This window comes from Myodes glareolus, chromosome 9 (genome assembly GCF_982192425.1).
Source record: "Myodes glareolus chromosome 9, mMyoGla1.1, whole genome shotgun sequence".
NCBI lineage: Eukaryota > Metazoa > Chordata > Mammalia > Rodentia > Cricetidae > Myodes > Myodes glareolus.
Window position 1 is genome coordinate 106,287,657 of NC_142034.1, and position 219,227 is coordinate 106,506,883.

A 219,227-nucleotide genomic window follows, 5' to 3' on the forward strand; every position below is an offset into this window, starting at 1 on the left:
TAAGGTGCATAAGTGTTTATTGTTTCTTTGTTTTGGAAGTCTTTGAACTCATTTCTGGTCCAGGCTACATAGTAAGACCTGTCTTAATATGTAAATTTGGGACCTATCAGTTCCCAAAGAAACTCAGAGTAAGTGGCTAACTCTGGTGCCTATTTATATAACAAAGCAAATTCTGACCACCAGGCTCATCCAGTACCTATGGCTCCTCTCTGCTCTTCTTCCCTGCCCTCTTCTCTAAACCTCTCCATTCCAGGGGCTTCCCTTCCCTTCCCCCACCTCCTTTTCCTATATGTCCCTGCCATTTCTGCCATATGCTCTTTTGTTCTCTAGCTTCTCAGCTTTCTCTCAGTCCCCTCTCTTTGCTACCCCCCCCCCACAATCATGGGCCAGTTCAGTCTACTGGTCATCTCTCCCTGCTCTGGACCCCTCCAGCTCCCTGGCTGTTCTCCCCTGCATATCTGCGATAAAACCTTCTCCTCAACCATACCTAGGAGTGGCCATGCCTCACTTTCATTCTTCTCAAGCCTGAAATCTAGGAGAAGCATACATGAGCTCCTTCCGAGGGACTCGGCCTCACAAAACCAAGCTGCTGGTTTGACTGTCTTAACATGTGCATAGATCATTTGTGTCTGATGGTTCTGCTACAACCAAATTGACCCCAAATTCTAGAGTTCACCTCCTCAGCTGCTTCATCCCTTCACCTGTTCTAACCACTCATCTCTCCTAGTCTACTTCGTAAGTGTCTCTTTGACTCCTGAGGTGCCTGCCATCTGGATATCTTTCCTCTCCCTCCATTGGAGCCCTCCCTTCTCTCTGAGCCCCTCCCTCTTCAGCAGTTCTCGGCTCTAACCACTCATCTCTCCTCCACTGCTGGGCATGTGTCAACCAGAGCTGCCTGCTTTGACTACTACAAAAGCTACACGGATGTACCAGAAGCCTCCTTTTGCTTTCCTGAGCCCCATCATGTGGAAAGTGACCTCTCTCCTCTGTGATTTGGGGCATTTCTCTCTGACAAGTCTCTCAGTCCCTTGGGGTATAATTAAAAACGCGTAACAGAAACACTAGCTAAAAACTTGTAACAAGAGGTTAATAGTTAAAAAATTATACATAGGGGGCTGGAGAGATGGCTCAGTGGTTAAGAGCACTGCCTGCTCTTCCAAAGGTCCTGAGTTCAATTCCCAGCAACAACATGGTGGTTCACAACCACCTGAAATGAGATCTGGTGCCCTCTTCTGGTCTGCAGGCATTACATGCAGGCAGACCACTGTATACTTAATAAATAAATAAATAAATAAATAAATAAAATTATACATATGTAATCTTAATAACATGCTACAGTATGTTATATGTGATTCAAATCTTGTTTAGGAAAATGGATGTTTTTAAATAGTAACCACATGGCTGGCAGTCATTGTTACTAAGGTAAAAGAGGTTAAGAAGACCACATGGTATCAACCAATGATTAAAGCAGCACCCATAAAATTCTTAATCCTGCTAAGCTCTCTGCTTATCATTGTGTCTCCTTTTTAGATTAAAGAGACAATAACATATCTCCAAGAAATTTTGGATTAGAATGGAATTTTGAATGATACATTCCTGAGGTTATAAAGGTCTACTCAGGTTAAAAGAAACTAACTTAGAGATGTCTGACTAGCCACTTATGTCTTTGCTGTGCTCAACACCAGGCTTTTAGAAAATTTAAATAAGGAACATATGTTTGATGAATAAGCTACCTTTAATAAATAAGGTCTATAAATTTCTAAGGTCTACTCAGGTTAACAGTAACTGACTTGAATATCATGTCTACCCTCTTTGTCTTTGCCAACTTTATTAAGTAAGCTTTAGCTTTAGATAAGCCAAGTCTCACAAGGAACTGTGATATTCTGTAATTGTGTACTATGAAACGATCGAGAATATAAGATTCCCAATTCCTCTGTGGATTGCATTTATAGTTTTAAAAGTTTCCCAGTCTATCTGCGGACTGACTAAATTTATGGTTTATTTATGGTTTAAAGTTTTATTTGAATGCTAAAGGATCTTCAAGGAAATCTTCAATTCAAATCTTTAAAAGCCCAAACTTAACAGGGATGAAACTGTAGAATCCTAATCTTATAAAAGCTCCTAACTTGTTATAAACTGTTAAAGGTAATGAAGACATACAAGTTAGTAATCAGTCACCTTTTAAATGGTCAAATTCTTTAATGTGCTCAGAACTGTGCTTATATTAAGTACAAATGTAATTAATTTACAGTGACAAGCTTTATTTAGCTTCCTGTATTTATTTTCAAGATTAAGCCAAAAGCAAGCAATTAAAAACAAGTAAAAGTTGTTTAACTCAAGTATACTTAATAGATAATAACCCTCAAACTTTTCAGAGATCTGCTGAATATGGCATTTAATGTTTAATGGAAAAAGCTTTCCATGACAGACAGGAATGCCAGCTCCTATCAGCAACCGTAAGGTCTCTGAAGAGGACAGGGCACAGATGACTTCCCCTGGACTGTGGAAATGCTAACCACTGGGCAAAGAACAGCCACACGCCTCAATGTCTTCCTGGATCCTGAACAAACTATTGGTGTTGTTGGATTGACTACCTTACTCTGCCAAGGTAGATTAATTTTTCCAAGTTTCTTGTCCACAGGAAAATCTCTCAGACCTGCTGGTCTGGCTGCTGAAAGCTAATTGCTGCCCTGTGTGACACCTGAAGATTGTAGGCAGACTTTTACGTTCCACCAGCCAGTTCCAAAATAGCTACATAGAGACTTATTATTAATTATAAATGCTTGGTCAATAGCTTAGTTTTTCACTAACTAGCTCTTATAAACTTAACCCATATTTCTATCTGCGCTCTGCCATATGGCTTAGTACCTTTCCTCAGTACAGTAAGGTCATCTCCTGCTTCCTCTGCATTTCCTGACTCCCGAGACTCCTCTTCTTATTCATGTTCTTTGTGTTTGCCAGTCCCACCAAAACTCTACCTGTCTAGCTATTGATCAATCAGCTTCTTTATTAAACTAATCATGGTGACATACATTCAGGCAGTGTAAAGTAATATTCCTCTATCTATCTATCTGTCTGTCTGTCTGTCTGTCTATCTATCTATCTATCCATCATCTATCACTCTATTAATCTATCTGTCCTCTCTCTCTCTTCAGCCCTGTGGACAGAGGAAAGAGTATTCATGGTTTTGACTCAAAGCCACAGTTTTCACTATGACTCAAAATGCCTCTGGCTATTTTACAGACACCTGTTAGCTGCTTTTTCTATAGTGACAATTTTCAGTACAGATTACAAATAGTGGTGATGTTAATATATCTAAAACTCCTTTCTCTTTTCTGGGACTTGAGTTCCAGCCTCTCTGCACGCTGACAATGACAAACCAATGTCATAATTTCAACTAAGAAGCAGTTACAGGAGAAATTATGTCACCCCATCAACAAAAGGCTGCAATTTCAGGTTCAAAAGCAACTCAGGACGAATGGCTAACTGTGGTGCCTGTTAACATACCAAAGTGGACGAATGGCTAACTGTGGTGCCTGTTAACATACCAAAGTGGACGAATGGCTAACTGTGGTGCCTGTTAACATACCAAAGTGGACGAATGGCTAACTGTGGTGCCTGTTAACATACCAAAGTGCACACTGGCCATCAGGCTCAGTCAGTACCTGTGGCTCCTCTCTGCTCTTCTAACCTCACATCCTACCCTAAACCTCTCCAGCCCAGGGGCTTCCCTTCCTGTAGGTACACAGGTCTTTCCCCCTTTTGTTCGTGGCGATTTGCAGGGCCGTTTGACCTCTGGCTCTCTGGCTTTTCTGCACTTGCACCGGCCTGAGGGTTTAGCTTAGAAAGAACTTGACCCTGTTTTGTTATGGTAATTCCACCTGTAAACAAGGTTCCAGCCGGGCCCTATACGCCTGCCATCATGCCCTTCCACTGCTCCTGATGGGAGGAGGCTTTGCCCTTTTGCCCCCTTGCACACTAATATATATACCCGACTTGAGTTTAATAAAGTGGCCATTTACTCTTTGGTGAATGAGCAGGTCTCTTGCTGTCTTTGTGCTTCAACCCTTAGGATATTAATCCATTCTTGTGGGCTTGGTTTGGGAAAGCGCATGCCTGTTCCGAGGTCTGGGTATTCACAGAAAAGTGTGGGCAACACCTTCCCTCCCCACAGCTTCTCTTTCCTATATAACTCTGCCACTGCTATCAGGGGCTCTTTTCGTTCTCTTGGTCCCTTTCTCTTCTCTCCCTCTCTACCATCCCACCCCATGGCCTGGTTCAGTCTACTGGTCATGTCTAGTCTACCACTTCCTCTCCCTGCCCTGGATCCTTCCAGATGCCTCTGTCTGTACTCTCCTCCGTATCTACCATAAAAACCTCCTCAACCATGCCTTGGAGCCATCATGTCCTCTCTTTCCTTCATAACCTACTTTCAAAAAGCATATTTTGTATCCCAGAAGGCAAGTATGTCTCAGAGCTCTAGAAAGTCAGGGCCATGTGTTTTCATATGAAATAAACCAAAGCAGGAACTGAGTGAAGGCATTGGGTAGCTTCCTGCTACCTTCTGGGTGAGGAGCTGTGGTGCTTCCACCCCTGAACAGTCTCAGGTCACACAGCTGAGCAGGTCCTGAGTTCAGGTCTGGATAACCCAGGGTACAGCTGGCCAGAGAGTCTAAGTGTGAATGAGCAAATGGAAAGGAAGACAACGAGGGCTCTGAGGTTAGGAGGGGGGTACTCGAGAACTTACCATCTGAGATCAAATCAGAACAGAGGAGGCTTGTGAAGCCAGCTGATGTTTGCTAGCCCCTCCATCACCCCAAAGGAGGTGTTACTGAGTAACAATTATTGATGACGGGAATCTGTAGCAGAGATACTGAGCAATTTTAATAATCCACAAATGGGGGTAAACCTTCAGGTAGTCCTTATGCACATGCAAAACCAGCTCTTAAACTGAAATTCCGACTCTAGGTTATCAGGCATAGGATGCTGCATGGAAGAATGTGAAGAGGAGGCATGCCAGTCAGACCATGGTTGGTGGGCTGCCTATTATGCATTCAGGTTCCCTGTGATTAAGGAGCCATTATCCAAGCTTTGGACATCTGCAAGGACACTCTAGGTAGGGCCTATGCTCCCATCCTGCCTCTGAGAGTTCCAGAAACAGTAACTGTTTCTCTGACTGGTATCAGACGCAGGCAAAGCTGCAGTTCTGGTCCTGACATCACACAGGCTTCCTGTATATGGGCACCAAGTAAGTCTACACTTGCAAATAGGTTGACTTCTTTGGCTGAGCTTCATCTAAGATTTCTCTGGTTCTCTCTCTCTCTCTCTCTCTCTCTCTCTCTCTCTCTCTCTCTCTTTCTCTCTCTCACACACAAAACAAAGCATGAAGACCCACTCTCTTTGTGATTGTGTGTGTGTGTGTGTGTGTGTGTGTGTGTGTGTGTGTGCATGTGTATGTAGATCAGATAACCTTGGATGACAATCACTGCTTTCCATCTCCTTGAGACAGGGTCTCTGAAGGTTCACCACCATGTGTACCATGTGTACTAGGTGGCCTGGGAGCACCCAGGGATTCTCCTGTCACTACCTCTCAGGTCACACACACATGCTGTCATATCCACCCTTGTGTGGATCTGGGGATTAAACCCCAGCTCTCATGCTTGCTCAGCAAGTGTTTTACCTACTAAGTCACTCCAGCTTAGTATCATGTTCTCATCAAACACTGTTAAAAAGTCCCCCCATCATTAAAAATAGGCCCCATTTTGTTGCTCCCCTATTTTCATTCATTTCACCATGGATAAACCATTCTTATTTTTTAAGTATTAATAATAACTGTTATTATCATTATGTATGTGTATCAATTTCATGGTGCACATGGTAAAGGTCTGAGGACAACTCTTGTGATGCTAGGGTCTCTTTTCCACTTTTATCATAGTTTCAAGGACCAAACTTAGGTGGTCAGGGTTGCCCCTCATTAATTAATTAGTTGGAGACAAGCATCTCACTTGTGCGGTCCTCAGCCTCTCAGGGGGTAGACCGGTCCATTTAGAAAGATCCCCCAGCTAGCTGAATGCACAGCACTTAGAGACCTAGTTCTTCTCAAGGTTAAGTTTCAGCTTGATAGATGCAGACAAGTGGCTGGTGAAAAGCTGAGCTCCTGTTAGCAGACACCAGATGTAGGGCCCGGTCTACCCTTGCTCCTTGGGGTGAATATTGAGGACGGTTTCTGGCCAGCCAGCTAAGCATCCTGTTTGCTCCTGTGCTCCCTCTGCCCTAGTCTGGTGATTAGCTGAAGGGCATTGTTTCATCTTTGGTATGGTAATTTCCCACCTGCCTGGGAGGATATCCTTATGCAGCAGTGAGGGCCCACCTGCCTGAGAGCTAATCCTTTTGCAGTGGCCAAGTATTTAGGTTTTACCCTAAATTGAATAAAGTGGCATTCAGCTGATCTCCTTTCGAATGACTCAGGTCTCTTGTGTGTTTCTTTCAATCTCCAGGCCTTTGCCCAACTCACGTATGGTACAGTGGTGTGCGAACTGTACTGAGAGGGTAACACAGAATTGGGTGTTACAACCAGAAGACTTGGGGGGATGAGAAATTCCCACAGAAATAGGAAGCAGCTTTCTGCTCTTCTACTCCTGACCCTCAAACATTCATGACACATCGAATGTTTCTGAGTCACTAGGGTAAAGTGACAGTGAAGCCATGACAGCTTAAAAAAGATTTATCTTTTATTGGTGTTTTGCTTGCATATGTTTGAATACCATGTACAAACAGTGCCCATGGAGGCCAAAAGAGGGAATAAGATCCCCTGAAACCAGTTACAGACAGTTGTGAGGTATCATTTGGATGCTGGGAATTGAACCTGGGTCCTCTGGAAGAATAGGCAGCATTCTTAACCTCTAAGTCACCTCTCCAGACTTATGACATTTGTCATGAGATTGAAAACCCAAGCCATTCACAGACATTAAACTGTTTCAAAGTTTCAGTGGTTCAGGGCAGGACAGAATTACAACCTTGTCCCCTCCAAGATAAAGATAAGTGAAGGGTAAGAAGGGCATGTAGGGGGGTGCAGAGGCACTGTGCAGGTGTGAAGAGTGTGTAGGGGTGCAGAGGCACTGTGCAGGTGTGAAGGGTGTGTAGGGAGTGCAGAGGAACTGTGCAGGTGTGAAGGGTGTGTAGGGGGTACAGAAACACTGTGCAGGTGTGAAGGGTATGTAGGGGGTGCAGAAGCACTGTGCAGGTGTGAAGGGTGTATAGGGGGTACAGAGGTACTGTGCAGGTGTGAATAGCCTGTAGGGGGTGCAGAGTCACTGTGCAGGTATGAAGGGTGTGTAGGGGGTGCAGAGGCACTGTGCAGGTGTGAAGGGTGTGTAGGGGGTGCAGAGGCATTATGCAGGTGTGAAGGGCATGTATAGGGTGATCAGATTCTGCTGCTCAGCAATAAGAACAGTAGACTCTGACACACTCAATATCCACAAATTTCCCATAGAGTGATAAAGCAATAGGGCAAGCCTCTGCAGCTGGTGCTGGAATGACAAGACATCTGTATGGAAGAAGGGAGCAGGACTCCAGCCTCACCATACAAGAATCATAGAGAGTCTCAGTCTGAGAATTTGTGGAGGCAGGATTGCCCATTTCAGTCTGAGGTAGATAGAAATACATCTCCAGACTCCACTGTCATTGTTAATGGAGGTTCTACTGTTGCTCACTTTGGCTACTACACCCACAATCTAGAAGCCCTACACAGTGAGTGCAGAAGAAGCTGAGTGTGATGACTCAACCCTGTAATCTCTGCACTTGAGAGGTTGGAGCAGGGGTATTAACAAAGTTTGAAGCTAGCATGAGCTACATAGTGAGTTTTACATCCGCTTGAGCTACAGTGTAAGACCTTGACTCAGAAATATATAAATAACATATAAATAATAGAAGAACCTAAACACAAGGCTGCCAGGAGAAGCCTCAGCAGTGTGGCAGGCCATGGTGACAGCAGTGGCCTCCAGAAATTATCTGACCACCTCAGCCTCATTCTCGCCTGAACCCAGAGGAGCAACAATCAGAGCCGCGGCCACGCCTGCACCTGAAGGAGTAACCATCTGGGCCTTGGGCCCATAGACACCTGGAGGAACAGTCACCAAAGACTCTCCTCTGCCAACACCTGAAGGAGAGTTCAATGGAGCAATAGCCATCAACTACACCAATTAGAGGAAAAGGAACCCTTTTTTACATAGGCTCCAACTCTTCCAATTGGAGGAAAAGATGGGTAAACAACAGGGTAAGAACACTCAAAAACATAAATAGGAATACAGCATCACCAGAAACTAGTGATTCTACAACAGCAAGAACGGATCATCCCAATGCAGATAAAGCAGAAGAAAATGACCTTAAAAATAACTATATGAAGATGATTGAGGTTGTTAAAGAGGAAATAAAGAATTGCCTTAAGGGGCTGGAGAGATGGCTCAGTGGTTAAGAGCATTGCCTGCTCTTCCAAAGGTCCTGAGTTCAATTCCCAGCAACCACATGGTGGCTCACAACCATCTGTAATGGGGTCTGGTGCCCTCTTCTGGCCTGCAGACATACACATGGACAGAATATTGTATACATAATAAATAAATATTTTTTTTAAAAAAAGAATTGCCTTAAAGAAGTGGAGGAAAAGACAAACAAAAATTTGAAAGAAATCAACAAATCCCTGAAAGGAAATCAAGAAAAAGCAATTGAAGAGGTGAAAGAAGCAGTTCAAGACTTGAAAACTGAAATAGAATAAAGAAAACATAAATCAAGGGAAATATCAAAATAAAAAGATCTAGGTAAATGATCAGGAACTACAGAAGGCAGTATAAACGACAGAATACAAGAGATGGAGGAGAGAATCTAAGGCATTAAAGATATGATAGAGGAAATAAATTCATCGATCACAAAAAAATGTTAAATCCAACAAATCCTTAACACAAAATATCCAGGAAATATGGGACACCATGAAAAGACCGAACCTAAGAATAATAGGAATTGAAGAAGTTCATCTCAAAGGCACAGAAAATATATTCAACAAAATCTAAAAGAAACCTTTCCCCACCTAAAGAAGGACATGCCTATGAAAATACAAGAGGCTGGACCAAATAGACTGGACCAAAAAAAAAAAAAGTCACCTTGATACATAATAATCAAAACACTAAACATACAGAATAAAGAATATTAAGAACTGCAAAGGAAAAAAGGCCAAATAACAAAGGCAGACTTATCAGAATTACACCTGACTTCTCAATGGAAATAATGAAAGCCAGAACGTCCTGCTTACGCAGTATGCAAGAGACCATGGATGACAGCCCAGAAAACTATACTCACCAAAACTTTTAAATACCATAGATGGAGAAAGAACCATGGTAGAACCAGTTTTTAATCAATACCTATCCACAAATCCAGCCCTACAGAAATTGCTAGAAGGAAAACTCCAACCCAAGGAAGTTAGTTACACCCACAAAAACACAGGCAATAGATAATCATACATCAACAAATCCCAAAGAGAAACACACACACAATCCCACCAAAAATAACAAAAGCAACAGGAACTAGCAATCACTGGTCATTCATATCCCTTAATATCAATGGACTCAATTCCCATATAAAAAGACACAGGCTAATAGATTGGATACAAAAACAAGATTGATCCTTTTTGCTGCATACAAGAAATACATCTCAACTACAAAGACAGACTAAAAGTTTGAGAAAAGATTTTCCAATCAAATGGACCTACCAAACAAGCAGGTGTAGCTATCTTAATATCTAACAAAATAGTCTTCAAACGAAAATTAGTCATAAGAAATGAATAAGATCATTTCATACTCATCACAGGAAAAATCCATCAAGATGAAATCTCAATTCTGAACATTTATGGCCCCAATGCAAGGGTACCCTCATTTGAAAAAGGAACATTGCTAAAGCTTAAATCACACATCAAGCCCCACACACTCCACTCTCTCCACTGGACAGGTCTGCCAAACAGAAACTTAACAGAGAAATAAAAGAGCTAATGGATATTATGAATCAAATGGGCTTAACAGACATCTATAGAACATTCCATCCAAACACAAAAGAATATTCCTTTTTTAGATCCTTCTCTAAAATAGACCACATACTCAGTAACAAAGCAAATCTCAACAGATACAAAAAATTAGAATAACCCAATGTATTATTGAATCTTCATTGCTTAAAGACAGAATTCAACACTAATTGCAGAAGGCCCACAAACTCACGGAAACTGAACAGTGTTCAACTGAATCACCACTGGGTAAATGAAGAAATAAATAAAGAATTTAAAGATTTCCTAAAATTCAAAGAAAATGACCACACAACATGCTCAAACTTATGGGACACAATAAAAGCATGCTAAGAGGAGAAAGCTCATAGCACTAAATGATGACATAAGAAGCTAGAAAAATTCCACACTAGCAAATGAACAGAACACCTGAAAGCTCTAGAACAAAAAGAAACAAACTCACTCAGGAGGACTAGATGGCAGGAAATAAGCTGAGAGCAGAAATCAACAAAATAGAAACAAAGAAAACAACACAAAAAAATCAATGAGACAATGAGTTGGTTCTTCAAGAAAATTAACAAAATAGACAAACCTTTATCCAAATTAACCAAAAGGCAAAGAGAAAATATCCAAATTAACAAATCAGAAATGAAGAGGGACATAACAACAGACATGGAGGAAATTCAGAGAATCATCAGGTCATACTTCAAAAGCCTGTTCTCCACAAAATTGGAAAACTTAAAGGAAATGGACAATTTTCTGGATAAGCACTATATACCAAAATTAAATCAAGACCAGATAAGCAAATTAAATAGACTAATAACTAAGGAAATAGAAACAATCATCAAAAAATTTCCAATCAAAAAAAGCCAGGTTCGGATGGTTTTGGTGCAGAATTCTACCAGAACTTCAAAGAACTAATGCCTATACTCCTCAAATTGTTTCACATAACAGAAACAGAAGAGACATTGCCAAACTCTTTTTATGAGGTTATAGTTACCCTGATACCCAAAGCACACAAAGACACAACTAAGGGAGAATTACAAACCAATCTCACTCATGAACATTGATATAAAAATATTCAATAAAATACTGGCAAACAGAATCCTAGAAGACATCAGAAAACTCATCCATCATGACCAAATAGGCTTCATCCCAGAGATGCAGGGTTGGTTCAGCATATGAAAATCCATCAATGTAATCCACCACATAAATAAATTGAAAGAAAAAACACCACATAATCATCTCATTAGATGCTGAAAAAACCTTCAGTAAAATTCAACACCCCTTCATGATAAAGGTCTTGGAGAGAACAGGAACACACAACGAACATACCTTAACATAATAAAGGCAATATACAGTAAGCCAACGGCCAACATTCAAGCTAAATGAAGAGAAACTCAAAGCGATACTGAAATGAGGAACAAGACAAGGTTGTCCACTCTCTCCGTATCTATTCAATATAGTTCTTGAGGTCTTAGCTAGAGTTATAAGACAACAAGAGGAGATCAAGGAGATATGAATTGGAAAAGAAGAAGTCACACTTTCACTATTTGCTGGTGATATGATAGTATATATAACTGATCCCCAAAATTCTAACAGGGAACTCTTACAACTGGTAAGTACCTTCATTAATATAGCAGGATACAAGATTAATTTAAAAAAATCAGTAGTCCTCCTTTATCCAAATGATAAATAGGCTGAGAAAGAAATCAGAGAAACATTACCCTTCACAATAGCCACAAATAACACAAAAGATCTTGGGGTAAGTCTAATCAAACAAGTGAAAGACCTGTATATCAAGAAGTTTAAAACTTTGAAGAAAGAAATCAAAGAAGACATCAGAAAATCCCTCATGCTTTTGGATATGTAGGATTAACATAGTAAAAAATGACAATCCTACAAAAGGCAATCTATAGATTCAATTCAATCCCCATCAAAATCCCAGCAAAAAATTCACAGACCTTGAAAGAACAACACTCAACTTCATATGAAAAAACAAAAAACCCAGGAAATTGAACTCAGGACTTTGGAAGAGCAGGTAGTGATCTTAACCTCTGAGTCATCTCTCTAGCACATGTACACACCATTTCTTAAAAAAAGGGAGCTGTAAGCCACACATTAAGATGACACATTTGCAGAATATCTGACAAAGGATGGATATTGAGAATATGTAAACTCCTACAAATTAACAAGAGATACAGATCACCAGATAAAATATAGACATCGCTAGGCATCAGAGAAAAGAATGATACAGTCATTAGTTACCTACCTGGCTGGGAGGGATTCCAGCAAATGTTGGCAAAGGGAACTCCTGGAACTTCCCAGGGGTTTGTGAGAGCATGGGTGTGCTGGGGCGATGGCTCAGGGGATAATGCACTTGCCATGTAAGCAACGAGAATGTGTGTGCAGATCTCTAGCATTCACATAAATACAGGGGATGGAGATAGAACATCTGGGGCACGTTGGCTAAACAGACCAGCAAAACTGGCAAGTTCTGTGTTCCTCAGTGAATTAGTTGGAGAGCAGTAGAGTAAAATACGGGACATCAATCCCTGGCCTTCACTCTTACCTGCTTATGTGTGCACGTACACCTGAACACATACATGGCCATACTCAAGCAAACATGCATTCATATCTGCATATACGCAATAAACAAATAAATGACATAGCTATTTTGGAAAAAGATCTAACAATTTCTTAGAAGACATGCAGACCTAATGTAAGCTCCTTCTTGGTACATTCCACCTGCTGTGGGACAATGGTTTTATCCTGTCATTTGTGTTATTTTTAATAAGATGTTGATTGTTCAGTAGACCAGGCAGGAAGTAGTGGCAGGACAACAAGAATGCTGGGAAGAGGGAAGCTCAGTCTGCAGTCGTGACCTAGCCACAGAGGACGCAAGATGTGACTGCCTTGCTGAAAAAGGTACCAAGCCACATGACTAACATAGACAAGAAATATGGGCTAATATAAGTTATAAGAATTAGTTAATAAGAAGAACCTGAGATACTGAGCCAATCAATTTATAATTAATGTAGACCTCTGTGTGATTTCTTTGGGATTTAATGACTGTGGGAACCGGGCAGGACAGAAAACTCAGTCAAGGGGCAGAAGAGATGGCTCAGTGGTTAAGAGCATTGCCTGCTCTTCCAAAGGTCCTGAGTTCAATTCCCGGCAACCACGTGGTGGCTCACAACCATCTGTAATGAGGTCTGGTACCCTCTTCTGGCCTGCAGACATGCACACAGACAGAATATTGTATACATAATAAATAAATAAATAAATAAATAAACAAACAAATTTTTTTTAAAAAAGAAAACTCAGTCAACAAATGGTGCCCACATGGACAACTGCATCCACATAAAGCTTCAGAGAGCTTGAGAAGTTATTCTACACAGAAAAGAATTGAGTTAAGCATCGCTTATTGATAGCAGCATTTTCTCAGGTGGGCTCTGTTTGCTAGAGGCAAATGCATTTCATTCAAGGGAGGCTTCCTGACTCAGCTTTATCTGCAAAAACTTTGCAGCCCTTTTAAGAGGTTCTGCCACAAAACACTTAAATAGTGTTTATGAATTGTTTATGAATTGCATGCTTCTTGGTGGTGGCATGGACCTTGATGCCATAGAGTTGTGGCAATAAACATGGTTCTGGCCAGTGCCTCCAACATGAAGCTAAATTCTCAGAAGGCTAAGGAATAGGGTGAATCTAACTGTCAAATCCATGGCCTTAATCCTAGCCATATCGCTTAGCAAACTAAAGATTCTTGTGGTCAGAAAAAGAGATACACGGGAAAGAGAGATTTAAAGACAAAGAAAACCTCTAAACAGTTTACAGTGTATTTAAAAATATATGTAGGCTTGGGAGAAAAAAGAAAAAAGGTAAAGTCTTTAAAATAAAGAAGTAAAGTAGTTGGGTGTGGTGGCACAGACCTCTGTGAGTTCAAGGTGTGGCGGCACACACCTTTAATGCCAACACTTGGGAGGCAGAGGCAGACAGAACTCTGTGAATTCAAGGACAGTCTGGTTTACAGAGTGAGTTCTAGGATAGCCAAAGATACACAGAGAAACCCTGTCTCAAAAAGCCAAAAAAATAAAAATAAAAATAAAAGAAATAGAGTTTAAAATAAAGTCACATAAAGATGGCAAATACACAGAGTCTAGATACTAGATGTTATTATGTTCTCTTTTAGTTGTTTGAATGCTAAGGAAGGAGCAACAGCTGCTAAAAGATATTTGCTTATAAGTGCTGCTGAATTAATCTAATATAGGTATTTTGAAAATAACATGACTTCAAAATTGAAGTCAAAAAGTATGTTAATTTGGAGAAGAGGTTTTGATTCATGAAGAGGCTGTGGATTCATTCTGAGGTAAGAAAAATTAGGTTTGATCAAGAAAAACCACCCGAGAAATCTCTGGTAGGAACAGATGGCCCAGATGTTTGAGTTCTACATCCAGAACAAATTCAAGACTGCTGCCTGAGATGATCAAGCCTCACAGGATACTCCAGTCATGACTTGACCATATAATTCTAAACTTTTTTTTAGGTCTCCATAAAATTATCAGCATCCCCAATCAGCAGGAAGAAGCCTGGAAAACTATGCCCACATTCCCCAAAAAATGGACTATGCATATTTTCCTTTGTTTAGAATGTTGGTTACAAGTTGTTATGGATAATGGTCAGGAATAAAGCTAAACAAGGGAGATTCAATTCAGAGTTCTTGTTTTGAAAAAAAAAGGAGGGGAAATTGTTGTGGGAAAATGGTCTTTTATCCTGTCACTTGTATTCTTTTTAATAAAATGCTGATTGGCCAGTAGCCAGGTAGGAAGTAGAGGCGGGACAATGAGAATGCTAGGAAGAGGGAAGTGTAATATGCCATTGTGACCTACCCACAGAGGAAGATGTGATTGCCTCACCGAAAAAGGTACCAAGCCACGTGGCCAACATAGACAATAAATATGAACTAATATAAATTATAAGAATTAGTTAATAAGAAGAGCCTGAGATAGTGGGCCAATCAGTTTATAATTAATGTAGACCTCTGTGTGATTTCTTTGTGACTTAACAACAGCAGGAATTGGGCAGGACTTATTCCCCTGCCCCCAGTTAAAGATTCTGCTTTTTGAAAAAAAAAATCAAGGACTTGTACAGAATAATTACAAGAATTTTATTTACAAAAGTCTGCAACAGGAAATGATGTAGGTATTTGTGGAGAATGGATAAACTATTGGTGCAGACAACTCAAAATTAGAAAGAGGGGTGGTGTAGGAGAATTGTCTATATTCTGTCAATTGTGTTTTAAATAAATGCTGATTGGCCAGTAGCCAGGCAGGAAGTATAGGTGGGACAGCCAGACAGAAAGTGGAGGCGGGTCAAAGAGAACAGGAGAATTCTGGGATGGAGGAAGCCCATTCCTCCCTAGTCCTTCCCAGATCACAGAAGAAGCAAGATGTGACCTGCCCCGCTGAAAAAGGTACTGAGCCATGTGGCTAAAATATACTAGAATAATGGGCTGGTATATGCTATAAGAGCTAATACGAAGCCTGAGTTAATGGGCCAATCAGTTTATCATTAATATAGACTCTCTGTGTGAATTTCCTTGGGGCTTACCAGCTGTGGGAACTGGGCAGAACAGAAACCCCAACAAGCAGGTCCTCATGTTAGAGATGGGTGGGGTAGCTCAGAGGTAAGATACCTAATATCACAAGGTCCTGGGCTACATGCCCATAACCGGAATCAATGAATAACAAAGAACCTTTTGTATGCACAACATAGATAAATCCCAAAAATATTATGCTGAAAGAAAACTCGTCTCCCTTGCTGTTTTCTAAACTCCCAGATGAAATTCTGTTAATCATGCACTGGGACTACACTCCTACCCCAAGCTTATACGACCTTGAGTATAGCCTTTCTCATTCAGTTCTCATAAAATCTGAGAAAAGATGAATCTGTACTGAAAAAATCAGTCCTGATTGCCTCTGAGGCTGGGAGTAGAATGGGGTTGGCTGAGAAGAGACCCAAGGGACAATTCTGCGGCAGCAGTATTGGAAAACTATTCAATGGTACCTGTAAGAGTTGAGTATTTCAATCAAGGTATGATTCCCCCAAGGCCCTGAATATAAAGAGCTATTAACTGGCCAATGGCACACACGGGTGTAGATGAAGTGACAGGAGAGTGGCATCTCTGCCTGGAGAAGCCTAACAACCCCATTGGGCCAGGCCAGTCATTAGCCATGCTAACAAGAAGAGTAAGTTTTCTTTAAATGAGATATTGTATTTTCCCTCCCAGATTCCCCACCCCTGTGTATACGAAGCTGGCCAGAACTGAAGAATGCCACATGCTCTTGCAGGCACTCTGGACTTTTTCACTCTTTCCCTTACCCTCCCACCAAGTCTGCTTGTCAGCTACATGTACACCCTCCATGAGACTTGATTCTCTTTATTCTCCTCCTGGACATCTGTTGCTACAGCTGGCCTGCTCTGGGATTTGTTTTTAAGTCTAATAAAACTCTCCTTGAGCTCCTGTTTAAAGAGTTCGTTCTTAAATTATTTTTTCATATTCTTTTTAAAAAATATTTTTTATGGTTTATTTAATTTTTTTATGTGCATTGGTGTGAAGGTGTCAGATCCCCTGCAACTGAATCTTCAGACAGTTATGAGCTGCCACGTGGGTGCTGGGAATTGAACCCGGGTCCTCTGGAAAAGCAGTCAGTGCTCTTAACCACTGAGCCATCTCTCCAGCCCCTCTTAAATTCTTTTATGAGACTAAGAACATCAAAGGAATACCCCAATTTTCCGTTATTTGGCAACCCTCAAATTCCTGTACATGAACATCTGCATATGAGAAATTCATCAAAAACTAAGGAGACTGGTGTAACATGAGAAAGCCTGTTTGTTGGGGGTTTTTCTGTCCTGCCCAGCCCCCCAGCTGTTTAGTCCCAGAGAAAAATCACACAAGGAGATCTCTGTAAGTTATAATGCTGATTGGCTCATTAGGTCAGGCTACTTATTAGCTAACTCTTACATCTTGATTAACCCATTTTTCTGATCTGTGTTAGCCATGTGGCTCAGTACCTTTTTCAGTGGGGCAGCTCACATCCTGCTGCTTCGGTGATCTGGGCAGGAGTGGGAGGAATCAACTTCCTCCTCCCTAGAATTCTTCCTGCTCTCCTTGCATCATTTCCACTTCCTGTCTGGTTTTCTCACCTACACCTCCTGCCTGGCCAATCAGCGTTTATTTAAAATATGATTGATAGAATACAGACAACTCTCCCGCACCAGACTGGTAGATGGATGGGTGGTGGGTGACAGAGTGATGTAGGTGGGCCTTCTGTCCATATGTTACTTTCAATGGTTAATAAAGAGACTGCCTTGGCCTTTTTGATAGGCCAGCCCTTAGGTGGGTGGAGTAGAAAGAACAGAATGCCGGGAAGAGTCGCCATGACTCTCCTCTCTGCAGGTTACGATCTTTCCTGGTAAGCCACCACCTCGTGGTGCTACACAGATTACTAAATATGGGTTAAAGCAATATGTGAGAGTTAGTCAATAAGAGGCTGGAGGTAATGGGCCAGGCAGTGATTAAAAGAATACAATTTGTGTGTTGTTATTTCGGGTGTAAAGCTAGCCATGTGTGAGCAGGGCGGAAATGCAACCCACTGCTCCTTTTACAACAATAGAGGATGGATGTGTAGGCAGATGGATGGACAAATGGAATATCAAGATGGCAACCATATACAGTTCAAGTGGTGAATAAACAGATTCCTGAACACTACTCTGTCCATTTCCCTAAGATGATAGTGGGGGGACAATGAACACACAAAAAGCTACAAATGGGCAAGGGCTTGATTTCCACTACAGCTTGCCAGTCCAAGAACTATAAAACATGCAGAGAACCACAGAATCCCCTATTCCCACACCTGACTGAGGGCTCTCGGTGGAAACATTGAGGAAGCACCCAATCACAGTCTCTATGCCTCTGGATGGTGGCATGAGGAAGCCAAAAGTCTGCCCTAGGTTTTATGGAGGTGTCACTCAGCCTGGGGAGTAGTTCAGGAGGGTGTAGGAAAAGGGTAATTTCTTAACTAAATTCTCAGCAACTGTATCTCTGTCAGATTCAGTGAGAGACATGTAAGGGACTCAAACCAAGAGCCCAACCTACCACCACCAGTCTTCCTGTATGCCCGCGAGTTTGGTGTTTTCCTTGCATTTATGCTCACAACTACTCTGTGGGAAAGTTTCATCACCCTGACTTTATGGCAAGAAGGCTGAGGTTCAGAGGGTAAAGAAATGTGCCCAGAATCTATAGATTCAATGCAATCCCCATCAAAATCCCATCAAACTTCTTCACAGACCTTGAGAGAACAATAATCAAGTTTATATGGCAAAACAAAAAACCCAGGATAGCCAAAACAATCTTATACAATAAAAGAACTTCTGGAGGCATTACCATCCCTGACTTCAAACTCTATTATAGAGCTACAGTATTGAAAACAGCTTGGTATTGGCATAAGAACAGAGAAGTCGACCTATGGAATCGAATAGAAGACCCAGATATTAACCCACAAACTTATGAACACCTAATTTTCGACAAGGGAGCTAAAGGTATACAATGGAAGAAGGAAAGCATCTTTAACAAATGGTGCTGGCATAACTGGATGTCAACCTGTAAAAAAATGAAAGTAGATCCATATCTATCACCATGCACAAAAATCAAGTCCAAATGGATTAAAGACATCAACATTAATCCGTCCACTTTGAACCTGATAGAAGAGAAAGTGGGAAGTAGTCTACAAGAGTTAGGCACAGGAGGCCTCTTCCTAAGTAGGACCCCAGCAGCACAGACAGTAAGAGAAACAATGAATAAATGGGATCTACTGAAACTGGGAAGCTTCTGTAAAGGAAAGGACACTGTCAGTAGAACAAAAAGGCTGCCTTCTGACTGGGAGAAGATCTTCACCAACCCCTCATCAGACAAAGGTCTGATCTCCAAAATATACAAAGAACTCAAGAAACTAGGCACTAAAACTCTAATTAACCCAATTAAAAAATGGGGTACTGAACTTAACAGAGAATTCACAACAGATGAACTTCGAATGGCCAGAAGACACTTAAGGTCATGCTCAACCTCCTTAGCAATCAGGGAAATGCAAATCAAAACCACTTTGAGATACCATCTTACACCTGTCAGAATAGCTAAAGTCAAAAACACCAACGATAGCCTATGCTGGAGAGGATGTGGGGTGAGGGGAACACTCATCCATTGTTGGTGGGAATGCAAACTCGTGCAGCCACTGTGGAAATCAGTGTGGCGGTTCCTCAGGAAACTGGGAGTCAACCTCCCTCAGGACCCAGCAATTCCATTCTTGGGAATATACCCTAAAGATTCCCTAACATACTACAAAAGCATTTGTTCTACTATGTTCATAGCAGCACTATTTGTAATAGCCAGAACCTGGAAACAGCCTAGGTGCCCCTCAATAGAAGAATGGTTAAAAAAGGTGTGGAACATATACACATTAGAGTTTTACTCAGCGGTAAAAAACAATGACATCTTGAATTTTGCATGCAAATGGATGGAAATAGAAAACGCTTTATTGAGTGAGGTAAGCCAGACCCAAAAAGAGGAACACGGTATGTATTCACTCATAAGTGGATTCTAATCATAATTAAAGGTCTTTGAGCCTATTATTCGTGATCCTAGAGAAGCTAAATAAGAAGATGAACCTGATGAAGATTATTTAGCTATCCACCAGGAGGTAGGAAATAGACAAGAGTCCCAGATCCTTCATCTGGCCAAGGACGGCGATACAGTCGGAGACCCACATTGGAGCACCGGACTGAGCCCCCCGAGGTCCAAATGAGGAGCAGAAGGAGGAAGAACATGAAAAACGAAATCAGTACTGCGAGGGATGCTATCACCCACTGATACAAGGGAACGGATCTGATGAGAGTTTACCAAGGCCAGTTGGACTGGGACTGAACGAGGACGTGATCTAACCAGATTCTCGGAATTTGGCCGGATTCTATGACTGTGGCTGGCCCGAAGTCTTTCTGAAAAGCCATTGACTATGACACTGGGACCTGTTTCCTCTACATATACTGGATTTTGGGGATCCAGTCTGTTTGGACACTCACCTTTCTGGACCTGGAGGGAGGGGGAAGGAACTGGAACTTCCCACAGGGCAGGAAACCCTGACTGCCCTGGGGGACAAAGAGGGAGGAGGAGGGGGAGTGGGGGGAGTGGGAGGGTGTTGGGAGGGGGGGCGGAAATGGAAACTTTTATAATTTAATAAAATTTACTTAAAAAAAAAAAAAAGAAATGTGCCCAGGAACACAGGGCTGGAACTGGGCACAAACACAGCCACAAGCGGCCCTGAAGCACATGTCTAGAAAGCATATCTTACCCCCATGAACTGCTCTCTACAACAGTGGCAGGGTCTGTGTGTATGGGCAGAGCTTTTCCAGCAATGGGCACTGTGAATATTCTTGAGTGGGTCTTCAGGCACAGTACAGACATTCTTCACCTTTGGATAAGGAAGAGGGATCTCATGTAAGATCTCCATTTACACAGGACCAGGGAGCTTTCACAACCACACAAGTCCCCACATGAGACCTGTGCATGTACACAGATGTGCCAGTTCATAGTGTTTTGTGTTTCCCCTTTTCAGTTTTTATGTTTTTTTAAGATTTATTAATACATATATGTATGTGTAGATATGTCAGTGCCCATAAAGGGCAGAGGGAGATGTTCAATAACCTGCAGCTGGAGTCACAGGAGTCTGAGAGCTGCCTGGCCATGGGTGCTGGGATCTGAACTCTGATCCTCTGATAAAGCAGTAAGAGCACTGTTAAGCACTGAACTGTCTATTCAGCCCCATAAATAATGTATCTCCCTCCCCACATCCCGCCCAGTATGGAGGACTGAGTCTAAGCCCTCAGCTATGCCAGACTAGCACTGAACTACATCTCCAGTCTCCCTTTTCCTTTTTACAAATTAGTGTCAGGCTGGGCTGCAGCTCAGGGACAGCGTGCTGGACGAGCGCAGAAGCCCAGACCCCTTTTCTCTGCTCAAAACCAAACCAAAATCAAAGGCTGTCCTTAGTCTCTAACCTTTAAGTCTAACGACTTAGCAGAGCCAACAGAAGCCTTAGAAAGGCTGGCATTCCTTCCTCCCAGGTCTGTGGCCACAGGGCCCTGGGGAACAATCTTCTACACATGGAGCTGTGCGACTCCATGATGAGAGCTTGAGGCAAGGATAGCCGGAGGGCAAACGCATCAACCACTCCAAAGAAAAAGTTAAAGGCAGGTTTTTATGAAATTTTCTTTAATTCCATCTTTTTGAATTAAAATTTTTATTTTCATGATACAAAAGCATTCCATGTCCACAAGTGTCGGCCGTGGAGTGTCTCGCAGGAGTGCATGGTGCTCTGCCACTGTGGAACCTGTCCAATGAGGGCTGGATGCATGCTGCAATTCTGCCATTGTCTCCCACACACGCACACGAGGGCGCAGGCACACACACCCACCCACACCATGTAACCAGATACACAAAAATGCATGGTAAAGACAAGCAGGTGAAGTCACTTCACCATTAATCTGGCACTGTGCACAGGAACAGAAAAGTCAGCTTCTCACTCACACACCACCCACGAGAGACTTGTATCAGAGGGAAAGTAACCTGAAATAGCGTGCCCTCAAAGCCCAGGTATCTGCTGAGATGACCCTGGGTCAGCACGAGAAGATGGCATGGAAAAGACAAGCCTGCGTGCTGTTCCTAAGCAGTGATGGTGGGAAGTAGGGTACAACCACTTACTCGTCGGAGTCAGTGACCATGACCTGTGATGGCACCACAGGCTGGAATGGAGAGAGGTCCAGGCACATCTCCAGGCAGGGTGAAGCTCAGTACGAATATAATCCTAACACCCTGGAGGCTGGTTCTCCTGGCATGGTTCACAGCTGATTTCCTTCCTGGGCAGACTTGCCAACACTCATGGGGCCAGACAGGTTTCCCAGGAGCAGGAAGTAATTAGTTAATAACACACACACCTGCAACAGTCCTCAATCATGACGTGTGCCAATGGTCAGTTTAGATGGAATGGGAAGATAGAGATAGCCAAAAAAGGAAAACGTAGCTCTCCTAGGAAATAAACTTGGTTCTAAGCCCTCCCATGCCTCATTTGATTAAGTGAATACAGTATGGCTTCCAAATAGCTCTCTCAGCAGCAGCATGCTCAGTGTGCTACACCCTGGTCTCTGTTACCACGTGTCGGGGACTTCGAAGAGCATGGCAGGGCTATCTGCGACAGTTCCTGAGGGAAAAGAGAAGCAGATTAAGGACATGGACAGTCACTAGGGGAGCACTGTTGGCTGGCACTGAGAGCACCCTGTGTATAACTCCAGACAAGCAGGGAAGGACTGGTGCACAGGAAGGTACTAGACTTGGGGACAGACCCACACATAAAGGGGAAGCACAAGCACCTTTAGGAAGGTGGTGAACCTCCTGACCTGCTTAGGCTGCCTCTGTTTGCTCAGAGGTGGGAGCTTGGGTGCAAGCACTTCATGTACCTCTCACTGTGCAAGCAGCATTCTCTGCTGGAAACCAAGCTGGGCACTTAAGTTACATACTTCATAAAAGCCCACTAGGTAGCCACTGATGTCCCCAGGATAGTGGTGAAAGAACAAACATAGAAAAGTAACCAACTGCCTGAGGTGAGTTTAGAGCAAGCACTAAGCTCCTCACTAAAGCTGCAACAACCTGAGTTTCCATGAGGAGAAGTGCAGCTGGTACCCGGAGGAGAAATGCCAAGCAGCAGGCCAGTGAGGACCATGGGTCCCAGGACAGCAAGAACAGTAGTGGTTTTTGCAGAGGCAGTGATGCAGGCTGAGTCCTCCTCTGGGCCAGTTACAGACAGGTTTCCTGAAGGTCAGAAACTCTTCCACTTCAGCCATTTGTGCGACAGGTGGTAGGGGTGGCAGTGCCAACACTGCTGGATCGGTGTGTGAGTCACAGCGTCTAGTGTGGCTCGAGTGTGGACTAAGTTGAGGAAGAAAGTGTCCATAACGGAAAGCATCCAAGCCTGTCACAGGCAGAGCCAAGACTCTGGGCGTGGACTGCTCGAGAGTGAACTTCACAAATCTGTCTCCGCCTCTGTGCCTTACTGCGTGGTTACAGAACCTGACAAGATACTGAAAGAAGTTCTGAGGGCACACACATCCTGATGCCCTGTGGCACAACAGGAACCCAGCGAACAGCTGTTTAGTGCTCTCATCACACACGAAGGCATCTGGCAGCTAACAGCGGCACTGACACCATTCTGGGCGGCCTCTGTGGAGCATCACACCCAGTGGTTCTGCTTCCGCTACACACTCTTTGGAAAGCAGAAAGCCTTGGGGCTGGCCCACCTGTTAGGTATCAGCTCTGTGTGGCACAGTGGCTGTGGCCCACAAAGCTGAGTGTTAAAGCTCTCAGGGAGACCCTGGGCCACATGGTCCCCAGCATTCCCTACAGCCCCACCACTGGCAGAACCTCCACTCTTGGCACTTTCAGAGCCTCTGAGGCTTCAACATATGCATGAGCTTGCACTTGCTCATGACAGGTCTCACTCAGAGAAGTGAGCAACAAGACTGGTTGACTCAACGGGTTCAGCCTCTGACTACCTTGGCCTAGCTTGCACACATACAGGACTGAGTGCTTAAACCAGAGGTTGGAGGGTCCAGCAAGTTCTGCCTTGCAGTCAGAGGCTTTATTCAGGAGGCTTCAGAAAAAAGCCTACTTCCCCACGTCCTCCAACTCAACATCAAGGTATCTCCCCAGCAGTGTCTCCTTTTGCAGTACCGAGGAAGAAGTACAAAATCTACTTTTGTTTTGGTTCACATTGTTCAGTACTGTGTGTGTGCAAGCTAGCCTTAAAGTCATGGAAATCCCTCAGCCTCAGTCTTCCAAATGTTGTGATTCCAAGCACACAGTGCCCAGTCCGGTCTTTTAAGGTGACTATTCTAGAGAGAGGAGTGACGAGGGTGGAGAAGGGGTGAGGAACGGCGAGCAGGAGGATGATGAGGGTGGAGGAGGGGTGAGGGACGGCGAGCAGGACTTTAGTCTGTGTTAAAATGAAGCTGCACCACATGCAGACAAGGGTCATGCAGACAAGACTCTGTGTGACTTGCTAACTTTGATGAAATCCAGCAAACTATAGATCAGGATACGCACAGGGTGGAAAGCACAGTCAAGCCTGCTGCCCAGCACTGCTCTGATCCCACTCTTGATTCTCAATCCTGTCCCCAAGTAACACAAAGAAAATCAACTGTATCTAGGCCAGTATCTCACCATCCTGAACACATAAACAGGCCCTGGTTGAGAGTACCAGCCAGCTTCCTTACAGGGCAGGCAAACTTAAGGAGTCTGGGACCTTGGGCAAACTCTTAGGCGCTCCATGTTCCTAGCCATGAAGTGGACAATGACGCACAGAACTGCCCAGCATTCAGGCCTGTCCCACATGTACAAAGCACATGGGGAGCAGTGCTACAGATGCTGCAGTGCCACCTGCTTCCTTATCCTGCAGAGCAGGGATGAGAAGTCACCCAGGCCCTTGCTCTAGAGTGTATGTGCACTGGCTGCTTAAGGCTGTGTGAGGTGAAGAAGGCACAGCTGGCTCAGGCAGGCCTGGGTCCCCCGGTTCCACGTTTCACACTTCCCTAACTTCTCAGAGCTTGTAGTCTGGATCACTCAAAGGGTGCTGTTTCCCCATTTCAAGGCTTTTGTGAAAACATAAAAATCAAGTGTAAGAAGGCTCCCACGCTGGGCGGTAGTGGTGCACACCTTTAATCCCAGCACTTGGGAGGCAGAGGCAGGCGGATCTCTGTGAGTTTGAGGCCAGCCTGGTTTACAAGAGCTAGTTCCAGGACAGGCTCCAAAAGCTACAGAGAAACTCTGTCTAGAAAAACAAAAAAACAAAAACAAAAACCCACCCCCCCCAAAAAAAAAGAAAGAAAAGAAAAAGGTTCCCTAAGGAGTCTGGCAAACACTAGGATCTGAACACTTGCTAAGTTCCCATTTCCTTGGCTCCTTACAGAATTCTGTTTGTGAAGAAAGTCGGAAGGCCAGAGTGTCCCTGGGAAGTATCAGGCTTGCTCCTGACATTCAACACAAGGGGTTGCTGCTGTGCAAATCTAAATGCACATCCTAAGCACTGGGGCTACCAGAGATATGCGTGCAACACCTTGAAAATATGGTAGAGATGGGAGTCATGAAGGCAGCCTGACCACCTCTCATCAGAGGCCTCATCGGGTTGTGTGTGCAGCACCAGGGCTACAACCTCTTAAAATGCATCATTGCTTGTCTCTTAATGGCTCAGGTTTGAGAACTCTGCCCCAGCGTGTGGTACTACTTCGAAGGCTGTGGAGCCTTTAAGAGGTGGGGTCTGGCTGGTGGAACCCCTCCTCTTCCTGTACACCACCACCTGAACAAGCACAGCTTGATGTGCAACCACCTCCTGCTCTACCCACACACAGAAGCATCACTGCCATCATGCTGAACCGAAACCCCTCAGAAGCCATGAGCCTGAATAAGCTCTTCCTCCCTTAAGTTGTTGTGCCAAGTAATCCAGCACAGCAATCAAAGAGCTGCTTTTCATGCTCCAAGAGACGACAGCTCCATGCACATGGAGTTTGCCTTCAATACCTGCTATCATTTTGCTCCCAAAATAAGAGCCTCCTGAAGCCTGAAGCAGCTCCTGGTCAGAGTCAGTCAGACTAATACTGACCTGCCAAGGAAAGCTCTTTCTTCAATCTCTTTAGCTTCTTGGCCTTTTTCCTTCCCTCTGGGAGGGGATCTGCACAGGAATCCATCTGTTCAAGTTCAGAGTCAGTTATCTCCTCCAGTTCTCTGTCCTCTGAGCCAGCTTCCCGTGGGTCAGGACTCAGATTTCTCTTTCCAATTACACCAGTTGCTGAGAAGCTGCAACATACAAGGTGAACAGCGTGAGTGGAGCTAGGAGCAGGAAGAGGGGCCAACAAAACGCCTCAGTGATAAGAGTCCTTCGACACAGGCACTACAGGATGCTGTGCACACAGCGCAAAGCTGGGCTGTTTTAGCATTAGCAACCCTTCATAGAAAACCCCGGCTGCATCTCGAGAAAACTACAGCACCAGAGGAATAAGGAGCAGAGCTTCTACGAGACAATCAGAATTTTGATGGCACTGAACCAAAAGAGAACAAAGCTCTTTCAGAACCTGCTGATGAAGCAAAGCAGAATGGAACAACTGCTGCTCCAGCTGCTCTTGCATGGCTCGAAACCTCGGTAGCCGTAGAACACATCCCGCTTTCGTGTAATTCTCTTCTCTTCTAAAATAGGTGAACTCTTAAGCTTATACTGAAACCTGGGTTTCTTTTTAAGTATAGTGATGTTTTATTTATGTTTTAATAAATAAAACTTACCTAAAGATCAAAAGGGCAAAGCTAAAGCCACTAGAGGACAGGCAGTGGTGGCACACACCTTTAAATGCAGGATTTGGGAGACAGAGGCAGAAGGATCTCTGTGAGTTCAAGGCCACCCTCAGCTATACAATACAAGACCAATGCAGAAACAAATCCAGTTAGTGGCAGCTCATATCTTTAATCCCAGTACTGGGGAGTCACAAGCCTTTAATCCCAGCACTAGAGGAATACAAAATGGAAGGAGAGGCTTAGTCTGTAGTCACCCAGCCTTGGTAGAGGTAAGACTTCTCTAATGGCTTGGCTGCTTTGCTTTTCTGGTTTTTGGGTTGAACCCCAATATCTGACTCTCGGTTTTTATTTTTTGTGCTACGTTTAAGACTTCACAGAATTTGATATATTGAATCAAACTAGATTATAGGTCTGATTTTTCCTTTAAAAAATATATTCCCTGAAATGGACTTAATGAGCTAGACCATGTGACCAACAAGTCTTGTCTTCTTGAAATGTATCTTATAAATAGATTTTTTTAAATGATAAGATGTATTAAAAAAAAACAAAAACAAAGAATTCCATTTAAGGGACACCTTCAAGTAGAGAGAGCTGGGTGAGAAGAATTGAGAGCTAACTTCATAGGATTAGACTCCTAGAGGTGACACTGGCAGATACTCAGGTCAACAATGTGGCAGCTAACTCTGTTCCTCCTCCATGTTCCTCCCATCTCCTCGGCACTTGACAGTCACTCTAGACCATCCCCATGTGAGCAGGGTCACAGCAGCCCTCTAGCCCATCCCCTGTGTGAGGCTCATGCCAGCCCTGGCCTCTGAAGGCTGGCCTCTTGCTTCTCCTCTACTACACGGACAGTTTGCTTTTGTTTTTAATTGTGGCAGGGAGAGGGATCAGCAGGTAATGGCACCTACCACAAGGCCTAATAGCTGGAGCTCCTTCTGACAGAAAGAAAAAGCTGACAGCCCTTACCTTCATGCTGTTGATGCTGCCTCTATCAGATACCAGATGTCTGTGAATATTTGGGTCTGTTTCTGGGCATTGTGTTTTATGATTTTGTTTTGTTTTATTGGGACAGGGTTTCTCTGTGTAGCTCTGGCTATCTTGGAACTTGCTCTTTAGAACAGGCTGGTCTTGAACTCAGTGATCCACCTGCCTCTGCCTCCTGAGTGCCGGGATTAAAGGTGTGTGACTTTAATAGATCCAGCTAAGTTTTGTTAAACATTATGTCCTAGGGAGCACCAGCCCTCAGAACTCAGAGACCAGAGAAAATGTCCATGCCTTCTCCCTTTGCAGCATGGGATGGTCCTAATGATTTAGTAACTTACTTAGGAGTTTTTGAATGGCCTAAATTTTCTGAAACTATCTAACGTTTAAAACAACAAAAATACTCAAAGGTATTATATCCTTGCTTTCTGAGACAGTCTCTTAATGTGTAAGCCAAGACGGCCTTGCACTCTTACTTCCTCTGCCTCACCCTACTGAGTGCTGGAATCATTTATATGCGCAACCTACCACAGGTTTATCTGTGTTTGTTATTTTTTGTGTGCGAGCCGACACAAATTGTTTCAGCAAAGATGGACTTTCTTACATTGCTGTTAAGATGAGTAGGGAAGGACAAATGGAAGGCTTTCTTCACACTGAGAAATGTAAGAACAGAAGTACTAAAAGAAAACCTGGGGAATTTCAGCAGCCTAGGTATGGAACATGCTTTCCTTGTATGAGTTGCCACCCAGATCAGTCAAGATTGATAAATCTGAATATAAAAATCTTATATATGGCAGTCTTGTGAGCAAAGCAAAAAAGAAAAATAAAAAAGCAGGACAAAATACTGATCACACACATCACAAAGGAATGTAAAGTACAAATGGAAGAAACTAAATGTAAAGGAAGAAACACACATATGCCCATACTCCTTAAACATGTCCATAAAGCAGCAGTGCAATGCTGAAAGGTAGTTTCTCACCACTAGATTAGCATAAATATCCACACACATGTGCTCTGCTCTGTGAGACGATGGGGATGGACACGTATGTGCATGCAGATGACAGTACAGCATTCCTGCTAGGGATGTGGGGCACCTAACAAAACAATACATGGATACCGCTCAAGTCAAAGAGCCTGCTTCTAACAGTTCAGAAGAAAAGCCTCCAACAATGCAAAAGAAAATGTAAGCTATGTATGTGTGTCATTCATCACCATGTCTTTTTTTTTTTTGGTTTTTTCAAGACAGGGTTTCTCTGTAGTTTTGGAGCTTGCCCTGGAACTAGCTCTTTTAGACCATATTGGCCTCGAACTCAGAGATCCACTTGCCTCTACCTCCCAAGTGCTGGGATTAAAGGCGTGTGGCACCACCACCGGGCCTTACATTATTAAAGTATTAAAAATATAAAACCCAAAAAATAAAATATATAGATGGCCACTGTAAAAATTGAAAATATCAGTATAAATTTGTTTAAAGGAAGTAACAGAGACCAAAAGTAAAGCCTGGGTGTTAGCTGAAGTTAAGCCTTGTTAGGAAGTCACAGAAATGAGGCAGCTTGGGATCTTCAGAAGAAAAGAAAGAAATGGAGCAGAAAAGAGATATATTTTTCACAAAGGTGGTGCGTCAAGAAGAGTTTAGTGGCTTTTCTGTTTTGTCTGGGGTTCTATTTTAATTGTTACTTATGTATACATGTTTATGTCTGCTTGTCTGTATGTGCATACAATGCCCTTTGAGGCCAGCAAATAGCATTAGAGCCCTGGAACTGGAGTTAGAGGTGTCTGTGAGCCGCCATATGGGTGCTGGGACCTGAACCTGGTTTCTCTGCACAGGCAGCAAGTGCTCTGAACCACGGAATACTAGAATAACAACCAGGAAACCATATGGGAAACACTAAACCTTAACTAACCTCCATACATTAGTCAGTTTCTCAGTGTGACAAAATCCCTGAAATGAACAATTCAAAGAAAGAAAAAAGACAGTCTCAGGAGTTTCAGCGCTGGCTGCCTGGCCCATCGCTTAGACTCATGGTGGGACAGGACCAACAGCAGGAGCACTTGATGCAGTGAAGCTGCTCACGTCATAGTGACCCAGAAGCAGAAGGAAGGGACAGCAGCTCCTAGAATCCCTTTGAAGGGTATTTCCCCAATGACTTACACACTCCAAACAGCCCCCACTCCTAAAGTGCCAACCTTCTCCCTACAGCATCACCAGATGAGAGCAAAACTTCATTTGGAAGGCATGTAAGAACCCCATCATTTCATGACATAATCAAAATTTATTTGAAATGGACCACAACCCAAGTAGAAAAGCAAAAACAACAAACCCTCCAAAAGAAAACATGAACAAAATCATGACTACCTTAGGGTAAACAAACATTTTCAAGGAAAAAAAATATCTAACTATAAAAGAAAAACAAAAACCATAAGCAAACCATCACAGTACCAGTCTTTTCTGTTGTGATAAAAAAAAACACCAGACCCAGGACACTGACAGAAAAAGCATTTATTTATGGACCTAGAGGGAGGTTCAGCTGACCAGCAATACAGTGAGATCAGGATCACAGCTGCTCCTGTTGGTATCTAGCCTCTTCCTTTCCCGAGCGTTGAGTACCTTTTGCCTCTCTCTAGATTGCAGGTAGATTACTCACATTGCTGGGTGCTCACACATGGGGAAGTGTGGCGACAGGATGCCATGATGGTTGGAGCAACAAGCTAAGAGCTCACATCTTAAACCTCAAGCAAGAAGCAGACAGCAAACTGGGAATTGCACAATTCTTTGCTACCTCAAAGCCTCCAGAAGTGTCACACTTCCTCCAGCAAGGTCATACTCAGACAAAATCACCAACTGAGGACCAAGCACTCAAATGGCAGAGCCTATGGGAAGCATTGTCATTCAAACTATCACAATCACCAAAATTAAAAAGTATCTGCTCATTAAGAGGTATCATTAAATAGTCAGGTGGTGGTGGCATACACTTAATCTCAGCACTCAGGAGACAGAGGCAGACAGATCTCTAAGTTCACGTGGTCCTACAGAGTGAATTCCAGGAGAGCCAGGGCTACACTGCATATTATTTTAAGTGTTCCTTTTGTGTTTGTGCTGTGGAACATTTGTTTAATGATGTAAAGATGTGTAATTTTTGTTTATGCTGCATTTGTTTAACTCTGTGAAGCTGTGATTCTTTGCCTGTCTAAAACACCTGATGGTCCTAATAAAAAGTCAAACAGCCAATAGCAAGGCAGGAGAAAGGATAGGCGAGGCTGGTAGACAGAGAGTCTCAATAGGAAGAGAAATCTGGAGAGAGGAGGAGTAACAAAAGAACAAGGGAAGGAGGCCATCAGAGGCCGGCCAACCAGCCACAGAATAAGAGTGATATACAGAAGTAGGAAAAGGAAAAAGCCCAGAGGCAAAAGGTATTCAGAATAATTTAAGTTATAAAAGCTGGAAAGAAACAAGCCAAGCTAAAGCTGGGCATTCATAACTAAGAATAAGCCTCCGTGTGTGATTCATTTGGTAGCTGGGTGGTTGGGCCCCCCAAAAGTCAAAAGAGCAAAACATCACACACTACAGAGAAACCCCCAAAAGAGATCATTACAAAAAAGTGAATAAGCAAATCAATCCTCAAAAATAAGTGTTCAGCATACATTTCTAATCCAGAATACTTCGAATCAACAGAAAAGAAACAGCCAACACAGTTTCCAAGGGGTATGACAATAAGCCTCTAAAAGGGATACCTGAATGGCCAATAAGCACATTAAAAAGGTAGCCAAGGACTAGAGCGTGCAGCTAAACAGAGCTGACTAGATTCTTAGCACTGCAAACACAAAAGATGGGTCACTTCATTAGTCATGAGAGAGAAGGAAATTAGAAACATAAGGTGCTAGCTCATCTAGCGTAGCTAAAAGTAGCTGACAGCATTAAATGTTGGCAAATGTGTGAAGCACTGGAAGTCACAAGTTACTGGTGGGCTGTAAAATGGCATAGCCACTTCAGAGATTGTTTCTGTTTCTCCAAAGCTTAAAGTTTAACAATCACATAAATGTCATACACCATTCCATAATCTTCCTTCTACTCACTCACTCGGGATGAAGAAAAACATGCTGACACATACATATTCACAGCAAATAGCTCCCCTCCCAAAATCAACACACATAAGAGCAAATCCCAGAAACAAGGTTTATCTTTATCTTTTTTTTCTTTTTTTAATGAAAAGGCAAGGACAATACTACATAATTCCATCTCCAAAGCTAAACCAAAAAGGGTAAGGTAAACTAATCCTTTTCTATGAATCTCTCTGCCTACTTATTTTTGGGGTTGGGGAATGGACTCAGGGTCTTAGGCTTGCTAGGTCATGGTTCTCTGATTTTGGTGCCTCAGAAAAGGGAGAGGCAGATACCAGCGGGAGCAGCTCTACCCTGGCCTCTCGCATTGCTGGACAGGCCCTGAACCTCCATTTCCTTACTCATAAGACTGGAATAGAATACCTCCTATTTGTCTTGATGGTGTTGTTGGAGAGTTAGTGAAAAAATCTGGGGTCTATATAACCTCTCAAATGTTACAAACTGGAATACTCATAAGGCAGTGCAAAAAAAAAAAATCTAGCACCAAAGAGGTCTGTGAATTCAAGGGCAACCAAGATTATCTCAAAATGAAGATGCACCTAATAAAAAATTAAACAGTAATCAGTTATTTACAACATTATATAAAAGGTATTTTCCTCCTTATTCATTAAGGAGGCACCAAGAGGGCCACTGCAGGGACAGCGCAAGTCCCAGCACAGCCAGGGGCTCACCTGTTGGTATGGGAACAGGGGTCTGGAACAATGGGCTGCTTCCTGTCCACCTCCTTCCAGCTGTCTTCTGTCCACTTCCTCTTGACCTGCTTGTCTTCCCGCTTCTTTCCCACATACTCAGCATAGGTCTGGATCCGGTAACTTTCAGCGTATTTGCTGGTATTAACAGCTACAAGGAAGAGAAAGAAATCCTTAGATCAGATAAAGACAATACTTGGGAAAGGTGGCCGATGGTGACTAAGAAGCCCCAGCCCAGAGGGGCTTTGTAAACAGGAAAGCTCTGCAAAGGCATGACCAGAACACTGACTTTCCAGGTGTGTTTACAGCTAGCAAGACAGATTGTAAGAAAGAGTAAACAAGCAGCCATTAGGCAATACCCGCAAATTCTCACTATTACAGAGTAGTGACAAAGGCCACAGCACACTGGTGTTGCCACTATGTCAATGCTTCAGAGATACTGTGTTTAAGTTCCACAGTTTACCTGCGAGAGAGAATGTCTTTAACAATGAGAAGCAATGGGTTGGGAAGACAGCTCATTTAGTAGCGTGATTGCTTTAAAAGCATGAGAACTTAAGTTCAGATACCCAGATCTGATACTACCAAAAAAAAAAAAAAAAAAAAAAAAAGAAAGAAAGAAAAAAAGAAAAAAAGTCTAGCATGATGTGCTGCAAATGGGCAGATAGACCCCAGAGGGTCAGCTGGCCTGGACTGCATGGCACAGTTCCAGGCCAGGGAAGTGGGAGGCACCTGAGAACCAATTTCTAAATTTTTTTTTTTTTTTTTTTTTTTACTCCACCTCCCATACCAATACACAATGAGAAATAAGGTCACAGAAGTCAAGGGTTTCCTACAGGTCCCTCTACCGAGACACCAGGTTATCCAAATGGCAGGGCCCTTTGTGATGCACTGCACTTAAATTCTAGAAACTCCACAACCTCTGACATTTGCTTAACTACCCCCCACCCCACACACACTTTTTGGTTTTTGGTTTTTCAAGACAGAATTTCTCTGTGTAGTCCTGGCTGCCTGGAACTCACTCTGTAGATCAGGCTGGCCAGAACTCGTAGAGATCCGCCTGCCTCTGCCTCCCAAGTGCTGGGATTTTGCCCTTTTTGGGCAAACCCATTTCTTGGGGATTGATCCATGTTACCTCACTCACCGTTCACTTTTAAAGACCTCCCCCTCCCCCAGTTCTCTGCATTGCACCCTGCTGGTGCAAATGGGTGGGTCAGAGATTTTGTTTGTTTGTTTCTGGGTTTGTACTATGGAGCACAGAACCCAGGGCCTGGCTCACACACAGCACATGCTCTTCCCCAGAGCGCTGCTCTGGTTACTTGTGTTCCAAACCCACGTGCTCCTTCTTTGAGGAAAAGGATGGGACAAGTGGCAGTGAGATAATGAGGACACGGAGACCTGTCATGGGTGAACGGCTCCGTCACAATGGGTGGTGGTCCATGCAGTTTCGTCATGTGCTCTTCTTGCCCACTAACCGCACCTCTAACACTTGTAGGGAGATAAGAGCACATTCTCTTCGGAGGGATACCTTGCTCAACCTAGATATAGGGGGAAGGGCCTTGGTCCTGCCTCAAAGTGAAGTGAGATTTTGCTGACTCCCCACGGAAGCCTTACCCTTTCTGAGGAGTAAATGGGGAGGTGGGATAGGGAAGGTGGAGGAAGCAGGAGGAAGGAGGGGATGGAGTGTGAATGAAGAAATAAAAAAAGACTGTATTTAAAAATTCTTAATAAAAAAGAAGGAGGAGGAGGAGGAGGAAAAAAGAGCCTGGCCATGCTGTCGGAGTAGTCTTGATACCGAAGGAGCTGCACCAGCACATGACAGTCACGGTTTGTACAGCTGTACCTGGCAGAGTTCAAAGTAGATGCATGAATGGATGCATGAAGGCAGAAGGCAGCTGGGACACATGAACATATAGTCCCGGGGTATGCCAGAATTGGACAATGGACCAGGCTTGGTGGCACAAACATGTAACCCCCACGTTCAGAAGGCCAAGACAGAGGAGTGACAGCCTAAGGCCACAGTGAGTTCAGGACAAGATCCTGCCTGGGAGAAAAAGAAGTAAAAGAGACTCTGGCATACCAGAAACCTTAACCTTAAGAAAAGGAAAAGGAAGTATAAGAGGCAGACGCTACACACGGCCAAGGGTCGATATTTTGAAATCTTAAAATGGATCAGATTTGACCAAACTCCTCAGTACAATTGTTTGTTTCATGTCATACTTGAAATATCTGGACATCCAAATATTAAAATAAGAAAGAGGGATAAGGAAGCACTTCTATCAATGTGGTGAATGAAAAGAAAACTCCCTCCAAAGGGAGTGGCACTATTAGGAAGTGCAGGCTTCCTGGAGGACATGTGTCACGGTAGGAGGGTCTTTGGGGTCTCGTGTGACAGTCAGTAGACTTCTTGCTGCCTTCTGGTCAAGAGGTAGCCAGCACCACATCTGCCTGCACACCACCATGCTCCTTGTCATGATGATAATGGACTGAATCAATGAAACTATAAGCTGCCACCTCAATTTTTTTTTGTAAGAGTTGCCGTGGTCATGGTGTCTCTTCACAACAATAATAAAAAAAGAGTCTAACTAAGACAGTCAGTAAAGTGTCTGCCATATAAGTACAAGAACCTAAAATGCATGGGTGGCAGTGTGTTCCTATAACCATAGCCCTGGGAGAGGGTAGAGACAGGCATATCCCTGAGGCTCATTGGCCAATTTAGGCAAATCATTGAGTTTCAGGTTCACAAGGGAATCCTGTCTCAAAAGCACAAAGGTGGAAGAAACATCTTTGTTGACACCCAGTTTCCACATATGTGAGTACCCATGTGCACATGGACACATACTAACAAGTACTTCATTCACACCCTATGGTCACGACCCACAAAGAAAGATTTAATATACTTTAAAAAAAAAAAAACCTCAACTTCTTTAAGACATACAGAAGTTTACTTAAAGGTTTATTGTATTTTTCTATAGTGAAAGAGGAAAAACACCTCAAAGTATCAGGAAATTTTCATATTATGCAACATTTCCTCCCAAAGAAGTAGCAGGGATTGTGAACAAACCATGAGCTCAAAACCACAACTCTACGTCACAGCAGCGCAGTCTGCAGAGTTGTGTCGTGTGATGGACCAGCACTGTCTCCCTGAAATCCCCTCTTTGATTGGAAGGTCTACACTACAGCACCCAAAATAATCCTCTCTGAGTGGGATGTGCATTCCCAAGGAGAACCATGGACTCAGGTCAGTATCCCCACAGCAGCTGAGGCCATGGCAGGGCTCGAGGGCAGCGAGAGGATGTGCCCAGTGGTACTCCCTCTGCTCCCAGTCCCCTGCCCCAGTCCACAGAGCAATGTCTCCAACAGCTCCCTGAGCACAGTGGAATCAGGGTGACTTGAAAGGGAAGACAGATAACAGGCCTCTCACCACAGGCCTCACATGGCAATGATACCAGCATCTCTTCAAGTGCCTACAGTTCTGCAGCTCTGGCCTTTAACCTAAAAGCCAACATCTGGCTCAGAGCCACGCTTCTGATGGGTGAATCACAAAATAAATCAGCTGTCCACCCAGTCCTTCAGCATCCACTTGCCTGTTAGAATCAGCATGGAGCAGGCTACCTGGGGACACAAGCCTTCTCCAGGTGAGCCAGGGAAAGGGCTCTTTTGCTCCAGCCACTTTGTCAAAGCCGATGGGAGGTCAAACACACCAGGAGTCTACCCTGTTTCCCTGTGGACAGTGAGGTGATTCTCACATAATAATCTCATGTCTCCTGCCAAGTCTGTTGCCTCTTCACTCAACACACATCACAACATTTAATCTCCACAATTCCCAGAGGAACGGATGCTCCAATGACCACAGATAAAGCTCTCCCGCTGCCTAAAGCCTTGCAGAAATCAGCTTTAAGCTGAAACCAATACATAAGAAATATATAGACACATTTAAAAGTGGCATTCTCTCTCCTGTGTATTTACAGAAATTTAGTTTGCTGAAGCTGACAACCATCTTATAAAATGCTGCATTAGGAATTTTAATTAATTATATAAGAAGCTGAATTTTCGACCTAGGACAGAGAGGGCCCGAGAAAACAAGCTCTACTGGGAGCAAAAGCCAGGAGTAAATCCAGTCCTGGGAGCCAACCCAGTCCTGGGACACTGGCAGACCAGGATTGAGCCAACAACCTGACTCAGAGTCTGCAAGCTCCACCAGAACAGGTCCAACTCCAAGCCAGGGACTTCAGCAGGAGGAGATCCAGACCAAGATTTACAGAAACAGATCAAAGCCAGCAGCCTAGGTCAAAGTAGACCTAAGACAGCAAACTCCAAGGGAGCAGAGCAGGCACAAGAGCACTGAGCTATCTCCAGGAACAGGAATAGCCAACAGGGTAACTAGAACTGTGACACTGACTATACTACGAGGAACAACCATCTGAGCTTTAGATTCACTGGCACCTAGAAGATTATTCAAGAGAATCTCAGAGAGCCCCAACCACACCTATAGAGGAAAAGATGAGTAGAAAAGGTAAGATCACACGCTACACCACAAAGAACACAATACCAGTAAAACCTAAAGACCCTACAAAAGCAAGACCTGAACAACAAAATATGAATGAACCAGAAGAAAATGATCTAAAAATTAACCTCAAGAGAATGTTTGAGTTCTTAAAGATGAAATGAGGGGCTGGAGAGATGACTCAGAGGTTAAGAGCATTGCCTGCTCTTCCAAAGATCCTGAGTTCAATTCCCAGCAACCACATGGTGGCTCACAACCATCTGTAATGGGGTCTGGTGCCCTCTTCTGGCATGCAGGCATACACACAGACAGAATATTGTATACATAATAAATAAATATTTTTTTAAAAAAGAAGAAATGAGAAATTCCCTTAAAGAAATGGAGGAAAAACAAACAAAAAATTGGAAGATATCAGCAAATCACTTAAAGAAAACCAAGAAAAATGACTCAAACATATAAAAGAAACTATATAGGACTTGAATACTGAGATAGAAACAATACAGAAAACAGAAGCTGAAGGAATTATAGAAACAGAAATCATGAGAAAAAGATCAGGAACCAGAAATGCAAGCATGACCAGCAAAATATAAGAAATGGAAGAACGTATCTCAAGTGCTGAAGATACAGTAGAGGAAATAAACTCATCAGTTAAAGAAAACATTAAAGTTAACAAAAGCTTAATCCAAACTATCCAGGAAATATGGGACACCATGAAAAGGTCAAATCTTAAAATATTAGGTATAGAAGAAAGAGAAGAAGTTCAATTCAAAGACACAGAAAATTTATTTACAAAATCATAGAAGAAAACTTTTCCGACGAAAAAAAGGATGTGCCTATGAAGATACAAGAAGCTTACAGAACACCCAATAGACTGGATCCAAAAAAAGTCCTCTCGTCACATAATAATCACAACACTAAACATACAGAGTAAAGAAAAAATATTAAGAGCTGCAAAGGAAAAAGGCCAAGTAACATATAAAGGTACACCTATCAGAATTACACCTGACTTCTCAGTGGAGACAATGAAAGCCAGAAGGTCATGGTCAAGCATTATGCAGACATTAAGAGACCGTGGATGACAGCCCAGTCTACTATAACCAGCAGAACTGTCGATCACCACAGAAGGACAAAACAAGATATTCCATCACAAATCTAGATTTCACCAATACCTACCCAAAAACCCAGCCCTACACAAAATACTACAAGGAAAACTCCAACCCAAGGAAGATGGCTACACCAACAAAAACACAGACAATTGATGATCTCATTACAGCAATTACTGAAGCAGAAAAAAAATGCACAAATTAACATCACCAATGACGAGAGCCAAATTAACAGGAGATAGCAACCACTGGTCATTAATATCCCTTAATGTAAATGGACTCAACTCACCTATAAAAAGGCACAGACTAACAGACTGAATACAAAACCAGAACCATCCTTCTTCTGTATACAAGAAACACATCTCAACTTCAAAGACAGACATTGTCTAAGAGTAAAAGGTCGGGAAAATATATACCAATCAAACAGACATAAGAAACAAATGGGTGTAGCTATCCTAATATCTAACTAAATAGACTTCAAGCTAAAATCAGTCAAAAGAGACAAAGAAGGTCATTTCATATTAGACACAGGAAAAATCAATCAGGAGGAAATTTCAATACTGAACATCTATGCCCCAAATACAAGGAAACCCTCATATGTCAAAGAAACACTTTTAAAGCTTAAATCATATATTAAACCCCACACACTAGTAGTGGGAGACTTCAACACTCCTCACCACTGGACAGGTCAATCAGACAAAAAATTAACAGAGAAATAAGAGGACTAACAGATGTTATGACTCAAATGGACTTGACAGACATCTACAGAATATTCCATCCAAACAGAAAAGAATATACCTTCTTCTCAGCACCTCATAGAACCTTCTCAAAAATTAACCACATACTCAGTAACAAAACAAACCTCAACAAATACAAAAAAAATTGGAATAACCTAATGTACCTTATCAGATCACCATGGCCTAAAACTAGAAGTCAACAGCAATACTAATTCCAGAAAACCCACAAACACATGGAAATTAAACAATGCTCACCTGAATCATCAATGGGTCAAGGAAGAATTAAAGGGGGAAATTAAAGACTTTCTAAAATTCAATGAAAATGACCACACAACATACCCAAATATATGAAAGCAGTGTTAAGAGGCTGATAGCACTAAACGCCTACAGCACAAGAAGCTGGAGAAATCCCACACTAGTGAATTAACAGAACATTTGAAAACTTTAGAGCAAAATGAAGCAAACTCACCTAAGAGAACTAGATGGCAGGAAATAATCAAATTGAGAGCTGAAATCAACAAAATAAAAACAAAGAAAACAATACAAAGAATCAATGATACAAAGAGTTGGTTCGTTGAGAAAATCAACAAAATAGACAAACCTTTATACAAACTACCCAAAAAACAGAGAGAGAATATCCAAATTAACAAAATCAGAAATGAGAAGGGGGACATAACAACATACACGGAAGAAATACAGAGGATCATCAGTTCAGATTTTGAAAACCTGTACTCCACAAAATTGGAAAATTTAAAGGAAATGGACAACTTTGTGTATAAATAACACTTACCAAAATTAAATCAAGACCAGATAAGCAAATTAAACAGACGAATAACTGCTAAAGAAATAGAAACAGTCATAAAAAGTCTCCCAACCAAAAAAAGCCCAGGATCAGATGGTTTCAGCTCAGAATTCTCCAAGACTTTCAAAGAAGAACTAATACCAATAGTCCTCAAATTATTCCACACGATAGAAACAGAGGGAACATTGCCAAACTCTTTTTATGAGGCTACAATTACCCTGATACCCAAACCACAGAAAGACAATACTAAGAAAGAGAATTGCAGACCAATCTCACTCATGAACACTGATGCAAAAATACTAAATAAAATACTACCAAATCAAATCCAAGAACACATCAGAACCATCATGCACCATGATCAAGTTGGCTTCATCCCACAGATGCAGGGATTGTGGCACATACAAAAATCTATCAACATAATCCACCACATAAACAAGCTGAAAAATAAAAACCACATGCTGATCTCTTTAGATGCAGAAAAAGCATTTGACAAAATACAACATCCCTTCATGATAAAGGTCTTGGAGAGAGCAGGGATACAAGGAACATACCTAAACATAATTAAGGCAATACTCAGCAAACCAACAGCCAGCATCCAACTAAATGGAGAGAAACTGCCAGCGATTCCACTGAAATCAGGAACAAGACAAGGTTGTCCACTCTCTCTATATCTATTCAATATAGCTCTTGAGGTCCTAGCTAGAGCAATAAGACACCAATAAAATAAAACAGCCTGGTATTGGCATAAGAACAGACAGAAGGACACATGGAATCAAATAGAAGACCCGGATATCAATCCACACATCTTTGAACACCTGATTTTTGATAAAGAAGCAAAAAATATCAAATGAAAAAAGAAAGCATATTTAACAAGTGGTGCTGGCACAACTGGATATCAACATATAGAAGAATGAAAATAGACCCATATCTATCACCATGCACAAAACTCAAGTCCAAATGGATCAAAGACCTCAACATAAACACTGAACCTGATAGAAGAGAAAGTGGAAAGTACACTTGTACGCATTGGCACAGGGAACCACTTCCTAAATATTATCCCAGCAGCACAGATACTGAGAGAAACAATTAATAAATGGAACCTCCAGAAACTGAAAAGCTTCTGTAAAGCAAAGGACACGGTCAACAAGACAAAATGACAGCCTACAGAATGGGAAAAGATCTTCACTAACCCCATATCAGACAGAGGTCTGATCTCCAAAATATACAAAGAACTCGAAAAAATTGGACACCAAAAGATCACATAATCCAATAAAAAAAATGGAGTACAGACCTAAACAGAGAACTCTCAACAGAGGAATCTAAAATGGGTGAAAGACACTTAAGGAAATGTTCAACATCCTTAGTCATCAGAGAAATGCAAATCAAAACAACTCTGAGATTCCATCTTACACCTGTAAGAATGGCCAAGATCAAAAACACTGATGACAACTTATGCTGGAGAGGTTGTGAGAAAAAGGGAATACTTCTGCATTGCTGTTGGGAATGCAAGCTGGTACAGCCCTTTGGATGTCAGTGTGGAGATTTCTCAGAAAATTAGGAAACAACCTTCCTCAAGACCCAGTAATACCACTTTTGGGTATATACCCAAAGGATGCTCAATCATGCCACAAGGACATGTGGTCAACTATGTTCATAGCAGCTTTGTTTGTCATAGCCAGAACCTGGAAACAAGGTTCTTGTCTTTTTCTACTTCCCATGTAGATTAGATCTATGTGTCTCTTAATGTCTACATTGTTGTCTGAGTTCTCTGGGATTGTGGTTTGTAGGCTGGCTTTCTTTGCTTTATGTTTAAAAACCACCTATGAGTGAGTACATGTGATAATTGTTTTTCTGTGTCTGGGTTACCTCATTCAAAATAATGTTTTCTAGTTCCATCCATTTTCCTGCAAAATTCAAGCTGTCATTATTTTTTCTTCTGTGTAGTACTCCATTGTGTAAATGTACCACATTTTCCTTATCCATTCTTCGGTCGAGGGGTATTTAGGTTGTTTCCAGGTTCTGGCTATGACAACCAAAGCTGCTATGAACATAGTTGAGCACATGTGCTTGTGGTATGCTTGAGTTAGTTTTTTAACATTTTAATATATTTATAAAGTACTATTAAACAAGAGGCAATTTATACATGACAAATGGTGTAGCTGAGACAGAATTAAAGGCAAGTGCTAGAAGCACAGTGATCAAAAGCAGGAAAGGGCATGCTGGCTCTGGTCAAGCAAGAATCTAATAGAATGATCCCCCACTGCAACACCTGCCAGCTGCAGGAAATGCAGAGTCTGAAGAGTAGGAGGAAGTGCTCTGAATAGGAAGAGTGGAAGATGTCAAACAGTTGGTGGATGAACACGGGGTCAGAGAGAGAGAGAGAAAGAGAGTGGGGGGGGTTGTATGCGCACACATGCACACCTGTGCACTAGAGAGACTTTGCCATGTCATTAAAGTGGCTGGTGCTTGGGTCCTGCAGGACCTTTTTTCTTTTCTTTTTCTTTTCTTTTCTTTTTTTTTTTTTTTTTGAGACAGGATCTTACTATGTATTACTGGCTGGCTTCAAACACACAGAAATCTGCCTGCCTCTGTTCCCTGTATGCTGGAATTAAAGGCCTGGGATAACATGCCCATATAACCAAAAAGATTTTTTATGAGTCTCACATCTTTCTGCTATGAGGAAGGAAAGGAAAAGGCCGGGGTCACGAGCAACTAGAGTGAGACAGGAAAACTAGCAGAACGGAAGCCAGGTAAAGACGAGTGCTGAACAGATTTGGCCAATGTCTGATCGTTTTGTGTTTAACATACATCTGTTTATATCTTTGTGTATGTGTGCACATATGTTTATAAGAGTGTGCACAGGGGGAGGTCTAAGGACAACCACATCTGAACCCAGGTCATCAAGACAGCAATACGAGAGCTTTTACCCAAGGAGTCATCTGCTCTCTGACTCCTAACCACTAGTGCAGCAAACTGGAAGTCTGAGCTCCGATCTAAACATCACCCACAAGTCCAAATAAGATGAATATCTGTGAAACTGAAACAAAACACCCTTCTGAGGAATATATCCAAATCCAGAGACTCTACAAGAGAACATTCACAACACATAAGAAACAATTCCAAACTGCCTCAACAAAGACCAGGACAAGAAGACCCATTATAGATGTACATGGTATAAACTGTGCTTTCCATTTTTGATACAGTATTTAAGAACTGTATTTTGTCATTAAATAGTCTGTATTAAATTATTCTACCCAACCATATTCTGGGTAAACTTAAGATAGATGAGGTTAAACAATGACATTAAACAGGCATACTACATACATGTTCTGCTTAATAGCATTTTTATTCACAGGGGCTTATCAGGAAGTCACCTTACTGCAGGATGAGCAGTACCAATGTACAAGATAAAAGATCCATTAGGCTGGCTCATTAGAAGAATAATGGTCAAGGAGTAATGAGTCACACAGCAGAGATCCAGAAATAAATTATCTAGTCTGCACAACAGAAAGATGGTATGAGAAAAAAAGCCAATAAGAGCCAAACAGAGCACACGATGTCTTGTGTGCAGTAGGAATCCCAAGAGAATATGAAAACAAATATCTGAAATTTTTCCAAATCTGGTGAAAGACATATATTAAATGCTGCCAGTTCAGACAGAATAATACAGAGAAGGAACTAGAAGTATACCTCAATCGTGCATGTCAGAAGCACTGGGGCTCCACCCATGGTATACACAAATTAAAATAAGCCATGGCTAAGTGCAGAAACAGTCAAACTTGTGAAAAACTCACTGGGGCATGGCTCTGTTGGGGAAACTCAGGGTCCAGTGCCCAGCACCTATAAAATGAGATGTGGTGTGCATGCCTAGCACTAATCCTAGAGTCAAGAGGATCCCTAGAGCTCACTGGGTGGCCAGCCTAGCCAAGTCAGTAAGGTCCAAGTTCAGTGAAAATGACACCATCAAAACATGAAAAGTGGAAAGCAGGGCTGGAGAGATGGCTCAGCAGTTAAGAGCACTGCCTGCTCTTCCAAAGGTCCTGAGTTCATTCCCAACAACCACATGGTGGCTCATAACCATCTGTAATGAGGTCTGGTGCCCTCTTCTGGCCTGCAGGCATACATGTAGACAAATATTGTATACATAATAAATAATAAATATTTTAAAAAAAAAGAAGTAGAAAACAGACTAGGAAGGCACCAACATGGATCTCCATACCATGGGCATAGTGTGTGCTCGGGCACACACACACACACACACACACACACACACCATTTTAATAATTAGTATACAGTTTCCTGTAAGAAAAGAACTTTCATTTTCAAGAGGTCAAAAAAGACTTTTCAAACACTGATGAGAATCAGTGATACCAGAGGAAAAAGACAGTTGTCAGCTTACTCTTTGAATGTAAATCAAAAATAATTTGTATCAGAGCCTATATAAGTAAACATTTAATGATTTTTTTCATTGTTACATTATTGATCTGCAGGATCCCCTCTATTTCTGCTGAAATGCTTGTATAATTTATTTAAGGTAGCATTAATAGAATTTGTAGCACATTTAGATAACCCAGTTCCCTGGCATCATTAGAATCATTACTACAAGAAGTAAACTTCAAATTGTCTTTTAAAGCAGCATTCACAGATTTAGAAATCAGAAAGAGAAACAGACATGAGATCTATCAAGTACAAAAGGTATCTCCGGTTCATGACAGGATGTGTATTGTGACTCCAACCCCATGATATTGACCAGACTCAGACAGCCACTGTAAACACAGTGGCCCCTGGGGGTCCACGGGTAAATTCTCAGTCTCGGAGCACACCGTCTTCTATGGGAGGAACAGAGCACCTGACACAGGCTCAACGCTCAACACCTGCATGTGGCTCACAAATACGTCAAACTCCAATCCCAGGGAACTCGATGCTGTCTTCTGGCCTGCAAAGGCACTAAGGCCCATATGTGGTACACAGACAAACAAGCAGACAAAATACTCACATATATATATAAAGAGAAAGAAAAGAAAAAAAATTGAACAAACAAATGTTAAAGAAAAAGGTAGTATAATTAATGTCAAAAATTTTAAGGATCAATAAAAAATGTGATGATCCATCTTTTCAGAACCCTATTTAAAAGCAAATGAAGTGTCATTCACTTTGCTTGTAAAACAAACATTTGATGCAAGTTTAAGGGTATGGAGAAATCACAGCTAATCACAGACAAACAAGAAAAGGACAAGAGAAACCACATGAACCAGGACACACAAATATGCAGAATAGATGAGTTGGAGAGATGAATAAGTGGTTAAAAAGCACGCTGCTCTTCTGGGCTTCATTCTCAGTACCCACATGGTGGCTCAGAGCAGGACAGCCAGGGCTAGACAGAGAAACCCTGTCTGAAAACAGAACAATGCAAAAAGCTACTGCTTCAGGGATCCAGCTCCAGTTCCATGGGATTCAACGTCCTCTTCTGACCTCCACAGACATAAGGCATGCATGTGGTGAACAGAAATACATGCCAGCAAAACACCCATACAAATAAAATACTAAAAATTTTAAATAAGTAGACTAATCAAACATTTACTGATAATAAGTCATTAAAAAGCTAAATTAAAATAATTTTGGATAGCCGGATGTGATTGTGCACACCTTTAATCCTAGCACTTGGGAAGCAGAGGCAGGCTGAATGGGAGGTTTCTCTACCCCACCCCATCCCACAGTCACTTCTAAAAAATCACTCAGAGGTTTAATATTAATTATAAAATGTTTGGTTGATAGTTCAGGCTTATTACTAGCTAGCTCTTACATTTAAATTAAGCCATTTCTAGTAAGCTATGTATTGTCATGTGGGCATGGCTTTTACCAGTCTGCTGGTATCTTGCTTCTTCAGTGGCTTGCTTGCATCTCTCCAGACTCTGTCCTTCTTTCTCCTTGTATGCAGTTTGGCTTTCACATCTAACTGTATTCTGCCTGGCTATTGCCCAATTCAGCTTTCATTATCATTCAATGAGAGCAATGCAGCATACCTAAGGGTTATCCCACAGCAGCAGGTAGATCTCTGTGAGTTCAATGCCGGCCTGGTCTATATAGTGAAACTCTATGTCTCTTAAAAAACAAAATAAAACAAAACATACAACAACAAAACCCATTTTGGTGTGTGTGTGTGTATATATAATTTTGTTATTTGTTAAGACAAAAGCAATTTATATACTGATGAGATGAATGTGCTTGTCTAATACAATACAACCCAAAGTTGCAATGATTGATTTGATGAATGCTGAGAAATAACAGTAGAAAACATGTGACCTCCTCAGTTCCCATAATTGAACCACTCTGCGTCTGAACAGAAAGCAGTCCATTAAAACACTGCAATCAGAACATATGCTAATGGGAAATCTGAGGTGTTTCAGCAGCTGGCGGGGGTACTGCATCACGGGAGGACGTGCGCAGCATCAAACACACATGCTGTGTGCTCGGAATGAAGGCTGGAGTGAGACCACGGACAAGCACTGCCTACAGTTTACTAGCATTTGATTTTACGCTGTTTGGTCACTGCATGCTCAGAAACCTTTCTCTATGGCCAAATTTTCAAACCTGACATTTAGTCACATGTAACTACATGGGGTCTTGAGGCACAGTTTAAGTATCTTTAGAATAACGAATCAAAGATCCTTCTCCTCTGTATGATTTACTTACTAATTTTTTCTGAGCAGCAATGCCAGGGAATCAGCTGGCTGTGTCGCATCTTTCACACTGAAGGAGAACCCCCACCTCACTAACACACAGAACAGACATCTAGGACACTAACTGAAGGAGAACCCCCACCTCACTAACACACAACAGACATCTAGGACACTAACCAATCTGGACTTGTTCGGGCTGGCTGAGAGAAACGAAGGCTGATGTGTCATCAATCCAGGATATCTGAATGTTACCTGTTAACAATGAATGAAAAACAAAGTGAGCGTCTGAGCATTTAGAGAACCACACCACAGACTCAGCGGGCAGACTTCAGGAGCTTCTAGAGAGATGACGTCCTGCTGTGAGACTGGAAACCTTAGCACTAATCAATCTACTACTTGTTCTGTTAGTTTCAAGAGAGTGTAGGAGATGTCTTAGTACATAAGAGCACTTGCTGGGCTATCACGAACTCCTAAGTTCAAACCTCTACCACCCACACACAAAAAAACCGACGCCTGTAACTCCAGCATTGGGGGCTGGAGACAGGATCTCAGAAGCCCATTGGTAAGCTAGTCTAAGACAGCTTCACGTTCAGTGAGAGACCCTGAGTCACAGCAGGATGTTCGGCTTCCTCCACTGGTCTCCCCAGTGGTGTGTGTGGTGCATATATCTGCGTGCGTGCACACACACACACCTTGCAAAGTATAAAGACCTCAGTTTGATCCTGGCAGCCCTATAAAAAGGCGAGCACAGTTGAGTGGGCCTGTGTGCCCTGTGCTGGAGAGGTGGAGATGGGCAAACCCCTGGAACTCTTGGACCAGCAAGTATGGCAAAATTGGTGAGGTTTGGGTTCAGTGAAAGACCCTGCATCAAAGAACTAAGGTGGAGAGGACCAGTGAGAGGACTCAGTGGGTGAATACACTTGTTGCCAAGACTGACTGCTTCAGCTGGATCCCTGGGACCCACATGACAGAAGAGAACCAACTCTTATAAGCTGCCATCTGGCCTTTACACCATGCTATGGCATGTGTGTCTTCACACACAATAAACAAATACAATTTTTGAATTTTGGAAAGATAGTAAAGTAGAAATTTAATTGAGGAAGGTATCAGACATGAAGCTCTGGACTTCACAGTCACACACAGGTACACACACAAAACAGTGATAATAAACTTTAAAAGTTAAAAAAGAAATAAAGAAAACTTAGCTACAAGGACTTATCACAATTCTGTCCAATCTTTGGCCAAGGTTAGAAGTTGTTTATCTTTCAAGGTCACTAACAAAACTCCAAGACCACCTACAATCAAACTTGTTACAGATACTTCATTTTACAGACTGCTACAGTTTGAATATTTCTGTCCCTGCCCCATGATGACACTTAATCTCCATTATCAGGTACTCAGGCATTGGGACTCATAATACTTAGCAGTGGAGCCTTGGGGAGTGACAGGACAAGGGAGCTCATGCAGGGCGGTGCCTCTCTTGGGAGTACTGGGGGCTGACAAAAAGAGGGGTGCCTGACATACATGTGCAAGGACCTGTGTTCCTCTCTCATTCCAAGATGCTCTGGGGACCCTGACAGCAAGAGGTTGTGATTCCAAACTACTAGAAAAAGTTCTGAGCAAAACTGATCCTATTGAGATGGCTCGGTGGATAAAGGAGCCTGCCGTCAAGCTTGACCATTACCAAAATCCATATGGTGGGAGGAGAGAGCTGACTCCTACAAGCTGTCCTGACTTCCACATGCAATCAATCACATGTAACATGCACACATGCTTGCCTGTAATTTAAAAATTAAGGGTTCAGAGAGAGAAAAACCAAGACAGGCTGACAGGGAGAAACAGCAGCAAAAGTACTACACTGAGGCAAACAGTATGAGCGGAAAGGGAGCCTGTGGAGAAGATGGAAACTCGCACCTCTGCATCACTTGGGGATACACAGAGCACCAGACTTTAACAATGGGTAAACAGCACTGGAATTTAGCAATAAAATAAAATTCACTCTACTTAGACTTTTAACGGCTGGGAATTAAAAAAAAAACTGTTTAGTTTCACTATCAAAGTGGAAAAGAAAACAATACAAAAACCCCCACTTCAGTTTCTCAGTAAGATGACACACCTCTCTGCCCAGTGGATAAGACAGACAGCACTAGTCAGCTGCTGAACACCTTCCAGGGCCAGCTCCTCATCCTAGAGTCATGTGAAGGCCACAAAGTCGGTGTTATCGCTAGTACAATTGTTGTTGCTACTAATGAGAGAACACTTGCCCAAGATCACACAGTTAACTTTTTACTTATTAAAACTTTATTGTAAACAATTTTGGAAAAAAAAATCACACACTAAAATGAACTAGATCCAAAGTCCATACCTCTCAATGGCCGTTTTTTAGACGTGTTTTCTCTATCTAGTCCTGGCTGTCCTGGAGCTTGCTCTGTACACCAGGCTGACATGGAATTCAGAGATCGCCTGCCTCTGCCCCACCACACCTGCCCCTCAATGAACTTCTAGACAGTTAGAAAAGTCATTTTAGAGCTGTGGAGTTTCACACTAGGTTTTAGACTTTTTACTTACTTTAGTGCTTAAAGTCTGACTTCATAGGGTCAGAACTTAAACAGATGAAAATAGCAGGCACTTCAAAAAGAGCTGAGCCTGAGGTCACTGTCTTTCTGTGCAGCTAAATTAAAAAGTGGGGTAGGATTTCAAAGGGCAGAGGGCACCAGCAAGAGGACTTTATAGAAATATAACTGCTTTCAAATAAAGTATTCTGGGTTTGTTTTTAACTTAAAAGGTAATGTGTGCTCATTTCTGAAAAGACAGGAAAGCTTACAAAACATAAATACCATCTGAAAAATACTTAGTGATGTGGTTGGAGAAACAGCTCAGCTGTTAAGAGCACGTGACTGCTCTTTCAAAGGACCTGGATTCAATTCCCAGCACCCACATGGAGACTCACAACTGACTATAACTGCAGTATCGGGGATCCGATGCCTTCTTCTGACCTCCAGACACTGCACACACATGGTGCTAATACCGAAATGCAGGCCAAAAAAAGAAAAAAAATACAGATTTTTCTTAATAAAGAATAATAAAATACTCAGTGGTAAATGTTGAATGTATCTTCCTTTACTTGCATCTGACTTCTCTACAATGTCTTTAAAAATAATATTAGTTATACAGGATCCTATCCCATATCCTCTTTTAAATCTAAGTATTAAAATACTACTTAAATATTTTCACCTCTGCATATACACTTCAAGCATATTATTTTATTCATTACTGTGCTCGATGGTTTTGTGTCAACACAAGTTTAAGTCATCTGAGAGAAGGGACCTCAATTAAGAAAAATGCCTCCATAACATCGGCTGTATGCATCCTGTAGGCGTTTTCTTAATTAGGGATTGATGAGGGTATAACCAGCTCACTGTGTGTGTGTGAGACCATCCCTGTCTGCTGATCCTGAGGCTATAATAAAGCAGACTGAACAAGCAATGGGGAGCAAATCAGTAAGCAACTCCCCTCCATGGCTTCTGCATCAGCTCCTGCCTCCAGGTTCCTGCTCCAACTTCCTTCGGTGATAGTTGTTGAAGTGTAAGCTAAATAAACCCTTTCCTCCCTAACTTGTTTTTTGGTCACAGTGTTCCCCTGCAGCAATAGAGACCCTGACTAAGACAACTAAGCAACTAAGACCCTGGCTAAGAAGTCATAGCGTGCATTTGAATGTCAGAGACAACTTAGTGGAACTGGGTCTCTCCTCCACTTCTCTCCCTTTCTTTTTCCTTCCTTCCTTCCTTCCTTTCTTCCTTCCTTCCTTCCTTCCTCCCTCCCTCCCTTCCTTCCTCCCCCCTTCTCTCCCTCCCTCTCTTCCTTCCTTTCTCTTTTTGCTTTGGAGCCTATCCTGGAACTAGTTCTTGTAGACCAAGCTGGCCTCAAACTCAGTCTCTCCTCCACTTTTATGTGGGCTCCAGGTATTGAACTCAGATCACTAAACTTGCACAACAAACACTGAGCCATCTCATTAGCCTATGAATATTTTCTTAAATGTCTGCACAGTAAATCCTTTGATGATATACAAGTATTACTAAGCATCCTACTACTGGCCAGTTTTCTGCCTTCACTTTATTCAAGAATCCCCAAAGAGAATAAATAGCTTCAATACTTCATTTTTTTTTAAAGAAGAAAATTATTTATTTATTTATTATGTATACAATATTCTGTCTGTGTGTATGTCTGCAGGCCAGAAGAGGACACCAGACCTCATTACAGATGGTTATGAGCCACCATGTGGTTGCCGGGAATTGAACTCAGGACCTTTGGAAGAGCAGGCAATGCTCTTAACCACTGAGCCATCTCTCCAGCCCCAATACTTCATTTGTTAAAGTAACAAACTTGTACATTCACAGACCCTGAGAAGTTTAACCTGAGAATGAGAGGAACTGTCTGCTTTACACACACCTGGAGTCTTGGTCTGCTCAGACATCTGTGTTTGCTGCTTTTATTGTAAATCTCACATAGAGATTGCTTGTCAGTGTAAAACAGACATTCTCTCTGAATTTAACCTTAAAAATTATTTACCCTGATCTAGGCTTATTTTCCTCATCAGCAGTAAGGGCAGTCCTCAGTGATGGTCCATATACTCTGTCAGCAAGGCTTACACAATGCACCTCAGATCCCATTACAACAGAACAGTTCTGTGGCTGAAATTAACCCTGTCATGGACTTAGAGATCTTTTCCATGATCTCCTTCTGACCAACTAACCACCAGAAAGGCAACCCTTAAAGCAGCCGCCACAACTTTCCGGCTCACCAAAGGCGCTGAAGAGTTGGTAAAGGTCACTTGTCTTCCACTCTTTGGGGAACGTCACGTGGAGAACATGGTCGCGTTTAGGCTGCACTACGAGACAAAAGTGACAAAAGAATGACAGTGGATAAGTGACCCAAGAACTGGCCAGGGAGATAGCCAGTTATAGAGACACTGCCACACAGCTGAGAGCAGACCAGGGAGACAGCCCAGTTAGAGAGACGCTGTCACACAGCTGAGAGCAGACCCTATAAAAAGTGGACATGGAGGAATGTACTCCAAATGCCAGTACTGTGAAGGGGTAAACAAAAGGATCCATCCCTGGGACCCTCTGGTCAATAGTCTAGTCTAAACAGTGAGCTTCAGGTAGACACTGGATCTCAAAAAACAAGGTAGACAGCTCCTAAGGAACAACAATCAAGGTTGGCTCCTGGCAAGGGATCAAGGCAAGTCACTGATTCCTTTGGTTACCTCAGCCCACAGAATGTTAGGGTTATAAGTGTGCATTACCACACTTGGCAAGCACAGATTCTTTAAACTAGTCCACACTATGTAGACACGACTGCCACAAAGACACTGCAGTCCTACCTCTGTGCCTGAGTGCTGGGACTCCAGGTGGGCATGGCCACCCCGGGCATCAGCAGAGTGTTCTTATATATCAGGTAACCCATAACAATTTGATTGACAGCAATTAAAAAAAAATCAACTTACTAAATTTAAATAGATGCATAAGTAACTAGAAAATAGAAAATTGAACAAATTACTGACATAGATAGCATTTTTTTACTTTTTTATATTAATAAAGCTTTTAATACAGCTCAGTTATATACACTGTGAAAGATCTAGAAAACTAGAGCTTCAAGTCATGTTTTAAAAAAGTCATAGCTCAATTGAAAAAAAAATAGAGTACAAAACTGCAACAAGAGCCCACTGACTTTATGACTTTGCTCCCCAAGTCCTGCAGAGCTGCCAGCCATAGCCAGGAGCCATCATATTGGTCTGCTGTATAGACAAGCGTGTGCTGCCCTGGAGTAGGTAGGGGCTGCACTGGGTCCTGATGTCAATGGGCATTAAATTGAACCAGGCAGCAGAGTGTCAAGAAACAGCCAGCATGAAGAAAGGTGTAACACTGCTACCCTAGTCTACCTCAAGCTTCAATGTCGGGTATTGGTACTTCCTGGGCTGAGTTCTTGTATGTTTGCTTGTCACACACATCCACAGGAAGGCCCCACAACATGGTCTAATGGTGATGTCTCCAGCTTGCTCAACTTATTTTTTAAATATGTATTGGAAATGATTCAGCTTGGGGGTGGGATAAAACTATGAATATATGAGATATACTTCTATAGCCTGAAAAATGCAAGTCACAACATGAAACAAGGGTCTCATGAACTTTTAAGTATGCAACCTTTGCCAACCACAAACCACTGCCCATTCTTAAGGAAAAAGTTCTCTTGTCAGCACCATTTCCCTGGTGTCCCTTTCAGGCCACACTCTGGTAACTACAAATGCAATGAGGAAATCAATGTACTTACAGTCTGGCCCTTCCAGGTTTAAATAGGGAATATCCATGACCCTCATAAGAAATAACCTACCAAAAGAAAAACAAACAGGTAACAAACTAATTTCTTTAAGAAAAAAAAAGTATCTATTAAAATTGCAGCAGATGCTACTTGTTACTGTGGTGGTTTGGCTGAGGATGGCCGCCATGGGCCCTGGTTTGATTATGCAGTCCTCAGCAGGGGGAAATGTTGGAGGATGTGTGGAAAAGTTCTGCCATCACCAGTGCACTCTCTCAACTCCCTATGTGCACATTTCTGCTACCAGGCCTCCTTTGTTCTGCCATCATAAACTCAAGCCTCTGAAACCATTAGCCCAACTAAATGCTTTCTTCTGTAAGTTGCCTAGGTCATGGTGATTTTGTTACATCAATAAAAAAGTAACAAATACACTTACACTATTCTAAAAATTAGGATTCTTAAAATTTACTTCAGAGGGTTTTTTTTTCTTTTGAGCTAAATATTTATCATAAAGATAAAAATACAAATTGTGGTATCTCCAACACCTACAACAGTTCCAGGCATTCTGTTGTTTCTAAAATATACCAACTAGATTCATGAAATTGTTACTGAAAAGCTGAAAACCTTGTGCGGAGAACTGTCCTACTAGACAGTCCAGGGAAATGACAAGAAAACAAGTGTGAGTTTTTTACTCAGCATATGAAAAGGTCCCTATTTGGTCATATTTGTGAAGGAAGGATGACATTGATTTATTTTTATTTCTTTAATGAAATACAAAGTCACTGGATGTAGGGTAAATCCCACAGACTGAAATAAGACTGTCTCAAATGTTCATATTATTATTGCCATATAAAACATATCTGAAGCACAAAACAAAACAATCCTTAATAAAGAAGGTTATGATGGGGCTGGGGAGATGGCTCAATGGGTAAGAATATTTGCTCTGAAAGCCTGCGAGCCTAAGTTCAGATCCCCAGCATCCATGGATACAGCCAACTGTGGCTGCACACACCCATCACACAAGCACCATGAGGGTAGGGGAGCACTGGGGCTTGCTGGTTCCAACAGGAGGGCCTGTCTCAAGGGGACCCAGTGGAGAGTGACAAAGGAGGGCACCCAATAACGATCTCTGGCCCCCACATGTACACAAGTGTACCCACCCACCTGGCCACACAGTCCACCCCTCATACACATGAGTACACAGACCCCACACACGGCTATTACACAGATATAAAGCACAGCAAGCATTTTATGTCTAGTTCCTGAAGTGGACACAAAGGAGCACTTTAAAAAACCGGTACTCGTTAATTACATCTGTCTACAATGTCTTCCCATTTTGTTTCAGTAGCTAAATTATGAACAAAATCAGGCTTTCTGTTGTGTCTAGGAAGATACTAATGAGTTCTCCTTGAATAACAATATATTGTGTGCTTCTGTTAGAAGAGGCATTATGCAGCAAATTAAAAAGGCGATCTAAGTGCCCAACAAGCAATCAGTTTAGCTCCAGTGACCTGCAATTAAGGCACATTATTGCCAGGCATCAAAAGCCAAGCAGAGAATGATTAGCTCCCAGATGAGCCACCAGCAGAACAGCTCTGTGCTGCCACTGTCAGAGAATGAGCTCACAAGAGTTGGTGGCTAGAGAACCTGTATGACAATAAACCAGATTCTACAGCTAAGAAACCAAATTTTTTTTTTTAGCTCACAAATGGAGTCTACATCTACTATTCTGCTTCTGTAAACTATGTCACCCAAACGAATTGATGTTTCTTACAGTGTTAGAAGTGACAGAATAGAAGCATGCAGTAGCACGGCAGACCTGACTGAGGGGGCAGTTGTCATTGTCCCCACCACCCAGAGAAGTTTTATACACTCTACAATTTTACACTCTACAATGCTCATGTTAGTAGGTTTAGATAGTCTCCCCAACCTGAATATAAAATTTTAAAAAATTGTCACTTCAGACTAACAACATGGTTCCACAGGTAAAGGTGTTTGCCATAGAAGCCTGGTGGCCCGAGTCTGAGTCTCCAAAACTGGTGTAAAGGCAGGAGAAAAATGATACTCAAAGGTGCTCTTCAAAACCATGCCATTGCAGAAACACTCATATATACAGCATGGATATATGCACAATAATAACAAATGTTTAAAAATTACAAATTTGGGCTGGAGAGCAGCCCAGAGATTAAGAGCACTGACTGACTGCTCTTGCAGAGGACCTGGATTTGATTCCCAGTAGCCACATGGTGGCTCACAACTAGTTCATCAAGGGGATCAATGCCCTCTTTTAAACCCCAAGTACCATGCACACACAGGTACATTATATAGAAATGTAGATAAAACAACCATACCCATAAAATAAAGCTTTAAAATCCTGTGAGAGGAGAAAGGAGGCTTCAGAAAATGTATAACAGAGCTGGAGAGATGCATGACTCAGAGTTAAGAGTGTTTGTTGCGCCAGGCAGTGGTGGTGCACACCTTTAATCCCAGTACTTGGGAGACAGAGGCAAGTGGATCTCTGTGAGTTCAGGTCAGCCTGGTCTACAAAGCAAGTTGTGGACAGACAGGACTGTTATAGAGAGAAATCCTGTCTCAAAAAAAAAAAAAAAAAAAAAAAAAAAGTGTTTGTTGCTCTTGTAGAGGATGCAGGTTCAGTACCCAGAACCCAAATAGCAGTTCACAACCATCTCTAATTATAGTTCCAGGGGATTAAAGGCCTTCTTCTGGTATCTGAAAGCTCCATGCATGCCCATAATATACAGACATACGTGCAAGCAAATGCTCATATATGTAAAATAAATCTTAAAGATTTTAATTATCACTTATTATTCTCTTGTTAAGATAAAGTATAGAAGTTAATGAATGGCAGGATAATAAAGATTAATTGTAGATCACATGCGTAAAATATGTGAAGCCCTGACTTCAATCTCTAGTACCATAAAATAAAATAAAAATTAAAGGCAAGGACCATACATATTATAATTTAAAATTTTAATCTCAATTTCAAGAATAAAAGTTGAGCTAGGTTTATTTGTCATAGCCAAAACCTGAAAACAACCTAAATGCCCCTCGACTGAAGAATGGATAAGGAAAATGTGATACATTTACACAATGGAGTACTACACAGCAGAAAAAAATAACGACAGCTTAAATTTTGCAGGAAAATGGATGGAGCTAGAAAATATTATTTTGAGTGAGGTAACCCAGACACAGAAAGACAACTATCACATGTACTCACTCATAGGTGGTTTTTAAAAATAAAGCAAAGAAAGCCAGCCTACTAACCAAAATCCCAAAGAACTTAGACAACAATGAGGCCACAAAGAGAGACTTACATAGATCTAATCTACATGAGAAATAGAAAGTAGAAAAAGACAAAATCTCCTGAGTAAACTGGGAGCATGGGGACCTGGGGGGGGGGGAGCCAGGGAGGATAGCAGAGAAAAAATGTAGAGCTCAATAAATATCAATTAAAAAAATGAAAAAAAAAACCCAACATGGTTGTTCAATCTAAACTAACCTACAAAACTAACAAATGCTTTTCATTTGATCAGAAAAAAAAAACAAAAAACAAAAACAAAAACTGAACTAGGAGTGGTGGGCCCACACCTATAATCTCAACACTCACAGGCAAAGGCAGGTAGATACGTCTACTTTCAGGGCTACACAGTGAAACGCTCAGATGCTGAGACTGTCTCAAAAGAAAAAAAAGGAAGTTGAATCAGGAAGATGATCATTGCTATAAACAAAGCAATAATCAAAGTTGACTGGCTACTGGGAGAGTAAAGATATCAACAATCTTTTATTTGTTTTTGCTTTTCAAAGCAGCATTTCTCTATGTAGTCCTGGCTGTCTTGGAATTTGCTCTGTAGATCAGACTGGCCTCAAACTCACAGCGAGCCGCCTGCCTCTGCTTTCCAAGTGCTGGGAACTACAATACCAACTAGTTAGGCTAGATGTGCCCAGTAGTGCAATAGTGGCACAGCTGCAATGGATGTAACAAACATTCTCTGACCGGATGTGAGGCCTGTTTCATAAGAAGATAGCCATGCTTAGTATTGTACTAATACAATAAACCTGGGCAAAAACTCTGACTGAGGAGGTCTTGAGCCCTAAGACCTAAGACTACACTACTGCTTAGCTAAACTGGAAAGCATCAAGTGCCTTCTAGAAATCTAAGTTTACACCCATACACAAAGTGTCTTTTAGATACTTATGTTTACACCCATAGACAAAGGCTGCTCTTGACACTTTCGAGGGTGCCAATGATTAAAGAATTAAAAGGCCAGAAAGAAGTGTTAACAGAAATCTTGGGAAGGTCCAGTGCAGCCATCATAATACCAGGGAAATCAGGATCCCCTCTTTGGGTTCTTGATCTTATTAATAAAAGAACTTAAGAAAGGACACAAAGGGAAGCTCAAAGGCAAACAGCAGACACAAACAGAATCTTGAGGACAATATTACAGTTTAAAAAGAAAACCCTCAGGGCAGGCAAGCTATAAATCTTGTATCTGCCATGAAAGCAGGGGGAGAAATGGAGACCAGAAGAAACAAAAGCCATGTGTCTCAGAGAGGGTAGAAGAGAGGTCAGCCACCTGGCAGCAGGCAGCCACACAGCCGGGAAGAGAGCTTTAGAAAGAGCAAGGAGGCCCAAAGCATGAGTTAGAGTTTAAAAGCATACTTGGGCTCTGGCCAGAATCTGAAAGAAAAAGAAAAGGAAACAGTTATGCCTTTCTAAGAAAGGGCTGGCAGACCCAGTCGAAGATCATGGCAGTTCATGAGTGAAGCAAAGGGTCAGAAACTGGGTCAACCTGAAGATCTGAAAAGCAAAACAGCCAGCCACTGGCTCTTACCTCAACCTCAGTCCAAAATGGCGATCCTGCCTCCTAGAGTCTCAGAAGGAGACTGCGTCTGAGAAGCTGTCTCACCCCCATCTTATACTCCTTTCTAGGGTTGGGAGCAAAGGCATGCATGCACCACTGGGATTAAAGGCATGCACCACCTGATTTCTATAGCAACTAGGGTGGCTACTGGGATTAAAGATTTGTATTACCGTAATCTGATCTGTAAGGCTGACCGGTGGGACTATTTTATCCTCAGATATTCAGGCAGTCTTTATTTATTAAAATACATTTGAAATGCCGCTACACATGTGGAGTGTACAGGGGTGTAGTGGGGAACTGCGGGCAGGTTTGCTTTTCGCCTCACCCGGCTCCTGCACGGCTAGCTTAGTCCCAGAAATAACAACATACAAATTGTATTCATTTAAGCACTGCCTGGCCCATTATCTCTAGAGAGTTAGTTACTGACTAACTCTCATATCTCGATATTAACCCATTTCTAATAATCTGTATAGTACCACGAGGTGTGGCTTACCGGGAAAGATTCAGCATGTCTGACCTGGTGGCTGGCTCCATGGCTTCTGCCTCATTGCCCTCTTCCCAGCATTCTGTTCTGTTTACTCTGCCTACCTAATTTTCTGTCCTATCAAAGGGCCAAGGCAGTCTTTTTATTGACCAATGAAAATAACACAATAGACAGATAATCCTCCTCCATCACAGGGGGCAGAAATTCTAGAAAGGAAAAATACATTATCTTTAGGTAAACCTGCTTCCCTAGGAGTGGTGACTGGCTAGGTCCTTCACTTGTCCCACTGGATTAAACTTTAATGGCTTAAACAAAGGTATCTCCCCACCTGGAAGAGATCCCATTCTTTACACTCTCATCCTTAAATTCTTTGTAGCAAACAGGTAAAGACAAAGACTACGAATGAAGGTCAGCCCTAAACAAGATATTTGCAGCAACCCCTTAAGGCCCAGGGAACATTTTGGAAGAGGGGCTGGAAAGAAGGTACAAAGAACTAGAAGATAGGGTAAAGTTCGGAAGAATTTACTCCTACACAGGATACAGGATGGAAATCACGGTTCACAGGAACTGCTCCTACTGGCACTGAACACATACACATCAGGGCTGCCATACAGTCAAGGATGGGAAGAGAATAGACTCAGAAGCCATACCACTTACTTCTAAACTACCAGCAACTAAAGGGGGAAGTATAAACCCCAGCTGTAGAGCCACTGGTGAGTCCACCAGGCTTCAATGAAAAGTTTCAAACCCAAGGTCACAGGGAGTATCCTAATTAAACTCTGTAGAGCACAGAACAAAACAAAACAAGTTAGGGATATAGAAAGGAAATTAATGGTAAGAAAGAAAAGAAACTGGCAGGGGAGGGAAGGAGCTGAGAGAGGGTGGGGGACAGTAACCAGAATGTACTATATACCTGTACAAAACTGTCAAAGTACAAAATTTACTAATTAAAAACAAAATGATAGTCAGGCAGGGGCAGTGGTGGTGCACACCTTTAATCCCAGCACTCGGGAGGCAGAGGCAGGTGATCTCTGTGAGTTCGAGGTCAACATGGTCTACAAGAGCTAGTTCCAGGACAGGCCCCAAAGTTACAGAGAAACCCTGTCTCAAAAAAAAAAAAAAAAGAAAAGAAAAGAAAAGAAAAAGAAAGAGAAAACTGTGATGGTTTAAAAGAAAATGGCCCCCAATGGAAGTGGCACTATTAGGAGATACGGCTGTGTTGGAGTGGATATGACCTTGTTGGAGGAAGTGTGTCACTGTGGAGGTGGACTTTGAGGTCTCATATGTGGTCAAGATACTGCCCAGTGTCTCAGTTCACTTACTGCTGCCTAACAAGATGTTGAACTCTCAGCTCCTTCTCTAGCACCACGTTTGCCTGCACACCACCATGTTCCACCATGATGATAATGGACTGAACCTCTAAACTGTCAGCAAGCCACTGCAATTAAATGTTTTCCTTTATAAGAGTTGCTGTGGTCACGGGGAGGTGCTGGTGCACGCCTTTAACCACAGCACTCAGGAGGTGAAGACAAGCTGGTCTCTGTGAATTTGAGGCTAGTCTGGAAACCCAGAGCTACACAGAGAAGCTGTCTAAAAAAAAAAAAAAAAAAAGGCTGTGGTCATGGTGTCTCTTCACAACAGTTAAAACCTTAACTAAAGCAAACGTTTATCCTCAGGTAAATCACCCAAATCTCCTGAAGATGTCAAGTTCATCTTGACTATCATATCTGCTTTCTCAGTACTTTAATAGAAGCCACTTTCAAATGAATTATTAATAGAACTTCTCACCTTCCCTGTTGCCTCCAGCTTATTCTCTGGGCTGGAGAGAACTGAACAGCCCCCTCAAGCAGGAAGAACACAGAAACCAGATCTGCATGTGGCTTGGCACAGGGGATCTAGAAAGAGCCTCACAACTGTGAAAGAAACTCTAATGCTGCAGCTGAGCGGCTGCAGAGCTGAACCAAAGGAAACTCCCCCAGTACCTTCCCACCTCCTTATACCACTGTGTGCAGCTGCTACCATTCTGCACTTCTTCTATTTTTCATTTTGTTTTGTTTTTCGAGACAGGGTTTCTCTGTAGCTTTTTGGAGCCTGTCCTAGAACTAGCTCTTGTAGACCAGGCTGGCTTTGAACTCACAGAAATCTGCCTGCCTCTGCCTCCCGGGTGCTGGGATTAAAGGTGTGTGCCACCACTGCCCGGCCACCCTGCACTTCTGAAGAAGAATTAAACACTCGGTGCATGTGTGCCTCACCCTAACCAGCTGCCAGAGAGCTTAGGCCATCTCCGTGGAAGGCTTGGTAAGATGCTTTGCATATGGATTGGCTAGCTTGACAGTTTTATGCAAACATGAGATGCACCAGGTACAGAAAAGCTGGGGAGTATGAGGGCGCTCCTTGGCTATAAACTGAGCTGAAGAACCAACGTGCCTTCAAATAAAGGCTTCTAAAAGACACAGGGTAAGGGATTGAGAGTTAACAGGGAGGGGCAGCAACATGCACACAGATACACTCACATGTACACATGAGCACATACACACATGGACACACACACACACACACAGGCTCAGCACATAAAGGCACTTGACAACCTAAGTTTAAGCATCAGAACCTATGTGGTTGAAGGAAAGAACTAACTGGAAAAGTTGTCCTCTGACTTCCACATGAACCTCACACACATCCCTAGAAAAAATAATTTTAAAAAAGACACTTGAACTAATACTGTACTGTACCTGTCAAAACACTCAACTGACATGTAGGTGGGAATTCTGCTACATTCCTGAAAGCCCATGATGAAACAGTATTGGTGTGGGAGAATTGTCTGTATTCTGTCAATCATATTTTAATAAAACACTGATTGGCCAGGCAGGCAGTATAGGCGGGAAAGCCAGACAGGAAGTAGAGGTGGAGCAAAGAGACTGGGAGTATTCTGGGAAGCAGGAAGCTTCCTCCGCAGTTCTGCCCAGACCACCGGAGAGGAAAGATGTAAGCTGCCCAGCTGAGAAAGGTACTGAGCTATGTGGCTAACGTAGATAAGGATAATGGGGTAACATAAGTTATAAGAACTAATAAGTAGCCTGACCTAATGGGCCAATCAGTTTATAATCTTATGGAGTCTTGTGAGTGATTTTCTTTGGGGTATGCCGGTTGTGGGGTACCAGGTGAGACAGAAACCCCAACAAGCCAGCCCTCATGCTACACAGTATTTTCCCACCTAACCTAAAGGACTGACATTAACAAGATTCTAACTTGTACAGTGACAAATTCTGTCACAAGAAACTGTACAATTCAAATTCACATTCTAGACGTCACAAAACACCTGTCAGCTTTCATGGAACTTGTTAGTTTTTGCTATTCTATGAACAGGGTACGTTCATGTACTTACTATTTACATTTACAATGTATTTGCTATTCTATGAACAGGGTACTGCTGACATTCAAACAAGTCTAGAAAGGTTCTATGAAAGCAATGTGCTTCAGACTTTTCACAAGGCTGCTCAACTTCAGCTCAGCCTTCTATGGGGCCAGCATGATGCCTCATTTCTATAAGACTCCCTTGCTTCACCAACATGCTAGATGGCAGCCACAAAAAGCTCCTCTGTAAATAAGGTGGTATGGCACTGCGACCCAGACTACCTAGGAAGCCACACTTGTCACTAAGTTTCAGTTATAAAACTTCCCAGGAGCACGCCTGACAGTGCATCTCTAATGCAAGCAGTCAGGAGGCAAGGGCAGGAAGATTACACATTCAAAGTCACTATACCTTGTCTAAACAGTTTCTCGGGGGCATAAAACCTCAAGCCTTTATTAAAATGTGGCCTCTCACTGGCGGCGGCAGCAGCATCGCTTGGCAACGTGTTAGAGATTCTGACTCAGAAACTGGGAGCTGCCATCACTGGGTTCACAACAGTGTTCAACATCGTTAATTATCATCAGCAGCTGTGTGACAATCTCCAAAACAAATGAATTGTGATGGTTTGTTTATAGTAAAAGATTTTGAGTTGGAAAAACACAAAACTAGTAAATTTCAAGGCCTATCTCGAAATGCAGGAAGCAGTTGCATAAGGCCTCTATCTCTCCCCAGAGCTACTGCACCATGTTCCCTGGAAGGGACAATTCAGGGGAAATTACTGCTTACTTCATAACTGTCCTTCTTATGGTTTTGTTTGTTATTTTGTTGTTGTCATACAGTATTGCTATGCAGTCCAGGCTGGCCTTGAACTCACAATCCTCCTGCCTCAGCTTTGAGTGCTGGGAGATTACAGATGTGAACCACCACATCTGGCTTCATTCTCATTTTGTGAGAGACAACTCATTAGCAAAAGCTAAACATATTTCTATGAGTTGACCACAAAAGTTAAACTTTAATCACTAAAGAATACTGAAAAAAAATCTCTAATTGACACAACACAGAACTGACACCTTTATCAAAATTCGCCAAATTACAGACATGGATTACCTCCTCCCCAAACCCAACCAGAAGAGGGAACCAAGGTCAAAGGTTATTATTCTTTGATGACATAGTAGCTTGCCTTGAACTATGGCTTATCTGAATCATTCCCTACCTGTCCAAAAAGATTACAAAATAATACCTGTATTAATTTACTATATGCAACAATGTCCAAAGGTAAATGTGATAAAAGATACATGGAAGACCCAATTAGACAGTTCAGCAAGTAAAAGCTTGGCTGTCAAGCCTGCAGACCTGAGAACTCACATCGGAGAAGGTAAATGCAGACTCCAGTGAGCTGCTTCTGACCTCCACATGCACACTGTGACACATTTACTGAAGCTGGTGGGTTAAAAACTTAGACTAAATAAGAAGACCCAGCAGGAGACAGGAATTTCTGCAGGCGGGCTTAGACACATTGGCATGGAAACAATAATTGCAAAATTCTGTATTACCAAATTGGAAGACTGATTTTGATTGGAAAAGAAAGAAACTAGTGTAGTAAGGAGCTGCGGGCAGGCCTGCTTTTCGCCTCACCCGGCTCCCGCACGGCTAGCTTAGTCCCAGAAATAACAACATACAAATTGTATTCATTTAAGCACTGCCTGGCCCATTATCTCTAGAGAGTTAGTTACTGACTAACTCTCATATCTTGATATTAACCCATTTCTAATAATCTGAATAGCACCACAAGGTGGTGGCTTACCGGAAAAGATTCAGCATGTCTGACCTGGTGGCTGGCTCCATGGCTTCTGCCTCATTGCCCTCTTCCCAGCATTCTGTTCTGTTTACTCCGCCTACCTAATTTTATGTCCTATCAAAGGGCCAAGGCAGTCTCTTTATTGACCAATGAAAATAACACAATAGACAGATAACCCTCCTCCATCAAACTAGTTCTCTATTTTCTGATAAATAGGAGACCTTCCAGTATAGCCCGGGAGGAAGAGAGTAAGACAACCTGGAAATCACTGGAAAAAGCTGGAAGGGGTTGAGAGACCATGGCTCAGTGGTGATGAACACTGGCTACTCTTGCAGAGGATGGAAGTTAGGGTCCAGCACCCACTTTAGGCAGCTCACAATTATCACCTCTAATCCAGCTCTAGGAGATTCCATGCCCTCTCCTAGTCTCTGGAGTTTTACATACAAACACACACACACACACACACACACACACACACACACACACACATCTAAAAGAGAGAAACAAACACACATACTGGTGTGGTGCTGTGTACCTTTACGGCAAGCAGAGCTTTGAGACAGTCAGGACGTAATGAGACCCTGACTAAAAAGAGGAGGATGCGGAGGAAGTGCAGGAGGTGATAACAGTTGGCAAGCGCGCAGAGTGACAAGAGTCTACAACCACAGTTCTTTCGGAAGCTGAGGCAAAAGAACTGCTTGAGGTTAGGTCAGGGGTTTGAGTCTACAACACAGAAGATTCCTCCCCTTTCTTTAAAAGCAAAAGAGAAACCTACTTCTGCTTGGCTCTGGAACGAAAACATGATAGAGTAGAGGTAGATACTGACGAGACACTTAAGTCCAAAGGGAAGGAAGGTCTCCAAGACCCACCTGACAGGGTGGCAAAGGCTCGTTATACAACACTGACCACTAGGTTGACCATAATTTCATATACATGTGTGTGTATGTGTGTGTGTATGCAAGCATGTATGTATGTGTGTTTATATATATGCATACATACACACTTCTTCCTCTTGGGTTCTCAAGGATCACATACATATGTAAGATAAACGTATATATGATTATTTTAATTTTATGTGCATGTATGAGTACCTACATGTATGCACGTAAACCATGTCATACATGGTTCCTAAGAAGACCAGAAGAGGGCCACTGTGTGGCTGCTGGAAGCCAAACGTGGATCCTCTGCAAGAGCAGCCAGTACTCTCAACTACTGAGTCATCTCTGGAGCCTACATATTTTTAACTTATAAACTTACACAGCAGTATAATCAATTGAAATATAGAAAATATGATCTCGATTAGTAAATGCAAAAGAAACGAAGGACAGAACAGATGTATTGGAAATCCAGTAAAATGACAGTAGTTTTTATTTTGGCCTAAGAAACTATGAGGGTTTTTTTGTTTTGTCTTTAATCTGTTAAAAAAATTATGCTTTTATCTGTTTGAAAAAAAAAACCTTAGTGTCAACTTCTGACTAAAATTACATTTACAATTGCCTACTCTGCTTGCTGAGATTCTTTGAGGAGAATTAGCAGTAGTTTCTTTATCTGAAAAGGAGAGAGGTAAGGTTTTCCAATTCAGTAATGACCGTTGGGCACTACAGGGAAAGAGAAGAGACCAGAAGCAAAGCTTCCAATGCGAACCAAGCCCCTCTCCTGGTCCTCTCCCACTAAATGCATAAGACAAACTGCTTCAGAAACCTCTGTGAAGATGGTGAGCTCCGCGTACATCAGAAAGGCTGGAGACCAGGACGGTCACTCTAAATCAACAGTCAAGCCCATAAGTAAGAACCCCAGACACTTTTATGGCGTGGTAGTTCATGCTCAAAGGGCTGATTAAATTACAGCTGTCTGTGATGGCACACAGCCCTGCTCTGGGAGTGAGACCGCTTCCCCGTAAGGGGCTCTAAGTAGAATGAATCTTCAAGGCAGTTGGAACAATAGGACAGTGAAGAAAGTCATGTGGCCACAGATCATGGCCACAGCTATGTCTGCAAAATCCCAGCACTTGGGAGGCAGAAGCAAATGGATCTCTGAGATCTAGGTCAACCTGGACAGTCAGGAGTTCCAGGACAGTCAGAACTACACAGAGAAATCCTGTCTCAAAACAATCAATCAACTACCTGGGCTGACCTTAAACCAGTATGCAATGTCATTCCGTTATCAGCATCAGGAACAGCGGTCAAATTGCCAAGCTAAGGGCTGAGAGACCCTGAGGGTCTGAATACAGGGTCTTTTTACCCCATCAAACAGGTGTATGCACACTCAGGCCTGATTGACCTGGAAAGAGTTCTAGTGTCAAGACATACCTTAATATGTACCTACATCTGTTCTGGTCTCTCTCCCTGGCAAAAGGAAAAGCTCACATTCCCAAATTGTTTATTCTCCTAAAATCAAAATATTTCACTCAGTGCCAAGTAAAGCTGTCCTGTTCTCTATCACTAAGCCTGGGGTCAAAAACTAGAGAAAGAATCCCCAAATTCCCAATGGGAAATTCACACTCTTTACCAGCCACGGACTCTACTGTACTTGGGAGCAGACACAGCAGCAGAAGCACTGCACAGGAGGCACACATCCACATGTCTGTGCTATCTGAAAAGATCCTGACATGGGGTCAGGAGCATGCAGACGTCTCTCACATTGAAATCAACATGTTTATTCAATTCACTGGTCCTCCTGTGTAAGCCCTGACTGTAACAGTCTTGCTGTCGTGGCTTACTTTAGTTTTCACTCAATCTAAATAGAGTACTGCTCATATTTGTCTAGAAGCCAATGCATATCCTTCTTAAATATAATTGACACTAAAATTTAGATAAAAAGAAAGACAAAAACAAACAGCTCATTGGAACAGATTCTATACAATGAACCATATTATAACAAATAAAAATGTTAAGCTAAGTATTATACAAAAGCATAGTCTGCAAAGCCCCTGAATCATTGACATCAGAGTACCGGTTCTCATGCTACCCAACATTGACAGACACGTCTTTCAGAACCAATGCTCAGGTCAAATGCTGAGAGAAAAAGAAATCTCAGAGAGACACAACCCCAATCTGATACCAGTATTTTCTCAGATTGCCTTCCACATTATTCATTGAGTCTATTGCTGAACCTGGAAGTCACCATTCAGTGAGTCTGGCTAGTCTGCTTGCTCTAAGGATTCCCTGTCTGCCTCCTAAGCAGTGAGTGACAAGTAGGACATCAAGTCCAGCTATCTTGAACAGCAACCACTTGACCTCTGAGTCATCTCCTCAGCCCTTGAGGCACATTCCCTAGAGAACATGGCTCACTGTTGAGCAGGTACAAACTACATAGTCTTATTTTTAAAAATAATTACTAACCACTTGCTCTTAGCCAGGACCAAAGAAAGAACACATAAGAATGCTTTTTGCCATGCATGGTATTGCAAGCTTTAATCCCAGCACCTGAGAGGCAGCAGCAGGCAGATCTCCATGAGTTAGAGAACAGTCTGGTCAATATAGAAAATACTAGGCCAGTCAGGGCTACACAGTGAAACCCTGGCTAATAATAATAATAATAATAATAATAATAATAACTACAACAATAATAACAATAAATAACACTGACTTCACTACTAGTGTGATGAAAAATGACAGCCTCCAAAAAAAAAAAAAAACCATCATTAATCCCCAGGACTTGTGAACATCACCTTATTTGTGGGAAAAGGTCTTAGAAATTGCAGACAGTAGTGACACCTTTAATCCCAGCACTCAGGAGGCAGGAGGTGGGTTTCTATAGGTTTGAGGCCAGACTAATCTACAGAGTGAATTCCAGGACAGGCTCCAAAAAACTACAGAGAAACCTTGTTTTGAAAACAAAACAAAACAAAACAAACAAACAAAAAATGGCCTTAATATTGCTATTAAAATCCTTGAGGTTTAAAATCCACATGGATTATCTACATGGAACCTAAGTTCTACCACATGTATTATGAGAAAGGCAGAAGGCAGAGAGAGAGGGTACATTTATAGCTAACATTCTGTGACTGTGGATTCAGAGATTAATGTGGTCAAAGTCAAGTGCCAGCAACCAGCAGAAACTAGAGGAGGGAACACAGTCCTGCTGATGTCTTAAAGAGGAACTTGGGCCTTCTAAATATGAGAACATAAGTCTCTGCTGTTTTAGGTGCCAAGCGTGCAGTAATTTGTTAACCTCTACCACATGACACTAACATAATTCCCACTATGAAGGAAGCAAGCTGCTGCAATAAGCATGTGCAAGTTGATAGACTTCTTTCTACCTCCACATACAACTGTTTATTATAAAGCTAAGTGATGCGGGGGGGGGGCAGCCAGAGCAAATACAACACCAGCTCAGCCAGAGAGAGCACAAGCATGCACACTTGTCTTCCTCAAGCACTCTCCACTGAAACTGAAGCTTACCAATTGGTTAGGCTGCCTAGTCAATAAGCCTTGGACCATCCTATCCTGACTCTGCTGTCCAGAAAGGAGAAGCATACACCACCATGGCCAGTACGTGGCGGGAATCTAAATTAAGGTCCTCGCGTGTGCATAGCAAGCTCTTTACCCCCCGAGCCATCTCCACAGCCCTACCAATAAATGTTCTGGCAATCAAAAATTCAAGGTGAAATTAGACAAGATAATACCAACTGGATGGAAGTACTCCTTTCCTGAAGAAGCCACAAAAACAAGCACAAGTATTAAAAACTAGATCTAAAACTTGAGAATTTAATTCATTGTGCCCCAAACACACCTATCGCTCCCCTTAATGAAAAACAGTATGTATACTGTTGTAAAACAACTTTCAAAGCCAAATGTTGTGTATAAGCAGGAGGCCAAGTCAGGAAGATTACAAATCTAGGCCAGCCTGGGCTACATAGACGATGTGACTTTACTCAGGCAGACGCTACCTACTAATAAGACTCCCCTCCTTCATGCCCCTGCCACATTGCGTACAAGTCAACCTTAGCAGAAATGGTCCCACAAAGACACATGTATGCAACTGGAAGATTGGAGCCAAAGCACTGATCACGATATAACACAATTACAAACGGTCATCGATGTTTCCGGTAGTTCTAAAATGTCAGTAGTTTTAGCTTATTAGAATTTCACTGGAGCTAGGCAGTGGTGGCACATGCCTTTAATCCCATCACTTAGGAGGCAGAGGCACAGGGATGTCTGTGAGTTCAAGGTGAAAAAGTGAGTTCCAGGATAGCCAGAGCTACATAGAGAAACCCTGTCTCGGGAGAAACAATGTAACAAACAAAACAAAGAATTTCACTGGAGCAATGTGTTGCACAAAATCAAATAGGCCAATTCCCAGTAGGTGAAAGGGTAAAAGGAGACAAAGTGGGGAGTCGCTACCCAAGGGTCAGAGTTCTGTTGAGAGGATAAAAAAGTTCTAGAATTGAGGAGTGGAGGGTTGGTGGTTGCTCAGTATTGTATTTAAATGGTGAAGATGACAAAAGTTATAAATGTTTATCACAATTTTGAAAACTTCACAGCCCTGGATGGTAAGATGGCTCATGAGCCAAAGAGTTTGCCACACAGGCCTGATGACCTGAGTTGGATCTCCAGAACACACATAATGGCAGCAGAGAACTGACACATAAAAGACATCCTCGGACCACCACTCACCTGTGTGCAGTGCACACCTACAGACACACACATACACAAATGAATTTTTAAAGATTAACTTTATATGACAAAAACATTAAATTATATATTCTGAATAGATACATGAACTATGTTATGGTGAATGTCTATCTCAGTAAAGCAGGTAAACAAGAAAAAAGAAAGAAAAGCATGTGCTGAATCTTTTAGCAGATGTCACTTCCTTACTACTCTTGCCCTGAAACCCCCTGAAAATGCAGCCAGCAGGATATGATATAGTAGTCACTTACTCCTATGGGGGAAAATAAAAACAAATAAAAAATAACCCATACAAGTCTTCCCCCTAAGCATCAACGGTTAAAGCAGGGTTTTTTGTCACCTGCTTTCTGGTCAAAGGTCATAACTTAATACAAAGTCCTATTTAAAGAGTTTTGGCAGTGCCTCCCCTAAGGCTCTCCTTTCATCTTAGAGAACCAGTGACAGCAGTGCCAGGCACAGACATGTCACACTGCACCACTGTACCCCCAGTCCAATCCCAGGACACTAGCAGCCACACTTTACAGGTGAGAAAGCTAAGGCAGAAGGGTAAGCAAATAGTTTAACTCTTAAACTCTGACAGAAAACAGTCCTGTGGTGCTATGACACACATGTTTCCCAGCAGCAGATTGTCACAACTCACACTTGCATTGAGAAGAGGCAGTCGTATAAAGGGGGACACTGTGTGACCATGGCTTCCTTCAGAGAGATGAGAGAACAGGCTCCTCCCACACTTTACAGCACACTAGCAGCTCTGACTGTATGCATGCTGCACTTGGAGCAGCGCCAGAAGCTGGGCTCTGACCCTTACTATTCTGTTTCCTGAATCCTGCAAGTTAAAAACCACTGTGATGAAATGGGACACCGTGGCACGTGCCTTTATCCAGCACTCGGGAAGCAGAAGAAAAAGAATCTGTCCAGTTGAAGGCCAGCCTGGTCTATGTAGAGAGTTCCTGGACAGCCAGGGCTACATGGAAAGACCCTGTATCAAAAAAATTACTTTGATAATAAAGTAAAGAAAGACCCGGTCTATTGTCAGAATATGATCACTTTCCATAGGTGAAAGGAACAAAACATGAGTGTGTTTTATTTGGGGGACTTCACCCTCTACTTGTAGTTTTCAATACGCTGTCACAACCTCCCATAACTGCAGCATTAGTCATCTGAGTGACAGAGCTTCTTTAACTACCCCAATCCAAAGTGCTTGTACTTCCAAGTACCAGGCTGACACTACCTTCCCCTGAGTTTTCTTTCATAAACCCATAACACTTGGAAGCAGAACATGCAAAAGGAGACACTTGGTCCACACCTGCAGCCTGTGTACTCGAATCTATGTCCAAAGGGTAACGAACATTTCCCTGTTATCACTAAACTCGAGCTGGAAAACCTACCTACCCATCTTCCCACCACAGCTGCATCTCTTAGGGGCAGGGTGGGAGGCAGGGAGTAGAGATGGAGCCTCTCCTTCCATAAACCTTCATAAAAGGTCATCTACAGAGATTTAAAGGTGGCCTGCAGAGACAGATAGCTGCTAATAAATGTAAGGCAAAGTCACACTTTGCTTTCTATGGTTCAATAAAAGTAAAAACAGAGAGTATTTTTATCTCTTTTCAGCCCAAAAGGGTTGGGCCAAAGTTTCTTCTCTGTCTGGCTTTCCAGGCAGTGATTAAAATAGACCAAGGTTATTAAAGACAGTAGATCATTTCCTGACCAGAGAGTCCCACACAAACAACAGGGCACTGCCAGGGGCAGGGCAAGAGCAGCCCAGAGCCTCACTGCCATGCTTCAATTCTCTTTGACTCTTTCTTTTTCCTGAGACAAAGTTGCTCTGTGTAGTCCTGTCTGTCTTGGCACTCGCTCTGTAGACCAAGTTGGCCATGAACGCACAGAGATCTGCCTGCCTCTGCCTCCTGAGTGTTAGGATCAAAGGCGCGCACCACCACCACCCAGCCTCTCGACTCTTTGACACGCAGACGTTCACATGCATACTAGACTTTATAAACTGGAAGTGTAGATGTAGCTCAGTGGTAAGGCTTAGCATACATGAGACAAAGGGTTCAATCTCCACTGTGAGTGGCCACATGCACAGCATCTCTCTCTCTACACACACACACACACACACAATGCACACAAATTTTTAAATAAAACTATTTATTTAAAATAGTTTTTAAATAATTTATTTTTGCTCAAAGTTTATCTTTTTCTTCTTTCAGAAAGCTTTATGCATAGTTATCATTATATGTGCACATGTGTATATGTGGGTGCACATGTCACAGCATGTGTGTGGAATTCAGAGAACAACTTTGTGCAATGAGCTCTCTCATTCAACCTTCACATGGGTTCCAGGAAGCAGGTTGCCAGAGTTGGGTCAACTGCCTTTACCTACTGAACTATCCGCCAACAACCTGCCTTAAACTCTACCTTTAAAACAGAAATCTGATGGAAGCAACAAAATACTACTTGTGGTGTGTGTTTGAGGGCAGTTCATCAGACTTTATGACTGTAGTAAAGCTACATTTAGAAAAACTACTATAGAAATTAATTGCCCTGGGAGAGGGAGAGAAGAGGATTACAAGTTCAATGTCTCCTTTAGCTACACAGTTTGCAGAACACTGTTTCAGAGGAAGAAAAGAAGACAATACTAAAACAAGCTGACCTTCAAAAAAGTCGTGTTTCCTGACACCAGTAATTGAGATAATGCTGGGGGCCAACGTTAGACGTCTAAACGAAAACCCGACTGTGCTGGACCAAGAGGACAATACAGCACAGAACAGAAAAACCACAGTTTTCTCTTCCAAGATAAGAAAAGTATGTTTTTCTTTTACAAATAAGAAAAAGCAGACCAAAAGTCAATTTTAAGAGAATCCTAGGAAGATCTGTGACCTTATGCCCTTGTTGACTATTTTGCCATGTATTTAGATTTTAGCTCCTCAAAAACAGAAACTCTACGCCTTTAATCCCAGCACTTGGGAGGCAGAGGCAGGTGGATCTCTGAGTCTGAGACTAACCTGGTCTACAAGTGTAAGACTTTAAGACAATTCTGAAGCCATTTCTGACAATTCCAAACCCTCTCAGGCTCTGTGCCTTAGTGCTTCCTCCTCCCCTGGGAATCAAGGACCTAACAGCTACACATGCACGTACTCAGTTCCTGAACAATTACCCGTACACGTATGTTTTGACTCAGTCCCCTGGGAAACGGGGTCAAAACGACCTCTTACCTCATCTGATGTGACAATAGCTCTCCAGCCAATTATTGATATTAGCCCTTTTCAAATAAGCCAATCATAATGGTCAAGGAACAACCCCTCTTGTTTCTATGGGGCCTTCTCCTTTAAAAGTAGACTGTACCAGCTAGTCGGGGTCTCTTGGCTTCCCGAATGCTGAGGGACCCCGTCATGACAGAATTAATAAAATCCTCATGCTTTTGCATCGGCTGTGGTATATGAGGTGGTCTTTGGGGACGACTCCTTCTCGGTTTGGACACTAGAGTCCAACATTTGGTTTCCTGACCGGGAATTGAGTCGCTCCCAGACACACTCTAGACCCAGTTGGACGTATAAAGAAACGAGCTCATTTTTGTGTCTGTCTGTTTATGTATTGTGTTTCTGTTTCTGTGTAATTGTGAATAAGTAATTTGAGAACTGTACTTGCGCAGGGTCTGTATTGAAACAGGGCTAAGGGAAGAGGCAGATATGTCCTGAGATCCCTTGCCCTAGCCCTGAAAGACATTTCACGGGCATTTATGGGAGGAAGGGGCGCGACCAGGTTGCCTTAGTCTCCAGGGGAGGTGTGATCTGTATTTTTGGATCTGCTGCCGCGCGGCTTCTGATTTTGAGTCTATGTCTGTCTTTTTATTTTTATGTATTTTCAGTTCTGCACCAGATTGATGGTGAGGGCACCAGCTTCTGGTTTTGAGTTTGTATCTGTCTCTTTATATTTTTGTTTTTGTATGTCATTCTGTCTTTGTTAAAAATCCACCTGCAGGAATTCAGAACCTGGCACCTGCCCCCTGGCCATCATCAGTTCCCCTGATTCCAAAAGCAGCCCTGCTGCTGGAGGAGGCGATGCGGTGGCTGCCCCTCCCCGAGCCCTTTGTCTTCTCTCTTTCCTGTACAGGAGCGAAAGAAACCCAGAATCCTGGCACCTCCACTTCTTCCTGATATCCAGCCAAGCATGGCAGATTTCTCCCTCCTCCTCCCCCGGAGGAAACACTTTGTTCCTGAGGAGCCCCGATGGTCAGGCACTAGCCCTGAAAACTTCAGCACTCAACATCTATGCTGGGACACGGGAGGGACGTCTGCTAGGGAGAGAGTGACCTCCCAAGCATTTCCCTTTCGCTCAGTAGCAGGCCAATTACAATACTGCTTTTTCTGCCTCTAATCTTTACTTATAAACCTTCCTTTTCTAGGGACCCTCAGACCATGACCGGCCTTATAGAACCTGTTCTGGTTATCCATCAGCCCACTTGGATGATTGCCAGCAGCTCTTACAGGTGCTCCTAACCACAGAGGAAAAACAGTGAATTCTCTTTAAAGTTTAAAAAAATGTCCTGACATTAAAAGAATGTCCTGACATAAAGCTGACAGCAGGTCAACCCAATCACCGAATGATAGAGGATGGGGACACCTTCCCTCTGACTTGACCCAAGTCACCAGACTGAGCAGGAGGAGTACTGCACAGCCCGAATAAGCAAATAAGCGCAAGCCTCCTAGTCAACAAGGTGGGCTTTTGAGAGGCAGCAATGTGCCACCCTGTGAGGAGGGGCGGGGACACGGAACTAACAGTCTTCTTAAAGGAACACTGGTCTTTTGATACGAACTACGGATGGCAGAGAAACTTTTTCTTACCAGGACTAAGAAGATCAAAGAAGAAATCTTCCCAAGGTTTGGCCTGCCCAAGGTAATCAGAATTTATGGTAAAACTGCCTTGTTGCCCAGAAAAGTCAGGACATGGATAAGACTGGGAAAAATTACATTATGCATACAGACCCTAGAGTTCAGGACAGGTAAAAAGGATAAATAATAAAGACCTTAAAACAAATTAGCCTTAAAACTGGCATTAGAAACTGGGTACAGCTCCTCCCCCTAGCCCTGTTCTATGTAGATCCAATATGGGGGACCTCCCCACCTTGGCTTCCTAAGGCCCCTCATGACCCATCTGCTCACAAACCCATTCTGCAGGTGCAGTTGAAGGCTCTCCAGATCTCCAAGCCCAGGCATAGAGACTCCTGGCCGCCCTGACACTCGAAAATCTCGCACTCGTTCCAGAATTGATGCCTGGGATGTATCTGGAGGGACATGAAGCACAGCACCCCACAGCCAAAACAGCAGCTGCCCGCTCATACCTGCAATCCACGTCTCCTCAAGCCCTTGCTTTGATACCCCTGCCCTCACCCCTGATTTCTGTCAATTAGTAGCAGGGCTAGCCTCCTGGAATATCCGAGATGCATATCCCCCACAGCTGCCCCTGGAGGCTGGCACAAGATTTTCCCCTAAAGAAAATATTCAGGTGCTGGGGTCTAGAACACAGATGCCACCTGGGAGAGCTAGATTTTTATACTTCCCCAAAACAATGCTCCATGTGGAACACAGGGACCTGTGACATCTCCCCCACTTGCCTCCCAGAGGCGAGCAATGGGACTGTCTCCATGGGTGTCAGAAAGGACTTGGGACATGAGATGTTATCTAAAACCAAGTACTATCTGACCAGGGCCTGCTGCTGCCGGCAGGACTAGACCCCCCTAAAGGGGCCCTAATTAGTCCTGCTGTTGCCCGCTGGACTAAGCTACTCTCCCTGCTTCTCTTTTCCAGCCTGGGCACCTGGAAATCTCACACCCATGCCAGGTTGGCGATTTTATGTATGTTTGGAGACAATGGTTCCAGAACCTTGAACCTCGCTAGAAGGGCCCCTACACCATGCTTCTTACAACACCTACTGCCCTCAAAGTGGACGGTATTGCAGCCTGGATCCACGCATCTCATGACAAACCTGCACCTCCACAGGACTAACCAGGATCTTCCAAATAAAAGTTTCAGTGTACCCAAAATCCTCTCAAGGAGGCCTGATTCTGCCAGGCTTGCTGATCTTTGCCCTGATGTTTATACCTTAGGACTTAACCTGGACCCTGACTAACTTTGAGACTGGGCAAGCCTTAAGCCTAGCCACTGGAGTTCATCCCCTGAATACCTGGTTCCCCCAGCTAACTTTTGACCTATGTGTTTTAGCAAAAGACTCTTGGGAGGATACTGAGCAAACCCCTGGAAACTCTTGTTCTGCATGCAAATATTCTAAATGATTTATTTGTCTGGGGGGAAAAAGCAAACTCTGTAGTATGGGGGGGGCCTAAAATATTTTGTTATGCTGTCTGGGGATGTAAAACCAATGTCAATGTCCCCTGGTTGGAGGTTAGCAAAAAGGACTTAGTCTTTTTCAGCCGTACCACACCAGAAAAATCTGAAATCACAATCACTTTCACTGAGGAGAAAAAAAGAACTAAATGGTTAACAGGCAATACTTGGGGTTTACAGTTGTGTGATCCAGGAAGGAAAGACATAGGAATTTTGCTCACCCTGCGAGTTGTTGTAACACCTCCCATGGCCATGATACTAGGGCCCAACCCAATGTTACCTGACCAGGGCCAGCTAGCCCCTGCTGAGGTAGCCCCCTTTGCCAGGGCCCTGGGCCCCACTCCTAGTGCTAAGAACTCTTCTGCAACCCCTGCTTCATTGCTGGCAACCTCTAATACAGGCCAGCAACTGTTTAGTCTGATAATAGGAGCCTTTTCTTTGCTAAATAGTACTGACCCCAGCTTGACACAATTTTGCTGGCTATGCCTGTCAGCAGGACCTCCCTATTATGAGAAAATAGCCTCATCTGGCAGTTTCAACCACATCAGCTCTCATATGTCCTGCAATTGGGGACAAACCTAACTCTCACAAGTCCCAGGACAACAGGGCCTGGGGCCCTCTATTGATCTATGATGGGCCTACAACACAGGTTTGTTAATTTCTATGTACAGATCCAACTAGTTCCCCAAATTTACTAATATCTCAAGATTGAGATATATGACCAAATAAGAGGAGGGAATGTAAGACTTTAAGACAATTCTGAAGCCATTTTTGACAATTCCAAACCCTCTCAGGCTCTGTGCCTCAGTGCTTCCCCTCCTCCCCTGGGAACCAAGGACCTAACAGCTACACATGCACGTACTCAGTTCCTGAACAATTACCCGTACACGTATGTTTTGACTCAGCCCCCTGGGAAACGGGGTCAAAACGACCTCTTACCTCATCTGATGTGACAATAGCTCTCCAGCCAATTATTAATATTAGCCCTTTTCAAATAAGCCAATCATAATGATCAAGGAACAACCCCTCTTGTTTCTATGGGGCCTTCTCCTTTAAAAGTAGACTGTACCAGCTAGTCGGGGTTTCTCGGTTTCCTGAATGCTGAGGAACCCCGTCATGATAGAATTAATAAAATCCTCATGCTTTTGCATCGGCTGTGGTATATGAGGTGGTCTCTGGGGGCAACTCCTTCTCGGTTTGGACACTAGAGTCTAACACAAGAGCTAGTTTCAAGACAGGCTCCAAAGCTACAGAGAAACTCTGTCTCGAAAAAAATAAACAAAACAAAACAAAACAAAAAACTCTAAATGGACAGACATTTTCATGCTGAAGGAAGCCTTACATATTTACTGCCCAGGCTCTTCTTTTTCTCCTCTTTCTCTGTTTTTGTGGGAGATGGTCTCCCAGTGCATGTTAGACAGGCCTAGAACTTACATTGCAGCCAGTTCTAGCCTCAGACTCAAGTCTCCTGAGAACTGGATCACAGGCATGAGCACAACTAGCTCTGTCACGTTCTTCTAAATCAGAAGGCTGCAGAGCATTTGCAACCCATTCTTGTAGAAAAGCTCTTGAGCAAGCTGGTCTATTCTGTAGGCACGTATGTGACTCAGAAGCTAGATGCCATCTCCATCTGACCCGGTCTGCATCCCTCACTCCCGACTTTATAAGGAATTACAGAACTGCTGCTTCAAACATCTGCAGCAACTAAACATTTCTAATGTGAAAACTATGTAGAACAATGAATGTAATATCATGTACATAAAAATGTAAGGAATGACCAAAAGTTAAACCACATTTATTGTCGCCAGTGGCACCGATTTCAGAAGAATTACAAAGATTAATACTGCTCTAAAATAAGCAATAAGTAAAAGCTAAGGAAATGATTTTTCACTCTTTTTTTTCCTTCTCTTATTGAACTAGACAGACTTCAAAGACTCAGATACAACTCACTTTGTTTACAAAAAAATTCAACTTAATTTCCAATGTACATCACACTGGTAAATAGCCTGCTTTTGAAAAAGCCATCAACTTCCTACATATTTCCTCTGAACTTCCAAATAAAATAACAACAGAAACAGAACAAAGAGAAACTGAAGAGATGGCTCAGCGGTTAAGAGCAGTGACTGCTTTTCCAGAGGACCCAGGTTCAATTCCCAGTAGCTACATAGGAGCTCACACCTACCTGTAACTTCATTTCCAGGACATCTGATTCCTTCTCTCAGTCTTTGTAGGTACCAAGTACACACACAGCAAACAAACATACATGCAGACAAAACACTCACAGGCAGCCAGGGGGCGGTGGCGCACGCCTTTAATCCCAGCACTAGGGAGGCAGAGGCAGGCGGATCTCTGTGAGTTCAAGGCCAGCCTGGTCTACAAGAGCTAATTGCAGGACAAGCTCCAAAAAGCTAGAGAAACCCTGTCTCGAAACCCCCCCTCCAAAAAAAAAATCACACGCAAAATTAATAATAATAGAAGAAGAAAGAGAATGAGAAAGAAGAAAATAAAGGAAATAAAACTAGCTCAGAAATACCAGTCTGGAAGTCTAGATGTTGGAAATGGCAGCTACCTCTATACAGTACACTAAGTACAGAACTGTCAACTATCATTTACACAGATAACCCAAGGAAACAGTGTCCTACCTGGTAATGTGCTGTGCATAAGGTAAGGAAATGACGAAACCACCGACACTGAAGATGACAGATGTGAGCTGCCTCATTCTGTCTGACTCACAGACTCTGGCACCAACTCCTCAGAGAACTGAGGCCAAGACAAAGGCTGAGGCTGCGGCCCACAGCCTGACGTGGCTGCCCAAGTGTCACATCGTAACTTTAGTCACAAACTTGCCAAGCAAGCACAAACCAGAGTCTGAAATAACCATCTTTGAGACTTCTTCAGAAATCAATGCATAATGTAGAAAAAGTTTTTCCATCCCTAGATGAGCTCAACAGCAGAGCATTTGCCTGGCATGCATGGGACCATGGGTTCAATCCCCAACACCATAAAATGAAAAAGAGATAAACAGAGAGCCACTGAGCATGCAATGATAATCAAGACTTCATAGAGTAGCATACCCATTTATCAGACATTTCCTTAGAAATAGCATGTAATCCGTTAACAAGACAAATACAAATAAATAACAATGTTATATGCAAAGTTCACTAGAGGGTAGGTTTAGCTATAAACACAAGTATCCTTTGATGGTATTAAATGCTAAAAACCACCATCTTTTTTTTTCTTGAAAGAGATACACTACCATTAGTAATGTTTTCTTTTTTAAAATTTTTTTTATTTATTATATATACAATATTCTGTCTGCGTGTATGCCTGCAGGCCAGAAGAGGGCACCAGAACGGTTGCTGGGAACTGAATTCAGGACCTTTGGAAGAGCAGGCAATGCTCTTAACCGCTGAGCCACCTCTCCAGCCACAGTAATGTTTTCTTTAGTTTTTTTGTTTTGGGGTTTTTTTTTTGTTTTTTTTTTAGAAAGGGTTTCCCTGTGTAGCCCTGGGTGGCCTGAAACTCACCCTGTGGACCAGGCTGGCCTAGAACTCAGAGATCTACCTGCCCCTGCCTCCCAAGTGCTGGGATTAAAGGCATGCCATGCCCAGCCTCTTTAGTTTCTTTAAGCCAGTATATTTAAGAAATTATTTCCCAAAAGGTCAATTTCTACTTTCAAAAACTATCTGTACTACTAAACATGAGAAATATTTAATAAGAATGTACCCTAGTGTATCCCAAGACATGGAGCTTGTTCAGAATGTGAGAAGCAGAGTTGTAACCCTCTGATTACTTACTTGTTAAAAAAGGGTTCAATGAGTTTTGATTTGGCAGACACACACATTTTTGGAGGCCCAAGTAAAGAACCTAGTGAAGAGAAGCATGGTGTTATACATAGTGCATGGTCAAAGGGCAGAAGCTCAGTGTTCTACATTCAGTAAGGAAAACAGTTACTCTTACGGTCCACACACCTACACAGGCAAGTGTCAGCAGTCCCTTCCCGTGTCCCCTCCTCATCTCCTCCAGTCCCCTCTCAAAACCTTCCTGCTTCTATAAAGTTGATCAGATCCCAGGACAGTGGTTGTGACGCACAGACAGTCTGTCGTCCCTTCCCCACTCCCACTTGGAAGCCGAATCCCAAACAATGGTATCCATAAATGCGCTATTTGGGAGGCAAGTAGAGGAACTGGTTCCCTCACAAGAAGTATGGGTGCTTCCTCTATATGGCACTCCGCCATGTGAGGAAACACCAGGGAGTGTCAACTGTTGGGAAGCTGGTGTCTGGTCGGGCTTACTACTCTCCAGAGCCATGAGAAACACAGGTCTGTTATCTAGGCCTAGTCTTTGGAAACTTGTCACACGAAACAGGCAAGACCCACTCTGTTTAACAGAAACATATCTCAAGTACCTAGGTAATTTGCCATGGAGATGAAGCAGAGTCCTGTGATGTAAGCATCATACCCTGCCTCATGGAGCTGCTCAGAAGCTGTGTTGTAGCTTGGAAAGCCTTCTGCGCTTTCTAAAGAGAAAAAAGGAATCATCAATATTCCCCAGTATACTAGCAAACATGAAAACTAGTAAGTGTCGTGTGGTGGTGGTGCCTTTGATCCCAGCACTCAGGAGGCAGAGGAAGGTGGATCTCTGTGAGTTCAAAGCCAGCCTGCTCTACAGAGTGAGTTACAAGACAGACTCCAAAGTTACATAGAGAGACCCTGACTCAAAAAAAATCAAATAATATTAATAAGCAGAGAGAAACAAACAAACAAACAAACAAACAAACAAACTAGCAAGCATGGTGTCCTGCCAAATCCAAACTGCATTCTTGTGTGCTGCATTTGCAGATGTGGCTGTAAGGCACAAGGAAACTTGTCTTATTTCTCAGTTCTGTCCACATAAGACCTTACAATACAAAATAACAAAGTCCCTGAAAACAAGCACTTCAGTTCAGACCAGAAAAAGGCCTGTTTCCTTACCAAGGTTCAGCTGTAGGCCTCCTCAGTTACACTGGCTAGAGTCATCTGAAATCTGTGCTTCTGACAATCCCCACTGTGCTACTCTTACCACACTTGCAGGACACAGCAGATTAAGCAGAACTCCAAGCCGAGAACTTGAGAAGCTGAGGCAGAAGAACCACAGCAAGTTTGAGGCTAGCTTAGGCTAAATAGTGAGTTCTAGCCCAACCCTGGCTACAAAGTAAGACCCAGTCTTCAAAAATAAATAAACCAACACTAAACTAATAAAATCCCAGTAGGATTGAGAGGTCATACAGTGTCTCTCTGAATCTCTGCTCTATCTATCACTCATAAGCAATGTTACCCTGGGGCAAGGCACTTCACCTCTGAGCCCCCAGTTTTGTAAGAAGATGATAATCAACCTTCCCTTATAAGGTTTTTGGGGAACATCCAATGTCATGGTACTGCTAAAGATTTCATCTAGTGCTTGGCACATGTCACATGGTCATAACCATTAGTATCCCAAGTAGTCCCCATAAAACCAGATAGTTTAGTTGAATACTGGAGGGGCCCTGGACTGTTCCCAAGCTTAGCAATTTAAAGACAACAGCATACTCCACACCCAAAATAGATTAGAACTGCTGTAACACCAGCCTTAGTTCACGGGGCTACTGCACTACAAAAATCATTTTATAAGATAATACTGATTCCACTGATACACACAGGTGCTGAGAGAATGTAAGAGACAAATCAACTTTTGAGTAAATTTCCGACCAAAGGAATATGAAAACAACAGGACAGGATCCAACCCTTAGCTGTAAGTGATAATTTCCTAGATCAATCTGGAGATGAACGTTAGAAAGGACATCAGAACATGAGTGGAAACTGCTCGTAGAATGGCTGGGGCCGTTTTCATACCAATAAAATACTCTTTATGCAAGAACTTCTTAACTTCCTTATGAACTAAATATTGGGCCTGACACTTCCACAGAGAGCCTTTTAACACTGTAGCACTTAAGTAAAATGTTCAACATCACCTGCTGAAGCTCATTACTCCCCAGACCAATTATTCTACTACACTGTTATACAAAGAGCATGGGTTTCTTTCCCCTATCCACCCCGCATCATTGTACTTCCTTTCTTGGACTATTATCCACATGGGAAGGAAATACTATGACTCTGTCCACTCTAATACCTTCCATCACTAATTTCTGAATCATCAGCACTTTTATCATCGACTTCAGCGGTTTTCTAGCCACAGCTAATGGAATGCTGTGGCGGCAGCAGCACAATGCGGGTAACAGGACCAAGGACACAGTGTCCCAGAGCACAGGGGTGGGGGCCACACATACACACACAACCCATCTGATACCAAGTGCTCCTCCTGACCCCTGGCTTTCCTTAATGATACTGTTTCTCTGGCCCAGACTATCTCTGAGGACATGGAGATATGCTCTTGTCTCACAGCATACCAGCTCTTAAGTTTTCTGAGACAGGAGGTGTTTTTGTTGCATTTCTGATGATTACTTACTGACTCTGTCTCTGCTCAAACACACACCATCTGAAAGGACACATCAAGTTTTAGAAGAATTGTAACATGAGGGGCTGGCTTGTTGGTGTTTCTGTCCTGCCCGGTTCCCCACAGTCGGCAACCCCAAAGAAAATCACACAGAGATTTCCATAAGTTATAAAACTGATTGGCCCATTAGCTCAAGCTTCTTGCTAACTCTTGTAGCTTATATTAAACCATTATTCTTATCTATGTTAGCCACATGGCTCAGTACCTTTCTCTGCGAGGCAGCTTACATCTTGCCTCTTCAGTGGTCTGGGCAGAACTGGTGAGGACTGGGCTTCCTCCTTCCCAGCATTCTCCTGTTCTACTTCCTGTCTGGTTTACCTACCTATACTTCCTGCCTGGCCAATCAGTGTTTATTTAAAACATGATTGACAGAATACAGACAATTCTTCTGTACCAGAGAACTTCAAGCATTAGGAAATAAAAGTCTTGAAACTTCTCAGTGAAATCCCTACCCAGCTCTATTAACATGATGTAGCTAGAGCTAGATGTGGAATTAGGATACCATCTTTATTCAGAAAACAGCCACAGGCGTGAACCTGAATCAGCCACACCCTACAAATAACACAATATAATTTCAGAGCCAGATCACATTTTTTGCACAGAACATATTGGTAATTTCCAGAGTTTGAAGGTTTTCAGGATTAATATTCTTACCAACTTTAGGAGGGTTAAAGGGCGTCTCTTTTAAGCGCTTTTCCAGCTCTGCAAGGGATGTGTTGTTAATGATATCCTGCAAGGCAGAAGGTGGAGAGTTAGGAGATCTCATCTGAGAGTGAGAGAGAGCGTCCCATACTGCCCTCTTGTGTCCTAGAGGAACAGAAGTCACTGCTTATTCCACATGAAAGAAAAGCACACCAGCAAGTTCATGGCTCTGCACTGACAGGAACACTGACACCATGTTAAAACCTACAAACATGTGCAGGCCCACTGGTGCTCACCTCAAATCTGCTACTTGGGAGGCCAACTTGGTTTTTACTAAAGCAAAACTAGGAAAAAACTGTGGAAGGGGAAGAGAAAGCAAGCTTCCAGGTTAGCTGGGGGAGTGGCGGCATGGGAGAATGACACAACTTCGGCAGTACTACCCTAGTGCACTGCTCAAGGCTACAGCAAGTTCTTAATTTCCAGGATTGCTGGCAGGGACACAGAGCTGGAAGGCACTGTCCCGGCATACTGCTCCAGAGGCTGCAGAAGGTCCTTCACAAGGCTGTAAATGATCACACATTAACTTAAATTATCTTTATTAGAAAATATGTCCAAATATGTAAAATAAAGAGATAGGTAGAGAAAGGACAAATTGGTGCATGTAAAACCAATTAAAAAACAGACTATAAGCCTTTAATTCCAACAATTGGGAGGCAGAGTCAGAAGGATCTCTATGAGTTCGAGGGCAGCATGGTCTACAAAACAAGTTCCAAGACAGACAGGACTGTAACATGGAAAAAACCCTTTCTCAAAAACATGTATGTATGTATGTGTGTGTTTACATATTTTATATAATTATATATAAGTCACAACTGTGTGGTGGCACACACTTGTCACCCCAACACTGAGGAAGCTGACAGGGGAAGGACTATAGAGTTAACTCAGGCTAAAGAGTAAGCCTGTACCAAAAAAACAAAAATAAATAAAAAAACAAAAATTATATATTTTAACATTTAAAAACTTATACTAAAAAAGAGGAAAACTAAAGATAACTGTTCATATTTTGATATATTTATTTCTGGACTTTTCCAATTTCTCTCTTTTTCCTTTCTTATTTTTTATTGTGTCTGAAATAACACTTTAAAAACCAGAATTCCAAAGTTATTAGTGGAAATGCAAAAAAGTTTCAAAAAGAGCATGGTGGCACATGCTTGCGTCCTAGCACATGGGAAGTAGAGGCAGAGGGAACAAGAATTCAACTACAGGGTGAATTCAAGGCCAGTCTCACCATACTAAGATTCTGTCTTAAACAAACAAAAAAATTCAAATTATTTTTGAATTTTGATAGTTCAGATTGAAATAATACCTTAAAAGGCTGTGTGCTGGCCATCAGTTTAGTATCCAAGAGTCTGAAAACAAAATGAATTTTAATAAGGTAAATAAAAAATATAGCAATATTTCAAATGTACTTTATTAAAACATAAAAAACTTAAAATGTTTCATAAATAAAATACATATGTAACAAATACTTTACATATGATATACTGAAAAATGACTCAATTAGAGTACTTAAAAGTGGATAGATGAAGCACACACATGGGCCAGTGTGAACCTAGCAGTAATGTGGCTAATGAGCTAAGGACACAGTACCATGTGTTGGCTTCATTCATCAAACTGCTGTACATTTTCCATATACTTGCCAAAGGAACAGGCTCCATGCCTGTACCTGGAGGAATGAGGCTAGCATCCATCTTGAAGGTAAGACAAACACTATATGCTTTCCCCATTCTATGTGGTCTGCCCCTCCCAAACAGCCACCACCCACCACTACCACCTGGTTTACACAGTCTGAATTCTTATGGGGCCAAAGTCTGCATTGGGAAGTTTCCTGCCACTTCTTACTGTGCCAGCTGAGCTCCACTGTCAAAACGGCTGAATTTGGAATCACCTACGGACCTCTGAGGAAGTTTACACACACACACACACACACACACACACACACACACACACACAGTGGTAAAGAAGGAGAGAAAGCCAGATAGGTACTGGGGTATCCCTGACCTGTGAGTGTGAGGAGCTCATCATCCCTTCCCACCAGAGCAGGCTGCACCCTCAAATCTAGTGAGAATATCTGTGAGCTGATATTCTCAAGTATTCCATCACAGCAATGAGAAAAAGTAGAACACTTAACTATTCTATTACAGGGACCAGAAATACTAGGGAAGAGCTGACCACAAAAAATTCTATCAAAGGAACTGGAGAGATGGCTCAGAGGTCCTGAGTTCAATTCCCAGGAACCACATGGTGGCTCACAACCATCTGTAATGAGATCTGGTGCCCTCTTCTGGCATAAAAGCATACATGTAGGCAGACACTGTATACATACTAAATAAATAAGTCTTTTAAAATTTCTATCTAAATCTCCTGGGTGGTGGTGGCTCAAGCTTTTAATCCCAGCCAAAAATCTCTGTGTTCAAGGCCATCCTGGTGTACAGAGTGAGTTCCAGGACAGCCAAGACTGTTTCAAACAGAAACCCTATCTCAAAAATAAATAAACAAACAAATAAACAAAAATAAAGAAACAGCCAGGATCATTTCACAGAGAAACTCTATCTCAAAAAACAGGAAGTAGGGAGGGAGGGAGGGAAAAAGGGAGGGAGAAAGAATTCTGTCTAAATCTATTTCCAAATAAAATCCAAACACTGTGGCTAGGACAGCAATAGCCCAGTTGAAAGTATAACTAGTTGGCTATCCTCACTTGCCCTTCTTACTGCATAGGATCCAAAGACTTGTATAGCCAATGCAATGTATAGCAATGCAATGCTGACTGTGGAAAACACTAACAATACCGGCACTGATGAAGTTCCAGGGAGCGTGGGTGGGAGGGTCTCTAGCCATACAGTTCTTAACTGAGGAGAGAGAACTCTCAGTTGGGACACGTCAACAACTAAAAAAGGCACATCCCACGTGTGTGAATGGCCAGACCCGTGTCAGGACCCTTCACCAGTCCTTCAGACAGCAGAATGCAGGACAAGAAAAAGCTACTTCTACTTTCACTCTAAGTTAGAATCTGATCTTTAATGGATGATCACACTACTCATAAATTTAAACAGTCAACAAAGTTGGGGATGTCCAAGCTATTAAATACCTTCCCAGCTTGGAAGAACTGCCTGCTTGTGTTGCATATACCTCAGTGAGTATCTCAAATGTCAGGGGGCTCTTAAAGAAGGCTTACCTGGGGAAGACACATGTTGTCATCTCCTTAAACTCATTCAGGTCCTAAATGGCAAAAGGATGCCCCGTTACTGTCTTTCAAACAGACCAAAGTATTGTTAAGAACACAAATGAGCAGCTCTCGGCTCTTTTCTCAACTATTAACTGCCATGTCTCACATGGGCTTCAAGCTAAAGAGCAATTCCACTTCTAACTAAAAATTATTTATTAGAAGTTGGAGAGATAGCCGGGCGGTGGTAGTGCACGCCTTTAGTCCCAGCATTTGGGAGGCAGATTCAGGCGGATCTCTGTGAGTTCAATGTCAGCCTGGTCTACAAGAGCTAGTTCCAGGACATGCACTAAAGTCACAGAGAAACCCTGTCTCGAAAAACAATATACAGATAGATAGATAGATAGATAGATAGATAGATAGATAGATAGATAGATAAGAAGTTGGAGAGATGACTCCAAGGTGAAGAGCACTTACTGCTCTTGCAGAGGACCCAGGTTAGGTTCCCAGAACCCACATGGTTTCTCACAACCACCCATAAACTCTATTCCAGGAGATTTAATGCCCTATTCTGACCTCTTCAGGCACTAGGCACACACGGTACACATACATACATATATGCAGGCAAGACATTACAAACATATTACTTTCTAAAATAAAACCTGAGACTTGGTACCTGCTGTCAAAACTGACAATCTGAGTTCAACACTAGGACTCACATGACAGAAGACTAACTTTTGTAAGTTGTCCTCTGCCACATGTGTAAGAGCGCGCGCGCACACGCACGCACACACACACACACACACACACACACACACACACACACACACACACACACACAAATTTTTTAATTAAGAAAGACAGGGAAAGTAAGATGGCTTGGCAGGTTAAAGGTACCAGACAGATGCCAAGCCTGACAACCTGAATTTGATCAGAGATCCATATGGGTAAGAAGGAACCAACTCTCACAATTGGGTCTGACCTCCACAGACACACCTCAGCAACACACACATATACACAGAAAGCAAGCAAAATTAAAATTTTAATGTAATAAAAACTAAATGAATAAAAATGGATTTAGGAATATCTCTCATTTTTCACTGGGAATTATATGACTTGGATAAGTAATTTCATTACTAAAAAATTCTATAGTTGAACTAAAAAAAGTGGTTCTGTCATATGTAAAGTACTACTGACTTGAGAGACGGCCATACCCCAGGGTACAGGGGTATGGCCATTAACACACAGACCTTGCAGCATGCTCTAAGTACTCAGAAAATTACTAATGTGGCACTAACTCTAAGTGCCTAAATTAGACTATTCATTTCATGGGTTTATTTTGATCAGGAATTCTAGAGCAGAAATGAGAGTCCTTTGGTTCTGAATTAGCTCATCTACACACATAATTGTCATGCTATCCTGGGTAGTTACAATCCTGACCCTTTGTAAACTACACTTCTTCTCAAGTCATTCATGCTTCTCAACAGCTGCTGTTTAACCAATGAACAAAATATGAACAAGTAGTTCAAAGGCTAAGTCAACCAAAAAAATGCCCTAATGACCATTGTTAACCTTTCAACACCACTAAAAGGTTTTATAAGCAAGAGCAAAGTAGATTTAAGGCTACCACCAGGGCAAACAAAGAATTATGGGCCAACATCTACAAGGTCATGGTCAAGCAGCAAAAGGACCCATTAAAAACTCTCTCCTAAATGCCAAGACATGTGTGTGTGCATAAAATGTGTATATAGAATGTGAGCACAAGCCTGCCTCAGTGCATGTATGGAAGTCAAAGACAATTTCTAATTCAGCCTTCTCTCTCCACCATGTTTGGGCCAGATTCTCTCGTTGACTATACACTAGGCTGTCTTGCCCACAAGCTTTGGGAGTTTTGCCTGTCTCCACCTCTCATCCTGTAGTAGAATTCTGGATTACAGATAAGTTACTGCGATTAGCTTTACATTTACATCTTAAAAATAGGGTGCCAGGAGCTAGAGAAGGCTCAGTTAAGAACACTAGCTGCTCTTCCAGAAGATGGGTTCATTCCCAGAACCCACATGGAAGCTCAGAACTGTCTGTAACCAGGGGATCCAATGCCTTCTTCTGGCTTCTGTGGGTACCAGGCATTAAAGTGGCGCACAGACATACATTCAGGCTGTAGTGGTTTGAATGAGAATGACACTCAAGGTTCATATATTTGAATGTTTGGTCCACAGTTAAATTAATGTTTAGTCCACAGTTGGATTAAATGTTGGAAAATGTGTGTCACTGGGGTTTGAGGTTTCAAAAATCAACTCCAGTCCCATTAGCTGCTTGTTGCCAGGAGATCTTTTTTTTAAATATTAATATTTATTGAGCTCTACATTTTTCTCTGCTACCCTCCCTGCCTCTCCCCTCCCCACTTAATCCTCCCCCAAGGTCCCCATGCTCCCAATTTACTCAGGAGATCTTGTCTTTTTCTACTTTCTACTTCCCATGTAGATTAGATCTATGTAAATCTCTTTTAGTGTCCTCATTGTTGTCTAAGTTCTCTGGGATTGTGGTTTGTAGGCTGGCTTTCCTTGCTTTATGTTTAAAAACCACCTAAGAGTGAGTACATGTGATAATTGTCTTTCTGTGTCTGGGTTACCTCACTCAAAATAATGTTTTCTAGCTCCATCCATTTTCCTGCAAAATTCAAGATGTCATTTTTTTTCTGCTGTGTAGTACTCCATTGTTTAAATGTACCACATTTTCCTTATCCGTTCTTCAGTCAAGGGGCATTTAGGTTGTTTCCAGGTTCTGGCTATGACAAACAAAGCTGCTATGAACATAGTTGACCACATGTCCTTGTGGCATGATTGAGCATCCTTTGGATATATACCCAAAAGTGGTATTACTGGGTCTTGAGGAAGACTGTTTCCTAATTTTCTGAGAAATATCCACACTGACATCAAAAGGGGATGTACCAGCTTGCATTTCCACCAACAATGCAGAAATGTTCCCCTTTCCTCACAACCTCTCCAGCATAAGTTGTCATCAGTGTTTTTAATCTTGGCCATTCATTCTTACAGATGTAAGATGGAATCTCAGAGTTGTTTTGATTTGCATTTCTCTGATGACTAAAGATGTTGAACATTTCCTTAAGTGTCTTTCACCCATTTTAGATTCCTCTGTTGAGAGTTCTCTGTTTAGGTCTGTACTCCATTTTTTTTTTATTGGATTATGTGATCTTTTGGTGTCCAATTTCTTGAGTTCTTTGTATATTTTGGAGATCAGATCTCTGCCTGATGTGGGGTTAGTGAAGATCTTTTCCCATTCTGTAGACTGTCGTTTTGTCTTGTTGACCGTGTCCTTTGCTTTACAGAAGCTTTTCAGTTTCTGGAGGTCCCATTTATTAATTGTTTCTCTCAGTGTCTGTGCTGCTGGAATTATATTTAGGAAGTCGTTCCCTGTGCCAATGCGTACAAGTGTACTTCCCACTTTCTCTTCTATCAGGTTCAGTGTGGCTGGCTTTATGTTGAGGTCTTTGATCCATTTGGATTTGAGTTTTGTGCATGGTGGATAGATATGGGTCTATTTTGATTCTTCTACATGTTGATATCCAGTTATGTCAGCATCACTTGTTAAATATGCTTTCTTTTTTCTATTTGATTTTTTTGCTTCTTTATCAAAAATCAGGTGTTCGAAGATGTATGGATTGATATCCGGGTCTTCTATTCGATTCCATTGATCCTCCTGTCTGTTCTTATGCCAATACCAGACTGTTTTCAGTACTGTAGCTCTGTAGTAGAGTTTGAAGTCAGGGATTGTGATGCCTCCAGAAGTTCTTTTATTGCATAGGATTGTTTTGATTATCCTGGGTTTTTTGCTTTTCCATCTGAAGTTGAGTACTGTTCTTTCAAGGTCTTTGAAGAATTTTCCTGGGATTTTGCTGGGCATTGCATTGAATCTGCTGTCAGGAGATCTTGACATAAAGTCCTCAGCTACTACTCCAGAGCCATATCTGCTTGCTCCCAACCATGAAGATCATGAACTCACCCTGTGAAGCTGTAATAAGCCCCTAATTGTAGGGCCCCGGTCTACCCTTGCTTCTGGGGTGCATCTTGAGGACAGTTTCTGGTCAGCCAGCTAAACATCCTGTTTGTTCCTGTGCTCCCTCTGCCTTGCCTGGTGATTAGCTGTAGGGCATTGTTTCATCTTTGGTATGGTAATTTCCCACCTGCCTGGGTGGAAATCCTTGTGCAGCGGCTAGGTATATAAGGATTTCCCCGAAATTGAATAAACGGCATTCAGCTGATCTCCTTTCGAATGACCCAGGTCTCTTGTGTGTTCTTTCAATCTCCAGGCCCTTGCCCGACTCGCAGACGGTACAGTGGCGCCCGAACTGTACCGAGGGGGTAACACAGAATCGGGTGTTACACCTAATGAAATGCTTCCTTTCCTAATGAAGCCCCTAATGTAGCTGCTTTGGTCATCCTTTCTCTTCACAGCAACAGAACAGAAACTAAGAAAAAGGCAAAACAAATATGCTGGCTGGTCTCATGTCACCTTGACACACAAGCTAGAGTTATCTGAAAGGTGGGAAACTCAATTGAGAAGATGCCTCTATAATATCCAGCTGTAAGCATTTTCTTAATCAGTGACTGATGGGGAAGGGCCCAGCCCATTGTGGGTGGTGCCATCCCTGAGCTGGTGATCCTAGGTTCTATAAGCAGGCTGAACAAGCCTTGAAGAGCAGCCAGTAAGCAGATCCCCTCCATGGCCTCTGCATCAGACCCTGTCACCAAGTTCTTGCTGTCCTGATTTCCTTTGATGTTTTGCAACAGTGCTGAAGTGTAACCCTTTCCTCCCCAACTTGCTTTTTAGTCATGGTGTTTTGTCAAAGCAACAGAAACCCTAACTAAGACAACATCCATACACAAAAAATAAAATAAATGTTTTTAAACTAAAATATGGTACCAGCAAATGCAAATGTTCTAGCATCTTCAATAGATTGTCACCTATTGCTCTAATCATTTTTTCCATAGCTAAATAAAGGATGAATTTTCTTTCTCTGATAATGCAGGGAGAAAAGGTTGTGTGTGTGTGCGCGTGCGTGTGATCACCTCATGTTCCTTGGTGAGATAAAACTGCACCATAATACAAATCACCGGCTTTCTGGTAGAATTTTAATTGGTCTAATCTCATGCAAGTTCACATTTTCAGAGCACACATATACCAGGTGAATCCTTAGATCTAATCATGTAGAATTGGTTGTACCTCGTAACCCAGAACAAAACATAGGCACCATCGAGGTACCAAATCCCTGGAGGGTTTGCCACAGAACAGTCGGATTTCAGCGAAGCAGCAGGCAAAGAACTGTGTGGCAGGAAAGGGTAAGTGAAGCTGCAGACTGCACACATGCAGCAAAAGTACAGTAGAGCAGGCAGGAATAATCATGCACCCACACCACAGGCATACCAAAACACAAAGCATTTAGGAAACACGTCAGCCTGGCTTGGGAACACGGAGTCTCACAGAGACTGGATTATATAGTCAATAAGATACAGCCTGACAGGCCAGCTCTAAAGAGTCGACTACATGCAGAAACAAACAATGTGAGATTACCTGGAAATTTTAGGCACGGACAGTTATGTGAAGAGAGACACACAGAAGTCAGAAGATACACATTTGTTAAGTCAGAATTGAATGCCGTCATGAGTCTGCCTCTGTCTGATATTCAGAACACCCAGAGCACAACACTAAATATGCTCCCTCATCCTTTTTGTTAACTTCATTGCTTTAAAGTCAGGAACGGAGCTGCTCCGTTGGTCTCCCTGGCCAGAGAAAAATGAATTACTGAAACAACCATGAGCTCTTTAGATAGAAAATGCAAATATATGATCATCATTTTTGCTGGAACCCTTACATCTTAGAGGATGATGGGTCTGTCATGGAAGTAATGACAACCTTAAGAGCAAAGTCCTAGGGTGAGGACCAACAGACCCACTGTGCACTGCCCTCCACCAAAAGATTATCAAGGGATTATGGGGCCACGTGACCGAGGAAACATCAAGAGAGGTGGCAGATGTGGAAATGAGATCAAATTCTTATCCAAGACCAAACCATCCAAGAACCAGCAAAACAGAAGTCCAACCTCAAGCAGGGGCTGGACCAGGAGATGAGGAGCAGATTGTAATCCTAGCGCTTGGAACTAAGAGTTCAAAACCAGTCTGGGCTACTTAAGTAGGGGTTGGAGAGAAAGCTCCTGGCTTAGAGCACTTGCTGCTCTTCCAGAGAGCAGGTTCGATTCTCAGCCTCCACATGATGACTTACAAGCATCTATGATTCCAGTTTCAGGGGATCTGACAACGTTCTCTGGCCTCTGTGACATCAGGCAAGCAAATGGTGCAGGGAAAACATTCACACACTTTAAAAATTATTTATGTGTGTATGTGGCTGAGTTTATGGGCACTACGTTTTTGCGGTGCTCTTGGAGGTCAGAAGGTATCAGATCCCCTGGAGATGGAGTTACAAGAAGCTGAGGACTGCCAAGTATGGGTGTTGGGAACCAAATCCAGGTCTACTGAAAAAGCAAGTGAATTTAACCACTGAGACACCTTGACAGACCTGAAATTAAGTTTTTTAAGTAAATAAAAATAAAGCATAGTGTAATGATTAACTTGATTACATCTGGAATTAACTAAAATTCAAATATCTGGGCACACCTGTGAGGGATTTTTTTTTCTCCTTAATTAAGTCATTGGAAGTGGAAAGACCTATTTCTAATCTGGATGGGGGGGTGAGATAGGGTTTCTTTGGGTAGCAGCCCTAATAGTCCCGGAACTACGTAGACTAGGCTGGACACAAATTCACAGTGATCTGCCTGCCTCTGCCTCCAGAGTGTTGGGATTAAAGGTGTGTGCCACCACAGTCAGCAAATATGGATTTTGAGGTGAGAAGATACACCTTTAATCCAGATCTTTTGAGGTGAAAGATCCACCTTTGATCTGAGCCACACCTCTGCTGGCAGCCTACATAAAGGACATGGGAGAAGGAAGCTTGCTCTCTTTGCCTGCTACTCGCTCTCACTGGCAAGTCCATTCCTCACTGGCATTAGAGCATGCGTCTTCAGCATTCCAGTGTCTTCAGACCAGCCGAGACATCCAGCTTTGTGGACTGAATAACTACTGGATTCTTGGACCTTCCGTTGGAAGTGTATATATATTATATATCCTACAATTAATCCAACATAGCCGTCTAAGGATCACAACAGCCAACTGGAGAGGCGTGACAGTGACGTTAGTGGCCTGCCACCAAAGTCCCCAGGGAGCCTCATGGTGCTCAGCAGGAGGCAATCACAGCTCTCCTAAATCTAATTTCAGAGATGCCTGCGGCCTACAGTAGTAAATAAGCAATCCCACCAGAATCAATCAAGGAAATAAATATTTAGCGTTGCTCTGGCAATAGCTGACAGCTATCAAACCACTGAAACAGCTCATGTACACATCCTATCAAAACAGTACAGCAAGGCTATAAACTTGGTTTAGCAGCTAGCTTTTGAACTATCTTCCCAGGTACATAGAAAATAACCCCATAGATGTTATCTAAAGGGTTAGAGAGAGGATTCAATGATCAACAGCATGTGCTGCTCTTCCAGAAGACCCAGCACCCACCTCACAGCTCAGAACCTTCCGTCACTCCAGTCCTAAGGTGCCCACTTCTGGAACTCCTTGGGCACCAGGCATACACAGAGCACACAACATGCGGACAAAATACTTATACACATGAAATAATAAGATAAATCTTTTAAAAAGAAGAGTACAGGCAGTTGTTTCTGGAAACATGTCACATACAAGGAAATGAGGAATTACAACCCAGGCAGAGAGCAGTCACAGTTGAAAGGCAGGGGATATCAACACTGGAGTTACTTACCCCAGGCAGAGGGCAGTAGAACTGGTGAATTGTGTGCATGACATCCAAGAGCATATTGTGTCCAACAACCAGTTTTCCCTGGGAAAAGACAAGGTCCAAATTGCATCAGGACTTGAGTAAGATAGATGCTTTAGATGAAACAAGAGTTTCACAACAGAGACAGGCAAGCCTCCTGCTCAGTAGGCAATCCGCACAGGCCTCAAATTCATAACCTTCCTGCCTTGGTCTCTCAAGTGCTGAGATTACAGGTATACATCCACTGTATCCATTCTTAGTGATGTCTCCGTTTTTCTTAGTTTTATTAATCTAGTCATTTTCAGGAATTAGATGTAGTTTTTTTATTGTTGGTTTTGTTTTATAAGACAAGTCTTGCTATACTGCCCAGGCTGCCCCTGGACTTCTGGGCTACAGCAATCCTCCTGCCTCGGCGTCCCTGAGAGGGTGGAGGACACAGCACACACAGTGCCTGGCTGGAAGTTTGATTGAAGCACTTTTAAACAATAAAATCTGAAACCCTGAGAACTTGGCTTGTCAAAAGCTGTGAATAAAACTTCAAATATATATCTTTAAGACTTTTAAAAAGATCTTTAAAACAGCCTACTTGTTAAAGATTTATTTATTTATTTATTTATTATGTATACAATATTCTGTCTACATGTATGCCTGCAGGCCAGAAGAGGGCACCAGACCTCATTATAGATGGTTGTGAGCCACCATGTGATTGCTGGGAATTGAACTCAGGACCTTTGGAAGAGCAGACAATGCTCCTAACCGCTGGGCCATCTCTCCAGCCCCCTAAAGATATATCTATAACAATGCTATGAAATGGAAAAATAACTAATTCCTAATTTTATTAAATTCAACTTTCATTAACTACATTATCTATGTCTCATTTCAATGGGTCATGACATGTCATTGCTCTTCTTTTTAAAAATTTATTATTATTAGTCTGTGTGTGCACACACACATATGCACATACTTGAGTGGGTGGTGGAGGGGGCAAGAACACATGCCACAGCAGCGTTTGCTCTTTCTACTTTACATGGATTTGGGAAATCAGACTCAGGTTGCCACACTTGCATGGCAAGTGCTTTATCCATTGAGCCATCTTGCTGACCCTCAATGCTTCTCAATCAACTGAAATATAAACATGTACAATAATTATTGCATTTTGATAAAAATTTAACTACTAAAATAGAATGTTGCAACCTTGTGATTCTTCAGGAAATGGGAAGATGATGACACTGCTGGTTTAGTTTTGGGGATGGAGGAGTGGGAGTTGAGACAGATCCTCAGGTAGCTTAGGCTGGCTTTGAGTGCCTATGTAGCAGGGATAACCTTGAACTCCTGATCCTTGTGCCTCTGTTCCCCAAGGCTGGGATTAGGCATGTGTCACCATATTCAGCTTTGTTTCCAGATTTTGTGTGGTTTTTGTAACTTATTTGTGGATTAGGAAGGGTATTTTGGGGCTGGAGAGATGGCTCAGTGGCTAAGAGCATTGCCTGTTCTTCCAAAGGTCCTGAGTTCAACTCCAGCAATCACAAGGTGGCTCACAACCATCTGTAATGAGGTCTGGTGCCCTCTTTCTGGCCTACAGGCATACAGACAGACAGAACACTATATACATAATAAATAAATAAATTTTTTTAAAAAAAGGGTATTTTGCTTTATTTGACACAGGGTCTCCTCTATAGCCTGGGCTGTGCTGGGACTCACTGTGTAGTGCTGGGTAGATGACTCCATTTTGAACATAACACATCAAGCAATATAGTGAAGCACAGCTTGTTAGATTTGGGATATTTTATAGAAGATTAATTATGTCAAGAATTAAGTTGAGCTCTGACTTTGACGTGTTACATAAAGAAACATTAAGACTCTGTAAAAAGCTTCATTTCTATAATGCAAAGACTGAGGAGGGATCATTAGTCAGTCAGCCTAGCTGAATCAAAGAGGGGCAGGACAAGTGAAAGGTAGGGCGGGGCATGACAACTGAAGAAGGGAGATGCCAGATGTCAACAACTGTCTTAGTTGGTGTTCTACAGCTGTGATGAGACACAGTGACCAAGGCAATCTTCTTATGGGACTTGCTTCCAGTCTCAGAGTCAGTCCATTATCATCACGGCAGTATGCGTTGCACTGAGAGCTACATCCTCAACTGCAGACAGAGTCTCTGGGCAAACCAACACTTGGTGACACACTTCCTCTAACTAGGCCACACCTAATCCTTTGAAACAGTGTCATTCCCTTGTGACTAAGCACTAAAATCTTTGAGCCTAGGGTGGCCATTCTCTTTTAAAGCACCACAGCAGCCATACCTGCACTTATGGCTGTGTGTACATACACACTGTCTAGTGACGTCAACCTGAACTTATGGCTGTGTGGACATACACACTGTCTAGTGACGTCAACCTGAACTTATGGCTGTGTGTACACAACACTGCCCAGTGACGTCAACCTGAACTTATGGCTGTGTGTACACAACACTGCCCAGTGACGTCAACCTGAACTTATGGCTGTGTGTACACAACACTGCCCAGTGACGTCAACCTGAACTTATGGCTGTGTGTACACACTGCCCAGTGGCACAGAGTCAGGACAGCACAGAAGGAACCACTCTTGGGGCTACTGGTTAAGAGTGCTTACTGCTTTCAGAAGACCTGAGCTTTGTTCCCAGCACCCATTTCACAATCACCTGCCAGTAGAGCTCACAATCACCTGGAAGAACATCTGAGGATGTTCTCTTCTGGCTTCTGCAGGAAGAAATGAGTTCAAGGCCAGCCTAGTCTACAGAGTGAGTTCAAGAACAGCCAGGTCTACAGAGTGAGTTCAAGGACAGCCAGGTTAACAGACTGAGTTCAAGGACAGCCAGGTCTACAGACTGAATTCAAGGACAGCCTCTCTACAGAGTGTGTTCAAGGACAGCCTGATCCACAGAGTGAGTTCAAGGACAGCCTGCTCTACAGAGTGAGTTTAAGGACAGCCTGGGCTACACAGAGAAACAAACGAACAACGAACAAAACGAACAAGAAAAAGGTTCAGTCCCCAGCCGGCACACTGGGCAGCTGTAAATTCAGCTCCAGGGATCTGACACACTCTTCTGGACTATGTAGGCACCTGCAATCACAAGTCCACACATACACATACAAGCAAAATATCCATACACATAAATTATTTCTTAAAAAAAAATTAAAGAGTAAAGTGCTGGATTCAACCCTCAATCCTGCAAATAGATCCATCAACCATTCAATAAATAAATAAATGTGTTTACTATCTGTTGGCTTCATAGAAATTATTAATATTAATAAAAAATTAAACCAGGTTATGGTGGCTCAGGCCTCTAATCCCAGCACTTGAGAGGCGGGTGGATCTCTGAGTTCAAGGCAAACCTAGTCTACAGAGCAAGCTACAGGACAGGCAGGGCTATATAGAGAAACCCCATTTTGAAAAAAAAATAAGAAATATTATAATTTCTAAAAAGTATAACTCAATTTTTTTTCTCACTTTGTTTCCTCTAGATCCTAGAAAAGAGATTTAGATCCTTTTATTAAACTAAGTGTTTTGAAGAGATCTCTGTCATCTTCTCACTTTTCAGATCTGCCACGGCACCATAGGTATTCAGAGGTACTACTGTCTTCTGTATTTGTTCGGAGTATGTACAGTTAGGTGAATAGAAATGTACTTCTTTCCACGTACAAGGAGGACTTTGAACAGTAAGATGACTTCTCAAGCACGCTGGAAGCACACAGTACCAAGGGTGAGCAGAACTTGCTTCTCTAGGCACCTATGACCTCAGCAGCTGCTGAAGAGACTCAGTCCTTTCTCCTCCTAGGATCACACAATCTGTGTTCACAACCGTTTGTGTGTCTACTTCAGCAACAAGTTCCTCGTGATTAATGATCTTCTTTTAGAAGGCTCTAACATTGGCGCTATCTCCACATGAGAACATGGTGTGCCTCCTCTCCACTGCCCATGTTGACAGACCTGCACTGGCCTAAAAGGGTCTTGATGGTCAAACATCTAAGGGACAAGTCAACCTCTTTTCCCAGATCCAACTGCCCAAGGAGAAGAAAATCTTAGACCCAGGTGATCTACTATCAAAGCAAGAGAACTACCACATTTACACATGCAAAAGGCAGATGCCTTTCAGAAAGGATCAAGGAAAGATGTCTACCATAGAATTCTCTGGCCATTTATACAAATAGCCAGTAGTTTTTTGTTCTGGTTTGGTTTTGCTTTTTTGAGAGACAGTTTCACTGTTTAGCTTTAGAGCCTGTCCTGGAACTCACTCTGTAGAACAGACTAGCCTGAAACACACAGAGACCCGTCTGCCTTTGCCTCCTGAGTACTGAGACTGAAGGCATGCACCACTATTGCCTGAAGAGTCAGTAAGTTTTCAAAGTTTTATTATTACTGAGATTATGATAGATGTATTTCAGGATTTAACTAGAGTTCTATAGAGGAAGTCAACTTGTAATTATTTATCCTCTGGATTACTCGACTTGCTCCTTGACTTCTGATTCTCAATTTCATACTCGTGGTGCCAGTTTCATGCAGCTATTGTGTTGGGTTTTTTTGTTTTTGTTTTTTTTTAAATCTTCCAGTTTTACAAGATAGGGTTTCCTGTGTAGCTTTAGAGCCTGTCCTGGAACTAGCTCTTGCAGACCAGGCTGGCCTCAAACTCACAGAGATTCGCCAACCTCTGCCTCCCGAGTGCTGGGATTAAAGGTGTGCGCCACCACCGCCCAGCATCATGCAGCTATACATAGACATCGTAGGGTAGGGTTTGCAACAGAAGCCTTCTGAAAACTGGCTTGGATATAGTTCAGCGATGATGACTCCTGGCCTAGTAACAGCAGCAACCGACCCCGTGTCACTGACTTCCTCCTTGAGACTAGGTAAACATGCCAAGGGTGACTGTGGTAGTTTCAATGTAATTGCCCCCCCCCCCAAAAGCTCTAGGAAGTGGCATTATTAGAAGATGTGGTTTTGCTGGAGGAAATGTGTCACTGTGGGGGTGAGGTTGAGGTCTCTTACGATCAAGCTATGCCCAGTTGTCTCAGTTCACTTCCTCTCACCTCCATATAAAGTGTAGACTCTCCATCACTCCAGCACCATGTCTGTATACATGCCACCATGTACACAATGATGACAATGGACTGAATCTCTAAACTGTAAGCCAGCCCCAATTAAATATTTCCCTGTAGTACAATTAATAAAAACCCAGAGGCAGGTATTGGGGTTCAACCTGAAGGTTAAAAAAGCAAAGCAGTCAGCCACTGATTCTTACGTCTAACTCAGTCTGAAATGGTGACCCTGCCACCAGGAATCTCAGAATGAGACAGTGTCTGAGAGCTGTCTCCTCGCTTTTTATGTTCCTCTCTAGTTCTGGGATTAAAGGCGTGCACCAGTATCACCCAGTTTCTATGGCAAACTAGTGTGGCTACTGGGATTAAAGGTGTGTGTCACCACTGCCTGGTCTGTGAGGCTGACCAGGAAGCTGTTTTACTCTCTGATCTTCAGACAAGCTTTATTTATTAAAATACAAATGAAATATCACTACATTTTCCTTTATAAGAATTGCCATAGTCATGGTGTCTATTCACAGCAATAGAAACCCTAACTAAGACAGTAATCAAATGAACAATTTGCAATAGCAGTTAGACACTTAATCTTAAATAGTATGCTTAGTCATTTAATTAGAAACAAAACCAAAATGTTGATGACTTACCGAATTAGCAATGGCATGGATGACTCTTGAAAATCCCACAGCATCATTCAGTTCCTCCTAAGTAAAAGAACTAAATTAAAAACAAACAGAGCCAGCAAGAGGGCTTAGTGGGTAAAGGCACTTGCCACACAGGCCTCACAACCTGAGTGTGCCCCTCAAAACCCTGTAAAGGCTGAAGAAATGTGCCAACTCAAACTGAACCCAAGTTCAGTTCCCAGCAGTCACATTAGAGATCTCAAAAATGCATTTAACTACAGCTTCAGGGACTCCCATACCCTCATCTGGCCTCTGCACACTTGTGCAGACGTGGCACTCACTCTCAAAGATACACACAAAGCACACATATACACATAAATAAAATAATGAAAGTGGGGCTGGAGAGATAACTCGGCAGTTAAGAGCACTGACTGCTCTTCTAGAGGACCCGGGTTCAATCCCCAGCACCCACAAGACAGCTCACAACTGTCTGTAACTCCAGTATCCAGCTCCCTAACACATTTACACATATAGGCTAAAACACCAATAAAATAAATAAGGAAAAACAAAATAAAAATAAAATAATGAAAGTAAATCTTCGATGAGAGGTGGTGATAAACACCTTTAATCACAACACTTGGGAGGCAAAGACAGGCAGATCTCTTGAGTTTGAGGTCAGTCTGGTCTACAGAGCAAGTTCCAGAACAGCTAGGGCTACACAGAGAAACCTTGTCTCAAAAAGAGAGAGAGAGAGAGAGAGAGAGAGAGAGAGAGAGAGAGAGAGAGAGAGAGAGAGAGGAAAGAAAGAAAAGAAAGAGAAGTACAGTACATATTTTTCTGTTTTAGAGAGTAAAATAGCAATGTTAAATTACTCATTAACATCAACAGTTTGCCATCACTTTACATATTGGGAAAGGGACTATTTATTTTATTTTCTGAATCAGGACCTCCTGCAGTTTATACTGGCCTTGAAGCTTGACCTTCCCACGTCCTCCTTCCAAGGGCTGGGTTCAGAGGAATGGACCCCACCACACATAGCTACAGGACCATGTTATAATTCCAAAGTCAATCAAGGTGACTTACGAAATACAACAAGGCAGACAAGGTAGTGCAAAGCTGTGATCCCAGCAATTGGAAGACTGGGCAAGAGAACCAGGAACTGCCGTCTAAGATCCTACTGGTCTTCAAAAACTCCAAACCAAAACAAACTGTAACTGCTGGCTAAACTGATCCAACAACTGTGATCCAGAAATACATAGAAAGAAGTCAGTCCTATTATACTGTCATTTCTTACTAAATGAAATAGCAAGTGCACACTCACCTGTTCCTTTGCATACTTCTCCTGCTCTCTTCTCTTGCGTTCTTCTTCATCCACTTTGCTGATAAGTATGTGTCTCTCCTTCTAAAAGACACAGCAAATGTGCAGCTTTCTGAAAACATCTTATACCCCCTTAAGTCTCCAAAGGGCTGTGATTATCACTTCAAATGGCAATGTTGATGTATTGGGCTACACAGTGAGTTCAAGTACAGCTTGAGCTAGATGAGTCCATTTCAAAAAGCCAAAAAGAAAACAGCCAAAAAGTTATCAGTCAAAGCATAAGCAAGCACAACAGAAGCTATTCTGAGATGATGCCCAAGCTGAGTGAGGACACGGACCCCTCTAAATCTGCATGTCATGACACTTCCAGTACTTTGTTTTGTTTTATTTTGTTTTTCGAGACAGGGTTTCTTGGTGTCTTTGAAGCCTGTCCTGGAACTCACTTTGTACACCAGGCTGGCCTTGAACTCAAGGAGATCTGCCTGCCTCTGCCTCCTAAGTGCTGGGATTAAAGCTACAGAGAAACCCTGTCTCAAAAAAAAAAATTCAAACTAACAAATGTCAATTGAAATCAACCACAGACTGTGCAAACAAGACTTTATAGTTATCAACAAGGTTATGTAACTTTTGATCATGAAATTTTAAATGATTAGTTTTAAATAAAGCATTTACATCATATTTTATGATTATGAGGAAAAACTTTAGAGTAGTATTGTCTTATTTCTCACAAATCATTTTATATTTATGAGATATTTTACAGTCATTAAGTACACTGTAGGGTCAGAGGCATGGCTCATGAGGGAAATGCACCTAATGACAAACCTGACCACCTGAGTTCTAGCCAGGCAAGAGAGAACTGACTCTCACAAGTTGTTTCCTGACCTCCACATGCCCTAATCCCCACCAACACAGACACAGATATGAGCATGTGTGTGCTTACATGCGTGCACGCAGGTGTAAATTTTAAGAGAAAAAGAGGGGCTGGAGAGATGGCTCAGCAGTTAAGGGCACTGGCTGCTCTTCTAGAAGACCCAAGATTGATTACCAGAACCACATGGCAGTTCATAATTATCTATAACTCCAGTCCCAAGAGATCCAATTCCCTTTTCTGGCTGCTGTGGGCACTGCATATACATGGCAAACAGACATGCATGCACATAAAACACCCATGCACATAAAATAAAAACAAACCTTTAATTAGAAAAAGAAAAGATGCATACAATATATATAATGTATGTATATATTAGAAATGGGAAAAGTACTCTTCCATTTATACACTGAATCCTTTTATTTGGTTCGTTTTTGTTGCTTTTTGTTTGTTTTGTTTTGCTTGAGACAGGATCTCTCTACATAGCCCTGGCCAACCTGGGAATCACTATGTAGACCAGGCTGGATGGAACTCAAAGAGATCAGTCTGCCTCTAAGAGCTGGAATTCTGGAATTAAAGGAGTACACCTCCACTCCTAGCCTGAATCTTCATTAAAAAAAAAAAAAAGCAAAAAGTGGGGGTTGGGGAGATGGCTCAGTGGTTAAGAGCAATGACTGCTCTTGCAGAGGACCTGAATTCTACTCTCAGCACCTACAGATGACTCACAAACATCTGTAACTCCAATTATGCTTCTGACTTCCATTGTCACATGTTACACAAACTAAACGCAGGCAAAGCATTTGTCCACATTAAAAAAAAAATAGCCAGGCAGTGGTAGTGCACACTTTTAATCCGACACTCTGAAGGCAGAGGCAGGTGGATCTCTGTGAGTGTGAGGCCAGCCTGGTCTACAGAGGTCAGTTCAGGACAACCAAGGCTACACATTTATTTCTCCATCTTGGAGAAACAAACAAACAAATAAATAAATAAATCTTCTAAATTTCTGTTTTTTTTTTTAAAATCTTAAAAGCTGTAACCAACGTTAGATTAAGATCATAATGCTCAGCTCCGCTACACAAATAAGGAAAAGCAGGTTCAGAGAGGACAAATGGCTGGTCAGTCGCACTGTGTCAGCTGACTGTCAGCATAACTTTTAGTTACCTTTTCAGTTTCTAACGTCTCAACATGAATGCCTTTGGGAAACCTAAACAGAAAAAAAAAAAGGAAAAAAACACATCAGTGTAGATTCAATGACTGTTAAAGCCCAAAGAATTCAACAAGCAGCCACGTGGCTATAAACAAGTTTTACTAAAATAGGACAATCACCACTACACTTTACAAAAAGCCTACTGAAAACTGTTTTCCCGCCTCGTCTCAGGCACTGGAATGTCATCAATTTGATGTGAACATTTTAGTACTTTCTAAAATGCTTGGTATTTCATAATACAGTCAACTCAGTGTCACAGAGGACATCTTGCTTCCTAATGCCTATTTTGTAACTGAAGTGTTTTAACAGTGTCTGCAGACTTCATGGGGTGCACAAAGGGAAGGGCAGGGGGCTGCTAGGTTGCAGTTTGCCTTGGCATTTACAGCAGCCAAAGAGGAAAGGGATGTGGAAAGCACAGAGACCAGATGTATGGATAGGACAAGATCATTCCCATGTGCACATCACTGTCAGATTATTTTTTAGTTTGGAGGGGCAGAGGGAGAGGAAGACACAGAGAACAGAAGGAGTTACATATGTCTTAAGACACAGAAAGAGTGGCATCAGGGGGAGTCAATTTAAGAACTGACTGGGGACATGATAGGGTCAAATCACCCATAACTGAAAACTTCAAGAGCAATAGGACCAAAGATTATACTGTAGTAAATCCCAGTCCTTGAGAGTTCACTCACATCTAATTCAAATACTTACTTCCAACTCAAAGTCTGATAAATAAGTTTTCTTTGGAACCTATAAAACAAGAAAAGGAATTAATGTGGGCTATTAAGAGTGAACCCTAACTGATTAGTCAATGCTTGGGAAAGACTGAATTCAGTGGCCTCATTAGAATGTGGTGTGAATAACAAACACAGGCACATTTGTGAGGCATGTGTTTTTAATCAGAATTTTAAAGTTATTATATTGCTTTGAAAAACAAGGTAGAAATTAGGATCAAGCACACTGCTGCCTGCAGCTGCATGAAGAATTCAGAGTACACATCTGCATCCTGACACCTCCGTGAAGTGTGCCACGAAGTAATGGAGGAGAGATGCTAAGATATTCTCTCACAACGCTGACTTGGTTTTTCTCTGTAGAAAGAATTAAAAAACACAGGGGACCTGACAGTGAATTCTTCTCTTCTGAGGTCCTCACATGGTTAGCCCTCCTTCAGGCTAATGTGCTTCTGGGCACAAGTGAAAGCCTAAGGTGCAGAGTAATTTTCCTCTGGCCAAGGATGGGACAAAGTATTGACTATGAGTCTCAGTAGACAGACATTCCCACTGTGTTAGTACTACAAGTCTAAGGAGCACGTCTGTGAGAGAAGGACTATAGGATGTTGTAAAAAGACCATACATGCTGAACATGATGGTGCACACCTTTAATTCAAGCACTCAGGAGGCAGAGCCTGGTCTACAGAGTGAGTTCCAGGACAGCCAGAGCTGTTACACAGAGAAACCCTGTCTTGGAAAATCAAAAATATAAAAAAAATAAATAGAAAGAAAGAGAGAGAGAGAGAGAAAGAGAGAGAGAGAGAGAGAGGAGAGAGAACACACATCAAAAGCAGAACTCCTCTTCTACAAAGGAATGCATGCAACAAACAGGAACTGACCCAGTGCATGGCTCTAGATCCAAGATCTTCTTCTCTTCATTTTGTAGGAAAGCCTCTATCTTCTCTCTGATGAATAAGAATCAGACAATGACCATCAGTACCTTGAAGGAATGAAGTAATCAGAACAGTCATTATACTCAAAATCCATACTCAAGTAACCAGCAAATTACATTCAAAAGCAGGGTAAATACAGGGCTAGGGGTGAAGCCAGTAGCACAGCACTTGTCTAGTATGAACAAAAGCCTGAATTCTATTTCTGAACATGCCCCCATATACAAAAGCAGTCAAGTTTTTTTCCCTTTTTCCTTTTTTGAGACAGTCTCATGTATCCCACGTTGACCTCAAACTTGCTATGTACTGAGGACAGCCTGAACATCTGATCTACCTGCCTCTACCACCCAAGTAAAATGCTAGGGTTATAGATGTGCACCATTGTACTCAGCTCACACAGTGCTGGAGACCAAACCCTAGGCTTTGTGCATTCTAGGCAAGCATTCTACCAACTAAGTTACATTCCCAGCCCCAAGAACATGTCTTATGCTTATAGGTCTTTTTTTCCATATAATCCAAGCATATCAAAAAGATAATCAAAACCAAAGAAAATGGCAGGCGGTGGTTCATGCCTTTAATCAGGAGGCAGGGCAGGTGGATCTCCGTGAGTTCGAGGCCAGTCTGACCTACTGAGCTCCAGGACAGGCTCCAAAGCTGTCTCGAAAAACCAAGAGGAAAAAAAATTTAAGGGACTAGTGTGATGGCTCAGAGGTAACTGGTTGCTCTTCCCGAGTTCCTGAGTTCAATACCCAGCATCCACAAGGTGGCTCACCACTGTCTGTAATGAGATCTGGTGCCCGCTTTTGACTGCAGGAATACATGCAGACAGAACACTACATACATAGTAAGTAAATATAAAAAATAAACAAAACAAAAAATGGATGTATTTTTACATATGCTTTGTATGAAATTATTGATGTCACTAGCAAAATTAAAACATCTTCTCAAACAATTAATCAATATTAGAGTTGCAGAGACAAGAGTACTTGCTACACAACCATGAGGGTAAGTGCAGATTCCAACACCAACAAGCCAGGCAGGACTTAACACACAGCCATAACCCCAGCGCTGGGAGGGGGAATGGCAGAGACAGAAGGATCACTGAGCCATGCTGTCAGCCTAGCTCCAGCTACAAGGAGAAGCCCCACCTCAAAAATAAAGAGTAATGCAAATGGATACCCAACCCCCTTCTCTGACCTCCTCACGCAGACACCCACACGAGTGTATACATACCACTTACACAATCTGTAAATATTTTAAGAAAGAATTCATCAATACTAGCAATACATTTTGACTTTTCTAATAAAGCTATTATACTGGTGACTAACCTATACAAGACTAGATAGACTAGATACTCCTTCAAGGACACATTTTCTTGTCAAAACTTCACTGTGAGAAAAAAAAAACAGTGTACGCAGACAGATCTGCACACCTGCTGAGGCCCTCACACAGCAGCACGGAACAGGTCCAAACACGATGCAACTTGCTGCCATTGCCCATATTTAGATAAGCCACAATTAAAGCCTGCAACTCCTAAGCACGCTCGTGTGAACACCTGTGCACAAATTGTGTGGAAGACAGAAGTCCTGCCACAATCAAGATGCTGCCTCTCACATCACACCTATGTAGGTGCCCTGCAGGCGCTGCCCAATGTGGGACAGCTCCCAGCCCATGTGGTATGTCATTTCAGGAACTTACACTACTTGGTCAATGAACTTCTTCTGGTCCTCAGGAACTGCCACAGGACATTTTGCCATAGTTCCTGCCCCATTGGCCTGAGAACGTTTTTCATCAAATTGCTCTCTCAGCTGCCTTTCTTCTTCTTGATTCAGATATGGAATTCCTACACATAATTGTTTAAAGGACAAATTAGAAGAAATAATAATTTCAGAGAAAACTCTTCCTTTAAATTTATTTTTCCTTATGTGTTAAGTATGTGTCTTGTATGCAGGTGCCTGTAGAGATCAGAAAAGGGCCTTGGATCCCCTAGAACTGGAGTTACAGGCAATTATGAGTTGCCAGATGTGGGTGATAAAAACCAAACTCCACCCCCTTGGAAGAAAAGCAACCATTCTTAACTTCTGAGCCATGAAACTATTTTTGGTTGGTTGTTTGGTTTTGTTTTGGTTTTTGGGTTTTTTTGGGTTTTTTTTTGTTTTTTGGTTTTTGGGTTTTTTTTGGTGGTGGTGGTTTTTTCTTTTTTTTGGAGACAGAGTCCCACCATGTGGTACTGCCTCTCCTGGAACTCACTATGTAGACCAGGCTGGCCTTGAACTCATAGATCTGCCTCCTAAATTATGGATCAAAGGAGTTCATCACTACACTTGGCTTAAACAAGTTTAACTAACAAGAAGTTTTTAACTAACTAAAAATCTATCATATCCAGGAAAAACATTTTAACTATACTGTAAAAAAAGAAAACAACACAGAAGGTAAGTGATCATTAAATATGCTTGTTCATGCATTCACTCTTCCTTTCAATAAATAGTTAGCCCTGATGCTATTCTGAGTATTTATGAATAAGAACATGAAGGAAATAACAGAGGTAGCCTGTTCTGCCACAAAGGGAACTTCTGATCAAATGAGCAAGAAAAGGTCACTGTGAGGGAAAACCAAATGACAAGTAAGAAAAACGATATGCAGAGCCAACAAAGGGACCACTCTAAGAGGGAGAAACAAAAGAATCATCACTGGTTGCTAAAGTTAATTGACAACAAAATCAATCCGAGTTAGTATTTCCTCAAGAAATGCACAAAACTGGGCATTCCTAATCATCCTATAGGATGTTAAAGTCACCCTGAGCAAGAGAAGGGCTAGGCAGACTGACAACAATGCCAAGCTAGAGCTCAAGCTCCTGGAGAACGCCTGGACTTCACGGAGCCTGTGACAGCCCTGAAGATCCTGGAGAACGCCTGGACGTCACGGAGCCTGTGACAGCCCTGAAGATCCTGGAGAATGTCCGGACGTCACGGAGCCTGTGACAGCCCTGAAGATCCTGGAGAATGTCCGGACGTCACGGAGCCTGTGACAGCCCTGAAGATCCTGGAGAACGTCCGGACGTCACGGAGCCTGTGACAGCCCCAGGAAGAACTTCCGGCAGAAGAGTTTATTGCAGGGTTTCTGGTTTTGAGACAGGCCCTCTTGGTATGAAGCCAAGGCTGGCACTGAACTTGCAATTCTCCTGCCTCAGCTATGGGATTGCAGGCAGCTACCACCACATCTGACTCTCCTTCTATCTTCTTCTTTTCTTTTTGCAGTACTAAAGATGAAACTGGATCTCACATAGGCAGGTTGACTGACTGCCTGCCTAACTGCCAAACATTTAAGAGAAAGGAACGTCATTCTACTATGTCCTACTATCCAATATTCCAGCACTAACATTCAACAAATAGTAATAGTCTCCTTCCTGATAAAGACGCCTCATGCTCTACAGTGACGATGGCACATAAGAAAGGCACTGTCCCTTCTCAGCATGCTGTCCAGTCGAATATCCCTTCAGGTGAGCCACTAGACTCATGCCAACTATATAGACCACACCTCTCCCCATGAGTTGTCTCCAATTATAAGATATACAGTAATGGGCAAGGGAGATTGTGACCAGAAGGCTAGAATAAGTATGAAATGCACCTGTCACACTGGCAGAACCTAGGAAACATTCCTGCATTTGGACAGATGTGAGTAAGTCCTAAAGGAATAGATGAACTATCTTTAAGAGACCTCATTACAATCTAAGGAAATACTACCTACTCTCTTACTCACCTCAGAATTTTGTAACCAGGTTACAAAAAAGAGGGTGCAGCTGAAACAGTGAAAAGCATTTGCTTCTGTTCTAGAGGACCTGAGTTCAGGTCCCAGCATCACATCAGACAGCTCATCACCACCTTTACTTCCAGCTGCAGAATACCCAGAATCCTCTTCTGAGCTCTGTGGGTACTCACACACACTGACATAGGCACAGATGTAATACATAAATGCAAAAATGGGGGTTGGAGAGATGGCTCAGTGGTCAACAACACTGACTGTTCTTCCAGAGGACTCAGGTTCAATTCCCAGCACCCACATAGAAGCTAACAACTGTCTACAACTCCAATTCCAGAGGATCTGACACCCTCACACAGAGATGCAAGCAAAACAACAATCAATGCTCATAAAAATAAACTATTTTAAAAAAATAAAAGCAATTCTTTTTTTGAGACAATGTTTCTCTATAGCTTTGGTGTCTGTCTTGGAACTAGCTCTTGTAGCACAGGCTGGCCTCGAACTCAGAGATCTGCCTGCCTCTGCCTCCCAAGTGCTGGGATTAAAGGTGTGCACCACCACCACCCAGTGAAAAAATGTTTTTTAATAAAAAATTAAACACAGAGGTTAAGGGGCATAGCTCAGTCAGTTAAACACCTACTATGGGGATGGGCTCCAAAGCTTGTTTCATGTTAGGCACACACTCTACCAAGTGACCTAGCTACATTCACAGCCCAAAATGTGCTTTCTTTGTGGGTTCCTGCTACTGTTTCTGAGAAGTAGGGATTGAGCCTAAGACTTCATACATGCCACGAGGAACAGAGTTTGGAGCCCCAGCACCCATGGACAAGCTGGGTGAGGCAGCACACATCTATAAATATATATATAAGTATATATATAAATAAATAAATAAATATATAAATAAACATAAAACCTACATGATGAACTATAAGTTGATAAAATAAAAAGGCTTTTGAAAAATGGTGATTCTCAAGTGAAATGAGATTTACTTCTGAAGGATTTCAAAGTTTTATCAACTAGAAAGTCAGTCTTACCACTGCAAAACACTTTATTAAAGTCAAATCCTTGGCTTGCTAGGAAGTCAATGCTGGAACTCTGAAAATAGACACACACATGTCAGTGTTAAAAATCCAGAATGGAAGGCTAACTCCCCAGTAGCAGTAGGCTCCTCCTATTACTAGACTGACAGGAAGGCTGTAAACAGAAATAAGAACATTCATAAAGCCTCAAATATAAACCGAAGAGTCAGATAAGAAGGCCATCTTCTCATTAGAACAGTGTGTGTGCGTGTGCGCATTGTGGTGGTGGAATGGGTGTGGAAGCAAGAAGACAACTGGCAGAGTTGGTTCTCTCCTTCCACCTGTAAGTGGGTTCAAGGGACCGAACTCAGAGCAAGTGCTTTGACCCCCTCAGCAATCTTACTAGTCTGGAAGGCTCAAAATCTTAACTGGATGTTGTCTGCTTTTGTCTCATATTGGTTTGTGTTTTTTTGAGACATGTTTCCGTGTAGCTAGGCTAGTGAGAACTCACCAAGTAGCTGAAAATGACCCTGAATTTCCTAATCCTCCTGCTTCCTTGAGGACTGAGACTGTAACTGTGCACAACCACACCCAGTCTGAGTCCTGGGGATCGACTCCAAACCTTGCTTCATGCTAGGCACACACGCTACCAAATGTGCTAGCTACATTCACAGCCTAAGACTTCATACATGCTATGTGAGCACTCTACCAAGGAGCTGTATCTTCAACACTCAGATTTTTGGTTTTTTTCAGACTGAGTTGTTGAGTTGCCTACGATAGCTTTGAACTCAGAGTCTGTAGTCCACTAAAGGCTCGGGCTCTGTTGCTCCCTGCCTCAGTCTCCTGAACAGCTGGGATGACAGGTCTGTGCCACCAAACCTGGCCAGTAGGATATGTTTGTTTGTTTGTTTGTTTTTCAAAACAGGGTTTCTATGTGTAGCTTTGGAGCCTGTCCTGTAACTTGCTCTGTAAACCAGGCTGGGCTTGCACTCACAAAAATTCACTTGACTCTGCCTCCTGAATGCTGGCATTAAATGTGTGTGCCACCACCACCTGGCCAATTGGATGTTTTTAATTTTCAAGATCCATCCGGGCGGTGGTGGCACACGCCTTTAATTCCAGCATTCAGGGAGGCAGAGGCAAGATGATCTCTGAGTTCAGGACCTGTCTCAAAAAACAAAAAAAAAAAAAAATTTCAAGATCCAGAGAGCAAAATCCCTAACTAAGCAAACCTGACTAAATAAACACCTCCTGCATCTGGAAGATGTGAATAGATTTATCAAAGTTAAGTAAATAATTTTAGAAATAGTGCATGAATTTGGCCAAATCATAAAGCCCTTCCTCAAAGTAACTAAAGAGGAGAATAATATTATAGCTACTCCGATTTTCTGTGTTCTCCTAAAGTCTCCCATCCCCCACCTCCCACAGAGAGGGTTTCTCTGTGAAACAGTCCTGCTGTCCTGGAACTCACTGTGTAGACCAGGGTGGCCATGAACTCACAGAGATCAGCCTGCCTCCACCTCCTGAGTGCTGGGATTAAGGGCGTGAGTTACCACCGCCTAGCACTCTCCCTAAACCTTACATGTGCAAACACTCCATCTCCAACAGACATGCTAAGGACATGGATAGGTGTTTTGTCTACCATGTGCTAAACTGAGGCTGCCTGAAGTTTTTCCTCTAGAAACCCTTCTCACATAAGAAATGTCACATAAACTCAAGTATAGGAATATAAAATAGATAGACAAGTCAACCATTTGCTGATAAATAAATCACAGAGACATTCTAGAAAACTTCTTTCATATACATACAACTATTTTAACATTATTAAAGACAAAAGCAGATCTGTGACACACCACAAGCAGGAAAACTAGAAGTTCAAGGTGATCCTTGACTACTTAGTAATTTTGAAACTAGTCTGAACTCCACTGGACCAAGTCTCAGAAAACACAGAAAGAGAAGGTGGGAAGTAGAAAGACAAAAAGCATATAAATGCCATCCTGCAACTCCACTTGCTTCAGTCTGCCGCCCATTCCTCCATCCCACCTAGCAGCTCAGTTCTAAACACATTGACTTTCAAGGACACAGTAAGATGTTTTACCTTTAGGTCCCAGATGACATAATTTTAATCTACTCAGACTGTAGCACCTATTCCTTTGTAAAATGTAGTTCTGCAGATGGAGGTGTGTGTCTATGTGTTTGTATGCATGTGGATGTGTATGTAGTATGTGGGAGAGGGTGCATGTGTCTATGCATGTCTGCTTTGCTGTGTGTATACACACTTGCCCGTACGATGTATAAAAAGATGTGCACAGGTGCACTCAACTCATCCATACAGCCACATGTGGAATCCTAAGGTCCTAATCACTCTCCACTTTAATTTTTGGTCTCTCATTGAACCTGGGGCTCACCTTTTCAGCCAGACTGGCTGGCCAGCGGGCACCTCCCCTCAGAACCTACCAGTTTCAACATGCAGCCCTAGGATTACTGGTCCTGGCTATCATACCCTGATTATCCACTCAGCCATATCCCCAAAGCCTGCAGTTATAGACTTTGAAATAAAACAAGCAAGCAACAACAACAAAAATGCAACTTTATGGCCAAGGAGGTATTTCGGTTTATAAAATGCTTACCTATCATGCGTGAGACCCTAGAATTACAGGTATGTGCCACTTGCCTGTCTATCTATACCTTTAGGTCCAGTTTATGCAAATGCTGGGAATAAAATTCAAGGACCTGTGCATATTAGGCAAGCACTCTACCTACTAAGCTACATTCCTAGCCCTTATCTTGTAACTTTAGAAAGAAAGTGCCCAGTGCCCAGGAGTCTGTGCTTTGGATTTCCACAGATGTATTACCACTTTTATGGCAAAAAAGGAAAAGACTAAAATGAACTCATGTTAGTAGGGAAAGAGCAGCTAAGCTGCAGGATTAGAGGAAAGAGGCAGCCCCTCTCTTCCATCGTACACCCACATACACTCAGCTTATCCATGACAACAAATAATCAAGCAGGCAGAAGGGAAACTTTATTTACCTAGTATCTGCCAAGCCAGCGACCACAAGAGTCTCAGGGTAAGTCTCCCTGCCTCTCTACTTTGTGCTCTTCTCAAAAGGAAAATGGAGTCTTTTCCACCTTCTGTTTCCGAATTGGTGAGTTAGGGGGAAGGACCCAGGTTTACAAAGTTTGACTCTTTCAGAAAAGAAAGCTCTACCCTTGAGGAAGGAACGACAATGAGGTAAGGAGAAGTCTGGGGGTCCTAGCGTAGATAAATACAGAGGAAGACAGAAGATGTCCCAAATGGCGTCCCACTGCAGCTCAGCTTTATTAATAAATAATACAGCTCAGGATCTAAGTTCCATCTGCTTATCTTTAGAGCCTATTTCTTATAATAAGAGGAGCTAACAATATCACAAATTTAAAAACCTAAAAATGAAGGTCAGAAAGGTGAGATAACTTATCCAATGCCTAAATCCTGTTGCTTGGTTTTATGGTTTTGCTTAGTTGTTTGTTTGTTTTTTGTTTTGCGGAGAGGGGGAGGAGAAGGTTGACATAGGATTTTATATAGTCCAGACTGCCCTCAAACTCACCAGGTAATTCTGATTCCTCTACCTCCACCTCCCTCCTAAGGCTGTTATCACAGGCACGCACCACTATGTGGTCCTAGAGACAGAACCCAGGGCATCATTCATGCTGGGCAGGCACTCTGCAAACTGACCAACAGCTCCATCTAAAGGAATTCTTCATTTCCACTCCATCCCAGCAGCATTTCATAAATGGAGAAAATGCAGTTCCACTACTAACCTGACAAACAAACTTGACATCTGGCGAGGACCTACTGAAAGGCTTGGGGAAAACATAGAAGTTAAACGACTTCGTTATATGCCTGGGAAAATAAGAAAAAGGGACACTTAGGGGTGATATTAGGAGACAACTTAGGAATTCCCAACTATTAAGACAACCTACTTGGAATCTGTGTGGTCATACTTAAAAGTGCAAAGGCCAAACTGAAACAGCAAAAAGTCCATAGAATGCTATCAAATGAAAAAAAATAACATCAGTCACAAGAGAGTCATATATCTGACATGAGCAAGTATTCTCAATCTGAAGCCTTTCTGAATCAGTCAACATAACTTCAGTAGAACAGACTGTGCAAGCTATACATCCGTAGTCTTATTCATTTATACACAGTTCTTAATTTGTTACCAACTAAGAAGCTACCTACCATTGCCAGAGCATAGCATTAAGCCTATTGCCAAAGTATTACAACTACATCATATTTATTTCCTACATATCAAATTAATTTTAAGAAATAATAGCCCTTACTCAGAATTTTTTCCAACAAACAATAACTTTTGCTAATTTAAACATCACTAAAATGTTATTTTGTGGCTGGTGTTGAGAAGATACACCTCACTTAGAAAACACGAAAGTGTAAGTTAAATGATTCCACCCTTTCATAATTCAACAGCAGGAGCCACATGTCAGAGAAATAGACTTCTGAGGATATCCACTTGCCTTTTTAAGCTTCTGATATCTCTCTTCTGGGGTATCAAAACCACTTGTTAATGCAGTGACGGAAGGTCCATCGCTGATTCCTAGATCATAACAAACAAGGATTGGGTTCATTAGTAAATGCAATATAAAACTGCTTTCTACTTGAGTCTTCATCTAGTGCCTATTCTTATTCCTATTATTTAAAATTAATTCCAAGTGTCTATATCACATTTTTTTTAAATTAACATTAATGTGTGCACTGGGTGTAGCTAACTGGTAGAAGTGCTTGCTTGTTGTGCACATGAGAGGGCCTGAGTTGGATTCCTACATTCAAAGAAAAATAATAATTAGGGGTTGGAGAGCTAGATCAGTCATCAAAACGCTTGCTGTGTAAGCATGAGGGCCTGAGTTGGAATTCCCAGAACCCATGCAAACAGCTACATGGAGCACTGCGCATGCAGAGATTGTGGGTCCCAGGAGCACATCAGCCAGACAGCCAATCAAGGAGAATCACTTAATTCCAGGTTCAGTAAGAGATGCTGTCTCAAAAAAAAAAAAACATAGTTTGATTGAGGAAAACAACCAATGAATGTTGAACTCTAGCCTCTGCTCGTGCACATGTATGTGCACATACTTATACACACACATTTATGCACACATGTATCTACTGAGCTACGCAAAGATTTCCACTAAAGCATTAGGAATATCCTTATTTGCCATTCAAGTATGGCCCTGGCAAGTCACAAAATACCATTTACATGACCTATCTAGAGTGGTCACAATCAATGATGGCTGACAGAGGCAAAGGAGGTAATGGATAATTCATTGAGCAGTGTGTCTGTTTAAGATTAAAGGAAAAAAAATTCCAGAAATAGACAGCGCTGACTACATAGCAGCATGTGTGTAATTAATGCCACCAAATTGCAAAACTACTTAATAAATAGGGCTGGGGAAATGGCTCAAAGGGTAAAGTGCTTGCCATGCAAACTAAAGGACACAGGTTTAGACCGTCACTGTATAAAAGCTGGACCTGACAACACACAACTGTAACCCCAGCAATGGAAGGCTTGTAGTGAGAAACAGATCCGATCCTGGGGGCTGCTGTGGTCAACCATTTAACTGACACGGCCAGCTCTAGGTTCAACAGGAGAATGTGTTTTTTAAAATAAGATGGTGAAAGCCCGGATGTGCCCAAGCCTTTGATCCCAGTGCTAGAGAAGCAGAGCAGGTGGATCTCAGTGAGTTCAAGGCAGCTTGGTCTACGAGAGTTCCAGGACTACCAAGGTTGTTACACAGAGAAACCCTGTCTAGAACAGAAGAAAAAAAAAAAAACAAGAAAACAACAGCAACAACAAAAAGTAAACCCTTTGTTCCCTCCCCGTCCCCCGAGTTTCTCTGTATAACAGTCCTAGCTGTCCTGGAACTAGCGCTTGCAGACCAAGCTGGCCTTGAACTCACGGAGATCCGCCTGCCTCTGCCTCCCAAGGGCTGGGATTAAAGGCGGGCACCACCACCGCCTAGCAATCCTCTGCATTTTAACCATAAACACCTAAATTGTTTTAAGCAGTGCCAGAACCACAATCTGTTTCCACAAACTTCAGTATGACTAATCACAGAACCACTGTATCTCTCCCACGCTTTTGCCATAACTAGCAAGATTACAAAAAAAAAGCCTTAGCCATACAAGGTGTAAACCCCGTATGGGTTTTAAGGGAGTGATACCTGAAAACTCCCCATCGATGGCGAAGAAGTCAGCCTCCTCTATGGCCTGGTACACTTTGTGAAGATTAATCTTAAAATCTGCAGAGAAACCAAGAAGAGGTTCAGAATAGATGGCTGGCCTTCCAGCCCACCAACTAAAAGGAAATGGGAGAGAAGGGTCCGGAAGAGCGCCCAGGGCCACGGAAGAGACGGACAAGTCCCTAAGGTGTGCAAGGATCGAAGGGAGACAACTTCTTCAGGGGTGGCTAGACAGAAGAGTCCAAGACCCGAAGTGTGCACCACTGAAAAGGGCTAGGCCAGAGGAGGTGCACAGGGAAGAGAGAGGCAAGCGTGCCAAGGGTGCACGTTTCGCAGAGGGACAAGTCCCTCCAGCAGCACCGACTTCAGAGGATGTAAAGCCAAGTAGAACTGGCTTGGCCCCGGGTTCCGCCAAGCACACGAGGTCTGGGCCTAGCACTCTAGGTGGACTTGGGGACATGGGAGGGGTACACGGCGGACACGCACTGCTCCGGATTATCTCCATTCTGCGGCGCAGACGGAACCCTGGCCCCGCCTAGGCCGACGCCGGTCCACGCGTAGAGTTCCACAGCAAAGAGCAGCTACCCGGGTGTCGGAGGAGGCCACGAAACAGACCTCCTGGACACTTCCGGAAACAGCGCGCGCCGCTGCGCCTGCGTCAGAGTTGCGTCACGGCGGGGGCGGGGCGGGGAGGGGAGGGGCGGGGCGGAGGCTGAGGGCCTCCGGGCTGTCTGGGAGCAGGAAGTGGTGTTGCTACCAAAGTCCCACAAACACTGGCCCAACTGTTCTGACACCTGGTTGATCAATAGATTTTTGTTGTTGTTTTAGTTTGGTTTTTGGTTAGGGTTTTTCCTGTGCTCTGGCAGTCCTGGAACTCGCATTGTAGACCAAGATGACCTCGAACTAACAGATCTGCCTGCCTCCCCTCCGGAATGAATGCTGGGATTAAAGGTGTGTGCCTCCACCGCTTGACTTGATGTAGAGATTTTATTGAACAATTCTCCCCTGGACTTTAAATTCCGGACCTGAGGAGGATGAAGCAGGGGAATTGCAAATTTGAGGCCACGTAGGCAACAAAATGAGAAGCTCTCTAAAAGTAAATAAGTAAAATATATATGTGTGTGTACATACATTGTGTATATGTACATACATGTGTGCGTGTTATTTGTGAATTTATGGAGTAGCGTCGGAGAGGTTTATGTGTGCATGTGTGTGGTGACTGCCAGTGGTAGGCAAAGGAGGACCTTAGTGTGGTCTCTCCTTGTCTACCTATCTTGAGAAAGGGTTGCTCAATGAATCTGTTTCAACAGAAACTGCTGGCCAGACAGTTCCTAAGGTACCAGTCTCTGTCTCCCAACCCCGGGGTGCAGGCCTGCAGGGCTGTTTCTGGCTTTTTACAAGGGTGCTGGGGATTTGTACTCAAGTCTTGTGGATTTGACAGCAAGTGCTCTTGTCCAAGTAACCATCTCTCAGCCCCTTTTTACTGAGTTCCTGTTCCTTACCACTCTGATAGGATGGGGATACCATGATGAAAAAGTATGTTGATTGTTCCATTGGAGCAGAAAACTTGGGGTAGTGTAAGGACATGGAAAATTTTAAAAACTTTGCAAGATCAAGAGCTGGTTAGGACACTGGGTTCGAGAAAAAAAAAAAAAACAAAAGATATCCCAAGACGTTCCTAACAACTAGCCACCCGTCGACACCCAGCTTTGTGGTCTAGACAGAAGCAGACATAACTACTTGGAGGGGGGGCATGCATGAAAGCAGAAGCAGCCACTTAAACAAGGAAGGGGGTATGCAGAAGTAGTCCACACCCTTCATTTGGCAAGACCAACTCCCTTGACCTAAAATGAACCCAGCTTGTGTTTTTTGCCTATATATGTCAACCCTGGATGAGGAAGGGGAGCTCTCCCTACTGCGCTGCGTCGTATGTAATGGATGAGCTCCCAGCATGGCTAGAGAATAAACCTTGCTTTTGCATTCTGGACTTGACTGGATTCAGGTGGTGTCTCTGGGGGTCTCAACTTGGGCACAACAGTAGGAAGGAAAATCCAACTTGCCCTTTGGAAACTTGATAGTTGCTATGGAGATAGAGAGCAAGGAAGGTGCTGCAACAGAGAATAGTGAGGATGCAGGGTTTCTTAGCTAAGGCTGGAGATTGTTGTTGATCCCCAATGCCTTTCACTGGACTGACACATAATAGATACCCTTATCAAACTGATGGAGTGAATAATTCCTACTCGGTCTTTCAAAAACCACTATAAAGTTGTCCAGAGGGCTATTTGAAACTTAGCTCCACCATTTAGTGACCTAGCAATGCAGCCAATCTTCCTAAACTTCAGTTTCCTGGGGTCATGTTGAAGGTCTGTCATGTTGAATTTTAAAGTATGTGAGTTTTAAAGAATTATACAGGTGAGTAGTGGTGGCACACTCCTTTAATCCCAGAATTTAGGAAGCAGGCAGACCACCGGGTTCAAGGACAGCCTGGTCTACGTAGAAAGTTCCAAGACAACCAGCGGTACATAAAGAAACTCTGTTGAAAGAAAGAGAGAGAGAGGATTATACACAAATATAACTAATTGGTTTGTTGTTGAAACATGGTTTTGCAATGTGTTAACTGTAACAATAATAATAGCAATACAATAAAAATTGAGGTCAGCCCAGGTTGACAAATAATACTCTTTATGAACAAGATTTTACTAGGATTCAGAGTTTAGACGTGATCAGACCTCCTGGTGGGGGGGAGAACATTAGGTATGGCAGGGGTCCTAAAGAGAAGGGAGGCTTGCCTGTAAGACAGGAAAGGAGGAAGTAGAAAGATTGCTTAGTAGTTAAGAGTATCCATTGCTCCTGCAGAGGACCTGAGTTCAGTTCCTAGCGCCTATATCAGGAGACTCACAGTAAGTAGCCTGTCACTCCAGTTCAGGGCCTCTGGCCTTCATGGCACATGCATTCACTTGCATAATGCAACACAGTCACAGGCACACACATACACATAATTAAAAATAATAAAAGTAGACAGGCAGTAGTGGTGCATGCTTTAATCTCAGCACTCGAGAGATTCTGCAGAGGCAGAAGGATCTATGTGAGTTTGAGGCCAGCCTGGTCTACAGAGCAAGTTCCAGGACAGCCAGGACTGTTTCACAGAAAAACAGTTTCGAAAAACCAAAAATAAATAAATAAATAGAAATATTAAAAGACAAGACCTTGAAAGGACCCTCAATAAGAGTGAATAAAAGCCAGGTGGTGGTGCCGCACGCCTTTAATCCCAGAGCTTGGAATGCAGAGCCTGGTCTACGGAGCGATTTCCAGAAGTTTCTTCTCTTTTTTCTTTTTGGTTTCTCAAGACAGCGTTTCTCTGTAGCTTTGGCGCCAGCCCTGGAACTAGCTCTTGTAGACCAGCCTGGCCTCGAATTCACAGAGATCCACCTGCCTCTGCTTCCTGAGTGCTGGGATTAAAGGCATGTGCCACCACCGTCCTGCTGCCCGGCTTCCAGTACAGCTTTCAAAAGCTACAAATAAGTCTTGTCTTGAAAAAGTAAGGGGGAAAAACACAACCTGAGTGTGGAGGCACACGCCTTTCAAGCCTGCACCTTAGGCAGAAACAGACACATTTCTGAGTTCCAGACTGGCCAGGGTTATGTAGTGAGATTCTTGTTTGAGTTAAGGCTTTACCCCAGCCCCTGGCATCCATATACCCAAAGAGTCTGGAATGTTTGGTTGGAAGTTCCATCTCATGCCCCTCCCCTGGGAGTTGCTTCAGCCCAGACTCCACCACTGAGAAAGTCCGCCAAATAATGACCCCTCCCCAGAGGGTATTTAAACTGCTCCCCAGAGAACAAACAACAAACATATTCGGGTCTTCCCTCACCATCTCCTTTCCTCTATAAAGTGCTGGAAGGTATCCGTTAAACCTGGGCTTTTTCTAATTCTGTTTGATTTGGTCTGATTTGGATTCTTGCAGTGGCAGAGAGGCTTATTGGGTCACAAAAACTTTACAATACTGTCTCAAAAGAAAAGAAGGGGCTGGTGAGATGGCTCAGTGGTTAAGAGCACTGACTGCTCCTCCAGAGGACCCGGGGTTCAATTCCCAGCACCTACATGACAGCTGTCTGTAGCTCCAGTTCAAGAGAATCTGACATCATTGTTAGCAAGGAATAAAGTTAAAGTTAGAAAAGAAAAAAAAAAAGAAAAGAGTGAAGATAAGAGGTATAGGAAGCCAGAACAAGAGAGCATGCATGATATCCTGACACGTATAGCAGATTGCTGGCCTGGTCAGTCACCTAGGTACCCTGTCCCTTAAGAGATAAACTCCACTCACTCCCAACTCTTCCCCCCCTTCACTGAGGCGAGCAGATCTCCTTTCTGCCCTCCCCTTCTGGAGAGGCAACTGCAACTTCTCCCCCCACACACCCTTCTTCCTTCTCCCCTTCCCCACCTCTCCTCTTCTCATCCCTCCATAACCCACAATCTCTTTAAAAATTAAACCTGAGTGCTGGGCGGTGGTGGCACATGCCTTTAATCCCAACTCTCGGGAGGCAGAGGGAGGCTGATCTCTGTGTGTTCAGAGCGAGTTCCATTACCGGCTCCAAAGCTATACAGAGAAAGCCTGTCTTGAAAGAAAAAAAAAATTACGCTTACATGGTCATTCGCTGGTGTTTACTGTCTAAGTCAGAAAACAGCCATTTTTCTTCCCTGATTAGTAAATTATCTCTCTGTGAAAACAGGTGTTTGGGTGTGGTCTGTGCCTAATCCCTAGTCTGGGAGGGAACCCTCACTGGGGAGGACTTCCCTCCTCCACACACCTGTACTCAAAACTTTTGGGGAGGTTGATTTAAGGGGATCTCAAATTTACGACTAACCTGGGCTATAAAGGTTGTATCTCAAAAAGGAAAAAATTAGAATGGTAAATTCTGTATCCCCCTATTACGATGACTGCCTCCTGAGTGCTGGGATTAAAGACGTGCTCCACCGCCCCGGGTTTATAAATAAAACTTTAAGCCCGGCCTCTGGTTTTCTGTGGAATGCGAAGGTAAGACTTATTGTTGTGCAAACGGGACAGCGTGAGAATTATTTTAATGTCTAACCGAAGCTAGATCATCTAAACACTGGAACACGTTCCAGGAGGAGACTTAATGGAAAAATACCTCCCCACCCTCGGGCTGTGATTTCAGGGCTCAGACCACGCGGCAAATGGGCGGGTCGCACTAGTGCGCAGGCGGCACACGGTTCCCTGGCGCGGCCGCTCTAGGCAGTGGGGAGGTCGCCTGGGGTTGAGAGTCTGAGGCGTGAGAATGGCCTCTCCTCTATGGTCGAGGGAGCCGCGCACGGTCGGCCCGCAGTCATAGTTTTATTTCCGGAAGCGAAGCCAGCCGCTTTCTGCTTCCGCAGGGCTCCTGGCGGGTCCGGGACTACTGGCGAGGTGAGCTTCAGCACGGTGGAAATGGTGGCGGGGCGCTTGGCTTGGGATGGAACGAACCCCGCTCCCCGAGCCTCGCCGGCAGGGTGGCCTAGGCTCGCGGCCGTTTCCTCCCCCGGGCTGCCGGACTGCGGACCGCCTTCCGATGCGTCGGGGTCTGGGTCTAAGCCACTCGCCCACTCGGTGGCGGACAAGAAGGTGTTTCCACACTCCTGCGGGCTAGGGGTGCCTGCCACGTCCGCTAGATCCTTAGCCTTCCTGTCCCAAGCTGACTGTTCGTAATGGGAAACGCAGAAAAGGGAACATTAAACTCCAAAGTCACACTGGACTGACCTAGAGCTTCGCTCTTCTCACTCCCTTACTCACGACTCAGAAATGTTGTTGTAAGGGGAGTGTGTGTGTGTGTGTGTGTGTGTGTGTGTGTGTGAGAGAGAGAGAGAGAGAGAGAGAGAATGTTGGGCAAGGGCCGAAACACTAACTTTGGTAGAAAAAAAGAAAGTGTTATGCTGCAGTTGTCACCAGTGGGTCGTCCGCGGGGAAGCCCTTTGGTTTGCCCTTGGGTTGGCCCCAACGTCACACCAGTTGAGGCCAATGTGGAGGAGTTTTCCTCTGTCTTTAGGCACACCCCAGAGCCTGTACGGACCGCACGTGCCTTTGCAGTTTTGTTTGTTCTTGTTACTGCTGTTTTGTAAGCAGCCTGGAAGCGTCCTGACCCATGCTCAGTTATGTCTGTTTTTCTTCCACAAACCTTAATGGGAAAACCGTACTCCTGGGCTGTTCAGACATCCCCCTTTTTTCTTTTTCTTTTATTTGTTAAATAAATAAATGCAGTCTTTATTAAAATACAATTGAAATGCCACTACAGTTCCCCTTTTTGTCTAAAATAATAAAGAAAGCTATAACTAATATAAGAAAACGAAATACAATAAGAACAATGACTATGCAATATATACAGGCAATAAATACATCAAAAGGTTCAGATATATGCTGTCAACACTGTAGCCACTATTCAGTAAAATTAGTAATCTCATTAAAATCAACCATCCAGCAAACTTTTTACCTGTCTGTGGACACAGTTTGGCATCTTATTTCCCACAATCCTTTAACGTTAATATTAGTGTGGACTGATTAATGGAAACTAATGAGGCTCAAAGGCAATCAGGTTGAAAAGCCTGGGTTAGCCTTACTCTGAAAACTTTTTTTTTTTTATTGGTAGGCAGGTTTGTGTGGGGGGTATGTTTTGGTTTTGTTTTGAGACAGGGTTTCTTTTTGGTTTTGGTTTTGGTTTTGATTTTTTTTTTTTTTGGGTTGTATCAGCTTTTATTCCCACCAGCAATGCAGAAGTGTTCCCTTTACCCCACAACCTCTCCAACATAAGTTGTCATCAGTGTTTTTGATCTTGACCATTCTTACAGGTGTAAATTGGAATCTCAAGAATTGTTTTGATTTGCATTTCTCTGCTGACTAAGAATGTTGAACATTTCCTTAGCTGTATTTCAGTCATTTTAGATTCTTCTGTTGAGAGTTCTCTGTTTAGGTCTGTACTCCATTATTTTTTTTAAAGTTTATTAAAATATAAAAGTTTCCATTTTCGCCCCTCCTCCCAACACCCTCCCACTCCCCCCACTCGCTCTCCTCTTCCCTCTCCATCCCTAAGAGCAGTCAGGGTTTCCTGCCCTGTGGGTAGTTCAAGTTCCTCCCAGCTCCCTCCAGGACCAGGAAGGTGAGTATCCAATCAGACTGGATCCCCAAAAATCCAGAATATGCAGAGGAAACAAGTCCCAGAGTCATTGTCAATGGCTTTTTAGAAAGACTTCGGGCCAGCCACATTCAGAGAATCCAGCCTCCTCCAGAGAATCTGGTTGGATTTGAGACAGGGTTTCTGTATGTAGTCTTGGCTGCCTAGGAATTCAGACAAGGCTGGCCTCAGACTCATGGAAATCCTATAAAGAAAGCTATAACTAATATAAGAAAACGAAATACAATAAGAACAATGACTATGCAATATATGCAGGCAATAAATACATCAAAAGGTTCAGATATATGCTGTCAACACTGTTCAGCATTAACTTCAGATTAAACTTCAGATTAAAGACACAAGCCATTATGCCTGACCTTTTTTTATTTTTGTGATAGGATCCATGTAGTCCAGGCTGGCCAGACTTTCTGATTTCTGCATCTGAATCGGGTAACAGGAAATGCAGAAGGGAAACTGAAACTGTAAACTAACACCAGTGATAGAAGATGGAATTTCCCTCTTCTGATTCCCAAGCTCATGACTCAGAAATGTGGATTTATGCAAAAGGCAGTTTTCCCTGAGTGCTGAGATTATACATGTGTGCCACCATTCCCAGTTTATACGCTGCTAACCTACTAAGCAAAGCAAGCACTCTACCAGGAGTTTAGGTAACACAGATAAACCTTATGCAGCTGCATGGAGACAGGAATGGCTGACTTGGAGTGGATTGATCATCAAGACCATTTGGATCTTGTTAGTGGATACTTTCCACTTAGAAATCTTAACAGATGGGACTGTAATGATCTACAAGAGGTAGCTGTTGACAACCATGTTAATTAAGCCAATTAAAAATTTTAAGTTCTTTTTAAATGATGGCCAGTTGTGGGGTTATGCCTCTGAAAAATGTCTTGGTGCCTAAGCTCAGGGATAGAGGTTTTTAAAGCAAAAACAACAAAGACCATAATTTACATCAAAGGTCAGAGTAACCTTAAATGTTCATTCCTGGCAGAGTTTAGTAGTTAGTTATTTTAGACATAACCTCAAATGAGTTGCCAAGGCAGATGTGATCAAAAAGGGGATGTAGGTCTGAGAACAAACAAAGCACGGTCAAGACAGGATGGTGCGCTTTAGTCATTTCAGGAGTATATGAAAAATAAAGAAAGCGCTCAGAGCAGAAGTTCATAGGGGGCTGCACTGTGGTCAGTGAACAAAGCCTAAGCTCAGTAATAGCAGTATCATTGTCATGGAACCCACGTGTGCTAGGAACTCTTCTGAGCTGTCTTTAATAGCCTCTTGAGGCTATATTGTTATTATCCCATTTTACAGGCGAGGCAAAGAAAGGTAAGTGACGTGTCTGAGATCATGCAGCTAATAGTTGAGCTAAGATTGAACTTAATCTGTCTCTGAAAATGTTAGTTTGACAGTCAGATATGGTGGTTTAACAAGCCAAAGCCGGAATGCACAGACCTTTAATTCCAGCTGCTTGGTAGACCAAGGCAGCAAGATTGTAAATTCAAAATCTTAGTTCTGTGGATTAGGGCTGAAGGCCACTGCCTCTGTAGTAGAGTGGCTATTTAGTGTGTACCAAATCCTGGGTTCTCAGTTCGCAGCGCTAGAAAAGTTAGTTTGTTAGTTGGCAATGCAGATTCTTGAGTGAGGATCTAACATCTGTGAGTTTTAATTTTTGTAGTAGGGAATGTTTTGGCACTAACTGGCTTAAACTAAGGATGACCTTAAAATCCTGATTCTCCTGCCTCCTGCTGGGATTATAGGCTTGTGTCAACAGATTCAGGTTAGTGGGGAAAGTTTTGAGCACAGGAGGAATTTGATGGGAATTTTGCTCAAAGAAAATGATTCAATCATTGCAAAAGAGATTTACAAAAAGAATAGTAAGTGGTATTTACTTAGTAAGTTTCACTTTAGCTGTACCTTGTCTAAGACATATTTAAACATTTGCTTGTAGATTCCATGTAGTGCTAAACTTCCAGGCTCATGATAATCGTGTGAAGCACTTGTTTCAGATACATAGTCAGGTCCTTATCTGTGAATTCCATGTCTATAAATTCAACAGGAGGTAGGGAAAATAATTTTTAAGTTAATTTTGGGACTGGAGAATGTAATTCAATAGTATAGTGAATCTAGCATATACAGTGTTCCTGAGGTCAATCCCTGGCTGTTAGGAAAAAGTAGTAAGGGGCAGCTCCGCCGGCACAAAGAAATCCAATTAGGTCAGATCAAACCAAATCAAAATGCCTATCTCTTTATTAAGTAATGTGCATGGCAGGGAGACAGGAAAGTGGGGAGCGCATGTAAACCCGGAACCTACTTAAAAACCCTGGCATGCTGGGATTTGGAGTACAGAGCAATGCAACTCCCAGGCCAGTGTGCTGGGATGGATGCCAGGGGCTGGGACTGTTCTCCAGATTTAACACTGGCCCTGCCAGAACATCCAGGAAGTTCCAAAAAACAAAATTTAAATTTGCCACATGCTAAGCACTACACTGAATCCAGAGGAATGAAGCTATATGCAGGCATGTACACCCTCTGATAGCTTCCTTCCGTTTCACAGATCTCAGTCTCTCCAGCACTGTGGGTGTTGTTTGCCTGGTATTTTGCTCTTGTTTACTTTGTAGTCAGGCCTACTGTGGTTGCTTGTATGCTGAGCACGTGTAAGAGATGATTAAGTGCCAGGCTATGGTGGTGTCTGCCTTTAATCCTAGCATTTGAGATTAAACTCTGAACTGTGTGAGTTCGAGGCCAGTCTGATCTATAGAACGAGTTCCAGGACAAGATCCAAACCTACACAGAGAAACCCTGTCTTGAAAAAGCAGGAAAGAGAGAGAGAGAGAGAGAGAGATTACTAAGGGAATCAGGCGGAAGGCAGAGGCAGGCAGATTTACAGAGCAAGTTCCAGGAGAGCAGGAAAGACGACTAAGGGATATAGGCTACAGCGCAGACACCAAAGGAGGATTGTGTAGTCCTCTGTTCTCAGAAAATCTGGTTCAAGTTCACCGCGTTTCCCACAGCATTCTGTTGAATGTATAACAAGTCAGATGTTTGTCACTACGGTTTTCATCTGGAAATATCTAGAGCCGCGTTTTCTAGCTGCTCTGATGTAATATGCTTGACTGTGGCCTGACTCTGGAATTCAAGGAGCCCAGGATTTGGAGAGACAAAAAAAATATGGCTGGAATTTTTTTTTCTTTTCTTTTCTTTCTTTCTTTCTTTTTTGTTTGTTTGTTTGTTTTTTGAGACAGAGTTTCTCTGTGTAGTAGTCCTGGCTGTCCTGGAACTCAAAGAGATCCGCCTGCCTCTGCCTTCCGAGTGCTGGGATTAAAAGCATGCACCACCACTGCCCGCATGGGCAAGCCTGGAATATTATGTGCAAAGTATAGGAATGAGGTCAGTAACTGGGTTTTCCTCTTCTGAGAGGTAGGTGGAACTCCCGCCACATTCGAATCCTGTCTTCAGTTCTGCCCTGGCCAGGATGAAGATGGAATGAGTTTGGCATAAAGCAAAGAGGAGAGTCTTGAGTCACAGGTTTATTGTGATTTTGGGGTTGTTGTAGGGGATTTTGGTTTAGGTTTCTAGGGTTTTTTCCTTTTTTTTTATTGATAATTATTGAGCTCTACATTTTTCTCTGCTCCCATCCCTGCCTCTCCCCTTCCCTCTTCAACCCTCCCCCAAGGTCCCCATGCTCCCAATTTACTCAGGAGATCTTGTCTTTTTCTACTTTCTACTTCCCATGTAGATTATATCTATGTAAGTCTCTCTTAGTGTCCTCATTGTTGTCTAAATTCTCTGGGATTGTGATTTGTAGGCTGGCTTTCTTTGCTTTATGTTTAAAAACCACCTATGAGTGAATACATGTGATAATTGTCTTTCTGTGTCTGGGTTACCTCACTCAAAATGTTTTCTAGCTCCATCCATTTTTCTGCAAAATTCAAGATGTCATTATTTTTTTCTGCTGTGTAGTACTCCATTGTGTAAATGTACCACATTTTCCTTATCCATTCTTCAGTCGAGGGGCATTTAGGTTGTTTCCAGGTTCTGGCTATTACAAACAATGCTGCTATGAACATAGTTGAGCACATGTCCTTGTGGCACGATTGACCATCCTTTGGATATATACCCAAAAGTGGTATTACTGGGTCTTGAGAAAGGTTGTTTCCTAATTTTCTGAGAAATCGCCACACTGACATCCAAAGGGGTTGTAGCAGCTTGCATTCCCACCAGCAATGCAGAAGTATTCCCTTTTCCCCACAACCTCTCCAGCATAAGTTGTCATCAGTGTTTTTGATCTTGGCCATTCTCACAGGTATAAGATGGAATCTCAGAGTTGTTTTGATTTGCATTTCTCTGATGACTAAGGATGTTGAACATTTCCTTAAGTGTCTTTCAGCCATTTTAGATTCCTCTGTTGAGCGTTCTCTGTTTAGGTCTGAACTTCATTTTTTTTTATTGGATTATGTGATCTTTTGGTGTTCTATTTCTTGAGTTCTTTGTATATTTTGGAGATCAGATCTCTGTCTGATGTGGGGTTAGTGGAGATCTTTTCCCATTCTGTAGGCTGTCGATTTGTCTTGTTGACCGTGTCCTTTGTGGTGGTTTTTTTTTCTTAGACAGGATTTCTTTGTATAACACCCCTGGCTGTACTGTAACTCATTTTATAGCCCAGGCTGGCCTCAAACTCAGAGAGATCCACTTGTCTCTGCCTCCTGAGTGCTGGGATTAAAGGCATGCGCCACTGCCCAACAATAAAACAGATTACTTCTAGTGAAGTGGTTCTCAACTGGTTGGAACACCTTTGGGGATCAAATGACCTTTTCACAGGGGCGGTCTGAGACTTCACAAAACATGGATATTTACATTATAATTCATAACAGTAACAAAATAACAGTAACATAATTACAGTTATGAAATATCAATGAAAATATTTTTATGAAAGTTGGGGTTCACCACAACGTGAGGAACTGTTAATATCCAAAAAGAATACAGAACAGAACTAGGTCACTTCTATGACTCAAGATCACTGAGGAAGTTGGTCATTTTACTGATGTGTTTACTTGTGGGTTTTTTTTTTATTCCAGAATGTGGTTTTTAATTACTCCAGAATGATCTATGTAAAAATAGCATTGCTCCTTTAAGGCAGCACAGAGTCCTCCTTCTTTAAGGAACAAACATGTCTATTCTGTAACACCGCTTTGGAGAGCGAGGTCATTGATTCCTCGAGCTTAGAAATGGACTGTTCTAAGGCTCTTAATTCTTCATCCATGGCTGTTCTTCATTCATTAAAGTATTGAGGAGTCTGCACCAGAGCAGTGGTACCGGTGCCAACACTGGCTGCCACTCCAAGGCATAAGATTACTGCTAGGGTCATGGAGATGAGCTCTCACCTATAGCAGTTTGGGTGTTTGTCAAATTCATGCTCAAAACTGGAGGCACTACGATAATAAATTCTGGGGACTAATTGAACCATCACATAGAAATCAGAAGCATCGTTAAAGACAGTAGTGGAGATACAGGGAGTTAACCCAGTGTTGCAGGCCCACCATAAGTCAGTGGAGGTACCAGGTACCTGTTTTCTGCCATCCTGGGGCTCGGAAGAGTTTGGTTACACAGGTGTTGATATTGTGGGGTCAGAGTTCCCAGACATAGGCCCTTTCCCGATTCTTCTGTCAAGATTAATTTTTTCTGTTGCCCCCAACTACAGAATGTATGAGAGGTGGTGCTGTTGAGGCTGCCAGATGAGGGTATTTCCTCGTAATAGGGATGTCCTGCTGACAGGCATAGCCAGCAAGATTGTGTCAAGCTGGGGTCAGTACTGTTTAGCAAGGAAAAGGCTCCCTGCACAAGGTTGAATAGTCGTTGGCTTGTGTTGGGAGGCGCCGGCAGAGAAGCAGGGGGAGTGGGAGTAGTCTAGTCAGGAGCAGCATCTGGTAGAAGGGTTTTTGAAACCTCATGTAATGTCTAGGGCCCCTTTAGGGGGCTCTAGTCCGGCCGAAGCTAGCTGGCCCTGGTCAGATAGTACTTGGTTAGGTCCTACTGGCTGGCTTAAGGAATCTCTTCCTTTAGCTTAATGGTGAAGGTGGCACCTAAATCTTGTTTATGTACCCTGTCTGGGACACCCATGGAGACAGTCCTGCTGCTTGCCCCTGGGAAGTAAAGGCAGACAAGTGGGGGACACTCCACAGGTCCCTGTGCTCCTCTAATTTTATGGACAGTTATCCAGTCCCAAGAAGAACTAGGTTTCCAATAAACATCCCCAGGCTTCACAGTATACGTAGTGTAACACAACGTTGAACTGTGGCCCGATTTCGACCATCTCAGGAGCAGACGTAAAAATCTAGCTTTCCCAAGTGGCATTTGTGTTCTGGACCCCCACATTTCCAGGGGAAAATCTTCTACCAGTCTCCAGGGGCAGGGATATGCATCTCGGATATTCCAGGAGTCTAGCCCTGCTATTATTAGCTTACAGAAATCAGGGGTGAGGGCAGGCTACCATGTGCCTGGAGGGGCTATTTTGGAGGTGGTCTATACCACCTCTCCGGTCTGTGAGGAAACCTGCCAAGTCAATTTTTGGAGTATATGGGGATTGCCATAAATGGGCAGGGGTATCAAAGCAAAGGCTGGCAAAACTGACAGCTTTAGGCTGTTTTGACAAGTCTTAACTTTAGGGGATGTTGGGTGTGCTGAAGCTTTCATTTGGAAAGTCGTGGGTCGTTCTACAGAGGTGCCACTTAGCGTGCGACGTGTGGATCCAGGCTGCGATGCCATCCACTTAGAGGGTGCTGGGTGTTGGAAGGTTCCAGTACGTGCATGTATAGTTGTTAGATTCCCAAGGAGGGGGAAGCACTGAGGCACTAAGACTGAGAGCTCAGTAATGGCCTCAGAATTGTCTTAAAGTTCTACAAAATATATTACTTTAATAAACTGATACTTTGGTATCTTAAAAAAAAATAAGTTTAGGAATGAGCTGAATCTTCCAAGGACAAGTGAGCTTATAGTATGAGTTGAGTTGATGTCTGTGTCAGTGTGGCACTGAGGGGTTAAACTCGGGAGTTTTGCCCTTCTAGTCAACTGATGTACCTCTGAGTTATACTGCCAGCACCAAATGGAGATTTTAAACCAGCTATTAGGGCATGTGTTACCTGGTAACCCCTGTAAGCTTTTTGGTTTAGAGTCTTTGTGCTTTTGGGGGGTTTTGTTTTGTTTTGTTTTGTTGAGATAGGGTCTCTCTGTATACCCGCCTTGACTGTCCTGGAACCCACTCTGTAGACGAAGCTAACCTTCATCTCAGAGATCACCTGCTTCCATCTACTAAGTGCTGGGATTAGAGGTATGTGCTGTCGCTCCCACCACCATGACAGGCTTTTTGTTTTGTTTTGTTTTCTTAATAGCTTGTTGAACAAGAAGTGGGTGTAGTACAGAATAGGTCCTCCACAGTCCGCGTGGAGACAGCAGCCGCAAGCTCAGCTGGTGCTTTTCTCAGCCTGCCCTTGTCTTGCCCAAGTTCAGCCAGCAAGGCAGCATCTACAAGACCTGACCTGTGACCTGCCTTCTGAGTCTTTTTGGAATTGGAAAATGCAGTGACTAGAATGCTTTTCTGCCTCCATTAATAAATGGAAGAGCCAGTTTTTCTGTCTACAGGAGTTCCACTACCATTCTGTTCTTACTGGCATCCCTGACCTTTGCTTCACTTAATCTGGGCACATTAATCTTTATTTGGTAGTCAGGAGAGCTGGGTGGACCCTAACGTGTCTGCCAGTGTCTGTAGTGGTGTCTGCACTAGACGTTCCCTCCTGTTTTGATTTTGAATGTTCTCTGTAACTCCTTGCTCATCCTATCAGTTGCTCCTCTAATAGTTGGAGTTCATGCGCCAAGTAGTGTGAAATCCTAGTTTGAGCTGATACTTACACTTCATTGGAATAGTTTCTCTATGATGGCAGTCTTTAAATCCATAATTTCCCCCCTTAGATTATACAAAGTAATAACAGGCCATGATTTCAACTGTTTGTTCGTTTTGTTGCTGTATTGTTATTGCAGGTATTTGGGACTTAAGGATCCAGATAGGGTCCTTTTTTCTTTTTCTTTTTTTCTTCTTCTTCTTCTTCTTCTTCTTCTTCTTCTTCTTCTTCTTCTTCTTCTTCTTCTTCTTCTCCTCCTCCTCCTCCTCCTCCTCCTCCTCTTCCTCCTCCTCCTCCTCCTCCTCCTCCTCTTCTTCTTCTTCTTCCTTTTTAAATAAATAGTGTTGTCTTTGCTTGTATACCTGCAGGCCAGAAGAGGGCTCCAGATCTCATTACAGGTGGTTGTGAGCCACCATGTGGTTATTGGGAATTGAACTCAGTACCTCTGGAAGAATAATCAGTGCTCCTCCTTCTGAACCATCTTTCCAACCCCTAGGTAGAGTCTTACTGTGTAACCCTACCTGAGATAGAACTCACTGTGTCAATCATGCTGTCCAAAAATTTGGGTTCACTTGCCTTTGCCTTCTTAGTGCTAGGATTAAAGGCATGAACTATCATGCTGGGCATAAACATTCTTTTTTTAAAAATTTTATTGTATGTGCTTTGTTATGAGGGTATCAGATTCCCTGGAACTAAGTTATAGATAGGTGTGACCTGCCATATGGGTGCTGGGAATTGAACCTGGGTCCTCTGGAAGGGCAACCAGTGTTTTTAACCACTGAGTCATCTCTCCAGCCCTATAAACATTCTTAAACCTAGATTAAATGGTTTCTTACTTGGTAAACTTACTTAAATTTTGCATTAAGTTGGTCATGGTGGCAAGGCCTATAATCCACCACTTGGGAGGCTGAGATAGGAGGATCACCATCAATCACTTCAGGGTCAGCCTGAGCTACAGAGAGAGACCCTGTCTCAGTGACAGAGGTTGCTTTCTCTGCATCCTGTATAACCTGAAGTAAACTTTAATCTTCAACACACCCCTACCATGATGGCCTCCCTTACTGCCCATGGTCCTAGAAGCAATGAAATCAAATGGCCATGGATAGAACTTGTCATCTGTCAGTTTTACCACCATTTCCTGCCTTCATGCACCATACCCTGAAGGCATAGCCACAGGATAAAGTAACCACCACCAAGTATGTTCTCAGAACTGGCAACAAGATGGCAGATGGAGTGCTCCTAAAACAACAGAAATCGGACAAAGCCTCAGGTACTAGAGGAGAGGGAGCCTCAGTCAATGAGCATACATATGCCTAAAACAAACCCCTCCGCAGTACTGAGGATAGCTCCAGTTTTCATTTTGGCATAAATGGTCTCAATCTGCAGACGAGGCTAGCCTTGAAAGAGCAGCAGTCCTTTTGGCTCAGCTTCCTAGGACTAGGATTGCAGATGTAAACCACCAGACTTAGGTCTTCAGGGGCCTGAAAGATACAGCTCAACTGGTAAAATTGCTTGGGCAGCAGGCCTGTCAACCTGTGTTCAATCCCCAGAAACATACAACATGAGAAGAAAGAATCAACTCCACAAAGTTGTTTTCTGACTACCACACATGCACCATAACATAAGCACCCACACACAAGTCAGGAGCAATTATAGTGATTGTTTTAAATTAAGTCCAGCTTTTAAAGAATTTAAAGGGTGTTGGATGAGGCAAGAGAAAGAGATGAACCCCTGATCTGGAGATAAAATGAGAGCTCTGCTAGTGAACACAAGTAATGTAAGAAGGGGAGATGATTGGGTGTTTGAAGAGACTATTCTACTGGGTGAGGATAAGATCACTACCACAATTTTGAGACAAATTTGAAGGAAGCTTTAATTAAATTCTGGCCAGGATGATGAACTCTGTCCAGATCATTCTGGTATTCCCAGGAAATGGCAACAAATTACAATTTGCAAAGACAAACAAAAGCAAAACCCCCAATATTACATATTTCCCATCAAGATGTCCATCCAATTTTTTGTACATGGGGACTTGCCTGGAAATCAACTCAGCTAGACTACTTGGGGCAGGGAGGCCCAGGGATCTCTCTTGTCTGTGTTCCCTGGTGGTGGGATTACAAACCTAAACCCCGCTGGGCCCAGATTTCCATTGGTGCTGAGGCTCCAAGCTCAGGTATTCATGCTTACATGGCAAGCGCTTTAATGGTCAAGCCATTTTCCTTTCCCCTTAAGATTAATTTATTTTCTTTAAATATTTTTTAAGATTTGTTTATATATTTTATGTGTGAATGCTCTACTTACATGTATGCCTACATAACAGAAAAGAGCATCAGATCCTACTATAGATGGTTATAAACCATGCTTGGAAATGAACTCAGGCCCTCTGGAAGGGCAGCTAGTGTTCTTAACCACTGAGCTATCTCCAGCCTTTAATCCTGAACTGTTGATCCTCCTGTCTCCACTTCCCAAGTGCTGAGATTATAGGTATGTACCACCATGCTTAGTCTTTAAAATGTGGTGAATATCTTTTGCTGATGGTTTATAGAATGTAAAATCTTATTAATTAAATTTGTCACATTAAAAATCAGAACTCTAGGGCTGGAGGTATAGCTCGGTGGTAAAAACACTTGTCTAGAATGCCTTAGGCCCGAACTTTAACCCCAGCACCACATGAAGTATATTCATTGACTAAAGCTTAGCACTCTAGGGGCTGGAAATAACAGCTCAGTTGGTAGAGTTTCTTTCTGTCATGTATGAAGTCCCTCGCATCCCAGAAACCAGGTGTGGGGTGCATACCTCTGCTCTTAGCATCTTGGAGTTTGTTGAAGCAGGAGGATCTGGAGTTTGAAGCCAGCCAGGATTAAAGGACCCTCTCCCCACACCCTCCCCCAACCCTAAAATAAAAAGAGGGAGAACTGTAATCGAATGGCGGCATCTTCCACAACCACTGTTCACCCTGTTTTATTGCTTCCTCCCCTAGACTTATGCTGCTTTATAGCAATGTCCTGATTCTGAAAGTTCCTTTGTGTGTGGATCCCAGAATTTACTGAGAGATGGAGGAGCCTCAGAAAAATGACCTGAACATGACAGGGCAGGAGGAAGAAAGTCCTGTCAAAAGCACCGGCCCTCAGATTTCTGTTAGTGAGTTTTCCTGCCCTTGCTGTTACGACACCCTGGTTAACCCCACCACCTTGAACTGTGGCCACAGCTTCTGCCGGCACTGCCTAGCTTTATGGTGGATGTCTTCAAAGAAGACAGAGTGTCCAGAATGCAGAGAAAAATGGGAAGGTTTCCCCAAAGTCAACATTCTCCTCAGGTAACACTGTGTGCTGTTGGCAACATGGATGTACCATATGGTTTCTCTGTGGGAGCTGTTGTTTGAGGCCGTTCATTCTAGGGGCTTGGAACAAAAAAGACAGATTCCTTTTCTCACGAGTGGCTGTCACTTGCCTTTCAGTTTCATTTGTTTCCTTTTTAGACAAGGTCTCACTCAGTGCATTATACCTGACTGTCATAGGACTGCTGTGTAAATCAGGCTGGCCTTAAACTCAGAGATCTGCCTGCCTTTTCTGGGGTTAAAGGTCTGTGCCCATGTGCCCCATGCCCCGTACCTCTGAGGCTCTGATGCTGTTTTCTGTTGCTGCCTTAGCAGCAAGCCTAGCCTTTCTCAAATTGGTGGAATACCCCAAAGGGCCATGAGACCATTAACCCAGCACCGGTCATAACTGTCACCTTTACTCTACCTAAAGATTAATCTTAGCTGGGCTGTGGTGGCGCACGCCTTTAATTCCAGCATTCAGGAGGGAGGCAGAAGCAGGTGGATGTCTGTGAGTTCAAGGCCATTCTAGTTTCAGGACAGGCTACAGAGAAACCCTGTCTCAAAAACCAAGAAGATTCATCTTACCTGGAAAGAGGACTCCTTGATATTTCATAATTGAAAATGAAAAGTGTTTTGTGGGGGTCCAGCAGGGTACTGACCACTCAAGTTTAAACGCCTGGATCCACGCAATAGAAAGTTGTCCTCCATCTCCGCATGTGCCATGGAGAGAAGAATTGAAAGGTTTCCCTAAAGTCAACACGTTTATAAATATATCCACAAATAAATGTAATAACATTTTTTTTAGGAAGAGCCCTGTTCTCGCCCATACCTAGCTTGGCTACTGAGTCAGCACTCTCCTCATCAGAGAAGCTTCTTAGCGCAGACAGATGCTGCTGCGGAAGTCCACTCAGCTGCACTTGGTTATAACACAGCCCTGCACCTAAAGCCCAAGGAAAATCCTGGAAAGATAGAAGAGCCAGAGGCCCAGGATGCTTGGTGTTGGGTGGTGTCTTTGAGACACACAAGGAAGCTACAACTACGACGCGTGAAACCTTTTTTATTGTCGTTGTTCTTTTGTTGTTTTGTTTTCAAGACAGGATTTCTCTGTGTAGCCTTCTTCCTCCTTAGTGCTGGGGTTAAAGGCGTGCGCCTCCATAGTCCGGCTTGAATCTGAAACCTTTTCATCTAAACAAGACCTGAATAAGCACATGGCCACCTAACAGTTGACATGCCAATGTGGTTGGGGAGATTTCTGAAGTCCTACCTACCCCTGGATCAAGAGCGATCAGTGACTGCCTCTGCCTTCTAAGTGCTGGGATTAAAGGCATGCACCACCACCACCTGTCAGAAGTTATTGATTTTAAGGGGAGGAACTGGAGAGGAAGGGAAGGTGAAAATGATGTAAATTTGGTATTCATATATAAAATTCTCAAAATTTTAATTACAAAGAAATTAGTTTTTCTTTTTAATTTTTATTTTAAAATAAAAATTTATTTTAAAATAAAATTAGTTTTTCTTTTTAATTTTTATTTTAAAATAAAAGTTTATTTTAAAATAAAATTGGTTTTTCTTTTTAATTTTTATTTTAAAATAAAACTTGGTGCTTTGCTGGCATGTCAGATCTTGGAGTTACAATTTTGAGCTGCCATGTTGGTGCTGGGAATTGAACCAGGTCTTCTGGAGGAGCAGTCAGTGCTCTTAACTGCTGAGCCATCTCTCCAGCCCCCTAGGTTTCTTTTTAAAGAAAAAAAAAAACATTTCTGTCAAAAAGTAACTGTATAGCACACTGTTTCCAATTGAACTTCATTTTCCATTTCTGTAAACTAATCTTTATAATAGTAGCATAAGTAGTACCTGCCACTCAAACATGATGACCAGAGTTCTATGATAGAAAGAGAGAACAGACTCCTAAAAGTTGTTGTCTAACCTCCACATAAGCATGACCACACTCAGACACACATCGAATACAAGTGTGTACTTAATTAAGTAAGTAATTTTTCTCACTGGGTCACCCAGGCTATCCTGTAACTTTCTTGTGTAGACCAGGCTAGCCTGGGTCTCACAGAGTTCTGCCTCTAGAGTGTTGGAATTAAAGGTGTGCGCACTACACCTGGCAATGAATGGGGCCTACTTAAAGGGCTAGGCTGTAGGTCAGTGGTAAAGCACATTGATACTATATATGAGGGCTTAGGTTCAAATCTGATGTAGATATTTCCTTAATGGTAGACACATAGATTGCACTTTCATTTTTGCTTTTATTATGAAGCAGAACTCTTTGCTGTTCTTCTAGGCACATATGTAGATTATTAAATGTTTATATTAGTTGGTGTGGTTTCTGAATGCTGTGTTTTATCAAACATCTGTCCTGTGATTTCTCTTTGCTCCACAGGGATGCCATTGAAAAGTTATTTCCCGATGCCATTAGAATGCGAATTGAAGACATTCAGCAGAATAATGACATAGTTCAAAGTCTTGCAGCCTTTCAAAAGTACGGGAGTGATCAGAGTCCTGTAACTGTCAGCACAGGGCGAGTGAATCAGCAGAGAGGAGGGGGATTCTTCTCTGGAGTACTCACTACTTTGACTGGTGTGGCAGTAAGTTTGTCTGTTTAATCTGAGCCCTGTGCCACCCACAGTTACCTCAGAAGTCAGTTCTTTTAGTATCTCTGAAACAGTTGATGGTGTGACTCATAAAATTGTATTTTATGTTAGTAATGTTACACCCAGATCATGGAGTCCCCCAAACCAACTAGGAGACTGAGTCCTGTATGTAAAAGCAAAGAGCCTTTATTCTATACAAGTTTGCAAACTCGGACTCTCCGTGTGTCCAATGTATTGGAGTGATCAGAAAGCCCGAGCTCAGGTGGGGTAGGGTTTTTATGGTAGTGAAGGTAGGGATGAGGGACATTTGTCTAGGGGTGTTCTTGTGAAAAGTGATGGGTGAGTCCTGGCAGGTGATCCTATCTACAATGGTTAGAATGTTAGGAATTTTCTTTGGATGGTCTGTTCCTGGGTGGTGTCAGCTTATGGCCTTTCCTGGAACCTGGTGCTGCCTGCTATGGCAGCCCGTGTGGCCTTGGCTCCATGTATGGCCAGGCTGTCCTGGTCCCCACATGCCCTGGGCCCTATTGTGTGTGGCCAGGCTGTCCTGGGCCCCACAAGTAGCAGAGACTAGACAGTGGTTGTCTTGGTAAGTGTTAACTCTGTCCTATTGAATCCTCCTGACCTTTGCAGTGGTGACATCATGATGAACATCATTTTAGAACTGAGGAAAGGGTGGAACCAGAGAGATGACTCACTGGTTAAGAGCACTGGTTGCTCTTCCAGAGAACCTGGGTTCAATTTCCAGCACCCACATGTCAGGGGATGCATTTAAATAAATTAAATAAATAAATTAAAATGCATATAAAATAATACATTTAATTTATGAAATTTAATTAATTAATTAATTAAAATAAATTAAATTATTAATAATAAATAAATTTAAGAAAAGAATTGAGGAGAGGAGCAGAAGACTGAGAAATCAAATCTGTGCTAATGCTAAACTCTTAAGAGCACGTACATCACTGCCAATGCAAAAACAATCTTAAAAGTTTTCCCTGTAGAAAAGGCATATGAGTTGGTGGGGTCAGGACCACAACTGTTCCTCGGCTGTCTGCTGTCTACCCTTTCCAGATCTCTACCCATCAATGAGCAAAACTGCCTCTTGATGTAGGAGGGTCTTCTGTCTATGTATTACTTCATTGGTCAAATAAAGAAACTGCCTTGACCTTTTGGTAGGATAGCAGCTTAGGCGGAGTAGACCGAACAGAATGCTGGGAGAAAGAAAGCAGAGTCAGGCAGACGCCATGGCTCTCCTCTTCGAGATGGACGTAGGTTAGACTCGTCCTAGTAAGCCACAGTCACATGGTGATACACAGATTATTAAAAATGGGTTAATTAAGATGTGAGAGTTAGCCAAGAAGAGGCTAGATATAATGGGCCAGGCAATGTTTAAATGAATACAGTTTCCATGTAATTATTTTGGGTAAAGCTAGCCAGGTGGTGGGAAGCAGCCCACCGCTCCTTTTACATCGGCCTCTAAAGACATTGTGTCCTCACTTCACTGTGGCAGAGGCTCCTTCCTTTTTTGTATAGAGTAAGCATTGTTTCTCAGACTCACATCCTCAGGAACTGGCTTTCCCACTTGTGACGTCCTGTTTCCTTTCAGGTCGTCCTGCTTGTGTATCACTGGCGCAGCAGAGAGTCTGAGCAGGGCCTCTTGGTGCACAAGGCTGTGGCCAAATGGACAGCAGAAGAAGTTGTCCTCTGGTTAGAACAGCTGGGCCCTTGGGCCTCTCTTTACAGAGAAAGATTCTTATCTGAAAGAGTAAATGGAAGGTAAGGGGGAAAATCTGTCACTCCAGACCAGGTATGGTGCCTGCCTACAATCCCAGAGGCAGGTAGAATCTCTGGGAGTTTGAGACCAACCTGGTGTACCTAGTAAGTTCTTAGCCAGCCAGGGCTACTTAAAGAAACCTTGTCTAAAACAAAGCAAACAAACCAACCAAATACCTCTGGCACAACAGACATGCTCGTAGATGACTTTATTGATATACATTCTATCTGCCACAAATCCTTGTAGAAGTGTATAAACAAGATTTTGATTTTTTTCCTTTTTGTTTTTTTACTCTGGCTTTTTTGCTCTTTTGGGCACCACCCAGCTCCCAAATAAATCACATAGAGTCGTATTCTTTCTTATGAGTACCCAACCTTAGCTTGTCTTATTCTAGCCCTCTTATCTTAACTTAAATTATTCTGTCTGCCTTTTGTCTCTGGGCTTTTATCTTTCTCTTTACCTTTCTTTACTTCTTACTCCGTGGCTGAAATTGTAGCTAAAGTGACTGGCCCCTGGAGTCCTCTCTTCTCCTTTTACTCCTAGGTCTCTCTTATGTATTCAGTCTGCCTGCCAGCCCCGCCTATCCTTTCATCCTGCCTTGCTTTTGGCCGTCCAGCTCTTTATTAGACCAGTCAGGTGTTTTAGACAGGTAAGTAGTGCAACTTCACAGAGCTAAACAAATGCAACATAAAAGAATGCAACACACCATTAAACAAATGTTTCTCAGCATTAAAAAAAAAAGTCACACATCTTAATATTCCACAGCAAACATGACTTTCTGATGTCTTCACAGAGATGTACAACTGGTCTACCTTTAGAACAGTTTTCTGACTCCCAAAAGAAGATTCTTACCTTTACTGGTCCATCCTCACTCCCTTCTTCCTGACAAATACCAGTTATCTTATCCAGAAACGTATTTGCCTATAGTTCTTGCATATTAATGTAGTCATGAAATATGTAATTTTTTTGTGTGTAACTTTTTCACTTGGCATAATTTCACACATGAAAAAAAGGCATCCACCGTACCTTTATCCTGTGTCTGTAAAACATCCTTGCATGGATGGTTAGACCAGATTGTCAGTTCTTCACTTAATGGGCATCTGAGTTGATTCCATGTGGCTGTTCTGAAGAGTGCTGCTAAGATCACTCATGCACAAGGCTTTGTATAGATTTGTATTCTGGGAACTCTTTTGGAGAAGAGTGTCCATATCATGGGGTCAGTCTGTGTTTACTTTTCAAAGACATTAATGAACTGCTTTCCACAGGGGCTGAACCATTTTATGTCAGAGATATTTTAATTTCTGTATTGCTCCTTATCATGGAGTAGCATTATTTTAAAAACATGATGTAGGACATTATGACATCAAAAGTACATTTCTTTATGTTGCTACTCTTCACAGAATATTGCTATTAATATAGACATAACTTAGCATGGTGGCACACAGTTACTATCCTACTTTCATGAAAGATGAGGGTAGGATGGTCATAGTTCAAGGTCAACCTGAACCATGCCCTGTCTCAAAAAAATATTATTAGATATCTTTCTAAATCTGAATGTTTTCTTGTCAGGACATCCTACTGGGGATCACATAGGGCTTTGAACATGCCAGCTCCTCTCTGTACCATTGAAACCCTCCTCAGCCCTACCTAGCTTTTTTATGTTTGTGCAGTTATATGAGTGTGTTGTTGGGGTTTTGATTTGCTTTTGTTTATCTAAGACAGATTTCACAGTGTTTCCCTGATTGACCTTGAGTGTTCACTTCTCCTGCCTTAGTCTCCTGTGTAAGGAACCCAGCTTTTTAACTCTATCCCCACTATACAAGGACATTTTAGTACTGAGTCATTGTAGAAATAGATTATTGGGGTTTTGTTTTGTTTTTACATTTTGTCTTGTTTTCTCATTTTATTTGCTTTCTTAGATAGTGGTTTTTACATTTGTTATTTATTTTTATGTGTATGTGATTTTTTTGTGTCTTTTGTCTACTCACCATGGTTATATCTGTCACCTTCAGAGGCCTGGAGATGGCATTCAGATCCCCTTGACTGGAGTTACATATAGTCATTAGCCACCATATCAGTGCTGGGAGTGAACCCAGGTCCTCTGGAAGAGCTGAGCCGTCTCTCTAGCCACTAGATAATTGTTTATTGATGAGGAAAGTAAATAAGGAATTTATAACTTTTGTTAATTTGAATCAGTATCCCAATACAATCAGTGTTTTTTGGTTGGGGTTGTTTTGTTTTTGGTTTTGTTTTGTTTTGTTTTTGATTTTGAGATCTTGATGTTGCCCAAGTTGGCCTCAGTCTTAGCCATTCTTCTGTTTCAGCCTTCCAAGTCGCCAGTATTAGAGATGTGTAGTAGTAAACCCAGCTTAAAAAACCACTCTTAATAGCACCTTGTTCCATTGGATTTTCTTCTAGTTTTCTCCTACACACACCCCTTTAAAAACAAAGTAATATATCCTAACAGGACTCTGTAACGGGTAGAACCAGCACCCTGTTGTGCCGAAGGCAAGTCACTTTATTTCTGAAGCCAGTTTCTGATCTGCACAGTGACGCCACTCTGCAGAGTTAAACAGATAGTGACGAGAGTTTGTGAGGGTACCTCCTGCTGGTGACTGGCTGGTAGCAAACAAACCACTCTTGGCAGTCATTGGCACTGCTGCCTGCATTTAACATTCTGCCTTTCCACGCAAGCCTACATATTTGCACAGTAAGATAGAACTCAGCGTGTAAGGTCTGCATCCCCTATATAATCTCAAGTCATTTCTACGCCTTACCCCTCCAGGTTGCTTTTAACTTTGACAGAGGAAGAATTTTCCAGAGCACCATACACCATAGAAAACAGTAGCCACAGAAGAGTCATTCTCCTGGAGCTGGAGCGTGTAAGAACCCTGGGTGTGAAGCCACCCCAGAATCTCTGGGAGTACAAGGTAAGCGCTTGTTTTAACTGAGGAAAATAATAATAATAATAATAATAATAATAATAATAATAATAATAAAGGGTAGAAAACAACTAGCAATCATCTTCCTCCTTACTCTGCAAATTAAGAAGAAAAGCATTTCAGACACTGAAGTCATGAGGACCGTGGTGAGAAAAGCATTTCAGACACTGAAGTCATGTGTCGTGACTGTGGTGCTCTGGGTCACGTTACCGCAGGGGGTGCTACACAGCCGTCTCAGGCCTCTGCCCCTAATCTCTGGGTGCTGTTCACAGGATGCATTGTTTGAGGCAAGATGCAAGAAGCATGCATAGTCTTCTACGGCATGCACTCTGTTTCTCCTTCCCTGGACTTCCTGCTGGTGACAGCCCAGCTCTTCTGTCTGCACTGTCATTAGCAGTGCCGCTTCAGGCACTCATGCACAGATGACTGTTTACGACATATAGAGGAGTGGGGTTACTAAGTCACAAATAATACACAGCTTCGTCTTACTGTATTTGATAACTTGATTTTCATTGTGACTATATCAGTTGATAGAGTCCTTCACAGACAGAATGTAATGTATATAGTACTAAAGAGCAAATATATGGGATATTCATACATGCATATTGAAAGAGGCATTGTGAAGAAAGATAAAACCAATAACTCTTAAACATGTAGTGTAAAATACTTGTTTGTAGTTCAGAGGGTGCAAATGAACCAATCAAGTGACTTTTATCGATTCTTTTGTTGTCGTTGTTGTTGTTGTTGGTTTATTTTGTTTGTTTTTGCTTTTCCAGACAGAGTTTCTCTGTGTCACTTTGGAGCCTGTCCTGGAACTAGCTCTTGTAGACCAGGCTTGCCTCAAACTCACAGAGGTCTGTCTGCCTCTGCCTCCCGAGTGCTGGGATTAAATGTGTGCACCACCACTGCCCAGCCTATTTGTGTGTGTGTGTGTGTGTGTGTGTGTGTGTGTGTGTGTGCGTGTGTGTGTAATTGTTTTATAATTTATTATTTTATATGCATTGGTGGTGTACCTAAAGGTATGTCCATGTGAAGGAACCAGATCCTCTAGAATGGAGTTATAGACAGTTATGAGCTGCTGTGTGGGTGCTGAGAATTGAACCCACATCCTCTGGAAGATCATCCAGTGCTCTTAACCTCTAAGCCATCTCTCCAGCCCCAACTTTTATCCATTCTTGATATAACGTGAAAAATCCCACTCCTGTTCATAGCTCCTGAATTGAGCCTTTCTAGTGAACAGTTTAATGACATCCCCATGTAAACTGCCCTGGCTTTTGTTTCTTAGACACAGTCTGTCTTTGTAGTCCAAATTGACCCAGAACTCACTGTTCCGGTGCCTTAGACTCCTGAGTGCTAGGATTACAGACATGTTTCACCAAGTCTGATTGGGGAAAAAAAATTGAATGTAATTGATCATAACAGTACATTAAAAACAACCTAAAGGAGCCAGGTGGTGGAGTACGCCTTTAATCCCAGCACTTGCGAGGTGGGCAGGTGGGTCTCTGAATTGAGACCAACCTGGTCTGCAGAGGATTTCCAGCACAGCCAGGGCTACACAGAAAAAAAAAACAAAAAACAATCTAAGGGTTGCTGTGGAACAATGATCTTGTATTGTTTTAATAAAACGCTGATTGGCTAGTAGCCAGGTAGGAAGTATAGGTGGGGCAACCAGAACAGGAGAATTCTGGCAAGAGGAAAGGCTGAGTCTGCAGTCGTCACCCTTACAGAGGAAGCAAGATGAGAATGCCCCACTGATAAAAGGTACCAAGGCACATGGCTGACATAGACAAGAATTATGTGATAATTTAAGATGTAAGAATTAGTCAATAAGAAGCCTGAGCTAATAGACCAACCAGTTTATGATTAATGTAAACCTCTCTGAGTTTGTTTGGGATGGAATGACTGAGGGACCAAGTGGAACAGAAACCTCTGTCAACAAAGGATCTGAAGAGATTGCTCAGTGGGTAGCATGTTCTCTGTGCAAACATGAGCTGAGTTCAGATCCCAACACCCATGGAGAAACAAGGCATGGTGGCTCAGAAACAGGTGGATCCCAAAATCTTATTGGCCAGCCAGTGTAGTCAAATTGGTAGAATCTAGGTTCACTGAGAAACTGTGTCACAAAAAATAAGAAAGTGATAGAGGTCACCATTGTCGACCTGTGACCTCTGCACAAGGGGAGAACACCTCCACAGACACACAGAATGAAACTTGTGCCCACCATTAGCAACAGTTAAATAATAGACACAGACATACAAATATTCACTGAAAAAGAAAGTGACTGTGTGAATAAGGAAGTCACTGGGGTAGATTAGTGATAGAATCTTAACATTCCTACATGGGGATGGAGGTGTTTAATACTCAGCACATGGATAGATGGTTGGTTGAGTGATTGCTCTATCAACAGCTAGACAAACAAATAGAAACATTTATTTGAGGCAAAATCTCACTGTTGTCTAGACATGCCTGCCTCAGGCTCCCAATTGCTAGAATTACATGCTTTAATCACCGTGCTTGACCCTTGTTTGTTTGCTTGAGGCAGGATCTCACCGTGTAACCCTGGCTGTTCTAGAACTCACTGTGTAGACCAGACTGGGCTTGAACTCATGGAGATCTGCCTGCCTCTACCTTCCAGCTGCTGGGATTTAAAGGCATGTGCCAATATGCCCAGCATCATATTTGACTTCTAAAATTAGCTTTTTTCAAAATTTATCCTAAGTTTTTTTTATAATTTATCCTAAATTTTGAAGAATGGGTATAGTGTTCCTCAGTTGGAAGTTTGTGCTGTTTGCTGTTTTGGGTTTTGTTTTTTGTTTGTGATGATCACAGACAGGGTGCAGTCTACATCAATGAAGCTGATGCTGGGTCTTGAACAATCTACCTACCTCCTCTCTATAAGTGTCAAAATGATAGGTGTTTAACGCCCTGCCAGACTTGTGGTGTGTCTTATAATACTGTTTGTTTTTTTATTATGCTTATTTCTTTCTGGTGCGTGTGCATGCATGCAGCTGCTATGGCACACATGTGGAAGTCAGGACAGTGTACAAATACTGGAAGGAAATCTCTCCTACCATCTGAGTCCAAGGGATCAAACTCATGTTTTCAGGTTTGGTGGCAAGTGCCTTTGTGCACTAATGTGCACTAAGATATCTTGCCAGCATAATCTTTTTTTTTCTTTTTCTTTTTTCTTTTTTTTTTTAAGTGTGTTTGAATGTATGGCCTGCTTATATGTCTGGGTACTATATGTGTGCCAAATGCCCTCAGAGGGCAAAAGAAGGCATTGAATCTCTTGAAGCTGGGCTTAAAGACATGCACTATCACACTTAGCTAACCTCCTGGATTTTGGAATACTCTTGCTATGTGGCTTACTCTTGAATTTGTTCTGATACCAAGGCTGACTTCAGATTCTCAGGCTTCCTGCTGAGACTAGAGCTATGTGCAATCATGCCCAGCAAGACTGGAGCTTTTTACAGTATACCCCAACAAATTAACTCTACAGCACACAAAAGATTAGTGGTAAAACTCATGGGACATTGAAGGAGTACAGATGAAGAGCTGGCCACTATGGATGTAGTATGGTTCTCTGTCTTGTCCTCTGCAGGCTGTGAACCCAGGCAGGTCTCTGTTCTTGCTGTATGCCCTCAAGAGCTCCCCAAGGCTTGGCTTGCTGTACCTGTACCTGTTTGACTACACAGACTCCTTCTTACCCTTCATCCATACCATCTGCCCCTTGCAAGAAGACAACTCTGGGGAAGACATCCTCACCAAGTTTCTGGTAGGTCTAATTGTTTCCTGGAAAAGATAATTCTACCCTACCTCCATGTCATACAGAACTGGAGAGAGTACACCAGCCTTTTGGTAGCTTGTGAGTAGTGCATGGCCCTTTTAGTCTTGAATTTTTTTTTTTTTTTTTGTAAAAAGTATTGCTTTTGTTGCTAAAGAAGTCATTGTAGGTGCAGAGCATTCTAAGAGATTAGATGTATGGACTTTCAAATTTGGCAGAACCCCTGAAGGGTAGTAGTTAGCCTACTACAAAGTAGGGTTTGGATCTTCCCTGACGACCACACCCAGGGTATTATGACTACTGGCATTGGCCAATTGTTTTTTCCATATTAGGTTCATTCCCCAATTCCCATAGGACTCTTTTTACTAGGATGGCTTCTCTGATTTTGCTCGGTCATTTGAGAGTAATGTCCTTTGCTTTACTACTGTTGGATTAATTAATTCTTATAGTCTGTCTTTTTCAAAAATTGTCATGGGTATAGGAATCATAGTTTGTAACCCACACCCATAAATGCTAAAGCATAATTTTTTTGATCTATTTATTTATATATTTAATCTATTTATTTATACAGTAATTTCTATATTCTGCCTGCATGTATGCCTACAGGCCAGAAAAGGGCACCAGACCTCATTACAGATGGTTGTGAGCCACCATGTAGTTGCTGGGAACTGAAATCAGGATCTTTGGAAGGGCAGGCAGTGCTCTTAACCACTGAGCCATCTCTCCAGCCCCGCTAAAGCAGAATTCCCATGTCTCTACAAGCTCCTTTAAACACAGCAGTCAGGTACCTGCCTACTGATCTTGGTCTTGAATAGAGTTGAAATTGTGCTTTACAGGATATTCCTCTAATTACCCAGTTTCCATCCTTTTTTTTGGTGGGAGGGTCCTCTTTGAGACAGAATTTCTCTGTAGCTTTGGGCCTGTCCTGGAACTAGCTCTAGCTCTTATAGACCAGACTGGCCTCGAACTCACAGAGATCCTCCTACCTCTGCCTCCCAGGTGCTGCTAGAATTAAAGTCATGCACCACCACCACCCGGCTCAGTTTCTAGCTTTCACAGGGAAGCTGTGGAATGTCGAATTTCCATGAGCACCAATAGCCCCTGACTGTTTATCAAGCTAACTTTTTGTCTATTAAAACTGAATTAAAAGTGTAAGTACACACTATCAAGAAATTGTTTTCTTGGCTGGGCAGTGGTGGTTGCATGCCTTTAATCCCAACAGTCAGAAGGCAGAGGCAGGCAGAATTTGTGAGTTCAAGGCCAGCCTGGTCTACAGAGCAAGTTTCAGTCAGTACTGCCAGGGCTACACAGAAAAACCCTGTCTCGAAAAGAAAAGAAAAGAAAAGAAAAGAAAAGAAAAGAAAAGAAAAGAAAAGAAAGGAAAGGAAGGAAATAGAATTTCTTTTATTTATTTATTTATTTATTTATTTATTTGCTTTTTGCTTTTTTGTGTTTTGAGATTCCGTGAATGAGTGCTGAGATGCAAGGCCTTCGCCTTCAGTGCTTGGCTCCATACCTGGCTTTTATGAAATGTGAAAGACTCACACTCTGGCCCTTGTGCTTGGACAGCTTGTATCCTTAAGCATTGAGCCATTTTTCTAGCCCCATCCTCATCTATTCTAAAAGGAAATATTACAAGTGAGATTGATAGATTAATACTCTATTTTAAGCCATGCATATGCTTTTAATCCTAGAGCGCCGAACTGAAGCAGGAAAGAATGTGAGTTCAAGCCCAACTAGAGCTATATGACAAGATGCTGTCTGAAAAAAGCTTAGATTGTTAAAGGGATGTATGTCACTTGTGTAAGTCAGTCCTGTGATCGGGACTCGATGCGTTCTTCTTCAAGGACCTGAGGGAGCCCACATGGAGGCAATGGAGAGAATTCCTTGTCAAGTACTCCTTCCTGCCATACCAGCTGATTGCAGAGTTTGCCTGGGACTGGCTGGAGGTCCACTACTGGACATCACGCTTCCTTATCGTCAATGCCATGCTGCTGTCTGTTCTGGAGTTGTTCTCTTTCTGGAAGATCTGGTCAAGAAGTGAGCTGAAGTAAGTGCCTTCCTGTGGGAGATAGTTGGAATAGCAGGGGCAGTAAAGAAATACCAGTGATGAAGATCCCCTTTAAAGTGTTTTTCGGAATTGGAGTTGGGGTGATTCTGTACTAGAGAGAGATGACTTAGCAGTTCAGAACAAGTGCTGCTCTTATAGAGGATCGGAGTTCAGTCCCCTGCACCCACATCAGGCACCTACAATGGCCTATCACTCCAGTTCCAGGGAATCTGACATCCTCTTCCGGCCTCTGAGGGTACTGCCTTCATGTACAGAAACCCATACATATACACATAATTTAAATAAATAAATAAAAATATGTCTTTAACAAAATTCTACCCTTATTTCACAAATACTCCTTAAGCAGAAAATAAGGAAGTTACTTGTATATAGTAAAATATAGTAACAGACTACATTGTGCATAGTGGTTTGGTTTTGTTCCTGATTTTTTTTTCTTAGTTTCTTTGTTTTATTTTGTTAGAAATTGGGTCTGTCTTTGTTAGGTTTCTATTGTTATGATAAAACACCATAATGAAGCCCAGCTTGGTAGCACGCACCTTTAATTTCAGCCCTTGGGAGACAAAGGCAGATAGATCTTTGGAATCTTGATCCACATAGTGAGTTCCAGGCTTGACAGCTGCAAAGTGGGACCCTGTCTCAAAATAAAAGAATAGCTACATAAAAATAAAAACCTAAAAATTAAACAAAACAAAAGCTAGTGAGCACAAAGAGCCAGGCACAATAGTGCATAGTCCCAGCTACTCTGAACAACAGTAAGACCCCATGCTGACTAATTTTTTGTCAACTTGGTACAAGCTAGAGATGATGGAACTTCAATTGACAAAAGGCCTTTTTTTTTTTTTTTAAAGATTGCCCTGTAGGGGGCTGAAGAGGTGGCTCAACTGTTAAGAGCACTGACTGCTCTTCCTGAGGGCCTGGGTTCAATTCCCAGCACCCACATGGCAGCTAGCAAAGTCTGTAACTCTAAGTTCTGACACCCATACACAGACGTGCATACAGGCAAAACAACATATACTATTCCTCAGCCTGGTTATCTCCTGCCTCAGGGTTCTAAGTTGCTGGGACTAGAAGCATGCACTATTGTGCCTGGCTCTTTGTGGTCATTGGTTTTGTTTTGAGACAGGGTCCTGCTTTGTGACTCTGTCTAGCCTGGAACTCACTGTGTAGACCAAGGTCCTAAAGATCTGTCTGCCTCTGTCTCCCAAGGGCTGGGATTAAAGGTATGTGCTACCACTCGCTTGTGTGTGTGTGTGTGTGTAGCATCTTTCATGGCTGGTTTCAGACTTACCAAACCAGGCCTAACTCTTAGTGCTAATTGTTTAAGTATTTCCACTTGTGTATGTGTCTTACGTAGCCTTCATGACTGGTCTCAAACTTAACAAATCTGCCTCTACTTGCCAAGTGCTGGGATTACAAGCATATCCTCACATACCTGACTTCCATATCTCATTCCTATTTGATAATAAACCAGATAATGTCTGGGGAGATGTTTGAAGAATTTTAATAATTGAAGAATAAGTGAAGGAAAAGCAGATTAGTCATAGAAAAGAGCAGTATGGTAAAGGCCAAGAGAGGCGTCCTAGGGAATTTTGTAGTGTTCTAGTTCTGCTTTGCCAGCACTTGGGACAATAATAACTTCCTTGGATTAATGTAGGAAGAGAGCAGGGTCTTTGAGTAGATCTCGGTGGCAAGTAGCAAGAATCTGCCTAATTGAACTTAATACAAAAGAAATGCCCACCCAGAGTAGAAAGCATGTTTTGGACCCAGAGACCTAAATACTCTTCTTCAGGACTGCCTCCCTCAGGGCCTGCTTGACCATAGGCTGCCCTTCCCTGGGCTACTCAGCTCTTCTTGCTCCTCATGGCCTATAGCTGCCCCCAAAACTTGCCTAGCAAGGCCAAGAAAAAAACAAGCACTTCTTTTCCTATAACACTTGAAATAAGCCTTTACTCTGATTGGTCCAACTTGAGTCATGTGCCTACCCCAACATGTCACACTGCAGGAGTGTGCTAGGTTTTCATGGCCAAGCTCAAGATGAAGCATGTGTTCAAATCAAACCACATGGGGAAAATACAGGAGGGAGGGGCTGGAAGTATAGCTTAGTTGTAGGCCACACACTCACGTTCCTCCAGATAGACAAAGCAGGCACTGCCAAAGCAATTCCAGTTGTTTCAGGAAGACTGTTCCAGGCAGACAGGCCACCACAAAGTTTCATATTGGTATCCCATCTGTCACAGGATTCCTGACCTTGTAAATAGTTGTAAGACTCTCATGTGTCATTTATTCATTCAGAGAATATATGTATCCGTACTTGTGCTCTGTCCCTGCCTATATTTCATTCCTAGCACAGGATTTGGAGGCACATGCCTGAAGATCCCAGCCTTCAGGAGGCGAAGCCAGAAAGTTGAGAAGTTCAAGGTCATCCTCAGCCACATAGCAAGTTTGAGCCCAGCTTGAGCTATATGAAACTTTGTCTCGGGGGGCGGGGGGGAGTACCACAGAGCAGGTAGAGTTGAGGTTGTACCCGTGTGCCCAGTGAACATCCATAGGGACATGTGCTAGGAGCTGTTGACTGGTGAGGCAGGAGTGTTTCCCCAGTGTGGGGACAGATGGCGGGGCAGATCCTCCTCAATACCCCAGCATATCCAAGCCCACCCACCACTCTTCTTTTCTTTCCAGGACTGTGCCCCAGAAGATGTGGAGCCATTTTTGGAAAGTGTCTACGCAGGGGCTCTTCATGGCCATGTTCTGGCCACTCATTCCACAGTTTGTCTGCAGCTGTCTGTTTTACTGGGCTCTGTACTTCAGCCCGATTATTAACATTGACCTGGTGGTCAAGGAAGTCAGGCGGCTGGAAACCCAAGTGTTATGAACAGCAGCAAGGTCCAGCAGAGCCTGTGAGTCTCCCTGATGTCCAAGCTGTGACATTCAAAGAAGCAGGGACTTCATTTCTACCCATGGTAAAGCAAGGTGCTGCTTCTATGTGTCAAGGCTTCAACCAGGTCCCTTCTTCCTCTGTCTCCTGCACCTTGGCAGCTGACTGCTACCCAGGTCAGGTGAGATTCTGCAGCCAGTAGCCAGCCCCTCTTTTTACAGGGACTTGGGAGGCTCGGACTACTATGGCCATCAGGAATGATGGTCTTGGACACAATTTGGAGTGACATGTCAGAAGACCACCACAGGCTGGGTGAGGTAGCACACACCTTTAATCCCAGCACTTGGGGGGCAGAGGCAGGTGGATCTCTGAGTTCAAGGCTAGAGTGATCTACAGAACAATTTCCAGAACTGCCAGGGCTACAAAGAAACCCTATTTTGAAAACAACAACAACAACAAAAAGAAGAAGAAGGCCACCAATACTAGCCTTAACCTCATGGACTGACAAGCTCCCCAAACCAGGCCTGTTGGGGCCAAGTTTAGGAAAACAAGGGATAGGATTTGGTCATAGGCATAGTTACATATACAAAATACAGAGGAAAACCCAGAATTCAGCTTTTTTTTTAATTTAATTGAAATTTTACATACCAATCCCAGTTCCCACTCCCTCCCCTCCTGCTTCCATCATCTTTGCCCCAAAGCCGACCTCTAAACACTCTCAGAGAGGGTAAGGCTTCCCATGGAGAGTCAGCAAAGTCTAGCAAGCACATCATTCTAAGGCAGGTTAAGGCCTTCCCCACTATATCTAGGCTGAGAAAGGTATCCTTCCAAAGAGACTGGGTTCCAAAATGCCAGCTCAAGCAGTAAGGATAAATCCTGGCCCCACTGCCAGTGGCTCCTCAGGCTGCCACAGCCACACAACTGTCATCTACATTCAGAGGGTGTAGTTTGGTCCTATGCAGGTTCCTCCGCTTCAGGCTGGAGTCAATGAGCTCCCATTAGCTCAGGTCAGCTGTTTCTGTGGGTGTCTCAATCAGTTTCTTACTGAGTAGCTGGTAGGCTTCAGAGTAAACCTAGAGAAAGCTTCAGGCCGAGAGAATGATGGCTAGCTGTCATGTTTCCTGTTCTGGTCATTGGAAATTAATTTTCCTTTCTGTGATCATGGAGCTGAGTGGGACACCCATCAGACTGAGCCAGTCGAGTGACTGAGAGCACTGCTCAGGGTTTTGTTTTGAAAACTTAATATGCAAGATAAATACAGTATAGTCTCTTGAAGGAAACATCCGTAAGCTGCTCTCACACTGTCTAATGTATAATTTTTATTGTCCTGAAGTTTAGCAGTGGGTTCAATTATATCAAGTGCTGCCATCATGAATATGGAATGAGCTGGTGTAGAGGTCAGCCTTGGTTTTGTGCAGACAAGCTTATATCCAAAGAGAGAGAGAGACTTTGTAATTCATTAACCCTTTACAATTTCTGTTAAAGTTTGCATTTGAAAGTTTGGACAGTTACTTGAAATAAAAAAAGATTTTTATATAAATAAAACCTCTATAGAGAAATCTGATTCTGAGGAAATAGAAGAAAAATCCTACATAGCTTGATGTGTTATGACATAGTCAGGTTGAGTAGGGTGTTTAGCCGGGATGCTGCTTAGTGATATCTCCAGTGAAGGAAAAATGCCCTTTCCGAGTTTTCTCAGTCCTAGGGCCACCTGATATTTGTCTACATGAGACAGTGACTCTGTAGTTCCAGCACACTGTAGTATTTGTGCATTCCTGGACATAACCCTGGAGAGTCTTTCCTTTGCTTTTCTTTCTCATGATGAAGTAGAGGTTGGCTAACCAAGGTTATTGCACTGGTAGTGGCTGTGCTAGGTTCAGTAGTGTCCAGGTTAGACCACAAATAGGCAGCCTCCCAATACACCATTCCCACATGTGGCCTCTCATGTTGATCCCACGTGCACCAACACTGTACCTCAAAGATGAGTAATGCCCAGATCTGCTCTGGGAAAAGAGAAGTGGCCTAGAGCAACCAGATGGGCTGGTACTCTAGTTTTCATTAGGGTGAGCATGGTCATATCCAGGACTGCGGGCTTGCTCTAATCCCTGAATCTTCCTACCCTTCCAGGGAGGGTTGGGGTTGGGGACTGTGGACCCCCAGACTATGAATTTCCTGTGACTTGCCCTGCCTGCCAGGAGCGAACAATTTCTTTTCTTGTAGATGCTCCGAGCATGAGATCCTCAGGAGTTCCAGATGGCAGGGGAATGGTTTCTAGTGGGCTTGCAGCTGAGAGTTAGAGCATGGCTATTTGTCAAGGAGACCCTATATAACCTTCCCTGGAACACAATAAAGGGAGCATTATTGGCATTCTTGTTTCAAGAATGATCTCTCTCTCTCTGTGTGTGTGTGTGTGTGTGTGTGTGTGTGTGTGTGTGTATGTGTGTTTCAGTCTCGAACCCCTTGCCTGATTCATGAACTATACCATAGCATGTAGAGCAGACGTGCATTACATGGGGTCATTAAAAGGGAGGTGTTCTTGTGAAACACTCAGACCTCTACAAATCTGAGCACTGTACACATAATAAATAAGTTTTTTTTTAAAAAAAAGTTCAATTTCCAACAAGGCCCAATGACAGGCCAAAGAACTAAAGTCCCAAAGGTCTCTTCTGTGATTTACCTACAGGGGCTATCAAAGGCTCTCCCAATCAGCATCTCTATTTGCCACTGACACCTCAAGTACCATCAGTTCTGCTGGATCATGGTCCAAGTGGTAGAGCATCCTGAAACTTTTGCAGAGTCTTCTCCTGTTCCAGGACTTCCCACCCCACCACTGAACACACAAACACACAGCTAGCAGCTTTCCGAGTCACTTGGAATATGGGCAGGAATAACACTCAAATGAAGAATGTGCTGTCTTCAGAATCCAATTAGGCCTATTAAATGTGCTTCTTCCTTGTTGATGGGAGGGGCCAGTTGCAATAACTTACCTTTACCTTAGAATATCCCAGTGTGTCCTACACCACTGCACTCTGAGAATTTCACAGAGGTAGAAAATCCTTGAAGTTTGTTTGGATTTATTTCTCATCCTCTGATCCACATATGTGTTACCAATGAGTTCAAAGCTATTGCTACCTCCTGATCACTTCATCCAAGTAGCATAATGTCATCAATATAGTGCACCAGTGTGATACTGAGTGAAAGAGACGGATGATCCCTTCTAAGTTATGACATAGGGCTGGAGAGTTAATATATTCTTGAGGTAAAACTGGAAAGGTGAAATTCTGGCCTTGCCAACTGAAAACAAATTCATTTTGGTGGTCTTTATAGACAAATATACAGAATAAGGCACTTGCTAGGTCAGTATGCACCAGGAGATGTGTTAATCTGCTCAGGTAAGCACACCACATCTGGTACAGCAGCTGCAATCGGAATCACTACCAGATTGAGTTTTCAATAGCTGTCATTCTTCATGATCCATCTGTCTTCTCTACTGGCCAGATAGAGTTAAAGGGAGGTGTGGTGGAACCCACTGTGCCTGCATCTTTCAAGGCATTGATGGTGGCACTAATTTTTGCATATTTTGTTTGTTTCTTTTTCAAGATAGGGTTTCTCTGTGTAATAGCCCTGGCTTTCCTGGAACTCATTTTGTAGACCAGGCTGGCCTCAAACTCACAGAGATCCATCTGCCTCTGTCTCTGGAATGCTGGGATCAAAGGTGTTTGCCACCACACCTGACTTTTTTTTTCAGTTCTTTCATTGATGTGATTCACTTTGTGATTGATGTGATTTCTTTGATTCACTATTTTCTCTAATAGAGGCAACTCCATTGGAGGAAAAGATGGATAGACCAGGTAAGAACATACTCAAAAACAAAAAAACACACACCCATCAAAAATTAATGGCTATACAACAGCAAGATTTGAACATCCCAACACAGATGAAGCAGAAGAAAATGACCTTAAAAATATTTAGAAAATGTTTGAGGCCCTTAAAGAGGAAATGAAAAATTTCCTGAAAGAATTAGAGGAAAAGACAAACAAAAAATTGGAAGTCAACAAAATCCTTATAGAAAACCAAGAAAAAGCAATCAAACAGATGAAATGATTCAAGACTTGAAAACTGAAATAGAGACGACAAGAAAACACAAACTGAGGGAATTCTGGAAATGGAAAATATGGGTAAATGATCAGGAAACACAAATGCAAGCATAAACAACAGGATACAAGAGATGGGAGAGAGAATCTCAGGTGTTGAAGATATGATAGAGAAAACAGTCAAAGAAAACATTAAATCTAACAAAAGCTTAACACAAAGTATTCATGGAAAGGCAAAACCTAAGAAGAATAGGATAGAATAAAGAAAAGTCGTTCAACTCAAAGGGACAGAAAATATATTCAACAAAATCATAGAAGAAAACTTGCCCAACCTAAAGAAGAACATGCCTATGGAAATACAAGAAGCTTACAGAACATAAAAAAAAAAGTCTCCTTACCACATAATAACCAAAACACTAAATATACAGAACAAAGAAAAACTGTTAAGAGCAGCAAAGGAAAAAGGCCAAGTAACATACAAAGAATCAATGAGACAAAGAGTTGGTTCTTTGGGAAAATCAACAAAATGACAAACCTTTATCCAAACTAACCAAAAGCAGAGAAAGAATATCCAAATTAACAAAATCAAAAATGAGAAGGGGACATAACAACAGACACAGGAAATCCAGAGAATCAACAGATCATACTTTAAAAACCTGTACTCCACAAAATTGGAAAACTTAAAGGAAATGGAAAATTTTCTGGATAAATATCACTGATCAAAATTAAATCAAGACCAGATGAGCAAATTAAATAGACCTATAACTGCTAAAGAAATAGAAACAGTCATCAAAACCTCTCAACTAAAAAAGCCAGAACCAGATGGTTTCAGCGCAGAATTCTACAGGATTTTCAAAGAAGAACTAATATCATTATTCCTCAAATTTTCCTACACAATAGAAATAGAAGGAATATTTGCAAACTCTTTTTACAACACTACAGTTACCCTGATACCTAAACAACACAAAGAAAGTTACAGACTAGTCTCACACATGAACATTAATGCAAAAATAATAAGATACTGGCCAACTGTATCCAAGAACACATCAGAAAAATCATTCACCATGACCAAGTAGGCTTCATCCCAGAGATGCAGGGGTGGTTCAACATACAAAAATCTGTCAATCCATCATATAAACAAACTGAAAGATAAAACCACACGATCATCTCAGATGCTGAAAAAAAAAAAACTTTGACAAAATTCAATACCCTTTCATGATAAGTCTTGGAGAGAGCAGGAATAGAAGGAACATACCAAAACATAATAAAGGCAATATGCAGCAAGCCAACATCAAACTAAATGGAGAGAAACTCACAGCAATCCCACTGAAATCAGGAACAAGACAAGGTTGTCCACATTCTCCATATCTATTCAATACAGTACTTGAGGTCTTAGCTAGAGTAATAAAACAACAAAAGAAGATCAAAGGAATATAAATCGGAAAAGAAGTCCAAGTCAATATTTGCTGATGATATGATAGTTTATATAAGTAACCTCAAAAATTCTACCAGGGAACTGCTACAACTCATAAACTCCTTCAGTAATGAAGCAGAATACAAGATTAACAGAGAGGGCTGGAGAGATGGCTCAGTAGTTAAGAGCACTGGCACTTCCAAAGGTCCTGAGTTCAATTCCCAGCAACCACATGGTGGCTCACAACCATCTATAATGATATCTGGTGCCCTCTGCAGGCATACATACAGGCAAAATACTTTACACATAGTAAATAAGCAAATCTTAAAAAAAAAATTAGTAATGATCCTGAGAGTAAACAGCAAGTTTTCATAAATAAAAGCCACTAAGATTACTTCTACCACAATAAAAATCAATAGGCAAATGAAATATCTCTTATAAAGGCACAACGGTCTAAATAAAAATCAGAACATTTAAAAAAAAGAAAGAAAAAATCAGTAACCCTCCTTTATACAGATGATAAATGAGCTAAGAAAGAAATCACAGTAGCCACAAGTAATATAAATATCTTGGGGTACTTCTAACCAAAGAAGTAAAAGACCTATATTACAAGAACTTTAAGTCTTTGAAGGAATTGAGGAAGAAAATGGAAAGACCTCCCATACTCTTAGTCAGAATCAACATAGGAAAAAGGGCAGCTCTTACAGGGTCACCAACAGTTCCACTGCTGCTCACAACTGGTGAATCAGGAAAATGAAATGTGTTTCTCCCAAGTTTATAATATAGTTCACAGCATGGGCTTTCAGTACTCTCCAAGCTACAGGAGAGGCTACAGGAGCTGTAGGTGTTGGCAAATTGAAGTCTATTCCAGAATCTCAAAGATTCATCCTTGCTCTAGAACCTCTTCTGGTACCAAAATCTGTATTAGTCAGGGTTCTCTAGAGGAACAGAATTCTGTCTATAGAAAGGGGTTTGTTGGAATGATTTATACACAATAACTGTCTATGTGTGGATGGTCCAAGAACCCAGTAGTTAGTTGCTCATTCATTGAGGCTGAGTGTCTTGACTGATCTTCAGTAGACACTGGAATCCCAAAGAAGTACACTCTAAAGCCAGCAAAGAAATGGACTTTGCTATCTAGAGTGAGGGTAAGCAGGCAGAGAACAAAAGCTTCCATCTTGCATTCCAAAGATTTGGAATGTTGTCTTTAAAAAAAAATATTTTTAATTGGTGTGTTTGTGAGAAAGAAAGAGATAGAATGTGAGAGCAGGTACCTGCAGAAGCCAGATGTGTCAGATTCTCTGAGAGAATTAGTGTGTGTGTGTGTGTGTGTGTGTGAGAGAGAGAGAGAGAGAGAGAGAGAGAGAGAGAGAGAGAGAGAGAGAGAGAGAGAGAATGTGAGGGCAGGTACCTGCAGAAGCCAGATGTGTCAGATTCTCTGAGAGAATTAGTGTGTGTGTGTGTGTGTGTGTGTGTGTGTGAGAGAGAGAGAGAGAGAGAGAGAGAGAGAGAGAGAGAGAATGAATGAATGTGAGGGCAGGTACCTGCAGAAGCCAAATGTGTCAGATTCTCTGGAGCCACAGTTAAAACAGTTAAACAGTATGCATGCTGGGAGCCAAACTCAGGTCCTCTGAATGAGCAGGAAGTACTGTGAACTACTAAGCATTCTTCTGGCCTGTGATTTCGTACTGTGAACTACTGAGCATTCTTCCAGCCTGTGATTTCACTTTTTAGACTTTATAGCTTGCTCTACATTTTCTTTTCTTTGAATTTTTTCTTGAGATGTTGGAAATCAAACTCAGAATCTCTGACATGCCATACAAATGCTTTAATACACAATGGTGCCACCAACCCAGGAAATGGTTTTCTTTTTCTTTTAGAAAGAGGTTCTTCTGTCCAGCCCAAGCTGGTGTCAGACTCCTGGGCTCAGATGATCTTCCATCCGCAGCCTCCAACAGAATATTGCAGGTGTGTGCCACCACACCCAGCTTTTAGGAAATGAATTTTACTTGCTAAAGACAGAGAAAATACTGTAATATTTTTATTACAGTAACAATTTCTAGGTGTACCATGCAGCAATCTTCTTACAGCCAGGCCTCGAGCAGGAGTTCATTCCCACTGACCACCAGCCACCAACAGTGATTAGAAGACAGCACATGGCCCAGCCCAGCACAATGGGAGTTGTATGAAACAGACCAAGACTTTCAGCTCTTATCAAACTACAGCTCCACAGGCTCACACTCCTGAGTTCCTGAATGGAGGGAGAAAGCAAGCATGAGGCTTTACCACTTGGCTCCCACTACCTCCTGCAGAAATTGAATGCTGTTGTTCATTTCTGTGGGCAAACGAACATTTCAAGACCAGCCTGTCAGTGGCACTTGGGTGAGTCCTTTCCACATAAAAGCGAGGGGTAGAAGAGGTATTTCAGGTGGTACTCTGTCCCAGCGAGGCAGTATGCAAGCTCCTCGTCACACTTGCACAGGACTTCTTGGCATTTGTTCTCTGCGGGTCCTGGAAGAAGTAGGGAAACAGAGGTTAGAGCAGACCCTGAGAATAAATGCCAGGTAAGTCAGTAAAGTTGGAGGCAGAACACTTTTGTGATACCTTATAGCTTTGCAGTAGCCCTCCATGGACAAGAGCACTCCAGAAGGCAGCAATGACAGTCAGCTTCTACACGAAATGAACTAAACTTGTCAAATGGACAAGCTTCTGGCTCCTCTTCTGTGTCAATATTACCCTGTTTCACGTAGGAATCCTTTCAGATAAGACTGATTGCCTGGCAACTATCAGGCCTGGATTTGCAGTTCCTGCTCTTAGCTCTGTGACCTTGTCTAACCTTTATGTCAAATAGGAGCACTGCTGAGGGCATAGCTAATTGGTAGACTACTTGCCAAGCTTGAATGAAGCCCTGGGTTCTGTTCCTGCCACCAACCAAAAAAGTAAAATGTAAGTAAATAGAACAAGATCATTCTCTACTTTGTATGGCTATTACACATCCAGGGTGAGATGGGCTGTTACACATTCCATCCCAGGGCTGGGGGTGCCGAGCTGGCAGTATGCCTGCTTAGCACACAACACTCCAGGCTCTATCTCCAGGACCAAAACTGGCATGGTAGCACACTCATGTAGTCCCAGCACTTGGGAGGTGAAGGCAGAAAGATCTGAAGGTCAAGGTGATCCTTGACTGCCTAGTAAATTTGAAGCCAGGCTGGCCTGCATGAGACCCTGACTCAAAAATTAAAAATTAGCTGGATGGTAGTGGCACTTGCCTTTAATCCTAGCACAAGGGAGGAAGAGGTAAGTGGATCTCTGAGTTCAAGGCCAGCCTAGTCTACAGAGCGAATTCCAGGACAGCCAGAGCTGTTACATAAAAAAAAAAACAAAACCCGTCTTGAAAAGCAAAATTAATAAATAAAAGCTAAGACTGGAGATATGGTTCAACAATTTAGAGCACTTGCTCTAATTTGCTTTTCTTTTTTTAAATGTTTATTTATTATGTATACAATATTCTGTCTATGTGTACGCCTGCAGGCCAGAAGAGGACACCAGACTCCATTAAAGATGGTTGTGAGCCACTATGTGGTTGCTGGGAATTGAACTCAGGACCTTTGGAAGAGCAGGCAATGCTCTTAACTACTGAGCCATCTCTCCAGCCCCCCACTTACTGCTTTTCTAAAGGATCCAAGTAAGTTCCCAGCACCCAAGGTCGACTCACAGCACCCACATGGCAGCTCACTGTCTGTAACTCCAGTTCTAGGGGATCGGATACCTTCACACAAACATACATGCAGGCAAAATACCAAAGCACATGTGGAAAAAAGAGAACTTAATAACTAATTAGGTGTTAAGTAATTAATTAAACAAATTAGTTAAATTGAGTTCATTCACATTGTTAGTATTTACTTAATTCCACATTTCCGTCACTCCAAGAGAAACTCTGTAACCTTTAACTCCTCGTTTGTCTCTGGTCCTGAGTAATGACTCATCTCTTTTGTCTGCAGAGATTTACTGTTTCAGACAATGGGGTCACCTGCTTCCTGTCACTCTACTGTTCTCAGGTTTACTGTGTCCATGTTATAATAGAGATGGCACTTGTCCTGCTTGGTTTCTTCATGTGGGGGAGAGGGATGGCACAGAGGTTAAGAGCACTTGTTCTTACAAAGGACCTGGGTTTGATTCCCAGTACCCACTGGTTCCCAAGTCTCTAACTGTCTCAGTCTCTGACGCCCACTTCTGACTTCTGTGGGCACCAGGCACAGCAATACATGGAGGCAAAACACCTATACATATAAAATTAAAATCTTTTTTTTTTCCCAAGCATTTTGAGGCTAGCAAGAAGGCTCTATCAGTAGAGGCGCTGCTGCCAGGGCTGACAGCCTGAGCCTGACTCCCGGGAGCCACACGGTGGAAGAGGAGAACTGACTCCTGCAAGTGTCCTTTGAGGCACACGCTGTGGTGTGTGCATTCGCAGACAGGAAAGAGAGAGGAAGAAGGGCAGGAGAGACAGTGTTGAGAGAATGAACTACATCCCTGTATTACTTCCAGTGCTCACAGAAACCAACAACTTTTTTTCAAATTTCTCATGTTTGAAATTATTTTATTATTTTTTAATTTTTGTGTGTGTTTGTGCATATGTGTCACAGAGTGATTATAGAGGTCAGGGGACAACTTACAGAAGTCAGTTCTTCCCTTTCACCCTGTGGGCCCTGAGAATTAAACTCAGGTTGTCTGGCTTGGAGGTCAGCACATTTAACCACCAAGACATCTTGCCAGCCCACAATTATGTCCCATTATTCCCTTTTCACTGACTACAAAAGTGAGGCTCAAAGGGATTCCATAACCAAGGTCACAGACCTGGGAAGGAGTCACCCAGGATTCCAGCCTAGGAAAAGTCTTCTCCTGGGCAAGAAAGGCCCAAAAGTAGGCCAAAAGTAGGACAGATTCCTCTCTCTCCGTGGCCTCAGATCCAGAGGAATCTCACTGTTGAGATAAATTCAAGAGCCAGGCCACTGGTGCACACTTGTAACCCAAGCAATCCAGATAGAAGTTTGGAAAGTTCAAGGCCAGTCAGGCTGTGCTATGCTGTGAGACAATTATCTCAAAAATAAATAATATTTAAAGGAAAAGGAAAGCTAGCTCCCATGGGTTTGTTAGACCTAAAGCCTGAGCCAAACAATGGTGGTGCATACCTTTAACCCCAGCTCGGGAGGCAGAAGCAGGGGAAGCTGTGAGTTCAAAGCCAGCCTGGTTACAGAGCGAATCCCAGGACAGCCAGGGCTACACAGAGAAACGCTGTCTCAAAAAAAAAAAAAAAAAAAAAAAAAAAAAAAGGAAAGAAAAAGAAAATAAATAAATTAATTAAAGCCTGCTAGTAAATATTATCATAGGCTGAAAAATTTTAAATATGTTTGTCAGACCCATAAATGGAAAATGGGCCAAACTTATAATCAAATAAACAACTATGTTCAGAATATCTCAACAGAATAACAGAATATTTTTTGTTGAAAACGTTTAACAGGTACCTTGGATTTTTCTGTGTGACTCAGGGGAAAGAGCTCTGAAAACAAACACAGACTAACAGCAGACATAGTGGTGACATTCCATGGTCACCATGCCACGCAGGCAGTAACTGAGGATAACATGCTATTGAAGGGGAGGGTAGGAAAGCTATAAGATCCATTTCCCCACAAAGTCTTACTTCACCTCTTTGCCTGTGCTAGTAGTTCAGGGACAAGTCACTTCTTACCCTGGGCCTCAGTTTCCCCAACACAAAATGAACAAGATATAGTTCAGTTGTAGTACAGTGCTTGCCTTGCATGTACTAAGCATGGACAGAGGGATGTAATGTTTCCATAGTGATTCAACTTTACTGTTTAAAATAATTATTTTACGTCTGGATCGAGATGGCTCAGTGGTTAAGAGCTGCTCTTCCAGAGGTCCTTAGTTCAATTCTCAGCAAGCACATGGTGGCTCACAACCATCTACAGTGGGAACTGTTGCCCCTTTCATGTAGACATACATGCAAATAGAGCACTCAAATACATTAATAAATCTTTAAAAATTATTTTACATGTATTTATTTTGTTTTTGAAGGGATCATTTTGGTGGGGCTGGGGACTGGGGTGGATACACCATGGTACACTTTGGTTTTTCATTTTGCTACTATGTGGAACCCATGGGTCAAACTCAGGTCATTAGGCTTGGCAGCAAGCATCTTTACCCAGTACGCCCTCTGGCTCACCCCAGCTTTATACTGCCAGCTCTGCCTTCCTGCCAGGGGGACAGGGTCAGGAACAGTGATTATCAAAGCCACCCTCCAATGATGCGCCTGCTCCTTTCTGCCTCCAGAGCAGTCTTTAGAAGCTTAGTGAAGGGACAGGAAGAGGGAAAATAACACACACACACACACACACACACACACACACACACACACACACGTTCTCAACTCTCATCTCGCAACACTCGGCTTTCCAGGTAAGGAAATGCAGCTCAGATAGGTTGTCAACAGCTCAGTATGACACAGCCATCACCCATCCAGGATTAAGTGATTTTCTCTTTCTTTCTTTTTAAAGTTTTACTTATTATTTGCAGTGTTCTGCAATGCATGTTTGCCTGCACACCAGAAGAGAGCACCAGATCTCACTACAAATGGCTGTCAGCCACCATGTGGTTGCTGGGAATTGAACTCAAGATATCTGGAAGAGCTGCCAGTGCTCTCAATCTCTGAGCCATCTCTCCAGCCCTCAAGTGATTTTCAACAGAGGCTGATGTTATCTAAGAGAGGAAAGAATGACTCTTGAGCAAAGTGTTGAGACAGTTGTATCACAATATGCCAAGGAAGGAAATCAGACCAGCCTACTGTTTGTATGAAAGTTAAATCAAAGTGGATCACTGCCATCAATCTCAAACTATTAGAAGAAAACAGGTAAATCTTTGCCATGCTGTGTTTCTCAGTCAATTCTTAAACATCAACCACATGGGCAAACAATAAACAAACAGCTGACTAGGGCATCTGCAATGGATTAAGTAAAATGCTGCGGATCCCCCAAGTGGCTGCAGTGGCAGAAACACTGCAGGTCCCCAAGTGGCAGCAGTGGGCAGCGGATCCAAAAGCAGTCAGTCCCAGGCAGGGACAGTACAGTTCCCCGAGTGACTGCAGCGGGCCAAGAGGTCCAGGCAGGGAGCCATGTGGTGAGTGAGAGACCTCGACCAGGCAGCTAGTCCCATGAGAAGAGACAGACAGATGGGCACACCACGAGACCATGTTGCAGGTCTCCGAAAGCAGGTCCTGGGCAGGCAAGGTCATGGCAAGTGAGAGAGACATGGATAGGCAAGCCATGCAGAGTGAGGTTGGATATTTATTTAGCGGGTTCTAGAAGGGAAAGGGAGAAGGGGAGAAGAACAGAGAGAGAGAGAAGTGGGGAGAGACAGAAGCTGCTTCTTCGAGAGGGAGATGGAAAAGGAAAAGACTCAGGCTGGAAGCTGAAGATCAGCTTGCCTCTGTGGTGGCAGGGGTGGGGTGGGGTGGGTGGGGGTGGGGTGGGGTGGGTGGATAGCTTGTCTCTTAAAGGGGCAGAGCAGATCATTACAGCATCAGTAAAGTGAAAAATGTTTTGCTGTTACCATGAAAAGGAGAACAACCCACAGAACAGAAGCAGCAGCCACAAGAAGGGCTGAGAATTTAAAATATTAAAAAAAAAACCTCACAACAGCAAAAAGACAATCCTATTGAAAGTTGCACACAAGGAGACACAGTAAAGAAACTGCCAAAATAACTGCTCCATTAGGGGGAAGATTTTTGAAACTGTGGATAAGAGAAAGAAAATATCCAGAGGCATCTGGAATAAGAGTCCAGGGAAGATAGTTTAAAAAGGTGACAAGCCTGGAATAAGAGTCCAGGGAAGATAGTTTAAAAAGGTGACAAGCCTGGGCATGGTCAGGGTTGTCTGCAAGGAAGGTGAGAGAGCAGGAGAAAAAAAAATGGAGATAGCAAAAGAAAAAACAGTGGGAAATAGAAGACAGAGAATGGAGGGGTAGAAGGAGAATAAGTAACTGCTAAGAGGGAAGCTGGAGCAGGCTAGGAGTTTAGGGAAGGAGAAGAAATGAGAAGGACCAGGATGCCAGGTGGGGCTTTGAGATACTTACTGGGTCCTTGTGAATAGGGGGTTGTAGGAGCTTGGAAGCTAGCATGGGCTTTGATATACTGATAGCAAGGGAAGTGATTACTTTTGGTGGACAGAAAACCCGTTTTACAAGTTTCTGAGGAATGCCGGCTTTTACCTAACCACTAGAAATCCTCCTACGGTTCAGCTTTAGGTGGATGGGCCAACCCTGTTATTTCAGGATATATGGACTGTCTGAGACCTGTGTGAAGTCCTCAAATGAACATGGCTCCAAATGATACAAAAACATTCAAGAAGCATGTGAAAACATAGTGTCGATGATTTATTAGGAAAAAGCAAATGAAGCCAGGCAGTGGTGGCGCACGCCTTTAATCCCAGCACTCAGGAGGCAGAGGCAGGCGGATCTCTGAGTTCAAGGCCAGCCTAGTTTACAGAGTGAATTCCAGGACAGCCAGGGCAACTCAAGAAACAAAAAACAAAACAGCAACAAAAACAACCAAAAATTAAAAAGAATAAGAAAGGAAGGAAAGAAAGAAGAAAAGAGAACAAGAAAAACCGCAAGGCTAAACAAAAACTAGATCCTTATTATATTCATTTTGAAGTCATGTTTGAGTGTGTGCACAGAGGAGGTCAGGGGTCAACTTGCTAGAGTCAGTTCTTTCCTTCCACCGTGTGCATCCTGAGAGCAAGATGTGGGAGTACATGAGAGAGTTGCGAGGGAGAGGGGGAGACATGATGAAATTAGAAATTAGAAGCTGAAGAATTAAAAATAAAATTTCTTTCTTTTTTTTCTTTTTTTTTTTTTTTTTTTTTTTGGTTTTTCGAGACAGGGTTTCTCTGTAGCTTTGAAGCCTGTCCAGGAACTCGCTCTTGTAGACCAGGCTGTCCTCGAACGCACAAAGATCCACCTGCCTCTGCCTCCCGAGTGCTGGGATTAAAGGCGTGCACCACCACCACCTGTCTTAAAATTTCTTTTTTAAAAAAATGATATTTTTTTCATTGTGGTCATGGAATCCAGGGCCTTAACATTCTGAATGACCTGTCTCCCCAACCCAGCTAAAGCAATAAAATTTGGGGCTGGAAAGATGGTTCAGTGACTCAAAGAACCTCCTGTTTTTCTAAGGACCTAAGCTTTGTTCCTAGACCCATATCGAGTGGCTCTAGCTACTGGGGAATGTCCAATGTGAGCACTGCATGCAGACACAAACACCCACATATAGACACACTCATAATTGAAATAATAATAACTATTATTTAAGGAAATGAAACTTGTATTGTGTTTATTCTCATTTAAAAGAAAAAATGAACTAGGCAATGGTGGCGCACACTTTTAATCCCAGCTCTCAGGAGGCAGAGGAAGTTGAAGCTCTATGAATTCGAGGCCAGCCTGGTCTATAGAGCAAGTTCCAAGTCAGCCAAGGATACACAAAGAAACCCTGTCTCAAAAAACCAAAAAAAAAAAAAAAAATGGGGAGGGGGGAATTAGGGCTGTATGGCTCAGTGGAGAGAATGTTTTTGAGGCTCAGTCTAATCCCTAATACTGTCAAAAATAGAAAAAGAACAGGGAGAAGCCTGGTGCCTGCTTTGTTTGCAGCTCTTCAGAGAACTTGATCTCACTACCCCAACTCTGTCCCTACCCACAGTCTGTCTGTATGATTACGCATCTGAAAGAAAACTATAAATGGAAGGACACCACTGAGCCTAGTGCTGGTGCTCTGGGCCCCAGAGCTGAACAAATGCTCCACCCTGAGCTGCCCTCCTCATGGCCCAGTGCCTTAAGGTACACACCTCACTTCTCCCTAGCTGGAATTGGCAGTCTGAAGCAGGAGAAAGAAAGCGCCTCAGCCAGTTGTAGTGCACCAGTCAAGGACATCCTGGGTTCTGTCCTCAGCATCAGGGATGAAAGGACAGTTATGTAGTCTCACCAGCTCTATAGTTCATGGTTTTTTTTTTATTGAAGTTTCTTTTTGTTTGTTTGTTTGGTTTGGTTTGGTTGTTACTGTTGTTTTAGACAGGCTCTCAAATATATGGTTCTATGTCATCCTTCCTTCAGGTCAGAGATATTCTACGGTTTGGATACATCATGAGTGTGTCTACCAGTCCCCTCATGATGGACTCTGTCTTTTCTTTCCTTCTTTTTGTCCAGACAATGGAGAAATATGTGCATGTGTATTTCAAGTGTGAAAAGTCACTTCTTAGGCAACACTATGTGGTCTATGGAGAGCTGGAAGCAGTGATACCTTACTATGAAAGCACAGAAGCCATTTGGATCTTTCAGGATGCCCAGGGGGTACTTGGGGAAGTCTGAGTACATGATGTGGGGCACTCACCACAGTGGATGCGGTGATCAATGCATTTCCACACATAGCGGTCTATTTTGGGACTGCAGCCAGCTTCCTGAGCTTGAGAGTAGCAGCAGTCATGATGCTGGCAGCACCTGGGGTACAGAGCAGGCAGACCAATAGGTGCATGAAAGAGGGAACTCTCTCGGCCTTCCCATCTGAGCAGGACTGGGCTAGCAAAGATCCTCAAGGAGCAAGTATCCTCTGATGGACGTGCTGTCCCTCACAGTACCAATCCTGGGGAAGAAGTCTACCATACCAGCCTTACTCCCTGACCTTACCTGTGCCTACCCCTGTCTGCCTCCTTGTAACTCTGAGCTTCCCTTCCTTCCTGGGTCCAGGTTGTGCCTTTTTTCTGAACAACCCAATGGCATCTTGGCCCCAGGCACCAGATTCCACCCAGAAGTGGTGATGCCTCCTTCTCTCTCAGGCTAGGAATATCTCTTATCACACCCTGTCATAAAACCATTTCTCCTCCCTCCAAGCAGGTTAATCTTGAGTTCTCACTACAAACCTCATACCATTTGTCCGAAAGACTGAAACTCTGTGGAACCCTATCATTGCCTTTCCTCACAGTGTCCTCCAGGGCTAGCTAGCCTGCCATATGATAGAGCTTCAGTAAACATTTATTGTTGAACAGTTCCCTGAGTGCCACATCTGCCTTTGCACCTGTCAACACTCAGCTGAGACTTTAAGCAGTCAGTTAGCTCCAACCCTGTTCTCCAATCTGTGGAAAGAAGCAGATCAGCTACCTAACAGGTACTAAGTAAGGGGTGTGGGATAGCCGGGGGGGACCTGGAGGTCCAGAGAAGGTGGCAGCCTCAGCTAAGCTTCAGGGGAGGTTTTCTGGGTGTGGGAATTGCAGAAACACCTCTGAAGATGGTGTGGGAACCCAGACAGCCAGAGTTTAGGAATTCATAGCTGTCATCGGATGCACCCAAGCTTCAGGGCCAATTCGCGCTATTTCTGTCTCCAGCTAGGGAGGAAGCAGCTGCATCTACACTGAGCAATTGGTTAGTTAGCTTTGTGGCAATGTGCTAGCATCTGAGTCTCTGAGAGCACTGGGGGCCTGCAGTACCAAGTGGAAATGAGCACCATGCTTCTTCCTGAGCAGAGCCATGACAGTGACTAGAATGTCCTAGAAAGACCCTGGCTCTCAGTTTGCATGGAACAGGCCTTTCACAGGGTATACCCTATGCTCTGTGCTAGCCCAGATAAGCAATTTGACAGTTCTATAGCTTGGCTTTCTTATCTGTGAAATGGATTGTTAAAGATTCTCAGAGATCTGCGGGCTATACAGTCTTCTAGCTTTATGTTTCTAGATGATTATGATTATGATTACTAGATGATGTCATCGGATCACAGCCAGAGTAAAGGTTATCTGGTACCAAGATGTCTCCCCACTGATCTGAGAACCCAGGAAATCCTCTGTATGTAGGGTAGTGCTAGATTCTGGGATCTTCCTGGGTCAAACCTGACTTCAGTTTGGGGGTTTTCCTTTAGGCCTTAGCTGTCCTAAGAGTTATACTCTGGGCCCCAGTGGACACTCACCAGTCAATGGCATCACGTGGCTCTCCATGGCCACCCAAGCCACAATAACAGCCATAGTTCATGTAGGCCATTGGTGATCGAGGACCAACACAATCCAAGGTCCCTGCCAGTTCCAGGAGCCCACGCTTGTACACATGTGACCTTCTGGTTGCTGAGGGGTAAACAGAGGTCATAGGTTCAAGGTCAGAGTTCCATATCCACAGTGAAAGGCACTAGTTTGAGAAGGACTTAGATGTTTCCGCTTGTCTGGGTCTGATGCCCTTGGATAAATCACAGCTCTCTCTGTGCTTTGATTTTCTTGTTTGCACAGTGCAGGATAAAGTGGCATCAGCTCGCAGAATAACATTAGGCATGGTACCCTGCCCATTACAAACTCAACCCCAGCCCAGACCTTTAAGACAGTGTGAGTAGAAGGATGAGATGTAGACCATAGTACAGGAGAGATCACACCACTGGACCTTTGCACAAGCTGGTCTCTGCCCATCAGCGTCAGCTGCAATCAGACTGTGAGCTGACGGGAATAGTTGTCATGCTGGTTGTTCTAGTGCTTGTTTGCCATGAGAGATAACTGAATAGCATCCTTGCACAAAAGAGAGCTCTCTGGGATTTCAAGTCTCTGAGCCTCTCTATTCTTGCCTAGGACTCTGGCTTAGGACCCTATTTATCAACTTCTATTTTCACCTCAAGGTCAGCTTCCTTCCTTAGCCTGAGTCCAGCCATTTCTCTGGGTCCTGGTGTAGCTCTCGTAGCACTCCACGGTGTGATAGGAAACCCTGGTGATAGGAGATTGACTTGGGAAAGTGGCCTCCGCACTCCCACAGCCCACAGCCTGGAGCTAAGGCTCCAGCTCACACACTGGTGGAGTGAGAGCAAGGAAGGAGGACTACAGATGGCAAGGCTGGGGATCCCGGCAGCAGAGCAGGACCAAACTCCCAAGTCTGCTTGCTGAGTGTTGGCGCCCATCCCACCTCTCCTACTCCGTTCCAGGATGGAAGACAGTGGAGGTGTAGCCTGGCCCTGGGCTGCTGTGCCTCTCATCTGTCACTTAGAACATGTTTCCATCATAATTACTTATTTAAAGGCTCCACACTGAACTTAAATCCAATCATGTTTTCTCTCAAGTACCACACTAGAGACTGGGAGGGGGTTCTCAAGGTGGCTCAGATCAGAAGAAAACTGAGTTTAGAGAAACTGGGATTCTAACTCGGGTGGTAGAGTGCTCGTCCGGCATAAGCTGGGTTCCATCGTATAAAGAAGACATGGTAGCCTATGCCTGTATCCCCAGCACTTCAAGGTGGAGGCAGGAAGATCAGAAGTGGAGGTTATCCTTGGCTAGATAGGAGTTGAAGCCAGTCTAGGCCACACTTTCCATTCTGGATGATAAGCCTGTCCTTTTCCAATTGCTCTAAGCCTTCCATGGTTCCCGTGAATTTGAGGTAAAGCTCTCAGCTCCACTGTACCCCAAGTCCCAGTGGGGATCCAAAGCTTACCCCTCAAGCCTTCCGACCTCTCCAGAGCCCATCCATCCCTCTAGTCAGGCCCGTCACACTCCTGCTCCTGCCTGCTGGTCAGCCAGCTCACCACAGCCTTACTCTACAAGTGGCCTTGTCGTGCCTGTTCACGGGAGAGCCCCTCTGGCTTGGGTGCTCTTCCAGAAAAGGCCTCTGACTCACACAGCTCAGGACACCCTTGGCACACAGAAAGGCTTCTAGGAAAGCTCTGCTGACCTCAGGAACCACCGAGGCCAGGTGAGACACTCCTAGCCTAACCACTCCCAACTGTACCCTGAAACCATCTGCACAGCCCCTCTTATTCCACCCTAACCATTCTGCTATCACAGAGGCTGGAACAGCCCATGAAGGGCCCGGGCGAGGGACAGTCAGCAGCACTGGGTTTGGAACCAGAGAAAACACTCCCTTTGTGCCAACATAGGTGGGGCAGGTCAGGCTAGGGTCTGTTTGCTCTGTCTACCTGTGGGCAGTCTCCACTGGCAGTACCAGGATCCACAGACTCCATGCTGGTATACACTCAGTGCTGGTTGTCCTGGGCATCCCTGAGCTGTATTACCCAGCGGGTGCTGCTTGGAGCAACTGAGGCATCTGTGATGTTGATCTGGGTGATGTTTGTCTTGGAACTGAAGCTTCACACCTACACTTCAGTACTCAGGTAAGGCCAGGGCTGGCCATGTGCCTGCGTGTCTTACTATACCCCCAGATTAGGGAGTCGCCAAGAGAAGCCTCTCTAAAGGGGGTTTCCTTACCCACCCACAGGAGTCTAAATTCTGTCTTTGATCCTTCCACCCAAAGGGTCCTGCCTGGAAGTCTTACCTCTGACTCCATAGGCAAGAGAAGTGATTGCCAGTTCAGAGGGCTCAGGACCAGGGGTTGGGAGCTCCAGGCTGCTGGAGAGGACTGCAGTGGCTGTGGGGATTGTGGAGGGATGACTCTCATACCCACCCACCCCTGAATTCCTGAATGGATGCCTGAGTGCAGAGCCCTGGAAGGACTCAGAGACAGGACACCTGAGCGTCTGGGAAGCCTGAGTGGGCTTCTGAAGAAAGAACTAGAGATTTTAAGGCTCTGGGTGTTGAAAAGATCTGTTGAGTTGGGGGCGGTGAGAAAAAATGAGAAGGTATGGAATCTGACCTAGGCTGGAGGAAGCCAGACCTCACTCACCCTCGCTGACTCGGGGTCCGGGTCCTAGCAGGAGCAGCAGCAGCAGCAGCAGCAGCAGCATCGTTAGCCCGCACAGGGCACAAGTAGGAGGATGGCAGGTAGGGGACTGACCAGAAGGGCTAGGATACTCACCAATCCTGCCGACCTTCACCTCCAACCCCGCCCCCTACCTCACTTCTCTCCGTGGGGCGGAGTTAAACAGGAGTGGTCATCTGGAGCCTTGGGGAGTGTCTATCCCTCACTTTTGCAGATTGGTCCCTAAAAGGCATCCAGACACCAAACAGAGTGCTAAGGCCAAAAGGGGTCAAGCTGGGGGATGCCTCCATGGAGTAAGGTGCTGTGTTGATTTTAAAGAGTTCAGGCAATGCTAATTTACCCTAGCATTTCACAATGCAGGCAAACGTGCTTCTGTGGGGCAGTTGCAATTAACACTCTATAGTCTCCTCACCGATACCACCTCGAAGTGAGAAACAGAGGTAATTAAAGGTTGCCCCAAGTCATGCAGCCATTTCTGGTTAATGAAAAAAAAAAAAAAAAGATAGGGCTGGAGTCCTGGTGGTGGTAAACTGGGAAGCTGGGGCAGAAGGCTATGGGGAAATTCTGAACCAACCTGGACTACACTATAAGATCTTGGAGAGGAGGTGAAGAGGAAGGAAAGAGAAAAAAGGCAGGGGTTAAGAGGGCAAAAGGCCACACCAGCATCACACCCGACTATTCCATGCGTGTCTGCCTCCGGCTTCTCATGTGTTGAATAGTTTCCTTCTGAGGAAAGGGTATAAGCAAAAAGGTGGACTCAACAGATGCTCTAGACTGAAAAGACATGATAATTAGACACATTGCTTTCTGCTTCTGATGCTAACACTACTCAATTAGGCACCTTTCCCCCTCCTGTAACTCACTTTGTAGACCAGGCTGTCCACCAGTTTTTTGTTGTTGTTGTTGTTGTTGTTGTTGTTATTTGGGTTTTTTACCTGATCTGAGTGGAACCTTGGGAAACATCCTGCATCTTATGAACAAATTCAAGTAAAGATAAGAATTATCTCCAGCAAAAAAGTCTCCCTGTCTTTGGAGGCCCACAACACATGATTTTTTTTTTCTTTGTTTGTTTGGGCTTTTATTTCTTTGAGACAGGGTTTTTTCTGTGTAGCTCTGGCTGTCCTGGAACTCACTTTGTAGACCAGGCTGGCCTCGAACTCACAGAGATCCACCTGCCTCTGCCTCCCAAGTGCTGGGATGCAAGTGGTGCATATGCCACCACCACCCAGCACAACACAGGTTTTAACCTTGTCTCCCAGCCAAGTCACTGTCACAGAAAGACACTGAGGATCTACAGAAGCCAGAGGGCTGGTGGAATGGCTCTGAAGGCACCACACAAGTCTTGAGCCCTGGAACCCATGTAAAGATGGAAAGAAAGAACTGACTCTACAGAGTTGTCCTGTGACCGCTGTACATGTACTGTGACTTCCCATGCATCTTGCTCATACAAACACACTATAATAATACATTTTTAAAATGTTAAGTATTAAAAGCAGGGGAACCATGACTAGAACTCATCATCCATTGTATCCAACCTCTATTTGCCCCTGCTAATGATAATTCACAGGGAACAGGCTTCATCCCTTCTCTATCCATAGAAAATGATCTCCCTACTGTAGTGTGAGTGTCTGGCCACAGTCTGGTCTCATGCTTCTTGTGTGGCCATCACTGATCTGCCTGGCCCTTGATCACCATTCAGTAGAAGCTTTCTCATATGGTACAGATGGGATTCAGATGCTCCAAGTCTTTGGATTATAGAAAATGAGCAGCAGCTTCATGTGCTGCATAATTAGGAAGGCATAAGGGCTTCCGTGGCCACAACACTCACAGCCACCTGCTCCAGGTGGGCATTGCTTTGAAACTGAAGTCCTGCCTGGAAGACACTAAACGTTCGGAGCAGGGGCTCTTGCACAGCTAACATGGAGCGCTTCAAGTATCATCATCCAGGGTGCTGCTCTCTTGGAAGGCTGAGGTAGCGGGATTTTTGTGAGGCTGAAGTCAGACTTGAAGCCAACCTGAGCTACTGAGTAAAAGTTTGTCTCAGAAAGTTGAGAGCCAGCAAGATGGTTCAGGGGGTAAAGAGCACTTGCTGCCAAGCCTTAGGACCAGAATTCAATTCCAGAAACCTTATGCTTGAAGTAGAGAACCATCTCCCTCCACAGGTGCATGTTCCATGTCCCACAACTCCAGAAGAATCAAGTCAGGTGACATAGGCCTGCAGGCCCAGCTGCTTGGGAGGCTGAGGGCAAGGGGGGGGGGGAAATGACAAGTTCAAGGACAGTCCAGGCTAGCGTGAGCTCAAGGCCAGCCTGAACAACTGACTTGCTTTCCCAACCCAGGAGTAAGGGGAGAGAGGAGAAAGGAGAGAGGAAAGAGAGAGAGAGAGAGAGAGAGAGAGAGAGAGAGAGAGAGAGAATGCTTTGGATTTTTTCCTTTTTTTCTTTTCTTTTTTTCCCTTTTTGTTTGTTTTTTAAGACAGGGTTTCTCTGTACCTTTGGAGCCTGTCCTGGAACTAGGTCTTGTAGCCCAAGCTGACCTCGAACTCACAGAGATCTGCCTGCCTCTGCCTCCCAAGTGCTGGGATTAAAGGTGCGCGCCACCACAGCCCGGCGCTTTGGAAGTTCTTACACAGTGTGTTTGAGTGAGGAGAGAGGAGCAACCTTCAGTTCTTCATTATCCACTCACTGAGCCTGCTATGTCCTCAAAGGCAGGCCCTGTACTGGGGTACAACAGGAGACCAGGTACAGTTCTGTCCTCAGATAGTCTCAGCAGACTTGGGGGACAGGCATGAAGACACAAAAGGGATGTGAAAATGTGAACAAGACAATGACAGGATAGCAAAGGATTTGGGTATCCAGGTCATGAACCTCTGGATCTCAAACTGGATGCCCTATCATTTCCCAAAAGCAGAGCCTGGGTCCAGAATGCTGGACCAGGTGAATTATTTGTAAATTGTGTAAGTGTGTTCATGGAGCAGAGGGTAGAGCAGAAGGAGAGCATGAATGCACCAACAATTCTGGTTATGGTGTTCACAGCTGAGAATAAACACAAACAGATCTTCTAAGGAGTCATCTAAAAACCTTATCCTAAGCATCCATTCAGAGAACAAATGGAAGAAACAGTTATTTAAGGCTCCTGTTTCTCTTTGGTTGAGTATTGCATGGTGGGAACAAGGCAGAGAGGGAAGCTGATGAATCTAAAATGGTCAGAGCCAGAGCTGAAACTGGCTGAGACAGAAAGAACAGAACTTAGGGACAGAAATCATCCAATTTCTTACCCCTTGAGACTGGGACTACCATATTTATCATAGTGATAGCACAGCTTAAGTTTTAGACTGGGCAGGCAAACAGGCAGTACCTTATTACCCCTACTAATGGCACAACTTAAGTTTTTAAGAAGCACTTAGTATTTTAAGAAGTGCTCCTGGACAGTAAAGAATTGCAGATTCACAATAGGACAGATTCAGACATAAACGACCTCTAAATTGGTCACAGTGTTGAATAAATGTACGTAGGCTTGGGAGAGAAAAAAGTATAAAGAGTCATAAAATAAAGTTATTGCCTTTTTAAAAAAAGGGTAAAGTCTTTAAAGAGGCAGAGTACAGATAGTCATAGATTAAAAGAAGCAAAGAAAAATAAGCCACGTAAAAATGGAAGATCCACAGAGTCTGTATATTATTGTGTTTTCTTTGGATTTTTTGACTGTGAAGGAACTAAGTACAGAGAGATATTTCATATCAGCTGCTAAGTTAAACCAGCATGTATATTATAAAGGTATCTTGATTTCAGAATTTGGGTCTAAGAACATGTTGCTTGGGAAAACAGGTTCTTCTTTTGTTTTCACAGAAGATGAGAACCTGTGGATTGCCTCCAGACAAATATGGTTTAATGGACCAAGGCCTCCTGAAAGGTTGCCATAAACACCCTTAAAAATTTACTTTGCCCAATTGTTTACTGAGATGAACCTAGCACACAGGATACACCATAAAAGATCTGATTAACAGCACCCCCAGTCAAAAGAAAGCAGTATGGAAAAAACTACACCCATATTCCCAAATATTGTTTATAAATGTTTATTTACATTTAAAGGGGAATATGATATAGACATGGATAATTTGCATTGGTATAGATCTTGGTTTATTTATACAAATTTAAGGTCAATTTTGTTATATGTACATTTCTGCCCTTGATTTAGGTATTGTGATTGTATAGTTTATTTAAAAATGTAATGTATAATTAAGAAGTATAGGTTAATAGATAATTTGTAATAGTCAAGTTTGTAGTCATGTTAGTTAGGTTTTCTAGATGTATAGAGATACATTTCAGTTAAATAGATATTCTTCAAATCTTTCAGAGACCTTCAGAATATGGCATTTAAAGTGTTTTAAGAATTTAGGACTTTTCATGACAATGAGACACATCTGCTCCTGGAAGCAACAGCTACTGCAAGAGGAAGATGGGCATCGAAGAGAATCCTTATGAAGTTTGCTAGCCGTTTGGGCAAGAAACTGCTCTTGCCTGGACTGCTTCACTGGACATCAGTACCCACAGAGAGATGACAGCTAAACTTGCCTAAAGGCGAGATGGTCCTTCAGAGTTTCTAATACATGAAAGAGTCTGCAAGACATTCTGCAGGACACAGAAGAAAGTGACTGAACTGTCTTTGAAATTTCCTGCTTCATGGAAAAGTCTGCTTGATACTATGGGCCTGTAGGCTGAAGATAGATGCCCCAATGATACTAAAGAACTTTGGGTGACTGTCCAGGCAGCAAGATGTCTCTGCCAATTCTAGAGTTTTGGAAGTTGCTTACAATGCACGTCTTGTTTACTTAGGTAATATTATATCCTTCCGGAGTCTTTGATGGAGTTAAAGAATAGATAGATAGGCCGGGTTGTGGTGGTGCAGGCCTTTAATCCCAGCACTTGGGAGGTAGAGGAAGGAGTATCTTTGTGAGTTCAAGGCCAGCCTGGTCTACAAGAGCTAGTTCCAGGACAGGTTCCAAAGCTACAGAGAAACCTTGTCTCAAAGCTCCCCCCACAATACAATATAGATAGATAATTATAATTATAGTTTTCCTCAGTTATGATAAAAGATAAAATAGATATAAATATTGTAAGTGTAATTCTTGTTTGATAACTGTTTTGTTATATGTAATTTTACTATGTTAAAGCCTTCCTTTTTGTTTAAACAGAAAAGGGGAAATGGTATAGGAGGTCCTTCTGTCTTTGTGTTGCTTTCATTGGTTAATAAACTGCTTTGGGCCCTTGATAGGGCAGAATTTAGGTAGGCGGAGAAGACAGAACTGAATTCTGGAAGGAAGAAAGCAGAGTCAGAGAGACGCCATGGATCCTTCACCTGAGATGGACACCGGTTAGAATCTCCGGTAAGCTACAGCCACGTGACAATATACAGATTAATGGAGATGGGTTAAACTAATATGTAAGAGTTAGTCAATAAGAAGTTAGAGCTAATGGCCAAGCAGTGTTTTAATTAATACAGTTTCTGTGTAGTTATTTTGGATGTAAGCTAGCTGGATGCCCGGGACAAACAAGTGGGTCCTCACCCTTCAACATGGATCCATCTGCCCCTTACCACACTTTTTGGAGGATCTAGTCTCCTGTACCATTGGTTCCATCCCACAGCTGGCCAGAGTCACAGCCTCCCTTTGTCCTGGCTTGGCTCAAGTTATACAGAGATGGGGACCCAGTTCCCAGAGGCTGTTCTTGTGCCCCCTTATCACTTCTACTGCAACTCATTCTGTGGATAGACAGGACTCTATCCCAGATGCAGAGCTGGCCACTTCCACCACCTGGCAGGAGGATGCTGGTGCAGGATGAATTAGTGAACAAGGTGACCAAACAAAGTTGGATATGTCTCTTCATTCCTTCTAGGAGGACTTCTTCCTCAAAGATTTTAGCCCTATCTATCCCTTAGTTAAGACTAAGACATGGGTTTTTTTCTGTGCTTCCACAGCCTAGTGAGCAGGCACGACCTCAACATGCAGAACAACATGGGTGAATTCATGGACCTGTATGTGCCATGGAAATACACTACAATCAACCTCATCATTGGTCCCAAGGACCGTGCATCCATCCAGATGAATGTGGCCGAGGTTGACAGGGTCACAGGCCAGTTTAATGGCCAGTTTAAAACCTACACTATCTCTGGGGCCATTCTCATGATGGGTGAGTCAGATGATTCTATTCTCCAATTGACTAAAGCTGATGGAATTGTCTCAAAGAATTTTTGACCAGAAGAGATCAGGGAATATTTGTCACAAATAAAAGTGAAAAGTTAAAAAAGAAAAAAAGAAAAAAAAGACTAAGACATGGAACACATAGAGAGAACTGTCCACAACTTACCCCAGCACCTTTCAGTTTGCTGGGACATGATGATTTGGGGAGTGGCTGGCACAGTAAGGAAAGGTCCCTGCAGGGCATCCTCATTGGTCTCTTGTGGTTGCTCATCCACTGTTAACCACCAGGAATGGTACACTTAATGAACCATCTTTTCATCAGACACTCCTTTGCCTGGAAGTCACAGGTGCTCAGTGTATGTTTATTGACCATATGAACAGAACCACCACCCAGGTCTAAATACAGGATGTTTTCAACACCCTACTGGCTCCCCAGGCCCTATTCAGTCAATATTTCTGTCTGAGTTACTGTTCTATTGCTATAAAGAAACACCATAACCAAGCAAGCATTTAACCAAGGGCTTGCTTACGGTGAGTGATGATCCATGATGAGTCCATGATCAACACAGTGGGAAGCAGACAGGCATGGTGCTGGAGTAGCAGCTGAGAGCTTTACATCCTGATTTGCAGGGGAAGAGAAAGAGACAGAGAGCAAACAGACAGACATTGGGCCTGGCATGGGCTTTTGAACTCTCAAAGCCCACCCCACTGACACACCTCTCCCAATAAGGCCACACCTCCTAATCCTTTCTAAACAAATCCGCTAGTGATCAATGGGAACCATTCTCACTCAAACCACCATAACTATCCAAAGGAGAACATGCTTCTGTTACCACCCCCAGGGTTTCTGTGTGAGTGTGACTTCTAGATGTATAAATCACACCACATGCATTCCAAGGTGTGCCAGCTGAACTTCCAGGATGCAGAGTCAAGACAACATGAATACAAGAAGTGTGTTTGGGTAGTACTGTGGTGAGCAAAAGGAACATGAGACAGGGACAAATCTCCCAGTGTAACGTGGATACCACTTAACTATTATCCCCGAGTGTCTTCTTCACTTGTCCAAATCATTGTAGTAGAAGGCAACAAGGGTTTGGTTTATTTTGATCAATTGTGTTTCCATGGGTGCATTTTGTCTTCTAAGACATTTGTTTTTTGTTTTGTTTTTTGATTTTTCAGGGTTTCTCTGTGTAACAGCCCTGGCAGCTCACTCTGTAGACCAGGCTGGCCTTAGAGTCACAGAGATCCGACTGCCTCAGTCTCCTGAGTGCTAGGATTAAAGGTGTGTGGCGCCACCGCCTGAGTCCTGGAAATTTTTAATGCTTCATGTTTATTGTTTCATTCAAGTCAAGTGGACTGGCACCAGAGCCCCTCTTTAAAAAAATCTCTCCTCCCCCGCTTTGCAGACGCTGCTGTCCCCTCTTGCCGCTTGCTGCTGTCCCCTCTTGCCGCTTGCTGCAGCCATGGTCAACCCCATCATGTTCTTCGACATCGTGGCCAACGGCGAGCCCTTGGGCCGCGTCTCCTTCGAGCTATTTGCAGACAAAGTTCCAATGACAGCAGAAAACTTTCGTGCTCTGAGCACTGGAGGGAAAGGATTTGGATATAAGGGTTCTTCCTTTCACAGGATTATTCCAGGATTCATGTGCCAGGGTGGTGAGTTCACACGCCATAATGGCACTGGCGGCAGATCCATCTACGGAGAAAAATTTGAGGATGAGAACTTCATCCTGAAGCATACAGGTCCTGGCATCTTGTCCATGGCAAATGCTGGACCAAACACAAACGGTTCCCAGTTTTTTATCTGCACCACCAAGACTGAGTGGCTGGATGGCAAACACGTGGTCTTTGGAAAGGTGAAAGAAGGCATGAACATTGTGGAAGCCATGGAGCGTTTTGGGTCCAGGAATGGCAAGACCAGCAAGAAGATCACCATTTCCAACTGTGGACAGCTCTAATTCTTTTGACTTCTTACCCATCAGACCATTCCTTCTGTAGCTCAGGAGAGCACCCCAGCCCCATCTGCTCGCAGTACCCTGTAATCTCTGCTCTCACTGAAGTTCTTTGGGTTCCATATTTTCCTCATTCCCCTTCAAGTCTAGTTGGATTGCAGAGTTAAGTTTATGATTATGAATAAAAACTAAGTAAGAACTGTTAAAAAAACAAAACAAAACTCTCTCCTCACAGCCAGCACAGTAAAGCACAGAAGGCTGCTCTTCTTCACCGCTCTCAAAGCTAAGAATGTCTTCACATACTGTGTGAGACTTGAGGTTTTTTGTGGGGTTTTTTGGTTTTGTTTTTGGTTTTGTTTTTTGGTATTTCAAGACAGGGTTTCTCTGTAGCTTTGGAGCCTGTCCTGGAACTAGCTCTTGTTGTAGACCAGGCTGGCCTTGACACAGAGATCCACCTGCCTCTGCCTCCTGAGTGCTGGGATTAAATGCATGCACCACCACTTCCCAGCTAGCATGTAAGACTTGTATCAGGTATTTCCCAGTCTCCCAGTAACCACATGCCTCTTATCCCCACCAGTGTATATAGTAAATGCCTTGATTTGACTTTGTTTCATGCAGAAATGTTATTGTGGGGGAAAACATAAATTTGTGCCTCCCGTCTATAGTCATTCATATTAGGACAAAAATATCTCTTATTTCCTTGACTATAGGAACTATTAACATTTTACTGTAAACATTTTCTTTTTTCTTTTCTTTTCTTTTTTCTATGATATTTATTGAGCTCTACATTTTTCTCTGCTCCCCTTCCTGCCTCTCCCCTCACCACTTCAATCCTCCCCTAAGGTCCCCGTGCTCCCAATTTACTCAGGAGATCTTGTCTTTTTCTACTTTATATTTTCCATGTAGATTGGATCTATGTAAGTCTCTCTTAGTGTCTGTATTGTTGTCTAAGTTCTCTGGGACTGTGGTTTGTAGGCTGATTTTCTTTGCTTTATGTTTAATTGTGTTTTTAATGTGATAATTGTCTTTCTGTGTCTCGGTTACCTCACTCAAAATAATGTTTTTTAGCTCCATCCATTTTCCTGCAAAATTTAAGCTATCGTTATATTTTTCTGCTGACTTGGTCATGGTGGATGATGATTCTGATGTGTTCTTGGATTCGATTGGCTAGTATTTTATTTAGTATTTTTGCATCAATGTTCATGAGTGAGATTGGTCTATAATTCTCTTTCTTAGTGTTGCCTTTCTGTGGTTTGGGTATCAGGGTATATTCTTTTCTGTTTGGATGGAATATTCTATAGATGTCTGTTAAGTCCATTTGAGTCTTAATAACATCTGTTAGTTCTCTTATTTCTCTGTTAATTTTTTGTCTGATTGACCTGTCCAGTGGTGAGAGGGAACTGTTGAAGTCTCCTGTTGGACCCCGCACTTTTCTGTGGATACCCACACCCGATCCAGGCGCGTGCCTTCCCGAACTCGGGCCCACGAGAATGGACGATAGTCCTGAGGGTTTAAAGAGACACACACAAAAAAAGGACCTTGCTCATTTACCAAGAGTAAATGGCAACTTTATTAAACTCAAGTGGGGTATTTATAGAAGTGGGCAAGCGGGATCAAAAAGGGCAAGGCCTCCTCCCAACAGAAGCAGGAAGGAGAATAAAGGCCCCGGCACCTCAGGCAGAATCAGCTGGGGGAGGCCAGGTGTGTGGAGCCCACTGCTAGAACCTTGAATACAGGTGGAATCACCATAACAAAGAGAACCAGGTTCTTCCTAAGCTAACCCCTCAAGCCAGTGCTAGTGCAGAATCTCCAGGGAGCTGGAGGTCACACGGCCCTGCGAATCGCCAGGAGAAGGGAAAAAGACCTTGGTACCTACAGTCTCCCACTATTAGTGTGTGGGATTTAATATATGATTTAAGTTTTAGAAGTGTTTCTTTGACATATGCCCTTGTATTTGGGACATTAATTTGTGCATTTTTTTCTGCTTCAGGACTTGCTGTAATGAGATCATCAATTGTCTGTGTTTTTGTTGGTGTAGCCATCTTCCGTGGGTTAGAGTTTTCCTTCTAGTATTTTGTGTAGGGCTGGGTTTGTGGGTAGGTATTGGTGAAATATAGATTTGTTATGGAATATCTCGTTTTGTCCTTCTATGGTGATCGACAGTTCTGCTGGATATAGTAGTCTGGGCTGGCATCCATGGTCACTTAATGTCTGCATGGTCAAGAATGACCATGACCTTCTTGTTTTCATTGTCTCCACTGAGAAGTCAGGTATAATTCTGATAGGTCTACTGTTATATGTTACTTGGCCTTTTTCCTTTGCAGCTTTTAGTATTCCTTCTTTACTCTATGTTTAGTGTTTTTATTATTATGTGGCAAAGGGACTTATTTTTTGGATCCAGTCTATTGGGTATTCTATAAGCTTCTTATATCTTCATAAACATATCTTTCTTTAGGTAGGGAAAGTTTTCTTCTATAATTTTGTTAAATAAATTTTCTGTGCCCTTGAGTTGAACGTCTTCTCTTTTTTCTATACCTATTATTTTAAGATTTGGCCTTTTTATGGTGTCCCATATTTCATGGATATTTTGGGTTAAGCTTTTGTTAGATTTAATGTTTTCTTTAACTGGAGTCTATTTCCTCTGTTTTATCTTCAGCACTTGAGATTCTCTCTTCTATTTCTTGTATTCTGTTGTTCATACTTGTAGTTGTGGTTTCTGCTCTTTTTCTCATGATTTCTCTTTCTATAATTTCTTTGGCTTGTGTTTTCTTTATTTTTTCTATCTCAGTTTTCAAGTCCTGTTAAATAATTTGCCTATTATCTCAGTCTTCTTATTAATTAATTATTACATCTTAAATTAGCCCATTATTCTTTTCTATGTTAGCCACATGGCTTGGTACCTTTTTATCAGTGAAGTATTCTCATCCTGCTTCCTCTGTGCAGGCTGAGCCTTTACTCTTCCCAGAATCCTCCTGTTCTCCTATACTTCCTGCCTGGCTACTGGCCAATCAGCATTTTATTAAACCTAAACAACAGACAAATCTTTACAGAGTACAAGATCACTGTCCCAGAGCACTTCCTCCCCCTCTTTTGTTTTTAAAACAAAAACTCTGTATATAATCTCCATTGTTTAGCTTTTTTCTTGGCCATTATCCATAATAACTTGTAATCAAAACTCTAAACAAAGACAAATATCCATAAACCATTCTTTGGGAATGTGGGCATAGTTTTCTAGGGAACTTCTGCTGATTGGGGGTGCTGATAATATTATGGGGACCTAAAGAAAATTTAGAATTATGGCCAAGTCATAACTGAAATATTCTGTGAGACTTGATCATCTCAGCCAGCAGTCTTAAGGCTGTTCTGGATGTAAAACTCAGAGGAAACTCCAACAGAAGTCCTCTGAAATATTGGATCATATGAACTATCTGCTCCTATCGAAGATTCTTCAAGGGGTCTTCCTTGATAAAAACGGATTTTTCTTAACCCAGAATGAATCCACAGCCTCTCATTTCCTGCGGAAACAAAAACAAAACCTCTTCTCCAAAGTAACATATCTTTTGACTTAAATTTTTGAAGTCAAAGCATTTCAAAAATATATATGTTGTATTAATACAGCAGCATTTGTAATCAAATGTCTTTTAGTAGCTGTTGCTCTTTCCTCAGCCATCAAACAATTCAAAAACAAAACAATAATATATAATATCCAGACTCTCTGTGTATTTCCCATCTTCACATGACTTTATTTTAAACTCTATATCTTTTATTTTTAATTTTGTTTTTGTGAGACAAGGTTTCTTTGTATATCTTTAACTGTCCTGGAACTCACTCTGTAGACCAATCTGTCCTTGAACTCCCAGAGATCCACCTGCCTCTGCCTCCCAAGTGCTGGGATTAAAGGTGTGCACTACCACACTCAACTTCTCTCTCTCTCTCTCTCTCTCTCTCGTTTTTCGAGACAGGATTTCTCTGTAGCTTTGGAACCTGTCCTGGAACTAGCTCTTGTAGACTAGGCTGGTCTAGAACTCACAGAGATTTGCCTGCCTCTGCCTCCCCGAATAATGGGATTAAAGGCATGCATTGCCACCACCCAGATTTTTTTTAAAGGACTTTATCCTTTTTCTTTTCTCTCCCAAGCCCACATATATTTTTAAACACACTCTAAACCATTTAGAGGTTTACTTCATCTGAATCTATCTTTACTGTATATATCTCTTTTTCTAACCATGTGAGTCTTTCATTTGCTAAGCGATATGGCTAGTGTTGGATCCTAGAGTTCAATCACTGAGAAGGAGTTGCCCCAAGAGACCATCTGTCACACCACAGCTGATGTAAAAGCATGAGGATTTTATTAATTCTGTCATGACAGGGTCTCTCAGCATTCGGGAAGTCGAAAGACCCTGAATAGCTGGTACAGACTACTGTTAAAGGAAAAAGTCACAGAAGTAAGGGGGTGTCTGGGGGGTTGTTCTTTGACTATTATGATTGGCTTATTCAAAAGGGCTATTACCAATAATTGGCTCGAGAGTGGTTGCCAGATCAGATGAGGTAAGAGGTCACTTTGACCCTGTTTCCCAGGGATTGAATCAAAACATACGTGTGTGGGTAATTGTTCAGGAACTGAATCAACATCTTAAAGGTTATCTTGCCCCAATTTCTAGAGAACATATGTACATGTGTAGCTGAAAAGTCCTTGGTTCCCAGGGGGAAGGGGAGAGCATTACTGCTGAGACTGAGAGGGCTCAGAATTGTCAGAAATGACTTTAGAGTTATTTTATAGAGTTCTGCAGCTAGGATCAAAGTCATGGCTTTGACGGCTGGATCCACCCCATTCCTTAGCTTTCTGAGAGCCATGTTTATTGCCACAATTCTATGGTGTTTCAAGGTCTCTGCCGCCACCAAGAAGCATGCTTTCATGCTTTCATTCTATTCATAAACACCATTTAAGTGTTTGCTCTTAAAACACCTGCAAGGTTTTATTTATTTATTTATTTATTTATTTATTTATTTATTTATTTATTTTTGTTTTTTCCGAGACAGGGTTTCTTTGTAGCTTTGGAGCCTTTCCTGGAACTAGCTCTTATAGACCAGGCTGGTCTCGAACTCACAAAGATCTGCCTGCCTCTGCCTCCTGAGTGCTGGGATTAAAGGCATGCACCACCACCATCTGGCTTTGTTTTTGTTTTTCAAGACAGGGCTTCTCAGGAGCTTTGGAATCAGTCCTGGAACTCACTCTGTGGACCAGGCTATCCTTGAACTCACAGATATCTGCCTGTTTCTCCCTCCCAAGTGCTGGAATTAAAGGAATGTGCCACCATTGCAGGTAGACAGGTTAAGAAGAGACATGGTACCTCCACATTTTGTGTTTGTGTGTTTATGTGTGTGTGCAGGTGCATATGTATGTATAGAGGCCAGAGGATAATTTCTATTGTTTTTGTGAGGCAGGGTATTTTACTGACCAGAAGCTCATCAAGTTGGCTGGGCTGGCTGGCTTACAAGCTCCAGGGATCTACCTGTTGTCACTTCCCCACTATTGGGATTGCAAGTGTGTGCCACCATGGTGACTTTTTATACAGTTGCTGGGGTTCAAACTCAGGTCCTCACTTCTGCACAGCAAACATTTTACTGACTGAGCTATCTCCCAGCTGTTTTTAAAAAAGATTTATTGTTATCAATTTTACTATGTCTCTGTCAATGTATGCAACATGAAGCAGTGCTCTTAGGAGCCAAACGAGAGTGTCTTCATTATTGAGCCATTTTTCCAGCCCCTGTGTTTATTGTTTTTAAGACTGTCTGTTCTTATGCCAATACCAGGCTGTTTTCTGTACTGTAGCTCTGTAGTAGAGTTTGAAGTCAGGGATTGTGATGCCTCCAGAAGTTCCTTTATTGTACAGGATTGTTTTGGCTATCCTGAGTTTTTTGCTTTTCCAAATGAATTTGACTACCATTCTTTCAAGGTCTTTGAAGAATTTTTCTGAGATTTTGATGGGCATTTCATTGAATCTGTAGGTTGCTTTCGGTAAGATTGCCATTTTTACTATATTAATTCTGCCTACGCAAGAGCATGGGAGGTCTTTCCATTTTCTGGTGTCTTCTTCAATTTATTTCTTCAAAGTTTTAAAGTTCTTTTCATACAAGTCTTGTTTGGTTAGAGTTACTCTGAGATATTTTATGCTATCTGTGGCTATTGTGATGGGTGTTGATTCTCTGATTTCTTCCCCAGCCCTTTTATCATCTGTGTACAGGAGGGCTACTGATTATTTTGAGTTAGTCTTGTATCCTGCTACATTGCTGAAAGTGTTTATGTGTTGTAGAAGTTCCTTGGTAGGTCATGGAATCACTTGTAACAACAAGGGCCGGCTTGTTGGAGTTTCTGTCCCGCCTGGTTCCCCACAGCCGGCAAGCCCCAAAGAAAATCATACAGAGAGTCTGCATTAGCTATAAATTAATTGGCCTTTTAGCTCAGGCTACTTATTAGCTCTTGTAGCTTACATTAACCCATTGTTCTTATCTATGTTAGCCACATGGCTCGGTACCTTTCTCAGCGTGGCAGCTCATATGTTGCTTCTTCGGTGATCTGTGCTGGACTGCTGGAGAGAGCTTCCTACTTCCCAGAATACTCCTATTCTCTTTGCTCTACCTCACTTCCTATCTTATTTTCCCACCTATACTTCCTGCCTGGCCAATCAGCATTTATTTGAAACATGATTGACAGCATACAGACAATTATCCTGCACCAATCACTTATGTAAACTATCATATCATCAGCAAACAGTGAGAGTTTAACTTCTTCTTTTCCAATTTGTATCCCCTTGATCTTCCTTTGGTGTCTTATTGCTCTAGCTAGGACCTCAAGAACTATACTGAATAGCTATGGAGAGAGTGGACAACCTTGTCTTGTTCCTGATTTCAGTGGAATTGCTGGAAGTTTCTCTCCATTTAGTTTGATGTTGGCTGTTGACTTGCTGTATATTGCCTTAATTATGTTTAGGTATGTTCCTTGTATCCCTGCTCTCTCCAAGACCTTTATCATGAAGGGATGTTGTATTTTGTCAAATGCTTTTTCAACATCTCATGAGATGATCATGTGGTTTTTATTTTTCAGCTTGTTTATATGGTGGATTACGTTGACAGATTTTCATATGTGGAACAATCCCTGCATTTGTGGGATAAAGTCGACTTGGTCATGGTGGATGATGGTTCTGATGTGTTCTTGGATTCGACTGGCTAGTATTTTATTTAGTATTTTTGCATTAATGTTCATGAGTGAAATTGGTCTATAATTCTCTTTCTTAGTATTGCCTTTCTGTGGTTTGGGTATCAGAGTAATTGTAGCCTCATAAAAAGAGTCTGGCAATGTTCCCTTTGTTTCTATTGTGTAGAATAATTTGAGGAGTATTGGTATTAGTTCTTCTTTGAAAGTCTTGGAGAATTCTGAGCTGAAGCCATCTGGTCCTGGGCTTTTTTTGGTTGCAAAACTTTTGATGACTGTTTCTATTTCTTCAGCAGTTATAGGTCTGTTTAATTTGCTTATCTGGTCTTGATTTAATTTTGGTAAGTGATATTTATCCAGAAAGATGTCCATCTCCTTTAAGTTTTCCAATTTTGTGAAGCACAGGTTTTCAAAATATGATGATCCTCTGTATTTCCTCCATGCCTGTTGTTATGTCCCCCTTTTCTTTTCTGATTTTGCTAATTTGTATATTCTCTCTCTGCCTTTTGGTTAGTTTGGATAAATGTTCGTCTATTTTGTTGATTTTTCTCAAAGAACCAACTCTTTGTCTAATTGATTCTTTGTATTGTTTTCTTTGTTTCTATTTTGTTGATTTCAGCTCTCAATTTAGTTCCTGCCCTCTAGTTCTCTTAGGTGAGTTTGCTTCTTTTTGTTCTAAAGTTTTCAAATGTTCTGTTAATTCACTAGTGTGGGATTTTTCCAGAAGTTGCCTCTTAACACAGATTTTATTGTGTCCCATAAATTTGGGTATGTTGGGTCATTTTCATTAAGTTTTAGGAAGTCTTTAATTTCTCCCTTTAATTCTTCCTTGACCCATTGATGATTCAAGTGAGCATTGATTAATTTCCATGTGTTTGTGAGTTTTCTGGAATTAGTATTGTTGTTGACTTCTAGTTTTAGACCATGGTGATCTGATAATGTAGACTGGGTTATTCCATTTTTTTTTTATTTGTTGAGGTTTGTTTTGTTACTATGTGGTCAATTTTTGAGAAGGTTCCATGAGGTGCTGAGAAAGTATATTCTTTTCTGTTTGGATGGAATATTCTATAGATGTCTGTTAAGTCCATTTGAGTCTTAATAACATCTGTTAGTTCTCTTATTTCTTTGCTAATTTTTTGTCTGATTGACCTGTCCAGTGGTGAGAGAGAACTGCTGAAGTCTCCCACTATTAGTATGTGGGGTTTAATATATGATTTAAGCTTTAGAAGTGTTTCTTGTATTTGGGACATAGATGTTCAGTATTGAAATTTCCTCTTGATGAATTTTTCCTGTTACTAATATGAAATGTCCTTCTTTGTCTCTTATCGGCGAATCAATCCCACACCAGTTATGTTTTAAGGGGTTATTTATTTTGGGGGTTAAAACTTACATACACCATAAACCGTCAGGAAGGGAGCCTAGTCGCTGGAGCAGGAGCCGGGACCAAGCACTGGAACCAAGAGCCGGAACCAAGAGAGCCTGATCCAGATCTGCTTCTCTTTTTAAAAGAGAAATATACCACACCCCAGTGGGCTGGTATTTCAGCAGCTATTGGCTGACGGAGCGGAAGTCGCTCCCCGCTGCACTGTGGGCTCGTATTTCAGCGACTATTGGTTGAGGCAGCGGAAGTTACTCCCACAACACTTCCCCCTTTTGTTTAAGTAAGAGAGTTCTAAGCCTACTACGAAATTATATACAGTAAGTACAAACCTACACAATTATATACAATAAATACAAATATCCTATTCTAACTAGCTTAAGTCTTGTATAAGAAATAACTTGGCCACGTCATGAAAGGAAAGTAACTACGTTTATATAATCTTCAATCCCATCAAAGATCTGAGAAGGGAAATAATGTTACCTAAGTAATTAGGAAGTGCAATCAAACTTCCAGAACATGTAACAAATCACAGAGACAACTGGCTACCTGGGCAAACACCCAAAATCACGTTTGCAGCGTTGAAGCAACCAACTTTGGCTAAGGCCTAACGTAACTGACATACCATTTTCAAAGGCAAGGAACTTTTCAAAACTATCTTATCCTGTCTTGGCAGGATATGACAGTCCTGTTTTATCCATTTACGGATACTCTGTAACTCTGTCAGTAGTTGAGGTATGGGCATTTCTTTACCCAAAGGCCAGTTCTGCCAAGAAGAAAGGCTCCAGGTGGAGTGTCTTTGGTGCTCAACATTCTCTCGGGAATAGATCAGTGTTGCCAGGAGTGATTGTGTCTCCCTACCGCAGAACTCTGAGTTAGATTAAAGGCCATTTTCTACAGCTCTTTGAAGAGGTTGAAGATTATCTATCTATACTGAATATAATGTCTATGTATCTAAAGAACCTGATTAGTCTAATTATAAATGACAAACTTAGATGACTATTGATCTATATTATTCTCAATATCTATCTAACTTAAAGACTGAAATAGTAAACAACTGTGCAATAAATGGGGACAATATGACCTCCAAATATAAACAATGTGCAAGTATACATTGCAATATGGTAAATATATATATATATCAATACATAAACAATATATAAGTATCTTAATCAGAGGTAGAAGTGTACAATGCAATATGGTAAAATATACATATAACAATACAATATATATATATGTCAATACATAAAAATGTTTTAAACAGAGGTAGAAGCATGCATGCATAAAATAGTCAACATAATTTAACTTTGTATCAATATATAAGAATCAATACCAATATATTTGTCTAAAAACAATAACTCACAAGTACAAAGCTATTATCCCATAATCCAATTATCCCTCTTTTTTTTTTTAAGGATTCCTGCGCTTATAAAATTCCTCCCCCAACCCTCAACCCTATACTAATTATAACCAACCCCTAAATGATGTCCCTAAACCCAAGGACAAACTTTACTGGGAGAGAGGACGTCGTTCTCTAGAATTACTTCCAGCTGTCATGGGGACGACGTTCTTTCTGGGGGAACCTGTGAAAGCAAAATGATGGTTCAATTTCAAGATCAATGTCTTTTAAAATTGCAAATAGTATCTGAGTATTTTGTGGAGGTCTGGCCGGAATGTTGTACAAGATGTGCATCATTTCAGCTAACCACGTTGGAATCGTCTTGTGCAGCTGGTACCCAAAACAGGTCTTGTAGTAGCGCTATCAGTATCATGATGTCATATCAACCAGGTGGAGTTGTTGTTATGGGGCCCCATCTTCTTCCTGGAAACTTCAAATGTCACTGCAGGAAAAAGTTATTGTTCATTGTGGAAAACTTAAACATTAATCATATATTAATATCATATATTATATGATTATAATAATATATAATCATATATTAATCATATAGACATATACAGACATACATATATTCAATAAAAGACATGATAGATATATTTAATGAAAGGTATGATAGATATGAAGAAAAGTAAAGATGTTTTCTAAACTCATATTCCTTTCTGTCCCATATCATGGCTCTTGACATGAGACAGAAAGTCCAGAAACTCTGGGTTTTTCTTTTAACAACAGGCTTGGAATTAGAGAGGGACTGAGCCAGAGTCCAACTCTAAAACCAGCTCTATAAATTTAGAAATATGATTTAGTATATTTTACTTACAGAACCTATTCAGTTTTCTTGATTGTCCTTTTTGGGCCATTATTTTCCATCTGTCAGTATTCAGATATCCAGGGTCCCTTGAACTTTTCAAAAGTCAGTGTTTTCCTGTGGAGATAAGAACAGAACCCTGCCCCCATTCTATATGTTTTTCTTACCAATTGTATGAATATCATCATTGTGGATGAGCTGTCATTTCTCCTTTCCAAGAGGTTTCTCCTCTTCAAATAGAACCTTTATTAATTTTGATGGTATCCACAATTTTTCTTCTCCTGTGGAAACAAGAGCAAAACCCCTTCCCCAACGTAGCACATCTCCTGGCCTCCACTGAGAGGTCAGCACGTCTTTGAAATAAACAGGTTGGTTTAGTTCAGAAGTTTTTTTCCATTATCCATGCCTCTCTGCTGCTGTTGTTCCTTTCTCATTAGCATTAAGAAAATTCAAGGTTAATAAAGCATTATGCAATCTATTTCTGGGGGTATCTTTCGTCCCTTTCTGTTTGTTTAGCATATCCTTTATAGTACGATTTGATCTTTCTATAACTGCTTGACCTGTAGGATTGTATGGTATACCTGTAACATGCTTAATATTATAATAAGCAAAAAATCGTTTCATTTTCCTAGATACATAAGCTGGACCATTATCTGTTTTTATTTGTGCAGGTATACCCATAATGGCCATAACTTCTAATAAATGTGTGATTACTGAGTCAGGTTTTTCTGAGTTTAAAGCAGTTGCCCACTGAAAGCCTGAATAAGTGTCAATGGTGTGATGTACATATTTTAATTTGCTAAATTCTATAAAGTGAAACACATCCATCTGCCAAATTTCATTCCTTTTAATACCCTTTGGATTAGTCCCTGCAGGCAATGGTGTTTGGTTATAAAAAGAGCAAGTAGGGCATTTCTTTACAATCTCCTTAGCTTGTTGCCATGTAATAGAAAACTCTTTTTTCAAGCCTTTGCTATTGACATGATGTTTTTTATAAAATTCAGATGCCTCCAGCACACTACCAATCAATAATTGATCAATATCTGCATTACCTTGTGCTAGAGGACCTGGCAGACCCGTATGGGATCGGATATGCGTTATATACATAGGGCAGAGCCTGTTTCTGATCATGTCTTGTACCTGGATAAACAATGAGGTCAGTTCTGTATCATCAGGTATAAATTCAGCAGTTTCAATATGCAAAATAACTCTTTCTGCATATTGTGAGTCAGTAATTATATTAAGAGGTTCTTTAAAATCCCTAAGCACCATAAGGATGGCATATAATTCTGCCTTCTGAACAGAATCATAAGGACTTTGTTCCACTTTACTCAATTCTTCTGATTTGTAACCTGCTTTCCGTGATTTATTAGCATCGGTATAAAATGTATGGGCTCCGGTTATTGGAGTATCACGGACAATTCGAGGGAGGATCCAAGAAGTTCTCTTTATAAAGTTAAGTCTCTTGCTTTTTGGGTAATTGTTATTGATTTCTCCCAAAAAAATAGCACAAGCTCTTTGCCATGGTTCATTGTCTTCCCACAACTTTTTTATCTCATCAGCAGTGAAAGGTACTATAATTTCTGCTGGGTCTATACCTGCTAATTGACGAAGTCTCAATTTTCCTTTTATAATCAATTCAGAGACTTTTTCCACATAAGTTTTAAATTTTTTACTTGGTTTGTGTGGTAAAAAGATCCATTCTAAAATAGTATCTTCCCTCTGCATTAAAATTCCTGTAGGAGAAATTCTGGAAGGTAATATAACTAGAATGCAACTAAGATTTGGATCCATCCTATCTACATGTACCTCCTGTAATTTTTCCTCAACCATCATCAGTTCCTTTTCTGCTTCAGCTGTTAACTCTCTGGGACTATTCAAATCTTTGTCACCATCTAAGGTTTTGTTTAAATGAATTATTAGATCAGGTGTTATCCCAACAGCTGGTCGTAGACTGGAAATGTCTCCCAATAATCTTTGAAAGTCATTAAGAGTTCATAACCGGTCTCTCCTGATTTGTGCCTTTTGAGTCTTAATTCTTTGTAAGCCTATTTTATAACCTAAATAATTAACAGAATCTCCTCTCTGAATTTTTTCAGGAGCAATTTGCAATCCCCATTTAGGTAATACTAGTTTTACTTCTTCAAACAGCCTTTCTAAGGTATCTTTGTTTTGATCAGATATCAGGATATCATCCATATAGTGGTATATTATGGACTTAGGAAATTGTTTGCGTATAATTTTCAATGATTGGCTTACAAAATATTGGCACAGGGTAGGAGAGTTCAACATTCCCTGTGGGAGGATAGTCCACTGGTACCTCCTTGAAGGCTGAGAGTTATTATAGGTAGGCACTGTGAAGGCAAACTTTTCTCTTTTTCTTGTAATGGTATAGTGAAGAAACAATCTTTCAGATAAATAACTATAAGAGGCCATCCCTTTGGTAACAGGGAGGGCAGAGGAATTTCAGATTGCAGAGGGCCCATAGGTTGAATAACCTTGTTGATAGCTCTAAGATCTGTCACCATTCTCCATTTACCAGATTTTTTCTTAACAACAAACACAGGAGAGTTCCAAGGGCTGGTAGATTCTTCTATATGTCCAGCATCTAATTGCTCTTGTACCAGCTGTTCTAAAGCCTGTAACTTTTCCTCAGCTAAAGGCCACTGTTTAGTCCATATTGGTTTCTCAGTCAACCATTGTATAGGCATGGCTGTTGGTACCTCTGAAGTGCCATCAATTGTGTTGTGTTCTTGTATAGCTCTAATGGCTGGTTTCTGCCATCTGTAATATCTTGTAATATTGTCCTCAGAAATATAGGCTCTGGAAGCAGCAGAATGTTAATTTGGGTGTTCCATTGCTGCAATAGGTCACAGCCCCATAAATTCACTGCAATATTTGCTACATATGGCCTTAGTTTTCCTATTTGTCCGTCTGGACCTATACAATTGACCCATCTCGTGCTTTGTCTTACTCAAGATAGGGTTCCAATTCCTAGGAACTGAATATCTACCTCCTGAAGAGGCCAATGCAGATGCCAAGACTCTGGTGTAATGATACTTACATCCACACCTGTGTCCAGTAAGCCAGTAATAAGTTTGCCATTTACACACACTCTTAGCTGTGGTCTTTGTTCATTTATAGAAGTCTGCCAGAAAATTCGTTTACTTTGTCCTCTTAGATTTCTTGATTCATTCACCACATTTAACTCATCCTTCAGGCCGTTATTGCTTTTAACAGCAGGCATGGGGCATTCTAATTTCCCTGAAGAGGCATGTTCTCTGCAGTGATCGGAAATGACTGGACCACATTTACCATGGGGGCCTTCGAGAGGCCCCCTATTGAGTTTCCCGATGGCAACGGGTTGCCCTGTTTATCTCTTGTTGACCTACACTCATTCGTCCAATGCCTGCCCTTTCCACATCTTCTACATAAACCTGAAGGCTGAGTCCTCCTATTCCTGTTATTCCTAGAAGAGGCATTATTCCTGGAATTCCATTGTCTGCAGTCCCTTTTCATGTGTCCCGTTTTGCCACAATGAAAGCATTTTGTAATCTGATGTCTCCTTTTACCTTTGGAAATTGCTTCTTGTACCTATGTTTCATTGCCATAATCAAATGTATCAACATTCATTGTATGTAAAACCCATTCGTCCAAAGGCGCTGATCTGAGCTTTAAAGGCCCCAGGATCCTTTTGCATTCTACATTGGCATTCTCATATGCCAAAGACTCAATTACTATATTTCTTGCTTCTGGATCAGGTATCCCTATTTGTACAGCCTTAGTTAGTCGTTGCAAAAAGTCACTAAAGGGTTCTCTCTGACCCTGTTTGACCCTGACATACGATTCTACTCTCTGACCTGAGTCTTGAACCCTGTCCCAGGCCCTTAGAGCTGCTGTAGCACATATGGATAAAATGTTTTCATCATAAAGAGCTTGTTCCTGAGGATCAGAGTAAGGTCCTTCCCCTAGAATTTGATCTAGAGAAACCTCAATTCCTTTCGCTGATTCTTGTTGTTGTAAAAGTCTGGCCTCTTGTTTGAATAGGCATTTGAAATGCCATAAAGGTCCGTTCTCAAGGACAGCTGATGTGAGCTGGTTCCAATCTTGAGGAGTTGCCCTGTTGCTCAGAGCCCAGGATTTTAACATCTCCCTAACAAAGGATGAATGTAGTCCATAATTCACAATTGCTTGTTTAAATTCTTTCAGATCATTCACACGTATAGGCTCCCATGTATGTTCTTTAATGACCTTAGGGGTTTTGGAGCCAGTTATCTTTTCTGACGTTATTACTGGAAAGGCAGGTATAACTCTATGTAGACTGAGAGTTTTTTGAGGTGAAGGTTGCCTTTCTACCTTTTGCTCCTGTTCATCAGAGTCTATGATTTCCTCAATCTTATTAAATCTGCTCACCATTGCCTTCTGTAAGTCCTGAATCTCCTGTCCAGTATTATGCTCCATAGCCTTCATTAACGATTCTAAGGCATGGAACTTGTCCGTCAGAGACACTATTTCCTCCTTGGACACAATCGCCTTCATTGATAATTCCAAGGCGTGGAGCTTGTCCATTAGAGATACGATATCCTCCTTGGACATAATCCTCATGGCATGTACTGTGCCTTCTTGTATGGAAATCCTGTCAATTAATCTATCATACCCTTTTGATAAAGTCCGATTTTCACATTCAATGGTTATAATCCTCTCAGCTAATGTTTCAGCACTTACAGTCATGGACTGGAGGTTATGAGTCATTTTGGTTGTCCCCTCCTCCAGAGCAGTGAAGCTCCCTTCTAAAGAAGCAATATCAGACTGTACCTTCTTGATATTTTGGTCAGTCGACCGAGTCATATCAAACAAAGATCTAGTCTCCTCCTTGAATTCTCCAAACTCTGATCTAGTTTCTTCCTTGAAATCTCCAAACTCTTTGTTGAGGAGGTTGGTATCAGTCTGAATTGTTCTTAAGGTTTTAATCTCTGTCCTCAGCATTGTAGATTCAGTCTGTAAGGACTGTATCTTTCTTATAAAATAGCCAAACACCAGAAAAGCAACAGATCCCAGGAATAACAAAGTAAGAGGAATATCTGAGACATCCTTCAGAATATCCTCCATAGCGCAATTTAAAAAACCATTGAACTTTTGGATAGTAATATTTTCTGACATTTTCAATCAAAGGAAATTGTACTTGTATGTATGTATGTATGTATTTATTTTCAACCGAAAAGAAAAATCTTACCTGTAATGACCGTTGCCTGCCAGTAGGAGGTGGGGCGCACCTGAATCCACGTGGCAGTGGTGTTGATTCAGGAAGTAAACTCTAGAATATATACACTCAAATCCAGAGGTTAAATCCACAGATCACAAAAGGTCAGAGAGCTTCTAGTGGCCAACAAACAAGGCAATAAACAAGGCCCTGCTGCTCTGTTCAACCGGATGCAGAGGGTCGTGACACAGCCACTGCGCTGTTGCTAAAGAGGCCTAGTGCTTTGGGCCCCGTGTCCCTGTGCTGGGATTAAGGGTCAAGCTGCTTGCAACACTCCTAATCAGTTATGGCGGATGGCAGGGGTTTCAAACAGCTTGCTGGAACTTCAAAGGGAGCTTGTGCTGTGAGCTCTTTGATTCACGTTGCAAGGAAAAATTTAAAAATCCATGCCGAACAGGGCAAAGTAAGCCGGCAGAGACTGTCCGGACCTGTGTATCCTGGGAGGCCGATCTGGGGGTGGGGGACTGGGGCGGTTCTTAAACCAAACGTTGGGCGTCAATTATCGGCGAATCAATCCCACACCAGTTATGTTTTAAGGGGTTATTTATTTTGGGGGGGTAAAACTTACATACACCATAAACTGTCAGGAAGGGAGCCTAGTCGCTGGAGCAGGAGCCGGGAGCAGGAGCCAGGAGCAGGAGCCGGGACCAAGCACCGGAACCAAGAGCCGGAACCAAGAGAGCCTGATCCAGATCTGCTTCTCTTTTTAAAAGAGAAATATACCACGCCCCAGTGGGCTGGTATTTCAGCAGCTATTGGCTGACGGAGCGGAAGTCGCTCCCCGCTGCACTGTGGGCTCGTATTTCAGCGACTATTGGTTGAGGCAGCGGAAGTTACTCCCACAACAGTCTCTTTTGACTGATTTTAGCTTGAAGTCTATTTAGTTAGATATTAAGATAGCTACACCTGCTTGTTTCTTAGGTCCATTTGATTGGTATATGTTTTCCCAAACTTTTACTCTGAGACGATGTTTGTCTTTAGGGTTGAGATGCATTTCTTGTATGCAGAAGAGGGATGGATTCTGTTTTCGGCTAGTTGTCATTTGGCTAGATTGGGATTTTTGGCATTGGCAGAGAGCTCACATTAGAAAAAATTCCTAACACCTGGAGGTCTCACCGAGATAGGGCGACCTTTCCCCATGGCCTAGAGCCCCTCATTGAAAGCGCCCTAGTTCACAATCTGAGCTCTCCATGCTAGGCTAAAATCAGCTTCCAGACTACAACGGCTGAATCTTGGTGAGTCCCTTTTTCTTGTCTATGCTATAGGGTTTGGGGGACTCATTCGCATTTACTTTTGTCCATTATAGGATTCTTGTGGAAGACGAAGTCTGATCTCAGCAGTCAGGCCACGCCTAGCTGAAGTGAATTTTGTTTGTTTTAGGGACACCTAGCATTCAATTTTCACGACCCCATTTATGCCTAAGAGCTATTTTGGTGGACGCACTGTAATAGACTTAGGCCATGCAGTTGGGCATAGACTTTAAAATGAGCACTTGCAGTTCAAAGTCAGATCTGCTCTTGCCCCTGGGATGCCTCTTAAAGCTTTCCGTCCTCCAGGACCTAGAAAATTTTTGTTGCCATAGGAACAAATGGAGAGAGATTTACATATGTCCATGGTTTTTGTGTTTATGCGCTCTCACCCTTCCATCAGTGTAGCCAGTGTCTCGCAGCACCAGTCTTGTAGCTAAGGCAGCAACACCTCCAAATTCCTGGTCATCTGAGAATTGGGACCCCAACAATTCCAGCTGGACCATGCAACCGGAGGCACTGGCCCCTCCCCTACTCCCTCAAACCCACATTATCCACCCTCCTCCTGAGGAGCAACATTCTCCACATTCCTCTCCTTCCCTGTCTACCCCCTCCTTGCCAATCTGCCAATCCTGAAGTTCAAGGTCAACTTCCACCTTACCCACCTTCCTCCCCCCTCTCACCTTCTCCTATCTCACCTTCCCACCCTTGGACCCCCTCCTTGCACTGGGCTAGCCTCTTCCAATCCTCCTAGTCTTCTCCCATACCAGATCCCACCATAGATCCGCCCTTCTCTGCCCTCTTTGGGAAGTGGCAGGAGTCTATGACATTATCAAACTCCACGTTCCCTTTTCTCTTCCAGATCTCTCTCAGATAGAAAAGTGGCTAGGTTCTTTTTCTACTAAGCCTTCTTCTTATAGTAAAGAGTTTCATTACAGAGGCAAAACATTATTGTTCATTGCCTTCTTCAGGATATGGAAATGGTCTTAGAAAAAAGTAAGAATCCAGCCATTTTTTAAAATCAGTTACAAGAGACCATGGCACAATATACCAGACTAGATCCAGCCTCCCCAGTGGGGAGCCAAGGTCTTGGCTACTCATTTTACTTCTCAGTCAGCACCAGATATTTCAAGAAGTTAATAAAGGCTGAGGGAGGTCCCCAAATCCCTAGACAGAAATTGGTAAAAAAAAAATAAAGTTTTAATGCCCAAGAAGAATCAGCTGAGTCTTCCCAACAACAAGCAGCTACTCTGCAGGCCCAGCCTTAGCAGCTGCCCTAAGGCCATGGGAAGGGGAGCAAGGGAAGCCAACCACAGGCTCTACCCTGCTGGAGCCCAGCCTAAGTCAACCTCACAGGCGGGCTGTTAATCACAACGCCCCTGTGCATGCTTGTCCTCTGTGCCACACCACTGAGGTCCAGCCCCACCAAAATCAACAAATGAAACTGTGTCAGCCTTCGAACTTCTCAGCCTTGCAGGGAATTGACACTGCCCAGACTTGGTATGTCCGGTAACCCTATCAGAGCCTAGGGTAAAGCTGCAGGTAGCAGTTAAGTCCATTACTTTTCTTTTGGACACAGGAGCTACCTAAACTGTTCTAACATCTCACTCGAACCTTACATTCCCCTCACAAATTTCAGTTATGGGGGTAGACGGGACCCATTCCTTCCCACTTAAAACTTTGCCACTGCCCTGCATTCTTGGGAGGACATTTTTTCTCATTTTTTTCTTAGTGATACCTGCTTGCCCAGCACCTTTACTGGGTTGAGATATCCTTAGCTAACTCCTAGGTCTCTTGAACCTTGATGGGCAGGACCTCACACGACACCTGCCTTCTCACCTCCCCCAAGGAACAGAAGCCTGGCGTCTCTGGGATGACAGTATACAGGATGCCTTTCCAGCCACACCTCTTGCTGAGTGTGTACCCACCAACACCCAGCTCTCCCCTTCCCCATATCACCCCATGCCCGCAGGAAGTAACCAGACTCGAGTCAACGCCCCTTTTTGCTAAGAGAACCTAAATGTTAGTCAAAATATCACCTCAGCTTCCTGTCACCCCTTATACAGTCTGGAATGCAAGTCCCTATCTCTGGACTCCATCTTTGAAGGCCCCGCCCCTGTGCCCACTATAATAAAAAGCAGGAGATTAGACATCACGGTTTGACGGAATTGGGGCGGCGAATTCTCAAGACTGCTTCTGGCTGATTTGTGGGCATCGTCTTTTGGGGGGAACCTGAGAAGGCTGTGTGCTGGGAACCTTCTGGCATAGCTGGTCTTTTTGCTCCCGACAGGTGTCTGTGGCATGGAAATGTCTGGTGTCCCTTGTACCTGGCTAAGGTATTGGCAGAACAGAGGACAAAGTTAAATTAAGGAAAAAAAAATTTAGGACCAGGGAATTGAGGGGGGTGTATCTGACCTGTTTATGGTGGGTTCTTTAATTCGGCTCCCTGGAACTCACGAGAACTCCTTGGGTTTGTAAAAACAGAAGTTTTAGACACATACATTGTATAATGAGTGTGACATATTTTTGTACAATGAAAAGTATTTTTTATTTGGTGAGGTAACTTGACAAAACCTCTCAGCTATCAAACTGTCAGAGATCTTTGAGATGGATAAGATTTTTACTTGAGTTACTGATTAAAAAATGACAGGGAACTTACTTGGTTGGCACCCAGAGCTACTCTTTTGGGTCTTCCATGGTCGCTGAAGGTTGCACTTGACCTTTGCTGTTTAGCGTAGGGCCTGTCAGGCTCCAGAAGACCCTGTGTGCTAAGAAATCTGTAGGAAGACAGGCCTACCTTGATCTGAGCAGCTAGGCTGTCGATTCCAGTGATTCTGTCCATGTCTGGAGGTCTTCAGTTTAAGTGAAAGGCAGTTTTGCTCAAAGGTCAGTGCTCGGCAGTCGAAGCAAACTGTAGATGGACGCTTCTCTGCAACTGCAGATGGATGTTGTTCTGTGCCCATTTGTCTTCTGTCTTCTTGGAGGAAACAGAGTGCTGCTGCTAGGAGCCAACCTGTCTCTTTTTGTTATGAAAAGTTTTTTAATAATTAAATATTTAAATATCATATTTCCCAGATCTCTGAGCAGTTGAGGGCTGTCTATATTAGGTATAGCTGCAGTATAGAATCTGTCTGGAAGATTGGGTCTGAGCTTGACTGTACTGGCTCTTAACAGGTAAGATTTACATTCGTATAAAGGCAGAGAGAAGAAACTGTTTGTTATATAAAGTTAATGATATAAGGCATTTTTGTAAGAGATTTAAAAGTACATACCAGTTTAAAATATGAGACTTTAATTTTGTAGTCTGAAATGAGATGCAATGAATAATTATTATATATAGAAATAGTGAACAGGAATTGGGCAACGTTCATGTTCTTGATGGGCCCTATCAAAAGCATGTCAGTGTGCAAAATACCTGTAACAGAGTTAACGAGAGGATTTTGGTGAAAACTGGGGGAAAAGGCAGGGTATACATAAGTAAAACTGGCAGAGCTTGGTCATGTGACCTGGCTCTCAGCCAAGGTGGCGAAAAAGTCACCTGACCCCAGTGAACATGGCGGTGACCACGTGTTGTGGGGGAAAAGTTACAATTTTTGAGCTGTAAGGATTTTAAGTTTAATGAGAGGGACCTAAAGGCGTGATCTGCCCTGTTGCTGAGCCATCATGCCATACCACAAGCAGCAGAGGGGAGCAAAAGGCTGGAACCGAAAAAACTGCACCATGCCATGGCTGGAATTGAAAAGCCGGCAGGAATTTTAAAAGCCGGGGAGCTGTTTGCTATCCAGAGCCAAAATGGTGAAAACTCAGGCAAACAGACAATTTCCCCCTAAGTTATATTGAGGCCATTTCTTTGAACAGAGACGGATAAGTGTGGAGGTTTGTAAGGAAGGCATTAAAGCGTGAGGCTGTAGGGCATCCAAAGGTATCCTAGCGGGGAGGGGCTTGCTTCCCATGGTCAAGGCCGTGAAAAAAAACCAGCAAAAACCATGGCATCTCAAGCCTACAATGAGAATGGCTCCCTGTTTAGGCGAGTAGCAGATGGCGTGAACACCCAGGACATGTGGGCGGGTGTCCCCAATCCCCATGTGGGGTGCTATGGGCCTAGCTGGATCTGGGCAGGTTACTCAGAAACCAGAGGCCAGGCTGCACTGTAGCGGCGGTCACCACGAAAAGAAGAAAAGACAGAAATGAAAGGGAAAAAGAGGAAGAACTGAAGACCCTGGGCCTTTGAGGACCCGTGGTTGGGGTTGGTCGTCGTGTGTGTGTGTGTGTGTGTGTGTGTGTGTGTGTGTGTGTGTGTCCCCGTGTTTCTAGTGACGGGGTGGGGGAGGTTCTGGGAGCTCAACGGTCAATTCTGGGTTAAAAGAGACAACTAAAATGGGGAAACTCACGATTAGAAGCTGGTATTGTTTGGAGGGGCCACGCCCAGCCAGATGGAACACGTGGGTCATTGTTGAGGAGATTCTCGGTTCCAATTCTGTCCCCAGAAGTTGGAGCTGTGGGTCCCGGCCCCCGCAAAACCCAGCCCCACAGGCGGAGGTCTGGGGCGGTCAAATTACTCAAGTCTGGCACCAATTTTATATTTTAAAAAATGCTAGCGTGACCCTGGTGGGCTCGTGGCATGCCCCAGGCATCAGCTGTAGGCAGGTGGCGGACTCTAGTCCCAAGGCAGAGACAACTGTGGGGGCCATGTGAGCAGGTGGCAAGCTCACAGAACAACAGAAGCCCAGCGGGTCCCTAGCTGCTCGCTCCAAGGTCCCAGGTGAGCCAGGCAGAGATAGCCTGGCAGAGACAGCTAGCGGCAGGTACAGGAGACAGGAGACATGGACAGACTCAGCATGTGAAATATTTATTCAGGGGGTTATGAGGGGAAAGGGGAAAGGGAGGGCAGGGGGAGAGAGAGGGAAAGAGAGAGAGAGAGAGGGAAAGAGAGAGAGAGAAAGAAAAAGAGAGACAGAGACAGAGAAAAGAGAGAGGGAAATGGGGAGATGCATGCAACCCCAAGAGGAGAACAGTAAGAGTGTGTGATCCAAGATGGTGGGGAGAGGTCAGGGGTCGCTGGGAGTGGGCGTGGCTTGCCCCTTAAAGGGTCAAAAGAATAACACCCACCAGACCTTGAACACCACCTGCCCACCCCCTCCACCCCCCTCCTAACCACCCCCCTCCCGTGAGTGCAGAAATCCCATTAAACCTAGATATCCTTTAATTTGGCTCGTTGTCATTTGGCTTGACTGGGATTTTTGGCGTAGGCAGAGAGCTGCGGTTGGAAAAATTTCTAACAGTTTTCCCCCACCCCACCGCTACAGCAGATGGGAGAAACTGGAGCGATGGGGTCTACTAGGTCCTTGAACCGAGTACATCAGCAGTTGCCAGGTAAGATGGGGATTCAGAGGTAACACCAGACCCTAACCTAGCTACACCTCAGGTGAAGGAAAATCAGGAACACCTGACTGCACCTGAGGCCAAGATTCATTCCTTCTGTTGCAGGGAAGTTACCCTTTCTCTCACCCTCCCTCAAGATGATTCTCGCCTTAGGTTTGGCTCACTCAAAGCCATAGGGGTCAGACACTAGCACAGCCAGGGACAGTGGCGAGCATTGCGCAAGCGCAGATCAGCGGGTCCTAGTGCGCACGCGCAGTTCTCTGGGCCTCTTCATCTCCTGCAGGCAAGGCACCGCCTAACGTCCTGCTCCGCCCCTTGAGTTGCCATGGAGACCCAGCGGCCAAAGCCCGCCTGGGGCAGCGCCCTGGGCCTGGTGGCCTCTTGCGGGCTTTGCCTGGGAGATGTTGCGCCGCACAGAGCTTTCCGAGAAGAGCGCGGACTTGGCGCAGATGCGGTCCGGGGCCCTGGGCCGCTGCAGGCACTTCTTTTGGCTGGGCGTTGCCTTCGACGCGGTGGGTGTGGCAGTGCTGTTCACTGGCGTCTTCGCCAACCTGCTTTTCTACGACATGCTGCTCTATCTGGGTTCCATCATCATCTTCGTCAGTCTCTTGTGGTGGATCTTCTGGTACACCGGCAACATCGAGGCGCTCCCGGAAGACCCCTTGAGGAGGACTTCGCCTCGCGCGAGAGAGGTCGGGATGCACCGCAGCGGCAGCCGTCGCTTCTCACTGACCATCAGGAGCGTCTCCAACACCTTCCAGCGTATCCGCCGGCGGAGGCAGCGGCAGCTCCTCCCGAGGGTCCTCCAGAGGATGAGTAGCCTCAGCTCGACCGACCCGGGCCAGCTGGAAGGGAACAGCGATGCCAGGATCGAAGGTGGCAGAAGTTCGTCCCATCCGGTGAAGTCTGTGTCCATTCTAAGCAATCTACAGCTTTGCTCAACCCAGGCCTCTAAGAGCCTACCTCTGGTCCCTTTGCAACATTCTCTCTCCATTTGTACTTCTAGGAGTCAGCCTGTCTTTTCGGTGACCTCGCAGTGCTACCCTCTGGTGCCTGGAGCTTATGGCAGCTACTCCCAGATGGCTTTGTCCTCTGACAGCCAGATGCCTATGGACCTTGACCCTCAGGGGCGCTCTAAGATCAGTGTGACCTCTCAGATCTACCCTCTACAACGGGCAGACAGTCAGAGTCACCTCCTGGTGCCCGTGCCCTCTGAAAGTTTCCCTGTGGTACCCGTGACCTCTCAGAGCCAAGTTCAGAATTCTGTGTCCTCAGACAGCTATATGACTGTGAACCTTGACCCTCAGGGGCGCTCTAAGATCAGTGTGGCCTCTCAGATCTACCCTGTGCAACGGGCAGACAGTCAGAGCCACCTCCTGGTGCCCGTGCCCTCTGAAAGTTTCCCTGTGGTACCCGTGACCTCTCAGAGCCAAGTTCAGGGCTCTGTGTCCTCAGACAGCTATATGACTGTGAACCTTGACCCTCAGGGGCGCTCTAAGATCAGTGTGACCTCTCAGATCTACCCTGTGCAACGGGCAGACAGTCAGAGCCACCTCCTGGTGCCCGTGACCTCTCAGAGCCAAAACCCGGGCTCTGTAGCCAAAGAAGGCCAGCTCCAGAATCTTCCTTCTGCCTCTCAAACTCAGCCTGAGACTGGTAAAGCTTCTGAGAGTCATACTTTGGGCATGGAGGTTCCTGTGGTGCCACATGGGGTTTCCCAGACTTCTTAAGACTTTAAGAAGTCTTCACTTTAAGAAGTTCTTCACGTGTTCAGGAGGTTCCTAAGAACTCAAGTGCTAAAACTTCTGAGACTCTCCCAGCAATCAGCCAGAAACTAACTGAGGAACAACTTGACCCTTCATTGCCTATCTCTGAGGTCACACATTCAGATAGGCAGTGTGACCCTACTGGCAACCTTCCAACCACCAGGGGAGTGAGAAAAAGTCACCCCTTCTAATAGGAATCAGACCCCAGACATTTGAATGTCTACTAAGGCCTTTGCCAAGTAAGTGCCTTGGAGGAAAACTTACCTACATTACCCTTTTTATTGTCACTGTCCTGGTAGCTTCTCAACTGCTATAATGAGAACAAAGTGGCCTTGGACTTCAGGGATAAGCCACTTTGAGAGTTGGTAGGCTTTAAAAACTAGTTCTCAGATTTTGACTACTTTATCAGACAATAAAATGTTGTTTTGTTTAAGGTTAGAGGAGAGGCCAGAGGTGTATTGTTTTTTAGGAAGTCCTGAAGAGGGAGGTGGAGGATTTGGATTCTGCAAGGCTTCTCCTGGAAGAAGACAACTTCAGTTTGCACAGGGACATGACATTAAATGACACTGAATCTTAGGAAGGGAGTTAATCTTTTTCAATATGTTTGGTTTTTGCCAGAGAGGCTATATTTTGTTGGGAGACAGTGCTCTTTAATACCCTCTAAAGTTTCAGTAGGCTAAAACTATACTCAGCTAGAATTTAATAATCTTTGTATTCGCACACATTTTCATTGAGTTACTTCTACTTAATGCCAAGTTATATCAATTTCCCGTTTACAACAGTGATGTTTGCTATTTAAATACATTACCTAAATAACACACTTTGAATGTATAAGAAAAACTGGGTGATTCTAAAGAGAAAATGCTGGGCCTGCGTTCGCTAGTTTACTCACTCTCCTCTTACTCTCATCTCTTTCTTCGTTTGTATTTTATTGTTGCTGTCCTGGAACTCACTCTGTAGACCAGGCTGGCCTCGAACTCACAGAGATCTGCCTGACTCTGCCTCCCCAGTGCTAGAATTAAAAGTGTGCCCCACCACCGCCCTGCTTGTCCTATAAATCTTTGGCTGTTTTATATATTTTGAACACCTGAATTCTATAAAACATATCCAATGACTATGTTCCTTTCTATTAAAAGATCTGTCTTAAAATTTTTTTTTAAAGTGGAGTGTGGACCCTGGTGGAGTGGCTTAGTGACAGTTCTTACCTAGAATACCCATATTTTTGGGCTGAATCTTCTATGTTTTACCAAAAAATAATAAAAGAGATAGGACTGGGAATGAATCTCAGCTTGCCTGACATCAGTACTGTGTGTGTGTGTGTGTGTGTGTGTATGTAACTATATATAAGCAAAACAATTTTAAAAAGAAATTGGGTGCGCTGGGTGTGGGTGTACTCATGAGGCAGAGACAAGCATAGTCTCTGAAAACTGGGGACCAGCCTGGTCTACAAAACAGGTTCTAGGCCATCCAGGACTGTCTCAAAAAAAAGAAGAAAATCAGAAAGGATTTAGGTTATTTCAGAAAGCCATTTCTTGCCCCACCCTTTATTCTTTGAGGTACTTCATATGATTGAAATAATTATCTAGGCAGGTCTTAAAGACAACACTAAGTACCAGGAATAAGGTAAACATAAAGATACAAGGATGCAGGTCTTGTCAATAGAAAGTTTTGTAGTCTTTGTTCTCTGAATCAAAACAATAGTTATGAGGATGACTGAAGGTCAGCTAAGGAAAAAGGAAGTATTAGCAGGCCAGTGGGAGTATTATATTTTTGACAGGAGGAGCCAATCCATGCCCTTCAAATAATTAATTCATAGGCCAAAAATTTGTATTCTTTCTAGCAGATGCTAGGCATTGTATTAAGTACTGGAGAGCCAGTGCTATATTCGGAGGTCCTGTTCTTCACACACTTACCATTTACCAGGAGACTTGGACACTGAAATAACCACTGAAATGTAATAATGTAATAATACAGTGCTTCAAGAATTCCAGTGAGGATGTGGTGAGGGAGGTTTCAATTGGATCCAAAAGTAGATTTTCACTGGATGAGGACCATAGGTAAGAGTATCAAATATGAAGGAAAAACTCTCAAAAAGAACAGAAGAGGGCCTGGAGAGATGGCTCTGCAGTTAAGAGGGCTTGCTTCTCTTCCAGAGGACGCAAGTTTAGTTCAAGCACCCATATTGAGTAGCATCCAACTGTCTATAACTCCATTTCCAGAGGATCTGATACCCTCTACTAGCTTCTGTGGGCACGTTCACAGGACATGGCATGTACACAAACACATACACATAAATAAGATTTTTTAATTTTTTTTTGGCTCGGCAGTGGTAGCCAACGTCTTTAAAATCTTATCACTCAGGAGGCAGACACTGAGTTTGAGACCAACCTGGTCTACAGGCTGAGTTCCAAGATAGCCAGATCTATACAGAAAAACACTATCTCAAAAACAAAAAAAAATTTTGTTTTTCTTGTTATTTTTCAAGACAAGGTTTCTCCGTGTAGCCCTTGCTGTCTTAGAAAGTTACACTATAGACCGAGTTTGCCTCAAACTCAGAGATCCTCTGCCTCCCAAATGCTGGGATTAAAAGCATGGGCCGCCATGCTCTGTGAAAATAGATTAAATAAATAAACAAATAAAATAAATCTTAAGCAAGACATAGTGCAAATAACTTTGTTGTTGGTTGTTTTTTGTTTGTTTGTTTGTTTTTGATACAGATTTTTTTGTGTAACAGCTCTGGCTGTTCTGGAACTCAGTTTGTAGACCAAGTTGACCTGGGATTAAAGGCATGCACCACCACTGCCCAGTACTACACAAGTTTAATCAAAGACAGGCAGATCTCTGTGTGTTTGAAGTCAGCCTAGTCTACATACCAAATTCCACAAAAGCTAGGGCTACATGGAGAGACCAAGTCTAAAGAAAGAAAGGAAGGAAGGAAGGAAGGAAGGGCCGGGCGGTGGTGGCTCATGCCTTTAATCCCAGCACTTGGGAGGCAGAGGCAGGCAGATCTCTGAGTTTAAGGCCGGCCTGGTCTACAAGAGCTAGTTCCAGGACAGGTTCCAGAGCTACAGAGAAACCCTCAGGGGAAAAAAAAAGGAAGGGAGGGCGGGAGGAAAGAAAGAAAGAAAGAAAAAAAGAAGGAAGGAAGTAAAAAAAGAAAGAAGGAAAGAAAGAAAGAGAGAGAGAGAGAGAGAGAGAGAGAGAAAAGAGAAACACGGAGGGGTTTGGATTTAGTAGCTAAGCCAGTTTAATGCATGCATGCATACATATACACAATGCTGGACTTAGGCTTCTGCGCACCTGTAATTCCAACACATAGGAAGTAAAGACAGGAGGATCAGAATTTGAAGGTCATCATCGGCTATATAGTGAGTTTGAGGCTAGCATGGGCTACATGAGCCCCTATATTTCTGAATATGGGTAGTGCATGGGAGTGTATGTGCCAGTTGAAGTCAGAGGCACCACATCTTCTGGAGCTGGAGTTAACAAACAGTTGTGTGCTGGGAACTGAATTTTAGTCCTCTAGAAGAGCAGCAAGTGATTTTAACCAATATGCTCGCTCTCTGGGACTTTTTTTTTTGACAGAATCTCAGGTAGCTCAGGCTAGCCTCAAATTATGTCTTTGGCCAAGGATGACCTTCAACTTCTGATCCTTTGGCCTAAATATCACTACCCCAGGTTTGTGAAGTGCTGGGGATGGAACCCAGGGCTTTCTGCATTCTAGGTAAGCAGTCTACTGAGACCCAAGCCCAGCACACCACACTTAGCTGCTTTGCAGAATCTTTAGCAGGGTTGAGCTGTGTCTGTTGTTTGCAGTTCTACTTGGGACTGTCTGTAAAGTAATGGAAGTAGGCAAATAATTGAGATAAATTTCTAAGGTGTTCTCCATTTAATTATAAGCCCAAAGTAGACCTTTTAAATGTTAGCAACAGTTCCTAACCAAAGTATCGGCTCCATCAGTGTTCATCTTGCAAAATACTTCCAGGTGTTTAATTTCTTATAGAGATGGCATCATGTGGAATTACTGTTTACTACAATAGCCCATCTATGCATGTTATTAGCAAGGTAGGTACTTATCTAAAACAGAAATATATGTGTTTTTCCCTTTAGAGGTCAGGGTAGTAGATATTTTTGATTTTATGGGTCAAAAGACAGAAATCAAAGATGTAAGTATCCTGGCATTGTGATACATGCTGTTAGTCCCATAACTTTAGAAGTAGAACTCTACAAATTTGGTGCCAGCCTGGTTTGTACATCCAATTCCTGGGTAGCCATGGCTACATAGTGATACTGTCTTTAAAATGTTGTGACTTGTGTAACCAAGGAGAAACCCCACCCTAATCTGCCTGCTTGCCTGGAATGGGCTCTGTAGCTCCTTTGGCTCCAGTTACCTCATCTGGAATCATTCATTTAACCAAGAACAAGTGACATAGGGAGAGGGGACTTGGTAGGGCAAATCTACAGCCAATATCACCTTTTCACTCTGCCCTAGGGACACCCTGATGTGGTCCACTATTCTCTCAGAATACACAGCCTTCTTAGTTTGCTGGTCCAAGATGAGGCAATTTGCTAGGCTTCTGACTCTCAGGGCCTGGTATTTGCCAACAATAGGGTTCATGTTGTATGGCAATATCTAGGTTCCTGAGAAGGCCATTAGTCAAAGAGGCAGGCCCTGGGAATGCTTATCTGGAAATTGATTCGCTAACTTGGTTTTTGAAACTCACCTTGAGACTCTTTGATGGCACAAAGCTGGGATAAGGAAGGTGCCCTCAGTACCTAATGTATAGAGAGCAGAAATGCAGTGAAACACCCAACAGTGGACAGAAAAGCTTGTGTGACACAGAACTGTCTGACCCACAGTGTCAGTAGTATGAACTCAAGAAGCTCAAATCTGTGTCACTAAAACTTAAGACCCTTAGGTTACTTCTTATGTTCCTTATCTAATAGACCACGAGAATCTTATTTATCTATGTTTCATTGATCTTATAACTCAGTTTGTATTTGAATAAGCATGCACGAATTTATTATCAATAATAGCTATTGGGTATTTATAATACAATAGGAGTGACTCAAGGGCATTCATCATGAAATTAGATACTGTTGTTACCTCCACTTAAAGGATGGGTTTGACACTGAGAGATTAAATACATTTTCCAAAGTCATACAAATACAGGTGTATGGTATGTTTTATATGGATATATGACAAAATATTCTTCCATATTAAAGTTATTATTCAAGTAGGTGTTCATAACTATAAGCTCAGCACTCTGAAGGTAGAGGTAGGAGGATCAGGAGTTCAAGGTCATCTTCAAGCATAAAGTGAATTTGAGGCCAGCTAGAGTTACATGAGACCTTGCCAATATTATTAAGGAGCCTTTTGACACAAATCTTTATTATTATTTTTTTTTTTTTGGTTTCTTGAGACAGGGTTTTTCTGTAGCTTTGGAACCTATCCTGGAACTAGCTCTTGTAGACCAGGCTGGCTTCAAACTCACAGAGATCGCCTGCCTCTGCCTCCCGAGTGCTGGGATTAAAGGCGTGCGCCGCCACCACCCCTCGACCTTGACAAAAATCTTAAGTGTAACTTAAATTATACTACTACAGGTCAGTTAATGGATTACTTCTCTATTTAAACCTTAAATTATAATACTACAAGTCAGTTAATAGATTACTTCTCTATTTAAACCTTTGGTTTTAGCAAGAAAATGAGAATTTGAAGTCTGTGTTTTCTTGTTTTATTCTAGATTATCACGGCTATCATCTCAAATGAAATTGCCTTTTTCCCCCAGACCTTAACAATGTTTCTACATATTTCACTGCCAACTTGATAAAAGCAAAAGTTCTTATCTTGCTTTAGAAACTTCTATCTGAAGTCCTGACCTATTCCAAACCAATGGACTGCCTATTCTTGCTTAGTGCTGGAGACAGTCTCCCAGCTTCCAGTAATAGTGGTATTTATTGCCAGGATTATAAGCCATAATAAACCTTGTTACTCTGATGAACTTTATTTAAAATAAACTGAAGTTTTAAAAACTGACTTGTGCAAACATTCCAGAAACATGAATGGAAAATAATGCCTCATGTAACATGTGTGTAAGTAAAATTCCCATACAAATAGACAATAAAAGAAAAACACGTTGTATTCAGGTGTGGTGGCACAGGCCTTTGATCCAGCACTTGGGAGGAAAAGGCACGCAGATCTCTGTTGAGTTTGAAGTCAGTCTGGTCTACATAGTGAGTTCCAGGGCAGCCAGGGTCATGTGGAGAGACAGAGACCCTGTTTCAAACAAACAAACAAAAAATACACTTTCGGGGCTCCTGGAGAGATGACTCAGGAAAAAGTGCTGGCTGCTCTTATATAGGACCTGGGTTTGTTTCCAGCACCCACATGGCAGCTAACAACTGTCTGCAACTCCAGTTCCAAGGGTATCCAACACCCATTTCTGGCTTCTCTGGGCACTGCATACAGGTGGTATACAGATAGACATGTAGACAAAACACTCATGCAGATAAAAAAAAAAAGAATCTTAAAAAAAAACCTACACCAGAAAAATTGACTTTGTTTTTCAGGATTGTGACCTCATTATGAAAGCTATGTAGTAACTTATGTATATTGCTTTATAACTTACTAGTGTTTCCACTTTTCCACTAACCATTTCAGATCTGCTTTGATTGCAATTTTTTGTGATGAAATTATTTTATTCAGAATCTTGAATGTGGAGAGGAGCAGAACATCTCTGTCATCATTCAGAGCAGATCTCGCTGGCCTCATCTTGTTGCTGTTGTTTTGTTTTGAGATAGGGTCTTATGTAGTCAAAGTTGATCTTGAACTGATTCTCCTGCCTCTGCATCCTGAGTGGTGGAATCACAGGCATGCTCCACCATTCTTACCTTTATTGTATGTTTAGTTTTTGTAGTACTTGACATCTAAATCAGAGTCCTGTGTGTGCCAGGCAAGTGCTCCAGTAAGCTATGTAGCCCTGTTTCGTTTATGTGTCTCTGTGTTGCCCAGGTTGGCTCTTGTCTCATCCTCCAAAACAATTGGGACTATAGGAAATTATATGTGACTGAGAGTGAGCTTTTGAAGTGGTATAATAAACTGGGTTGTAATATCATACACCTTTAATTGTAGCACTCAGGCAGGATTTCTATGAATTCTAGGCCAGCCTGGTCTTCCAGCCCAACAAAAGCTGCATGGTAAGACCCTGTTTCAAGACAGAGTTTCTCTGTGTAGCCCTGGCTATCCTAGAGCCCATTTGTAGACCAGACTGGCCTTGAACTCATAGAGATCCTTCTACCTCTGCTGGGATTAAAGGTATGTGCCACCTCTGCTCCACCCCTCTACTTCTTAAGTGCCAGAATTACAGGTATTTGTGACCAATCTTGGTTTCTGTGGTACTGAGATCAAACCCAGGGCTTCATACATGTTAGGCCAGCACTTGACCAACTGAACTGCATTCTCAGTCAAAACTGTTTTTGTTTTAATTTTCATTTAAATTTAGTTCATTTTTTTACATTTTTTATTGATATTTATTGAGCTCTACATTTTTCTCTGCTCCCCTCCCTGCCTCTCCCCTCCCCCTTCAAACCTCCCTCAAGGTCTCCCTGCCTCTTCCCTCCCCGCTTCAAACCTCCCCCAAGGTCCCCATGCTCCCAATTTACTCTGGAGATTTGTCTTTTTCTACTTTCTACTTCCCATGTAGATTAGATCTATGTAAGTCTCTCTTAGTGTCCGCATGGTTGTCTAAGTTCTCTGGGATTGCGGTTTGTAGGCTGGCTTTCTTTGCTTTATGTTTAAAAAACAAACACCTATGAGTGAGTACATGTGATAATTGTCTTTCTGTGTCTCGGTTACCTCACTCAAAATAATGTTTCTAGCTCCATCCATTTTCCTGCAAAATTCAAGCTATTGTTATTTTTCTGCTGTGTAGTACTCCATTGTGTAAATGTACCACATTTTCCTTATCCATTCTTCAGTTGAGGGGCATTTAGGTTGTTTCCAGGTTCTGGCTATGACAAACGAAGCTGCTATGAACATAGCTGAGCACATGTCCTTGTGGCACGATTGAGCTTCCTTTGGATATATACCCAAAAGTGGTATTACTGGGTTTTGAGGAAGGTTGTTTCCTAATTTTCTGAGAAATCACCACACTGACATCAAAAGGGGGTGTAGCAGCTTGCATTCCCACCAGCAATGAAGAAGTGTTCCCCTTTCCCCACAACCTCTCCAGCATAAGTTGTCATCAGTGTTTTTGATCTTGGCCATTCATTCTTACAGGTGTAAGGTGGAATCTCAGAGTTGTTTTGATTTGCATTTCTCTGATGACTAACTAAGGATGTTGAACATTTCCTACTTAGTGTCTTTCAGCCATTTTAGATTCCTCTGTTGAGAGTTCTCTGTTTAGGTCTGTACTCCATTTTTTTATTGGAATATGTAATTTTTTTTTGGTGTCCAATTTCTTGAGTTCTTTGTATATTTTGGAGATCAGGCCTCTGTCTGATGTGGAGTTAGTGAAGATCTTTTCTCATTCTGTAGGCTGTTGTTTTGTCTTGTTGACCATTGCTTTACAGAAGCTTTTACAGAAGTAGTTCCCTGTGCCAATGCGTTCAAGTGTATTTCCCACTTTCTCTTCTCTAAGGTTCAGTGTGGCTGGCTTTATGTTAAGGTCTTTGATCTATTTGGACTTGAGTTTTGTGCATGTTGATAGATATGGGTCTATTTTCATTTTTCTACATGTTGATATACAGTTATATCAGCACCACTTGTTCAATATGCTTTCTTTTTTCCATTTGATATTTTTTGCTTCAGGTGTTTGAAGATGTGTGGATTGGTATCCGGGTCTTCTATTCAGTTCCATTGGTCCTCCTGTCTGTTCTTATGCCAATACCAGGCTGTTTTCAGTATTGTAGCTCTCTAGTAGAGGTTGAAATTGGGGATTGTGATGCCTCCAGGAGTTCTTTTATTGCACAGGATTGTTTTTGGCTATCCTGGTTTTTTTTTTTTTTTTTTTGGTTTTCCAAATGAATTCGAGTACCGTTCTTTCGAGGTCTTTGAAGAATTTTGCTGCAATTTTGATGGGAATTGCATTGAAAAAAAAATAGAAATGTCTTATATGTAATTTTTTAAAAGATTTATTTATTTATTATGTATACAACATTCTGCCTCCATGTATGCCCACATGCCAGAGGAGGGCACCAGATCTCATTACAGATGGTTGTGAGCCACCATGTAGTTGCTGGGAATTGAACTCAGGACCTCTGGAAGAGCAGCCAGTGCTCTTAACCACTGAGCCATCTCTCCAGCCCTTAAATGTAATTTTTATTATTCATTTTTATTTATGTATCTGAAACAGGGTTTCTCTATTTAGTCCTAGCTATCCTGTAATTTGTTGTGTAGACCAGGCTGGCTCCAAACTCACAGATCTTGCTGCCTTCCAAGTACTAGGATTAGAAGCATGCCACCACCCTTGGCTTAAATGTAATTTTTAAGAAGCCCCAAACAAAAGTAGCAGTCGGGTGTGATGGTTCATAACTCTAATCCCAGCCCTAGGAAGGCAGAGGCAGGAGATTCATCTAAAGTTTAGCACAGCCAGAGCTAAAACGTAAGACCTGCTAAAACACAATGAAACAAATCACCACTGTAAAACCTAGGAAACAAACTATGCTTCCAATGATTAGCACTCAAAATATGCAAAATGTTAAAAATGAACAATTTATGCTTTCTTCTACAGAATATCTGCCATGGTTGGAATCTCTCCCAAAGTCATTAGTTAAAAGTCATTTACCAAGCTGGGTGATGGTGGCGCACGCCTTTAATCCCAGCACTCGGGAGGTAGAGGCAGGTGGATCTCTGTGAGTTTGAGGCCAGCCTGGTCTATAAGAGCTAGTGCCAGGACAGGCTCCAAAGCTACAGAGAAACCCTGTCTCGAAAAACCAAAATAAATAAATAAATAAATAAATGAGAGTCATTTACCAACAGAAAGCAATAGGAAACTGCTTTCTCTTCTTTTTTCCTTTGTGGGGAGTTTCAAGACAGGGTCTCATTGTGTAGTCCTAAGTGTCCTGGAATTCACCCTGTAAATCTCAAACTCAGAGATCAGTTGCCTCTGCCTCCATTTCTGGGATTAAAGATGTGAGCCACCACACCAAGCTACTTTCCAACAGGACAGGACCAAGAAGAATCCCTTGCGGAGCTTCTGAGTCAGGTTCAGAGCCTCAGGGATTCGATTTGCGGTCTTGCACAAGGATTGGGGGAGCTAGGTTCTTACTTAGACCTTTGTTTCTTCTTGCATTTCCCCAGCCCACATCTTTTCTCTCTGCCATGCGAGGATGTAGCATTCATCCTCTGTAACTCAGCAATAAAGGACTGTGTTGAAAAACACCATGGGCCTCTTACCAGGCATGAAGCTTACTAGTGCCTTGATCTTGGACCTCCTAACCTCTGAACATTGATGAATAATCTCTATTTTTTAAAAAAAATTATCCAATCTCATATATTTTGTTACAGTAGCATAGATGAACTAAGTCAGTTCATTTTCTACTATCTTATAATTAAGTATCCCTGTCTACATAGTGAGTCTGAGGCCAGCCTGGAATACTTGCCCTAGTTACTGTTCTGTTGTTGTACTAAAATACCATGACCAATGTAACTTATAGAAGAAAAAGTTCACTTTAGTTTACAGGTCCAGAGGGTTAGAGCCCATGATGATGAGTACACCATGGCAGCAGACAGCTAAAGCAGGAACCTGAGAGATCACATCTTCAGCCATAAACATGGAGCAGAGATTAAACTGAAAGTGGGGGGTGTTTATGAGTTCTCAAATCCATCCCCCAGTGACATGCTTCCTCTAGCAAGGCTGAACCTCCCATAACCTCCCCCAAAGAGTGCCACTGACTGGAGACCTAGTGTTCCAATACCTGAGCCTCATAAACAGGGAGATGGCTCATCAGGTAGAGGGCCTTTAGGGCAAGCCTGCTCACCTGAATTCTATACCTGGAACTTGCATACGTTGTCTTCTTATACACATACGATAAATACATCAAAAATAATAAATTTGATAATTGTCTTTTTAATTCAATTTGTGAAATGATGGGTTACAGACAAATGTTTAAATGATTCATCTACTATAGTCCCCCAAGTAGCTGGGCTACACACCTGCAGGAACACACCTAACTCTCCAGCCAGTATTAACTGGATTGCAGGAGGATATGAGCCATCTCTCCAGCCCCTGAGGTAATGTGTTTTGTTATGTGTATATGTGTTTACTCATATTTTTGCCTGTCTACCACTTATATGCCTTCTGCCTTTAGAGGTCAGAAGAGGACATCAGATCCTGGTATCTGGAGTTAAAATGGATTATCTGCTGCCATGTGGGTGCAGGATCTCATGGAAGAGCAGCCAGAGCTCTTAACTGCAGAGCCATTTCTCAAGCCCCAGGTTTTGTTTCGTTTTGAATTTTATTATGTATATAGTGTTCTGCCTGCAGGCCAGAAGAGGGCCCTAGATTTCATTATATATGTGATTGCTGGGAATTGAACTCAGAACCTCTGGAAGAGCAGCCTTAACTTCTGAGCCCCATCCCAGGCTTTTAAAAAGACATTTTATTTTATTTTATTTTGGTTTTTTTTATTTTAAATATTTATTTATTTATTATGTATACAATATATGCCTGCAGGCCAGAAGAGGGCATCAGACCTCATTACAGGTGCTTGTGAGCCACCATGTGGTTGCTGGGAGTTGAACTCAGGACCTTTGAAATAGCAGGAAATGCTTTTAACTGCTGAACCATCTCTCCAGCCCTAAAAAGACATTTTAAATTATGTGTTTGTGTGTATGAGAGGGGGTATGTGCACATGATTGTTGTGCCTGTGGAGCCCTGAGGCATTTGTATGTAGCCTGAAATACTACGCCCACATCCCCAACAAATGGACTATGGGTATTTTCCTTTGTTTAAAAAAAAAAAGAGGGAAATGGTGTGGGAGAATTGTCTGTATTCTGTCAATCATATTTTAATAAAACGCTGATTGGCCAGGCAGGCAGTATAGGCGGGAAAGTCAGACAGGAAGTAGAGGTGGAGCAAAGAGACTGGGAGTATTCTGGAAAGCAGGAAGCTCCCTCCGCAGTTCTGCCCAGACCACCGGAGAGGAAAGATGTAAGCCGCCCAGGTGAGAAAGGTACCGAACCGTGTGGCTAACGTAGATAAGAATAATGGAGTAACATAAGTTTGCAGTGTTGGGGATCAGATGCAGGGCTTGTGCATATTAGGGAAGCATAAACATGGTGCTTGTTATTGCTGTTGTTTCTTTGGGGTTTTGCTTTGTTTTAGTTTTTGGAGACAGGGTTTCTTTATGTAGCTTTGGCTGTCCTAGACCAGACTAGCCTTGAACTCACAGAGATCCACTTACTTCTGCCTCCTGCGTCCTGGGATTAAAGGTGTGTCACTACCACCAAATTAAACATGTAGTCAACATGGCTTAGTAGCCTAGGGTTTTTTGTTGGTTTACCTTGGTTTGGTTATGTGAGGCAGGGTTTCACACTGTAGCCCAGGCTAACCTGGAACTCAATTGGACTCCTATGTCTTTCTGCCTTAGCAGGTGGGTGCTGGGAACTGAACCTGCATCCTCTGCAAGAGCAACCAATGCTCTTAACTACCGAGACATCTCTCCCTGGAACATTTTTTTAATGTATTCAGATAATGGAATACAATATTACAGAGAAACTACAATTTTATATTATATGATATGAACTGTAGAAATATAATGTTGAAAGAGTAGCTGTTGGGCCCTAAAGCCCCACCAAGGAGGAGGTCGCCCCAAGAGACACTCTCAGCACGGTTGATGCAATAGCAAGAGGAATTTTTATTCTGCCACGGCAGAGGTCCCTCAGCCTCGAGAGGAGAAGGACCCCGGCTTTGTCTATTACAGGTTCTTTTAAAGGGAAAATCACAGAATTAGGGAGGGGGTGGTACAGGGTACAGGGTGGTACAGAATAAGTACAGAGTGATACAGAATCAAAGGGAAAGTCCAGAAATCATTTGTCTACCATTTTGACTAGTTCATTTATCGGTTGGCTAACTTTAATTAATCAATGCTATGGTGATTACGTGCAGGAACACCTGTAGTCGTCTCACCCTAGTTCCAGGGCCTGTGTCTATGGAAGAAAGATTACAATGGCAAGGGAAAGTACTCAAAGCTCCAATGCACCCGTGGTTAGTTACCCGGGTCTTGGTTCACAAGGAGGGGGGTGTAGTAGTGCTAAGGCACCCCAAAGTTTTTCATAGCCATGTAATGAAGCATACAAAATTCAAAACCACGTTAAAACAATTACACTGTTGACAGGGGTGTATCTTAGTGGCAGAGTGTGTGCTTGTTCAATGTTCTTGCCTCAAACCTCAGGACCAAAAATAAAATAAAATAAAACCAAACTCCAGTGGGGCATGGTGGTGTGCACTTGGGGTGAAGGCAGAGGGATCAGGAGTTCGGAGTCAGTCTTGTCTACAGCAGGAGCCTGAAGCCAGAAGACTCCACCTGCCATCATCTCAGACAGATAAGCAAACTATGTATCTACTGTGAACACTCAGGATTACTTGGGAGGATCCTGAATTTGAGGCTATATATTGACACTGTCTCAAACCTTTTCCCCCAAAGCATACTGTTGAGGGGGGAAAAATGCTATTTACATAAAGAGAATGGAAGAGCTGAGGATGTAGCTTAGTGGTGAAAGAACTGGCCTTGCATGTATAAGACCTTGAGTTCAATTCTCAGTACTTAAAATAAAACAAACCACACTTTAAAATGACTTTTAAAAGCCAAAAAAAATAGTGCCTTTGGAAGAAGACAAAAATAAAGTTGTAAGTATTAGAGCTCAGATGGGAAGATATCCTGGGAGTCAAAGAATACCACAAAGTCCCGCCCCACAACAACACTCACACAATAGATTGGGAGAGGAAAAAACCAGGAGGGTGCTGCCTCTGCTGGGGCAAGAAACTACAGCAAACTGAATAGGATATAGGGCTTATATAGCTTCTTGGGAAGGGGTGGAACTTTTCAGGGTAGAGATTGCTGAGATTTCATTTCCAGAAACTGGGCTTTTCCTCTACAGATGGAGGCAGGGTTAAGCAGTTAGAGCAGTTAGAGGTCCTTGGGGGAGGGACCTGGCCACTCAAGTGGCTGGAGGAACCCTGGGAGTCACCAGTGCTGCTTGGGGTTCTGCTTCATGAGTTAGGTGACACAGTCATAGGTGTTTTATATATATATATATGTATATATATACATATATATACATATACATATATATATGTTCAGCTTAAAATTAATGGCATTATGGTTGAATCGGCAGTTTCTTGACAGTTTATGTTCTTCATTCATTATACACATGTATTCTGTTTATCTCATTTTGCTTCTCTTTGGGATAAAGGGGAGTAGGTTTCTGCAAAAACAGCTATCCTAAAGCATTGATTGTGCTAATGTGCAATTATTTCCCCTGCTCTGGAGACTGGGTGCTTTCTGTTCAACATTCCTAAGAAACTCTAAAACAGTATCAGATTCAAAATCGGTTCAAGGATGACAGAACTTGGATTTATGATGCTGCAAACCAGAGCTGTGCTTTTTAGTTAACATAATGCTGAAGATAATTTTGTCTTATTTTTTTTAAATAATTTATTTCATGTGCATTGGTGTGAAGGTGTCAGATCCCCTAAAACTGGAGTTACAGGCAGCTGTGAGCTCCCATGTAGGTGCTGGGAATTGAACCCAGGTCCTCTGAAAGAACAACCAGTGTTCTCAAGTACCGAGCCATCTCTCCAGCCCTTTGTCTTAATTTGTAAACAGCTTCCAAAAGTTTTGCCTTTCTTTCTTACTGACAGTAGGGTGCAGTCTTTCTTTTCCCTCAGTCTCAACACTTTAGTTTCTGCTGTTTTCTGAAGAAAAACTCTTCCTGTGGGGCTGGAGAGATGGATTTAGCAGGTAAGAGCACTTCTTGGAGAGCATCTGGGTTTGGTTCCCAGCATTCACACCAGGGAGCTCACAACAGCTAGTTTCAGGAAACCCCTCTGCAGGCATCAGTATGAACATGGTACATACATATAGACAAATAGGCACAAATACATAATGTAAGATTTTAGACAATTCTGAAGCCATTTCTGACAATTCCAAACCCTCTCAGCCTCTGTGCCTTAGTGCTTCCCCTCCTCCCCTGGGAACCAAGGACCTAACAGCTACACATGCACGTACTCAGTTCCTGAACAATTACCCGTACACGTATGTTTTGACTCAGCCCCCTGGGAAACGGGGTCAAAACGACCTCTTACCTCATCTGATCTGACAATAGTTCTCCAGTCAATTATTGGTATCAGCCCTTTTCGAATAAGCCAATCATAATGGTCAAGGAACAGCCACTCTTGTTTCTATGGGGCCTTCTCCTTTAAAAGTAGACTGTACCAGCTAGTCGGGGTCTCTCGGCTTCCCGAATGCTGAGGGACCCTGTCATGACAGAATTAATAAAATCCTCATGCTTTTGCATCAGCTGTGGTGTATGAGGTGGTCTCTGGGGGCGACTCCTCGGTTTGGACACTAGAGTCCAACAATAAATCTTTCTAAAAAGAAAAAAAAATGGGTTGGTTCTACTATGGTAGTTTGATCACACACACCTTCAATTTCAGCATTTGGAAGGCAGAGGCAGCAGAATCTCTGCAAGGCTACCTAGAGAGACCCTGTCTCAAACCAAACAAAAAACCAGAAAAAAAGAAAAAGGAAAAAAAAAAGGGCTGAAGTGATGGTTCAGTCGCTAAAAGCACCGTCTTCAGCCAGCTGGTGACGCCTTTAATCCCAGTACTTGAGAGGCAGAGGCAGGCAGATCTCGGAGAGCTGGTCAGCTTGGTTGGCCAGTTTGGTCTACAGAGTGAGTTCTAGGACAGCCAGGGCTGTTACACAGAGAAACCATGTCTTGAAAACATTAAAACAAACAACAAAAACAAAAAAACAGCACTTAGTGCATGTGGTTTCTCAGCACCCGCACCAGACAGTGCACAGCTGTTTGTAATTGTAATTCCAGATGATCTGATGCCTCTCTATGCATGCGGTGCACACAGGAACATATAGACAATAAATAAAAATAAATATTAAAAACAAAAACCAAAGCCCCTTTCCTTGCTTCTTTTTGGTCTGGGTGACATTTGTTTCTATTACAAATTTACAAGTGGAGCTCAATAGCAGAGCATCCACCTAGTATGAACAATGGTTTTGAGAAACAAAGAAAAAGTATGCTTGAGATCATATAGCTCTTTAAAACTGTTTCTAAGGGGCTGGAGTTAAAAGCACTGGCTGCTCTTCCAGAGTTCCTGAGTTCAATTTCCAGAGCCCACATGGTGGCTCACAACCATCCACAATAAGATCTGGTGCTTTCCTCTGACCTGCAGGTAGAACACTGAATACATAACAAATAAATTAAAAGAGAACTGTTTTTAAACTTACTTTATGTGTTTGGGTGTTTTGCATACATATATGTCTGGCACTATGTGCCTGCTTGTGCTCACAGAGGTGTAAGATCCCCCAGGACTGGGGACTGGAGTTACAGACAGTTGTGAGCCATTACCTGGGTGCTGGGAATAGATCTGGGTCATTATTTTTCTTGTTGTTTGTTTTTGAGACAGGGTTTCTCTGTGTAACCCTGGCTGTCCTAGAACTCGCTCTGTAGACCAAGCTATCCACAAACTCAAGAGATCTGCCTGCCTCTGCCGGTGCTGGGATTAAAAGCCTTCATTCAGTACGATAAACTCTCAAACCTGGGTCCTCTTAGCCATGGAGACAGCCCTCCAGCCCCCTCCTGTTTTTTCATCACTGCCTCCTGGCTTCTGCATGTCATGTGTTTCCTAGAGAATAAGATTACCGTTAGTTTAAAATGACGTACAGATCATGTATTTTGTTCAGTCAAATCTCTCCACTGTAAAGACTTGATTTCTTCGATTCGATTTAAGTGTTGTGTGTATGTGGGTGCTTGCTTGCGTGT

At 42.8% G+C, this 219,227-nt stretch overlaps 4 protein-coding genes, 1 long non-coding RNA gene and 2 pseudogenes across 14 annotated transcripts; 5 read left to right on the top strand and 2 right to left on the bottom strand.

Moving 5' to 3' along the window:
• Positions 1–21,345: 21,345 nt before the first annotated feature.
• Positions 21,346–115,602, bottom strand: Parn (poly(A)-specific ribonuclease). Of its 6 annotated transcripts, none has more exons than XM_087910842.1 (25): positions 115,444–115,602; positions 114,940–115,017; positions 113,239–113,318; positions 112,687–112,754; positions 112,525–112,606; positions 108,741–108,801; positions 105,646–105,790; positions 103,897–103,962; positions 102,999–103,037; positions 102,245–102,287; positions 100,219–100,296; positions 98,922–98,978; positions 93,194–93,271; positions 85,310–85,353; positions 83,441–83,483; positions 82,087–82,162; positions 81,385–81,414; positions 79,310–79,420; positions 78,699–78,768; positions 52,426–52,481; positions 50,897–50,983; positions 46,273–46,347; positions 32,252–32,420; positions 25,798–25,991; positions 21,346–22,347 (listed from the first exon to the last, which is right to left on the bottom strand). In XM_087910842.1, exons 1-25 carry the CDS (start codon positions 115,460–115,462, stop codon positions 22,295–22,297), a joined length of 1,902 nt encoding a protein of 633 aa, XP_087766968.1. In that variant the 5' UTR covers positions 115,463–115,602; the 3' UTR covers positions 21,346–22,294. The 6 variants fall into 6 exon arrangements, with proteins under 6 accessions (XP_087766968.1, XP_087766967.1, XP_087766969.1 ...); XM_087910841.1 differs by having other exon boundaries at positions 100,219–100,299; XM_087910843.1 differs by lacking the exon at positions 46,273–46,347 and having other exon boundaries at positions 100,219–100,299.
• LOC148121062 (uncharacterized) lies at positions 71,021–76,051 on the top strand. The gene is made up of 2 exons (XR_015738940.1): positions 71,021–73,453; positions 73,735–76,051. It is a non-coding gene; the product is annotated as an uncharacterized LOC148121062 (long non-coding RNA).
• A 4,591-nt stretch (positions 115,603–120,193) lies between the features above and the next one.
• Positions 120,194–151,756, top strand: Bfar (bifunctional apoptosis regulator). 3 transcript variants are annotated; one of them, XM_085694526.2, is made up of 9 exons: positions 120,194–120,379; positions 130,390–130,517; positions 133,002–133,337; positions 135,730–135,934; positions 137,550–137,719; positions 140,503–140,647; positions 144,261–144,434; positions 146,291–146,493; positions 149,194–151,756. In XM_085694526.2, exons 3-9 carry the CDS (start codon positions 133,075–133,077, stop codon positions 149,384–149,386), a joined length of 1,353 nt encoding a protein of 450 aa, XP_085550652.1. In that variant the 5' UTR covers positions 120,194–120,379; positions 130,390–130,517; positions 133,002–133,074; the 3' UTR covers positions 149,387–151,756. The 3 variants fall into 3 exon arrangements, with proteins under 3 accessions (XP_085550652.1, XP_048289200.1, XP_048289197.1); XM_048433240.3 differs by lacking the exon at positions 130,390–130,517 and having other exon boundaries at positions 120,195–120,379; XM_048433243.3 differs by lacking the exons at positions 130,390–130,517; positions 135,730–135,934; positions 137,550–137,719.
• Positions 151,757–156,705: 4,949 nt separating this feature from the next.
• Positions 156,706–169,751, bottom strand: LOC125399704 (group 10 secretory phospholipase A2). Of its 2 annotated transcripts, XM_048433245.3 has the most exons (5): positions 169,589–169,751; positions 166,914–167,064; positions 165,351–165,457; positions 157,249–157,408; positions 156,706–157,148 (listed from the first exon to the last, which is right to left on the bottom strand). In XM_048433245.3, the coding sequence occupies exons 1-4, from the start codon at positions 169,647–169,649 to the stop codon at positions 157,266–157,268; spliced, it is 462 nt and encodes a 153-aa protein (XP_048289202.1). In that variant the 5' UTR covers positions 169,650–169,751; the 3' UTR covers positions 156,706–157,148; positions 157,249–157,265. The 2 variants fall into 2 exon arrangements, with proteins under 2 accessions (XP_048289202.1, XP_048289201.1); XM_048433244.3 differs by having other exon boundaries at positions 156,706–157,408; positions 169,589–169,744.
• Positions 168,741–176,212, top strand: LOC125399793 (small ribosomal subunit protein eS21 pseudogene; annotated as a pseudogene). The gene is made up of 4 exons (XR_015738941.1): positions 168,741–169,079; positions 173,978–174,456; positions 174,896–175,007; positions 175,598–176,212. The product of XR_015738941.1 is annotated as a small ribosomal subunit protein eS21 pseudogene (transcript).
• A 1,056-nt stretch (positions 176,213–177,268) lies between these two features.
• On the top strand, positions 177,269–178,375 carry LOC148121063 (peptidyl-prolyl cis-trans isomerase A pseudogene; annotated as a pseudogene).
• A 22,358-nt stretch (positions 178,376–200,733) lies between these two features.
• LOC125399705 (uncharacterized) lies at positions 200,734–204,893 on the top strand. The gene has a single exon (XM_048433246.3). It carries the CDS (start codon positions 200,858–200,860, stop codon positions 202,184–202,186), a length of 1,329 nt encoding a protein of 442 aa, XP_048289203.2. The 5' UTR covers positions 200,734–200,857; the 3' UTR covers positions 202,187–204,893.
• The last annotated feature ends 14,334 nt before the right edge of the window (positions 204,894–219,227 follow it).

Coding starts and splice junctions, on each gene's coding strand:
- Parn (XM_087910841.1), bottom strand. Junction 105,791..108,740: donor TAATAAAGTGTTTTGCAGTG/GTAAGACTGACT, acceptor AATTATGTGTAG/GAATTCCATATCTGAATCAA. Junction 82,163..83,440: donor CCAGCACACAGCCTTTTAAG/GTATTATTTCAA, acceptor TCTGCCTTGCAG/GATATCATTAACAACACATC.
- Bfar (XM_085694526.2), top strand. CDS start 133,075: ATGGAGGAGCCTCAGAAAAATGACCTGAACATGACAGGGCAGGAGGAA. Junction 137,720..140,502: donor TCTGAAAGAGTAAATGGAAG/GTAAGGGGGAAA, acceptor TTACCCCTCCAG/GTTGCTTTTAACTTTGACAG. Junction 146,494..149,193: donor TGGTCAAGAAGTGAGCTGAA/GTAAGTGCCTTC, acceptor TTTTCTTTCCAG/GACTGTGCCCCAGAAGATGT.
- LOC125399704 (XM_048433245.3), bottom strand. CDS start 169,649: ATGCTGCTGCTGCTGCTGCTGCTGCTGCTCCTGCTAGGACCCGGACCC. Junction 165,458..166,913: donor CCACGTGATGCCATTGACTG/GTGAGTGTCCAC, acceptor TCTGTACCCCAG/GTGCTGCCAGCATCATGACT. Junction 157,409..165,350: donor TGATCACCGCATCCACTGTG/GTGAGTGCCCCA, acceptor TACTTCTTCCAG/GACCCGCAGAGAACAAATGC.
- LOC125399705 (XM_048433246.3), top strand. CDS start 200,858: ATGTTGCGCCGCACAGAGCTTTCCGAGAAGAGCGCGGACTTGGCGCAG.